Consider the following 288,358-nt stretch of genomic DNA (forward strand, 5'->3'; position numbering starts at 1 on the left):
TTACTTCACATCAGACAGAAGCAAGAAGCTAAGAGAGAGCAAAACTGTATTTTAGTCCATTCTGGTTTCAATTCATCGGCCATTATATAAAACCATTATTTAAAACTTTGTAGTGACAATGGTTCTTCAACATAATAAGTATAAGTAGATTGAAAAAAAAAATGAAGCCAAAACAGAATAAGAGCCTTGAAAGATTCAAAATAGGAAGCGTTAAACTCCATCAGCAAAAAAACAGATTCAAAAAATGTACACACACAGTAAGTGACATGTTGCACTTTATGGACTGTTTTTTTTTTTTTGTTTAGTCCATAAAACTCTTTAATCAGAGTGCACAGTTCTGATGAATGTCTGAAATAACTCATTATATTTTCACAGAGGAAAATACTACAGTATCATTAACATTTACAACTTTGCTCCCTTCGTCCTTAAAAAAACGATAATATGTTTGCCTCTGTATTATGAAGCAATACAACTATTCTTTTAAACACTCCCATCTGAATTAATTATACAATTACACATAACCTGCAGCCTTCATACCATGACTGTCAGTGTTGTTGGTTTTCTATTATTCTCATTAAATTGTTTGACATACAGTAATCTAATTTCTAACAAGAACAGGAATATTGAGTGATGCTGGACTGCCCGACTACATCCGGAGAATTTCTCGCCAAGTTAAAACTGTCTGATTTGAACACAAGCCCCGAGGATTATAGGTTGTTTCGGAATGGCATATATATTGTCGCAAATATGTAGATGTGTTTGTTGGAAAGACTGACTCACCCAAAAAGACGGGAGGAAAAATAAGAGATCTGAATGCCCTTTGGTGGATTTTCTTAGAAGTCAGAGCACTGTATACTGTGGTGTTGTAACATTACAGATTTTTTCTTGAGTATTTTTTGTTCCTTTTCATAAAAACATTTAAATAAAGTCGTGCTTACTTGTTTACTAATAAAACAATTACATTTAATCTGTTACATTTGCCTCAGTAACCTTTTTTTAAAGAAAAGTACTCTGATTAAAAGTTTTGCTGCACCAAACATTTTTACTTTTATTTACATTTATTTTTGAAGTGACACTAATCTTACTTGAGTATGTCTTTCCTCTCTTCCCTCCTCCATTTACTCCACTGAATGAAAAACAAATATATATATATATATATATATATATATATATATATATATATAAAAATCCACCACATGGAAACACAGACCTACACCAATATGTTATGGCTCCAATTGAATGTGTTTAAGTGATGGCTTAAATTCTTTTCATTTCCATTTTCTGCAAAATGTGAGGAAATCCTTAAAATCACCAACATTGGGGCTGTACAATTAAAAAAATATGAAATTGCAGTAAAGCATATGTCTAAAAAGAAAAAAAAAGCGTGAATTGATAACTTTGCATTCCAAAGATGTGAAATTGTCCTCACCAACTATTGTAATTGCTTTTTTACGATAAAATGCCAAAATTACTCAGCATAACAGAACTGTGGGGCTTTCAAATAGTTAAAGCAAGCAATTTTCCACACAATAAACCTGAATCACAGAACCCACAAACTCAAAGGTCCACAATAAGAGTAATCAGACATGCAGCTTTTCCGTTTTTGAGTCTTTCATCTTGTTGACTAATGTGCAGATTACATTGTTGTACCAAACATCTAAGAGCAAAAGAAAAGTTGTGAATAAATAAGAATTTGAAATCTCCTATAAGAAGCAACTATCTGAAGGGGGAAAAAAACAAGCGTATGAATTAAAGAAGGTAGAGAGATATTTGAGGCAGTCTATTTATGACACCTTTGCTCTGTAAAGAGATAAATAGCACCCATTAGCAGTATTGGGAATCCATCTCTTTTTGCTTCCGTAAAAGAAGAAAGTGTTTCATTGATGCAGGATATGGTGAATGATAAACAATACCTATTATCTCAAAAAAGCCAAATCTTTAGTAGACTCTACAACACTCTGCCTGGGAAAACAGATTTCAGCAGTGAGTGAGATCATACTGCTTCCTTCAGCTCTCGACACAATATTTTCACTAAAACCTTAGTAACTACTCATTTCACTTATTAGTTTCAAATCATGGAGGGTACAGCATTTTCATAAAATTAATTCTCGGTATGAAATTTCAATGGCTTTGCAGCTTCTCGTCCCCTGCTAACTCCACATTTTCCGTTTTATTGCATTACAACCTGAGAGAATGCTACATCTACAAACTTATGAACATTTTAAATTTGATACATCTGAAAACATATAAAAATTAGCCAAAGACTTTAATCTTTTTTATTGCAGGTTTGGCACTGCAGCTTGATCTAGGAACACATTTTTGCAACGATGACACATTTATAACAGGTTTGCTGAAGCAGGACGGTTGTTACAGTAAAGGAACAGCCCAGAGATTGAGGGAAAAGCCGTAAGAGGATATTGCCATTCCACATATTGCATCCACCCTACATGAGTCCTCACTCTTTCCTTCTTTCCTGCTGAAAAGGTAAAATGTTTCCCACTGTGATCCTTGCATGACGCTTCATTCTTCAGATCCAGACTTGAAACGCAGCAGGCGATATGTAATCCTACTCAGGCAGACTGTCCTAGAGTAATCCCCTTTTCACTCAGTGTATACAGAAGTCACTTTTGACTGCTGCATAAAAAATTCAAAGTCTCCAAATCTAGCCATCTGTCATCTGCCGCTATGTTTATCTGTCAGATTTCCAGGCGCTTGCTCTGTTTGCCTGTCGATCACAACTTCACACCATATGTGTTCTCAACATTTAGAAATTTCCTGGATAAAATGTCACGACTTGAGAGCAAGGCTAATGAACTGTTGAGCATCTTTGAATTACGTAAGAACATTAAGGTAAGTCCCCTGGAAATGAGATTAGGATTTATGTGCGTGTGTGCGTGTTTGAGCAGCGGCGTGTGCGCACAGGGGTTTTGAACTAGAATGAAAAACTATTTTGCTCACAGAAGGCTACTATGCAGTACCTTCAGGGAATTCTCAGCTTTCTCTTCAAATGCCCTCCTTTTATTTCCTGTCTTTATTTCGGGCTTGCAGAGCTGGAGCCTCACTAAGACACAATGGGTCATTTCAGCCAACCACAATGAGCTAATAAACAATAACAAAACACATTACCAGCATCTTGCATTTTGCCTAACATGTCTTGTGGAAGAATAAAAAGGACACCTAAAGTAAACTCAAAAAGCCTCTATATGCACTGTAGCACAGCAGATAAGGGCAGGATCAACATTTTGGGAATCAAAAATTTAGGATCCCATTTATGGTGATGTAAAATGAGAGGATGACAGATTATAGCATAAATGTGATTTTAAAAAAGCTACTTCTGTATCACAGATATGAACATGATATAACGCAATCCTATTTGTGCTACAAGACCATGGATGGTACAAGGTACAAGATAGCAACAACAGCAATATTCAAGACCCAAGAACAGAGAATCACAACACCTATTCGCCATAACTTTATGACCACTTGGCTAATAGCTCTTTGGCATGGACTCCACTAAAATCCAGAAGGTGTGCGGTGGTTTTTAGCATCAAGTTGTTAGCAACATGTAGGGCTGGACAATATGGCTGAAAATCTTCCCATGATACAAATGTTTCATATTAGTCAATATCCATAATTATTTGTTAGTTTTTTGTTTTAGATATCTGAAATGTGGCCAAACTGGTGGCTTGATATTTTCTGTTTTATCCACAATTTCTTCTCAAGCTGTTGTACTCATCTTGCCCTTTCACTCCGCCATTTTTAAGCAGCTATGAGGCACGGTAGCAAAACCTGAAACTGCTACTGCACACGTCATTCAACAAGGTAACCAACAGCTTGGTTAGCTTGCTGTCGGAGGATTAGTGGCTGAAGACTTTTTCTCTGCCTACAGCCCCCAAAATGTTGTTTGGTTCTGGCTCGAATTCCAGTGAAATTATTGAAAATTTTATCCAACGTATTTTCTATTGATATTGATCAGGTGTTTATCAAACAAAACATATGATTGTTGATTTATTGGATCATGCAATCAGCTGCATTTCCTTTGGCAAAAAGCTTCTCACCAATTGTGACAATAGACCAAACTTGGCAGCACTGTGTCACAGCTAGAATCAAACTGGTGTCATGTATGTTATCTACACTGAATTTGGATTGAATTGACTCTGCAATTCTGTAAATAAACTACGTCTTTTTGTCTTGGAAAAAGCTTTAAGCTGATATTTGTTTTCAGCTGGCGTTACATAAATTAATTGAATTGAAAAAGACTGAATATGTGGAATGTTGCACTTGTGCTCCTCAAACCATTACTGAATCTTTTTTTGATTTGCAGAGAGATGATTATCCTCCTACAAGAGGCTATGGACTTCAGGCTACAATGTTTTCATGGAAATGCTGATAGCCACAATAACATTCAAATGCATAGCGGGACCAAATATTTCCCAGCAAAGCATAACATAAATTATGACACAACTTGTCTTCTTCCTAAAGTATATTTTGGGAACTTCTCACTTGGAGGAGAGGATAGGGCAGGCCTTGATCTTGCTGGAGGTACTTGCATCGTTTCTGGCCTGGGAGCACCTCTGGATCCCTAAGAATGTGCTAAAAGGTGTCTTTAGTGAAAGAGATGTTTGGGTTTTTCATCTGGACTTTTTAATCTCATAAGTGAAAATTGATGTTTGGATGGATGGGTACTGGGAGCCATGTGTTACCTTGAAAAGTGACACTTGATACACCCAGTCATCTATCCAATGTAAAAGAAAACATGATTCATCAGAACAGCTTCACCATCATGGCAGCATGGCCCAGTTGTGATACTAACCTGCCCACTGTTGGCACTTTGGGTGTTTGACAGAGCTTAGCGTGGCCACAGCAGCTTGTCTGTTTTCTTTACAATGCCATACAACCTGCAACGTGCCGTTTTCTGACACCTTACTATGTGACAGTCATTCAGATGTCAGAACCATCAACTTCTACATCAATTTCTACAACAACAGAATCTGTTGGTGTGCATCAAGTGGTCCGGCTTCGGCTCCTCACGTGGAACATGACCCTGTCTCTAGTTCACCGCCGTTCCATCGTTGGACCACTTTTAACCAAACCGATTCCTGCAGAATGAAAACGGCTGAGAAGAGCTTGGAGATTATCTAAGCCAATCGTTTAGCCATCAAAATGTGGCCCTTGTGAAACTCATTTGAACTTTACCCTGCTAATGTTCCTACCTCTAACATGTCAGCTCAGAATAAAAATAATATTAATGTGCTTATAAATCATAATATATCCCACTCCAAAAGAGGTGCTAAGATGAAAAAATAACCATTGGTCTTTATCCCATATGTCAGTGGTCATAGTCATATGCCTAATGGTAAACTGAAAAAAAGAAATCCTTTTCTGCCAATTCAGTATTTTTTAGCAGATTTTTAAAAGACTAAATGACTTTCTAACTAGAGAAAGAAAAACACAAAATGGTATGTATTGTTCTTCCAAGAATAATCATCACTCAATGAATATAAATTAGGGTAGATGAAAACTAATTAATGATCTGGACATTTATCCTGATTGATTGCACCTTCTGCAGCACCTTCTGCACCAACCACAAGCTGACAGAGACTTTTGGTCACGGTGAATGTGTTAAGAGATGGGGAGTGCATACCAAATTCTAGGCTAGATAAAATAACGGCAGGGAGCAACCAATCTCACAGTCTAATGGTTGTGCTTTTTTTTCTTTAGTAGATGCCAAACACCTAGGCACAATCTACCTCTTCAGGTAAATTGCTGCTTGATTAAGAAGACTAATATTGAACCTATTTTCTCTGTCCTGACGTGGAGCAATAGCAGAAACAAGAAGACAGGTCTGAGGTAAAGTTTTACAGCCCGTGTTCATGACTATCGTGATTTTTTTTTATCCTGTATATTAGCCTGCTTTACCCCCAATGCATTTTTTTCTCCTGTCTCACTTTCACCCTAAGAGGCAAGTTGTCAAAGTCGGCTGAAGCCCAGTTTATAAAGAGGCACCTTTATTAGTGAGGAGCCCGTTGGACAGGCGGGAGGAGTGGAGGGGTGGAACCCCAAGAAGCCAGCAGGCAAGCAAAGCTACAAAGTCTGAATACTGACAACAAGATGAGAGAGAGAGAGAGAGAACCAGACTGAAAACAGAGGGAAAAAATAGCACAAAAAGATAAAATGGAAAGACAAAGAAAAAGATAATTATCTCCAATCCACCAAGCATAGAACACAGGTTAAAAGCAGCCTGACAGCAAAGAAGGGGGAGAGGCACCTTCCCTCTCTTTTACGCTCCCCAGCAGTGGCAACAGAGAAAGCTCTTACCGTCTGTTGTAGGTCTGGGATTCCAATGCGGATGACCACAGTGTTGCCTGTTGGCTCCTCCATGGGTGCTCCTGCACTGTTGCTGTGCTCTCCACCGGGACCGAAAGCCGGAACAGCGTGAGGAACGGGGACGCTGCTCTCCTCTTCCCGGGAGCTGCTGCTGTCAGTGCTGGCCCCCTGGCTGCCGTTCGCTGCGTGTGTGTAAGGGTGCGTGTGCGTGCGTGAGTGTGTGTGTGTGCGCTGCTGCTGCTGCTGGTCCTGCCGTGGAGAGCTGGGTGGCTCATGTTTGCCGGCTGCCGGACGCAGAGGCATGCTCCGTGTTGGGGGCTCAGTCTATGTGTCTCTCTCTCTCTCTGTCTCCGCACACACACACACACGCATGCACGCACACTTAACTCACGCGGGCACACGCATACACCAGTGGGTCTTGTTCACACTACACGCACACGCCGTTTGCAGCACGCATCACTCGCCTGGGAAAGAAAAAGAGGGAGGGAGAGAAAGGCTGGTAAGGAGGGAAGCAGAATGGGAATGGGCAAAAGAGGAGGGGGGTAAATGGAGATTACAGAGAGAAAGAGGGCGAAAAAACGCAAAAAATTAGATAAGTACAAAGGAATCCTGACAATACCTTTTGAAATAATACACAATCTAAGACATTTTCTGTAGTAAGATGACAAGTAGCTTATCTGTAAACGTGAGAAACAAACAATAACTCAGATTATTAGCAAGAAAAAAACTAAATGTGTGCTTTCTTCAGAAAATTGAGTTCGAACATGACATGTTTCATTTGTTTCAGCCCTCCTTTGCAAGTGTGCTTAAGTAATGTTGCCGTCACAACACTGCTTTCTGAAAACAAATTCTGCACAAGTTATTGTTGCCCTTACACACAAATGAATACTGTTGCTGTCACATGCTACTGCTGTTGCTGTAGTGGACCAACGCCGTGGTGGTATTAGGGCAGCACAAGTGTGTTTGTGTTGGTGGAGGGAGGTGGGGTGTGTTTGTTCAATCGATGCAGTGCAGGATTTGGCCTTCATGCTTCACATTATCTGTGGGTGGTGTCACTGATCAAAAGCCTCCCAGGAAAAAAAGAAACAGACAAATTGCCATAAATGCAGATAAAATTTCCAAAGGATTTTTTTTTTCTTTCTTTCTTTATTCTAGTGTGTAGCAGGAGGGGTGGCTTTTATTTAGTTTCATCATGCAGACCTTGTCAAGCCATGAAACAATGTTGCAGACAGCAAAAATCTTTTCTGCTAAATAATTATTTTGATTAGTAGGAGACATGTACACAGAATTACTGAACAAGAATCTCTATCTTGGCCAAATTAAAAACTTACCAAAGTGCACCAGCTAACAATTTTGTTTTCACTTGCCATGTTGTACATTTGTAACCTGTCAATACGTGTAACTTTTAACACAGTTAGCTTTCAGAAGACGAGGCGATTAGCCTTACTTAATTTAGAAGAAACTGTCAAACCATAGCAGAGTAACAGATTAAATGAGTAGGATGAAAAGCTTGACAAGTCTGGTCTTTTGAAATCTGACAAAATCTAAGAACACTGAAATGTGCCATGTTACTTCTCTGAAGTAAACTGCTGAGAAACAATAACTCTACTTCAACCTGTCCTCAAAATGTTCTTATCTAGAACTCATGATTAAAGTTGAAGATGGAATACAGAATGACCGATAAATTTACGGCTTTTTTTTCTTTAATTTTACATTTTCTCTTCACAAAAAAACAGAGCAACACCTGCATGACAACATATGAGGCTCCAATCTGTCTATACTGCACAATACCACCACAGGAATGAGACATCATGGTACTTGAGCTCCGCCAAAGTGAAAACCATGGCCTCCAATTTAGTTGTGCAGACGCCAACTCTAGATGTCTCACGCTCAGAAGCAAACATTTCCAGTGATTCTAGGAGATCATGGCTTGAAGACACTTTTAGAACATGATCTACGAAAAGTGAAAGATGAGAACTCAAGGTTTCTAGATCTTCTTCATAATTACCATTGCGGTCCAATTCATTAACAGCAGAAACAGGACAAGGGACTAGAAGCAGACCTACCTGTGTCCAGCACTCACTGAACATAACCTTGACTTTCTGTCAACAATGTAAACATGGCTCTTTTTTTGGACATGCAAGGACTACATAACCAAATAAAGGAGCCAGTGTTTCCAGTGTTTGCAAAATCCTAGAGCAACACCTGTAGGAGAGTCTCAAAATACTTTTGAAACACATTGGAAAATGTGCTCATGCTACAAATTTGTAATTATTTATTAGAGGGCATTGTACTTTTGTGCTTTTGATACAAATATAGATGCAATAAAGATAAAAGTGTGACCTCATATCACTTATTGCAAACAAGTTACAAGTTGACAGTGTTGGAAGTTGCAGTTAAAGTACTACTCAAAAGAGACACTGAAGTCAGAATCACTGTAATCATTTAACTTCCTACAGTCAAAGTTCTCATAGCCACGTTTATATACTAAGTTTCCAAAATGCTTAAACGTGATTGTGAATGAAACACAATCCGTATAAACAGGACTGTGTCGTCAAAGGTAATGTGGCTAGTCTGAAATTTGTATAACTGATGGTGGTGTCTTCCTTTACAAGGAGACAAATACAAAAATCTCCAAAATGACCTCAGCAGACTAAAACAAATGATACTGTAGTCATCAAGTTTTATTTCACTTTAGACTGGCATGCAAGCTGTACATGTTTGTTTCTAAAAGACCCTGAATAAAATCTATTAATAAAGTAAAAGAAGTTAGATTAAATGTCACCGTAAAGACAAAGCCCTAACCAAACAAAAGATGTGGGTATTTGAACATTACCCATAACTCCAAAGCCCAAAACGTAACTACACCAAACCCAGAACCAGAACCAAAAGAAGCAGTTTCATCAATCCTCAGCTGAACCAGCAGAACAAGTTCTGTGGTCAGAACCAGATGGTCCATCCATATTTGCCCCTGATATGGAAGGTATAAATATTAAAACAGGCACAGTCCTACTAATTATGCCAACTGTAAAGCTTCATGATGCCTTCTTAGATTTTCTGTCACTTCATTAAGTAGTATTAGTTCCACATTTAACAAGGAATCTCTGATGTGAAATAATTTTAAATTATTTTTTGTCAATGTACAATACAAAAACAATGTTTCTTACATATGTTTCCTTTCAGGAGCACCACATCTAAAATACTAAAGTTTCAAATCACAACATACACCCGTTTAAAAATTTGGGGTGCATTTAAACCAAGTCTCTTGAGCTTTACAGGCTTGCATGCGAGCCCTCGGTCACTGCTGGACACTTTACAGCATCTACCTAATCCCATTAACTCTAAAGTAAGAGCATGACAGGTACCTGTAATACATAAGAGGATTAGCCTGGTAACTATTTCTATGTGACTTTGACCAGCCACACAAGTTAACATCAAAAAACTCACATTTCACATTTTGAACTCAGAATAATTTCAGGTATATATATATATATATATATATATATATATATATATATATATATATATATATATATATATATATATATATATATATATATATATATATGCGATATAACTATCGCAAAATGCATTTTTTTTTTTTTTTACGTAACTCCCAGGAGAAGCAGTGTCCCAGAAGGGAAACGCTGTCATGTCATAAGGACTATATAATTAACGCTCTTTCCAACAGACAACTGCATTGGGGTGACATGTACAAGTGTGAAATCCTCTTCCTTAATGGCCATGTAAAAACATTCCATCTTTGAAGAGATGCAGTGAGATCCTGCAGAAAATAAATCAAAAAAGCATTCTGGATTCCCCAAGAAGAGACACTGTCTGTCTGATCACATTAATGAAGCGATTTTCCCTCCACTGTCCTGAGAGAAGACAAACCACACTTCTGCAGCTCGCTGCCTCGCAACATGCTGCCTCATGTGTGCCAGTCTGAGCAGACGCTTCCCTAACCGGCACACCGAGAGGGGCCGCTGAAACCGTTTCTTTGCTCATCCGACCAACAACATGTATAAATGTGCTAAGTTAAGTCCTTTTCTCAGCTGCTAATGGTAAAAGTGAAATGCTCTGTCCAAGCTAAAGGTATTGTGCTGTAGTTTACGACATAGCTTTTTCTGTTCATTCTTGGCTTAGCCATAGAAAATTTCCGTTGCTCATAAACAATTGCTGACGTTATTAACGGTACGCAAAAGCACACATAGGACTAAAAGGGATTGCTAAAATAGCACCAAAGGACAAATTTTCTTTACTGATAAAGTTAAGCCACTGACTGTGAGCGATGTCACCAAACCTCAACTTCATTTGCCATTTTGTGAGTCTGTAAATGTTTTAAGCAGCCATATTTGTAGCACATCAACCAATCGGTTAGTCACTGTGGTGAAAATAAATCAGTTGTTCAAAAGGTTACTGTTTTCTAAGTCATCAAATAATGTAATGAAAAATTACTTAAAAGTATTTTAACTGGAAGGTTAAAGTATTTTGTTAAATTCTAAATCATATTTTGGGGACAAGTTTTCTACATTTATTCTCTATATGTGTGCATGGGTTGCTGAACAACAACAGCAGCAATAGTTGAAGCACCTGACTGAAGCACCCACACCTGACTCAGCAGGTTCTCACAGAACAAGAACAAAGACTGAAGAGGATTTTGACGATCATTTCCCGATAATCTTGTGGTAACTTGGTAGTTTTGGTTAAAACTTCTCACTTTGTTAATAATTGTCTCAGCAATTTTTAATAGTTATTCATAGCCAAACCAAACCTATTGCTGCAAAACACTGTCATTTTTTTTTTTTATCTTTGAAGTAAATATATTTCTAAAGGTAGAACTGATAGGAAATTCTCACTAGATGTCGGTAAAAATCTACGCAGAAAAAGAAATGAAACAAACAAGTCATATAATAAAAGAATAAAATTATATGTATCAAATAGAATGACACAAAGAAAAGGGTTAAGAAACAGAAGGGCAAAAGGTAATGGAAAGGTATGATATCAGCGTTTGAAAAAAAAAAAAAAAAGCAGGTCAGGGTCTCATTATCTAGCTGTCACATCAGAAACGGTTCATGATGGACAAACCCAGTGAGCTCTCTGAAGACATTTGCAAACTTATTGATGCAAAACATACTGACTGTTAGAGTGGAATGTGATGGTTCCAGTAAGCAATGGTGGGGTCATAATCTAGAAGTGGAAAGGACATCATTACCATAAGCTGGAAACGACCAGGTGCTCTCTGCAAGACTTCAGACAAAGAAGGAAAAATAATTATCAGAAGGTGTGTTCAAGAGCAAAAGAGCACTCACAGAAAACTATAGAAAGAATTACCAGATTATTTCTTATTAGAGGAAAATCCAGCGCACTCATTTGTCATTGCCTAAATGCACACTTGCCACACAACTCATAGCTGAAGAAAAAGCAGACTGAAGGCTATAAATATCATTGTGCATGACTTTCAGCATATAGCTCTGGCAAATGTAATATAATTGAGGGAAGAATGGATATATAAATGTACCAGTTCATTTTTGATAAAATCTCCGTCTTCTACCCAGACCATTATGACAAAATGAAGGTGAACGTTTCTACAAGGCGATGATCCCAAACAGACACAGACAAAGAAACTCTCAACTGGTTGAAGAGAGAGAAAATAAAGCTGGTTTACCCAATCATCTGACTAGATTCCTGCAGAAAACCTTAGAATACAAATAAAGGGGTGTGAAATAATGAGCCAAAACCTCAGCTGACCAAAGCTAATTCCTCCATACTAGAAGTGTCTTGAAGCTGTCATAACCAACACAGGCATTTTTTTTATTTATTTATTTTTTTAGGTATTTAATGAATTTCAGGTAAGCTCGTTCAGTACCTTTATTCTGTTTCATTCCATTTTATTACTCAAAGCTCAATTTATGGGCATCTGTAGTTTGACTTCTTTGCATGCACCGTGGAAAGTCATCTCATTGGCTGAATCACGGTGTTACAGAGGCTACACCACCTCCTGCTGGAAGATTCTGCAACACATAATGAATGCAGCCAGCAAGACTGGTGCCTCTCTGCTCTCATTATGGGCATTTTCAAAAACCATAGTCAGATACTAAATGCCTCAGATTTCGTGTCAGATTTTATAGTACTTATTATGAGCATACAAACCCACTCTTCATAAAATCCAGAATTCTCAAATTTGACGAGCTTGTAGAATTTAAAATGGCTCAGTTTATGTTCAAAGTATCTAAAAAGTTGTTACCTGAGCACATACAGAGCACGTTTTCTGAAAGAGAAGGGGGGTATAACTTAAGGGGTCACTCAAACTTCAAGATCCGCAATTTTAGAACAACAAGAAAAAGCTTCTGTATTTCAATTAAAGGTGTAAAGTTATGGAACAAGTTACATGAAGATTTAAAACAAAGCAATAGTTTAACACAATTCAAAAGAAAGTACAGAGGTAATTTTCAATAGATACACATATGGGTGACAGAAAGCAATAAGGTGTGTATTGCAGATAACTTGGTGTAAGGGTTTAGAAAGACAAACCAGCATAAAATGGGAAAATGTATAGGTAAATATTAGTAACTGTTACTTCTGACTGCCACTTTGATTTTGATTTTTTTAATGACAGTAGGACTCTAAAGTTTCAAGTGTTTAGGGGTAGGAGTTTATAAGTTCTCACTTCTTCCTACCCCATTTTGAGCATGATATGTTAACTGAAACAAAAAAATCTGTATTTTCTCTTCTTTCTTATGCACTTCTTGTTACTGTGCACTATTTTATTTTTATATTTGTATCATGTTCGAATAAAATTTCATAAGATTTCATAAGAAATTTCATAAGACTTTACTGAAGCCAGTTGATCACCTCGAAACTAGCTGCTGTAAAATCCAGTGATATGTGATGCTCTCAATATCCAGGAAACATTCACACAGAAGCATTCAGTGATCTGGATGTACACAATATGAACCCAGCAGCATCTCTTTCCACTCTGCTCAAAACTGTATTTTGGAGAAATCTTGCAATGATGAAAATGTATATTTCATTATCCAGCTGTGTCTGTATTGTAATTGCAAAGTTGTTAGTGGAAGTAAATTCACCTCTGGCAAGTTTAAATGTTCAACAACATTAGTCAACTTAAGTCTGTTCATGTTGCAAACAGACCTTAGGTCATTTTTCAGTGAGAAATAATGATTTCCCTTGATAGTTGGGGACAGAGATAGTCAGGAATTTCATCCTTCTTGCATCACAGAAGGATAATCTAAGGGCAAGAGCAAAAGAAGAGAAAAAAGTTACGTCTCAATCTATAAAATAATTAAGCGTTTGGGTGATGATATGTGGCAGTTTTATTTGACTTGCTGAAATTTATTCCTTCTTTGTTTTTATAAGCTTCTAACATATTTTTTTTTAGATGTTTTTAATAATAAATGTATAAAACACAGTCATCAACCATAATTATGAAGTAGAAAATCCTTAATTCCACTGATAGTTTATCTATTGTTTCAGAAGTTAAGAGACAAGATAGGTGCAGTTATTTTTAATCAAAGCATGCCTTCCAACAAGCATATTTAGCATGGTTCCAAAATGAAAGAAATGTATGCATATATATATATATATATATATGACTCCTGTTCACTATTGTAATTTAGTTTTTAAAGTCAATTTGTTGGTTGTTTTAGAGAAGAGGGATGAGCTGACTGATGTGAGACTGACCCGCCTCCAGGCTCTGATTGGTTGTTTCTAGTGAGCAGGCAGAGGAGCTCAGTTTCTGTCACGACATGGTGAGAGCTTCAACAAATATGTAAGAAATATATTATCCATAAAAGTTACATACTGCAGCTTTAAAGGCTGTATAACTTGTCATTTTGTAGTAAAAGAGGAATTAGTTTGATAGGAAATAGTAGCTCACTGAGTGGCTAAGATGACTAGAAAAGTGCAATATAAATTTTGTCCATTTGCCAGTCCATTCAGTTTTTGAGCTGCTGCTTGGCTGTAGAGGTGGAGCTGACTAGTAAAGTTGGCTCTTTGGGCTCGGTTAGACCAGGTTTAAAGAGGATGCTGAAATCTTTGTTGTATTTTGAGAATGGCTACTGACTAGAGGTTCTTTAAAACACAATTTGTGATTCATTATGTTTTTACTATATTTGTGAAAATAGAAACACGAGGATTCTTAGCTTTCCCAAATTATGTATTGAAATCTTATCCTATCTCCTTGTTTGCCAAATCAAATATATCATTACATCTATAGAGCTGGGCATGTAACGCTCATGTCACATGTCATGTGTAATTATTAAGCAAATGTTTCCAAAATGGCTTATAAAACAACCTTGCACTCTTTCAACTACTTTCAAAAACAGTTTTACTTTAAATCTGTCAAGTAAGAAGATGCAAGTATAGACCTCATTTAAACATCATCATTTGATCACAAGGGGGAAAAAAATGACAGAGGGCCTAATCACCATCATATTTTCAATAAAATGTGATAAAATCAGTTTCCTGTTTCAGGCTCGTCTCACAACAGCAACTTAAATGCAACTATAGGTCAAAGCTGTACTCCACACTCCCCGTCTTTCTTCTATTTCCTGATAAGATTAAGAGAGTGGACTAAAATTATAAGAAGGCTAGCTCCCAGGCTTTAGCTAACAGCGACTGAATCATCTTTCCTTAGCTCAGATCTCTTTCACCCCAGCCCCCCCACCACCCTCCACCCCGTCTCCTGTGCTCCACTCCAGTGAAAACAAAGTGAATAATTCATGACCTTACAGAGCTGTGTTTTCATGGATCCAGTGAAATGCATGTGTGTCTCTGAAACATCCACCGGGGTTTAAGTCACTGCCATAGAGTCAAACAGGACATTAACAAGCCTCCCCCCCGCCCCCCGAAAATCACTACAAGATATGTTAGTGTTGTCTCCTCACCACTACAGCTGTGTTACTCAAAGAGGAGGGAGACGGGGAGTGGAGAAGACGAAGGTAGGAAGAAGCGTGAAGTTGAACAGGTCAGAGAGAGAATGCAGCTGAAATGGTGAATAAGACCAGAAGAAGAATAGAAAGATATCAGAAATACTGTAAAGGAGGAGGGAGAGGCAGCAAAAAGGTGGGAGAGGGGAAGGAGGAGATTTCATACAGTCTACACCGAAAACCCGGCACAGCTTGTAGCCTGGAGTAAATGTGATAAGTGTTCACAGACCCCATCAGAGTCTGCTTCACGCTCCTCTACACCTGGTAAAGCAAATGTCATGGCCACTCACAAACTGAAGTCACCCAGGGCCAGATTTACTCACACACACACACACGCACACACGCACACACACACACACACACACGCACACCCACACACACACCTACACACACAAACATTTTATCTCTCAGAAACTATTTGTCTTCTTTTTTAATCCACTCTTTCCCACTCTTTTTACCACAGGATCTTACGCTCATGTAAAGTAATTTGACCTCAATTTTTACTGACTGACAAACTTGACGAGCTGAGATGGGCCAGACAGACACAAATCATTATATTTAAGCTTCCTGATATAACCCTCTTCAGCTAAAAACTATACATTTAAAAACTAAACTGCTGAGTTATAACTTTCAATACATAAATGGAATGTAGCTGGAACAACATCAACACTTGTAAATTAATTTGACAAAGAAAGTGAGCCAGAATTGTAGGTTGTAGTTGAAAGTCTGGGTTTATCACTCAAAAATGTATTATTGATTCCAGTCAGAGAGAAAATGTAGGCCAAATTAAGAGATTACTTTAAATCTCCACCTGCCATAGGTATCATTTTGAGGAAAACTACATGAACTAAAGTCAACTCAACCTGCCAGTGCATTTTTTCTCACTCAAACCATGAATCAAGTCAAAATCAAAATACGTTTGTCTTCAGTTCACGTGACAGTGGATTTTGTCAGAACGCTGTAGTAAAAAAATATTTTATCAGAACAAAGTGCCAAACTCATTTCTATCAAAGTCACTGGCAACAAGAATGCAGGCTTGAAGGGCCTTGATTTACTGTCTGTTTTATATTTTCATTTTATTTTTACTGACAACAGAAACTGAAAAATTTGTGAAATAAAAAAAAAATAGATCATGGTAAGACACAGTAGATGTGAGCAAAGAGAATAAAATCTAAAGAGATGTGAAGAGCTGGCAGTTAATTTTATGATAGATTTAAATCATGGTACATTGTGAGCTACAATAATTTGAATTTATTTAACTTTTTTCTGCATAACCTTCAATATGCTTACACATATTTTAACAAAAAGGATGAGGAACTAACCTGAAAAAAATAGGACAAAAATATTAGTTGCAAATTTATCAAAGTTCATAGATATTTTTTATTTCAGACCAGGATGTCATGACCTGATTTTTTTAATTTTTTTTATTTATCAATAAAGCATGCATAGATATAGCGTAGAGAATAGACTTTAAAATACCATTGTTAGTTTATAAATCACTGAATGGCTTAGCACCAAAATACATTAAAGATTTACAGTTGTTGTTGCACCAACCTCCCAGACCTCTCAGGTCTTCTGGTTCTGGTCTGCTCTACATCCTCAGAACCAGAACCAAAAGAGAAGAAGCAGCATTCAGCTTCTATGCACCACAAATGTAGAACAAACTTCCAGAAAACTGCAAAACAGCCAAAACACTGAGTTCCTTTAAATCTATGCTAAAAACCAACATGTTTAGAGTTGCTTTTGAAACATTATAAATGAAACATTACTCAGCTTTCTGATGCCTAACAAAGGCACTTGACAAAATGTAATGCTTCAGTTGTTGACCGGGTGTTCTATGACTTTGTATTTTTGTGTAAAACATTTGAAATGCCTTGCTGTAGATGTGTGCTATACAAATAAACTTGATTGATTGATATGACAGAAAAGATTTGTGTAGATTATGGGTTTCCAGATAAATAAATTTATAGACAACAATTTGGCCTCAAAACCATTATAACTGTAATAATAGTAAGCATGACTGATGCAAAATAAGATAATAATGTACCTTGAACCTCTAAATTGACAAATATATATATATATATATATATATGAGTGAGCTCACACTCATTTTGTTCAAGTCTTTTAAGGGCAGTATTCATCAGACCATCACGATTTACCTTTCAACCAAATAAATTGCCACTATGAATTCTTATTTTTTTCACAGTCAGTGCTTTTCTACTATCGTCCTTCAGCAACGAAATCATCACTAGACACAAGCGCATAATCTTACAGTAGTTTCATACTCATACGCAAATTTAAAGCCAGCTCAAATGGATTAGCAGCTCAATGTAAACAAAGCAGAGCCTGACCACTGCTGTGGCGCCACACGCTGAGGCCTCACAGGGAAAATTAGCCATGCGCTAAAAGCTTTTTGAATCAATATTAATATTCTACAGTAGTTGTAACACGTTCCATAGCCACTCTCTATCCCTTTCACATGAACTGATTCACCAAACTGATGTAGTACTCCTTTTCATTTTGTATGTGTGCACAGAGCTTGTTTTATCTTTTCCAATGAAAGCTGCCAGGCGTCTTTTTGTGATCACAAAAACTGTTTTTATTTTTTATTTTTTTTGTAACTTCTATCACTGACAATGGAAAGTTGGAGATCTACAGTATCCACTAATCTTACCAGGGATTCTGCTGGAGTGACAGTATTTTCTTTGATGCAGCTTCCCTATTAATATTCAACAGGCCTCCCAGGAGGAAATTTCATAAACCCTGGGAGCCAATTAAGACGCGTTTCAAACCGTACAGTGCATTATACCACACACAACAATAGCTTTAAAAGCGCTAACTGTAGATACTGAAGAGGTCAAGGATGTCGCCATGCAAGCTTCCAATTAATGTTATCAAATTGAAGCTACACTGAGGGAACATGATTTGTCCTTTTTAAACACACAATACCCTTAACAGTTTATTGTTATTACCCCCAAAACTTGTCCAAAATCCTGGGTGTTTTATATGGTCAATTCTAGCTAAAGATATTCTGCGCTGTTAAAATGGATTTTTTCTGCTTTTTGTCATATTTAATTGTTTCAGATAATTGCATTTTCATACTACTTAAAAAATGTAAAATATTTTTTTTTTTTCAAATTATGATTTAGTCTATTAAGGAACAAACACCCAACATTAACCTGGCTCTTTGTGGAAAAGTAAAAGCCCCATGTTAAAACAATTACTTTATTCATCCAATTTTTTTGGTTCCATTTCATTAGACATGCCAAGGCCTAATTACTGGCAGACTTTAATAAGCAAGAATAACTTAGACATTATGAAGTAGTCTACAAGATCACATAAAACAACAAAAAAGACATTCATCTAAGGAAATTAAAGAACAAGGCCAATGCGATGCGTCTGTGAGGAAAGGTTTGGCCATTTCTAAGACTTTAGGAATCATTAAACCATAGTAGGAGTAAATATTCACAAACTGAGAAAACATGACACAATGGTCAACCTCCATAGGAATGAAGTGCCAAAATTACTACAAGACAGGATTGACAAAGCATATAAAAAATTATCTATAACAGTGATTCAGTTGAAGTAAGTAACTTTTATTTTATAAAAATGTTTTTTTTTCCACATATTTGTTAAAACTATCACTACTATACTAAGTTAAACTGAAAAACAATTAAGTTCCCTTGCCTTCTATGGTTTGCTTTCATCTACAGAAATACACTGCTCTGCCTGAAACAACCAATCACAGAGCCTAGAGGAGGGTCTTTGCGCTTTCAATCATCCTCGTGGATGCGTTTCTCACACTCTCCCCCTTCTTCTCTGCTGCGCTACAGCTGGCTCTGTTGTGGTGCTTATATATGGCACCACAACCTAAAATCCTCTCAGGGTTACGTCATTCACAGCATCGCGTTACGGACTCGATACATGGGGAGCAACAAAAGATGAAATGTTTCCACGTCTGCGGACAGCAAAGGAACTATAGCTATTCTATTAATATGAATAAAATAGGTAGTGGAATAATTAGCTAATTATTGTTGCACGTGAAAATAATCTTGTCCATTTTTATGCACAACAGCAATATCCAGAGACTGACAGATAAGGCATTTAAATCTGATTAATTAGGACTTTGTAGTGGGTTTAAGGCATTGATAGTTGATATTTCTAACATATCATGAGTCTTTGAAAGCAGACATGTTCAGTGAAGGCAACCCTACCACTTTGGTTACTGGTGTAGATTTTTAATATCCAACACATTTCTCTGTTTAAAGTGGGTAAACTGCAAATGGATTGCACAATAAATATTTGAGCGGCAGCTTAGACTGAATACTCCTTAGAAAACACAAGATGTAGGCACACAGCTGTGATGGCTCTTAATCATGTCTTGCAACAAAGTCGTGCTTTCTGGTGGAAAGCTTATCTGCAGAAATACCAGCATGTCGAAGCACCGCTACATCTTATCGCACAGCTGTGAGGAATAAAAAAAAGAGCCAATCATTTCAAATCCCTCACATCATTCCTTTCCTGTTAGGTGCAAATCAGTGGTGCACACACATCCTGGTTTCTTGGTAGCACTGAGATTCTCACATGAAATATGTACTGCAGAAGGCTAACTCAAAATGTCCAAAGTGGGTGGAGGTGTGAACATGTTTGTGTGCATTTTAGAGCTTAGCTTATTTCTTTTTTGGCAACTACCCAACTTGATTATGATACTTAGAAGAATGTTTGCAAATTGTGGAGTTTTTATTTTTACCCTTACTGAAGCAGCATGTTTGTGACAGACACACTAGTCAAAGGACAGAGTAAACATAACCTCATAGCATCATGGAACCGGCTATAATTCAGTTACAACATTGTATTGTTCTATTATTGCTGAGTTATAACTGTAATTGTATTGCATTATGAGTAAAAGACCAGATCTTATTGTATTCTTTCACACAGCCATACTTTTCAATTGTTGGCATGTGAGGTTTTGTCTGTAGATGATGCATATCACAATTATTTACCACAACAAAGCAACATTTCTGAGAAAAAAAAATATAATTCAGCATCATTTGAGACTGGGTAGCAACTAACCATAAATTGGGTTGCAACTAAGTATAAAATGTTGCAATTTATACAAATCTAAAATGTGTCAAGTTACAAGTTGGCACTGCAAAACTTTTGTCATGTTCAGGTAGTTTATTTTGACCTGCTAGCTAAAGCCATTAAATAGGTCCATATGATAGTGTGGAAGGATATTGTAAAGTTCTTCCTTCTTTGCAGGTATGTAGAGGATTTTCTACACTGAAACCCAAACATGTCTTTTTCTCTGTTACACCGAAGAGTTTTGCAAGTGAACACAATCAGATCATTCAAGCTGCCTCAGATATTTAACATCTAAGTAATTTCAACAACAAATGCAATCCAGAGAAAACTTCATGACAGCCTTTTGCTTCAAACATAATGAGCAATTTATGTTCAAAACTTATGCTATAAAGGCAAGTGCATTGATAGCATTTTGAATTATAAAGAATTCTTAGCACCATTAATATTGTTACCTATTTTCACAAGTTTGATTGTATTGAAATCAATACATACTTTTAATTCTTCTGAGACATCTCACCTTTTCAAAGTATTTATTACTGCTATTTTCATCAAGCACAAAGTCATACTTAGGAGCTGTGTCTCAAACTAAAATATTACCAAAATCCAAATTGGTGTTGCAACTTTTAGAAAGTTTATCTTCTGCCACAGCAGAAGATAAACTCCCCAGTGGAAAATGATAGTTAGTTCAGTGTCGATTGGATGTTCTAATTATTTCGAAGAATAATTCATTATACAGAATCACATCAGCTAGAAAAGAGACCTATGCATAATAACCTAAGAACATCTCCTGTCCTGTCCCAGCCTGTCTTACATTTTCTTTCACAGCAGTGCAGATTTCCTGTAAAAGTTTGTTAAAAACAAAACAAAATCCAGTGGTACTTTCCCTCAAAACACCCACCTAGACATCTTTTTTTTTCTTCGACTTGTGCTCTCCCCACACTCTAATTCGTCTGTTGTCGATGTGTCGTGACTGTCTGCCAAGCGCAGTAATTATAGTAGAGCAGTAGAAGCTCAGCAATAGGGAGAGAAGCAGCATATCAAACATGACTGTTCAGGGCATTGGGTGTTAAATTACCGTTCTCAGAGCTGCTGCATACCAAACATACAGACTAAGACTATTAAATGCCTTTATTTCTCCCAATATGTATTTGGAGCTAATATCATCCAGTCACGGAAGCCTGTATGAGGATTTAAAGCAGGTCTTCCAGTTCAAGTTTATGACCAGGAGATTGCACTGCTTGGTGAGATCATGTCTCAAGATAACAAACTTAAATGCAGGAATTTATTTTAGATCACACTGATGATAGTCAGACAGTAACACTGGTTGGTGCAGAGAGACAACAGGAACTGGCTTTTTAGCCATTATATTTTGGCAATGGCTACTGAACTACCATTTGCTTGGGAGATTTGAGTTTTAGGTCAAGATTGTCATGTTGGTTCCAAGTTTCTTAACCCACATGCGAGAACACAATCAGGAGAGGCACGTAAATGAACAATAATAAGTTTATTGAATCCAGGGGAAAGGGGAATGGGAATGAGTTCTGGAACAGATGACCGGATCGTCTGACTGTCAACGAGAGGCAACAGGTTAGTAAGAGTGGTTGAGAGAGTTTTTCCAGGAGTAATCAGACAAGGTCTTACTTGGAGTGGATGAGTGTGGTTGCTGGCAGAGCGCTGGATAAGAGAGCTTCGTTGGAGGGCGGACAGGTTTGTATATAGCGGAATGAGCGGAGACCGACTAGGTCCAGTTGTAAAGAATCTCCAGATGGGTTCGGGCACGGCCAGGTAAACCTGTGGTGTCATGAAGGGGAGTCCACCGGAGACGGACCGAAGACGGGGGAAGGCAAGCACACAAGGGATGGCGTCCAGCTGGTACAACCAACGGCGTTGTGGGGAGACACACGAGGTAGGAAACTCACGAACAACGGGTGGCTTCAGCTCACTCAGCCGCTGCTTATATACACCCAGACCGCGCCTTCCAAACGAGCTGCAGGTGCGTCTACGGGGTCGACACCGCATCTCTCTTGGGGCTCTGTAACCTGGCGTTATCTGGTGGTTGCCACGGGAAGTAGCAGGTGCTCCAGGAAAATAAACTCAAACCAAAAAACAAAAAGGGAAAAGAAACAAAAAACAAAACAGAAAAAACACAGACCCTGACAAAGATTTGCATGATGGCTCATAAACAATTTAAACAATTCTGATTCTTAGAAAGAAACTGAAATGTAATTTACTTATCTATTTTACTACTACTATTCAATGTGTATGTATTGATAAATTGAAAAGGATTCACATATTTATGTGTGAATAGTTTGTTACAAGACTATTTCATTTGTTTTGTCAAAGCAAAAGTATCTTTTAAATTGCATGCTGGTATAATCTCATCAAACCCTTTGGGATAATAAAGATCTGTAGTGACAATCATATGCACAAACGCGTTGAAGACATTTGCTAATCTTGTAAACATCCTGTCTCTAGTTCAAAACATTTAGAAGTCACCATCTTTTAAATGGCATTTCATGGTTACTATGTGAAGTCCTTTATACCCCCACATATCTGTGGCCTCCTAAAGAGTGACTCCATGAAGATATACACAGCCTTTTAAATTTGTCTGCTCGTTTTTACCTGTAGCCAGATTAACACAACAATGTTTGTAGTTTTATCTTAAAGTCTGCACAACAATTTACACATGCTAAAACAGCACAAAGCAGATTATAATAGAATCCCCTTAAAAAAACAAAATCAAGTGGAAGCAATCGATGTCACAATTGCTTCCACTTAGATGCTTAGATGTCACAAGAAATCAAATTTTCAAATAGAGTTCACCTGCACGTAATTTAATCATAGTACAAATTGAACTGTTTGGTGAAGTCTTAGAGGCCTTGGAGGATTGTTAATGAATATCAGTGAATAAACGTGACAAACACAAAAGAACAAAGATGGTTCAGAGATGGTTAATGGCCTGTACTTGCAGAGCAAATTATTAAGTTCAAGGGATCCAAAGTGCTTTACCCTACAATCAGTCACTCACCCATTCATTCACACTTTTATACGCTGATGGTGGAAAGCTACATTGTAGTTACAGCTGCTGTGGGGCAGACTGACCTAAACCACTGGGCCCTCTGACTACCACCAACATGACGTTTTGGAGAATTTTAGAGCACGGCTATATTATAAAGATTATACTATTGGGGAATTATTCGGGCATAATTCGAGAGCACACATTTTCAGTCTGAAAGCAGGATTTTATACATTTTGTTCTCAAAACTTTTAATACTTGTCCTTACATTTTCAGTTTGAAAGCAGGACTTCATGTCTTTCTTCTTAAAACTTGTAAGGCATGTACTCAAAACACCTGCTCTCTTTCAAATATTCACTGAATATTCTCAAACCTTTCTCCTTGCATTCAAAACTTGTTTCTGCTCGGATCAAATCTCCACTTACAAAACCTCTCTGCTCGCCCTTGAAACGGAGAAGTACCGTCACCTGGCAACCACTCAGGCAATAGAATGCAAGTTTTATAGTTTATCAGCTACTTATTCTAAGTTGCTTTGTGCAAAATATGTTCACCTGATTGTGACAAGTATGCCGATTAAAAGAAACAGAGTAAAATGTAAAGTAGTTTCTTTAACATAGAACTGAAGGCCTGGGGTCTCATCAAACAGTGTTTTCCTGTCCTTATCGATAAGAAAAAAGAAACTAATTCAATGATAAGCACAGATGGGGACAGTAGGTGTTGATACTAAGCTTTTCAGTATAAAAAATAGCCCAATTCACAGTTGGAGCCTCTAGAAAGCGTTGGCTTGTTCTTTAATTTAAAAAAAGACAAGGTAATAATTGGTTACAGCACGAGGTCAATTAGGTTTTTCATTCTGCTTTTTAATTAGAAACATTCCTTTTAATTAATTAAGGAGTTTTCTTTTAGTTGAACAATCACTCCACTAGTACATGATGAAAAAATAGCTGAAATCTCTGATGGGCTCCTCTGCATTTTGTGTTTCAGTTCTTATAGGCAAAGGATGAAAATACTGTTTTTTAAGATAACATTATAGGCCGGTGAGATTTTTTGTCAATGGAAACTTCTAAAGTGTTTAGATCCTAAAGAATTGAAATTGAGATTTTCTACCTTTCAAAGGAAAAAAAAAAAGCTTAGACCACTTGACTTGTCTAGCCAGGATATTTAGCAATCTATTTGAAAAGATACTGAGATAACATTGTTATTTTTGTATACCTTAACAGTCTCTCTAAGCATATCTACAGAAATTCAGAAAATAAACAGAATAGTCAGTGCACTGAATCAAAACCACAGGATGGGTGCACCCACCAGCCACTGTTTGGCACTGGTTGATAATCCCTAAACACTTTGTTGTCAATAAAAAAGTAAAACGAGACCATAAGACCTTCTTCTCCCTTCCTTTGAAGTAAAGCAAATCCATCATGATTTAAAGGTTAAGTAGGGAGAAAGTATAAACCTGTAGGGTAGATAGTCTCCCTGAATCAGAGTGTAACTTATTTTTCTCTACAACACAGTACTTAGGGACTGTGATATATTTAAAGTTTTTTGGCCAAGAGATACAAAGTTGCTATTAACTTCAGGCAGTTAAAGGTATGCTCCTGATCACATTCTTTCATCATAATGTAAGTATAACATTATGATGTTATACTGTTTTTGCAATTCCAGAAATAGCAAAAACTGCAATGAACCAAACACATTTTAATAATAAAACAGACAAAAAAGTTGTATTTTCTGTAATTCTAAGTAGGCTTTTATCATTGTATCCAATTCATAAGAATTACATGTGCATCACAAGATGGAAGGGCTAATTAAATTAGAAAAACAATCTTACATGGCACGCTCTGCTTTTAAAACCTGAATGAACGCTTCTTCTCACTATCTTATGTGATGCCTTCTATAGGCACTAACACTGGAACCAAAGTGATGCGATGAAAATCAAATTAAGACAGTCCTGGGCCTCCCAGGTCTATTACCAGCTTGAGGTCTAAGTAAGAGAAAAGCCAGGATATAGAGGAGCCAACCTCAATGAGGCAGACAGGGAGAGAGAGAGAGAGAGAGAGAGAGAGAGAGAGAGACAGAGAGAGAGAGAGCACTGCTGTGAGAGCAGGTAGATCTGCAATGCTGCCAGAGTGTGCATGTCAAATGCCAGTGCACTCCATAGGAATACAATAACGAGGGCTGCACACAGAGGGAATGCCAAATGAGATATCAAACACAGAGGAGAGCCTAGAAACACAGAACAGAGCCGTTTAATAAGACATGGTTAGAAAGGCTGCCTGCATACACTGTACTTCAACTGCTTCACTGATCTGGAGTATGACACAGAACATAATATCTGGCTAATTCGTTATGTTATGTATGTTTGAAAATCAGGAATGCAGTTGTCACTCTGCAGAGGAGCATTCTCATTCAGAAGCGATATACCACCCTGTTGCTCCACTGAACCTGTTTAAGAAACATCCTCTGATTTTATTTCACTAGTAAATGATATTTATTCATTCGTTTTTATAACATACAGAAACACATAAGGTGCATGTTTTTTGTTAAATTGCTTGCTTTCATGTGATATACTTAATAATAAATTACACACACAGTCATATATTTCAAACATTTAATTCTATCAACAGCTATGGCTATGAGTTAAGTGGGCAACAAAATCATTGGGATGATTGTTAACTTGTCAAGCCCAATCACTGAGACTCTTCACAAGGAGGGTAAGCTGCAAAAACTCATTGCGCAAGTAGCTGGCTTTTCACAGAGGATTGCTGTATCATCACAAATGTGAACAGTTACAGGTACAAGTACAGCCTTGAGAGGTTTATGAAGCAAAGCCAATTCAAAAATTTAGAAGAGACAAATAAGCCATGACTGTGGCTGGAGCCAATGCTTCAAGAGCTGACATCAGGAAGACATTATGACTTGGCACCTGCACACACTATCAAAAAATACTAATATCCAGTTTATAACATATAAGGCAGCATAGAGTAGTTAGAGGAGGCACAGACATTGTTTTTTTTGTACATTGGACTTCTGTCTTTTTAAGAAGACCCTGCTCTTTCCAACACTCCACCTTTGGCAAGCCCAGTCCATTATGACGTTTACAACTGTGAGTTTGTTTCTCCCTTTCACTCGGATTATCTCCAGTAGATTTTTTTTTTTTTTTTTTACCAGGCCAATCAGCTAACAGAAGGTCAATGTGTAAACAATCATGTCGATTTTCTGCGCTGTTTTAGAATTGTAGTCTACCTGTAGTTTTAACAATGGCAGAGGAGGAAGTGAATGAAGCTGTTCGGTTCATGTTGGCCACACTTCAAAATATTGAATTAACATTAAGAGCCACCTCGTTTGTGGAGGTGGTTGTTTACAGTGCAAGCATTTTCTGGTGAGCTTTATAACACTGAACTGGTGCATTACAAGTGTAATGGGCAAATGTTAGCTGTTGGGTGAGATTTAATACTTAAACACAGTCCTGTGTGTATGCATTTCTTTAAAATAGGCAAATGTGTTTAACTTAAAAAAGAAAAAAAAATGGACCACAATGACTTATAGGTTACTTTTCTGTAAATAGATCACTTAGTTTCTTTCATCAAAAATAATATGTTCAAGCTGAGTATGTAAAAAAACCCCCACCTTATTTAATTTTAAAAACAAGCAAGTAATTGTAGTCTATAACTATGAGTACTTTAAACCTCGCAATTTGTATGGTATGGCAAAAAGTTTTGACGCTGCAGGTTAAAACTTAAAGTTTTCTTGGTAACACTTTATTTGAAGGGGGTTGAATAAGACTGTCATGACACTTTCATAAACATGACATAACACCTGTCATGAACATGAATAAGCCTTCATGAATATTTATGACTGTTGTCATAAAGCCTCGTTCGGTAAATTATGACACTTTTAATACAAAGTTGACATTATTCAAAATGTCTTTGTTATGACAACTTGACATTAACCAAGAAATCATTACTGACATAAATTTGTTATAAAAGTATTACTGATTGCACTTTAAAAATTAGGTATCTTTATGTTATTAAAGATAAAGTTTAAACAGTAATGATTTATTGGTTAATGTCAAGTTGTCATAACAAAGACATTTTGGATAATGTCAACTTCGTATTAAAAGTGTCATAATTTACCGAATGACGCTTTATGACAACAGTCATAAATATTCATGAAGGCTTATTCATGTTCATGACAGGTGTTATGTCATGTTTATGAAAGTGTCATGTCAGTCTTATTCAACCCCCTTCAAATAAAATTTTACCGTTTTCTTTAAGTAACAGATGCTCAGAGCATCATTTATTTTTCCATGCTGCTGAAATTTTCAGCATTATTCCCACCATATATAAACTTGATATGTTCAACTACAGCTTGAGTGAGTTACTGTATACCTCCAACATCTGTCAGATGTAAGAATCTTTAGAAAAAGGATGGATGGATGGATGGATGGATGGATGGATGGATGGATGGATGGATGGATGGATGGATGGATGGATGGATGGATGGATGGATGGATGGATGGATGGATGGATGGATGGATGGATGGATGGATGGATGGATGGATGGATGGATGGATGATCCAACTGCTTACTGTGGGTGTTTTATGTGAATGAGAGCTTGTGCTTGTTAGGAGAGCAATGCCTTAGAACAAGAGAACACATGCTGGGCAAAGGATGTATTTTGCATGTTAATTTAATACCAAAGTCAACGAGTCCCAGGTGTCCCATCTCTGAACAAGGTTTCATAACTTTTAAAAGGAACAACAGAAAGAACAAAAAGGACGCCCCAGTAATAAGAGAGCCAACTGGTATTACATATGTGCTTCTATTCTGATAATCACACAAAAATAATTGTCTGTCTAAATGTGACGATTATCCCAAATTTAGAAAGAATTCAGTCCAGTTGAACACTTGAACTGAACTTGTAGCTATTATCTTTAACAACAGCTTCCTGTACAAAACAATGCAGCCTGGTCTGCAGATATAAAAGTAAAGGGCTCTATGATATCCTGTCCACCCAAGCAGAACAATGACTACAGCTGACCTTAACTAAGATGATGTGGGCACAGGGTTATCAGAGGTTCGCAGATGAAGTAGGGCTTTTTCATTATAATTCCTTTTGGGGTTTAAAGGTAGCTAGCAATCAGGTGCACTCAGTGAATATAATGCTGTTTTAGTCCTTCACAGACAGGATTTATGCTACCTCATCAAATAGCATATAAAAGTAGTGTGATTGAAACTAACTGCGTTGAACATTGGCTTAGCATGCCTGCAGTTCACAGCTGAACTGCTGCTCTCGCTGAAGCAGCAACCGGGAGAGGTTGGGTGCTTGAGTGGCTAGCTGCTAACCAGTGAGACATAATGTGGAGACAGATTGATGTGGGAGGGCAACTGGTAGCCCTGGCGCCAGGGTTTCAACAATGGATACGTGATGTGGGTGAACTTGCCCTCTTACACTTAAACACATGCAACCAGACCTGCAAACATTCCTCTGTGCTGCCTTAGCAGGAGAAAAACCAGTGGATACTTTTATAGTTAGCTTGCCACCAATTCTCCTCTTTCTTTCTCTTCAGATCTTTGGTGTGCTTTTGTCTGGCATACAGTAGGAAAATGAAAAATATATTTTAAAACTTCAGGATAGTGACACAGAAAAAGTATTGCAAAGCAGGCTGAAGAAGATGTTTCTTGACAATAGCCTCCCAGTCCTATTCAGAACTGGTGTTCAGAGCGGCGCTCCCATTATGAATTTGGTGGCACCACCCTGAATCAGTGCTTTTCAGATGGAACACAGTTTCCTTCCCTTCAATGGCCATATTAACCTCTGTAGCCTGGAGGTAAAAGTGGCAAGCTTGCAAAGCAGAGAGTACCATCCCAGCTGTCACGTATGGGAGCAACAGCAGATCGTTCTGGGGTGTTTTCCATGCAGGAGAGATTTGTGCACCTCTGGATTCAAACTGTATCACCATTCGGAAAATGATGTTACCAATCATTTATGCTAAATCTAGTTTTAGTACTCGCAATTTGGTCTTTGTGTTAATCATCCTCTCTTTTCACGATGTCAAGCTATTAGAGAAATCAATCACTTTTAACATATTGGTGACTAAAGCATCGCTAGAGATATGATTTATTTTCCTCTATGTAATGTCTTTTGTAAATTATCTTAATGATGTACAGTACTTGTTATTAATGTATACCAACAGCACATATATACCAACAGGGACTTGTGACCAGATATTGATTGGCTGATGCCCTTTCAGTAGAAATGGGCAAGATAAAAACAGCTACAGATCACACAAAAAGGGTGGACAAACGCCATCTAAAGACTGTGTGAATAAGCTCAGACTTTGTTCCACACATTCACTGAGGAGATAGACAAGAACCAATATTTAATGCGGAAAGTTAAAGCAGGAAAGCATGATAAGAAGAATAAATGCATAGCTTGTATATCCGGAAGCTGTATTGTTTGGGTAGCTGGAGGAAGGAAATGAAAAGAATCCAAGAAGAATAAAAAAACACAAGGAAATAAAAAGACAGAACTGATTAAATAAGAGTTATACCCCTTTTAGCGTCGTCAAATTTATGACTGCAGAATCTGACAGAGAGAGGAAAAAATAACAAATGTGTTTCTGGAAAATGTAAAACATGACAGAAGGACTAAATGATGAGAGACCCAAGCAGGGAGAAAAGGGAACATTTTAGTCGGGAAGGATAACAAACCAAATCGCAGAGTTCATCTCCCAGTTTAAAACCAATCCAAACATTTCCAACTGTTAATCTATCATCAAATGTTCTTGCATCCCTGCTGCCAGGCTGGAATGTGAGTAGTCCTGGGAGAATAAACAGCCTGATAGCTGAAAGTCAGATTTAGACAAAGTGCCCACTTTCACAACTGTTCCTGTGGGGGATACTGAGGCCAGTGGTAATCATTAACTGATCTGCTCTGTGGGAATCATGCTGAAGCTGGAAGCAATGTTTTTGTTTTACCTGTGATGTCAATGTATTTGATTTTTCTGTGAAGGTAAGCATATGAAAACACTTTTTTTCACTCTTTTCAGGCTAAATGCAGAATGTAAGAGTTCTGAAAGACAGTTCTGATTGGCATGAACAGCTGGTGGTGTGCATAAATTGGATCATATTCTGTTTCACTGTGTGCGTTTGCCTGTGTATTTGTTGTGAGAGACTTAGATAGTTTGCATGGATGCGAGGCTTCATGTTCATCCATGCAGAATATGGAACCGGTAATCAAACAGGCAATACAACTCACCAACACTGTCACACATTTGAGTGGACTTTAGTCTGCAGCTGCAGCCCCCATCAAGGATTTGGTATGCAAATAAGTGTAGCAGCATCGGAATATGGTTAGATATTAATGAAGGACACCAACTTAGGATGTTGTGGGTTTAGCAAATACCACATAGTTACCCGGCCTGAAGAGACTTTCAATGACTCATATCAGATTCATACTAAAATGAAGTAAATATTAAACTCTGTGATAGTCTTTACTCAAAGTTAATGAATGCAGCTCGACATGTTTATGTTGGGTATATTGTACACCAGTTTGAACAAATGCTTTACGCCAGGTTCCTTTAAGGTGAAATAGCCATGAAATCAGTCAAAACAGACTCAGTCTCCTGCAGGTACAGCCCTAGAATCACCAAAATATGAAGGAAATTGATCTTGCTGACTCGTTAAGTTCAAGTGCCTTAATACGTGTCAAAATGTGTTAGTTATTTTTACATTAATAATATAATTAGCAAATTTAGAAATCCTGAAATCTGCCTCTGATTGGTTGATTGGTGCCTTGTTTTGACTCCTCTAATGTAAAAGTGTCCCGCTGAGCTGAGCTGAGTTTGGATTCAGAGCTTAGAAGACAGATGAATCTTTCAGGTTTGGTTGCATTAAATTAGCATTTTGTTTACACCTTGTCCTACATTATGTTAATCTGTTTTTGTTGTTTCGGTAATGCAAGTGGGTTTTTCCTTTTACAAATTGGACATTTTTTGAGCCTTTCCTTAAATCATTAGTTGTCAAAGCCATGTGAAATATTCTCATGGCAGCCAAATTTAAGGAATAGATTGAATTTTTGATTATGACAACATTGTTTTGTTTTATGTTATGCTCTGCATGCATATTTCTAACCTTTGTATAGTTTGTGCAAATCCAACCCTATTAGAAAAATATGAGGACCAGGAAAATGTCCCCACTTCCCAAAAGAAAGACATCCCTTTGTTGATACAGCATGATTGAGAACACACACATAAAAACATCCTCTAGCTGGTTGTCTCTCTGTAATTAACATTTGCTGATTATCCCTATCTGTATCATCAGAGTTCAATGCTTTCCTACAAGGTAGATCACACCGACAACCATAGGCATGAAGATAATGGAAATGGAGGGTACTCATCATCAGCCATGAAACAAACTGTGATTACAGCCATTATTAGGCATGATGACTCAGAATAATTAATAATTTAACTAATCAAGCAGATCAGTCAAGGGGAATTTTGATTGTTATGAAATATAATTTTTTGTTTCTTCTGCAAGTACCGTCAACTTTTAACTTTGACAAATTTCATGTATCTGTTTTTTTTTTTTTACTTCTGAATTGATTAAAAACAGGGTTTTAATCTACATGTTTTTGTTTCTCCAGCTTAAAAATCTCTTTTTTTTTTTTTTTTACGTACCCACCTCTGAACATAAATATGTGTGTGTGCGTCATGGTCCTTCACTGACAGAAAGCAAGGCAACCAGAGCCAAATGAGATGCTTCCTCATTAGCCTCATTATGCTGAACCCTTGTTTTGTTAACTGACATAAAAACAAACACTTGCTGATGAAAAAGAAGTGCGTAGTAAACTGTTGTCCTTGCTCTCTGTGCTGTGTGGCTGTTTACGTGAGCATGAATTGAATGACGCTTGATCACTCTTACAAAGCATGCCTCAGTTATGTAAGAGTTGTAAGTTCCTTTTTGTATTTTATAACCATAAGAACGAGAAACAGAGATAGATTTTTTTCAATGCTTGCATTTGTAATTACTGCACATTCAGTTGAGAATCATAAAATGATGCCTTCCAAACGATACTTTGCTGAAACATGTCTGGGATGACATGTGTCCAGGGGAGCTAAAGGGGAAATAGAACAATTTTACAGGCAGAAGAAAATAATACAGAAAAAAAAAATAAGATGCATATTTCAAGCACTATCAAAAATATAGTTTACACATTACAGTACATCAAATTGTGTCTCCTTCTTGTTCTATCCCCTCCGGGGACCCATGTTCCGATCTGACTGTAAGAAAGACAAGCGTGTCTGCTGGTAACCATGGAGACCCCATAACATGCAGTAGACAGATTTTTTTCCCCCAGACAATTTCACACAAAAAGTAAAATGATTTTATACATCCGTCTCACAAAAACAGGTGTAATAAGACATTACATACCTGTTATAAGCAGTTATAGAGGTATGGCAGTCAAACTCATAGGAAAATGTCTATGAATAGGCACTATATATTTTGCATGTGTTAAACATTCAACACATACATTCATATTCAATAAATTAAATAGTGTTGAAAAGTTCATTTATTTTAGTAGTTAAATTCACCAAATTAAATTTAGTCCATAATTAATTAACCTGATTAATTAGCCCATAATTAATCTATATAATGACACATTATATAGATTAATCTATATAATGACACATTATAATAACACATTATAGATTAATTACATTGAAGTGAAATTGTATTCAAGAATGTATTCCTATTATAATGATTTTGGGTCTGATTGTTTCTGACCCTTTGCTGTCCCATTAGTTGCCCTCACAAAAACCTCCATACATCTTTACTAGTCTAGTATCCAAACGTATTTCCTACCAGGCTGATCCAGCAGTATGCATAACTGCATATTGTCTCGGTTTCAAGCTAACACGAAACTAAATCAAACCTCTAAGAAAAATCTTCCAGCAATCTCATCAGCAAGACAAACACACAAGGAGGCACAAAGGCCTCACTACGGATGACCTCACTACGACTCCCAGCAGCAGTGTTTGATTTGTCGCGATGGTGACAAATACCCAGTAAAAGAGCCCGGGAAAGAAATTCAATTTCTGTGGAAAATGTTTAATCTCTTTCACACATGGTGCCAAATGGCACTGGGCAGAAAGGCAGACACATACATGCATTCGTACATAGGACTAATGTTCAGAAATTGATGTGAAGACAAATGACAACATCTGCAAGACAACCACAGATCGAACTGGGAATGATTAAACACTCCCAGCTGGGGTTGCCTGGGTAGAAAGGGTAACTTCATGTAACTGGATAAAGAAGATGTGATTGCAGAGAGTGTTGTTACCCCAGCTCAACTTTGAATGACATTTCCTAAGCCTCGCCATAAAATTCAAACAAAGCAACCTCTGAGGTATGTCAGTCAGCACATGGACAAACAGAGACAGACATGCAAACATGGGCACCACACAGAAATACAATAGGAATGTTCATAGGAGAGAATGTTTAAAGAAAACTTTTTATCGGAAATCTTTATACTGCTCAAGCAAAACTAAAATAATTCCCAGGGACAGTAATATCATATGCTAGTCTGGACTACGAGGAGATATTACAGAGCAATCCCTCATCGAGTTATCTGTAGAGTTCTCGGGTGATGCCGTTTGCAGTGTGCTGCATAGAAAGTTGTAATATGCCTCTAAGGAATTAAATGAAATATGAACACAACACAAATAGTAAAAGTAATAAATGACATGCTATCACCATAAGGTGATGTGTTTATTTTCTGACTTTTATCAGTTTTAGGAGCTTTTGTAAAATGCATTTTTATTTCCATATTTGCGTATAATTTCGTATCTTGCAACCACGCAGCAAAATATGTCCGATTCTCCAAGACCAGCACTATTTTCAACTTGCTTTTAAAATGCATAAACAAGTTGACAATACAGCATGTGAAATCCAGTTTTTATTGTTTTATTTTTATTTACAACAGACCGTGGGTAGATGCAAACAGACAGGCGGATACTCGCAGAGGTCAATATACAGAAATCAGAAAAAGTAACTCCTCTAAACGTGATTCGTCTTCATTTCACTACACTACCCACCAGAACTGCATGCAAAGCCATCACCAAGGGATAAACATCATCAACCCTTTCCAAGTATGTAGTTAACTGGTTGTAATCACTACAGAGAAATGCACAACAGGCGTTTACTTTTCTGCTATGATGGTGTAAGTTTGGGGATTTCTCTGCATCTTTTACTTTAGTCGTTTCTCTTTCACTGAAGAGAAACTATGTTTTTAAAAATTTTAAAAGGTGCATTTGGATAATCCTCACCTCATTTGAAAGACAACTTTCCACTTGCTGCTATTAAATGATTAGAAAAAACTTTCAATCTTACAGCGATGTAATGATTGGATTGAGTTTAATGTAAAATTGGATGGATTCAGTTCTCTACAACTTTGGATTTATTGGACCAATTTGTCTTTTAAAGGCCCGTAAGATCTGTTGTAACTTGATGACAAATAAATAAATTGATTTATCTGCACTGAAATGACTGACTTTAAAACCCCTTCCTGAATGAAATACCTTGCTGATGCAGTGAATTTGAGCCAAGTGCATAAACCATAACACATACTGTCAAACCCATAGATATTCATGTAAAAAGATATCTACGCATATCCCTATCCAAATGACACATCATGCAGAGATATTTAAAAGGGCAAACTATTATGGCAGCTTTGCTAATCCTGCCAAGATTCACTTGCATCCCTGGGGAGATGTAAAGCTGTAAACAATCCCAGCAGGTCCTTTTATATTGACTGTTAAACCTCTACACCTGTAAGTATAACTGCTTTTATGGCTGTCAAGTATTCACAGTATGTGGTTTTATGCACAATTTTTCATCCCCTCCGCAGTAATGTAAACACAACTGTGAGTTTATCTGCGCTTTGCCTGATCATTTATTTCCCGTGGTTGTCTGTGGATAAGCTCCTGGCTGAATTTTGTTTCTGGTGAATAAGCTTGTTAAAAGCCAATGGTCCTGACACTTCAGCTCATCAAAGAGTAGCAATTACGTTCCACAATACAATGCCTCTTCTTGTGTACATTGACAAGTAGCTCTGTCTCATATTTTCTCCAGCAAAGATCTTCAGACTTTAGAGATGCACTGATTAGTCTAACGGAGCCCTGATTACCCTGACGAAGCTTAAATAATCAAATGGAGCAGTTGTTAAAAGCTGATTTCCTGTTATCCTTAAGACAATTACTGCAAGAAATTTCCATATATACAGAGGCTGAAAAAACATAACATTTTACAACGGAAGACTAAAAGTGAAGCATCATATCTCAAGGTCTGCCTTCCTCTCTTTCAGAAGGAAGAGATGAGACTAAGAGGAAGACTGCATCTCAGACCTTGCTGCAGCGCTTTTACTAGGTCGCTATGGTAACTTCAGGTTCCTGCCAAAAACACTTCCAGTGCTCTGAACCTGCCATTCCTCCCCTCTCCATTTCCTCTGTTGTCCTGCCCTGTCTGCTACTTTTGCTTTAACCTACTGTTCTTAGTGGGTCACCTGGCTGTCAAAAACTGAGAAAGGCATCATTTATTTACATTAAAATCCTGGTGACATCCAAAGGGGTGAAGCAGTAGTGATTCACTCATGCATACCTTTCTCAGAAAGTAAAATATTTAGCTGCAGCTGAAAACATGTGTTAATTTACATGGTATAAAAACACACAAATATTTTAACCAAATTGTTTCTAGAAAGCCAGCGAAATGAGTGAGAATTTGTTTTGTTTTATTATTTTATTCAAATTCAGAAGTTTCCATCTATCTACTTAGTATAAGTGGATCTAATATCTGGGATAAAATGCCTCGATTGCTCATACTTTAACTTGTAACATGTTAACTTTAACTTGACTTTTGGTTGGTGCCTAAATATTTTTTGCTAAATGTTCTTTCCTCGACAACTTCAAGAAGATTTTTTTTTCCAGCTTGGGACTGGCCTTTGCTTAAAACTTCACTCCATGCTCTGATGTTCCTGATAAATGTCCAGAGAGGAATCAACTGACTTCTATCCCCTTAACCTGAAAAGAACACAATATTTTTGAAACTTTAACAGTACCTTTACATAATTGTCTGAACAGACGAATGTGGCATATAAAGGTGTCTGGAAATCACACCGAAAGATGACCCAGACTTATGGAAGTCCATCATTCCCTTCATGATATTCTTATTCCTTTAGATTGTTCAATTATTAAATATCTGATTTCAACTCTGAATGTTAACATTTTGGTTAGGAAAAACGCTTTATCCTGTTCCTAAATTCCTCACAGAATAAGGATTCTAAAAGGTCATCAATGAAAGAATGCAGCCATCATTTTTTCCTGATTAAATGAATATTATTTTTTAATAATATTCTCAACAACCTATATTGCACATGATCATAAAGACTGTTAGTGGGGAAGCCACAGAGAATCACAGCGTGATCTTTTTTCTTCCATTAGCTCACGCAACCAGAAAATGCACTGGCGATGTGTGTATGTTCTTTCAGGAGTTTAATTACCTGTGTTAATAGACATAATTATGTCAGATGTTTGGGGAGTAGAGCTCCAGTCAAAATGTGATTGTTAAGATGATTCCCCTCACTGGTTTTCCAGGGTGAAAGCTTCTTGAAGGTTTCAGCACCAACAGGGAAATTAAAGTCTCAGTCCAAAAGCCCCAGCCTCCAACCAAGTGACTTCAAAATCATTGTTTGAGGGCAAGGTGCAATTACTTCCTACTACAGCAATAATCAGGTCATTGGAACTACGGGTGGGAAGAATAATTTTTAGAATACGTGGCTGAAACTCTAAAAGCAAAATACTAAAAACTATCAGTAGACAGTTGGAAATGCAATTAAACTTAGTAAATAGAGTTTAAGGTGTTTTTTTTTTTTTTTTTGTACACAATAACCTGCACACAGTTTCGATATGGGAGCATTGAATCCTGACCATGAAATTAAATGGAATATTTTAGTTTCAGGTTTAAAGCAACAGGTTTCTCCATCCTGCTCACAAATACATCAGCAAGTATAATCAGTGTGATACGAGTAGAAAGGTTCTTACAGCAGAAAGTTTAGTGGTCACTCCGCTGTGACCTCAATGTCCATTGCTGTCACTTCGCAACAAATGCTGCCCAGGACATTCAGAGGGCAGAATCATATTAAAAGACACAGGAAGTGCCGACCTACCTACCCACCGAAACTTTTTCAAGGAACATCTGCTCTGGAAGCAAAATGTGCCCTGACGTCAGTAGGAAGACAGACCGGGCAAAAAAACACAAAGTGTCTTATTTATATACACTCACTTTCAACAGATACCATAACTGCAGGTGTTGCATAAACATGTACAAACAGTCTGGCTTGAATCTTGATGTATAACCTTTGGCTCATGGGAAAATATCCTGCTAATGAGGTCCAAAAAAAGACACCTTGGTAACTTCCCGGTTTTCTATTGTGTTCAGCAGAGCAAGTTCTTAAGGATGAGCCCACTCTTCCCTTCCCCCACCTGTCCTTTCTAATGACTTTATTATCTCCACTTCTGTGGCTTACACAGACACAAAGAATCCTTCCAAAGTGTACTGAACTAATCACTCCTGCAATCAGCCTTTCTAGTTTGTCTGTGTTAAGGGAAGAAAAGAGTGATCTAATGCCTCTGAGGGGATTTTCTGGACCTCTGCCTTGCAATAAGGGTGGAGGCTGTGAAATCTCCGTCTACTTGTGTGTGTCTGGTGGCCACTTCTGGCAAAGTCGAGACAGTTAATGAGGACACAACTTAGGCCCAGATTCGATAAAGAGAAATACATCTGAGAGATGGGACAAAGACATTTTAATCAGGATTGTGCAGCTGCATTTGCTTTTGGTGAACACAAACGGATAAAGCTGCAGAACGGCTAATGGACAGTAGACTTCGAGGATTCTTCATGACACAAAACACACATTTGCGGCAAAATTTTTGAAGACGGATTAGAAATATTGCTTAACCAATCCCACAAAATATTCTGATGGCATCGCTCACTGATTTCATGATTAGCTCAGGGGAAACTGTTAATGAGGACAGGGCATTTGTATTAATTAGATATGAATAATAAAAAGCTTAATGGTTCCTTTTTAGTCACCACCACTTTACATTCAAAATAGTCATGCATGAGAATACTAGTGCTTTTAAAACTGAAACTACATCAAGGATTCATTGAAACGTTGAAACTTTGGAGGTGTGCAAATACTGAGAAGAAAGTTTTAGAACACAAAAGAAAGATCAGCAATTGCTGGGGCCATCTCTAGAAATATTTGATTGGTGGTGAACGTTTTACAGATTTCCAGAATTTAGAGAGTTGACAATTTGTGTTCCTTTGTGATATTACTGAGTTAGTTTTACTATTTGGTGTTATTGTGGTCCTGCCTCAAGTAATGGCTGCAATAAAAGTATTGTTTTTGCCTATGGAGAAGCATTTGGGTTGAGTCTCCCACATACTTCGGTGTACTGTGTGTGCTCTGAGAATCGTGGACTCTGTGCACAAATTACTTTTTCTCGCAATCTGAATGGATACTAACAAGCTTGATGAGGCATGTGGGTACCTAGTCCCATTTCTTCTTCACCAGTGCAGCCGCTACACGCCTCATGCGACGCAAAATGGCAGACTGGCTGCCGAACTAAATGCAGACAAGTGCACTTTGAATATGAGTGGACTTCTGCAGATTAAAATAGACCCGAGTAGAAACGTTAAGTGTGTATAAACAAATGCCGTGATCCGAAACTAATTAAAGCAGCCCATTTTAACTGGATGATTATTCAACATCCCGTCAGAAATTACAGTAATTGATACTGTAATGCCTGTAGTGAATTACAGTATCACTATGGTAACAGTGATACAGTAGTATCACTATTGCTACTGTACCACTATGCAGTATTAAAACAGCAAAAATCACAATGTTGTGAATGGTAGAAATGTATTATGATTAAAGTCATTCATCTACAACATAAGAGCAGCAGGAGGAAGATGAATTTCGGTCACAATTTGAGTCACAATTTCACACCTTGTGTTTATATATAAGCCCCCCATCCAAATAACTGGAGGGCAAGAAGAGCAGTAATGAGTGTCTGCTTTCTTTGTGTTTTTGCCCAACAGCTGAGTCGTGATCAGAGTGAGTGTGCTACTGAGGCAAAGAGCAGAGAAAAGGAATTGCACTGACGAGACACATTTTTCAAACTCCACGCGGAGACCAAGACTTCAAAGACAAAACCTCGGAACTCGGCTTCAGCACTGTTAATTAAGGAAGGTCGTTTTACATGAATGAAGTCGAGTAATTCAATTAGAAGGGGACTACTTTCATCAAAATTCCCTCTACCTTTTGTTTCTTTTCCCTCCATTTGTAACAGTTAAGCATTAATAATGTTGATGCAGTGCATGTAACAGCTGTACTGTTTTGAATGTGCCGCTGCTGTTCTCCGTAATTGCCTGCATTGCTTTCATTTGAGCACACGTTTGTGCACAGCTGCTGCAGAGCTGTCTTTCTGTTATTCTGTGCATTTCTGTAGGGAGCTGCTGCTTATTCAATCCATTTAACAGATCTGATGAATGTGTCTGTACTGCAAACTGACTTTCCCATTTCTATGGGTAAAGCCCGAGGAGCAGAAGCTGGGGAATTAAGATAGACCATGTGTAACATCTGTGCTGCATGTAAGATGGAGCCCCTCAATCAAAGTGTGTTCCTTACTTTATATCTGAACCCAGCCACATGGAAGGAGTGAGTCCTTTCAGCATGTAAACAACAGGTTAGAAAAGCTTCGGAGCCCTCCATCAGCACCAGCATAGACTGCAATTTCAGCTCTCACTGATTGCAGAAAGGCCTTTTAATTAAGCTATCCACTATTAACTGCTATAGGTGTACCTACAAGAGTCAAGCAGATGGATAACAAAAAAAATAACCATATAAAAACAACAGGAGTAAAGCAGTTAGAGATTTGTGGGCATACAGTAAAGATTTCCCAAAGCGTCAGTCCTAAAGAACACCGGACCCACAATTCATTAATTAGATAAAGTTCCTCAAACTATTTCATCACCTAAAATCACTTCACAGTAAAATCAAAGAATTAAGCAGCAAAAAAAAAAAAAAAAAAAATGAAACATGAAAACTAATAACAATGTAATGGTGGAAACAAAGTTTTAGTTCAAGCTGAAGGGTTGTCTTGGTGACTGACTGGAAAGATCAATCCTCACACAATGTGCAGTGAGTGGGCGGGACCATCAGCAACTTTTGACCTAATCATCTAAGAGTCAAGGAGCTCAAAGGTACAGCTTGTCCAATTAAAGCCATAAAAGTCAGTACCAGTTCGTTTAAATAAATCATAAATTTACCAGGCTATAACTGGAGAGAGACCTGAATTTGAGTGATGTTAGTGCGTGCTTGCACGACTGAAGAAAATTCAGTCAGTTGCATTTTTGTTTGAAGAGATTTGTTAAAACGGATTAAAGAGATCACAGTAATCAAGGCAAAACTAAATGATGGCATGGAAAATCATCTCCAGTCAGTGGAGGTTTTTGCTTGAGTTGCATAATCTGCAAACCCCTTCTTTTCAAAGGTGGTCCTAATGCCAAATGATAGAATAAGGAAACCCAAATTGCTCTGGAAAATCTTTTCAAAATGGAAAATAATGCACATTTGATCACTAAGCATTTTAGATTTTGAACTGGAGATGATCAAAGGTGGTTCCAATTCCTCTAAAAAAAACCTCTGAAATAGCCCTTTAGTAAAGAGCCAACTTATAAACTATTAATCAGAACTATGGTATACAGTCTTTTTTTGTTTCAGCAAGAATCACCCATTCTTTTCGTCTTCCATTGAAAATGTGATTGAGCCGTCACTGGTAGGACAAATTTGTCAAAAATAAAAGTTCTGAAGCCACGTTAAGGTTGCACCATCCTGGGTCATATCATATGAAAGTCCTCATAATCTGCAGTTCGGCTTCTGACACCAGCAGGTCGTGAATATATATATATTCCTCATAAAGCAGTTCTGAATCATTCAGTATAGCTGGATGTCATCAGCATAAAATGATGACAGACATTATTATAGTAAGTGATAATTCTTCCCAGCTGAAATACAGAAAGTTAAAAAAGAACAGGCAAAGCCTTAAGAAACCCTACAAGACACAGCTGTCATTTCCAAAATGATCTGATCTGACACTAAAATATGTCTCTGAATACTAACAAGAAATAAAAAAAGAGGACCAGCACTTTTGACTGATTCTTTATGACTAGTAATGATAATTCTGTGATCAGCGCTATCAAAGGCAGTTTAGAGGTCCAAAAGAACCAAACGTCTGATTTCTACCATTTCTGCCGCTATAAAAATATTATTGGAATATTGGAAAAATACGAGTTGTAATTTTATTGTTCTCCGACAGGTACATTTTAGATATTGGTCTGAAATGATCTGGAAAAAATTTGGGCCCAAATAAGATTTTCTTTCAGCATCTGGCAGCAGAGTCTGTTTTAAGGGAAATATTAATCAGACCCTTAATGAATATGGAAGTTGGAAGGAAATCCAGAGGGCATGAAATAGGTTTTAATTGACCTATTAGGACACTGACTTCCTGGTCAATAATCTACCTGCAGGCCTTTTAGATGGTAACTTTCCTGCTGACAGCTAGATCATAAAATAGTGTAGGTTTCTCATGTCATGATCTTTCTGTAAATGGCCTTTTTCTTGTTTTATTTCTGTCTGGAAACATCCAACAAAATTAGCTGCACCTCACTAACCTTCTCCGTTTTAGAATGTTGCAGAACAGCGATGGCCAGCTGCAGCACACGGCTTGGTGAAAATGTTGGGTCTCAGTTTCAGTTCGAACGGTTAACCTGGAGAACTCTGTGATGAATGACCAGAGACAGAGAGTTTACTGTAGTGTAAAACTCTGCCGATGTATTCACCAGAACAAACAGCTGACGCATAAAGGTGTAGGAAACACACCCCAGGTGAAAAAGCACCAGCCACGCTTATGTAGTGCCTGTTAAAGCTTATCGAGCTTCAGCCCATTTTGTGCTTCTTACACAGCGTGAAGTTCAAGCCCCTGCATGAAATAAAGTCAAAGCTCTAGCCACACCACCATTAAATTCACATAAGTTACAGAAGTAAAATATGAACAATTGGATCTTTTGCCACAGCAAAATATCCTAAACATTTATAAAAGTCTGTGCTCTTGCTGTGGGCTTCGTGAACTGAAATCCAAAGAAGCGATGACATATGTTCTTTACCATCGATTTGTGGCTGGAAATACATCAGCAATGTTACTTTTTATCTGATTTTAATAAGTCTGTCTTAACACATCTCAGTTTGTTCGGACTTTACATCAAATTAGTTTTGCTCATAAGCGTTAACTGGTCATGAATGAGCTGAAATATTCAAAACCATCAAGCTACTTTTCCGGACAAATCACTAGAGTACCTTGCAAAAGTATTCATACCGCTTAAACTACTTGAAGTTTTGTCTCGTAACCAGCAACTTACCTAACACAACATAACTTTGTGATACACCATCAAAAAATTAGAGCATTTTTGTGAATTCTCATGCCTTCCCCTTGTCTGACTTGACCCATTTTCTGTGTCCCAGCCTCTGCATTTTGCCAAACCTTTGGATAAGTAACCTGATTTCTTCCCCTTTGTGACCCTTGCCCGTCTACCGTACCCTCTGGATGCTGGATTCCTCACTGACAGATTCTCTGAGGTCTGTGTGCAGAACCAAGTCAGCTGCCTAAGGTTCCATTTCCAGGCTACCTATTGTGACGTCGTCGCCTGCTGCTCCTCCGTCTCTCCCTGGAGAGGCAAGAGTAATTCCACAGCATCCAGGCTGAAGAGGAACTGTCTGGAAACAGACGGCCACCTCCTGTTGGATCATGAGAACAGATGAATTCCTGGAGAAGAACTCCACCAGGGTACAATCCCTCATACTAATCCCCCTCTGAAAGGATTCATTTTGAATCCTTTCAGATTTCCTAACTCTTCGGCAGTCACTAACATGTCCTGTTTTTTCTTCTTGCACAGTTTCCGGTGTGTTCCTGCAAAGTTTTCTCTCTAACGCCAGGAAAACATTCTCTGTTTCTGGATGGATTTTCTTGTTTTTTATGTGATTCACTAAAGAATTTTGCCATCCAATTGAACGATATCTTGGAATTTTAAGTTGTTATACAGACAGATTCATTTTTTTCTTATTAAAACCAACAATTAAAAGAATGAATGTGCAGTGTGGTCAGCGCCTGACGCACAAGTGGATATCATGGTTGCACAAAGCAGGCTGTTGCAGTTTGTATTTCACATAGCTCCATAGACAGAGAGATGAAGGGAAGCTGCACCAGATCACAGAAGACGTCTCAGAGCGCTAGACATCAAAAGAGGCTCTTTTACCACAGATGTAAGCTGTGATCTTACAAACTGACCAGCAATTGTGCGTCTTGATTTTCCTTTTGTGCCTCTCTTTTTAATTTACACTAAGCTCTTCTCATTAAAGTTTCTGTAAGTCTTGGATGTTTATTTCCCTGTACAACCTAGCTGTACCAGCGTATAATAATGAAGCCTTAATTCATTTAGCTGAAAGCGTAGCATGTCTACCATGAGAACTGGCTCAACAAAACCAATGTTTAATCATGTAAATCCCTGTGTTGTAGAAGTGTACAAAATCATCGTGAGCGTTATTAACCCTCTTGTCCTATTGATTTATGCGCACAATTATTAGATGGAAGCAGGTCTCTCATCTCCAGGCAGTGGTATTCATCAAACTCATATGTGAAATATTAAACAAACAGCTTGCTCACATTCAATCGCCACTAAAAACGCTATTACGCCATACAAATGTAGGCAATGTCCACACTGACTACACGGGGTTTGAATGAATAGAAGAAAAAAAGGGTACAGAAGGAACAGGAAATGCTCGCAGTATCCAAGAATAAACTGGAACCATGCAAATCTGAGTGCATTTGGGAAATTGCTGCTTTTACAAAGAGGAAATGTCTTGTTTGGAGTTCTGCAGCATTCAGACTTCAATCCCTTTCAGCATCCAGCGAATTAGAGTCAGATTCAGACATTTCAGTAGATTATCAACCTGTTATCCATTTTGCTCCTGCCACTATGATTCAATGGTTCTCTAACCATTGAATCATAGTGAAATACATATGTTTTGCAACAGAATACTGTAGTTTGTATTCCAAATGATCTGTGGTTTCCTTTCTGTTGCAAACAAAATAACAGAAACATATTTTGCATTCTTTTAGCTTGTAAGTTATTCTTCATTTATCTTTACTCTTTACCAGTTTCCCAGCAGCATCCCATTGGGTATTTTCAACTAGATCCCAGTATGTGCTAGAATCCCAACCCATTGTCACATTTTGATACTGCTTCTGGTGCCTTTTATTGCTATTCATAAGTCTTGAATATTTTCACATCTTGTCTCATTACAACCTCACATAAATGTATTTTAGGTCGTTAGTTGCCAAGCAAATACATGTTTTGGACGTGAAAAAGGAAGGAAGCGCGCTTTCTAACACTCTAAATGAGGGCTCTTCAAATTCAGGTCTTGAGGTCTGGCGTCCTGCAACTTTAAGATGTACCCCTGTTGAAACACACCCGAATCAAATGGCTGAATCACTTCCTCAGTTCTCCAGAATCCTGCTAATGGCCTCATTATTTGAGTCAGGTATGTGTTAAAGCAGAGGCAGATCTAAAAGTTACATGACACCAAAAAGCCTGAATTTGAAGACCACTGCACTAAAATATCAGAAGCATCGTGTGGTATTCTCAACCCTTTACTGTGATGCCTCTAAAATAAAAACCTGTGCAAACTCTGTGTAAGATCAAATTCAATGTATTCTATCAAAAGGCTTTAACTATTTGACAGAGAACATTGGGGAACGAACAGCATTTTGAGACCAAGGAAGGAGCACATCAAACAGATGAGGGATAGAGTTTGGAGATGGAAACTGCAGCTTCAGAATACAATATATCACACAGAGAGCATGTCAAGGTACTTTCCAATCTGGTCTTTAAAATGGGAAAGAACTGAGAGATGCGTTTTATAGCCACATAGACTATGGATTATGGTGCTATAAGCAATTTTATTTAAACATATGTTGGTTTAGGTGTACACAGTGGACCACACAGTGTAGCCCCTTAATTTAGTAAAAACTGTCTGAAAACTGATAATTTCTTTGAACTGCTGCTGCTGCGGTTATTAATCTGTTTTTGAATTTAATAAAAGTTCAGAAAGTTCTCAACATTAATTGTACATTCCTTGGCTGTAAGTTTTCTGTTGTGATGTTTTATTTTTATTTAAAATTGTATATACTTATCATTTTTTGTATACTGTTTTCTTTCTTTCCATCAACTCATTCTATGGCGTAATCACTTTTGTGCATCACTTTGGTGCAGTTTTAAAACTGTTTTTAAAAGTGTTACTTAAATAAATAAATTTGACATTGTTTGTTAATATGAACTGAATATTTTGAGTAAGAAATAAGCTTGAGTTATTTTTTGATTATGACAGAACATGTGCTTGTTTCCATTCACAGGTGTTTCAATGCACAGATTTCTTATATTGGGTATAGAGAAAGAACAGTGTACCTCCACCCTTAAATGACTTTTCGGACAAAGAAAATCTCCTCTGTGTCTCTGAATTAGATTGATACTCATTTATACTTCTATGTGCAACTTATACAACCGAAGAAAGTCATACTTAGTTATAAACCCTTTGTGGTGGAGTCCAACCAACTGTTGAAAACAATTCTGTTTCTTAAATTGGAGCTAATGTCTGTCACTAACCCTGATTGCCTTTTGGTTCAGCCACCCAATGAAAATTTGATCATCACTCAAAGTGCTTTGAGACTTTCAGAGCATTTGCATATCTGCCTCTGGTTGTCTTATCAATAATACTTTTCTCTGATAATGGGTAAGATTGATGCAGATAGATGTGAAAGTCTGAATGTTTTTCAGTAAGAAGTGCAACCTTTAAGTCAAGACTGAAACATACCGTGTCTCTGAATAAATTATACCCTCTGCTGCTTCAAAAGAGAATGAAAGCAGAATGTGGGTGAACAAAGTCAAAGTAGTAAAAATTACAACCTTGCCATTGAGCATTTGGGGAGACCTACTGAATGTGCCAGTCAAGGATCCTAAGCGCTAATGTTAGCTTTTATCAGATACAATAGAGTTCATCTGGTTTTTAAAAGCTGATGTTGAAGCTTTCATTTCCTTAGAGTTTGGATAAACAATTGTTTCCTCCTGCATCCATTCACACTAAACTGAGAAACACATCCCTCTCTTTAAACACCTTAGTAAAAATAATGCATGAGCAACCATGGTAACACTTTCTAAAGGACACTATTAAGCCATTGCTCAACCATTTTATCTGCTTGACAAAGATGACCCAGATTTGATAATTTACCTCTGCCACCTTTTATTTCCAAACAGTACTGCTAATGGTTAACCGATGAACACGTTGGCTGAAGACTATCCACTGTGGTTTGCATTATTTTGTTGATGAGCACGCTTAATATTTTAATATTTGTAAAACTGAAGGAAGGGGCACTTCGGTGCTTTGTTCTTGGTAATGTTTCCCCAGATGTGTCCATCTGAGCTGTGGATCTCTGTAGCCTGTTGGGTTGCGGCCCTGAGATTCCAGCCCAGGAAATCGTTGCTGCAAGGCAGCGGTGCCAAGAACTGCATCACCGTTCACCCCGCAGTCCACCAGAAGAAGCTTTGAATATAGATACATTATGAAATTGTGCTTTAAACTTCCTCACAACATTACTGTTTACTTTATTCATGGGTTCACTGGTCTTTTAGATACTGCTTATGCACTAATAATGGTTTAATCAAAAGGCAGGGCAGCTTCCGTGAGGATAGTTGAAATAATGTATTTTTTTTAAGCACCTAAAGTCTGAAGAGTTCATAATTTTCATGACAACCGTTTTGCTGAGAGCCTTTTAAACAAATTACAAATGCAAAGCTTTACTTGTTACTTGTCACTCTGCATGGCAACGCTGTGAGAGGAGTGCTGATTTTTGTGCCTAAACATAAACAAGCTATTTGCCAGACTTGGCTGAATCACTGCCTTCAGGGTGTTCAGACAAAGAATCGAGACTTTGTATTATTCAGATTTAGCTTCAAAATCAGCTTACGTCTATGTTTGGCTGGTAGAACAAAGTAACATTTGTTTTGGAAAAGGTTTTATATGAATGTGTTTTTTAACAAAGGTTTACGAAAACCGTCAAGATCACATATTGTTCAAGGTCCTTGAAAACACCAGAGTAAAATGCAGAGGTCGGTGGCAATCTGACAGTAAAAATGGAAGAGACAGCAGAGCCAGTGGCAAAGTCAACACGGCCACATCAGGAGGCGTGAACCATAAATGGTAAATGGTCTGTACTTTTATAGCACTTTACTAACCCCAAAGCGCTTAATCAGTCATTCATGCACACACTGATGGTGGCAAGCTACTGGATAGTAGCCACAGCTGCCCTAGAGGACACTGACAGCGCCACTGCGACCTCTGACCTCAACCAGCCGGCAAGGCGGGTGAAGTGTCTTGCCAAAGGACTCAGATGGACTGGGGATCGAACCGGCACCGATTGTGGGATGAACTCCTACCACCGACACACCACCGTACCATGTGTAAAGACACAAATAGTGGCTGGAATGTGAACTCCACTCATTAGCTATTCAGTGTTCACATGAAATTGTAAAAATACAATTTCACAAAATATAATAATTCAACTCATTATTTATTTATAATTATGACTTTTGAAGTAAATGTGCCATCATATATTTGCAGTCCTAGAGGTGAGAAAATGCATTATGAAGTAAATATAAACATAATAAGACATCCATTTCTTTAAACTTTGAAAATTTCAGTTGATTTGCTTTCATAAATCATTTAATAATTTAGAAAGTCATTTTAAATCAATCCATGTTGAAACTGGAGAAATATTATATTGTTTGTTGAAATTCAGGAAAAAGCAAATATTTTGAAAAGATTTGTGCTTTATTGTGATAACATTAAAGAGTAAATAAAAATAATTGTAAAACTGAAAGTATGGACAGGACTGTTAGGTTTGCTTTACAAACAATGTTTCCCACTTCTGGTAATGTGGAAGTAGTAAGAAAGTTCAAGAAATAATGGATTTTACCCAAAAGCAGCGAGGTACAGCATAAGATCAAAACGGTATTTAAAAACCAACACGAGTCCAAAACTTACCAAAATACAGAATATTTTGAGAGAGACGAGAGTAATAGGTTTGCTACAAGAAAACAAACAGAGATGGCAAGTAATGAGGGGAACTGGAGGAGTGAAGGACTAACTTTAATTGATGCAGAGGTGATCAATGGCATCAGAACCAGATGATGACTACAATTAACTGAATGCAGTGCAGCTGAAATCAGGAGCTGAGCAGAAATTACTAATAAACAGAAATGAGCACAGTAAGGTCTGAACAAAACAAAAAAGGATCTTACAAATGCTAAGAACGTCATAAAGATGAATCTAGTCACAAAGGACAGAACAAAAATGTAAATAATCTAAAAACTAAAGACTGAAATTTATATGGAAGAAAGACAACCTCCCAGAAACCTTAAAAAAAGATCTAAATAGAAAAGCTAAAGTAACAAAACACAAATACTTATGAACCATGTTCATTCATTTCTTGAATTAAATTATTTTACGTTCTGTTTAAATGACATTACAGCTACTGAGACCTGCAGTATTATAACACACACATCAGGTTTAATCATTACCGGTGACTGACCACTGACCTCAGCCTGAGTGGTTTTATAGTTTTCCACACCAGGCCTGAATGGCATGGAGGAAACAGAAAATTGGCGGCCATGACAGGTGAATCTAACTTTTGGTCTAAAGTGCTCATCTCATCCTAGATGGCAGTTTACAGAAAAACTGTCAGTCAATCTTCATCAGAATGGGGTGAAAAAAGACCAACATTTTTCTGTAAATTTAATACGCAAAGGAAGAGTCCAAGTCAAATTTAGCAAGTTTTTTTTTTTTGTTTTTTTTTTTTTGTCATATTTAAGCCTTTATTGTTAGCCAGGAAAAATTGTTGGACAAAAAGTACAATATTTTTTTTTCTAATTACGGTAGTCCATCTAAACCATCTTCTGGAAATAATGGGGTGTCATTGAATAATATTTCCCATGTCATGATCTTAGCATCATTTTAATGTTTGATCCCTGTTTCAAAAAGAAGAATAAAACTTTGTTAAATGTTACATGGACGTTGTTACATGGATGCCAAAGAAAGCAAACCACATATCAAATAAATCTGCACACGCCTCTAAATGTAGCTTTAGGAGAAAATTTCCTGAAACATTCACTAACTTCAGTCGTTTTTAAATGAGCTGTTGCCATCTGCGTGTCACTGAACGCGCTCAGGAGCCCGGCCATGTTAATTTTCTTAATCATGGCGGATTCTCAGAGGATGAGACTGTAATGTAACCAATTATTCTGCTTCCCACTGCTAATAATGACATATTAGCTTAGTAAAAGAAGGAAGCTATACTTCTTAGTTGGCACTACATAACCTGGTTTCCATGTTCTGCATATCCCCTTTGCCACCTGCGTTTTCTACACCAGTTCTATACTGTTTGTATGAAAATTTAATAAATATGTTTGCTGCCCCTTGTTACTGAGATGTTCACACTTTACTCATTCTTTTTGAAAGTTAATTCATAATACAAAAAAAAAAAATAATATGCACACAAACGTGTGGACTATGCTGAAAAGATGGGCTATCCTATGACACAAGTCATGTCTAGACCATAGTTGGGATTTGTACTGAGTTGGTTGACAGAATTGAAATCTATTTAATTTTGAAGATTTATAAGGTTGATTATTTTTTTCTTTTATCAGTTTGTATGTAGATGCATAAATATAATATGCAGGAAACATGGGCTCAGTAGAACGAGTGCAACATTTGTCTCTGACACTGTTGAGGAAATTTTTCTGTAAGCAGCTGAATAATAACATTACGTCTCTGACTGTGCTGGTACAGAGTCACTCACCTCAGCATGGTGAAGGCTTGGAATGACACCAATTAACAGTAATTTACTTTCTGATTCATTTAGTTAGTGGTTTGACCAATTATTTGATCCTTATTGTAATAACAGTGGATCTGTACAGTGCACTTTTGTCTCATATTTACAACAGCGCATAAATTAATAAGTCTTAGAGCAGGCATGTCTCTAAGCATTGCTAATGCGAATATGAGCTGATTGTTCATGAGGCTATTAGCTTATCATAATAGCCTCATGAACAAGTTTGAAGACAACAGAAAAGACCCAGATAGGATTTGTTGATAGCAAATGTACTGATAAGTTTAAACAAATAGTTTAATATCTCGTCTTGTGTTTAAAGTTTAAAACTGAAGATTCTGATGTTCTATTATTTGCATTTTGACCTGCATATGCTGAGATACTTATAAAACTCCTGCCACCTGCCAACACCAGGTACTGATCAGTGCGGTCAAAACAGAATCAGGAAAGCAAATATTAAAAAAGTCAAATATTTTTCCTGAATATGTACAAAATAGACTCGTGTTCTTCTTAAGATATCACGTCAGCTGTGTTCTTGTGCAATAAAGAAACATAACAAACCTCTCAAATCAGGCTAAATATCACCCAGTTGGTTTGTTGAGTGAATTAACGAGCTGTCTCCAGGCTTGCTAATAACCACAGAGATGGAAAGTCATTATTGTTTTGATTCTTTTTTTCCCCTCCTGTTTCTTTTTTTTTGTTGTTGTTTTGAGGACAACGTCATTAGCATTCCTGTGTTTGACAACGAGTCAAGAGAGCATCTCCCTTCGCTCTGCTGGACTCCTGCATCCTTTATGACTTGTTCCTCCAGGCTCACTGAATTACTGCGTCTTTGGTTGACCTGACTGGCATTCATTCATCTTATCGCCTGGAAAGAGGTTTTTAGCTTTATTTCAGTGGTCGAACACCGACTTCAAAGATGGGCCTTTTATCCAGGAAAGGATGTGGTATTTGGAATGTTTTCACACAGCCGTACAGAAATGCTATTGATTACCCAGGTGATTACACTGCCAGGACCATCAGAACCATTTGGTGAGAACAGAGAGATGATTCAGGGCTAAGTGACTCATTTCCTTGTTTGTCATTGAGTGCAAAATTAAAGACTGACGGATGTTTGGGTTGTGCACGCACAATCAAAACACTATCTCACTTAAAATCTGAACTTAGACTTGAAAAATGACACCTGCACCATTTATGGTTGTTCAAAAATAAAATATAAATGACACATATAAATATGCCTCGGCAAAGTGAAAAACATGAAAAAAAAAAAAAAACATGAAAAATATTTCTGTAAAGAAATAAACAATGATTGTTTCACCTTAAAACAGGAGGCCTAAATCTATTAAACCCTGATTTCGGTGTCTTCTGTCTCACACTGAGGGACGTAATTAGCAGACAAATCAGATCCCACATGTGCAGAGCAGCTGTCAACATGTTCCCAAATGGGAGCAAGAAGAATATTGAAATTACTTATTTCTGTTTATTTTGTAAGTGTTTTCCATATTTCCTGTCTTTATTTACCAGCTGTCTCCTGGTTGTGGCTAGACATTTAGCAGAGTGACACTGATTGTTTCTCAGCTCACCATGGGCATCAAACCAAACATTCGTTCTGTAAAGGTAGAATATTATGCACTATGGCTATGTCTATTCATGTTGCAAATGTTATTTAAACATTTTCAGGTTTGTTTTTTTATTCAGCCTTGTTAACTCCCAATTTGATAAAACACTTTTCCATAATGAGAGAGAGACAGAGATGCAACATGTCCACCCAGAATTCAGCTAAATTAAGTTAAATAACACTTAAGTCATCCAACACTTTTTGTAGCGTGGCCTCTCATCACCGACAATTTTGTAGTTTGCACAAGGTAATGAAAGAAAAAGAATGGCGAACTGGGTCCACATTACTTATGTTGCACAGTTGGGTCAGCTAGAAAAGTGAACTAAAATCAACAGATTTTAAAGGCAAATGACAAAACCTTGCAATAGCAGCCATACCCCTTCAAATATTCTCGGTTTTTTCTTTCCAAGCAGTATTTTTATTAGGATCCACATGATTCCATTTTTAGACCAACTCAATGTAGGGCAACATTATGAAGTGGTGGGTATAGGATAAGTGGTTTTAAATTTTTTTTTACAAAAGAATTAAAGCAGCCCAGATGTCAGTGGTGTATTTGCTCTCCACAGATGTGGCCAAGAGATGGAGCAAACAGACAATCATTTCCTAAAGAAAGTTATAAGAAGTTATTTTTGCTATAAGCCATGTAGGGGGCATATCAAACATAAGGAAAAGGTGTTCTGGGCAGATGAGGCCGTAATCAAACACACCAGTCTATTTGCAAACTGTTAGGGCTGGCTGAAAGTTAACTCAGTACATAACCAATATTGTAATGTCGGGATGCTTTTCTTCAGCAGGCACAAGAAAGTGGGTCAGAGATGTTAGGAAGATGGTTGGAGCTAAACAGTGGACAATCCTGGAAAAAAACTGTTAAACCTGGTTCATAATTTCAATTGAAAATCTGTGATAGGATTTGAGAATTTACAGATACTCATATCTGACTGAGGTTGAGCTGATTTTCTTCTAGATATGCAAAGCTAGCAGACACATAGGCTAAAGATTCACAGCTGTAGTCGCAGTGAAATGTGGGTTCCACAAGTACATGCCACACTTTTCAGATTGTATTTGTTAAATAATAAAATTAAAAAAAATAGAAGGAAATCCTTGTTTCCTCCATTTCATAATTGTGCCTCTATGTTCTCCTGGTGTGTTAGAAAAATCTCATTTACTCAGGTTTGTGTTTCAAATGTGACAAAAAAGTGAAGAAGTTCACAATGCTTGAATACTTTTACAAAGCATTTTACAACAAATCTGTAATGCAGCAGACACTGTCTGTATATTCTTATGTTTTACAAAAGGTTGGCACACTCACCAGTGAAACAGCAAAGGCTGAGCAGTGATCCCCAGAAACCTTTGCAAGGCTTGATTCATTCAGTTTAGAGGGACCGATATTCACTGCTGTCCAATTTAGTGATGAGTAGCGAGAGTCATGATTTTTATGGAGGAGACTCTAATGCAGAAGTCCAGTCTGTGTGAGAGAATAAGTTTGAAGGGAACAACAACAACAAAAAAAGATGATTGGGCTATGCGCATACAATTGTGCATAACCCACACTGTGTAATTAAGTTCAGCAAGTCTCTAGATTAAATCATCCCGGAACCCCACAAATATTATTGACATAAACGGCAATCACCTGATTCAGACGATTGCAGTTCAGCAGTGACAGGGAGAGAGAAAGTACTGTCTTCTCCGTGGAACATTGTAGGCGCATCTGTGGCTCTGTGTCCATGTGGCCGACCTCTGAGCTTAGAGGTAATTGAAACAGATGGGGGAGTTGAGCAGAAACCCTGAGGGCAACAGCAATAAAAGCAGAGAAGCAGTAGATAGCATGTTGAGCCAATAAATTTAAGATCTGTTGACTTTTCACAGTGCAGACAAACAAAAGCTGTGCACCAACTGCTATAACTTAATGTAATGTCTGAAGAGTTAAATATGTTGCAATGTTTCTACTTGTTTTAAAAACACCTGATTCAGATTTTCTAATAAACTACAGATAGAGGAGGTGTTGACGGTTGTGTTTTTCCTGTGTTTTGAAGTTTCAAGCTGCAGCTGAACGCATTATGCACGTGCGAGAAAGACAGCAGCTAAAGATGAAGAATTTAAGACTATGGAAGAAAAAGCAGTGGAAGAGAAATCAGTGAAATCATACTGAGAGATCTTTAATCTTTCATTGTTTCACATCGTTAAAAATGTGTAGGTAGAGTTGATTTCAAAGGAACTCCGATCCTGATCTGATCAGCATTACTATCTGCTGTCTAAAGAAGTTCTGAAACTGAAATAAAATCCTTTCTAACGCAGAGGAAGTTTTTAATACTCTAGAAATCTTTTAATAATTAAGCCTGTGAGAAATACCTTCCACATTCACATAGCTACTGCTATGTCTTCTCTAATCAAACCTGTAGTTGGTTAATGATCAGCAATTCAGGGGAGTTGTAATTTCTTTCAGTACATAAAAACTGAAAATATTTTAATCTAAACCACTAGTATTTGTTTAAAAAGTCTTTGATAAAAGCATTTCTCTTTTAATTCCTCTCTGTGGAGTTGCTGAATGTGATGCTAATGAAATATTTCCACTAAGGATGCTGTTTTTTTTGTTTTTGTTTTTTTCTGTATTTAATGAAAATTATGTAAAATATTATAATATTCAGCACAGGTGGCTGGGTTTAAATGTGTTCGCAGACAAAAATACAGAACTCCTGTCAAAAAATTTAAAGTAAACAGTAAACATGGCCTGCAGAGGAGGATAAACTGCAAGCTGACTGAATTAAAATGCAGGCAATTCCTGCAGTGGCGAGGCAACTTAAATGGTGACTCAAGAGCTTGAAGTACTTTCTTGGTATGCTTTTGTTTGTTGTTCCTTCCTTTCATTCTTGTGGGGCCTTATTTTCTTGTTGCTGCAGATTTTTCATGACCTTTCACATCCCAATTGTTGGTGACATTCAAAAAGTATGAAATAGTCCTTGTGTAGAGGTTTTCTAAAGACTTCATTTGTGAGAACTACTCCTCTCTTAATGTGTACTAAATACTCTAAAAACAGTTATCTGGTTGTCTTTGACATTCTCCCTAGAAAAGCTGATATTATTGTCCACTGAGTTGAAGCGTTTGCTAAAAGCTTTTATGTTTTTGAACTAAAAAAAGCCTTTCAGAGCTGAAGAAGTCTTTTGGATGAGAGGTGTAACATCGTTAAGAAATATGGAAAGGTTGTGACGTTCTGATGAAAGCACTTACGATTGTCCCGTCAAGAATAACTGAGAATCTACACTGATGTACCAACACAGGATGTTCTGTATAATGTGTGTTTCTTATTTAACCCATGTAATCAACAAAGCTCAGTTTAATAGATTTATGTGAAGACATCTCAGAAGAACAGTCTGTTTTACATGTACATGTTTTTTTTTCTAATTTCAAACATAGTAAAATAAACAACATCCATGTTTAAACAATGGCAGTATGTTCATATGTAATTATAATTTATCATATTTCAAGGGGTTTTACAAACTTACTACAAATCTGATTTTGAGGCTTTTTTTCTCATAAGCCCAACAAACTATACTGAAAGTATTAACGTTAAATAATTAAATATAAAAAATATTTTTCTCTGAACACTACACTTACTTTTTATAACTTTTTGGGGGGGATTAGTATTAAATAAAAATGTTGTATCACAGAAGTGAAAAAAAATAACAACCATTTTTCGAATTCCTCAAGTTCTCTCTCCTACCTGTGGAGACGGCTCCGAGCCGCAGGAGAAGGTAACAAAGCCGAGTTCCACCGGCGGCTTCGCTTTATAAATATGCATAAACAAAAAAAAACAAATGGTTCTGTCAAAAATACAACAAAACTAAACAAAAAGCGTCAAACTCCTGCTTCCGTGACGAAAGGTCGAGAAGGTCAGTCAAATCCTGGAAGAAAAGTGGTTTTCCACCAGCTTTCTAGTCAAACGCCTGGGGAAAATTGTAGCTGCTGCTTTCAGACTTGACCCAACTCCTCAGCCTGTTCTTGTGTCTGTGTGTGTGTGTGTGTGTGGGGGTGTGTGTGTGTGCGTGTGTGTGTGTGTGTGTGTGTGTGTGTGTGTGTGTGTGTGTGTTTGCGTGTGCGTGTGTGTTGGGGGGTGTGTGTGTGTGTGTGTAGTAGTTATGTGTGTCGGCCTCTTTTTGTTGCCAATGGTAAAAGGATCCTGGCGTGAAACAATACCTGACCATTCAAAGGGAGATGAACTGACTTAACTGAGTCACGTTGGTCCAAGCCAGAACAGACCAGACAGAGGCAGGGGGAACTGAATGCCTCCTCTGTGAGGGGAAGAAGGAGACCAGCTGTCTGGTCATTAGCTCCCAGTGTGTGTTGGTGTGTGCATGTTTCGTCGTGAGGAAAATTCAGAGGCTTTCCTGTAGGGTCAAATTGGGATGATACAGCTGAGGGGGTCTGATGGAGATGAAAGTTGTAAGAGGAAATGGGGTGGTAGATAGGGTGAATGGATCACTTTTTACCTGAATGTAAACTCTCCCTCTCTGCAGAGGTAATCCACACCTGCATGAATTATTGAGGAATGGTCTGTGTGTGTGCTCGAGAGGATTCTAGACACTGTTTTTTTTTTTGTTTTTTTGTTTTTTAACATTCTGCCTGTCTTCCTTCTCAAAAATCAGTAAGATTCACTTTTTCTGGTTGGCAGTTTCTCAACAAGAAAATTGATCATTTACAGGCGATAATTACTTCCCTGAAGTTATTGCTTTGTTTGGTTCCCACATTTACATATGCTTGCCCGAACGGCCTGTTATTCTTCTCACTGTTCCACCTATGAAGGGCAGCAGCTGTCACTCATGTCAATGAGCTTTCTGGGTATTTAACAGTCAGCGAGTAAATCCACTCCAGCCTCAAATTGATCTCATCTCAAACAGTGCCCAAAAAGACAAAAAGACAATTTACATATTCATAGTGAAGCAGAACAATGCTGACTAAATTTGACAAGGGTGACCTTGAAGGAAAGCTGCAGCTCATTTCAGGTGATCAGTGTCAAGTGGTGTACATGCAAACTGCGCAACATGTCCCGTCGGCCCAGATCAGGCTAAAGGGAAATGTGGTAAAAAACTGCAGACGCCACATGCAGGATTCTTCAACCGTCAAACATTTATACTTTTCTGATTGCTTAATTTTAATTTGGTTAACCAATCATCAACAAGAAGTTTCATCATAAATATTCATATTAAAGGTTTACACATGTACGTGTACACCTGGGTGAAGGTCTTTTCTGTATGTTTTTTTATTTTTTATTTTTACCATTATTTAAAATTAGGTCCTCGTCAACATCTTTAGGCAAACAGGATGTGCAAATGTCATAACTTATACAGGCAGAGAAAATGATTAGAGATTTTTTTCTTTCTCTAAATGATACACAGTTCTCTTATTTTGGAGGTTGCAGGGGGCTATTCGCATGAAATTCCTAAAAATAATAAAAAATAGTCCATAAAGCATGCATAGTTAAGTGGAATGAGATGAGGAATAAATATAAATATTAAAAAAGATGTAAAAAAAAACAAAAAACATATAAAGTAATTTATATTAAAGTACTAAGAAAGTAAGTCTGTGGTCTTTCAGTGGCAGTGACCTTATTCGTATTATCTGACGCTCTGCAGAAATGTTTCACAGGAAGCATCTCATGATGAGTAAAAAGTGAAAATGCCTCCCAAGACTTCTGCAGTGCAGCTGGCATTGATTAGAGATTACACAGTGATGTAAAGCACTGGACCAAACTGGCCTCCATGAATCCTCATCAGCTCACCAGAGTCCACAGCTAAAAGCAAAAAAACATGAGAAATCTGTGCAAAGTTTGCTGCAGAACATCTGGACAAGCCAGAACTACCAATACACAGGCCAGCGAGGATAAAACTGAACTCTTTGGATGTTTTTACTCAAACCAAGTTTGGAAGAGAAGTAGCACTTCAAAAACACCCCACCAGCAGTGAAGTTGGAAGGTGAGAAAGTTATGGCATAGAGCTGTTTTTAGTCATACAGCACTAGCAGACTTCAAGGAAATGAGTGGAGAAATTTAATAGCACGTTCTTAATAAGACCTTGAAGATGAAGTGAGGTTAAATTTTCCATCTAGTTACCTCAAAGGCAGATACAAATAACAAAATGTCTATTGGCATTGCTTCACCAGCTTCTGAATTTCTTTAGATCTTTTACAGTACTCTTCATCTGTGTTTTTCTTTTGACTTTGGACTGCTTTCTGATTCATTTTCAACCCAGTCCTTGAACCTGACCATAACTCCATATGTGGCAGCTGTTTCTTCAAAAAAAAAAAAAAAAAAAAAATCTGGAGTATAAATTTGAAGGATAAAAAAAAAAGAAGCATGAAAAGGTTGAAAAAACCTGAACTCTTGTGTTTAAACAACATGGGGGAAAAAATCAGCGAAGACCTGATGCAAGTACTAACAAGGTTTCAGATAAACCTGCTCAGAGGAATTTACACATACCTTCACAACACTTGAAAATTTTTTCACAATGTGCTCATTTTTCTGCAGTTCAGTCATAAATCAGACCAACATCCTGACTAGTTTGTTAATAAGAAACTTACAGACATATAAAGAAGGAAGAAAAGTAATTGCACAACTGGGTTCAAACTAGGTCAAGAAGTACCTGAGGATTTTTTTTTAAAGGTTTCATAACCAAAGTGACTTCTGTTGAACCAAATGGATGAGCCTAAGGCTGGATCACTAATGGTTCACCGTTTACAGTGGAGTTTCAGCAGCATGGCGGAGTGGGAAAAACCACTGGCTGCCATTTTCAAACATGAGCCGGTCTATCTCTGCAGCTAAAGGAGAATTCAGCAGCATCCAATTAGCCTGCAATCTTTATTCAAGACAATGCTCCATTACAGGCAATTATTCTACTTTTTAACTAGGGGAGAACTTGGCCTCAGAGTTGAGTGAATAATGACTTGGGCTCTTTCTTTGGCTTGCCTAAATTGTGCTGGGCACTTTGTGGGTCTTTCTCAAATGTGAGATTTACAATGGGGAAGGACAATACACCTCTACAGAGAGCGACCACAGCTGCCCAGAGAGTTTCTGGGCAGCTGTGGTCGCTGCGTCAGCAAAAGTTGATCACTAATGACTCAGGAAGCACACAGTCGGTGGATAGCTTTCTGAGTTTTATTGGTCATTTTCTTGAACGAATAAAGTGAGAGATGCTTTTTTATAATTTTGCTATTCCTCAAAATATGCATTCATATTTGTTTGACAAAAAACAACACAGCTTCATTAAAAAAACACTTTTACAGGTTACAGATTTATTCTGTTTTTGCTTTTCTTACAAATATTTCAAAACATCTTAATTTAAGGCAAATACATAATGCAGTCTTCATCATTTGGAAACTTTTTTGTATGCACTCCAGTTATGTTTGTCTGCTTTAAGTGACAAACATAACTGGAAGAAATCTGTAAAGAGGCAAATACTTTTCCACACCACAACATAAACAGGATGCCACAGTTGTGCTATGCAAATTTTTATTTCTAAATAAAGATTGTCTTTGCCAAATATTAAAGTTATAAATTCAATTTTCACAGTAAGACTGAACCACAGGAGTGCAATCACCCTAATAATTAAGCAAGCCCCATGTACATGAGATGTTACATGAGAAAAGCTAAAAAAAAAAAAAATGCATCAGACTCTATCTGAAAATAGGTCATGCTCTTTCTAATCTACACCATTTTAATACTTCTATCCAAGTTTTCACTGGTATAGAAAAAACAGAGTTTTCAGTGTTTTAATTGCTGCTGCGTCTGCTTGGCTTTTTTGAAAAGTGTCAGATAAGTGCAAAAAATATATTTCATTTATTCATTTATGTATTTCTGCTGTCCGTTTCACCGTTCGGTTTTGAAAATTGCACGGCAAGTCCAAATCGAAGACATTTATGTTCACAGGAATTATCTTAGAGCAGTTGGAGCAGCTGAGTCAATTCACAAAATGTGAAATGGACAACACTTTAAAGATCTATGAGACAAATGAAAAGCAGTTCCAGCACTGAAAGATGGACAGTGTGTGGAAAGAAAAGGAATAGGTTTTATCGAGCGTGACACAGAGAAATGGGATCTGGGTTTGTGGGCACTGGAGTGGTAATTGATTCAAGAGGCAAGATTTGCTTGGAGGCCGACCCCGGGAACGCCGTCGTATCAGAACAGATATGCAGCATGATAGCCTAAATACCCATTTAACAAAGAGAGAGATTAGGCTCTGTAAGGACTCCTCAAAGCGATGTATCTAATGGATTGGCATGCAAACTTTGTTTCAAGACTGTAATTAGAAACTTTATACCGGCTTATGTTCATATCATCTCCTTTTACTGAGTGATTTTTATGTGATTAAATCTAAACAGCGCTGCAGTTGGATATAAAGTGGAAAATTATGTTTTTCTCCACGAGCGAAGTCAGAGAAGACACTCTATGCAGTAAGAATATTCAAAAGCAACAAATTAAAGCACTGTATAGAACCAAGGCAGCATGCAAAATCGTATATAAAGGTATGTTGAGAGAAAATTTTCATTAATATTCTATTATCTGTAAAGTCCGATTAGCATCGTTTTTATTTGAACTCACCTGATTGTTGAAGATTTCTAAACATTAACAGAGGCTGCTTTAGAAAGGGTGCAAGGACGAGGACGCTGTCAAATTAACACAAACAACATAGTTTTGCAGCTTTTTTAGCTGAAACTATGCAAATTGCTTTAAAATGTGATTAGAGGAACATTATTTTCATTTGAATGTCTCATAAATCATCATGCATTATGTGTTAGTATGATGTTTGAACGCTGCACAACTGAATTGATAAAAAAAATACTGTCTCTGTTTGCATCTACTAAACTACTACTACTTAAACTAAAGCACCACAAACCATCAAAAGAACAATCATAGCATGATGTATTCTTATAACAGCACTGGAGAAGTATAATTCATTTGACATAATTCATTAAAAGCTGCAGCTTTGTCTCAATATGTTTAGACCTTAAAATTTGTTCTTTTTCTTTTCATAACTGTTTATTCTCTATTTGACTTCATCCCAGTTTTTTTTTCAATTTCTTCAACTGTAGTACTTCAATTTGCTCAGTTTTGCTTCTCATATGGAAACGCAACAATACTATTGTTATGCATCACTGCATTGCTCCTCACATTATTAAGCACACAGTTGAAAAAAATGATACTACAAAATGTTCTTATTAAAAATAGCAATTGGCAACACTTGAACTACTCAACAAATAACAAATTAAACATATCTCGGTAACACTTTATTTGAAGGGGGTTGAATAAGACTGCCATGACACTTTCATAAACATGACATAACACCTGTCATGAACATGAATAAGCCTTCATGAATATTTATGACTGTTGTCATAAAGCGTCATTCGGTAAATAATGACACTTTTAATACAAAGTTGACAGTATTCAAAATGTCTTTGTTATGACAACTTGACATTAACCAAGAAATCATTACTGTTTAAACTTTACCTTTAATAACATAAAGTTATCTAATTTTTAAAGTGCAATCAGTAATACTTTTATAACAAATTTATGTCAGTAATGATTTCTTGGTTAATGTCAAGTTGTCATAACAAAGACATTTTGAATAATGTCAGCTTTGTATTAAAAGTGTCATAATTTACCGAATGACACTTTATGACAACAGTCATAAATATTCATGAAGGCTTATTCATGCTCATGACAGGTGTTTATGACAGTGTCATGTCAGTCTTATTCAACCCCCTTCAAATAAAGTGTTACCCATATCTCTCTGCAGGCTACATACCTTAAATACGTAACGACTTATTGCATAAAGACTCTTGGCTTTTTATTAACATATTATCTGGTCCTAACTTTATCAGATCCCCCTCGTACTCAGAATGAGCTGCAGAGGAAGTTACATCTCCTGACAGTCGATCTAGATAAACCCTCAATCATGAAGTCAGCTCAGGCTTTTAGCTTTAACACTGTAGCAGGAAAGTCATTAGGAGGGATCTACCCCAGGACTGAAACCTTGGAAAGGCTTGACTGATTTCTTTACAACTTCTGCAGAAGACGCTTTACTGTTTACGCCTGTTAAAATTCAGTTTGTTGTTGCGTGATGAATAATTTGTGTTGCGATGTGTTGCACACATTTCCACATCCCTTTAATGTTTCGTACTGTAAAATCTTTTTTTTGTCATTTTGAGTAAAAGACTGAAACAAAGTAGTGCATAAAAGACTAAGATTATACTGAATTTCCTTAGTCACTACTTTGTGGAAGTAACCTTTATGCAGTAGAACCACCTTTGAATGCAATGACAGCTGCAAGACTTTTGTGACTTAACTCTACCAGATGAGCAGAAACTGTCACCTAATTATTTTTTTTTTAAATGTTTTAATCTCAGTCACATTGTACATTAACACTTGTGACAGATTCTCAGTTAAAGTCTGGACTTTGGATGAGCCATTGAATATCACTATACTTTGATCTAAACCATTTCCTCTCAGTTCTGGCTGTAATGATAAGAGGTTGTGATGGAACCTGTTTATGTTTTTTTTGTTTTTTTGTTGTTTTTTTCCCCCCAGGAACGTTCTCTATTTATTTCCATTAACCTTCATCAGCTCTTTCCAACTTCCCTGTTCTTGCTCAAGAAAAACATCTCCCTAGCATGATGCTGCCACCACAATCTTTCATTGAGTAGATGATGAGTTAATTTCCCCCACATTTATATTATTTTGCAGACCAAAAATGTTTATTTGCCTCTCCTCCGACCAGAGGGAATAGAAGATGTGCCACACTTTTAAGATTCCATTTTGTAAGGATATGGTAAACATTCAAAAGTATGTTTCACTTTGCATTTATGAAGTCCAAACCTTTACTTTAAGGTTTGCAGTTTTCCTGCGACAAAGTGTAGAAGAATTAAGCGGAAACATTTGTGAGGCCCAGGATAACGCTAAGGCCACATATGTGCAGAGAAAGAGAAGGCAACAAAGAGGAAGGCAAAACATGTTCAAAGTCTCATGAAGGTCGGAGAGCTGAGTATGAAAATTTAGGATCAGAAAATGATGACATTTCAAAATCGGAGTCACAAAATGCTGAAATTTCTCATTTGCTTTGAACAGCAGCCTTTGCATAAAAAAACTGTCTTGGCAGATTATAATGAATTCAGACAGTGCTGTTTACAGACAAAGCAGAATATTTTTATCCCTGAGGACAAACTCAACCCGTCTCAAGGTTAGTTAAAGAATGCACAAAGGGATCAAGATAAAAACTTCACATTTTATCACAAATCAGGCATTTGTGTAACATTAACAATAGCCTTTTGTTAAGCCTATAGCATAATCTATTTCATATCTCCGGTGTAGAAGAAGCTTCAAATTGGGCAAATGTTATCTTGCTTGGAAAAGCCAGTTAATCTCCAGTCATCTCTGTATCTATCTGAAGTCCCTCTTTTGCCATAACAAGAGCAGAGGTGATGTAAGAGTCAGTTTGAGATGGAATAAATCACTTGAAGAAGCAGCTTTGCACTGTTGTGACAGGCGACAGCCGGAGGCTAGTTGAAGGACGGCAATGGGCATGAAGGTGATCCAGCTGCCTCTCTTTATAACATTTCCTTGCCATTGTAGAGAAAAAGGTTACAAAGTTAGGTTTATGATTACTACAGAGAGAGAAGAGGGAGTTTATACAAAAACTGACATACATGCACACATGCTCCCACATTGACTGCCAGTTCTGATTGGCCAGATCGATATTTGACCACAAGAGTTATTATTTGACCACTCTTTCCATTAGAAATGGCCATTCTCAGTACATTTGTTTTATTTACTGGCATGGATATTGGTTTAAAATACAGTCCAAAAAAACCATTCACTGTTGCTGAGGTTTGGGCCTTTCCAAAACTTTGTGTTAGTGCCCAAAATGAGATGCAAATATTTTTCATGTTTTCTTTTCCGGTGTCGCCAGATACATGGTCAGCATAGTGGATTGCTGCAAAGTTAACAACTTGATCCACTGTTACCGCATAATCATTTAGGAGGAGGGATTGCTGCAAAGTGTGTCACATGAGGCTGGGTTTCCTTAGTTTAAAAATAAAAAAACTGTTTACCTCTTGGCAATATGTATAGTTTAAAATCTAGGGTTGAAATGGAACGTTGAATCTTTTTGCATGGCTGGAATTAATTAACTATTTATTCTGGATCTGTTTATTTTGTAAACTACTGTCAAACATTTGTTGTGGATCAGAGCCATATAAATAAACTGAACTGAATTGAATTGAATTGAATTGAATTGAATTGAATTCAAAGACTCACATCGACATCTCCAAACATAGTTAATGCCACAAAATAGTTCCCACCATAAACATTTTTACAGACGGCGTTTGGTTTATCTATGTGAGCTAATGCATTTTTTTTTTATCATTTCCATTTTAAAGCAGATTTTTCCTTTTTGCTCCACACTCTCTCATGATGATGTGAAAAATACCTAAGTGTGGTTAGATACCTTTCTGCAAGCTGCACCTGAACCGTTTGAGTTTTGTTGCCAGCAAAATGCTTCCGGCGTTCTTCTGGGTGGATACTTTACCTCATCATTCAACTAGTTTTCTGACACACATCTGGCTTTTAAATCGAATCTTTCAATTTTCAAAAAGGCTGAAGTCGGGGTTTTGGGAAGAATATTCTAGAAATTCAATGTCAACATACACTATTGATTTTTAAAAAATACTGATATGTGGTTGGGATCATTGTCTTGAAGAAAAAAGTATTCCTTTTAGTCATCTGACCAAACTCCTAGCATTGGAATAATGGAAAAGTTAGAATGTAGATAATGTAACCAAATAAAAAAACATATAATGATATACAAACTGCTGGAATACCAGTGTCTCTCACCAACTATGAGTTGTGTGTTTATAATTGACCGTGTGAGATTTGCAAAATCCCTACAATAAATTCAAATTTGTGCAACTAATTCCATTTCTTTTCTAATCAATTCAAATAGGTTTTATGATTATTCAGTCCTTTACCGTCATATCTTCACTGCATTTGGTTCAGTAAGAGTGTTGCCGTGTGAGCTGCAAACGTTGACAAAAGTGCATACTGCCCCAGCAGGTTCTCAAACATTTATGAGTTCTTCAGCTCATGTTGCTCCATGGAGGCCTGTCAGATTTCATTGCATAATTCGGTGCTCTGATCGAGCTTCTATTGTGCCAACATACCTCTATTTGCCAGGATGTTTTCTATTGCAGCTCCATCTGCTCAGGAACTGGAATAACAATGACTGAGAGTGTACCGGTGTTCTGATTATCTGTGCTACCTAGTCAGATTTTTCTACCGTAGCACGGATAGATAGCTATGTACGGAAGAGGATTAGGGCCCCTGACAAAAAAGAATTCTGACTTTAATATCAGAATTCTGACTTTAATATCAGAATTCTGACTTTTTTCCCAGAATTCTGACTTCTTTTTTTTTCAGTGGCCCTAATCCTCTTCTGTAGCTATGTCTATCTGTTGGCGCTAGTGCACAGGTAGAATGTATTAATAAGAAACCTGCTGAGTAAGCAGCATGTGACGTAGCATCGACGTGTGCATGTGCATTACCACAAGGTAGGATGGATTAATGGGTAGGACGGATTAATGGGTAGCACAGAAAGTTACAACACCGGCTGGTCCCTATTTAAGCAGCAGATTGTAAGAAAAATCTCATGTTGCATTAAATGTAATGAGGGATTAAAGCTGCATTCAGTTTGACGATTGTCTTATTATGTGGTGATAATGTGCGTAATAACTGTAATTTATTATAATGAGACATGATTTGTTTGGTAATACTAAATTAAAAACCCACAAATATACAGCTATTTTCGTACGAGTTGCTTGTATTCATCACTATCACAGAGGCTACTTTAAAGCTGTATGCTTAAATACATTCACACGAGGGCACAATAATAGAAGTTATGCTCATTTATATCTTTGTATGTCTGGATCTGAGATAATTTAGCACAAGAAAAAGCTAATTTACTAACTGCAGCGCTGCAATTAAACAGATTCTACAGATATCAGTTGCCTAGCAAAAGCCTATTTTCTGTTGAGTAAATCTAATAGTATTGTCAGGAAGGAGAGATTTACAAGACAATGTCTGCTGAGCTGGAGCAATTATTTAAATATATTATTTTTCCTCTTGGAGAGTCTGTCAGGATCCGTACATTAAAGTAGTCAAGAGGAACTGTGATCTAATGGCGCCCACTTGTGTTAAACAGGCCCACCTGCACCATGTCATGTTGTCTTCCACTGACACGTCTGCACGGCACTTCACAGTTTAGCTCACAGGTTCACACAGTCGACACCTTGTCAAATGACAAAGAAAGACAGAGAAATAAAGAGAAAATAACTGAGAACTGGTTTTCGCACCGACTTGCTGTTGCTTCTTCACTCCTTCGTCTTCCAGATAATTCCTTTGTGCATCTATTGTGAAAATAAATTTGCAGTAAGCTGTGAACACATCATAGGCAGAAACAAAAGGGGGAAGGAGAGAAGAGGTGGGGACTGAGACTTCCTGCAGGTTTCTGTTTTTTTATCGTCTGTTTAGACTTTGTTTTCTATATCAGCTCTGCAGTTTCTATTTGCACCTACATCTCCATCTGCCTGAATACAGTAGCTATGTTCATGTAAATCATTAATGTATGTGTGCGTAAAGGAAACAATCGAACTTCTATAAAAAAAAAAACCTCAAATTACAGTGCATTTATTGTAGACACAAACAATTATTACATTTATTACTATTACTCAAAATGATTTACAGCGAATGAAACCTTTCCCAGAAAATTTGAATGTTACATAAGAGCAATGAATTATACATTTTAAATGTTGGCCTAGTCAAAAGTATCTCCGTCCATGTACTGTGCTGTATATACATACAGCATACGATACTTGGCTGGTTCTCATTTTGCAGTAGTTATGGCATCAATGCTGCATGAAATTGAGGCAATCAGCCTGTGGCTTTGCTGAGGGGTAAGTAAGCCTCGTTTGATTTTGCTCATCTGCATTGTTGGCTGGCGTTTAATTAATCTTCCTCATAAGCACAGTGAAACTACAGTAATTAAAGGAGGTGCTGGGTACTGAACTACCTCATTGGCTACCCTCGGTATGTGAGGACACAGGGCTGAGTCTCTGACAGGATGGTCAGCAGCCCCGCAGGGAACCGTGCTGTCATCTTCACTGCAGGGTTTTCCGTCAACTCCACACACTGCCACCTGGAAAAGTTCTCTGATGGCTCTAGCTGGCCTCATCACAGGTGAGGACGACTCACAGTACAGACTTCGTGGGCTGGTGCCATCGGAACCAAAACCCGATCATCACTGCTAAAACCAAGGAGCTGGTGTAAACTTCTGCAGGTGCAGACTCACCTCACTGGCATCGGTGAACATCCAAGGAGTGAACTTTAAGATAGTTTAAGTAGTGTTCACCTGGACAATCAACTGGACTGGACTCACACTTGACAACTCTGTGAAGGGAGGGTCAGACTGTACCAGCTGAGAAGGCTGCGGTCTTTTGGAGTGCAAGGTTAGGGTACTAACCCACAGACATTATTTGACTCTATGGTGACATCAGTAATCTTCTATGGTTTTGTCTGTTGGAGCAGAAACGTATCTGCAGCTGAGATTAAATGGTTAGATAAGTTCATCAGGAAGGACAGCTCTGTGCTAAGACTCTCCCTCGACCCAGTGCAGGTGGTGGGAGACAGAAGGACTCTGGCTATAAAATCACATCACTGATGGACAGATTCTCCCACCCGACACATGAAGCTGTTGCTCAGCTGGAGAGCTCCCTCAGTGACAGATTGCTTCATCCGAAATGCACAAAGGAGCGTTATCAGAGATCCTTCCACTCAGCAGCTGTCAGACCTGATAACCATCACTGCTCCCAACAAACTCAATAAGGGTTCACACATATTCTAGCATCTGTACAGCTTTACTCATTCTGAGTAATATTCTCCTATCAGCATATCTCTGCTGTTGCACAGTTTTTATTGTCACTTACTATAAATTGTCTGTTTAATGCTTAAATACACATGCCTGTTGTACATTTGTAAATTAACCTACTCAAATTCATATTCCTTTGGACTAGGGCACATTATTTTTATTTTATTTTTACCTACACAATATTTATGTTGAAATTTTGCCCTTACTGTACAGTATTTTTCTTCTTCATTCTGTTTTTTTATTTATTGCTTTAATCTACCTGCTTTGATTGCCTTTTATTTTGCTGCTGTTGCACAGAAATTTCCCCATTCTGGAACAATAAAGGATATTTCTATTCTGCTCTATTGGTTCCCCAAGTCATTATCAACTGTGAAGACCTTCTCTCTGAATCTCAAGCAAATTAAATTCTGTTGTTCTCCACTCTTCTGTCAGACTCTGGGATTTAGATTTCAAACTCCAATGCAAATCTGAAAAATGCATAAAACATAATTGTACATACTTGCTACAAAAACGTCCTGTGGAAACATCCATATACAGCGAGCGTAACTAGTGTTGGGTCACAGAAACACACAGATTTACACCCACCTGCACTCAGACACAAGGTTGAGAGGCCTTTCACAGCTTTCGCTGCTTCACACTCACTTTCATTTACTATTCATGAAAAGGTCAGAGCAGTCATCCCCCTACCGAAAAACACTAAAAACACGTCCAGGGGGCTGCATGAGCTTTTGTTTATGCCCAGTGGCTCTCCTTATTCTTCTTCATGAAATGTTTACACCTCCAATGAAAAACAACCTCGCAGGTAATTCATGGATTCAAAACCTTAACAGTAATTATCCATCTTACGCTCCTATTTATGGCAGCCACTATGTTTTCTAGAAAAGGCTAATGGAGTAATTATTGACTCATCATCCAGGTGGTCTTACTGAGTATGAAATCTTTAATAGTTGTCCTTGCTTTAAATAAGACATCTGTTCAGAAATACGGGAGCCTCCTCTGCAACGCTCCACAGTCACACCATCCCCTGCAGAGATGTTTCTATACGAGTCTGTCTTTGAGAAGATTAGAAGAGCGGAGCTCCAACTGTGAAATAGTTCTTCAAAAGTTCCCAGACACTGTGATGTTTCTGCATGGCCCCGGCTAATTCCTTTTCAACCTCCCTGCGTGCACAATGTACATAACCGCAGATGTTTAGTGGTAGCCTAACAGATCACAACATACACAGTGCTGGAGAAACACAAAGATGCGCGCATCAAATTTATGCTGATAAAATCCTCTTTTTGAAACAACAAAGCATTTTACTTGAAAGAGAATAGCAGAAAATAAATGCGATGTTAGCGTTACGCCCATTCTGTCGTTTTAGATACTTTATTTCTCTACACTCCTGTTCCTCTCTCCCACCTTCCACAACTTCCACACACACAAATTCACAAATGCACAGCGGCTGCTAAATCTAGGTCATCACTGTGGAGAGATGTGAAAGTGAATGATAAATCAAAAGCATCAATTTCCCCGAGGCTAGATTGTGGCAGTGGACAGCATGTAAGCCAAATGAAAGGTAGATGAAGGCACACAGAGTTGTATATGTATGACTTTAGAAGACATTGCAATGGTACACATTAATTCCTAAAGTTATTTTAAAACCAGAGCCACAGCTGCTGGTCACCTAACTCAACCTACAGCCAACATTAAAATGTCAACATCAATTGTTTGTTATGATTTGCTTTCCCCAATAAATAAGACATTTTAAAATTTCATAACAGAGTGATCAGGCAGGGAAACCCCACAAAGCCTGTATTTGAGAATAATAAGTGCAGGATCAAATTAAATCATATCTCTCTTTTGCTCTCGCATTATGCCACCCTGTGCAAATGCAGGGGTGTACCCTTTTCAGTCTTCACCATCTCATCTCCTCACTGATGTTTGCTCCTGAAAATACACAAAGTAAACAGGCCCTGTATTCTTTTAACGTTCCAAAATCATCTGTGACGTCCAATTCTGCACATGCCGATGAATTCTGCACTACACTGTCAATGGTCTATTTTTCTTGTGTTTGAGGAATAGGCCACATGTCGGCCTGAATCAGTGGAAAACTGTGGACTAAAGCATCACCAACAGGCTTAACTTCATTCAAGAGGAAAGCAAAATATTAGATGACATGGGTGAACAGAAGAGTTCATTCTAGGCAGATCGTGGAAAATTTGGATACAGAAGAAACCTGGAGTTTATGATGATGTGCTCATTACAGAAAGTTGAATTATTATTATCCATCCATTGTCTGTACCCATTTATTCTTGCAGGTCTGCAGAGGGGCTGGTGCCTATCTTTACTGAACATTGGGCAGGAGGCAGGGAACACCCCTGGACTGGTCTGCAGTCCATATTGCAGGACATCACATAGACATGCAGGACAAACAACCATACACACACACACACACACACACACACACACACACACACACACACACACACACACACACACACACACACACACACACACACACACACACACACACACACATTCATACAATTTAGAGAGACATATTTGCCTCACAGTCCCCAGACTCAGGACAATAGAGGCAATATTGCTACCAAATGTGCCACTGTGCACCCCCATACATTATTACATTATTACACACCCTGCATAATAATGTATATTATTACAATGGAGGTATACGACGGTATGTAAATATCATTCAAATTTATTATTATTAACTATATTGTAAAGCAAACAATATGACATGGCAAAACCTTCTACACTTAACTTTAACAACAGATAAACATCGCAAAGATTCTGGACTGTTCTAGAATAAGAAACCCAGCTGTCAAAAGCATGGTTGGTATGCATGGATAAAATCAACATGCTTTGCAGACAGGACCAGAAAAAAACTAATCCATCTACTTTGTCCAGTTCAGTTGTGCGGAAAATAAAAACTACATTTCCCATCAACCTATGACGTCACGCGCTCAAAACTACAGTGACCAACCATGTGACCTGTTTTTGCGTATTCATTTAATCGGGATATTCTGCTTCAGAGAAAGAAAAATAAATACGAGTCTCTATAAAGCTTGGTATTTTTTCAGTTAAGTATATTTTAAATCCTTCCGTTACTATTGGACAGGGATTTTTAACATTGATTTATAATCTAAACGCCAAGTCTCTATTTTGACGTTCTTCGTAAGCGAAACATTTGGAAATCCAATTTAATGATTTTTAGTGCAGCATGAGTAAGCTTAGTTAAGTACAGACGGAAATATCTAGTAATTAAACGTAAAGACATTTGTAATGTTAGTTAATCTCGGTGTCTATAATTTACCATAGAACAATTTAAATCATTTTACATGATTTAAAATTTTCTCGGCTTTTTCCGAGGGACCACAAACGCCGCACTGATTTTGTTTCGGAAGTCACTTCCTTTTCTTTACAGAGTTAGAGGTCGGGTCATAATGGCTTACCTGCTCTTCACCTGCCTTGTTCTCTATGTTTTGTCCATTTGCTCTGCTTCACCGCCGAATTTCGTGCTTTTCTTCGCAGATGATCTGGGATTCGGGGACTTGGGCTGTTATGGACACCCGAGTTCACTGACTCCTAACCTGGACCGCCTGGCAGCAGAAGGACTTCGATTTACAGATTTTTACTGCACCAGTCCGGTCTGCAGCCCCTCTAGGTACCCCACCGCCTTATGACAAGGTGGTCAACAAGCAATTTATTGTACTAATTTGATAATATAACAAGTGTTTGGGATACCAATTCTGTCCCGTTCTGCAGCTTTAATTTCCCTGCATTATTAAAAGATGTCCTATTGGATTGCATTAACTAACTACCTCAATTGCATTGCTTGCTTCTCAGAGCATCGTTGCTGACAGGTCGCTACCAGACCCGCTCAGGCATCTTTCCAGGTGTATTTTACCCAGGCTCCATTGGGGGTCTCCCACTGAATGAGACCACCATTGCAGAGGTGTTGAAACCTTTGGGTTATGCCACAGCTGCTGTGGGGAAGTGGCACTTAGGCTATGGAGCCAATGGAACATTTCTTCCAACCCAACAGGGGTTTGACCAGTACTTGGGAATCCCATACTCTCACGACCAGGTTAGAGTTTCAAAACCTAAAAAAAAAAATTACATTTGAAATGATCTATATCTAAATCTGCTTTTCTGCTTTTCTCTCAGGGGCCGTGCCAGAACTTGACCTGTTTCCCTCCAGATGTAAAGTGCTTTGGACTTTGTGATGTTGGAGTAGTAACCGTCCCTTTGGTCCATAATGATAAGATCAAGCAGCAACCAGTCAACTTCCTTGATCTGGAAAAGTCATACAGCGACTTTGCAACCAATTTTATAATCACATCTGTCAAGAAAAATCAGCCTTTCTTTCTCTACTACCCATCACATGTAAGTAATAAAACAATGTGAGATTTGACAATAATTTTTTTCTAGTACACTTTAGTTATGTTGCAGACAGTGAAAGGGTAATTAATAATATAACTGTCACTGAATCACTAAATAACTTCAGTGACTCAAGCCAAGAAGTTTATTTTGTATGATTCTAGATTTATTATGCGTCTGTTACAAATCAAACGTGTACTTTTTACAAGAAACTCATTGGTTTTTCTGTCATTTGCCTAGTTTTTATGTTGCCTCCATAAAGCTCTTAATAACATCAAAACACAACTTTTTCTTTTTTATATATATTTTTATGCAGGCTTAGCTTCTTGAGTTTTTCCTCTTCAGGTGTTTTTTTTTTCTGTTTTGAGAGTTTGCTCAGACTAAAGATAGTATTATTCGCTCACATTTAACTGCAAGAGTGTTTTACAATTCCAGCAGGACCAAATGTATTTTAAAATCTGTAGTTTTTTCTATACACGTAGTATTTCGTATTTTTTAGCTATATTTGGATTATATTTTCCATCATGCTTTTTTTTTTCAGCACACTCACTACCCTCAGTATGCTGGTACCAGAGCAGCAGGTCACTCTCTGAGAGGTCCATTTGGTGACGCCCTCTTTGAGTTTGACAGCACAATAGGAAACCTAATAGCGACGCTGGAACAGATGGGCGTGATCAACAACACACTTGTGTTCTTCACTGCTGACAATGGGTTGGTCGGTTGTTGTGGTAAAGAAATGAAAAAGAGTAGAGATGTTAAAGACATGCACCTTTTTTGCTGATATTTTACAGTAATACAGAAGTACCTGTCCTTTTTCTCTTACTGTGTTTAAAAAATGCAACCCACTGTTGTAGTAAGTCCTGAAAAATGTGACAAGGGCTCGCCTTTCATTTTTGTCGTCGTTTTGAGCGTTAATGTTCATCTCTCACTTGAAAATGGTTTAGGAATAATATAACTCTCATGTACTGCTAAGGCAGATCCGTCAGGGAGGTAGAGTGATACATTAGATGGCTTTTGCTCTGTTCTGAGAATGAGAATCGACTGATGAACTTAGCCACATAAAATAACTTGAACAAATGATTAAAAACATGTTCTTTTAGCATAGCTGAAAAAAAAAAACATTTCAGGAAGTTTTGTGCTATGAACTGACAGACACTTTTTATAGAGCAAGAAGGAGAAGTGAGACCCTCAAAACATGTGATTTCTAATGTTACAGCATCACTTGCACATTACAGAAGCAGTGATTACAAACAGAGATCTGTTCTCCTGTGATGTAACCCTGTCTACCCACATCATTTTTGAAGAGACTGAAAACTTGTAAACAATCTCAGCAATGTTTGATATAATTAGAGTATTATTTCTCTCTGCGTGTGTGTGTGTGTGTGTGTGTGCGTGTGTGTGTGTGTGTGTGTGTGTGTGTGTGTGTGTGTGCGTGTGCGTGTGTGTGTGTGTGTGTGTGTAGGCCTGAACTGATGCGTATGTCGCGTGGTGGAAACTCAGGCCCACTGAGATGTGGCAAAGGTACAACATATGATGGAGGCATGAGGGAGCCAGCCATTGCATTCTGGCCAGGGGTCATCAGACCAGGTAAGGACAAACTACCTCTTCTCACCTCTGATGTTTTTCTGGTTTTAGTCACACATCATAAATTACCTTAATGACTATATTTATGAGCACAGTGCTCATAAATATAGTCATTATATTTTTTGCCAGGAGGCTTAGTAACGTGGCTTTATGGCCCTTTGACGTCACCCCCTTCACTCGTGTCTTTGTTTTGCCCATTGTTTTCTCTGAATGTTGCCATTTGCCCTAATGTGTCCTTTCCTCTTGTTTGTTTTTTGTTTTAGGTGGAGTACTCTCTATTTAACCCAGAAAATGATTATTTTAGTTTATTAGTAATATCGGAAATTGTGGAGTACGCACTGGAACAGTCACTGCTTAGTTTATATTACTTTTAACCCAGAAAAGGATTTAGAACAAACTTAGAATTGTGGAGTACTCACTTTAACCCAGAAAAGGAGTTAGATCAGTCACTCTTTAGCTTATTTTATCAGAAACTGTAGAGTACTCACTATTTAGAAATGAAATTAGATACTTAGCAACCCTGAACAGGAGCACTTAGTTTACATACTTTAGAACAACATTAGATTATTTTTCTCTCCTTTTTTTCTTTCCTTTGGTTTGTTATTTTGTTTGTGTTTCCTGTTAACTCATGTAAAGCACTTTGAATTGCCTTGTTGCTGAAAATCTGCTATATAAATAAAATTACCTCACCTTACCTTACTGCTAGGGTTAACTTTGTTTTTATCTTCTTAGTCATCTCCTGTCAGTATGAAAGCATTTATTGTAATGAGCCTGCAGTCACAGCGGCTCTGTTTCTGGACTGTTTCTGTTAAGGGGTGACCCATGAGATGGCCAGCACTCTGGATATCCTCCCAACCATTGCGAGTCTGGCTGGAGCCAAGCTTCCCCCGGTGATACTGGATGGGTTTGATATGACAGATCTCCTCTTTCACAAAGGAAAGGTGACAGCTGTGTCCTCTTGTGTTCTTTAATTAAAGAGCGATTTTTTTAAACCAGGCTGACTTAAGCATAATATGTGTCTTTGATCTCATTCTCTGTTTTGCAGAGTAAAAGGGAGGCAATGATGTTCTACCCCATAGATCCTAATGAAAAATACGGCCTGTTTGCTGTAAGATTGGGAAAGTACAAGGCCCACTTTTACACCAGAGGTAGAACCCAAAGCACACAGAGTATACTGAGTGTAAAGCAATTTTTTGTGTGAAATATGAATGGTTTCATCAGTCTGTTTAAATAATGACTTTTAGTCATCGATTGTTAATGTATCCCACAACTTTATTCAAAAAAGGTTTAAAAAAAGGGACCGTCAATGTGCGTGAATTATTTACTATTCGTACTAGACAGAAATCTAAATAAATTACACCAAAATCCTGGACACAGTTAAAATGTAAAAACCTTCAGAATTGTACAGCTCATTGATTTGCACGGTTTATATCTGTAAGTGTTTGGTTGTATTCTGCTGTGAGTTAACAAATGGAAAAGCTTCATCTTTTCTCATACCATCTTATCATATTTAGAAACATGTCCAGTTGATGTGCACAATCTTTTATTTTAATGAGCTTTACTGAAGGGGGATGTTGAGAATGTTGCTATAGACGTCAAAAGCTATAGAAATGAAGAATAAAGCAGGGATGTCAAAACATGTCCAAATCATTCTAAGGTCCATCTGTGATCCTCAAAAAGGTTCTTTCCTGCTAGCAGTATTTGCAGAAAGATGTTAATTGGGATAATATTTTGACAAATAAAAATGTTCTTAAAATGGTAAATATTATTTATAGCACAAAGTAGTTGTCTGTTCTTAAACATATGAAGTAGGTATTTTCAATACAATAGCATTTTTTTAAGAAAGAAAAACCCAAGAGTTATGCAGTTAATCTGAAACTTGCTGATTTCTTTTACTGTTTTTCCCCATTAGGCGCCACCCACAGTGCTACCACCCCCGACCAGGATTGTTCCGATTTTGCGGTCCTCAAGGTCCATAATCCACCTCTCATTTTTGACCTGGAGGCCGACCCCTCAGAGCACTACCCTCTTCCTCTGGACAAGAGACCCGACATCCAAGCCGTGCTGGTGCAGATAAAGAAAGTCAAGGCGCAGTTTGAGGCGACCATGATCTTTGGAGAAAGCCAGATATCAAAGGGAGAGAACCCGGATCTTGAGCCCTGCTGCAGTCCTGGGTGTAGTCCCAAGCCCACCTGCTGCCACTGCTGATTGGTGGCTTTGGGGGTGTTTGTGAAGACGAGGTGGGAGGAGACATATTTCACTGAATTGATCCTAAAATCTAAAGATCAGAGGACATTAAGGTCATGTGGGGTTTTGCACTAATCATACTACAATATTTTCCTCAATGAGGAAATTTTCTTCTGATTAACATTGATGTCTTTTGGTACTGTATGTTTCCCAACTTGAATACAAATGTTTGAATATTTGTACAAAAATGTTCACCTTAACATTCCTACAAAATAAAATGTATGTGAAGCTCAATAAAGACGACAAAAAAGTTTCAGACATCAAGCATATATTTTATTCATAAGACCAAACCCATGACAAGGCAGAGTGAATTTTTTTTGTTGTTGTTTTGCAATTTTTCTTAAGTTTTCCTTGAATTTTTAAAGATACAAGATAGGTTATGTTGGCTTTTTCCACATACTGTTTTTGCTCTAGGTATACAGTGCTGAATCTCGTTGAAGTAATAAAGTCAAAAGTTTGGTTTAACTGTATTTCTCAGTGGCTATATGGGACTAGACCATCCTCAAAGGCTGCTTTAGTGGAGCTGCTTTGAAGAGAACGGGGTTTTTAACTCGGCTGGAACAAGATAGAAAACGTAGTCGGAAGCGAGTAGATACATAGATCAGAGATGGATCACGCTGTTTTTGCTCAGAGGCGATGACCACAACGGGCAAGACGCGATACGATAGTTTTCCAGTGGCATCTGAGTGGGTTTAACTCCACTGTTAACGTGGTGCGGAGGGTCGCTCTCGCACTCTGGTGGCCCCACAGCTCACAGATGTGCCCTAAGTGTGCTGCCGAAGCCTGTCTGTGTAGAAACTATGGAGCCAGCAGGAAAGTTCCACCTGAGTGGCGAAACGTAACACATTCAAATTAAATTATTGCAGATCACGTAGATTTAAGTCTTTTCTTTGTTTTTAGGGATTTTTGTCTGGTTGTGATCTTTTTTTTTTTTTTTTAATAATGAATTTTTTAAATCATTTTACATACTCATTTTGTCAACATACTCAACATAAAGGACACAGTACTTAGATTTTCTATTGTATATACATGACCTAACTGACAGCGATATATATGTAGATAAAACCCTCACCCCTGCCATGTCGACATATACCACTGAAATCCTTCAGGTCGGGAGTGTGTTCTTTATCATGACTGAACGTAGCAGAGAAAGACGCGAAATATCTGGCTAAGGTAACAAGAGCAATGTTTGCCGCTGGAAGCCTGAGTTTCAAATAACAGATGACTGCGGTGCCCGTTTCGTTTTTAGGTGTACCTCCGTCTTCTCCTATCTAAAAATATATGTTTCCGCAGTGTCAACACCGGCGGAGATTATTGAGTGCATTGTTTCATCTTTAACAAGCCTAGAAGCATTAAATAAATGCGGGGAACCGGTGACTATTTTGTAGTTTACACGACTATAAAAACTCTCTTTAAAGCTCTAAGAAAAGGTTAGATTTCACTGATACCTGGACCAAGCAATAGCAGTTTACTGTGTCACTGACATGCAGCCACTGTTCGAACTAGTCTCTTTCCGAAATTTCAAAATAAAACAAAATGTTGGCTAACACATCACCCAAAACCACGATAATTCAGTCAAAACATTGAGAATATGGCTTGTCGGGGTCGGAGGGGGCGTCCAGCTATCTTTGACCTGAAAATCACATACACTCCAGCAAAGCAGATTTTGCAGGTTCAATTGTGAGATTTTGTTTGTCTGGCTCAAATATGCCACAATCTAATTAATAAATATTTTATTTGATAAATATTTAAAATATGATCTTATATGTTTTTTTATAAATGCATTAATTAAATCAATAAATGTGTAATATATTAATGTGTCAATAATATATTAATACCCAAATCTAAATTGAAACCATTAATAAAAAGTAATTTGTTTTGTGCCAAAATAAATATTTATTTTATATTTCCAGTGCTACAGTTCAAGTTGAAAAAAAAAATAAGAATAATACTGAAAGCAAGAATAATAATAAAAGGCTGCACAGTGACACACATAGCAGCACTGCTGCCTTGCCGCAAGAAGGTCCTGGGTTCGAATCCCGGGGTCTTTCTGCTTGGAGTTTGCATGTTTTACCTCTGCATGCAGACTCTCTGCATTGTCCTGCCCCACTGACCGCTGGAGATAGGCACCAGGACCCCTCACAGCCCCACTAAAGATAAGCATGTTAGATAGTGTATGGATAGACAATAATAACAGTATTATAAAAAGATTATCAATGATAAATAGATTTATAAAAACAAATCATGTTATTACTCTGGATAGTCTGTAATGTCTAAATGATTAACAACAACAACGGTCATCTTGCCTGTAGCAGTGTTTGTTCCTGTCCTTCGATGGGTTAGACAGGAAGATAAAAATAAATTCAAGGGGTCCTGAAAAACAGAGCTACAAAGCTAAATGAAACAGACTCTAAGATAATTACATATCCTTTTAACATATAATAAAAGCAAACTTCTAAGTTTGAATTTGTTAAAACACTGAACATAATACAAGATATATTTGTTAATTAATCTAATGCATTTATTTTTCTTTGAATTATTACGTGTATAAATATCTACAAAACAATGTATTTATTAATTGAATTGTGGCACTTTTGGGCTTCGGTAAATTTGCCATGAAAGCTACTTGTGGTAAAAAGTCAACAAGCAAGACAACTGTCAGGTCAGGACAGGAGGGAAAATCAATGCTGTTATGTGATTCAGACAGTTACTGGATCTAATCCAATGTGAATAAAATATCTGCAGAGCTAATGGCATTAAAAGTTAGTTCCAAGTCAACTTTTCCAAGCTTATTCCACTTTTACATCTGGTGTTTTCCCGTCAGAGCAAGCCATTGTTTCATTACTTTTTTTTTTTTACCCACATCAAAATCTATAGCAAAATCAGTCCCGTCTGTGTTCCCAATCAGATTCAATGAGGCAATGTATGTCTGTCTACTTTCTATACACGTATTTACAACACACACTTTATCTTGTACGAGACGCAGGGAGTAGGTTGAATAAAAGAGCCGCTAACTTTCTCTAATCGACTCCAACATTTTCTTCAGTACAAAGCAAGTTAGCTGTTTAAACCAAAACCAAAAAAAAAAAAAAAAAAAGATATTTACAAACCTTTTGATTCTACACCATTCCCTTACGATTGTTGAGCTGCTTATCATTCACTTGGATATGTGTATTTGTTGGTGTCAGTGTGCAGCAACCCTACCAGCCATGCATTGAGAAGTGATACAGCCGTAGTAGGTATAATGTAAGTTCAAATCAATAACTTTTTTTAAATAAACAGGTGCTCAGCTTTTTAGTTTTATATCATAGAAAAAAAAACGGTAAAAGAAACAGGCAATCAGGGAAATCAACGGGAAAAGGGATGAATGAAATCAGTCTAATAAATAGCTTACTGTAGAAACGATGATCCCAGTTTGAGAAGGATGCAGGAAAATATTTTACAGTGATCCTGGAGGAACGTAAATAAAAGTAAAGAAAGACTGACAGTGTCCTCTGGTGGAAAACTTAACCAATGTACACAAGCTGTAGAGGAAAGGGGTCGTGATGTGAGCTCCGTCTACTCCAGGTAGATGTCTTCGGTAGGGCAGGCGTACTCCAGGTGTTCTTGGTAGTACTCTTGGAAGGCTCGACTGCAGAAAAAAGAGAAAAAAAAAAACAGACATGGGGACTGGTGTTACATTTTAAAATTCGCTTTAGCATCTTGATGTTTTAGAATGAATGCCCAGGTACCATAGCACAAAAAATATAAATGTGAAAAAAAAAAAAAACACTGGTCATGCTTAGGCTCAGGTCTTGTTATTGTGTCTACAGAAGGCAGCATGAGAAGCCGATAGGTAAAACTGAGCCTCGCTGTCGGAACTTAATATTTTCGCAGACAGCGACGTATCTGCGTCTTTAAATACTCAGACATACAGTGGCTGAATGAGATGTGAGAAATGCTGCAATCTTTTAAGTTGTCACCTCCTGCCCACTTAAAACTAGGGTGGGACAAAAATTGATCGCTTCTGACTTTTAATGTTTGATTCCAAAGTGCTTCACACTACAGTCTTTTAGCATGCAACTAAAAGATCTAAAAAACAACAACAACAAAAAAACACAACATATTCTGATACGGAGAAATTCAAGAACAGATGGTCAAAAGTAATTGTTGCAAATATTACATGGGCGTTATTGCTTTGATAGATATTTCCCCCTCTTTTGATAAAAAAAAAATCCTTTTGTGTCTTTTCAGGTCGTTTTATTAGATATTAAAATTAGTTTGCTGATCTGAAAGATTTAACTGTGAAAAAAAAAGCAGTACGAGAACACGCTACCAATCTTTTTGTTTTTTTCATTTTTACAGTACTGTATTTTCTACATCTATTATCAAAGAGGAGGTAGTTTACTTATGCTAGTACCTTACGACATAGAACAAGTAAAATGGACAAATATTAGAACTTACACTTAGATCTCATTCACTGATTCTTCACAGTTTTCCAGGAACAATAAAACTACTTTTTACTGGTTGGTTGGAACCAGCTCGGATGTTTGTTTGAAACATAGGAACTGTTTTAACCCTTACTTAAGAGCATTGTTTTAGCATAGGTAAATAAAATGCAGTCTTGGTCATTTATATTACCGAGATAAACTGATAAATTTTAAACCAAGATAAAGTGATAAATTGGGCCCTTTTCCTTGTTCGTTGAAATGAGACTTAACAGACACAAAAACAATTTCACTATTTCTCGATCATTGTTGGATTGCATTAATCAACATTTTAATAATACAGACGCACCCGACACACTCAGCCACAGGCCGCATGGATTCCTGGGATACAAACACATGGCAAGCAAATCTGTTCAGCATTGGATGCTTGGTGATGAAGCCAAAGTAGCTGCAGAGAGATGAGAGCAACATGATGCAATCAGTCAGGTGTTAGTGTGCAGTAAAAACAAGAGGGCGGAGGGCGGGAGGCCTTGCTTACCAGTTGTTCCTCGGATGACATCCACAGAAAGAGATGTTCTTCATCTGGAAGAAGTGACTACATCTGTCGTACTGGGGGTGAGAAGAGAAAGATGGACAGAATTTAGAACAAGATTATAGATTAATGAGGGAAGTAAAATTATTCTGCACAAGATGGATGTTCTGTCTCATGTATTTATTCATCCGTACCTCATCAAGGGTGTCATATTCGTCGTCCAAACTCATGATTAGTTTAACTCCTTGCAAGCTGATCTCCAGCTCGCAGAGAGAAGGAGGTCGCACATGTACCGTCCGTTTTCTCGACATCGCAATCTACATGACAAAAAGCGTGTTCATGAGGCTATTGATAGTTTTTCAGGGTGGTGTTTGGTAAGTATGTAGTGTCGGTCAGAAGTTTGCATAAGCTTGTGATCTACAGAGTGAACTTTGCATTAATTGTGGCTATTATTGATGACCTATATTATTTTTTGCTTTTATTTTGTTCCTCAAGGTGGAATGATTGTACAACTTCAATAAAATTTAAAATCAAGATATGTGCACACACATTTGAATTTAATGCAAATTTTACTCAATTCACATAGGTTCAAACTTATCAACACAGGCTCAACTAAACATATACATCTTCACTGATATTTAGTATATTATTCCTTCTCAAGTTGCAAAGAAACCACATACTTTTTGTAGCTATCAACTCCTTATAGCAGAATTGGTTGAGCTCATTTAAATTGGTCGATTTCCTGGCATGAACTGAGCTTTTAAGCATGGTCCATAATTTGAGGTCATCACATTGGGGAGGACATCCAGGAAGCCTTTAAAAATAGCAATAATGTCTTTGGGATTGTTGGCTTGTTGTTCTGGGCCCCATCTGTATTGAAGTTTTTCAAAGATGAGAATGCCATGCCAAATGAAAGCATGGTTGTAGTAGAAGTACTTGTTCCTAACTACAAAAATGTATGGTGTCTCTCTTGACTTAAGATCATTTATCCAAACACAGGTGGAAGCACAGTTATGTTTGCGAATGTGTTTGTATCACTGATTCAGAATGGATTAGAGAAAATCCACCATAAACTGAAACTTGCTTTACAAATACCAGTTCTTAACATATATTGAAAATAATCTGGAAAGAGAACACTGATTCCTGATTTCCTAACAATCAGGAAAATTTCATTTGCTCAGTGGAAACATCTTGTATCACTTTTTTTTTTTTTTGCTTGTTTATTGTTACTGTGGATGTTTGTTTTCTGTTTTCAGCAAAATATGTAGTCAAAGTTAATTTGACATCCATGTTCATAACCAGGGTGTTTATGTGTGTCAGTAAGGAATGTATGTATGCTTTAATATTTTTCATTTTTCTTACCTTTTGCATTGCAGCACAGAGAATGCCATTGCCTTGGTGGTAAGGAACCTCAACAGAACCCAAAAACTGAACATTGAACGTCTCAATCCACCCTGGATTCCTTTTCAGGCCTATGGAGGGCAAAACAAATGTGTTACGCTTTTGTAATCCTTAGTTCAGTGAAATGTTAAAAAGTACTGCAGATGCATGTCATCACTCACTCAGCAACTCTTTGGACTGGCCTATGACCTCATGGGCATAGAAGGCAGGAAAGATCCCTTTTTCTCCTGTCCGCATGTTGTAGCCTCTGTACCAATAGTCATCTTCTTCTTCCTCCACATATAAAGGATCGTCCACATCCAGCTCCAGTTCATCCTCATGTCTAGGAATGAACCTGTACAAGGCACAGACAAAACAATGATATTGTTGTAAAATGCTGCGTTTGCTTCTATAAGGTCTTCCATTGTGGACAGAGGAATGGAGAAAGAACACCTCTCTTGCACAGTGAAGGCCGTTTTGGGCTTTCCTCGTCATTTTGTTTAGTTTGGAGATGCGTGGCAGCTGATCTCATTGTTGTCAGCCACCTAACACCACCCAGTTCTACAAGTAACCATTACATTTTCTCTTCTCCTAAGTGTTGATGATTGCCTCAGAACACAGTCAACCACATTATTCACATTTAATTTCTCTGTACAAGAGTTTTCCAACTTAATGCTCTGGGTTTATACATTTACGAATCATGTGGCAATGTTTTGGATAGTTTATACTTTCTTTATTCACTTGTTATCTGTTTGCAGGAACTCTAAAAGTTCACCTGTACACTGCTCTGTGTGTCTGGTCCCGCTCCTCTCCGTTGATGGTACATGAGAAAAGTCCAAAGGATTCTGTGCCTGCATGGAAGACAGAAAAATTATAAATGACTCATTTTGATATAATCAGGAAAGCGTTATTTCATTTGCTCAGTGCAAACATCTTGTTTCACTTTTTTATTGTTGCTGTGAATTCCTTTGCTGTGGATGTCTGTTTTCTGTTTTCAGCAAAATATGTAGCTGGGAAGTGTTAATGCAGGAAAGTCAGAAAACATAATAAATGCTGTTGAGGAAATACTCCCCCCCCCTTTTTACGTTTAGTACTAAGGAGGTACCTTCACAGTAGGATAGGGTACCTACTGTGAAGGCAGCAATATGTTAAACTTTTAACGCAAAATATTCATAAAAGGGGTAGTTGATTCAGATCTACAGAATTTCCTTATGCCTACTGTGTTTAAAAAGAGCTAAAATGTTTGCCTTTTGAAAAAAAAGTAATAAAAGCTAGTTTAGAAGCTATTAATTTTTTTTTTTTTTGCACCGCTTACTTGAGGAGCGGGAGGTGCTGTTGACGAACACATTTAGGAACTTCTTGGAAAATGGCAGATCGGCCTCTGGAGAGGAGTCCTCCGAAGAGCTCAAAAGTTCTGGCCTGATCCCTTCATTGTCGTGCCTGTAGCCGACCTTGCCAGTCTCCAATGGCTCTTCATCACATAAGGTAGACAGCTCACTGTCATCACTCAAAACTGAGGTGCATCTAAAAGAACAAAACAGCAAGAAATAAAGGTTGATCACAGATAAAATTGAAGGTCACTTTGTACTCTATTTTCTCATTTTTCAAACAATGTTAGGCCTACCGCCGAAGGCTAACTAGTTCCAGCGTTGTATTCTCATCCACCACAAGTGTGTACTTCATGGAGTCATAAGCCAGTCCATCATCTTCATTCGATTGCCTGAGAATCAGGTCTTTCTCACACAGTGGGAGGTCATGGTCAGGTAACGGATGATTGTGCACACTGGAATCAATCGGTGGTGAGCTGTCGAGTTCTAAATCACTACCACCATACGATTGATTCCTCATGCTACCCATGAAAGAATAAGAGTCACCATCGTCCTCCTCTTCATCATTGTCAGTAGAGTAGGTAAGACTAAAGCAGCGATTGGTCTGAGCGGTCGGTATGTCGAGCGTCAGACTGTTTTTGACCTCTGTGATTCGCTCAAGAGATGCAGATGAACGACTTGTTGGCCTGGGTTCAGTTTCCCGCCCCTCGTCCTTGTCACTTATCACACTCTCGCTGAGGCTGGGCGAGTCTAAATCCCTTCTGCCTTCCATCATTAAGTCGTTATTAGGTTCTTCGTCCTCTGGTCTCCCGGCATTCTTTGATAGCTTCTCTGTGGAGTTCTTGTCACAGTCTATATTGGCATACAAGGTGGTTTCCTCCTCTAGATTTGCACAGCGCTCTAAAATCAGTGGGCTTATAGTATCAGCAGTAGGGTTGCTCATATAGAGATGAGAACTTGCTCCTGGCTCCAACATCTCTTTTCTGTAGCCTTTGCCTTCTTTTTCCCTTTCCTGTGACCTTTCTATTTCTGCTTTCTTATCCTGGGTCTCATCATTGAAATCATCTCCATCTCCAATATCGGAAGATGGGGAGATGGTATCAGACACAGATGCCTTCCTCCTAAAGCACTCTTCAGGGCAACTAATTGGATATGAGCCCTCGGAAATCATCCTATTCACTAAGTTACTAAGAAGCCATGGGGAGTCTGAATTCTCACTTAGGTCATCTTCACTCTCTGATTCGGACTCCCCCTCACTTGTTTCATCATACTCATCTGCACATGGCATTAGTCTGGGCCCCACTGGCAGGTAGAAGGAGCGTTTGAAACTCTCCAGGCCATGGTCTGGTTCTATCTCGAGCACCATTGGTCTGGACAGACGATCGTCGCAGCACTGGGCTGGAGGCAGCGTCTCATCTGGATCGGCATGGTGCTCACAAGCCAGCTCATCATCCACACTCTGCATCCCCATCAGAGCCTGACCATCATCATAGGACTCAGGAGGTAAGATGGGTGAACCAACAAGTGAGGGTGTGGCGATAGTAGGTGAGGGATTAGGGGAAGGAGAAGGTAGAAGAGAGTCTTCTTTGATTGGATCACGCTGGCCCAAAAGCAGAGATGTTTTGAGGCCAACAATTCCACTGTCCTGTTCTAACTCGGTATCTGGGTCTAGTTCCTGGTCGGATGTTGGTGAGCTGGCCTCCTCAATTGAGTTGGTAAGGTGAGACGAACGTCCACTGCTGCTCTCATCACTTGTCAAGTCCAACTCTGTTTCTGAAATAGAGGAGATCATGTTGGAAACCACAGGACCCCCACAAGTAAATGCTGCTTCCAGTTCCCCTTCAACGTCAGAATCAGAACCTGGAGAGCTAAGGTCCTTGTCCTGGTCTGAAGTCACATAACCCTGCTGGTTCATGTCTGCTATCCCTGGGTCTGAGGATGGGGAGGTTGAATCATTAGCCGCTGGCTCCACAGCAGAAACTGTTTGAGTATCTGAATGGATGGACTGGTCTGGAGCTTCTGAGCGCCTTGACGAGTGATAGCTGGAGAAAGGCGCGGGCTCAGACGGCTCAATCGAAGGGAATTCAACATAAGACGATTGATTCTCCTTGCAGACCATGTCATAGGCCTCCTTGCAAATGAACTCCACTTCAAAGTCCTTCTCCAGCTCTTCATCAGACAAGGGTGTATCAGCGCCCTCATTTCCTCCCATGGGAGCCGTGGATGATAAACAATGACTGGTGCCATCTGGGTCAGGATCGTTTTCTGGTTCCATACCAGACTCGCTGGTGATTGTATAAGTGTCTGTGGCACGCCGGTTTGAGTGTTTATGGTTATGGTCACTGTTGAGGTCATGGTCCACCTCTGTGTCTGAACACTGGGAGTGCTCGTCTACAGAGGGTACTCTGGCTGTCTGGATTGTTGGGTCTGCCTTTGGGTCAGTAAACTCTGAAGGACATGGGTTGGACCTGTGCTGACCAAATGATCCTGTAAAGATAATAGTGTTGCAGAAAGAAAACATGGTAAACACAAAAAACACAGCACTTGCAACTTTAATGAAGTTGATGATGATGAAACGGAGATAAAAGGGAGACAATCTAAGGAGCTGAGATAGAGAAATGTAAACATGCTTGAGAAAAATAAAGGCTAATCTCTGATTTAAACTGATCAATATTCATTAAAAACAAAATATAAGCAAATGCCTATATAAAAAAAAAAGCTAAATGATTTTTCAAGTTGTACGTTAAATCAAATCCACAACACAGCACTACATCACACCGATGTAAATGGGGATGAAATTCAAGCTTGATGGGCTGGCCTTCGTGTTACCATATTCTGGCCTTTCCCGTCTGTTGCCCTCCATGTCGCAGAGGAGGGGCCTATGAGGAGACTGGGGGTTCCCGCCCTCCCCTGCTTGTTTTGGTGGAGTACCTTTGCTCTGCAACCCTGGAGCCTGGGAAAGTGGAGAGGCTCTGCACTGGCCTGTCACATGGCTACCATCCTCCAAGCATGAGTGGGTTGGAGACAGACGACCTGAAAGTAGGAAAGGTCCTACTTTTGTCAGTTCAAAGCTAACTGAACTTCAGTGAAGAGTTGGAAGTATTTATTTTTCATATTCACTATGTTTTGCTTTGTACAATAAAATAATTTCCATCAAGTGCTTTACAGATAATGTGATGAGCTCACCTTGTGAAGTTGGATTGCGTAAAGAGTCTTGCCAACTTCCTTTCTTTGGGGACAGACTGCTGTTGTTGTTCAACGAATCCTAGTGAACGAGATCCAGTATTATAAAAGATTGTATGTGGCTAATAGAAAGAGCTTACTTGAGGTTGGTGCGTTCTGGTTGATTAAATCCTGAATCTGCATACCTGCGACACAGCGGTGGTAAGATTCAACGTGGTGGGTCTGCTCTTCAGAGTGCCCAAGGTAGGGGAGGGAGGAGGAGATGCAGAGGGAGACGGGGGTGCATCAGGGTCAACTTCTTCCTCTTCATCCTCTTCATCCTCTTCATCCTCGTCTTCATCATCAATCATCTCAAACTCTTGGAAGTCATCCTGGAAGGAGCAGACTGGGTGGTGCATGTCACTCTTCTCCAGGATGAGGGAATCCTAAAAGAGAGAGAGAGAGAGTTAGTTATTGTGATATAATAATATATATCAGTGATTGTTGAACAGCAAACCACAGTGTTACTCCTGGATCTTGAATTGTCAGTTGGATAATGCCACTTTCTTAAAAATTGTCACCACAACCCTATCTCCCACTCCAAATGTATTATTACAGTCTTCCATGTGACACTGAAGAGGAGTGTCAACTATGACAGCCCCACATTGTCCAGAGCCTTCAGAATTTCAGGCCAAATCTCATCCACATCTGGCACCCTGTCACTGAGGAGCTTTTAAACTTCCTCAGAGACTTCTGCCACAGTAGTGGAATCTCATTCTCCCGAGTCTTTAGGAGGACATGGTGGCTGATCGGATTGAGAAGATCCTCAAAGTGCTTGTTTAGCTGCTGACATTGTCCTCAGTCCAGAGTCACAGTTTCCACTCCAAAGCCTACGTAGCTCGTGATCGTTTCCATTCTCTTTCTCTCACTCACTGAAAGGTCAAAAATAATACAAATGAAAGTCTCTCTTGGTAGCCTTTTTGAATTTCTCCCATTCTCAAATGTTTGCTTTTGCAACCACAGAAGCTGATTCAGGAGTCCCCAAAGACGACCAAGACCTGAAGTCCTCCATTTGTAACGGAAATCCTGGACGTGGTACATTTGGATCCCATTTCCCCAATCTCCCTCGGGACATAAAATAAATTCTCCCAGAGAAGTGAATTGAAGATCACTCAGAGAGGCTCCTTGGCCATATGTTCCTAGTTCACCCCCCTCATTTGTGTTTACCAGATCTGCCCAGTAGCCTATCACCAGACAGTGATCAGTTGATAGCTCTGCCCCTCCAGATGTAACACAGCACGTCTGATGATATGATTACAAAACTGATCATCGACCTTTGGTCCAAAGTGGGCTGGTACCAAGTACACTTATAAACAACCAAGTGCTTGAAGATGGTGTTTGTTATTGCTATTCCGTGCCTCACACAAAAGTCCAATAACAAAGCAGCAACTGAGTTCAGATCAGCAAGGCCACTCTCCCCGATCAAGCTCTGCAGGTAACATCATCATCACCCACATCGACATGAAGCCCCCCACTGAATCCCCAGATGGCACTCCTTCCAGGACACCATCCAGAGACTCCAAGAAGGCCAGATGATTTGAAATGCAGTTCAGTACCTAAGCAGGAAGAACAGTCAGAACCTTTCTTGGTGAACGGAAAAGAAAAAAATTAAAAATGGACAAATACTGATTTAAAAAAGCAGATAAAAATTCAGAAAATTATTTTAAAGTATAAAAAGTTATCCTTTACAATACATTTAATGTCTGTTGGGTTCAAACCTACTAGCTCTGTTACAGATACTGCAGTATTTTCTCTTTTGATGGCACTTTAAAACAATCATGTAGACAGACGCATGTTAGTTTAGCAGGTCATACAATGTGGGAAAGCTCAAAGCGTATAAATACTTATGCAAAATTTAGTATTATTCTTTATAATAAGAGATGGGCAAACATTGAAATGGAGCTCATGTTCAACTGTTTTTCACGTTCATGAGTATTGCTTTTGCCTTTCTCAGCATCAGCTTCATGACAAAGATGATAAGGCTTTGCAGACGGTAGGGTAATAGAGCTCACTAGCAAGTTTGAGGTCAACAAAATAAAATTAGATCAAACACGTCTGTATCGGATTTCATTGGTTTACCGGAAAGCACAACACTAAATGGTTGAGGTTCAATAAACCACACCTCCTCTGTTGGTTTCAGATGTGCACAGCAGCTGAAAACATTTGCTTATGCTATACTACACATACAAAAAAATGCATGTGTAGGGAATAGGGGCTCGTGTGTTCCTTCGCACAAGCCCCTATTCCCTACTTTGAATTTAACAATGCCTGGACTGATTTGTCCGTTTCATCCCGTTAACAAGCGCAGCAGTTTCTGTGCCTCTAAGTGCCGTCTGTTTAATGGACGAACCAAAGATCACCCTCTCACCCACACCCACCACACAATTCTGCTGATGCCTGATGCATCCACTTTATGCTACAGAATCTGAAATCAACACTCAGCCTGCTGCATAGGGACTACACATGAATATGCAAACTTGTATCTCTTTAACATATCTCTTGTTGAGGATTTAGTTGTTAACATACAGTGGAATGTTTGGGGAAAAAAAGATATTGTTTTCCCCGGAGGAGGATGGCTCTGAGGCAAATATCTGCAGTCACTATGTAAAAAAGCCAAGGCTCCTTTTTTTCCACACAATATTTGAGCATATGTGGCATATAACAATATGGCAGTGTAAAAACCTTAAAGATCCATATCTAGGTTGTGAAAACGCTTCAACTGCCGGGGGACAACACTCTGCAGCATCACAACACATCCTCTAGCAAGGCCACCTGACAGACAGGCAGGCGGGATTAAAAAAAATAAAACAAAACTATAAATAAGAAGTGTGTGTTGGCAAAAATCAATCCCTGCAGTCTCCAGTTCCCAAGGACAACCCACCCAGCCCAGTAGCATGCATCCTGTCGACTAGTAGACAATGCTGCACTTCTGCATACGAGCCACTGGGAATATACTTACTGACTCAGATAGAAAATGTATTCAGTTTATTAATCAGCAGGCTTACATTTTACTGTACTAGGACACTATTTAACCTAAGCCAATTATATGAGTTCCCAGTTGACATCCTGCTGATATCCTTCATATAAACATTTCAGCAACTTTACAGGAGCAAGGAGAGCTGTAACTGTAGCAAATATACTTAAAAGCAGAGAAGCTTTGCGATCTCTAATTAGTAGACCGCAGGCCAGATGACCATGGCTGATTCCGAATCAAATGACTCTGCTGCAGCTGAATATCAGAGGAACAGTATGATGGCTTCCCTAATGGAAAAAAAAAATAAATAAAAATCCTTTTACCAGTGCAGAAAACAGACCCTTTGGGTCAAATTATAGCATCATGTATCCTACTGAGCAGAAGAACCGACAGCGAAAAGGGTTAGAGAGCCTGAAGATGAGAACTTGAAGCAAATAACATAACACTTGTTGGGTGAAACCAGAGACAAAGAACAATTTTAAAATGAACCGATAAAATCAAAGCACCTTGGCGGTAGGAGAGACTTAATAGCTTAAGTTTTAAAAAAATATATATATATTGAGAAAGATTGTTGCAGACAGGAAAAGATAATTATTATTTTTTTATTATTATTATGATATGGGGTTAGTTTATTTTTTTGCAAAGTGTTTAATTTATATTTGATGCTGGAAACCATTTAAAATGCCTTGTGTGGAGGCCAAGTTAATGTGGAAAATATCCAGTTACTGTTGGGACTTATTTGTTTAATTAGAAATTTAACGGGTGCATTTGTGGAATTTTTAGGTGGAATTATTATATTCCATGTGACTAATTTCATAATGTTTTATTGTAAATAAGTGTTAATAGAAGTATGTTTTATAGCTTAATAGGCCACGTGGCAACTTTATGCAAATGAGGTGGGCCGTGTGAAAAAGAAGGAGATAGCAGATACAACGGAAGGCGCTGCAAAAAGGAGCCACACGGTTTTTCAGCCGTGGGTTGTTTGTGGAGGTTAGCGAAGAACCAATTGCTCTTGTAAAAGAATTACTCAAAAACTGTGGAATAAATTTTTGTTTTATATCTTTACATCGGAGCGCTGCAGAAGATTTTATTTTTTTCCTCTTCCTCTTCAAACACACGAGTAAATCAACAAACAACCTTGTGGCAACACACCTTGGAAATATATTCAGACTCACTGAACTTTTGAAATGTTTTCATGTTAATACTAGTAGCTTCAATGTATTTTCAGAAAGACATAGCATACAAAATATTACACCAAACTGAAGAGGAAATAGAGGAAAGAAGAAAATTATACATGAGATTAATTTTATATTTGAATAGAAATGTGACAATATGGCAGGTAGGCATGTGTTACAACTATTCAAACCATTTCATACTGAGTCTGAAGTAATGTCTTCCATGATTGGCTCTACCTGTCTTCCAATCAGCAACAGGTTCTCTGCATCCCCACAACTTGATGCTGCCATTACCAAGTTTTACGTGGGCATGGTGTGTTCAGGGGTAAAATGTATTGCAATGTAAGACTTTTGCCCTACATAACATTCACCACATAGGGCAAAATGACAAACCTTTTTCTCATCTGATCAGAGCATCTTTTGCAACGTGCTCGCTGTGCTCCCTTCAGCACACACAGAGTGTTTTCATTCAACAATGGCTTTCTTCAGGCTGCTTTACTATACAGGTCTAATTTGTCACAGTCACCTCCTGGTGGCCACGAGAACAGATTGAAAAGTGCTCTCTGAGATGTCCAAAGCTCGGTATGCTGTTTTCTAACTCAACTTTAAACTTTTTATAATGGTGTTTTATATTTACTTATATTCCCCTAACAAATATTTCAGGCCTTCAAAGAACAACTATCTTGATCCTGAGAATAAATCACATGCAGTTGGACTTAATTAGTTCACTTCTGAGGTCTATTGGTTGCATTATATTTTATTTAAATGAGAAAGATAAAAAAAAAATCTGCATGTCCCACATTTTAGATTTTTAATTCTAACAAACATTATGTAATTTCCTACCACGACAAAGTTAAATTCTTTCTGTTGGTCCATCGTAGAAAATCTCAAAAAATGCATTGATGTTTGTGGTTGTAACATGACAAAATGTAAGAAAAATAAAAAAAAGCTAGAGGAGTACCCGCACTACTGAAAGGGACTATATATATTCAGATTTTTAGCGTTCTTAGTCTTGAAATTACTTGAATCTTACTTACCGAATACACAATGGGGCAGAATTATGTGATGCCAATCTTCCCCAGATATATTTTATGTCACAGGATGGGGTTAAGAGTGAAGTGCTATATCTTTCTCCCACAATTTTTAAACATATTAAGTTACCCAGAAATTCTAAATTAACTGCAGGAGGCTGGAAGAAAAAAAAAAAAATCACCATAACTTGCGGTAGCTCTAAATTTGAATCTGTTGAATTGCTGCAACTGTAAATGTCAGCATTTCAAATTAAGAGTTGCAGCGCAGCTAGGAACACACACACCACTGTTCTGTCACATGCTAAATTATGCATACGCTTCTACAGTTCAGTCTGAGCTCTGGAGGGATGGAGGTGGCTATTTGAGAGGCCACAAGGCATGGAGCAGCAGGGGTTGTGTGGTTGTGAGCATGTGTGCACGTGAGACGTTGTGAAAAGATTAAAAAGCATGAAAGAGAAAGAGGAAACTCTGCTGCTGTGGTGGTCTCTCTGTTTGACATGGTGAAACACTGCCCACAGGGATGAAAGGTTGAGGAAAACATACAGTCAAAGTTACACTTTAGAGAATTTAGTAAAGGGCACCCTGGATCAAAAACTTAACAATAAAGTTAGAATTCCATTAAAACAGATAGCACTGAGTGCTTTCAGCCAAATACAACAGAAAAAAAAAAAACACTTCCTGTTTTGATCACATGTACATATTCGTGTGCCTCTGTCATAACAGCAATCTTCTGAGTTATACAGATTAAGACCTGAACCCCACAACTAATTAGGATTAATCAAAACTCTGGATTGGGGCGCAAAGATAATCTCACTATTTAGCTTGGCCGCTCTTCCACAACATCAAAGGCATGAAGCCCAGTGTGATCAAATCATACTGACAAGAAACCCACAAGCCTCTGTCTTCCACAGTAGAGTGATGATCAGTGGGGATAAAATGCTGCTGCTGCTGCTGCTGCTGCTGCTGGGGATGATGAGCTGACAAACTGTCATGCACCTTACTGATGCAAGCAAAATCAAATAGCATGTGAAGCACCCTGTCCATGTAATTCCTAGTCTCGGCTTTCTCTTCTTGTTATTTGGACGTACACACGCGCATATGAACGCTCAGAGGGCATCTGAGTGTGTGTCCTATTCTTCCCATGTCAGCAAGAATCCCTCCTCTCGGCAATGATGTAACCTAACAAGGACCGACGCTGTGTCTGAACTACGCTTTCATGTCTGTGAAGTGAGCAGTCAAGCTGTCTGATGATGCGGACAGGAGTTTAAATCCATGCGGAGAACGTCGATGGGGGAGCGGACCACGTATGACGTCTCGAGATGAAAGTTTTTTTCTTAAATAATCTTTCCTCCTGTAGAGGGCTTCTACACAGCTCGGTTTTAAGTGAGCTTTCCAAATGTGTTTTGTTACAGGATTAACGGGAAGGAAGCAAAATATCTGCTGCAACGCTTTGGCAGGAGCTTAAGCCTCAGACTCAATCCCTGAGCTGTATCCTCCATTCCCAGTCAAGAAAAAGAGGAATAGGGGGAGAAAGAAGAAGAATGTAAGCTTTAAAGGAAAAGGAGTGAAGAAAAAAGGTGGTGGCAGGGATGGAGCAGGGAGTGTAAGCTCTGTCTCTAGGCAACGCTTCTGTGCGGGGAGGAAGGAAAACACACTTGGGAGGGAGGGAAAGAAGGAGGTTGTCTCTGCATAGCAGCAAACTGCACTGGGTCACCCAGCCTCTGCTGCAGCCGTGGCTCAACGCCACCAGTATAAAACATTAACATCCTACAGGATGGACAGACAAAAGCAAACAGAACAGTTGAAACCAGATGACTTCATTACTTATGAGAAATATGATCGGACTTGAAGGAAGATACAGATCATGACGCAATCATTAATTCAAGGTTCATTGCATGGTTCTTTATGTACCGACAGTCGAGGATGGAGATTCGTTTAGACGTGGATTTGGTGGGTGACAAAATTTCCTTTAATTAGGTCAAGAATGAGGTACAAAGTGGTCAAACACCTCAGCCAAAGAAGATAGCTACAGAAACTTTAATCAAAGCTATTTAACTTTTGTTGCTTAAGTTAGTTTTCATAACATTTTAATTTAACCCTTTCATGCATGAATTGTGATCCTTTGTGTCAGGATTTTTTTCAAGTTTTTTTTTCTTAATGCATAAAAAAAAGGTAGGAATTATTAATTATTATTATTATTATTATTATTATTATTATTTTAGGTGATCAGTTGTAATTTTCTCCTAATACAAAGTTGTTATTTAAAAGTATTCTTCTTTAGGGGTTTTCTGATGTCACAATAGTTTGTTTACCTGTAAGAGTCGTCTACAGTAGAAGGAGGGAGCGGGTCGGTTGGCATCCTTTTTCGTCTGTTGGCCATATTGGATTTAACAAAAATAATTTCTTGCACTTGCAGCTGATGGCCAGTAGTTGATGGTGTATTTTATGATGCATTAGTGTCTACTTCTGTGGTCTGTGTGCATTTATAACATAAAAATCCACAAGAAGCAAAAGAAAATGGCTTTTAGACAGCTGTCCACTGTAGTGACCACTATGCATGAAAGGGTTAAATTCTGTATAATTGACCAAATTTCAAGTTAGTGGACTAAAAGTCACAAATGCTTTCTTTCCTATTTGCAATTGTTGTGCAACCAATACCAGGTAGCGTAGCTAGCCTACGTTATAGGTAATCATTTTAAATTTCAGTGATATTGACAGTTTCCTTTAGCATCAGTTTGGTTTCTTTTTGTGTGCCTACTTAAATTTGGCTTCTCTTACCATATTTGTGTAGACAATTTTCAGTAAAACTGGCTTTTTATGCAAGTCTGCTATAAAATAAATTTTTGAGTAATAATTGTTGCCAACTACATTCTGCATTCTGGTAACACGGAACAATTCCTAAGATAAAAAAAAAGTTCCTGATTGTCCACAGCTTGTTCAAAACTCTAAAACAAGACCTTGAACTTGGGGGAAAAAAACCAAAAAAACAGTATACTTCAAAACTGTTTTAATGTAATCTTGTTATTTGCCAGTCATTCTCTGAAGTCAGCTCCTGGTTTTATTATTTGGACATTGAATGGTTGATTTTCTTTTAATACTACTAAGATGCTGAATTATTCTGTAGTTAGTAACTGTTAAGCATTGCAAATTAAAGAGCAGTCAAAACTCTACTGGAAGTTGCAGACCTACAAATTATTGAGTTTTTTTTCATCTACAGAATAAGATTTCGCTAATAGTTGCAAAAAGTCTTGTATTCAATATTTAGGAGGTCTTCATTGACTGCTTTCAACAAAATTTTAAAACAACACACTTGGATCTTATTGAGCTACTAAAATTAATCCACCTTGATGTCAAGTGCAAGGAGAGAAGAAGCTGGGGGTCCCTGCTTGGCTCTGGGCTGTGGAAAAAGGCCAGATCGTCAGCTGAAAAAGGGGACGACGTTTAGATAAGAGGGAGACAATGGACTAAGTTTGCTACTTTGTTTCAAAACCACAGATCTGAAACCCAAACTATCTACTACATAATTATTAATTTATGCTTATAGATGTCCTTTTTTATTATTTATAGTTTTAATAAATACTTAATTATGTGTGTTATTTCCCCTAAGATGAAACAATACCAACCCATTAACAAGGTTCGCCTTTTCCCCATTAAACCTGAGCTCAGCTTCAGAGAGTTCCATTTACTTTAATTTACACATTAATAATTAAATCATGCGGGAAAAATAGCAGAACGCATGGCTTTAATTTTAGTTTATAGACAGCTTATACCTGTACCCATAAGATTTGGGGGGGAAAATCAGTTAACGTAAATACAAGCATTAGCAGACACGTAAGTCAGGATGAAAGCTGCGTTCACCTCAATGTCGCCAAAATCAATTTTTTCTCCGACTTCTTGGTGTAGTGGGTAAACTACAAGAAGTCTTTCCTTGAATTAAAATGAAATAAAGTGAATTTTGGGAGTCAAAGCAGTAACTTACCACATTTTATTTAGAGATTGCATTGTTAAACAATGTTCTTCAATCCCTTAGCGCTGCGTGTCCCGAGGCCAAAACATCGTCAGTGACCCCTCACACCCCCACCATGGACTGTTCTCCCTGCTGCCCTCTGGAAAGAGGTTCCGCAGCATCCGGTGCAGGTCCACCATCAGACTGCTGAACTCTTAACCGCACTGCACTTAAAATCTGGTCTCCACTTTATACCTTGCACATGTACAAAACTAAATAACTTCTATTTTTACTGTCATTCCTGCACTTTATTTTTTATATTTATATTCATATTTTATACTGTATTTTATTTTATTCTGGAGTAACCTCATAACATTGAAAGCTCAAAACACTGTCCTGAGCTGTATGCAACGAAATTTTGTTCTGTATACACCTTGTGCATGCAAAATGATAATAAAGTCAGTCTAAGTCTAAGTCTAAGTTATAGCCACTTCAGCAACAGTTTATCTTTTTTTTTTTTTTTTTTACTAATGGATAGTTTGCCAATTATCTTTCTAATGTAACAGAGTAATTATAGTTTTATTTAAGATTTGTGAGTCACTGCTCTTGTTCTTGGAGTCAAAAACTTACTCATGTAGAAGTGTATTTTTTTTTTTTTTTTTGCTTTGATGAAGGCCAAATATAAATACACATGAAACATGTAAGAGAGACATTCCACAAAACGTGTAAAATGTTAGCAACTAGAAAACCATAGAACAGAGTATCACCTTTTCATAAGGATCAGAGTCATAGTTGAGTCCAATCCCACAGTCGTCTGTGATTTCTGAGAGATCTTCATCATCAAACTCCTCTAGGCTGATGTCATGGGATGGCCTAGAAACACACAGGGGGAGACAATATTTAAGAAACGTTTGTGAAAAATGCTTCTGATTACAGCTAAATGGTTCTTTCTTTTAAGAAGAGCGTTCTGTTTGATTTGTGCCCTCCACACTCAAACCATGTCTCACACCATTGAGATAAAAAATAAATAAATAAATAAAAACTCCTGGCCAAGACAGGCAGCAGCACACAGAGTTTGTAACAGAGTACTATGCTGCATATTTATCGGGTAAGAAATTGCTAGAAGTTCCATGTTAAAGTTTGTAAACTTTCTTTTATAGCACCATCGCTCCACAGCAGGAGAGTGACTACATCCCTTTAATGAGCCAAAGGAAGTTTGGTTGTGTAGGCTTTATTTCATCTATGCTTCATTACGTCCAGCAGCCTCCCCAAGTCTGCAGCAGCTGCCTTGCAATGAATTGAAGGAAATGCTGCAATGCAGCTTTTCTGCAAAGCAGAGGATTCTTTACATATTACCTATAGGTGCAAGATTAGATCTCCCTGTCAGATTGGTTTCCATGTCCGCACGGCGTAACAGTGCTCAAAGAGGAAATGAAGGTACACCGATTCATGTGAAGGTGAAACATTAAATTGAAAAAGCAGGGGGAAAAATAAAGATATTGATGGCAATCTATATTTTTCCATTTCAATTTATGTTGCTCAGGATCAATTAGGGAGACAGTCCAGGCTATGCTGCAGTTAACACAACATGCACTCGCTGAGGAAACCAGAAGAGAGAACTGGGTGATGAGGTCACTGAATTACATCTCATGGATCAAAAGGAACAAAATTGCTAAAAGAGAAAAAAAAAATCAAAGTGCCTCCCCTTCTGGTGGAAATGGGCATAGATCAGATAACAGGTCTTTAAAGATGTTGAAAAGATACTGTTTCAAAGCCATATTAGTTTGTCATCAGAACTTTTGCTCCTAAAAGTCATTTGAATAAAAAAGTGCAGGAGTGTCGAGAGTTTTCTCCCACCTGTAGCTGCACAGTGTTGGTCAGCTTATTAAAGGAGGCTGCTGAGCTTTTATCTCTATCATAGTCTCTGTCAGAGAGAGTAAAATGCTCTGGAAAAAGGAAATAATTGCTTTTTTCATTTAAATCAAATTTTAAGAACTTTTAACACCTTACATCAAACTTACATTTGCTATGCTTTTTTTTTTTTTTTGTATTTGTTTACATTCAGTGCTGGCCGGTGGATGATGCACCAGTCAATCACCTACTGATCAAAATCTTATCATGATCTGCTGTGACCAGTAATTGTCGGGTCAAATGCAGAAAAAATCTGATTTTTTTTTCCAGTTTATTACCTGGAAGAATAAACTGTTGAATTAAGTGTTTGTGACGTTTTCCATTTCACAAACACATTAAAAACGTCATGTCTTTCATGCACTTGGGATATGGGGCAAGTCAAAATACACTCCCTGTCACGAAATCTACGGGACATTTTTTATTTAAAGAAGTACAGATGAATTAATTACATTTATTTGTTTAATAAAAACAGATTGTTCTGTATATGCTAGAGTCCTCGCAGACATCATTTGAATCCACAACTAAATAAGATACACGAAGACATGAAGAGTACACAAATGTGCAGCGAAACACTCGATCAGCAGAGTTCTATAGAGAGCAGGCGGAGATGCATCTTCCCACAGCACATCTCCTTGACGCAAAGTTCAGAAAAAATCAGCATATAGGTGAATTTTGCACAAATATTTTGGAGTTACATTCGACAGAAAATTCTGCGAATGGGCGGAGCCAACTGTAGTCAGATTCTTATCTGAGGATTACAAACACAATCAAATTCAGTCAATCTTTTAATAGCAATTTGAGTCGTCTACCGAAGTTGTAATTAAAGCAGGCGCAAAATGTGGTGGAGCAAATCTTCAAACTGACTGTGGTTCATTAGTGTGGCAAGCAATGCAGAAAAGTTGTCAAAACGCATTAATTGCTTTCACTATATTTCATGAAAGAAAGGTGCTGCTAAACACCCTGCAGGAAAGGTGTGTTCATACATGCAGGTGTACGTGTGGAAGGGTATATTATAATGAATAAGCACTAGCAGATATTCCTATGACTCATTAAGCTCTGAAATCAGAAGCTTTGAATTAAAGGAAGAGGTGCAGAGAAGAAACGATTAAGGCAAAAACTGTCCCTTCCAGAGACACATACTGTTTTTGAAAACCATAGTCATCTTTCAGATTCATAGACAGAATCATAAACCAAGCAACCTTTTAACATCGACAACTGTTTCTCATATCTTTTCTCTCTTACGCTCTCTCTCTTTTCCAGTCTTCTCTAACTTCTACCTCCTCCTTGTTTACAGGCACCATTTTGTTTTCCGTTTGTATTGTCACAGCAAAGTGTGGCCCCATTTTCCTTATATGGCAAAATCTTAGAAATCTGTGTCAGTAAATTTTGCAGACACAGAGCAATAACCAGACCAAAAGTTTTCCCTAAAATTCTCTCCAAAGAGATGTGGGGACTAGAGTATTTATCAGGAATGATGCAGTTCTAGTGCAGTGTTGACATTAGAGCAGCAGTAAGTTTTAATTTCAATTACTTAATTAATTGTCTTTTTCTGCTTTTAAATTGAAGCAAAAAATCTCCATCTGGCTGAAATAAGTCAGGCTACATTAAAACAACAGTTTAGAAGCAGCTTTGATTCACTGTCACTATTTACATTTTCATTATCTGCATCATTTTCAACTACATTATATAATGTTCAGATCCTCACAGGTTCCTTGTTATAAAATATTGATGCATTTATCATTTACTTACAAATTCATGAAAACATTTTTTAAGACAATGCATCTACACTGATTTGAGAGTGCAAAAAAAATTCACTAAACCATTTAGGGCTCACAGCATTTAGGCTCAGATGTATAATCTTCAGCCATGAAAAGTGATATTTAACAGCTGCAGTTGATGTATTGATGGCTCAGCGGGACAATCAGTTTGACTCGCTTGATAGGGCACCTAAACATATTTATGTTTTTCCCTTTTCTTCTTGTCAGTTAACCCATCACAGCAAAGTGCTACGGTGGCCTGGATGTCTCAGAGTGGAGTTATACAGTAACCTCTTCAAGTGCTGACACCCCTCTGGACGATGTGCACAAAAGGCTTAGAATAAATAGCCTTAGGGGAGAGTAGTCAACCCCAACATGCTCCTCTTTGCTGACGGTCTCTAACCAGGCACTTAGGTTATTATTTGACATCCACTGCCTTCCTCCTCACTGAGTGGTGGCAAAATAAACCACATTTAAACTTGTGTGACATAGCTCCATTTGCTGTGGAAATTTTTTGTGAGTAGACCTTTAATTTGTATCCATTTCCCACCTTCATAAAGACCGGAGAGACATGAATTGCACAATGTTTTGAAGAGCAGCTGGATAAATTGTATTTTTGCCACCTTGTATTTATAATCCAGGGAAAACAATCAAGTAAAAATCACATATTATTTTAGACGAATTTTAAGAGTTTCAAATAATTGGTACACCGGTGATTTTGCATTAAAAAAAATTGTAAAAGCTATCAAGATAAAAGGTTGTGAAGGTTTCTAACTTGCTATTGCAATAATATAGGAATTTATTTAAAAACGACTGCAAAACCTAACTGCTTCTAATATTTGTAAGAACAAAGATATACAAGATATGTGTCAAGATAGCATAAACTCAAATTCCAAATCAGCTGCATGGTGTTTTAACAAGCCTGTTCAGTAATGTGTATCATGTTTTAATATTTCAATATCTTGCCAAAGAAAAGGACAAATTTCATTAGAAATATATTTTTTTAGTTTTTTTGTTTGTTTATTTGATTAATCTAATACTTCCTGGAAGGAAAGAGGAGCTTCCCAACATTAAGTCAGAGTATTACAAAAAAAAAAATTAAAAAAAAATTAAAAATTGGAAGCTCTCAGAAAAAAAAGCCCATCAACCAGTAAGTTTCTCAGTGCAGTTCTGGAAGCATTAGAAGAGCGATCAATAATGGCTAATGCTAGCTGCAGCAAGCATCAGTCTTATAATCCTCACTCTTCACACTTATAATTTCGACACCCTTTGTCTCTGTAAAGAATTAGAATGAATAACAACCAATAAAACATCACGTACAGTATAGATGAATGACAAAAATATATTAAGAATAGCAACATATCTGATAACAGTATCAAAGTAAAAACACACAGAGACTACAGTCTTTGTTTTAATTAAGCTTCCCTTCAACCACAAGACAGTCTTTGCTATGACATCATCTTTAAAGGCCACAGATATTCGATGTGGTTACCTCTGAATCATTAATAAGATCATTTTTTCTGACTATTAAGTGACTGTTTCTGGTAAGGACACGCGTGCGCGTGCACACACATACACACACACATCATTGTTGAATGAGTCATAGCTTCACCCTGATAAAGAGCTCTCAGTTGTCTGTGTTTGAGCCGAATGTGAATATCACAACATGTTGAGCTAAAGGTGGCGAAGATGATGATGATGATGCACACAGGATACAGATGATACCATGTGGATTGATCTGGATTTGGATTAATGGAATCATGAAATGTGATGTAAACGCTGCAGTTACTAGGGATCCACTCAGCGTCGTCATCCACAAGTAAAGTAAATCATGGACAAATTAACGGTCCTTATTGAACTGTTCTTTGACAGGGGGAAATAACGAAGAGACAAGGAGAGAAATGGGAAACACAAAAACACTTAAAATGGGATGCAGAGACAGTGGAGGGTTGGCAGGGATGGAGCGCATTAGGCTAAAATGAATCTGTATTTGAGTTAAGCTTCTTACTCCATAGTAACCATACCCACCAGTACTCCCAACCCCCCTCTCAGCTTCTGCCAGCTGCCTTCAAAGAGTTGGAAAGCAAAAGTAGAGCATCAGTTAATAAACATGAGGTTCACACTGAACGGGGTTGGAGTAAAAGAAATCAGGACGCAGTTTGTGGAAATACTACACATTTCCCAGTATTGTTCCACCAGACTCAGAACAAGCTGTGAGTTTGAAGTTTACTGGATAACTGATATTTAAGAATAATGTAGAGTTTACTGAATATACTGCAGAATTAAAATGACTCGAAATTATGACTCAGATTTAAAAAAAAAAAAAAAAACAACTGTGACATTTTGATGGCTACTGGAGTCATGCAGCGGCATTTCCTTGCAGTAGCCTACTATAAAAACAATGACAGAAAAATATTCACAAAACATCCCAAATGTGAAATGTGAATTGCAGTTTTTCTCCTTTCAAAACTGTAAAAGTAGTAAATGGAGGACAGGGGAAATGAGCAGCACCATCTAACACAGTCCTTAAGGCTGTTTTTGAACCTCACTCAATCGGATCTGATTGAAATGTACAATTGGCCACCTAAATTAACGTCTAATAAAAACAAGGATAACTAGTTACCTTCTCAACGCTGCTTCAACTAATCTACCCAAACCAGCAACACACATTTTTTCCCATGATAATGCATAGAACTGGCCCCTAGGACTGGTGTCACGATAAGGCCTTTATTAAAGCACAGCAGGGGACATTTTAAAACAAACAATAAAAGCAATTTCCTTTACAAACATTTAAAAATAAAGAATTACCACAACCGAGAGCAATACAAACTCATTTTTTTTACTGTGAGCTGAAAGTATACATTTTCTCATCAGCACAAGGTGGGGTCTCCTTTTTACACATAATTGCAAAAACAAACAAACAAACAAACAAAAAACCTTGATAAATGACCTGAACTCATCTATTAAGGTTTAAACTTCCAGCACAAAGAGGTTTCCCTCAGTGCAGAAGGAATTACCGTTTGTTATAAATTTCTGCGGCTCAGAAAATTGATGGCCCCTTTAAAGGATTATGTTGCCGACTGGGAACAGAGTCAGGGTTATGTAAGGCAGATTACCACACCACCAACACCTCTGATGAAAACAGGAAAACAAACGCTAAAATAAAATTTGACAGATTGGGAATCCGATCGGCTGAATAAATACATATGAAAAGTCCTGGGCCAGTTTGAGATTTTCGTGAAATTGTGACCTTGGGCTCAGATAAAACGGTTTCATTTTTCTTATTTTGATTTTGCTACATAGACTTGCCAATTGCAGTTTTACAACAGCACTGCCTTGGACTGACGGGTGACAGCTGGGCTGCACATTATTAGAAAACAATCTAATGACAATGTCCTTGCTAAATATTGCAATGACTGTCACTCATTCAGCTGTGATAAATTCCTAGTTTCCTCGTGTTTCCTTTTCTCTTTGTGAGCTTCAGGAAGTTGAGCGCTATCATCTGGGTCATGTGTGAGCGACTGCAGAGGTAACACACAATTCATCCTCCAGGAGTATATCTTATTGGCATGCAAAATGTATATTTGTGACATTTGAAATCTGTATATCCATGTCAAAAAGTCATATGCGATATTAATATAGTATATGCACTGATATATTTGCAAGGTCGTGCAAATAAAGGTGCCAGTTTAGTTACCACTCCAAGACTGTGCGTTTTTCACAACATGGCATATATCCAAATAGTTAAACTTGTCTTTGTTGTAAGCAAATATAACAACTTTCTTTCAGCCAGCTGACAAGCAGTGCAAGGCAAAAGGTAGTGGAAGGGGATTGGTAGGCAGCGAGAAAAAACCTCTCTCTGGCATCTCAGCAAAAGCACTTTAAACCTTAGAAATAATAAGGCTTAAGGTGCCTTTAAACCTTAATGAAGGTATCGTGTAGCAGTTTTGATTTTGTAACTTTTTAAAATCTTGGCATATGTTACTCTGAGAATTAAATGAGAAAACCTTTACATGTATCTGGATTCTGTCACATGCAGAACGCACAGGTCCAAAGTATACAAGAACTTTTTGATACTTTAGCTATGTGATACACTTCTTGCTCTGGCTTCCTGCCAAAGCTGCAAATCTAAAATATTGATCCCAACAATTTGATTTGAACTTTAAGGTCAGTGAAAAAAAATCAGTCACATTGATTTTACATGATCCATCTTTGAGACTGAGCTAATCCCACATGAGTACATGACCTGGATTGAAAACCCAGCAGGAATGACTGGCTAATGTGATTGTTTCTGTAGACCCATGGGCCATATGGGAGCAGGGATGGTCGATGAGATCCTGAGGCAGTTTATGTATCAGTGACTCTCCTATCCTGACAAATATGTACAATCATACTCTTTCCCCTAATTTACTATTATGTGCAGCCATTTCTGCAATGGAGTCTCTGCAACCCATATTGCAGCATATGAACAGTGGAAATTTTCTAAATTAGAGATATGGCACACCACCCAGGGTGCCATCCTATCAGTTGGCAGCACAAGAACTCATTCTTGTCTCAATGATTAAGCCATCCAAGTCTTAAGTACACACCTCCAGTGCAATGAAGCTGAGATATATCACTGGAGACTAATGAATCAGTCAAAATTTCTTATTTAGATCTATATTTAAGGGTTTTTAAAAGGAATTATGGACTATCTTTTATTGTTTCTAATCCAAAGAAATCATGACCTGGATTGTTCTACATGGATTTCAGATTTATTAAAGTGTACATTTTGCGATTCATAAAACAAAATGTTTACTCCACACTGTTTCACATAAATATGGATAAACCTTAACTTCAAATGCATTCTTATGGTTAAATTTTCAAAATTTTGAAAAGATCTACACTTGATTAGCCTGGTAGAAAAAAAAAAAAAAAAAAAAAAACAGCCCCCTGTTCCACGCTGTTTCCTTCGTACAGAGGCTCTGGGATCTCGGCTATTAAGAAACTATTTTTCTTGGAGGTGTGGAAGTTTTAAATGTTACCCAATCGCTAACGTTTGTCCGTGACGTTTGTAATGCGGCAACTCGATGCTATGGAGCTGACTGGAAATTGCCTGCGCTGTAAACAACCATCCTCTACTGCGAAGAGAGAAGTGCCAGTCCAAACGAGGCGGCTGTTAATGTTTAATCAATATTTGGAAGCGTGGCCAAAACGGACTGAATGGCTACGTTCACTTCCTCCACTGCTGTTGCTAAAACAGACTACAATTCTAAAACAGCGCAGAAAATTAACGTGATCATTCACAACTTCTCCTGTTCGCTGATTGCCCTGGAAGAAATTCTACCGTGGGAATCCAAGTAAATAGGAGAAAGTCCAGACTGTCTGTGAAGCAAGATTTTGATCAAGTGGAATTGCACAGGAAGGCAGTAGCTAAGCTAACACTTGATCTATCAAAATAATTTGCATTGTTACACAAATTTCACGAGATGTTCAAGCTTTTGCTAGCACTCAAATAAGTCCTGTAAACATTTGAATGTATTGTGAAGTTAAAAGGTTGACTTCAATAGAATAAATAATTTCACATAGATATAAGAAACTCTTAGTTTAAATAAGTTGAGGGTCTTTTGAGGTCAAAAGTTTTAAAATTGGATTAGGTTATTTTGAAGTAATGTGAAAAGGTATTATGTGACAGTGTGGATCAGCCAGCTTGCCACAATTCATTCTGACACCAGCAGCAGAAGATGGAGAAGGTGAAGAAAGTTTTCACTTTCTGAAACACTGTTTTAATTTGTAACTAAAATCAGTCCTAAGATGTTTAAGGTGAAAAAGTAGACCTCAAAGCTTCATCTGTGCAGTGATTCAAGACGGACCTTACTTTGACATGTACTCTGGCCTTTTCAGAGCAGTGCAGCTTCCAGGCCCACCACCTATTATTTTGTCATTTACATAGTAAAAGCAACATTTTAATATGTGTTCTGACGCAATGAGTTTCCATATTGTTTTTAAGTATAAAGAGAAAAGAAAACAAATTGGATTTTACAGTATAGTTGCGTTTGTAGGTCTGTGTTTGTTTATTTTGTATGTATTATGGCCATTATGAACTTATCAGATCAAGACAGCCTTAGAAATGAGACTATGTAAACTAGTTAAAGCCCAACTAAAATGTACTGCTCAGAAATTTGTTTTGGTTGTGTTTGTGTGTGGGGGGGGGGAGGGGGAGGAGAAAGAAAATCTGATATGGATATGGATATGGACAACATAAGGACGACCTCACCCATGCTCAACAACATGGACAGCATAGGTCTGTGTCTTTTCAACATAAACAAAACGCTTTAGTTGTTTCACTGAAACTGCTGCAAGTTACAGATCTCATCCTATTCCCTGTCGTGCTGAGGCAAGATCAAATAAAACCTTGTAGATTTGTTGCAGGATGCATTTAAAACAGCATCATCATCAGAGTGACTTCCGTAAATCATTGTTCAGCATCATGCCCTTGCTGGGGTTGGACTCAACAGGGCGTGGGCCTCACACAGAGGATGCGCAAACGGGTGGCTGTCGCGACAGTTTAGAATCTAACATTTGCAATAGGTTTTGTTCTGTGCTTTGTTTTACACTTTAGGTTTGACAATAAAACGTGCCGTAAATATTAGAAAGTATACATGAAGTCATTCAGTGCTGCTAGGGAAGCAGCATCAGGGGGCTGAAACACTAGCAGGCCTATACACAGCAGGTTATTCCAAATATCTATAACCAATCCAGAAATGCGTGTTTTCCTACAGTCATTTGCATAAAAGTGGCATTCTTGTACACTGTCTTGTGTTTCGTTATTTTATCCCCCCTCCTTTTATCACCCTGTCACATCATCACTCTACTGTCACTCCCGGTGAAAGATCTTACCTGCAGCCAGGCGGAGAGAGGGAATGGAAAGTGGAAAGAGAAAACATCTCAGCCCTGTCCGCCATCTTCTACTACAAATGACTCAGAGAGACTGCAGAAAATCACGGAGCGCAGCGGCAGTCCATGAACAATCACGGTGCAGAGGAGGGACGCAGAAAACCTGGACGACGGGGTCTTTCTCCGCGGCCCCGCAAATGCCCGCCTGGCCGCAAGCCTTCACAATCAGACAAGCCTGCTCAGCACCATCAAATCTGCAGTGAAGCATCCACGCACAATTGGGACCAGAGGGGAGCCAAAAACAAAAAAACAAAAAGTGGGTCCTGAGAGGCAGCGTGCAACGCCGCGGATTTTCCCGTGTTTCCCTGAAATGTCCACGGGAGGCATGAAGCGCGCAGCTGGTTTGACCGCAGTCCTCGATTTGCTCGCCAAATGTCTGCTGCCGCGATGCTGCCTGTGACACCCAGCAGCAGCAAGAGGGGCAGCAGTGCGGAGACAGGCGGAGGGAGGGGGGGGGGAGGAAGGAGGAGGAGGTGCGGACGAGCAGAGACGATATAACGTCAGTGTCGCTGCTGCGTGAGCAGGCTGTCCCAGAAGGAGGGTAGGCTTTGAGGCCAAACTGTGCTACAGAAAACAATCTAAGATGAGATTATTATTTTTTTCTTCTTCTTCTTTAACATGACAAACGTTTAAAGTGACATTTCCTGATTTAAAAAAAAAGAGACGATTAGGTCTGGAGACGGTGGTGTTAAGCACAACAGATTATTTTTTTTGAGTACTCAAGACAGCATCGTTCACATGCTGTTAATGCCGACCACGAGCATAATATGGTAGCACACTGCAAAGACTAAATACCGCATCTTGCAATGGTATAACAACCCTCCAACTTTTCCATAGTTTGACTCTCAGGATATTTTAGGTGCCAGAAAAAGACAAATGGTGCATAAGTTTTATTAATTTATTTTACAAGGTATGAAAAGTGGTGTGAATTAGTAGCCTTTACTGTGATACCTTTGAGTAGACCTCAGGACAATACATTGTGTTCCTACAATATTACTAATTTATAAAATTCTGGAGATTGTGTTTAGCAAAGCAGTTGTAAAGAGATAGAACAACCTATTGTACTTTTTATAAAGGAAATAAAAATGTTAGTTTTCAAAATACGAACCAGAATAAGGTACTAAAGCATTTAGCTTTTTGAGATAAATCAAGATAAATAAGCTGCAAATGAATTATTTATTAACTTATTAATAAGTGATAATAAAATTTTTTTTTATCAATAAATGTATTTATTAATAATTTAATAAATTAATTGAATTAATTCAATTAATGTATTGACTGAATAAGCCTTTTTGGTTGCTTGCTGTTCATTGCAAGTGGTGCTGAACCTCACAATGCACATTTTCTGCCACACGAGGTCAGTAAATACCTATTCACCCATTCATTGTGCTTGCGAGTGTCATTCAGCAGAGAGAACCTAAAACTCAAAATTGAAATAAAAAATAAAACACACATGGACCCAATTGGACTCAATGGCATTACATAGAAGTTAACTTAAATTACGTATTTTTTTTAGTAAGTTGTTGAAATTTTAGGTTGATTTAAGAGACTGATGTTGTTACACGTTCAAGAACAGCTGTCATAGACAGATATGAACCAATGATACTGTTTATTTTGGTGTTCACAGCTACAGAGGCAAATCATGCGACACTTCTGCTTGTCAGAGTTTCTTCTCCATGATGGGGATGGGACCCAGAGTGACATTGCCTTCCCATTCCAAAACTGAACGAAAAAAAAAAATCCATTAGGTATGCAGAAATCATGGTTGATCTGTTAATGTAATGTCTGTTTAGACAAGATCATGTCATTCAGAAAAAGTGTTCTAAAGCACATACGTTCAGGTTGGGTCACATCACGAGCTTTCCTTGAAAATGGGAGATTATAAGGGACTTGAGGAGTTTGTTGTCCTCCTCCACCATCACTGGTAATGACGAGGGGGTTACCGAATGTAACTCCTGGAGCGGTATACGATATCACATCACCAGACTCACAAGAAGCACAAGCTGGATCAACTCCACTAGCCTCTCTCCATCTGGGGACAGAAATGTCAGCGACTGCAGATGAGTGGAAAGAGTAATTGACTTGCAATTGAAAAGTTGAAGGTTTGATTCCAGCTTCTTCCTCTGATGTGCCTCTGGGGAAGGCACTTAACACTAAGATGCCGAATGTGCTTGTGAATGAATGTGTGAGCATTGGTGAGTGCAAATGAGCAAATTTACTCTAGTGCAAAGTGGTAAGAGTGGTCAAAAGGAATAGAAAAACACTATATTACTATATTTAGTCCATTTAAGTGTGCAAGCATACTCACCCGCCAATGTAGGAACAAGCTCTGTGTTGGCCGTCTATGGGATGGGCAGTAGTTGTTGCCTTCAAGTGGCAGGTAATGTAGATCTGTTAAAGCAAAGGAGGACCAGGGTTCATAATATATGGTACAATATAAAAATATATAATTTGTCTTGGTCTGAGTGATGCATACCAATCCACTATCGGGATTCTGGAACCTGAAGGCCTCCAACTGGAACTGAAGTTTATTCTCTTCAGTGCGAGCCATGAACCTTGAGTCACAGACTGTGATCCTGGCATCAATCAAACACCTGCACTCATGCAAAATAAAGCAAATGAAATGTAGCAAATTTGTTTTCTGTGTTACATTTACCTTTACTGCTCTTGTGAACAAGTTCTCATAACTGTAAGTAATACTTTACCCAAAGTTATCAAGGAAAGCATAATAGGGGCTGGAAGTTGCATCAGGTGAGAGGGTAGCCACGCATCTGTCCACGTAAACACGCAGGGGTACATGGAAGTACTGCTTGACGGTGACCTCTATACGGATCAGGTCTCCAAGGAAATACTGGTAGCTTGGCCTTTCGTTAAGCCAGTCATCTGTGCAAAGATTAGCAATGATAGTTTTTTTTTTTTTTTTAAATCAACTGAAATAGATTTGTTCTCGGATATCACAGATTTATCAGAACACAATCTGTGATCAACTTAAATGCATTTGAAGTCATGCAGTGTAGCCTAGCAACAACTTAGTAGACATTTGGCAGCAGAAACCAGCCAAATCGATGTGCATTTGTTCTGCAGATGGCATTTATGGAAACTAGTGGCTAACAGTTCAATTTTTAAGGAAGGGATGGTTCTTCTTTTAGATGCTGTGACCTCACATCAACAAGTGCTACAATTTCTCCAATTTTATACATACAATTATCTTTGTATTTGGCTTTGTAATTTGCACAGCTAAAATAGTTGTTAATTTTTGTCAAGCTCACCAGTCATAAGTTTCATAGTGAAATACAGGAACTCCTCAGCCATCTTAACTGCAGAGAAAGGGACCCACACGGGTTCAAGAGGAAGACTGCTCACATTGTGCTTTCTGAAGGGGAAAATAATTTAATTAAAATGTAGAATTCAACTATTATTCTCAGACCAATGTGCCCTTTGCATCAAAAATTATAATGGGGATTAAGCCTTTAGTAAGTTCTGAGTTTTCTTTAGAGGTTGTATGTTACATCTAGAGTCACCAAACTCTTTGACTTTGCTCTACTCACCTTGGGTAGTGACATTCCACAATCACAGGAGTTTGGGTGGTTCTTACAATTGGAGTAATACCCAAATTTGAAGGGCTATAGTTGAGAAAGTAGGTGTAGACCAGGGCATCATCTGTCATCTAGAAAAGACATACATTTAAACAATTAGCGATCAAACATAATCATATCTTACAAAATTCTAATAAACATCTATGTTAGTTTTTGTTTTGTTTTTTTCCCAGAAAAAAAATCTGTTTCTTACAGTTAGCTGGCTTCCACATTTATGCAGTTCGACTTCATAAATCAGCACTTGAGCGACAGGGTCTTCTCCAGTATGTGGACAGTTACCCAAGACGAGGTCGCTTGGATTGATGGGCTGTCCGATGCCAAACAGGTCCATCTTGGCCTCCACGTGAGCTACGGCTTCTCTGCAGTCAACAGCAACGGTTGCAGCAGGAACCGTTGCTGGATATCTCAGCTCAAACTGCACATTTGGCTTGGGGTCAGGCTGGGGATCATCAGGGTATTTCCAGGTGAGCTCTTTCTCAAATGTCTGCAAATGCTGGTGGGATTGCTGAAGTGGTTGTTTGGGAGGTGATGGTATACCAGGTGTTGCATCACAGAAGCTGCCAAAAGAGACCAGCACCACAACGCAAATGGCAATTAATTTCACGATCATGGCTTCACAACAAGTAATCTGAGGAGCTCACCAGATGCTTTAGAGAATGTGGAATTGTGCACCTGCTTTTATAATAGAGCGAGTCTGTTTACTTGTATTACAATCCCGCCTCCTAGCCTGCCCCATCACATGTACCTGCCTCTTCTTAGCTACAGAGATGGATCTTGACCACTTAAATTATGCCGGCTCTAACTCAAAAATTACGACAGCCCCTGAAACTGACAGTAGATTAGGCAATAAAATAAATACACTGAGCACAAGTTCATTATTATTTTTATGAAGCACATTGTCTTGGGTTAAACAACACATAAAAACACTGGCAAACTGAAATTAAAAACAGGTCAGAAAAAGTCAGAGTGACCCAGCGTTAGGTATTCCTGCCCAGAGCAAACAGATCAAAGTGCATTGCCAAGTCAAATTTTGTTAAAGGGAATCAATAACCCCCAAATCATGATCAGTGTGAAAGAGTGTCGCTTCCACCTGCCAAGTACAGGAGCTATCGTAAGGCTTTGGTTTCGTAAAAAAAAAAAAAATGACTGAGAAAACAAAACTGGCATTAGGGAAATAGTAGAGAAAATAACAAGAGCTGACATTTTTCTTTACCTATGTATTGTGATATTTATTGTTCTGTGTCTTTATTATTAAAATAATAATTAAGAACAATAAAAACAAGTAAGGCCAGTTACAAATAATCGATTTTAGGAACAAACTAATTCATCATATTACCAACTATTGTAACACAACAGTATGTGTCTTTCTCTCTCTCACACACACGCGCGCACACACCTACACACACACACACACAGACACTCCTATCTATCTGTCTGCCTGCCTGTCTGTGTCTCTGGAAAAAATTAAAGAGACCACTTAAAATGATAAATTCTCTGATTTTACTTTTTATAGGTATATGTTTGAATAAAATTAACATTGTTTTTTTTTTGTTTGTTTGTTTTTTGTATTCTATGAAGTACTGACAACATGCCAAAATGGGGTTCAGTGCAGTGGTCTCTTAATAAATAAAAAAAAAAAAAAAAATATATATATATATATATATATATATATATATATATATATATATATATATATATATATATATATATATATGAGAAGAAAGAGAGAGAGAATGTGTTAACTTAGGTTCAGGAACAGGGCCACGCCCCAAACCACACCTCTAATTTCCCAAGTAGCTTATTTGCCTATTTGTACCCTGCTCGCCTATTCATCTGTCTGTTTCGTTTCATTAACGTTACGTTCGTCACTTCAGACTCGTAAAAAATTGGTTCATCAAGAATCTACTCACCATGGAAGATGCCCTAATACTTCAGCTCAACCCCCTCCGACTCGGACGACTTCTTCAACTCTCCATTTGCTGCAAAAACCTCCTCTTCTGACGTTTCGAGGCAAGCGTCGAGCTCCAAAGGCTTGCGCTCCGTGATCTTCGATCCTCAAAGCCAGTTTCACTCTTCATCTCCAGCAGTTCTTCGTCCGACCAAGGTTCATCCCTCTCCTTCAATACCATCTCAACCCCGCGGTCGCGGACTGCGTCGTGGTGGTATTCGTCAAACTCGTTCTCCCGGACCTCAATGCCATTCCCGATCCTCTCAGCCTCAGAACGTAAACCCGTCTATATCTCAGCGGTCCTCTCAAGACCTCTCAACATAACTTCAGCTTCGTTCAACACGCCAACTTCTGAAATCCTGGACTGTCGCTCGCCTCCAACGCTCCTTGACTTTCCTTTCAACAAACAAACAATAAATTAAGACTTTTCCAATTGCTTACATCCTCAGGTCCTCAACAAACAGCATCACCGTCATCCGAACACCCCGGGCTTCCAGCTTTTTTTTCCTCAGCGTCTACTTCCTCTCGTCACTTCCGGTGACGGCAGCGAAACCTCCTCGACAACCGACAGCTCCCTCTCGTGGGAGCCAGGTCGTATTACCACCATTGGCTGCACCCTCTTTAGTAGATCTTTATCAGCTCCTATCTACCGCTATTTCATCTCTGTCCTCGCAGACTTCTCAAATTCCCCATGTTCATACATCCCTCCACCCCTCTTTTCTTCACGGTTCTCTCGTCCTCGATCGTTCCTGCAAGATGGAAATGCGTCTCTGGCATTATTTTTCTTTGATCTTGGAAAGGCATTTTTTTTCTTTTACGACTTTCTCACTCACCCCGACGACATTCAACTTTACACAGATGCAGCTCCTTCTATTGGTTTCGGTTCTCGCTCCCCAGAAATCATGCAATTCATGCGCAGACTTGCCATAATTTCCACAGCCACTTGTATTATTTGCACATCACTCTGAGTCCATTGCAATGAAGCTGATTTACTGCTGTCTTTTGGCCGTTACCATCCATGGGTACCTTGCTGCAGCTCAGGGGAAACCTGAGAACTTTCCTCTGAAGCCACAGCCCAGACCTCAGCAGCCTCAGCAACCCCAGCAGTCTCAGAGGCCTCCGGTACCTCAGGTTTCAAAGAACGCATGTGCTATTATGACAATCTGTTAAGTGCTTTTCTCTTTCTTTCAAACTAAATGTTGAAAAGATACTCTGTTGTGACAAATTCAAACTATTTTATTTATTTATTTTGCAGTGACTCTTTAGTGCACCAAGGATGGTCAATTCATCATAGTTGTGGCTAGAGATGCCACTCTACCCAACATTGACTTGGAGTCGTTCAGTTTCTTTGGAGGTGGTCCAAATTGTGCTCCTGTTGGTACAACCTCAGCTTTGGCCGTTTACCAATTCCCAGTGACTGCCTTTGGCACTGTCATGACGGCAATTTTTGGAGCTCATGCCGCTCTTCAATGTGCAATATGTGCATGTCAGAGTGTGCAAGTGTTTTTCATGTAAAGCATCTTTAAGGGTCCTGAAAAGCCCTATATTGTCTGATGTCATTTCATGTTTTTTTATCTTGCCATTTTGCTGCAGGATGAACGGGGTGTTATAGTCTGAGAATGGAATGTCCTCTTCATATGAAGTTACTGTTGGACCTTATGGCGCTATTACCAGGGACAGTCAATACAAGTATGACATTTAATATATTTTTATTTAAATGATAAGCCAAATCTTGGACCAAAAGCCAACCACATGTTGGCAAAAATTCAAGAATTTGGTAATTGCAAAATCCACTATTTGAAAATAACTGGCTTACCTTCACAAATGAAAATTTTCATTCAGCTTACACATTGAATTTTATTTTTTTCTTTCTAGGCTGTTTGTCCAGTGCAGATACATTGGCACTTCTGTTGAAGCTTTGGTCATTGAGGTTGGACCTGAACCTCTGCGAGTGGAGATCAGGATTGGAAATGGAGTATGTGCTAGCAAAGGTTGTTTGGAAGGCTAGTGGAAGGAACATGCTTTGCAAACTGGCTTATTTATAGCTATGACTGCCTTGGGTGTCAGTCAATTCGGCTATGTTTGTGCTGGTTTGTGCAGCAAATTTTTTTGTTTGTGCTGCTTTGGCTTTGAAGATATTAATAAAAGTGTAAAGGTCAGCCAGACTTTTACAAAATCAAACAAAATTGGTGTCAAACGTTTGTGCAGCAAAATTTCTTGTTTGTACCAGTATCAAATCAGCACAAACGTAGCTCAGTTGATTGACACCCATTTTGTCTGATTTGAAGAAGGTGGGGGGGCTGGTTGACCTTTGATGACCTCTAGAAACATTTCTTTATATCTTTAAAATGATAGCGGCACAAACTAAAATTTTTGCTGCACAAACGTAGCACAAACATTTGACACCAATTTTGTCTGATTTGAAGAAGGTGGGGGAGGAGGGCAACTTCACTCAGGTCCCTATGTCTATGTCTAACTAATAAAGACAAGTTCTTGTTTAACCTACAACAATGACATAGCTATTTGAGATATTTTTTTTTTTTTTTTTTTTTTTTTGGAGTTGGTGAATGTAGGAGTGGGTGAATGTAAGAAAGCCTCTTTAAAAAAAAAAAAAAGACATGCCATTGCGTACACAATCATTGTGCTTGCTTACCTGGTTAAACTGCGGTTTTTTATTTTTTTTCTTCATCAGTCAGTGCAGATAAAAACAAGTGCCTTCCATTGTCACTTCTAACGCTTGCAATGGGATTTGATAAAACATTTTATCTATTCTAGTTCTGCCTTTGTCTAACACTACATACTGCCTGTTTTCTCTTCGTAAAAAATGACAAGAAGGTTTGAGTTTCTTCCATCTCGGCCCGCCTTCCTCGTTGGATGTCAGCATAGTTCCAGCTTCACGCAGCCAATGTTTTTTACGTACTGCGTGAAGCACTGGCGGTACATATTGAGTCTGTATTTACGGATCAAGCCATTATTATTTGAACACATTGGGCAGGAGAGGGACCTCTGGCCCAATTTTCTCAGGGTACCGAAGAGCTGCTTGTCTCTTTTCGAGTGTCGGAAAGGACTACACTGCCCAAAAAGCCTTCAGGAAGCGAGAGACCTAACGTTTCTAGTGACGTATACATTACGTATTATCCCACTAACCAATGAGAACAATTCCAAGATTCTCCTTGAAGTGTGATTGGATGTTGATTACTAAGCTTCGGTTATAGACATTGCTGTTTGCTGCGCTTGCAAGGGTAATAAAAAGTAATTTGAATACATCATATTTAAAGCCGCCCAGCGCGTTTCATGCGGTTCAGGACATCCAGCTATGCTTGGCTCTTTCGGTTGAGCAGCTTTGTTGGTGAAAAGTGTGTGTCAGCGAGCCCATTGCGCTGCCTCATCAGACCGACATTTTACGGCGGTGTTCATTTACTCCTCACCCGGAAACCCACGATGCAGTCTGGTCGAAATGCGACCCATAGTAACTCCGGCGCGAATGATTTGGACAGAGCTGAGAAAACGGGACCAGGGCTCCGCAGCAGCAACATTTCCAGCCACACCCTTTCCCCGGAAAGCGTCTGCCCTTCGGGAGAGAGGATGCGAGTGGTGGCCTCGCTTTTGGCCAGTGAGAGACACCTGAGGACCCCGAGTCCTCAGGTAGATGACGACTCAGAAGCTGAGTCTTTTCGGGATGGGAGAAGCGAAGAGGTCGACCGAGATACAAAAAGCAGAGCGTTTTTGTGGTGCAGGGACTTTTTGTCTGGATCATGGAAAACTGTTCAAGAAGCGGATTTTCAAATTAGTATTGTCAGGTAATTATTGACAGTTATCTGTAAAAGGTGGGATAAATTAGTAGAAACATTTTTGTAATGTTTGCTAAAATGAAGGGAACACAATATTCCTAACTTCTTTTGTATTTTTGTTTTATAATTTGATTTCTTTCCACTTCCAATGTTGTACCAATCAGCAGTGTCATCGTGTTGCAATGGCTCTTTGAACTTTTAGTAAAAAGGGACATTGGAGACAGCGGGTTTGGTTTCTACCCTTTGGAATAACAAGTACCACCAAGTGTTTGGGATAACTTGGTGATGTTCTCTTTGTATCGCTGTGAATAACTTTTGGATAACTCTTCTTTGCCAAATTGTTTTAATTCAGCCACATCACAGGGTTTTTGAGTACGAGCATCCTGTTTATGGACTTTGACTATCCCACCAGCCATCCCTTACTGCTTTGAGCCAACATCATGGGCGGTTTTACAAAGGCCATTACAGGGGCCAGTGTCCCTGTTCTGTTAACATGAATGCACAATGAGCATACATGATACAGGATTGGATCTAACCTTACCAGAAGGCAGTGCTGCACCCTGCAGTAGTGTGTGCTGCCCTGCGGATACAGTTTAAATTGTCTCTTTGATGTTATGGGTAATTACGGTGCAGTCCATTCCATAGCTGAGCAAGGCAGAAACACAAACAGTGTAGCTTGGAGCTAGCGCTGTGTCATTTGTGAATCAGCCATAGGGAACATGCTGCTGAGAGGAGCTGCACAGTGTGTGCCAGCTAACTGGACAGAGCCAACAATGTAGACAATGTTAGCAAATTTATGACTAGTTAATCCATGCTAACTTGCCATGATAGCTAATCAGCTTGTTAAAGTATCATTAGTATTCTAGTTAACAAGAATACTAATGTTACCTAGGTTACATCCCCTGCTGGTTAGTTAATCCTAGGAATAAACTCGATCCTCTCTCATTTCTGTACAGAAGTTGTGCTCGCTATTGTTTCCACAAATTTAAAAGAAATCTTTATTGCCACAGTAGAGAGAGAAAGGTCAGGGAGGAGACAGACCAGAGGCCTGCAGCAGGGACAGTGATGCAGGGTCTTCCTTTCAGGTAAGAGAGATTAGTGATGGGTCATGCTCAAAAGCATCCAAAAGAACTGGCTTTCTGAAAAGAGCCAGACTTTCCATCACTAAGAGAGAATATAACTTGCTGGGGAAAAGATATCAGTTGCAGGGAGAAATCATGCATCAGGACAGGGTTTTATAGAAACTCCAAAATATGTTAGCATGTAACTATCCCCGGCTCCAGAGGAGTTTAGCTTCTTTTTTTTTTCTTTCTTCTTTTTCTTTCTCCTTGTTGCATTTCCACAGCATGCTCCGCCCGGGGGAGAAAATCATATTCAGCATATCAGGAAGTGTTTTTTTGTCAGGCAAACTTTTGACAATCTTTATGAACATTCTGTGCAGTAAATTATGTAACCTCTAATATAAAAATTGTCTTTGTTTTCTTAGTGGTGGACTGAGTAATCTACTGTACCTATGTTGCTTGCCTGACCATGTCCCATGTTTGGGGGAAGAACCCCGGCAGGTGCTGCTGAGAGTCTACGGTGCCATCTTGCAGGTTGGTAGACTTAGTAGAGGTCATCAAGAATCTGTGTTTGGCCATGAGACGGCCTCACTGCTAATATTTGTTAATGCTCTAGTTCTTGCTTTGTAAGAATAAAATAAACATATCCTAATCGATTTTTTTTTTTTCCCCACTCAGGGTGTGGATTCTCTGGTACTGGAAAGTGTGATGTTTGCTATTTTGGCAGAGCGAACTTTGGGGCCAAAGCTTTATGGTATCTTTCCAGAAGGACGTTTGGAGCAGTACTTACCGGTGCGCAACATTTTTAGTCCAAATGCTCTTTCTGATACTCCGGACAATATCTCTTTGATTGTTAGTTATTTTCTGAGTCTCTCTGTCTTTTCCTAGAACACCCGCATGCTCACAGAACAGCTCTCAGACCCGGTCATTTCATCTGAGATCGCCACCAAACTGGCACGCTTTCATGGCATGGTAATGCCCTTTAACAAAGAGCCCAAGTGGCTGTTCGGGACCATTGACAAGTAAGAACAAGACAGAGTCCTACTTTTCTTTCTGGACAGTTAATGTTTTTATTTACATGTATTTGTTGTCCTCTCTGCTGTTTTTAAAGATACATGGATGAAGTGATGAAGATTAATTTTGTGCGTGAAACACATGTGAAAAAGTACAATAAACTGATGCAGTTTGATCTGCCTGCTGAGCTAAAGAGTCTCCGGTGAGTCTGGCCATATGGTATTAACTTAAAGTTTTAGCAAAATATTTTGCGGCATATACTTTAAAGACAATATAGATCCTTATAAAACTCATTAAATCATTTTTACTAAAGAAAAGTGTCCCAGCGCACAGACTGACACACATGTAATACTCTTTAAGTAAAGCTTACCCTTTATCAAGTAGGCTACATCACTAGTTATGGTACGCAACACAGCTAAACAGAACAAAATAATTGCTTCTTATCCTATTTTCAAACAAATGTGGCATCGACTTGCACTCAAAAGCAGGGAAAAAAGTTCCAATTGCAAAAGTAATTAATTTCAGTTAAGATTATTTACATAGCACCTATTCACAGTACATAATCTCTTGGCACTTTACAGAAATGTCCTTTTAGAAACGTAATTTCAGTCCATTCCAATCTTAAGAGACATTCCAGATCATCCTAGTTATCAAGCCATTAAGTTCATTATTCATATTGGGTGAAGTTTTCTATCAAAGGAAATCCAGATTGTATCGTTCCACTTTTCCTTTTCTTTTCCACTTGGTGTGACATAACGATACAGTATCATCCATCCCTACATTTCAGTTGGGATGCAGACTATAAATGTGTGTATGTTTATACATTTGGTTCTTATTAATTCATTCATATTTGTATTGGAGAGTTAGGGGTACAGTGACTTGTGTCTCCTTCACAATTCCTCACATGTGTCAGTAATGATAGTAGTGAAAGATTGATATGTTCACTTCCCTCTCACCGCCTGTGTGTGGACGCATCAGTAGCTTGAGCTTGTTTAAGATGAATGAGGCACAGCAAGACATTTACTGCACAGAGATGAAAGATTTGATAGTTTAACGTTACTTCATTATTAGAAATAGAAGTTACCTTTATTATCTCCCAATGGGGAAATTCAGGTGTTGCAGTAGCAAAGTGACAGACCAGCTGAAGCAAGCAGATTCACACCAGGATGGAAATATAAAAACAGAAAGTAAGACAAAAAAAAAATGTATGTAAAAAAAATTATATTCAGATTGAAAGAAATGTTGTGGAGTAGGATAATTTATTTGTGTATGAGAAACGGCAGCAAACTATTTACAAGAAAGTGAAAAAGCTGCAAGTGACAGCAGAGATGTACATACTAGGCTTGCTGGATATAAAGCAACAGCTGGTGGGAGGAAGGCTCTACACTAACACTTCTTTGTGCGGAAAACACAAGTCTAAATGTTCTTTGTTCTCAGACCAGTTAACGACCTTTGAACCTCTATTTCCACGACTTCACTTCTGATTCCTCCTCATAGTTCGAAAGTCCGAACCAGAGCAGGAACAGGCCACTGTTTATCTGTTTTGTGTTGTTGTGAAAACAGATGTTATCTTGTAGATATCTCTGCGTCTTCCTTTGAAGCAGGATTAGTACGAGATTTATTGTAACCCATTTAAATCTGCTCTGTCAGCTGTTCTTATCTCATCTCAGATGGATTAATTTCATAAGTCTTTTGACACTTGCACAGAAGACTTTAGGGGATGTTTTGTTTTTCCTGTAGCTTTTCTTTGTGTTGTTTATAGTATTTTAGTGTTTGCTTTTATTTTTCAAGTCAATTCTGTGAATTATGCAATGTTAAGGAAAAGTACATCAGACTGTATAACGTGTTAAAGAACTGGAGAAAAATACACAAGTAATGCACTCTCCACTTCAAAAGTGTTTTTTTGTTTGTTTTTTTTTTTTTTTTTCTTTTACAGCATCAAAGCATAAATGATATGAGAATGTGAGCCAAAATTGATATCCTATGTTATGGCTGATGCATATACTTACCAATATTTTATATGTATATTTTACTAGAAAACAACCACATTGCTGACTTCACCATCGTTTCTCTGCTTCAGTTAAACGTCCCACAATCCTGAACTGCATCACTGTCACTTGACCAGCCTCTCCTCCTCCCGCTCCAGAGGAGGAGAGGTTATTTCCAGCATTAAGATGGAAATAAATACTGGTTCTTAAAATCGGCGTAATTTTACTTATTGCATCTATACTGACATGTTAAAAAACTGCTAATATTGGGCTGATATCGGCGTTGGTGCCAATTCCTTGTTGATAACATTTTCTTTGTGTCCATTTTCTAAATATTTGAGTTTAATTTTGTGGCAATATCTGCATATGCAACACTGATGCATTTACTGTGCTCTTTTCCTGTTTATTGTCTTTTCCGGTTCTCTGGCTGTTTCATTAACAGTTCTTTGCTGGCAGCGACTCCATCACCAGTGGTGTTTTGTCATAATGATGTCCAAGAAGGTAAAAATGCAACTATTTTGTCTGTGGAAGTTTCCCATACATTAATGTTTTTTTCTCCAGCCACACTTTCAACCCTGATAGCAATATTAATATTAAACCTGATGTCAGCTGAAGCAGAAAGTGTTTCCTTGAACTGTGTATCATGATTGTTTGACTCTTGCAGGAAACATCCTTATCCTGGACGACAGGGACCACACATCGACAGAAAAACTGATGCTGATTGACTTTGAATATAGCAGTTACAATTACAGGTAAAATGAGCACTTCAGTTATAAATTCATTGGAAACACAAGACTTGGGTTGAGTAAGCTCTAAAGAAGCCCTTTTGTTCAGAAATGTCTAATTTGGACTCGCATGTAACAATGCTAACGCGAAAATTTTTCATGTTTTGAAGGGGTTTTGACTTTGGGAACCATTTCTGCGAGTGGACGTATGATTACACGTGGAATGAGTGGCCGTTTTACAAAGTCACACCTGAGAACTATCCGACCAGAGAGCAGCAGGTCAGTCAAAGTCATGGCAATGAGGAAGACTGTTCATCTTAACCATGTAAATTAGAGATGATGTCTGGTGACGTTCTATATACTAATGACTGTAAAACACAGTTTAACTGAGTGGTGGGTGATATTGCAACAAAAAAACTCAATATATTATTCACTTCGATAACAAAATCACAGACAATGTTACAAATTTTCTGTTTTCTTTTTTTTTTTCTCTAAATTTTTAAATGGATATGGCCAATTAATTGTGTAACTTGATTTAATTTCTCTTTTGAACTATTAAATTTTCCTTTGGGATCAATAAAGTATTTTTGTAATTGAATTTGAGCTTCAAAACGTTTTTTTTTATTTTTTATTTATTTTTTTTTTTCTAAGTCTTCAGCAACAATTTGACTCTTAAGCAAATTAACTTTTTTTAAATCATTGATCACTGCAATGGGTAATTTTAAACTCGGAGGATATGCAACACTTTACACATTTAAATTCACCCCCAGCAGATGCTGTGCTTGTTGTAGAGTGACATCTAGTGGTAAAAACGTGGTAATTGAATAGAGATCATGAGAGATTCAAATAAATGAAGCGTTTCAGTAAAATTCAGTCAGTGTGCCAACTATAAATTATTTCTTGTAGATTTTTTTTAACATGCAAAACCAAAACTTTCTTTTTACTATCGTTTCAGCTTCACTTCATCAGAAGTTATTTGGCTGAGCAAAGTCGACACACTAAGAGTGACCTGGATCAGACACAAATTGAAGAGGATATGATAATTGAAGCAAACAGGTGACACTTTTAGAAATGCTTCACTGCAGCGAGGATATTCTTTTATTCAAGTGTCTGAAGAATCTGCACACTGCTAAACCTGTGTTGTCTTTATAATTTACTGTAGATATGCATTAGCATCGCATTTCCTCTGGGGACTGTGGTCCATCATTCAGGCCAAGTTATCCAAGATTGAGTTTGGCTATATGGTAAGGCTTTGTTTTGGTTTTTCAGCACATGAACTTAATTTGTTTTAGCTATCTTTTTAAACAATTGTTTCAGTTTTTAACTTTTTGTTTTAGAAATATTTGAGCAATCAAGAATCTAATTGCAAATTAATTTTATTGAAAGAAAAGTTTGGTCGTTAATTTAAATGAAACCTATGTGATTCTTGATTATTCAAATATTTTAAATAATATAGTTGTATGCAGCATTTACTGGTTAAGTGTAGTAATTTGCTTAAATCCCTACCAGTAGATGCTATTCATATTGTAGCCACAGTGTGCATAATTGCACATTATGCATACCTTATTTAACTTCATGTTTTTAATTTTTGTAAATATTTCAGAATGATTAGGATCCGTACTTTGAAACTGCAAGTGCAGGACAAGAAACGGTGAAGAAATATTTAGGCTTTTTCATTGAGAATTTTTGTTGTTGTTTTCTAATCCACATTTTCATTAGTTTTTGTCTGTAAATGCAGCTTATTTCCTTGAAAATCCACAGTAAGACTGTTGACACAACTTTAATTGAAAAGATCAATCGCATAAATCATATGAAAATTGTTATATGAATCAATTACATTCTTTTATTGAAGATACTTGAAGTATTTATATAAAGCTGATGCCACCTGTACTCAAAAGAATATTCTTATTTTTGAGATTATAAATTATTTTCCTTTCATTTGACATGTCTTTATCATTTGAATTAAAGTCCTTACAGAAAGATATAAAAAGGGCTAGTGTTTTCCTTCTCCATTATCATCAAAAATTCAACATTTTCCATTGCATGTGGTTACTTTTATGAAGTTCAAGTGAGACATTTAAATTTTGTTGTCTTATACATTTTAATAACGGTTTTGCCAATGTCTTTTTTTTTTTTTTTTTTTTTTTTTTTTTTGCAGGATTATGCTCAGAGCCGTTTTGATGCCTACTTCAAGCAGAAAAAGCTCTTCTCCTAAATTCCTCCATCTGAAAATCAGAATGTACTGTCTTTTTCCGTGTTTACCACCTCTCCAGCTCTGCTAATGGCTATGCAAAGATTTTTTTTTTTTATACTATCTTTAATTTGTCTGATTATAATTTGTGAGTGTAAAAACAAGAATGTAAAAAGATGTTTTGAGAAAATGCACACATTCAATTTGTTTAACACTTTTATATGAAGAGTTATGAGTTGATAACCACTCAGTATATTTTTGGCTATTATACTCTTAAGTTAACCAGTTCTGGACCACTTTGTGACATCCATGCATGTTTAATCTTTTGTCTTGCCAGAGAATTATTGTCTTCACGTTGGACTGTAAATTTCATCATTTTAGTAAATGAGTCCAAACTACAAAGCTTTTTTGGAATAGAACGCTTGTTTGTAACCCATTAATGTTGTTGTTTTTTTGTTTCTTTTTATTTATTCTACTTCAGTTGTTTTGATGTTCTCTCCACATTAGGATGTATATACTCCTAATGGTGAATGTGATTAATTCCATCCCTTTGTATCAAAACTGATTTCCTTGAGACTTACATGCTCCATGTTATCTTTTTTGAAAAAAAAAAAAAAAAAATTCTCCAGATATTCTTCAGTACTGTATAAAATTTAAATCATACTCGTATTAAACACTGTATCACAGTAGTCATTGATACTGTTCATGTAACCATGGAAGTAATCGTACGGTTTATGTTGTTAATTTATTTTATTTTTTACTTTTACTCGGTTGTTTTGGGGATATTTTTTTTTTTAATTTATTTATTTATTTTTTTTTTGCCCCAACATTTTTTTCCAGTTACTAACTGATTGCTTCTGCTTCACCTGTTTAACCTTTCTGTCTGCTCATGTACAATATTCATGCTCATTATTGCGTTCATGACTGTAATGATTAGTTAATTGTACAACAAGCACTGAAATGTAAGGTTGTGTGTTATTTGATTTCAAAAGATGGTTTTTACCTTGTCTAGAGACTTTGTTTATATTGTCTCTACAAATATGTTATTTATTTAAATGCTTGATGTAATTTTTGTAAAAAAGGGTCTCAATTTTTAATCAAAAACCTTTTTTCTGTTACATCATTCTATGACTACTTGCATATGTTTGGATGTTTCTTTTTTTTTTTTTTTTCCCCACAAACAAGACAAATCCTAAACTTATTAAACTTGTCCTCGGAGTCCAAATGGCTGCTTGTCTATGAGTTTTGTTTCTTAATCACCATGATGGAATCTTCCTTTAAATTGCAAAGTACAGATCAAGTTTTCCAAATTAGAATATCATTTATTTTAATAATTTGATTAAATTGAAAGTAGTATATAGTTTCATTATAGAGTGGAATATTTGTTTGCTCCTGTTGCTAATGTAAATTCAGGCTCTTAGAAAGTTTTAATACATAAACAAGAATTTTTTTTCTTTATGCATAAATGTGGTCCTGGTGGAAAAATATGTTAATCTATTTTACAGTATGCACACTCAATACTTTGTCATGACTTTTTGCATGATCAACTGGCACAGAGATGATTAATCTATTGCCGTAGTGAGATGTTAAGAAAGCTCTGGTGGCTTTAATTTTTAATATAAATATAAAGTGCTGGAATGTTTATCAGCGCCTATACAGGTTTTACTCTTTAAATGAATTTGTGAAATTTCTAATTTCTTGAAATGCACCTGTATTTTGAGACCCTAGTGAAGACATGAGGGCAGTCTGGGTCCCTGACACTTGCTCCGCCTACGAGATCTAAGAATAGACCCGCCAACATGGACCGCTCTGCTCAAAGATCGAGAGACTCCCTGGTAACATTTTGATCCAGTAAAGAATGAAAAGATTTGCTCCAGAGGATTTTTTTTGTATCTGTGTTTATTCTGTTTGTGTATATGCTCTTGAATACTTTAATGACTTTGGTGTTGTCTTTTGGAGAAATCAAGCTGACGACCACCATGCATCGAGTTTTCCCCTCCCATTGGACTGTGGTTTTCTTGGACGTGCTAAACTGAGTTAATGATTCTGGATGCTTGAATTATTTATTTTAAGCTGCATTTGATCACTGAATCAATTTCCCAAACTTTAGATGAATGGAACACTCTCAGTATGATTAATGCAATCGGAAAGTGTTTCATAATGCTCGTCGAATGCTTGATCTTGTGGTTGAAACAAGGAATTAAAAGGCTGTTGGGTGCTAATTTAGTCGTAAACAACTGGATAGCATCCACCCAAATCCCTCCTAGAAGATTATATCAAGCAGACTCAGAGTGGGAAACCAATGAGGCCCTCCGCACATATCCCCTAGGAGACAGAAATGGAGCCAAGGTTACGATCCAAACGAGCACACATGCCTTTCATGTGAGTACATATAAGTTTATAAGTTTCCAAACTAGTTAATACAAATCCAGCTTAATCATTAATTTCACAAAGGTGGACCTCCGAAAGCTTTCAGAGTGCAGCGAGTACTTCAGAGCTTTGTCCCAGTCCAGCATGAGAGAAACCTCAGAGAGCCACATTCATCTGGATCACGTGTCCTCCTCCATTTTCCACAATCTCCTTGAGTTCTGCTTCAATCATGATTTTAATGTTCCCCAAGAAGAACTGGGGGTACACATCCAGGTATCCAGTCAAACATGAAGCCTTCTTGGTCAATATTAGGTTGTGTAAGGCTAAATCCAGTCACTGTCTCGTCTTTTCTGCTCCTCAGGTGGGCAGCTATCTTCTGGCTGAAGCCTTCGTCTCGAGGTGCCTGTTAGCCCTGGAACATGAACTCAGTCCATCTAACTGGTTATCATACTTGAGTCTTGCTCAGGAGATTTGCTGTCTAGAGCTGAAAAACACGGTGTTCGTTTATTTGAGCCGGAACCTTCTGGAGCTGCAACACGTGATCAGGTGTGTGAAGTTACAATCCGCTGGTTTACTAAAACCTCTGAAATAACTGAGACAGAGTCATATGTCAGGTATCTGCGCCATGAGGAGAGGGAGGAAGTCATCAACCTGAGAGCAAAAGGAGAACTGTGCCTGTGCAGCCTCAGGAAAGAAAACCTGACTTCCTGGAACGACCCGGAGACAGAACGTGCCCGGAACATTTTCACCATGAAATTTTCAGAGGACAGTGAGGGCTGGCACTCAGTCACAGAGCTTCCCTTCAGGGCCGATAAGTGGTGTTTTACCGTAGTAGTGCTGTACAACTACTTGTATGTCATAGGAGGCTACAGGCAGCGCAGGAAGAGAGGCTGGGAGTTCACTATGACTTCCTTTAGGTATAATCCCTTTAACAATTCGTGGGTGGCTACATCACCTCTGATAAAGGTATAAAAGGCCTTGAGCTCAATAATATAACTGGTTATTTTGTCCAAAGTTAATTTTTTTCCCCTTTATTTTTTATAATTAAACCAATTTATCAATGTTTTCTGTTTTACAGCACAGAAGGCACTTCAGTGCAGTGGCCTGTGAAGGCTTTATTTATGCGTTTGGAGGCTGGTATTTGGATTCTCTGGTGTCTCCAGACTCCAGTACAGCTCTGTACACAGCAGTGGAGCGATACGATCCATGGGAGGATGCATGGAGGTTTGGACTCTTATGAAACAGCTACCAGGGATGCGTGGTAGCCCAGACACAAGCTCACTGCCACACATGACGGATAATTTCACAAGATTCGACACAAGAAAGACATTTAGTGTATAGTTTTGAATTTAATGCTGATTTTCTGTCCACACAGGCTGAGTATTATACTGTACATACAGAATCAAATACTGACTAAATGTTTTCAAATTATGTCCATGATTTGTGTGCATAATTTCTGCCTTAGGTTTGTATCCCCATTACCACTCACTGACTTCCAGTTCACCGTGTCGTTATCCCATGACGTCCCCCTCACTGCCAGCCTTGGAGAGTGTATCTATGTGCTGGGGAGCATCCAGAGGACAGGAGAGAAATTATTGCTACAGTACAACACAAAGCAAGGTGCATTAAATAAAAACAAAACTTTTCTACATTATTCTTGTCCTCTTCCAACTCCTCTGTATGTTGTTGTTTGCAAAATGCCATTGTTTATGCCTGGTACACATCCACAGTCCAAAAGAGTCGTCTGACATCTGTACTGCCTCTATCTAGACTCATGGTCTGAACTGCTTCCCACCTTGACAAGAGCTGATGTGGACCTTCCTACTCTGTACTTCCTGGGCGCTGCTGACGAGCTGCTTGTGATTGGTGGGAACAACTCAGGGAATGTGGTGACATCATTCCATGTAAAATCAAAGAGATGGGGGAAGGTAAAGATTCTTATGACTGATCTAATTTCTTGAAAAGAGTCAGCGAAGCGGAGATATGCTTCAATGTGTTATTCTTTCTTCCCTCCAGATCCACAGAACAGAAAGAGTGTCATATGCTGGACAGGGGACACTTGTAGGTGACCAGCTTCTGATGTCCAGTATTGACCACAACGCTGTTGTGAGGCTGGATCTCTCAACCCTAACCTTTAGGAGGCTCCCACCTTTACTTGTCCCCATGCGCTATGAGGCTATCTTTTACCTTTACTTTTAATGTTATAGCTCACTGTTTTACCTAATATATACCTTTGTTTATGGAGGAATGAAAAGGTCATTTTAAATTATTTAAATATTTTATTTTATTTTATTTCAAAATCACCTTGGCACTCAATGGGTGCGTTCACACTGAAGCCTGAAATGACCCAATTCAGATTTTTTGGCAATTCAGATTTTTTTGCAGGGGCCGTTCACACTGCCAGTAAATGCGACCTGTATGCATTCTGCAGTGTAAACGGGCAAACAACCTGAAAGTGTCCCGCATGCGCAGTAGAGGGCGCAATAGCGTCAGCGTTCTCAGTGTTCTGCCAACTGCCATAAAAAGAAGAAGTGCTCAGTGTTTGCGGAAGTAAACATGGAGGCTAACGGTGGAGCTTTGCTTACATATTTGAAGTTGTTGTCCGGCGCCGAGCAGCATATTAACAACTTAATCCTAATATAGTCCGTCATGGTTGTTGTTTTTCTTCCCGCTTGCGTGTATCAGGACGCAGAATAGTGAGATTTGTTGAGAAACAGTGACGTTCAGTTCAGATGAATGTGACCTGGACGTTAGGTCGCATTTGAATCGGATACGTATCGGATATGGGTCACATTCGAAAAAGAATCCGACCTGTGCTGTTCACACTGCCATGAAAAGATCGGATACAGGTCACATTAGTAAAAAAAATTGGAATTGGGTCACTTCAGGGTGCAGTGTGAACGCACCCAATGTTTCTTGGTGATTTTTTAAAAAGGTTTTTGTAGTATTAGTGGCCTTTATTTGCAATTTTTAGGCAGAAAATTATCAGAAAGGAGGGGAGAAATGCAACAAAGGTCCTAGAACTCAAAATCCTGGCCAGCTGTGTTAAGGACTAATATTCTCAGAATATCAGTCTGAGAATATTATCCACCTTGTTCTTATAATGCTGATACCATTATCCCCTTGGTGCTTTCTTATCTCTGTTAAAATATTTAGCTGTTTTCTTTTGGATTTGTTGGGATCTATTCTCTTTTAAGACGTTTCTGATGAAACAGAGATTATCCACACGCTTCAACAGCTCATTGCTTTGGTTGTTGGTGCTTAATCAGTCTACGTCACAGTTAATTTGTTTGAATTTATTTTAAAAAAATAAATACAAATAGTAGCATGCTGGAGCACCCCAATATGCAGCCACTGATACCTGTAGGCTACAACGGTCTAAGAATTATGGCGGTAGGAGAAGAGGGAGTCAAAACCTTTATCACAGTCTGGGAAGGGTTGTTTTTTCACAATGCAGTTTGTCATAATGCTACGGTAATTGTATGCTATTTCTAAAACATCTCTACTCAGTAACATTACATAATGTTGGTGAACTGTTCATTAAAGGCAACTAGTAGCCAACTGCTTGCTTTCTGATATATTAAGATCAAGACATCACAATGTACTGATATATGTTTTTTTGTGTTTCCCAGTGTCTCATGTTTCATATTTGTATTTGGAACGGTAAAATTTATCTGAATCAAGATAGTGGGCTAAAACTAATTTCAAGCATCTTTTTTTTTTCCCATTTAGCAAAGTTGTCCAAGCCCTGTTAAGTATCTTTTAAAACCATGCCTCTGAAATCAGCATAATGTGGTATTACAGCCAATGTGATCTCTAACCACAGTGGCCAAGATTTTATGACGGACCTCCATTATGGGAGACATCAAAATTAAGCGGCGTTATCCAAGCAACCACCTTACTAGAATTCAAATGAAAACGTACAGAAATAAGTAAGAAGTGGGGAAAATCGAAATTGTCCCCCAGAATCCCATCAGAATTGGCTAAAAATCACACTTCATAGTCTCTAGAAGAGATTTCAGAGCTCCTCTGCTAAGTAATACATTTCACTAAGCATGCTCATTCCACTTCATTACGCATAACCTTATTTATAGACATTCTGTTTTGATTTCTTTAAATGGGTTGTTATCACAATTATTGTAAATTTAATGTCGACCAGGCCACATGCAATGTCTGTAATATCCAAATTAACAACTTTGCTGAGTCAAATAATCTTTTATTGGTAAATTAGGTGAAATGTCACAAGGATCACATTCAGTTACATGGCAGGGAGCTCAGAGAACACCAGGTCAGGCGATGTCTATGTTTGGTGTCTGGTTACAAAGAGAGGCATGTTGTGGGTGAGAGAGGACAGGGAGAAACACAGGAAGCAGTGACTATGTTCACTACCTGAGTAAAGCCACGTCAAGGACACAGAACGCACAAGTTTCAGTACAGAAGAAACCCTCTGGCTCTGGGCTGCAGACCAAAGTCACTGATTACCGGCTTTCCTTTCACCTGTGTGTGTGTGTAACCATCTGCCTGGTCTGAGGAAGGTAAAGTACGCTCCTGATCTTTATGATTCTTTTACTCTGACATCTGGGACACAAATTTCAAGTTTTATGAAAATGACAAAGTGCTGACCTGTTTAGCTGTGTTGCTTGTTTTCTAAGTGAAGAATCTATTACAAACTGGTGGAAAATTGAAATGACAAAGTAAAATATGAATATTTTTACAGTTTGTATGAAACTAATGACTTGTGAACTTGCTTCAATGAGATGAACTTAAAATTAGCAGGGAATCTGGACATTTTTACCGTCTCTTGTTGGTTCTACTCTGTGTTTATATTTCCATTCCTATCTGAGTCATTCTGCACATGCTCTGCTGATGTACCACTATATCTGGCCATTGAACTTTGTCCCAGTTGGGGATAGTTTGGTCATGTGACATGGAAAAAGGCATACCAGACCTACCACTAAAACACAATATGCAGGGATGTTGGAAGTCCAAATATTTCTGTTTAAGACTTCTGAGGTACCTGACATTTAGAAGTCGGTAATTTTAACTTTACTATGTATTTATTTATTTTACTAATACAGACATCTGCACCTCACCTCCTCCCACTTTTCAAATTTTGCTTGTTTAAAGGCACGAGTGCCGAGCCAGTTTTTTTTTCCTACTTTTTATTTCCACAAAACAGAACAGTAAAAGAACCATAACTTGTTGCGTAAGTGGAAAATGTGAATTCGAAGAAGCTCAAAAAGGTGGTAAAAAAAATACCCTTAATATTCAACACCCTGCACAATTACTAGCATCACAAGTAATAGGTGGTGCAGTTCAGATACTTTTTACCTTTTACCTAAAAAGTAAAAGGTAAATGTATCCTTTATGTTGAGTTCATGTATTAATCATGGAAAAAAAAAATCCCACCTTAAAATAATAGTATAACAAAATCAGATAGATTAATCACACTTAGTAATGCCAATATCAATTACCGGTACTTTTACATAAGTTAAGCCTTTTTAAAATTTCTTAAACAATTTTTTTTTTTATTTAATCCATGCATCCTTGTTTCCCCTTGATTTATTTATAACATGACAGAGATGCTGTTGAAAATAGGACATGAGAACTTGCCATTTAAGTGAAAAATATATATTTATTTATATACATATAAAGCTAAAGCAACAATTTGAAAGTTTAAAACAACTGGAACTGTGTCCAAGAGGTAAAAAACAAATGTATAAAATTGATACATCCCCACAGCTCACTGTTGAAGAACTGCCGCACAGAATGTCGTCGTTAGCTTGGTCTCCACAACAACCATTTATTTTCAAATTAGTTGAAACAGTTGCTAAAGCGAATGAAAACATTATATAGTGTAACATTTAGAAAGGTAACATGACATTTCAAATCAAATGAGATAAGGTTCTTCATTATTTCTAATGTGGCGCCGATATAACTGTAAAACATTTGCTTGTATTACAATGCTAATGCCATGCTTAAACTATCTATGTTAGTGATCTAGGGAAATGGCTGAGGCCCATCAGGCAGTGGGCTTCGAGTTCACTGTGCACCCGGACGGTGTGGATGTGAAGCTGAGCAAGGAGGTCCTCAAAAACATCTACCTGTCTTCACTCACTGCTTGGAGGAAGAAAGCCATTAAGCTGAAGGTAGAAACACAATTTCAGCACATGTGTCTATGTTTAAAACATTTGCAGTAAGTCAAAAGTGATTGTAATAACTGATTAAGTATCACTAATGGTCATCTTTTTTTTTATTATTGAATGTAGATTAAAATAGAAAACATATTAAATCATTTACATTTTATACAGAATGGAATACTGACTGAAGTTTACCCAGCCAGTCCGTCCAGTTGGTTGATAGTTGTGATTGCCATGATGATGTCCTTGTACACTGGCACAGACCCCCCTCTGGGAATAATAGATACCATCAAGGAAAACCTGCCTTACCAGTCAGTATCATACACTCACTCATAAAATATTTAACTCATTCATTGCTGTTTTGAAAATATTCATTTTGTGTGTGTGTGTGTGTGTGTGTGTGTGTGTGTGTGTGTGTGTGTGTGTGTGTGTGTGTGTGTGTGTGTGTAGCAGATCATTGTGTCAGTTGCTCCAAACTTGTCAGTCTTCACACTTCGCATGCAGCTGCTGCCATACTGACAGGTTTTTGTCTTTTCTGAGCAGACACTGTTTGTCAGCGCAGGCCAGAGCAGTTCTGAGCGCCATCCTGTTTGCCACGGCGTTATGGCTGTTCTTCATCCACGTCATACGGTTCTCTCTAAAGATTCTTCTTTCCTACCACGGATGGATTTTCGAATCCCATGGGAAGATGAGGACATCTACAAAAGTGTGGCTGGTGGGTTTGCTTCAAGTCAAGTCAAGTTTATTTGTACACATCAGCAATAAGGAAGTTGCTTTACCTCATAAAAACACAACAAATACAAAGTCACAGGACACACAGTGAACAATTGAAGCATTGCATCAATAAAAGTCTCTGTTGCTTTTTAGGGGATAGCTCCCCTATAAACCTTTTTTGTTCAGGATTTTTGTTAGTGAATTTCACTTACACAATCTGAGTCTTTCTTTCACTATTTGTGTCACCTTGGCCCTTTCGGGGTAAAATTATAGCTAAGAAACCTGTCAGAGGAGCATAGGAATAAAGTATATGCATCGGATTAATTAGTTTTCATTCATTCATAATTATCATTTACCACCCAGAGACTGGTAAAGATGCTCTCTGGACGAAGGCCCCTGCTCTACAGCTTCCAGGCTGCTTTACCCCGACTCCCCGTCCCTCGAGTGAAAGACACCATTGAGAAGGTTTGTAGAAGAAACACAAGTGGATTACAATTAAAAAAAAAGTCTTTGTCCACCATTACAATGTCCTTTTTTTTTTAACAATCACCTGTTTACCACTCTGGATCTGGAAGTCCCAGAGGACCCTAACCCTGCCGTTTCTCACTGTATGCTTACGAAAATAAATAATCCTGATTTTGCAACATTTGTTAATTGTCCCCTTCAAACCACAAATGCAGATTTTAGACAAAATGTCCCCATGCCCTGTTTGTGTTGCATTAGTTTAAGTAGTGAGAGGTGGAAATCTGCCTTGCCAGTATGGCAGGAGACATACCCTGAAAGTCCCTCCAGGATTTTTGTGTCGTTCCATAAATGCTTCATTGTCGACTTCATTCTGTGCATCTTTCCCCACAGTATCTTGAGTCAGTGCGCCCTCTACTGGACGACAAAAAATACAAACAAATGGAAGTTCTGGCACATAACTTTAAAGAAAACGAGGCATCTCAGCTCCAAAGGTACCTGGTGCTAAAATCCTGGTGGACAACAAATTATGTGAGGGGTCTTCACATATTTTGACATTAAATCCCAAGTTCGCTGAATTTGTTTATGAATATTTTGTATTGATAATGCCCTAACATCTACAGGTAAGTGACTGGTGGGAGGAATACATCTACTTAAGGAGCAGAGGTCCAATAATGGTCAACAGCAACTTTTACATCATGGTAAGATGAAATACAGTTATGTTTACTTGTTTAGAAGGGACAAACGTTTTCAACAAATTGTGGCTTTTACACAAACACGATTAAACATAAGGTTTGAAGTAACAAAGCATCTATTTTGTGAACTGACCTCTGAAGTCTCCAGCTGATGGTTTCATGTTTTTGTTTGAAGGACCTTTTGTATGTGACCCCAACACACCGCCAGGCTGCCCGGGCAGGAAACATAGTTCATGCCATGCTGCAGTACAGGCGCAAGCTGGAGCGGGGTGAACTTGCACCGGTAATCTGCCCGTTTTACAAAAAAAAAGGCCTATTTTTATTTTTTTTTTCAAAACATACAAACCAAAAAAATGTGGAAACACTGCATCTGGAGAATATTCTGCCATTCAACAAACTACAGCCCAGTGAAATATTGTTTTCTTTTGTTCAGCTTTGCTCGGGTTTTTGGCACTTCAATTCCATTTCCTTTCAGCCCATTTTGGCCATAAACATGAAATTCTGTTTAAGTTAATTTGTCTTTTGTTTTTTTGTTTTTTGTTTTTTCCATTTATCTGTTAAGTAACACCTTTATGTTCTTCAAAATCTAACTGGAATTTCTTTGTCACAACTTTTGCTTTTTTCCTTATTCAGAGTTTTACACATAACTGACTGGGAACAGTAATCATCTTTTGCACAATTTTTACACTCCACGTCGATTTAGCTTGAGGTCCACATGAGTACACTTGTCCTATGTTTTCACTTTAGAAATCTAAAAATATACTTTCATTTTCAAATTATACCAAAGAAAAAGTATGCGGCACTAATAAAAAAATCTTGTTTTAAGTGTTTAAATTATACAACAGACCGAACATCGTCCTAGTATGGTTTCTCTATTTTGAACCTTGTGAATTGATGGATGGTGATGACATCCTAGTCCCTTCTCTTCTCAGCTGAGGGCTTTAGGGACCGTTCCAATGTGCTCCACTCAGATGGAGAGAATGTTTAACACCACTCGTATTCCTGGTATTGAAACAGGTAAGAATAATTATGTATGGTTTAAGCACACATGCACTGGTTGAAGTAAATCTTTCCAGCACGCTGCACTTGCTGCACTTTTGGGTCCATGTCTATCAATGTTGTCAACAGACTCAACTCCAACAAGTTCTCTCCTGTTGCCCTCCCCCTATTGTCCTACTGTAGTTGTTCTCTACATTGTTAAGATGAAGACAACATTTGGCCTAAAGCAAATGGCATAAATCAGACGATATGCAAAATAAGATCAAAGGCACATAAAAAGTAAAATTAAAACCTACTCACAGCCAACAGTGTGATAGTTTTAGTCATTTAAAGCTGGCAATGTATTAACTTGCTAATAATGTAAGATTTTATTACTGGCAAATTTTCACACTGCCACTAAGCTACAAATTTCCTCATTAATTTCAGCTTCAAGATGAGTATAATTCAAGTTTAATCCCTTCTTACTCTGTCTGCAGATTTTGTACTGCACCTGACAGACCGAAAGCACCTCGTTGTCTTCCACAGAGGCCGCTACTTCCAAGTGTGGTTGTATACGGGGGGGCGCCACCTCTTACCCAGCGAACTTGAGAACCAGTTTCAACAGATTCTCAATGACACGTCAAAACCGCAGCCAGGAGAACTGAAACTAGCTGCCCTCACTGCAGGAGACAGGCATGCTCAAACACACAGTCTCACAGCACACTAAAACCCTCTCACTTGCTAAAGATACGATACTTACTCTGTCTTACATTGTTTTCCAGAGTGCCATGGGCACGGACTCGGCTTAAATATTTTAGCCAGGGACCGAACAAGGAATCCCTGGATGCCATTGAGTCTGCCTCATTCTTCCTGACACTCGACGAAGAGCCACAGGGTTATGATCCAGAAAATGTTTACTCTCTTGACACTTATGCCAAATCCCTAATGCACGGCAAATGTTACGACAGGTAGGCAGAGAAGATGGGCGGCAGACATAATGTTTTCTGGGGGAAACAAAGAACATTCTTGTCATGTCTTACAGGTGGTTCGACAAGTCTTTCAACTTAATTTCATACCCAAATGGAAAGATGGGAGTAAATATTGAGCACTCTTGGGCTGATGCACCCATTGTTGGACACATGTGGGAGGTATAAACAGTATTTCAGTCTTACAAACAGAAAATGAAAGTTTCTTAGCAATTCCTCAGGTTTTATTTGTGTGTGTTTGTAGTATGTTCTTGCAACAGACTGCTTTCATCTTGGCTACACAGAGGAGGGACATTGTAAAGGGGATGTGAACAGGGGCCTTCCTTCTCCCACTCGACTAAAGTGGGAGATTCCAGAACAGGTACAGTGAACTTCACTAATTAAACGTAGCCGATTATTAATTGCTACTTATTCGCTGTGTTTTCTCCTACGTCAGTGCCAAGATGTCATTCACGCTTCATACTTGTTAGCCAGACACCTAGCTGACGATGTGGACTTCCATGGCCATCTGTTCACTGAGTTTGGCAAAGGCTTGATCAAGAAGTGCAGGACGAGCCCTGATGCCTTCATTCAGCTGGCTCTGCAGCTCGCACAGTTCAGGGTCGGTCAGCCATCAGTCTCTCACATTTTGTTTTTCTTGAACATCGGTTTCATCAAACCACATTCAAATGTATTTTTTTGTTGTTGTTGTTGTTGTTTTGTTTTGTTTTTTTCCCGTAGGATCAAGGTGTGTTCTGTCTGACGTATGAGTCATCAATGACCCGTATGTTCAGAGACGGGCGGACGGAGACGGTGCGCTCCTGCACCTCTGAGGCTGCTGCTTTTGTCCTGGCCATGGAGGATCCGGATGCAACAGTAAGAAAAACAAACACACAAACCATTTAAATCCGTGTTAATAAACTGTAGCATGCTAAAACACTGCATTTGTTTCTGTTACTCTATTCTTATCATCCTGCACGTTTGAATTTGTCTAAAATGTTACTCATCTAGGATATTGATGCAACAGTAGGGTTAGACCTAGAGGCAATGTGAATAAACGTTGATGCCATGTCAGAGGGTTAAACTAACACTTGTACCTTTATGACTTTATTGTATGATAAAGTCATAAGGACATCCAGTTCTTGATGTTCACTATGTTTTTTGTGTACATGTCAGAATAAGCCAAAATGATGAAGTAATTTCCTGATTACCTGCTAATGTCTGCTAATGTCTGTGAGCAGAATGCCCAGAGACTTGCGCTGTTCCGGAAAGCAGCAGACAAGCATCAGAACATGTATCGTCTGGCCATGACCGGTTCCGGTATCGATCGGCATCTCTTCTGCCTTTACATAGTATCTAAATACCTCGGTGTTGAATCACCATTTCTCACGAAGGTTAGTGATACAGTCAAATCGCTTTCACTTTGTTGGATACTTCAAACAGGACTTATCAGGTCTCCTTTCCATCCCAAAACCTTCAGGTGCTTTCCGAGCCGTGGAAGCTGTCCACCAGCCAAACTCCTCAGCAGCAGATTAATTTAATTGATATCAACAAGTTTCCAAAATACGTGGGTGCAGGAGGCGGATTTGGACCTGTGAGTGTTTTCGGTCAAAATCTTATAGTTAAAACAGTTTAGCATCTTATCTAACTGTGTCTCTTTTGCACTCTCAGGTGGCGGATGATGGGTATGGTGTTTCTTATATCATTGTTGGGGAAAATCTCATTACATTCCACATCTCCAGCAAATTCTCCAGGCATAACACAGTAAGTACTCGATGTTTTCCATCCACCTGTAGAGTCCTCGTCGTGCTTCTCCACATCTAATAGTCTTTTCTCTCTGTTTTAAAACTGCAGGACTCCACTCGGTTTGCTCGGCACATTCGGAAAGCCATGATTGACATCCAGACTCTTTTCAAGCAAGAAAAAGACAAGAGCGCGGTAGAGAATGGAAAGGGTGTGCATTTGGAAAATAATAAAAAGAACATGTAGGACTCTGTGGGGAGAAGTTTTGTTGGTGTGCTGAAAGAATTGCACTTTTATATATGCTTTTCTGGTGAGCCACATCACAGGAGATGGGCATTCCACTCTAAGAGAATGGTTATCACTCCTCTAATTTATTTCTGTTTTACATGCTGGAGTTGCTCTAATTTAATGATGGGATTTTTATGGCATCTTCTTGTTTCCTTGTCAGTGTATTCTGACCATAAATCTAGTCCAATGTGATGTAAAAAAAAAAAAAAAAGAATAAAAACAAAGACACATGAGTGTTTGTTGGGCATTATTGGTTGTTATTATATTAAATAGTTTGTTTGTTTTTTCTGGCTAAACCTGCAGTTAGTAAAATACTGAGAAATTACACTTTTTTTTTGAGAATTTGCTATTAATATAAACAAGACTGTTGTTCGATAAAGAAAGTGTTCAGTATGTATCTGTCTTTGTAGGTTAATTTTAGGAACCACGGAAAATTAACTTAGATTTAAACATAAAAAAATAAGGAATAAGTTGTTTTATTTTTGCCTGCTGTATTCTGTGTTTGAACAACACGCTTTAAACAAATTCTGACATCCCATTTTCACATCAAGTAAGAACAATTTGTGAACACTCAAGTTTGAGGAAAATCAAACTGGATTTGATTGAAGATAATCTATAGGCAAGAAAATATAAAACAATCATGGAATATCTTTGGTTTTCTATAACCACTGACATTGTATAAGACACTGAGCTAACCTAAAAAAATACAATATTCATTATCAATCAGGCTTGCAAAAGGAGCCTCAACCAAGTGTTGAGTGCAAATGCTTCAGCCTTTCTACTTTTCAGTTTGCATACATTTCTCTATCAAAAAGGACATTTATTGGTCACATTTAATCACATTTTTAAATTACAGAATTTTGGTTTTCATTGGCTACACGTCAGAATCATCAAAATTAACAGGAATAAATGCCTGAGTTACACCAGCCTGTGTAATGAATCTATAGGTATTTAAGTTTTTGAAATACATCAACTTTTTAGTAATATTCTAAGTTATTGAGATGCACATTTACCTGCATGTTAAGGTAATAAGTTTTTTAAAAATCAAAAGTTCACTTATCCCAGTTAGTGTCATTAATAATTTGGGGTAAGACCAAACAAACTGTGATGGTATGTGGTGTCCTATTGAAAATATTTTTATGCATTTATCTGTGTTTGTTTTTACTGTCTGGAAAGCAAAGCCCTTTACGGACAACAAAGTTGATCTAAGCTAATTAAATTAAAAGTGATGCAATACCAATTTTTTCCCTGTCTCTTCCCCACTGACAGTCATAATTTACCCCTTTAAAAACAGCAAATCCTACTTTTTTTCTTTTTTTTTTTTACCTGAAATTTAAAAAACACAGAAGAGCAACGTTTTATAAAACATTTATTGTAAGGGGTGGGGTAGAGATTACATCTTGTTTCTAACATTTTTCGATGTCATCCAGATTATTTTTCATCTATAGAAGAAAGAAAAACTTCAACCGGCGGGAGGCTTCATTGATTTTATCACATCACCTGGCGTCGTCAACGTACCATGCAGACGCCAAAAATAAACCGTTCGAGTTCATGAGGTGGATGACCCAACACACTCAGTTTTTTGGGAGATATTTTCTTTAAGTTTACAATGGAAAACTACATCATATTCCTGTAATTATGATGCTACATTTGGAATGAAGAATTTCTTCTTAACGTCTTACAAAAATAATCTTTAACATATGAAGAAAGCACAACGGTGCAGCTAAAACTAAAACAGATTGATTTGTTTCAATCGCATGGGTGCAGCTCCCAAGTAGCAGAAATCAACCATCTTCTATTTGAGTATTTATTAGCATATGTGGGGACGATACAAAAGTAATAAAGAAAAAAAAAAGTCATTCTGACCAGGTTGTGTGTTTTGAGGCATCAGGAAGATCAATGAACTAAAACTAGGCCTTTAAACTGTACAAAGCGAAACAAAAACAAAAACACCAAAACGCAGTGTGCTTGTTTGATGAGAGCAGCTTTAAGAGACAAAAAGAGGAAACGGACTCCAGACTTTCAAAGATTCAAAATGAATCAACAGATTATTGTCTTCATTACCACTCTCCCGTCAGAAGCTGCCAGCCAATCAAGCACGTTAAACAATACAGCCAAACAGAGCAAAGGGATTATGAGTATGTCCTAGTTCTTGCCAATTTCTTTTCAAGGGGAAGCTGCAGCTTGAGTCCACTGGGTGGCGCCATACCCTTGAGAGGCCTCTGTGTGGGGCTGTTTCCACGTTGATGCACGCCAACCCAGTCTTTGTTGTGTGTTTTTATTTTACTATCTTGTGTAAATTTGTCAACACTCTACGATGGTTTTGTAGTTTATATGTCTAAAAAAACTCTCAACAGAGGTTTCGGGGGTTCAGGTCGATGAGGCAACAAGTCGAGGATTAAGAGGTCGCGCCGGGTGTTGGGTTGACATTCTGCGTGGCTGCTTGCGGTGCCACCTCGATGATTCGTGGCTTGTCGATGATGCGGGCGGTGCGGTTTCCTTTCTCTACGATCCCGATGATCCAGGCTTGGTGGCCCTCTCCGTATTTTGGAGATTTGATCTCGGCGCAGAAGCGGGCCGCCTGCTCCCGGGGCAAACAGATGAGCAGGCCTCCTTCGAATGGGAAGAACAAGGAATCGGTCAGTTTGTTTTTTTGTGCACATCTCTCAGAGTACAAGTCTGAGAGATGTACTCTGTTGTTTGCAACATATTCTGGCAAACACTTATCATAGGAAAAGTGTTAAAAAAAACAGAGCAAAACAAAAGAAATCTAGTGATGTGTATCCCAACACCATTATAACGTTAGGTTATAATGAGAGCAAAGAGAAGGCTGCAGAAAGTAGCACATCAGCATCTACTGAAGTTTTTAAAACATGGCCAGCTATAGCAAATGCAGTAAATGCAAAATCAGACTTAAACAACTCCATCAGACACGGTTCATTTTACTGTCATCGTGTATATTAAGATTTTTAAAACTTCTAAAGAGGAGCAATATAAACTTAAAAAAAACTGTAATATGAAGTGCTTTAGTGACGTCACATTGTTTTCATGTTCTGTGGAGCATAAATTAAAACAGAGCTGCCCCTCCCACACCTGTTGCTATGCACAGGTGGCCAGCAGGCTGGAAGATGACAGATACAATTTGCCTTTCTTACAACAGACAAATTTGGCTGTTTAAATTTCAGGAATTTAAAGTTTTAACACTTTAGAAAACGGTATACAATGAAGTTTGAACACTCAAGCTTTTTCCCCATTTGTGCTTTTCATTTTTTTAAATACCACATTCATTTGTAAACAGAAACCTGACGATGCCAACAAGTTAAAAGCGATTTCCTCAAAATATTGTGTGTTGATGAAGGCCTGTCTGATTTGCTTATGGATACACAAATAAAACAGTTTTTATTATCCTAGTTTCTTAAGAGTGCAGCGAGATTATTTCATCATGTCTGTTTACTATAGACTCCATCCTGTTTGATCAAAACTCAGGACTTTCTTACCAAAACTTTGCTTACTCCATCCAACTCCACATAAACACACATTATTGGCAGGATCTTATAGAGCTATGGTTGTTGATGTCAGAACCACATCAACACAGACCTGATGTTTCAGGGCAGGTGCCGTGCATGAGTCCAAACATGTTCCCGCAGGCTTTGGACACGGCGGCCATCTTGGCGAGCACTGGGAGGTTGTGGATGACGAAGGACACCTCGCTCCGCTGCTGCCGTGCCAGCGTCTGAGCGTGGCCGAGGATGCCGAACCCTGTGATGTCGGTGGCTGCGTGTGCGTTGAAGGTGTGCATGAGGCCAGCAGCTACGAAGGAGGACAGAGAGGAAGTTCAGATGAACAATCATTTGTCCCTTTTACCCTGAATCTGCTCGGCTTCATCCTCGCTCTGCTCCACACCGAACCTGCTGTGTTTCCATCGAAAAGCTGACAGCTGAAGGTCTGCAGTGCGCCACTCTACAGGTGGATGTTAATTGCAGTGTGCCGCCAGTGTGTAATTCAGAAACTTAAAATGCAAAATTATACTTTAATTTTACCTGCTCCTTCCATTGTGGTTCTAAATATCATTACAGTCGCTCCAGAGTTTTATTAACCTTTCCTTGCGCTACCTCAATAAAAACCTTCACATTTTTCCCTCTCCCCTTGGCCAATCAGTGAGCAGCAATCTGCTCACACAACATTTCAAATGCATCATGCGTGAATGATGGGTGTACCTGTACGGTTGAGCCGGGCCATGTTCAGCATAGCTTCGTGGTAGGCCAACTCTACGTCTTCCTGGGTTACCACCAGCTTGATTTTGTTCCACTTCTCAGGCTAAATGTTGAAGAAAGCAAATAGGAAAGGTTTGTCATGAAATAGCAGAAGGAATCCCAAGACAAAAAAAAAAAAAAAAAAAAATCAGGAAGACTTACAATGTCTAGCCACTGGTGCACTGCGACAGCCACTTGAGTCCCTAATGGTTTGGTCAACACCAACACGTCCCCAGGCACTGCGTTATCAGGCCTTGAAAGACATCAGACATTGTCATGGCATTTTTTTCTTCTAACAGAGACTGAAAAGTCAGAGGGAGTGTATATGTAACAGGAAGTTATTCCTACATGATGAACTCATTGGGCTGACACACTGTCGTAGCGACTCCTCCCATTACCACCCAGGGGTTGACCACCGTTTGTCCCCCTGTGACAGACGTGCCGGCCTCCTCTGAAGCGTCCTTGAATCCCTGGATGATCAGTGGCATGACTTTGTCTCTTTCCTGCAAACACACACACATATGAGCAAGTGTAAAAGAAACGCATGAAGAATGGATGCCCCTAGTTATCCCCCTAAAAGAATCAGAGTGATAGCACTGAAATTGTATGCTATGCGATCTTTTGCAACTTCCCTGACTCCTGGAGTCAGGATATTATTAATTTTTTATGTCTGATGTAAAAAAAAAAAAAAAAAGAAAAAAGAAAGAAAAAAAAGCAAGTGTTACCACCATCACATAGCTAGAACTTCTCAGAAGAACAAACCGCTTGAACCGATTTACAAAAACAACTAATTGTTATTTTTTGTTTGTTTCTTGATTAGCTACACTGTCTCACCAAATGAAAAAAAAAAACTTCTCACTTTTTCTGACATCTTGTTGCTGACTCCCAGAAGCATCAACATGTTGTCACACTCTGTCACTCCCATGGCGTACAGGTCACTTAGAACATTGGCACAAGCAATTCTTCCCTACAAAGCAGAAACAAATTAACCACAGAAGCTGTTTGTGCGGCACGGAGACAGAAGTGCACAAACGGATTCACACCTTTTTTGTTTTGTTTATATTTTGTCATGTTTCACATTCACAAATTGTTCATGCCATACGTTGTTCATATCACAATTCATAAATAAAAAAGCTCGATGTGAAATTGTGGCAGATATTTCTTCATCAATAATCAGAACAGATTTATGCGTGGGCGAACCAATACGACCTTAAGACAATAGAATAGGGGAGAAAGTCTGGAAACAGGAATATTTTTAAGTGTAGATAGAAACCCAGCATTAACAACTGCAGAGCAAAGAGAAACTCAAGTAAAAAGGAGAACCGTTACCATCATGTAGGGGTCGTCAACGATAGGATAGATGTAATCTGTTGTCTGAACAAGAGAAAGTCCACCATGTCTGAGAGGGATCACACATGTGTCCATGCCTATTCCTTTAAAACAAACAGAAATCTTAGCAAAGAGTAAAAGTGCAAATAGTCTTCAACAATGACATGTAATTGCAAAATAAAACCTACTTTTCTCAGCAGTACAAGCACATTCATTTCACTTATAAAATGAGGTGTAATGCAGTCAGTTTAGCTTTAAATAAAGGTCAGCACTCTCAGCTGATTGAGCATTTTTGTAGAATAAAAGTTGCACAAAGAACAAGCTGAAGCTATCAGTGCAACTGTAGGAGTGTCGAACATGAGCGCAAGTTAATAACTTAGGTCAGACACATGACAAGGCCTCAGTTTGAACACTCATTCATTCAAGCTGGCAAGACTTTAGCATGTCTGCTACCACGGCAGTAAAATAAGGTAATTATTACCTAATCGAGGCATAACTGCCCCCAAGAACTGTTCATCTTCTTGATAGTGGTTCTCCTGTAAGGCCTCGAGCAACTTCTGTAAAACCTCTTGAGGGACCTAAGATCAGTGGAAAAAAACAGCGACATTTTTTATTTTTTTCAGATACCTTTAGTAAACATTTTCAGTCAGAAAAAACATCAGATTTTGATTTGGACAGCCAACCTTGCAGCCTGTCCCCTTCAGCTCAGCGAAGCGTGTGAGCCTGAAGTTCTTGTCCAGCTCATAGCTTTCGGGGTTAAAAGACTCCCTCACAGACATTTCTGATGGAGCTCCGGATCCTCACCACTGAAAAACAGACCGAGAAAAAGAAGGAATGATGTAAAACACCTAAGAAAAACTAGAAGGGAATCAAAGAGGCTGCATTACAAAAGAGACTTATTTTGCACATGTTAGAAATAACACAAGGTTGATCAAAAAAGCAAATTAATCCTAGACCTTTACATACACTCACCGGCCACTTTATTAGGTACACATGTGGAATTGCTCGCTAACATACAAGAATAGGTCAGCAACATACCAGCAACTCAACACATTAGGCTTCTGAATGTAATGTGGAGTTATTCCTTTTTTTGGGGCATCAGAAAAAGGAAAAAGGGGATCAGACTGGTTTGAGACAGTAGAAAGGGAACAGTAGATCAAACAATAACTCATTGCAACCAAGGCACGCAGAATATTACCTTCAAACGCATAACGTGTCAAACCTTGAAGAAGACCAAGCCAGATGTCACCCATGTCAGCTGAGAACAGGAAACTGAGGCGTAAAGGGGCCCCATAGAAACCTTCCTCAGTATTATTGCTCACCATGTCTATCCATTTATGATCCCAGTGTGTCCAACTAATAAAATTACATCTATGTCATAATGTCAAAAAAACTCAAATCATTTCAAACTGGCTTCTTGGAACATGGTAGGAACTTCACTGTACTCCAGTACTTTGTACAATAGATTATCACTGACAGTGTCGGAATGAGAGATTTACATCATGGATATGCAACCACCTGATATGCAACTTATTTGATGCTACCAAATAAGTTGGTAGCATCAATAAGTTGGTAGACCCAAAATCTCTTGAGAAATATTTGACAACTTTTTGAATCTATGCAATAACAAGTTGAGGCAGTTCTGAATGCAAAAGGAGCCCAACCACATACTAGCAAAATGTACCTGATAAAGTGGCCATTTGACTTTTCTAACTGTCTTTAAAATAACACAATTAAAAAATATATAAGCTTACCATCTCTAATGGTCACATTCTTCAAAATGAAATATTAAAACTGCAATTGACCAAGACAAAAACATACTGTATGTCCAGATTGAGAGAGCATGTTTCACTGTGATTTATATACTTTTGTACGAGTTAAGGAATTTTCCAGATATATGTCCAATACATACTGAAAATAATAATAAACCACTAAGTGAATAACTCAGAACAGCACTCATATGTGTCACAAAGGTCAAATTTGTGTCAATTTACATAAACAACAACAAAGGAATGTTATCTTCTCACCTCAGGATTCATGTGGTTTCCACTACCTGCTCTCCATTCCCCTGCTCTAATTTAACGTTGAGAGGTTTTTATTCCAATACATTAACCTGCATTTTTTACCTGTTTTGTCAGATGGAGTCAATCTATAAAAACTTTTTAATTTCAAAATTGTTAAGCAAGTATCAAAGCCAAACATCACCACATCAATGAGAACTGAATATTTAGTTCGTATCCTATCAAAAGAACTAAAAGCAATAAACGTGTATATACCGTGATTATAACAGTGCCATCTAGCATATTCGCAGTTTATTGTGCAAATTGGAGTTGCTGAAAGGAACCACAATGCATAAAATGATTCCATTTTCATTCAACCCCCGAGGAACTGGCTGACAATATCAGTAATGTCCGGTGTAAAACGTCTGGTTACTGTAATGTAAGACACACGACAGCCTATTTATGAAATCAGACTTTAAGACAAATCAATCTGCAGAGACAACTAACTCCACTCCCAACGTTTGTTTAGCTGAAAATGCAGCTTAGATTTTCTGCTAGCTGTGGCTAGCCGATCCTTGCATGCGGCAATGAGCTGAGGCTGCTATCTGCAACAAAGAGCCCCTGGAGACCCGATATGCTAGCCGTACTGCCACTGAGCGCAAACATTGTGCACGTTTCTATTTAACCCTGGTTTACAGTGTAGAACCATAGCCCCGGCTGCTTGCACTTGCAAGTTAAAAAGTTGCGGCAGGGCGCCTAACAAAAATGTCGGCGGCGGAAAAAATTAACCCTTTCCTCTCCCTCGCCATGCGATGTGTGCAACATCAGAGTTAGTATTAGCACTAAATCGCTAAACGTGCTGCTAATGCAAACACCGTAATGAGACTGTACAATACAGGTGTACAGAATGAGCCTATGAGCAAGTTTAGGAGCTAAACTGGATTAGATTCTTACAACATTTCCCCTTTAATTGGTCTGAGCAGTTTATCCTTACCAGCTTCGGGTTAGCGGTGGATCCTGACACAAGAGCGGGGACTGCAACAGAACGCACCAGGGCTACATTTAGGCGACCTCTTAGAAAGCCTGACTAGAAATCATAAATTATTGTCTTTTAACTATTGTACAGATGACAAAATAATCATTTTTATTTAAAAGTAAATGCAAAGTAAACACGATTATTTATAAGCAATTTGTGCTGGTGCTATTATGTAAAAACATGCGCCTAATTTAACGTGGAAACTAACCAGATAACAAAGGGTCCTCTGTTTGCACGGTGGCTTCTTCAACATCCCCTTTAATGATTCCAAAAGTCTGCCAACAAAATTGTTACAATGGAGTGTACCTTTAATTTGTGTTTTCCCTCCTTTTGCATCCAACAAAACATTTTCTTATAAACGTCAAATTAAATAACAAAAGAAAGGTTGATAGACAAAAATGTCATACTTTTTTTGAATATATGAAGAATAGGTTTGATTAAATTTTAATAAACGGTGTATTAATAACCATGACATTTCAACACACTTCAATATATTTATGTGGATTTTATTAAAAATAACAATAACAAGTAATGCATACCTGTCAAAATTAGGAAAATGTATAAAGTTTTCAGGTTATTTTGCAAAAGAAAATCTGAAAAGTATTTATTGGGGCATGCCATTAGCAATGCATAAGGAGAGCAGTGACTGACCTGCGAAGCAGGTCAGTCACTGCCTCCATGCATTGCATGGCAGGCACCTATTGTTCTACACCCAATAGAACGCCTGGATATTATTATTATCAGTGAGAATGCATCCAATGCATTCTCACTACTAGTGTTTCTGTTTCCCTTTATTATTATCAGTGAGAATGCATCCAATGCATTCTCACTACTAGTGTTTCTGTTTCCCTTTATTATTATTATTATTATTATTATTATTATTATATAATGTTCCGTACGTTTTTTGTCGTTTAACTATTTCTACTATCTTTCACTAATTCTACTAATTCATATATCAAAACGTTCAGCTCCTTCAGGAGAATCTTGCTTTATCTTTTGGTAAACTTCACTATTGCACTTTTTGAAATAATTGCCCTTTTGTGCAAATTTATTGCCCCATTCATTCCTATGGTGGAATTCACTAACTGACATCAGTTGCTAGAGTGTACACTCTAGTAACTGACGTTTTTGAACTTTTTCTGCTTTTTGACAAACAAATTGATGCTGTTCTTACATATTTCACTGTAGAGAAATAATTTATGCATTAAAATGTAGCTACGTGTGTCTACTTTATGGAATTATTACTATTATTGCTACAGGTCTTACTGTTTTCTGTCAAATTTCTCTAGAGTACAACCATGTCACACTTTCTCCTATTCTTTCAATGTATTTTTCTCTTGTGCTCTGTTTTTATATGTTTCAGTGCATTCTGCTTGTCTACTTATATGTATGCTTTCAACTTCCACTGGTTTTTAATATCTTTTAGCTTTTCAACTTTTCTGTATGCCTTCAACTTCCACTGGTTTTTAATATCTTTTAACTATTCATCTTTTGTGTATGCCTTCAACTTCCACTGGTTTTTAATATCTTTTAGCTATTCAACTTCTGTGAATGCCTTCAACTTCCTCTGGTTTTTACTATCTTTTAACTATTCAACTTTTGTGTATGCCTTCAACTTCCACTGGTTTTTAATTTCTTTTAGCTTTTCAACTTTTCTGTAAGCCTTCAACTTCCACTGGTTTTTAATATCTATTAGCTATTCAACTTTTCTGTAAGCCTTCAACTTCCACTGGTTTTTAATATCTATTAGCTATTCAACTTTTGTGTATGCTTTCAACTTCCACTGGTTTTTACTATCTTTTAGCTATTCAACTTTTGTGTAAGCCTTCAACTTCCACTGGTTTTTAATATCTATTAGCTATTCAACTTTTGTGTATGCTTTCAACTTCCACTGGTTTTTACTATCTTTTAGCTATTCAACTTTTCTGTAAGCCTTCAACTTCCACTGGTTTTTAATATCTATTAGCTATTCAACTTTTCTGTAAGCCTTCAACTTCCACTGGTTTTTAATATCTATTAGCTATTCAACTTTTGTGTATGCTTTCAACTTCCACTGGTTTTTACTATCTTTTAGCTTTTCAACTTTTCTGTAAGCCTTCAACTTCCACTGGTTTTTAATTTCTTTTAGCTTTTCAACTTTTCTGTATGCCTTCAACTTCCACTGGTTTTTACTATCTTTTAACTATTCAACTTCTGTGTATGCCTTCAACTTCCTCTGGTTTTTACTATCTTTTAGCTTTTCAACTTTTGTGTATGCTTTCAACTTCCACTGGTTTTTACTATCTTTTAACTATTCAACTTTTGTGTATGCCTTCAACTTCCACTGGTTTTTAATTTCTTTTAGCTATTCAACTTCTGTGTATGCCTTCAACTTCCACTGGGTTTTTCTATCTTTTAACTATTCAACTTTTGTGTATGCTTTCAAATTCCACTGGTTTTTACTATCTTTAAACTATTCAACTTTTGTGTATGCCTTCAACTTCCACTGGTTTTTAATTTTTTTAGCTTTTCAACTTTTGTGTATGCCTTCAACTTCCACTGGTTTTTACTATCTTTTAACTATTCAACTTCTGTGTATGCCTTCAACTTCCTCTGGTTTTTACTATCTTTTAGCTTTTCAACTTTTGTGTATGCTTTCAACTTCCACTGGTTTTTACTATCTTTTAACTATTCAACTTTTGTGTATGCCTTCAACTTCCACTGGTTTTTAATTTCTTTTAGCTTTTCAACTTTTCTGTATGCCTTCAACTTCCACTGGTTTTTAATATTTTTTTGCCTTTAAACTTTTCTGTATGCCTTCAACTTCCACTGGTTTTCCACTGGTTGCATTTCTGCTGCAGTCATTCTGCAAATATGCATTCTCACGGCTGTTTCGCTAGGAACAGCTATTTTTCTAGTCAGTGAGAATGCATCCAATGCATTCTCACTACTAGTGTTTCTGTTTCCCTTTATTATTATTATTATTATTATTATTATTATATAATGTTCCGTACGTTTTTTGTCGTTTAACTATTTCTACTATCTTTCACTAATTCTACTAATTCATATATCAAAACGTTCAGCTCCTTCAGGAGAATCTTGCTTTATCTTTTGGTAAACTTCACTATTGCACTTTTTGAAATAATTGCCCTTTTGTGCAAATTTATTGCCCCATTCATTCCTATGCTGGAATTCACTAACCGACGTCAGTTGCTAGAGTGTACACTCTACTAACTGCCGTTTTTGAACTTTTTTCTGCTTTTTGACAAACAAAATGATGCTGTTCATACATATTTCACTGTAGAGAAATAATTTATGCATTAAAATGTAGCTACGTGTGTCTACTTTATGGAATTATTACTATTATTGCTATAGGTCTTACTGTTTTCTGTCAAACTCTTCTGGAGTACAACCATGTCACACTTTCTCCTATTCTTTCAATGTATTTTTGTCTTGTGCTCTGTTTTAATCTGTTTCTATGCATTCTACAAGTCTACTTTTCTGTTTTGCCTTCTGGTTCTACTGGTTTCTACTGCCTTCCACTGGTTTTACTACCTTTCACCTTTTCAAGATGAAGATGCCTTCATCTTCCACTGTTTTTATCTCTTTCTACGCATTCTGCAAGTCTGCTTTTCTGTCTTGCCTTCTGGTTCTACTGGTTTTTACTATCTTCTAATTTCTTCTGCAATTTTTATTCAATTTTAGCAATTAATATATGAAAATGTTCTGCTTCTTCTGATCCTTTTTGCTTTTGGTTTTGCTGTTTTACTAATTCAAATATTTCTGGTTTTTTTGCTTCCCTTAATGTAAGCTTATTGCTGTTTCACTGTTAAACTGTTTCAACTATTTATGGTTTTGCACTAATTTCCTCTTGTGCTAATTATGATATTTTTACGCTGTTTCACTTTTTGACTTTTCAAATAATTCATGTTGCACAAAAACTTCTGCTTCTTCAGCTGAAATCTGCAAAACCTTTACTAAGTTTCACTCCTTCAAATATTTCTGGATCTGTACTAATTTGATAGATAGATAGATAGATAGATAGATAGATAGATAGATAGATAGATAGATAGATAGATAGATAGATAGATAGATAGATAGATAGATAGATAGATAGATAGATAAATAGATAGATAGATAGATTGATTAGTGACTTGCAGTGAGGTTCATACCTGGTGAGGCACCGACTTAATTATAATCGGATTTACAAATCTAGACCCCCTGCATGTTATTGTTTACATAAGGAAATTTCTCGCATGCTACAATGCTGGAGGGCAAAAAGGCTATTCCTTTACATGCCATTCATGATTCCGTGATCTCAATCAAACTTAGACATGTAGATATTATTCATTTCGTGCTGTGCTTAAAAGCAAAGGGAGAAACCGTTAAAGTGCAACTCAAAACCACGTCTTTCTCGCTCTCTGTATCAGCACAACTACTGTGTGGCTAGCTCGCTGGACGGCTCGCTGTTACCATCTCTTACTCTGCACTTGTGGAGTCACAATGTCTGGGTTCATGAGCGCCCCCAGCGATGAGGCATGAGAACTGCCTGCCTCACCTCTAATCTGTATGGCGTTTGCCGTCTCAAATAATATGCAATTTATGATCGCTCCTCAGCACACGAAACATGTTGACACACACAGTTGGTGAAAATAAAAACACAGTACATTAAATACATAAGCTAAATTTTGGAAAATAAGTTCATACATGTTTTTAACCATTTTATTGGCGACGTACAGACAGGAGGAGCTGCTCTCATAGAATGGCAACCGGTGCTCTTAGCGAGAGGTTGCGCCATCACAGGTGAGGCTCAGCTCGGTGCTGCCTCACCGGCTTCGCTTCCAAGCATTTTAATGGGAAAATTCAGCGATTTTGAAGAAAAAACATGATCATATTTTAGTCAAATGATAAATAGGGACTTTATAGGACAAACCACAGGGTGAAAAAATCTTTATAAATGATGTTATTGTTATATATTATTTTTCCATGATGACAGGTGTGGCTCTGGCTCTCCTGCCTCATCTGACAGCACATCTCTGATTTTATATCTATCTATCTATCTATCTATCTATCTATCTATCTATCTATCTATCTATCTATCTATCTATCTATCTATCTATCTATCTATCTATATATATATATATATATATATATATATACAGACCATAATTTAGCTAACTATGGTCTTTTTTATGCTCTGTTTCACTTTTTGACTTTTTCAAATAATTCAGGTTGCACACAAACTTCTGCGTCTTCAGCTGAATTCTGCAACACCTTTGCTAAGTTCCACTACTGGGCAAAGGATTTTTACAATATATGACTGTAGCTTTCTTATGCTTTTTTCCAACTTCCTACTCTTTGTTCTCAAGTTTCTTATATTTTTGCATCAATCATTCTGCAAATATGCTTCTTTGGCACTTTATGTTAAGTTTCACTCCGTCAAATATTTCTGGTTGTGTACCAATTTCTGCTTCAGCTAATTTCTGCTGTTTGCTATGTTTCACTGTTCATCTGTTTCAACTATTTGTGGTTTTGTTCTGATTTCTGCTTCAGCTAATTTCTGCTCTTTGCTACGTATCACTGTTCAACTCTTTCAATTTCTTCTGCTTTTCCCTACTTCTTACGCTTTTCTCAACTTTTTCTTGCATTTCTGCTGCAGTCATTCTGCAAATATGCATTCTCACGGCTGTTTCGCTAGGAACAGCTATTTTTCTAGTTATTATTATTATTATATAATGTTCCGTACGTTTTTTGTCGTTTAACTATTTCTACTATCTTTCACTAATTCTACTAATTCATATATCAAAACGTTCAGCTCCTTCAGGAGAATCTTGCTTTATCTTTTGGTAAACTTCACTATTGCACTTTTTGAAATAATTGCCCTTTTGTGCAAATTTATTGCCCCATTCATTCCTATGGTGGAATTCACTAACTGACATCAGTTGCTAGAGTGTACACTCTGGTAACTGACGTTTTTGAACTTTTTCTGCTTTTTGACAAACAAATTGATGCTGTTCTTACATATTTCACTGTAGGGAAATAATTTATGCATTAAAATGTAGCTACGTGTGTCTACTTTATGGAATTATTACTATTATTGCTATAGGTCTTACTGTTTTCTGTCAAACTCTTCTGGAGTACAACCATGACACACTTTCTCCTATTCTTTCAATGTATTTTTGTCTTGTGCTCTGTTTTAAGCTGTTTCTATGCCTTCTACAAGTCTAATTTTCTGTTTTGCTTTCTGGTTCTACTGGTTTCTACTGCCTTCAACTGGTTTTACTACCTTTCACCTTTTCAACTTTTCTCTATGTCTTCAACTTCCACTTTTTTTTATCTCTTTCTACGCAGTCTGCAAGTCTGCTTTTCTGTTTTGCCTTCTGGTTCTACTGGTTTTTAATATCTTCTAAGGTCTTCTGCAATTTTTAATCAATTTTAGCAATTAATATATGAAAATGTTCTGCTTCTTATCCTTTTTGCTTTTGGTTTTGCTGTGTTTTACTCCTTCAAATATCTATGCTATCTATCTAGCATAGATACATAGATCTATCTATCTATCTATTTAGCATAGATAGATCTATCTATATAGATAGATAGATCTATCTATTTAGCATAGATAGATCTATCTATCTAGATAGATAGATAGATAGATAGATAGATAGATAGATAGATAGATAGATAGATAGATAGATAGATTAGTGACTTGCGGTGAGGTTCATACCTGGTGAGGCACCGACTTAATTATAATCGGATTTACAAATCTAGACCCCCGGCATGTTATTGTTTACATAAGGAAATTTCTCGCATGCTACAATGCTGGAGGGCAAAAAGGCTATTCCTTTACATGCCATTCATGATTCCGTGATCTCAATCAAACTTAGACATGTAGATATTATTAATTTCGTGCTGTGCTTAAAAGCAAAGGGAGAAACCGTTAAAGTGCAACTCAAAACCACGTCTTTCTCGCTCTCTGTATCAGCACAACTACTGTGTGGCTAGCTCGCTGGACGGCTCGCTGTTACCATCTCTTACTCTGCACTTGTGGAGTCACAATGTCTGGGTTCATGAGCGCCCCCAGCGATGAGGCATGAGAACTGCCTGCCTCACCTCTAATCTGTATGGCGTTTGCCGTCTCAAATAATATGCCATTTATGATCGCTCCTCAGCACACGAAACATGTTGACACACACAGTTGGTGAAAATAAAAACACAGTACATTAAATACATAAGCTAAATCATGGAAAATAAGTTCATACATGTTTTTAACCATTTTATTGGCGACGTACAGACAGGAGGAGCATGCTCTCATAGAATGGCAACCGGTGCTCTTAGCGAGAGGTTGCGCAATCACAGGTGAGGCTCAGCTCGGTGCTGCCTCACCGGCTTCGCTTCCAAGCATTTTAATGGGAAAATTCAGGGATTTTGAAGAAAAAACATCATCATATTTTAGTCAAATGATAAATAGGGACTTTATAGGACAAACCACAGGGTGAAAAAATCTTTATAAATGATTTTATTGTTATATATTATTTTTCCATGATGACAGGTGTGGCTCTGGCTCTCCTGCCTCATCTGACAGCACATCACTGATTTTATATCTATCTATCTATCTATCTATCTATCTATCTATCTATCTATCTATCTATCTATCTATCTATCTATCTATATATATATAGATATATAGATAGATAGATCTATATATCTATAGATATATAGATCTATATATCTATATATAGATATATAGATCTATATATATCTATATATAGATATATATATCTATATACGGAAAATGTTCCGTACGTTTTTTGTCGTTTAACTATTTCTACTATCTTTCACTAATTCTACTAATTCATATATCAAAACGTTCAGCTCCTTCAGGAGAATCTTGCTTTATCTTTTGGTAAACTTCACTATTGCACTTTTTGAAATAATTGCCCTTTTGTGCAAATTTATTGCCCCATTCATTCCTATGGTGGAATTCACTAACTGACATCAGTTGCTAGAGTGTACACTCTGGTAACTGACGTTTTTGAACTTTTTCTGCTTTTTGACAAACAAATTGATGCTGTTCTTACATATTTCACTGTAGGGAAATAATTTATGCATTAAAATGTAGCTACGTGTGTCTACTTTATGGAATTATTACTATTATTGCTATAGGTCTTACTGTTTTCTGTCAAACTCTTCTGGAGTACAACCATGACACACTTTCTCCTATTCTTTCAATGTATTTTTGTCTTGTGCTCTGTTTTAAGCTGTTTCTATGCCTTCTACAAGTCTAATTTTCTGTTTTGCTTTCTGGTTCTACTGGTTTCTACTGCCTTCAACTGGTTTTACTACCTTTCACCTTTTCAACTTTTCTCTATGTCTTCAACTTCCACTTTTTTTTATCTCTTTCTACGCAGTCTGCAAGTCTGCTTTTCTGTTTTGCCTTCTGGTTCTACTGGTTTTTAATATCTTCTAAGGTCTTCTGCAATTTTTAATCAATTTTAGCAATTAATATATGAAAATGTTCTGCTTCTTATCCTTTTTGCTTTTGGTTTTGCTGTGTTTTACTCCTTCAAATATCTATGCTATCTATCTAGCATAGATACATAGATCTATCTATCTATCTATTTAGCATAGATAGATCTATCTATATAGATAGATAGATCTATCTATTTAGCATAGATAGATCTATCTATCTAGATAGATAGATAGATAGATAGATAGATAGATAGATAGATAGATAGATAGATAGATAGATAGATAGATTAGTGACTTGCGGTGAGGTTCATACCTGGTGAGGCACCGACTTAATTATAATCGGATTTACAAATCTAGACCCCCGGCATGTTATTGTTTACATAAGGAAATTTCTCGCATGCTACAATGCTGGAGGGCAAAAAGGCTATTCCTTTACATGCCATTCATGATTCCGTGATCTCAATCAAACTTAGACATGTAGATATTATTAATTTCGTGCTGTGCTTAAAAGCAAAGGGAGAAACCGTTAAAGTGCAACTCAAAACCACGTCTTTCTCGCTCTCTGTATCAGCACAACTACTGTGTGGCTAGCTCGCTGGACGGCTCGCTGTTACCATCTCTTACTCTGCACTTGTGGAGTCACAATGTCTGGGTTCATGAGCGCCCCCAGCGATGAGGCATGAGAACTGCCTGCCTCACCTCTAATCTGTATGGCGTTTGCCGTCTCAAATAATATGCCATTTATGATCGCTCCTCAGCACACGAAACATGTTGACACACACAGTTGGTGAAAATAAAAACACAGTACATTAAATACATAAGCTAAATCATGGAAAATAAGTTCATACATGTTTTTAACCATTTTATTGGCGACGTACAGACAGGAGGAGCATGCTCTCATAGAATGGCAACCGGTGCTCTTAGCGAGAGGTTGCGCAATCACAGGTGAGGCTCAGCTCGGTGCTGCCTCACCGGCTTCGCTTCCAAGCATTTTAATGGGAAAATTCAGGGATTTTGAAGAAAAAACATCATCATATTTTAGTCAAATGATAAATAGGGACTTTATAGGACAAACCACAGGGTGAAAAAATCTTTATAAATGATTTTATTGTTATATATTATTTTTCCATGATGACAGGTGTGGCTCTGGCTCTCCTGCCTCATCTGACAGCACATCACTGATTTTATATCTATCTATCTATCTATCTATCTATCTATCTATCTATCTATCTATCTATCTATCTATCTATCTATCTATCTATCTATCTATCTATCTATCTATCTATCTATCTATCTATCTATCTATCTATCTATCTATCTATCTATCTATCTATCTATCTATCTATCTATCTATCTATCTATCTATATATATATACAGACCATAATTTAGCTAACTATGGTCTTTTTTATGCTCTGTTTCACTTTTTGACTTTTTCAAATAATTCAGGTTGTACACAAACGTCTGCGTCTTCAGCTGAATTCTGCAACACCTTTGCTAAGTTCCACTACTGGGCAAAGGATTTTTACAATATATGACTGTAGCTTTCTTATGCTTTTTTCCAACTTCCTACTCTTTGTTCTCAAGTTTCTTATATTTTTGCATAAATCATTCTGCAAATATGCTTCTTTGGCCCTTTATGTTAAGTTTCACTCCATCAAATATTTCTGGTTGTGTACTAATTTCTGCTTCAGCTAATTTCTGCTGTTTGCTATGTTTTACTGTTCATCTGTTTCAACTATTTGTGGTTTTGTTCTGATTTCTGCTTCAGCTAATTTCTGCTCTTTGCTACGTATCACTGTTCAACTATTTCAATTTCTTCTGCTTTTCCCTACTTCTTGCGCTTTTCTCAACTTTTTCTTGCATTTCTGCTGCAGTCATTCTGCAAATATGCATTCTCACGGCTGTTTCGCTAGGAACAGCTATTTTTCTAGTTATAACAACTTCTTCCATTACCGTTAATGCGGCTCGTACCGCTGCGTGCCCACCCACAAAAGTGGTATCAAAACGTGTGTCTCGATCCCGGCATTGGAGCTATTACTTTTATTGGGGATCGGAGTTACGACGGCGACGTAAAAAGCGAAAAACGAGCGAAATTTCCAACTGCCGAAACCTTAGAGTGTAACTGAAACCAACTGCCGCTTTTTAGAGTGAGAAAAAGAGTGGAATTTTGACCCCAAAATAATTTTGAAATTGCTCTCATGGGTGCAAAAATTGCTCTATTGGTATGAAAGTCGGTCATGACATTGATACGAATGCCTGCTCTGGTAAAATGTTTTCAAAATTTCCCTAGGGCTTACGGTTTTCTGTCCAGGTGCTTCAGAGCAAAGTTTTGGGACAGGATAACTGACGTTCCTCCCCAGTGTTTTACATACATTTCTGAAAAATCTCTGAGCTCAGCGCACACCATTTTTCTCTCATCACTGCAATTACTGTGATTGAGCTACAGATATGAATCGCGGTAATAGATGAGATGAGAAATAGCCCTCTCATATGCTTCAAACGGTTTTTAGATCGGACTTACGGAACCCGAACGGGAAGCAGTCGTTCGGACTGCTTTTTCCATTAAAACTGACTGGGTGTCTCATAAAGATAGATAAGTCTGACACACACAGGGCACTTTCATCACTATAGCAACAGAATGCAGAGATAGGGAGAACTGCTGGGGTTTGGACTACAAAGACTCTGTAGTTCTAAATATGGCGGAACACTTTAATACTGAGGGCAGAGCAGGTCAGAACTACAACATGGCGGAACACTCAATTATTACAGAGGAGGGCTGAGCTGGCAGTTAGAACTACTTCCTGTTTTGGGCATTATACAGGTGGATTAACCAAACCACTGTTACACATTGGATTAGTGTGGTTATGAAAATTAAGTTTACTGAAAGTTTCAAAATAAAACTCTGAAAATTGCACTGACAAAAGTGCATCGCCGTAGGCGATGCAAAAATGAAAATCTTTTTTTTATGTTTTTTTTCTCAGGATAGTGAACTGCCTTGCGCAGCAAGGCAGTTCATTAACATTAGCATTTCATGGTTGTCTCAAAGATTGAAATCCTTCCCCAGCTTTCTGTCTCACACACACAGCAGTTGGCTGAGGGCCAATCGCTATAGCAACAGAATCCAGAGGAAGGCAAATCTGCTGGTTTGGACTACAAACCAGCAGCCATAACTGCCATAACTGTAGTTCTATCTATGGCCAAGACTCAGTTAAAACAGAGGCCTGACCAGCATGTCAGAACTACAACATGGCGGAACACTCAATTATTACAGAGGAGGAGTTGGCTGGTATTATAAACAACTTGTGCTTTGAGCATTATATAACTGATTTAACCTGATCACTATTACACATGAAATTAGTGTGGCAATTTCAAATGAAGCTTATTGAAAATTTTCAAAATAAAAGCCTTGACAATTTTTACATCATGTAATTGCTCTTTTTACATACATTTCTGCAAAAAGTTCTGAGCTCAGCGCACACCATTTTTCTCTCATCACTGCAATTACTGTGAATGAGCTACAGATATGAATCGCGGTACTAAATGAGACGACAAATAGCCCGCTCATACGCTTCAAACGGTTTTCGAATACGTATCACGGTTCCCGAATGGAAAGGAGTTGTTCGGACAGCTTTTTGGAGTGAAACTGGCTGGCTCAAACACATAGAATTGTTTCTCCCCCTGTCTGGAGAAACACAGGGGGAGGCTTGATCACTATAGCAACAGAACACAGACAAAAGCCAAACTGCTCCTTAGGACTACAAAAACACCATCTTTGTAGTTCTAAACACGATGGAACACTTTACTACAGAGGCCTGAGCAGAAGGTCGGAAGGTCAACATGGTGGAACCCTCAATCATTACAAAGGAGGGCTGAGCTGGCAGTTAAGAAGTACATAATGGTGGAACTCTGACTTATTACAGAAAGAAGGTGAGCAGAATGTTATAACTACAGACAGGGCAGAATGTTCTGGGCATTATATATGAACTGGTTTAACCCAACCACTGTTAGACATGGGATTAGTGTGGCCATTTAAAATGAAGCTTACTGAAAATTTCCAAATAAAAGCCTGAATATTCCTCTCAGGCCTTTATTATGTTTTTCTCTCAGGTTAGTGCAGAGAGAACTACAGATTTAAATCGTGGTTCCATCGGAGACAAGAAATTGCCCTCTTATATGCTTCAAAAAGTTTTCGGATTGCTCTTATGGATGCTGAACAGTAAGCCGCTTTGATCAGAAAAACTAACTGCTTCAAAGAGTTGCTGCACTCCTCTCATGCTAGTGCAACGCCGTAGGCGTTGCAATAATATTAAGCTTTTTTCGCATTTTTTTTCCTCAGGATAGTGAACTGCCTTGCGCAGCAAGGCAGTTCATTAACATTAGCACAAGATTGTGCACAACATTAGCACAAACTTTAGCATTTTACTGCCCCCACTAGTGCACTGCCTTGCGCAGCAAGGCAGTGCACATCCTAACATCCTACATGAATATTAGTCTTCACGCTAATATTAGCATTTTGGCTTATGCATTAATTTCAACATACTGAATGGTACAAGTACAGTTTAGTCAACATGTTTCTGACTCACCACAGGTTATTGACTACATTGAAGCTTTCTTTAGCATTAATGCTAATTTTTTGCATCAGAACGCTTGATTAAAAACCGACGGGCACACTTTGGCATGCCCCTTAAAATTTCTGCGGAATTTTCTAGTATTATTATTATTATTATTATTATTATTATTATTATTATTATTATTACTTCACGCTTCCATAAAGACCTGATTTTCCCTGTTTACCGGTAATAATAGCTCAGTCAGTCAACAGACCTCTGCTGCTCCTTCTGACTTAACACTGGCCTCTCAGTTTCTTTGCCACCCTGTCAGAACGACCATAAATACATGTTTTAAGGAGGGAGCAGTTGTGGCTACATGTTGTTCTTTTCTGTGGGTGAGATGTGAGATTTATGAATGACTGTCTTTCTAACCTGCAGTAGAAGCTATTATAGTCATCAGCCAGACGATAGTTAAAGTGGAGGGAGATTTGTTCCTGTAGGTGGTGATGTGCTGTAAGCCTCTTCCATGGTCCAACACAGCTTCCTCGGATGAAGTAAACCATGAGTTGCTTTATGTGCAAAAATTCTTGGTCTGTACACACATTCTCAGAAAGCCTGACGTATAATATATGATTATTAGTTAGTTGTATGCAGTATTTAAAAATTTCAATCCTCCTGATGGTTCTTCATGGAATTTGGTGGGGTTCACGTCTTAACTGAGGAAATTAAAGTCCTCTTTCCCATGTGCAATTTGAAGCATGCTGATTACCTTAATTAAAGAAAATAAATTAATTTTGGAAAATGTATTTATCGGTGGATACAGTGGTAACCGTCTTATGTAGAGTGAAATCTATTTAAAGGAAAACTACTTATGTTTTGACAATATTGAAAAGATATGCTTTGATAACCATTTGTTAAGGTTTCAGTAACAATAAAAACATAGACGGACCTTAACATCTTTATTCATTTATTCAGATAAAGCCCCATCAGTCTATTTTCAATTCCAAAAATGTACTAAAAATACATCACATTTACATACTATGTTTTCTAAACAAGGTGGATGATGCACTGCACATTACACCCACTGAAGTATTGGTCACTTAAAAGGCACAATTCACAATAGAGAACATCTTAAAAGATTAAGTCTCCGGACAATAAATGTATCATATTTTATACGTACTTTGTATTTTTCAGGTCTTATCCCTTTTAGTACCATCATAAAAGCAGATGAAAGTGTTTTTCATTTTTAACTGCGGTCAGTTTTCTTTACCTCTTCTGTATAATGACTCAGTATCCCAGATCCTGGTGGTTTAAGTCTGTGCCCTGATGTAAACTCCAGCAGGCACATATGTACAGTAAAATGTGTGATTTATTGATAGCAGATAATTATTTTTGAACACTCTGTGACCTTTTGTTGTGCAATTCAAATTGTTGATCACTGATATAAAGGAAAGACGGAGGGTGACAAATGAATAAAGCCAGAGAAATATTAAAGATAAACTGATCTGCTGCCAGGCAATAGTGGCAACTGATGAAATCAGTCTTGTTTAACAATTTCTGCTCATCACTTTCAAACCTGTTAAAAAAGAAACCCTGTAGAGAAAAGACAAAAAAACAAATCAATATGCTTTATAATATTTCTGATAAAGAAATCTGTGTAACCATGAGCAGCAGTTCTGAAACTAGGAAAGCTCTGGGTACAATATAGAGGGAATATTGTGCTTATTGGGAATATAATTAGCTGACATTTTAGAAAGCTGCATGAAAATGTCAAATGTCACAGAAGGAACATAGCAAAGACTTGTAAGTTAACGAAGGAGACCAGGCATAGTAATTTGTGGATGTGTTATGACAGTAAATGAGATCAAGTTAAAGCTGTTGCTTGCTCATAATGTGTCTGAGCAAACAAATTATGTAATTGTAACAACATTTACAGGTACAAAATAGATTAAATCAGTGACATCATCACCTGCAGTAAATGTGTGTGTGAAAGCCAGGCAGTTGCAGGCAGATTCATGTGAGGTTAGTACTTGTAGATGGTTCATTTGAGTTTTCCTCAGCATCTGCAGCATCTGATGAGACAAGAGCAAAAGCGATTATACTTTGCCTTCACTTGAATATTGGGAGTGTGCCATAAATATTTTTCTTGAAGTATTACCAAAATATAATTTCAGTACATAAATATACATTTTTGTGTAGTGAACAGTACAATGAAAAACTATTTCCCAGTTAGTCAGTTCCCAGACTAAATCTGCTCTCTAGCAGATTTAGTCCCATGTGTTTCTTTAATCTTGTACAGAAAATTCTGCTGTACTCCCATGCTACCAGTTCCTTTCAAATTTTTCTCTCTATGTTTCTTCCTCTGCTTTTGTAAGCTTTTGGACCTTTTTTCATTAAACACTCTTATTTGGAAATACTCTGTCTACCAGAAAGAAGAAAATGAGGGCAAATACTTTTTCATGCTAAATCAGTGGCAAGCTAAGTGTGTGCACGAATGGGTGACTGAATGTAACGTAAAACGCTTTAGGGTCCTCAGGATTCGATCAATTACTCTACAGGTACAGGCCATTTACAGTTTATTTGCATTCAGAAAACAAGATTAATGAGAGAGAAAACCTCGTTTCAGTCTTCTTCTGGCAAGTTTGATCTGATCTTGAAGGATCTGTACCCAGTCTCGTGGTCCAGGCAACTTCTCTATTCTGTGTTCAGTGCAGTATTTCTCTGTAAACACTGGACACAAATTACACAAAAATGTAGAAACATATTGTGCTTTTTATAGTAACTCCTTTTGTATGTATTTGTCCTTCACCTTTAATAGCACCCACAATGTTCTGGTCCAAGCCCTTACGGTTGTCGTTGAGCCCTCGCTTCCTTTTACCATTTGGCAGAGAATTAGCCAAAGTAGGATCGTCAAAGAAGGCACACACCTAAAAACACAGTACAACTTAAACGAATATTCAAATTCCAAATCGAATACTTTATCATAGCAGATTTTTTTTTTACATTATTTAGTGGTCAGCATGGCTGTTGATTAATAGTATGTTTTTATGTAAGCCACTGCTACGCACTGTTCTGTGTAAGCTCACAAAAAACAAATCTTTAAACCTAAATGACCAACAGTCAGCTAGAAATGCAGGGTCCTTATGAAATAACTTGCCAGTACTTCTATGATGATTCGCCAGTACAAATATTTCTAACAATTATGCAGTAATAAAATAGTTATTTTTTAAAATTGATTTTATTCCAGGATAAGACTGAAATTGTTAATCTGCTCATTAAATTGGATGTCATGGGTCACTGGCTAAAAATTGTACCGTTACTCTAAACATATTGCTTTTAAAAATACTTTAGCAGTTAAAGTTTCTGCAGAAAAACTCGTTTTGCATTTGACAAACAGCTTTTGTAACCGAAACATTGTTTTTTGCTGAAAAATAAGGCAAGTTATGTTAAGCAAGTTATTTTTTATGATTGAAACACTTAACAAAATATTGTAGTGTGAGGTTGTCATCAGTCATAAAAGGCATGTTACAGTACAAGCCATTTCCTAATATTAAGGTATTACTGTTAATCTTAAAAACTATGGATACATACCAGCTTACGAAACAGCAGGCTGCCAGAGCGTGTATAGTTGACCAAAATGGAGTCTAGCTGGGCCTTTGAGATAAACACATCATAATCCTCCGCAAGGCGAACGTCAGACTGTGACAGAGTCAACAACAAAATATAAACACATTGAATATAGCTATAGCTGAAATATCACGGAAATATCTTAATAACAACATGGGGATAGTATTGCAAAACGTAAGAAATCAACAAGTACCCTCGTGGTGTTCCACAGAAGAAAACATTACAATGAATTTTCTATACCTGTAGCTTATAAACAGCTTTTTTTTTTTTTAAATGAGGCTTTAATGTTAGGCTGCATGAAATAAAGGACAGGAACAAATTTAGAGCAGCAAACTCAGACAATCACCTGTTGCTAAGCGCAAGTATTACCTCTAATGCCTGATGTCCACCGAGTGCATTCAGAAGAGGACCGTGTGTGCCAGAGTCTGCTATCTGATCATTCCTAGATGGTGACTCAGAAACATCACAGGAGATCAGAGATGAGTCGAGTTTCTCACATTCCTTTTTCTTTGCATCTTCCCGGGGTGAAGTTTTCAGAGTCGAACCCCCTGGAGAAAAAAGAGCCGTTCTTCCGGTTCCACAGAGACTCAGTGGAGTCACCTTATAAATAGGTCTTCTCTTCTGAGAGATGCGGCGTGGAGAAGAACTAAGGCTGACGTGAGGCTGGCATGATGATTTAGTGTGTTCCCGCCTTTCAAATGTTCCTAAAAGAAGAAATAGCACGTTATGTTTTCATTGTCTCAGTTTCAGTGATATGCACATGTTCTGCTGACCTTTCTGAGTCTGCATCAGCCTCCTCATTGCACGGAGCTCGTGCAATATCGCCTGCAAGGTTCCTTTACAGTTACACATGCAGCAGGGGATTTCTGGCACAGCAGGACGGAGCTCATCTGTTGGGAAGTCAGGAGTGCTCACATTTGTTATTGTTCACTTACTTTCATGCCTTAACAAAGTATGTTTCTATACATCTGTAACTACAAACATTTAAAAGGGAATAAGTTGCATTTCTACAAGATCTTGAAGTCCCTGTTTCTTTTGCATTGCTTTAAAACCTCTACATGCCTCTTTAACTTTTCTACTTTTGTCACATCACAATCAGAGATTTGGAATTTGAAAATAGTGCATAATTGTGAGGTGAAAGGTAGATAAATAATGTAAACAATAACTTTATTATGGTGTTAGTGCACACCACTTTCTAATGCAGCCCTGGTCAACTGCCCGATACCACCACTTTATGGCTTAATTTGTTTTTTAATAAATTAAACATATGAATAATTTGCACTGTGTTTGTATTCAGATACAGTCTGGTATACAACGTCCTCCAGAAGTCCCCTAAATACTACACAGAGTTAATCTGACTGTAATTTTTGCATTATTGTTATAAAGACTTTATAAAACATGCAGATGCAATTGCAACAATAGCTGGTGCTAGTATAGACTCGGTTTATAAACTTTTATCTATTAAAAAAAAAAAGAAAAGAAAATCCATTAAAAGACTATTGTCTTTCCACGTCACAATTATGAGTTACTTAGTATTATTCTGTCACACAAATACCAATATGATGCATTCAAGTTTGAGGTTTTACTGAGATGATGAATGTAAAAAAGTTAAAGGGGTTTGGATGTTTGTTTTTTTTTTAAAGCATCACATGTTCATTGATTTTTTTTTCTTCCTCTTTAGAAATCGCCTGACTCCAAACCTTTTGTTTCACTGGGTTTTATTAAATCCTTTGTGGTGCTGACAGTCCTGAGTCCCCTGGAGCGGGTACTGTACTGGCTGCAGGCTTGACCATTAGGGAGCGATGTTGATTTGGATGAGGGTGGAGGCTCTGGGTCTCCTGGAGAGCTCCAGCTTTGGTCTTCTGACACAACAGGTAAAACTGGAGGTGAGTGCATGCAGTTCAGTTGGCTTTCCTGGGGCTCTTTTGTTGAGCTGTTCTGCTCGACACCCAAACGCTGATAGCCTCTGCCAGTCTTGTCACCCAGGAGCCTCATCATTCCAGTGATCTGTTTCTTGATTTCCATGCTCCCGTAGCCCATCCAGACTACACAAAGATGACATGAGGGTGAAAATAGTTTGTGGTACCTGCCGCAGCAAGGTTTCACACGGATGTTCAACTTCAAAATTCTATACTGTTCCATAATCTGTTTTGTCCTGTTTGTTTTGAAAAGAAAATGGTTTCTTCGTCGCAAAACATTCTCCAAGTTTGGGTTTAATATTTTCATAAATCATGGAACAACAAAACACTGAGATAAAGGGTAATTAAACTTTTTTTTATTGAGGAAACTCTGATTGTCATATACTTAATACAGATCCTTTAAAAATGTTATTTTTGGTCAGTAATACCATACATATTATAATAAGTAAAAATTTTAGTTCTTTGCTTGGCATTTTTACTAAAATATAACTTTTGGTCCAATTTAACTCAGTTAAAGGATTTAGAGGCTAATGTACCAATCAGGATTTTTCTGATGAATGCCAATTTCTGGTTTTCCCTGATGTATTTAGTTATTAAAACGCAGCCTTTAATAACTTTAATAATAATAGAAAAAAAACAACAAAAACGAGTAAGTTAAAAACTGACCTGAACACAGGCTGATTGCAAGCTAATAAAAGCAGCAAAATTGTGCAGTGATGCAAGACAACTGCATATTGCCATTTTCTTTATATTTTCCACTCTCCCTTTTTATTTTTTCATACTTAAATGATGCAATCACATTTCATACTTTTTAGGTTTTCCAAGTACCACACAATCTAAAAACATCTTTGAAATGATCCGAACCTTGAGGCGCGGCAGCATCCCTACTCTCACCATTGGCATCTCTGCAGCTGGAATGTATCCCATATGAAGAGCCGAAATCTAGATATGACAGAAAAGAGTGTCGGTAAAAAAAAAAAAAAAAAAAAAAAAAACGTAGGGAAACATGTGACTGTAGCTTAATTGAGTCAACGAAGCTTTGCAGATTGATGGAGTGTGAGGAGCAGAACACTCCCTCCTCCCATCCCATGCAGGAACCACCACCTGTGGGTAGCATAAAGTCGTTCTCCATCGAGGTGTTCTGGAACTTCCATCCTCAGCCAAAAAAAGTGAGCAGTTTCGGCTGTAGTTATCAGAATACTAATGCGCAACAGATGATTACATATTTCTTGCTCCGTCTATGTAATTACTGATAATTTATTTAAACGAAGACAAATGTCATATTTCCCCCACACACACACACAACACCACCACCCATTTTTTTTTTTTTTCATTATTTATTTTTGCTTCTGCTCTAATGGTTACATCTTCACGGTCAGATGTGTGCAAAAATCGATCGACAGATCTGCTGCAATGTCGTGGCCGTCGCTTTTGTCTGCGGATGGTCTGTGCTTGGCACCCGGCGCCAGACAAACAGCCAGACACACGGCACAGGAGCGCGTCTCGCAGCCTACCTTCATCCGTGACCAGTTTGAAGCTTTGCGACTTTCTTCTCCTCTTCCTTTCCCCAAACTCCATCTTCAAGAGAATAATTTAGAAAGTCGAACAATGGGAAAATCTCTCACTACAACGCCAAATCAGTGCCTCCAGCCTATAGGACGCACTCAGCGCAAAAAAAAAAAAAAATCACTGTCCGTCTGCTTTATTAATCAATTATTTTCCTCCTCAGGCTGCGCTGTGGATATTGACATCGGATGATTCTCGCCGTTTTGGACTTAAATTTATCCCGAAAACGCTGTTGTTGAACGTGATCTCCTTTCCCAGCATGACGCTGCTCTTTCCCTTTCGCCATGTAAATACATTAATGACTTTAATATTAAAAATTCGTCGCATATCCCTTTGCGCCACCTGATGGTATGTTTCATTTAGAAGGTCGAGTGACACATTTCCCTGTGTGCAGAGTGCAGACTGGGATTTAAACTAAAAGAAAGCTCTCACAAATAGATAAATAAATAAATAAATAAATAAATAAATACTATTATGCTTTAACAAATTTGTTCTTGCTTTTACTGTAACATGTTTAAAGTCTGTGTAAATAATTCTTCTTCACAGTGCCTTAATAGTACTCTTTTCACAATTTGTCAAACTACAACCTAAAACTTTAATTTAATTTATTATTTTTTTAAATATAACATACCATTCCGCAAGTCTTTTAGGAAAAGTCTCTACAGATCTTTAGAAAATAACTCAACCAGCTAGATTGGATAAATGGAATCTGGGAACAAATGACATTTTGGTTTAAATAATTCAGTATTCAGAATTTAGGAGTAAGGTATAGAGGTTCAGTTATTGTGAATTCCTGCATAAATTGGAATTAAAGGAAATTACTTAGCCAATTGCAAACAACGATGCAACAGTTAGACGTTAAATGAAGCAACCTTGAAGTTAAAATAATAGTTAAGTTATATGTTAAGAAAACGTGTCTAGATCCTGAAGATGATCAGTTTTAATATTTTTATAGTACTGAACTGAAGGTGAGGCAGTTTAGGAAAAGTCATAGAATCAAGAAGAACATGAGACCATATCTAGAATGAGTTCTTTATTATGATAGAAAATAGTTTCATCAATACTCCACTTCGGAAGGTGGCGGTAATGCACCTAAAAGCTGCTTGCCAACCGCTGTGAAACAGGAAGAAGAAGAAGAGGAAGAAGACGAAGAATAACATCAAAAAATAAGCTCTCCGTAAAAGCGAAATGGATATACTAAAAGCCGAAATAGCTAGAAAGAGGAAACTTCTGGAGGAAAAACAACTTGTTGATGTGAGTATTAGGAGATATTAGTATTTTCTAAGTTTAGTTTAATATTAGCCTAGCTTCTGTTAGCTAACGCTAATTAAGCTAGCTTCTTTCTAGAAAGATCGGTTTTTTATGTCAGATCTATCAATACCCATGTAAGATAGGTTTCTTACATGTTTTTTTAAACATTCAAACGCTATACGCTTTAACATAAACCTGTTTCTGAGTATTCACTTATATCAAAATATGATTAGCATTGTTTTGTGACTGTAAAATAGTTTTATCAAAACCACATACGATGTTACGACGTTAGCTTAGGCTTTATTTGTATCATAATTATCAATATTCGCTACTCTGCTGCAATTGCAAATAATATTTATGATTGTATGTAAATAAATACAATCATGGGTGTTTTTGAAAGATCTATAGTTGGATCTTTCTAATTGCATGCTACGAATGTAAATAAAAAGATGAGTTGAGTTGTATTGACTCTGTCGGGTTACCCTGTGATGAATGTTTTCATTTTCACCTGTATGGTTAGTCCTCTAAGTAATAACTAATGATCTTTTTCCAGGAATCCAAAAAATGCTTTAAAAGGGGTGATCTCGTACGGAAGGAAAAAGAGGAGTACTTTAAGAGATGCGGATACAAGGTAAACATTTTAGCATATTTTTTGATGGTGTTCACTCTCACACACTGACACATCTGAGTAATTTTATCAATTTTGTCTCGAGCATTGCTGTAAACCTCTACATTACTTACTTAGTGTAAATGTTTACACTTGTAAACAGTGCTGCTATCTCATCAGGTCCCTCTTGAAAAAGCGACTGTAGCTCTCAATGAGTTTTTTATTTTTATTTGGTTAAATAAAGGTTATTATTATTATTACAACATTCTCTAGAAAACAAACTAAGGCCACAAACTTCTGTTGAGGTCTGCATTAGTGTTGTGTTCACTGTGTTGTTTTTCTGCAACCTACCTCTGCTGCCTGCACCTGTAGGTTCAGACAGAGACTCCTAAGAGCCAGGTATGGGATTGCTCAGTGAAAGTAGCAAACGGGATGCATGATGAAAGGATAAAAACACTGTGTCCCAAAAGTTTCCTCTTCCTTGGCATCTTCTCCGGTTACTGAGACTTAAAAGAAACTGTAAATTAGTAATTGTTTTCTGGATGTTTTAATTCAAGACATTCAGTTTTTGTCTAAAATTGTTAAAGTTCCAAAGCTATTTGTTAGAAAGAAAGTAGATAAAGGAAGGAAGAAAAGAAGCTTAGATGGGACACAGCCTGACTTTGTATTTTACTATGGAATATTGGTTTAAAACAAACAGTTATCTGGTCAAGCTTTGCTTTTTATTATGCAAATTACTTAATAAAAGATGGAATTTTAGACCAACTACAAGTGGCCTAAAGCATTGTCATTTTTTCAATCCCTTTAAAATTGTTTTCCCAGAATTTAAAACACAAAACTCATTGTTTTCTTGATGTAACAATAAATTACGTTTAGTTTGTATTTTTTTGGGAAACGTCTTGTTACCATTTTATAGTTGGTCTTTTAGACTGTGCACCTGAAACCACAATCTGAAAGGCTGCAATGCATGTGTGCATTAATGCATGATTTGATATCTTCTTTGAGTTTTCATTTTCCCACTTTACACTAAATTTGCTTCAGTTTCAATTTGGCTTTTGAGTGTGCAAACAATGTTTAACTCTGTCATAGTGAAAGTATCTAATTTAAATATTTGATAAACAATCCATTGAAAATGTTTTCATATCCCCTGAGGTTTTTCACATCATATAATCCACAAATTTCAATGTGTTTTTCTTTGATTTTATGTGAAACACCAATAAAATGTAGAGCAAACGGAAAGGAAAATGAACTAAAGTTTCAGAAATGCTCATAAATAAAAATCTGAAAAGTTTACCATGCATTTGTTTTCTATGAACATTAATATTTTGCCAGTTTCCACAAACTATTAGTTGGATGTATATCTGTACCTGGACTGCTCCGTTCTGATGCGTTCATATCTTTTGATACAAGTCATTCCACAAGCTTTATGTTTAGGTTCCTTGTCCTGGAGGTCAAATTTCCTCCATAGTCTTAAATCTTTTGTGTTTTTTTTTTTTTTTTTCTGTTCTGCTCCTTCTATCCACCAACTCTGACCAGCTTGCTAGTGGAAGAAGAATATTTCCAAAGCATCACGCTGCCTCCATCATGTTTCCCCATGGTGTTCTGTCACATAAAATATCATTAAAATACATTGAAGTTTGCAAATGTAATGTGACCGATGTGAAAACCCCAAGGGCACCTCTGCGATGTGCTCTGTTGAACTGTTGTGACTGTGTGAGGTTAATATGCTGAAATGAATCTGAATTAATCTAGGACATAGTCTTCATTTGAGCTGACATAAAAATAACACTTTTTGCACATATTTTTCAATCAGATTTATTTAATTATTTATTTATTTTTGCATTTGTTGCAAGAGAACAATCGTTCCCTATGATGAATTTATCAGTGTTACCCACCGTGATTCAGTAATCAACACACGTCTGTTCATCCATCCTGTCCTGAAGCTCGATAAAGCAGAAGAAAACGAGCCGTCCACTTCAACTAATCCAGTGCTGGAGCTTGAGTTGACAGAGGAGAAGCTGCCAATGACTCTGTCCCGACAGGAGGTCAGTCAGTCAGTCAGAGTACAGCATCATTTCCTGCCTTTCAGTACTCTTCTCTCAATTTTGTCCATTGCTCTATTTGTGCAGGTAATTCGACGACTTCGAGAGCGAGGGGAACCAATCCGATTGTTTGGAGAATCTGATTATGACGCCTTTCAGAGACTCCGGAAAATTGAGATCTTAACCCCAGAAGTAAACAAGGTAAAATATTTAGGGACCGGGAGCAGCACCACTATTGTTCTAAAGCTCTAGAAAGCTCCGAAATAACCCCACTCTGTGCTGAGTATTGCATTTACTTTAGATTTGGTCACCACTCTGATGTGTTTTTGTGTTGTTTGTTTTTTCCACCATGTCCAGGGTTTGAGGAATGACCTGAAAGCTGCCATGGACAAGATCGACCAGCAGTACCTGAATGAGATTGTTGGAGGAACAGAGTCAGGGGAGCCAGACACGCAGCACGACCTGAAAGTTCATGAAGAAAACACCACCATAGAAGAGCTTGAGGTATAATACTTATGAAAGTGTAGGAGGAGTTAAATAGTTCCAGTGACTGTCTGTCATTCAGATTACATTTTATGAGCTTATGTTTTTCTTTTTTATGAATGAATTACTATGCAATGTTGCTTTGCTAACCAGAATTAAAATATCTCTGTCATATTATTCAAATTCAATCATAGGCTCTTGGGAAAACCTTGGGCACGGGGGATGACAGTGGAGATCAGGATGTCATTGCCAAATTTTTAAAGGTAAGGCAAAAAAAAGACTCCCATTTTTGTCTAGAGGGAGCTGTTGGATAATATTTCCACAGTTTGATTCACTGCTACTTAAATCTTCTTAATCCACCTCCGTAATACATATTCAAATGGAATTCAGTTATCAATTCATCTTAATGGTAAGGCTCAGCTGCAAGACATGTTGTAAAGCTCACCTAATCCCCGTCTAAGATCTCTGCTATAGTCCTGGTTCTGTAAAAAGGGGCAAGACTAATTTGCATGAAATTAACACTCTTAATTATTAGACCGCATTTTTCTTTTAAATAGAAAAGTTATCAAACAGTTTACACATAAGGCAATACATCTTTCTGTGCTCATTTATATAAAAGTGAAGAACTATTATCTTCTAAATTTTCCAGTTTGAGTCTGTCAACTAAACCTGTTTTATTTAGCTTTGCTTGGAGTTATATAATGCCACGATTTTATTTAGAAGTTTGTCTTATTCACTCGGTACCACTGTATGAAACTGCATTTGTTTTCCGTAGTCATGCAAGAAATCTTATTTAAATTGTTTGTAACTTAAGCGGTCGTTTTACGTTAGCTGTGTTATGTGTTATGCCACATTACCAAGAATATAACCTTTTTACTGCTTATGTAGTTTTAAAACTTACCTGCTGCTACTGTCTTGATGAGAACTTGTATAGATGTGATAGTCCTTTTTGGTTTAGAGTTGTTTTCAAACAGATTGCGCTTGGTGTTGCAGTTTCTTCTCGGTGTTTGGGCCAAAGATCTGAACAGCCGAGAGGACCACGTGAAGCGCAGCGTTCAGGGAAAGGTAGCCAGTGCAACACATTCACAGACTGAGTCTTACCTCGAGCCCCTCTTCAAGAAGCTCAGGAAGAAGGTACTGCTTTTTAAAATAAAATATTAAAATCAGACTTATACCAGCTTATATGACAGGTGGAATCATTTTTCCGTCTTTATTTTCTTCTGTTTATTTCAGAATTTGCCTTCTGACATCAAAGAGTCGATCACAGACATCATTAAGTTCATGTTGGAGAGGGAATATGTTCAGGTAAGTTAGTAGTTCATATTTATTTTGACTACTGTATATGCATGACTGCATGTTTTAACAACCGATTTCCATTGCAGGCTAATGATGCATACCTACAGATGGCTATTGGTAATGCTCCCTGGCCTATTGGTGTGACCATGGTGGGTATCCATGCCCGTACTGGACGAGAAAAGATCTTCTCGAAACATGTGGCCCATGTTCTTAATGATGAAACACAGAGAAAATATATTCAGGTGAGTAAAGTAATTCCCAAAATGAAGGTATATGTCAAAAAATAAAAAGGAGTAAGAAAAAAATGCACTCTGAGAATTTTGTTATATACCTTAAGATAACCTGTCTTAGTAATCACAGCTTCAAGACACTTATATGAGGTTTGTCAGTACTATATGCTTGTAAGACTGCATGTATCATGATGTTCCCACCTTCAGTTTTTGCATGGAGTTCTCAGAAACAACCGAGCATGGTGTATGCAATTACATCCAAGAAGTTTATCTTTGGCTTTATCTGACCTGTCGGTGTTCTCGTATTATTTCACTGGCTTTTCAAAATCAACTACAGCTACAGTTTAAGCAATGTACATTTGGACCATGTTCTTTTTTTTCTTTGCAGTAAGTGTCCATGGAGACCGTTGTTTTCTGATTGGATTATTTTATTGATTTCATGGGAAAAAATGCCCCTGCTATTCCTACGTCTTTCTAAAGCTCTCTGTGGGTGCTGTAGGCTCTTGAACAACTCTTTTGATTAGACTTTTGACAGAAATCTTATATAAGGCACCTGGTTGTGATTGATTTATGGTGAAATTATTTTTTTTTCCACCTTTTTATTTTATGGCTACAAAAGCTATCTGGAACATTTAGCATCATGAATTTCTTGTGAACTTCTCATTGCGTCTGCCAATCATATTACTCTGTACAATACCCTGGTAATGAGACTTTTTTTAATTGGCGCCTTGGCTTTCATTGGTTTTTTGCAGATACCGCTCCATGTGTTTGATACTTGTTCTGTGTCATTCCAGTTTTTCACACAGAACTTGACCTTTGAATGAATGAGCTTGTGTTACATACATAAAGTATTAACTTAAGAGGACATATTGCTTCTTGACAATTGATATTATTTTCCTATCTTATTGGATATTTCATAAACAGAAAGCACCAGACGTCAACCATAAACCAGCTCTTTTTATCGGACATGAAGTCATTCCTCATTTTAAAGCATTTTAAAGAAGTCGGTCAACTCCACTCCACCACTTTTCCTACCCATGTTGCTGAGTTCTCAACACTTCATGTGTGTTGTTTCTGCATGAGGGAGCATAAAGTAAAGAACAGAGATCTCAGACCAGCACAGAACAAACTGATTACTTTACAGACTGTTCTAGTCTCGGGTACATACATGAACACTACTCCAAGTTCACCCTGAGGTCTGACTGGCTGTAAGTCAGAGAGATTATGAAACACTCAACATTTTAGACCATTAAAACTCTTCAAGGGCATCGGGCCTCAGTTAACATGCTAAACATTAATAATAATATTTGTGGAGAGAAACAAGGTGATTTTCATAAGACAAGGTGACTTAAAGCACTACTGGATCAACAGTTTTCTCGCAGCATCTGTATTTTGGTTTAATGTTTTTTTGTTAAATAAGTCTATAATTATTCAGTTCTGAATATGAATTAAAAGCTATTTTTAGTAGAAATGTCCTACAGTGATTGATTCTGAGTAAACCTCAACTCACAAGACCTGTTGTCTACTGGTTTAAACATGTATAACCTATTTATGTAAACAGAAATTGGAAAATTGTATTGCTTTGCTAATTTGTTATAGAAATTTAGATTTTCCACTGAATGACACTAAAAATGGACATAAAATTCTTCAGCTTTGATTGCATGTGATTACCTGGAGAATCATTAAAATACTGAATGCTATGAGCCAAATGATCAGTAAATCATTTCAAAACAGAGAGGAAAACATTTAAATCTACCCTACAAATTGTGGTGCATGAAAACATGGGCAACTATAGTAAAATGTGAGTTTATAGTTGCATATGGCTGTTTCAGGTGACGGGTTGTTTATCTCCTTAAGTTAGCTTTATGTTGGAACAGCATGTTGTAACTCCTGTTAAGACACTATATCTGTCGCTGATATTTTTGTGCACAAATCACGGCATTCAGTTTGTTTCTTTTAGTGCAGTACTAAAAGAACTGCACTAAATGTCAGTTTTAAAATAACTCTGATGTTTATCACAGCCTAAAAAATGTCTTGTTTGGGACATGGTTGTTGAAATTCAATAACAGATGACAATCTGCTGTTATCAGTAAACAAAAATACTTGAATCATTTTGACTTCCTGGTTTCTCGGTACTCAAATGTATCATGAGTCTAAGCTGAATTTAAGTCTGGATAAAAATAAATACCTTTGATGATAATTCTGAGCTTCAGAAGATAATTGTTTGGAGCAAGGATTCAGTACCAAAGTGTTACTGATATAAAATAAATCAGGAATGATGATTTAAGCTCAGAAATGATTTATCTGAAATATTTCTTGCTTTATAATAAAATGCAATCAGCTGTTCACTGTCTCTGCATTCCAGGTGAGGGATTGCTCGATGCCTTCAGATGGTTCCCTTAGAAAACTTTTATCATATTGGCTTAACAAGCTGAACGTGATAGTATTGCTTTATTTGGATGTAAGAAATTGAGTTTATTCTGTCTACCTTAGTTTGTGTTGTAAAGTGCTTTAGAATTGGTATAAATAAGCTGAATTTAGTTAAAATTGAGTTTTTAACTACTACGTTTTAGTTATTTTTTAGTTTACAGACTAAAAAAATAACTCTTCTTTTAAACATAATAAAGATTATGTATTCTTCATAGCATTGCTTGTTTCTTGTTCTGAAAGATTAACCTTTTCCCAAAAATTTTCTTTTTTTTTTCCAACATCTTTGTGTCTTTCTTACAGGGTCTGAAGAGGCTAATGACTATCTGCCAGAAACACTTCCCAACTGATCCATCAAAGTGTGTGGAGTACAACGCCCTCTAACATGACAATTCACCTGACGTCCGGACAGGAGCCCGTTCATGTTTCCTGTTTGTTTCACACCAGCTCTTTCTTTTTTGCTATGACTGAATAGCAACTGATCAAGAAAATATTTGAGAAACTTTCAGTGTATTTCTTAAGATTGTTAATTTTATTGAAAACACATCAGTTAAAACATGATTTGGAAAAGTAAAGGTCAACAACATAGAGGCAGACTTATGCCAGTTTTAAAATGCACCAAACATAAATAATACATGCTTATTTTGTATACAATTTTTTTTTTTTCCTTTTTACAATGAGAAGATGGTATGCAAATGTTGTGCAGCATATGTTTTCACTTGGACATTTTCATGCTGTACACAAAAAGTAAACTTGTAAAGCTAAATGAAAGTGGTGTAAGTTTTATTACACTTTGAGATAATAAATGAATATTAACGTGATGCTTTCTGTTGGTTTATCTATGTGTACATTTTGAGCAAATACGAAACCCAGTCAGTGTATAACTTCATCTTGTTAAGAGAGAGAACAGCTTTGTTTGTGTTCACTGCAAATATGATTTTTCCTTTTTGAGATATGTTCTGATTTTAAATTGCCAAGATTTTCACTTGTCCTCTGCAGCAGAGCTTCTGAATGGGACTATTTTTAGTCACCAATGTCTGTTTAGTTAATATGAATCGTGTGACTATAGGAACAATAAAAGACTCCCCACAGCAAGCTGCTCCACTACCTGGGAATTCATGAGTGACACTTTAACTAGATGTAAATATAATTAAAGAACACAGTTATTTTTTTCAGTTTTTAGGATGAGGGTGAAAAATTCAATTATGCAAGCAGAAAGTTAATTTTTGCCACGACTGAGTGCTTATAAAAGCCCGTTAGTAGTTCAGACGGTAACGTCAAATGGTGACCTTATTACTCTGCGTAACCATGGCGATGGGATCTGCTTCTTGTGGTGATAGTATGTTCTTGGCTGCCTCAGAACACGTCATTGCAGTTACAGTCCGTCAGCTCTGGACACGTAACCAGAGGCTCATGTGGGCAGGTTGACAGCTGGCATTGCAAATACAAGGAGCTGGTGTTGGATTTTTTTTCTTCTCTCAACTCCTTTCCTCTTGAAGTCAAACTACAGCCGGAACCACATTTCCTTTAGCAGTCACAGCGGATAAGTATTTGGCATAAATAAACTGCCTTATCTGAGGTCGGTGCATTCATCTGTGAAGGATGTTGCCCACCTGGCCTTGACTTGGAGTAAGCTAAATGTTTGGGGGGGTTTTCCTGTTAGTTTTTTTCCCCCTAATCTAATCTGTTGTGTCACTCTTATCCATGTCATAGGCCTTGAAATGTCTAATTGAAAGTGCAGTTCACTGGACGATAAAGCCTCTCTTTGTTGCCTTTCATATCTTGGGAAAGTTGTGCATTGCACACTTTCTTTGTGTAACAAACAGTGGATGTTGCTACTATACAGTATATAATGCCATATAATGTCTTTGTACTCTTCTGACTGATACTTTTGGATAATTAGATGATTAAGAATTAACCAGATTTTCTATATTTGATAGCAGGTATGAGTGTTAAACCTGAATTGAAAGATGTTTCAACAAAATATTTGTTTATGGAGTGCACCTTTATGCATCTAGGTAATGGAAGCTTTTAAGTTTCACTCTTTTACGTCAAGAAAAAACAGACGTTCAAACTGCAATTATGACACTTAAAAGCCTCTATAGAAGCACAGTGGGGGATTTATAGCAGTGTAATAGCAATAAAAATGGGTACACATCATTTTTAAACGTGTGCTTTTGTGTATCATCAAAACTCAGCTCACAGTTTCACCTTTCTGTCTTTATATCCTCCATCCATCCATCTTCTTTACACCCTTGTCCCTTAGTGGGGTTGGGAGGGTTGCTGGTGCCTATCTCCAGCTAACGTTACAGGCAAGAGGCAGGGTCACCCTGGACAGGTCGCCAGTATGTCGCAGGGCAACAGAGACACACAACCATGCACACACACACTTAGAGGAACATTTAGAGAAACCAATTGACCTGACAGTCATGTTTTTGGACTGTGGGAGGAAACCGGAGTACCCAGAGAAAACCCACACATGCACAGGGAGAACATGCAAACTCCATTCAGAAAGACCTGGGCCGGGAATTGAACCCAGAACCTTCTTGCTGCAAGCCAACAGCTCTACCAACTGCGCCACTGTGCATCATCATTTTCTATTAAATCCAATATTGTCACAATATTAAGGCATAAAATAAACCTCTCCAGAACTAATTGGAGGCCTAGACCTGGTCAATTGCCCATGGCCCTCTGGGTGGATGTGAACAAAACGGACAAAGAGGGTTTGTATTCATTATGTTGTGAGAGTTTAGTATTTTTGTGTGTATGTGTGTGTGTGTGCGTGCGTGCGTGCGTGTGTGTGTGTGTGTGTGTGTGTGTGTGTGTGTGTGTGTGTGTGTGTGTGTGTGTGTGTGTGCGTGTGTGTGTCTGATGACCTCGAGTCTGTACCAAACCCTACTGGCATTGAGATGTGGGCAGACTGATCCAATCCCCACTCTGATCTTTTTTTTGTTCAGGCACAGGAAGCTGCATTAGGGATCTTCTTGATGCACTTAAATTCAAATCCTCAGGATTCGTGACACTGTCTCAGTAATTATCATGCAATCACATCTGTTATGACTGGAAATAAGAGATAAACATGCTGATTTAATTGTTTTCTGTAAGTTCATTCAGATGCTTTACAAATGAACCAACCTTTTGATGAGATTGTGTGTTAGGCACTCATGTTCTATTTCAAATTAATAGACATCTTTTTACTTGAATTAAAAACAACAGTTTATATTGGCATGGTGATCATTAGTGGTATTAAATTACCCCTCAACCATGTTTCACATCATGTTTAAGTTCTCTGTTAACATTTTCTGAAAAAGCCTCATTAGTCTGCTTGCTAGCGGTTTTTTTTTTTTTAACTGCTATTAGAGCTTCGCTACTCTTTTCATGTCAAATGACCAGGATAGTTGCCAGGCACCTGAGTGGAGGTGAAAACCAATTACTGGTGAAGGTGTAGTGTGTCACACCAGCATGCCTCCCTTCTTTGTCTATCTCACCCTCGCTTCCTATTTGGATCATTGGCAATGTAAATGGATTTATAAAACAAGCTCTTTCCAGTCAGAAACAAACACACCTGTGTAAACACTCTGACTTGTATTCAGGTTCATAGGCACCTTCGAAATATAAAGTGCATTAACAGAGCTTACAGGTCAAGGAAATAGTTAAAACTCAATGAAAGTCACTAGAGAGAGACCAGATTTTTTGAAATAATAACCATAATTAACATTTTAATGTGTGAATTTGGATAATATTTCTTAATGAGGCCCACACAAGGGTTGTCCACAGAAATACCCAAGCACCAATGTGGATGAAGACGGATATAAAAAGTAAAGCAGATGTATAACTGATGATGCATTTACCGCAGCGTGTCAATATTCTTAACAGCCACACCTCAAGGGGAAAGAAAAATCTCTTCATACAAATTTGGCCTCGTCTTTTGATTAACTATCACCATGGTGACATGTCTTCATTGTTACAGCTTCTTGAAATAAGACGAGGTGAAAGTGACGGTAAATGAAAAGGGAAAACGGTGCTAAGGCTGCAGGCAGCATTAGATGCTGACAATGATTAACAGGGATGGAGTGAAATGGAAATCTATATGACGCAGATGGATCCAGGAGAAATGAAAGGAGGGCGAGACGTTTGTCCAAGCATTCACCACCAAGGATATCAACATACCCCGTTTTTTTTATTCATTCACCAGGAATTTGAGACAAACTCAGTGAGCACTGAAAATTCATAAATACCCAAAAGCTGAAATATGGTTGAGGACGCTTGTGATGTTGCTGCTGTACTAAAGTTACAGTGGATATGAAACGTTTGTACATCACAGTTTGAAAGAATTAGAAATGACAAGTTGACACATCATTTAAAAGCTTGACAAGGGTTACGATGCGTCATGAAAGTATTCACCGCGCTTCACTTTTCCCCCACATTTTCCCATGTTACTGCCTTATTTCAGATTGTATTAAATCAATCTCTTTTCTCAAAATTCTACACACAAAGTGTAAAACAACTAGATGAAAAAAGAAAATCCTTAATATACAAGGCACACGGTGGCCCATCTGGAGTTCATTAGAAACATCATGCTTGGAGGTATACTGGCATCACCATGCCAATATTGTTTCTACAGTGAAGCAAGGTGGTGGAAGCATCATGCTATGGGGGTGTTTTGGAGAAGCTGGAACTGGCAGACTAGTCAGGACAGAAGAAAAGATGAATGCAAAAAGGGTCTCAACTGTGAAGATGTTTTTGGAACAGCCAACATAGAGGTCTGTATTAAAAAAAACCCCTCAAAATCGGATCATTTTGAGAATTTTCACAAGATGTTGCCAAATCAAGACGTCACAGCTACCACAAAGACAAAATGCTGAAATTATATTAAAATGTCATTAGCTTATGGGTATACTGTAAAGCCAGGTTACAGGAACACATGTCTTATTAGACTTACCTCACAGATTAGTATGTGTTTTTGCATAGCTACACATGCAATGTAAAAGGCAGATGAGATTTTGAAGTTATTTAAAATGATCTCACTGTGTAAGACAAACATTTAAGGCATGTGAACTTGTTTTTTTTTTTTTTCTAGATTCACAGTGAGAGCATGTGTCTGAGAAAGAGAGACCGATCTGGGTTCTCTTGTTTTAGTAACAAGTAAATCAATAGTTTCCCACAGAGTAAAGCCAGAGCACACCATTCAGCGTCATGTGCGTGCCCAAGGCACAGTTTAAGCTCTAAAGTCCGGGCACCTTCAGGAAAAAAAAAATATATATATATATATATATTTTTTTTTCCTGCTGACGCTCCCTGGACGCACACCTTAATGCCTGGGAGAGAGAAAGGGAGCCAGGCAGACGGAGGAAGTCATGCTGCACAGCTGAAAGGAGGTCTGTGTTGGAGCCGCGGCCGCTCGGGTTGTGTGTGCACGGATGCAAAGTCATCTCTTCTCTCGGAATGAATGCCTCAATGTGGACGACTGGTTAGACATCTGAAAATACCTGGAGCCCCCTCCCCAGTCAACCCGTTTCTCCCTCCCTGCGATATGAACGGGCTGCAGCCAGAAAACGCTGGAGTTGGTGGAATCGGGGAAACCGCCGAGGAAAAGTACGGAGCTCTCGCCTTCGACACGGCTCTCAGCACTTTGGTGGTAGTGGCCCTGTACGTGGTGGTGAAAGTCAGCCTCGACGGCTTCAGGCAATGGCGTGCGCGGATCTCGGTGCTCGTCGTGGGCTCGGGTCCCGTGGGGCTGACGGCGGCGCTGGTCGCTGTCCGCTCCGGGAAGGTGCTGAAGCTGACCGTGCTGGACGAGAGGTACCGGAGCGCGCTGCTCTGCCGGCCCCAGCAGATCGCCCTGGACCCTCGCAGTGTGAAGTTTCTACTGGGACTCGGAGTGGACTTTGATAACATGGAGGGCTGCTGGCACAATGAGCACTTCTTCACTAGAATAGGCGTCTTTCAGGAGTATCTGCTGAGCATCCTGGAGCAGAAGAAGCAGAAGGTGGAGATCAAAGTGCGGCTGGGAACTAAGGTTGTTTTATTTTTTTATTTTTTTTATTTTTTTTAAATTTATGTAGGCCTATTTATTTTTTAAGTTAGACACAAGCAGACGCAAAAACAATGTGATTTAAGTAAATTAATATTGAGAAAAAATACAAACTGCACTGTAAAACGACTTTGAGTGATTTAAATATTAAACATGAAGTTATAATCTCCATCAAAAAGCCTTTTAGTTTGCTGACGAAACGTTCACTAAAAGTTGCATTATTTAAATATAGTTTGAATTGGTCCAAATTTTAATTAAAGTTTAAGATTCAGAATTATTCTCTTAACCATTGAGATCATGGTTCCAGCAGGGAATGGCAGGGCTGCTACTGGGTGTTTAGGAAATTTAAGTCATAAAACTTGTAGCCAAAAAAAAAAAGGTTTTGTGATAAGCATTAATTTTAATTTGTATCTTTAGCCTGTTTACCAACAAAACAAAATGCTACAGTCAGATTTCCTAGTATAAAGAGTTAATTTCAGTGAAAATGTACAATATATAAGAAACTAATTTGTTTTATCTTTTTAATAATACGGAGACAAATCAGATTAACAATAAAATTAGAATTTAGGTAAATTAATTAACTGCATTTTTATTTGCATTACTGCAAAATTGGTTGGAATTTATCCAATTGTGCCTCAAGCTGTGGAACAAATATAAACAATACACATATATATTGACTAAAATGTAAAGAAAAAAACTTAAACAAATGGTTACATAAGTTTCATTGCCTAAATTCAGTTTGATTCCCATCCTTGTGTTAGCTTATGTTAAAACTCACCAATATAGTCCTCCTGCAAATATACACTAAGTCAATTGTGGTTTATATTTAGTCAGTAACAAAACTTAAGTGATTCTCCCTCCATAAGGGCTCTCAGTGGAAGCAGCGTCCTCAGGCTCTTGATCCAGGCAGAACAAAACTGATATCGACTTAAATCCCTCTACAACTCTGACATGTTTTCTTTCTCCAAAAAACTTCTTTTTAGTTGCTTGCAAGTTGTCGTCGTAAACTTTGCCTTCCTATTGATCAGTTTCTCAAATTCACGCCGAACAAACCAGGCCCTGAGCAAATCTCTTTCTTGCACTCCACCGTAATCCTAAACTGAAAGAATCCACTCAGCTGAAATCGTGTGTTATATAAACTGACCCAAAAACAACCCTTTTCAACATTTAGTAGGTCAATGAAAAGCAAATGACAGAATTAGCTGAAACAAGTCTCCACCCCGACCGACACTTTACGGCATCAAGCAAGTGGATTTTGAATGTAATCCTATTTTGATTCCAAAGGATTTATTTTCCAGCAGAAGATTATTTTCTCGTGCATCCAAATCAAATTGCTTGGTGTGTTCTGGCTGCTGACATTACGGCATTTTTCGGCTCCACTTCAGCTTTCAAAACAGTATAATGATGAAATAACAAGACACTTACAGCTGCGGCTCAGGTAGCCGACTGAGATAAAAACTGCCGGAGAAGCTGTCGTTGCTCAGAGTGAGCAACAATTATTACGAGGGCAGCGACTATTTTTGGCCTGCCTTAAAATAGCCTTCACTTGTTACAATGGTTAAAACAGTATTTAGACCAATACATCTTTTATAAGATGTACAACAACCTTAGAGTATTTTTATTGGGATTTTATGTGATGGACGAGCAAAAAGCAGAGCTTAATTGTGAAGTAGAAGGAAAGGGATTCATGATTTTCACAGTTACTTACAAATGCAAAACAAAAAAAGTGTGGCATTTATTTCTATTCGTCCCTTTTTACTCTAATGCATCTCAAGTTATCTAAATAGTTGCATGTGTGTGATTCGCACAGTAATCTCAGTATAAAGTCCAACGTTCTGTGAAGGTCTTAAATGTTAGAGAAACGGGGAAAAACTGCATAATGAAAACCAAGGAACACAGAGGCTACCATGTTCTAGAACATCATACCACGTTCTGAGCATCTCATAAAGTATAATTAAAACAATAAACGTTTGAAGACGTGGCGCAGCTGGAGCAGCTGTAGGGAAATGCAGGAGGCTGGAAGAATTGACAGGACAGCTATTAGCTCCGCTCTCCATGAAAGTGGGCCTTCATGAAATGGTGGTAAGAACAAACTGACTGTTAAAAACCCAGATGTCTCATTGAAAATTTGTCACAAGTCGTGTAAAACATAGATATGTGGAAAAAAGGAGTCTGGCCAGATGGGACTAAAATAGAAAATAATTTGGTACGTCTAAACCTCTGTGCTTCCTGGAGAACTGTTTCTGCACGCCATTCTGAATACGTCACCCCCTCCATCCTCATGCGATGTATCCCAAAAAATTCTGAAGTTTCTGGTTGCGACCTCACGCGATGTGCAAAAGTCAAAGGAGTACAAATACTTTTTGAAGGCGTTGTACTTGCGTAGTACATTTTGAATCTTCCATCGTACATGTTTCCGGTTACACCTTGTTTTAACTTGACATTTATTATCTGTCTTATTTTGTCGCCCTTTTTAACTTTGAGTTGTGTGCCAAAAAAATAAGCAAAAAAAAAAAAGTGTAATCATGTTGAATCTTAGTTTTCTCTCTGGCTCTGGCCTGTAGATTTTCCTTTTTATTTCAGCGTTTGCTCTCATCCCTTTCTTGTGACTCAGTGACCTTTGGAAGATGGAGGACAAGGTCAGCAGGGCTTTCGGTCACAGCAATCTGCAGCTTCTTTCAGAGCTGCTGCCAACCCGGCCATTTCGTCTTGATTAGACAAGACAGTGGTCTTGATGACAGATACTTTTACCCTCCCAGCCAATGCTTCAAAGGTCTGAGAATATGTTGGGGGCGGGGGTCTTTTAAATTACCTGTTCAATGTGGTCTAAATAGATTAGACATAGATCTCTTTGGATGTAGGCTATTAAAGTCCCTCCACAACCTTTTTTATTCTCTCTCCCAGCCTGGCTGGCTGTCCTCCAACTTGATTTGGCTGCCTCTTTTTCCTCCTTAACACAGGCAAGAAGCTGGTGAGAGGTTGCAAACATTCACCAGAGAAAATGAATAAATCTCTCAGTTCAAAGGGACGTTCTGTTTTTAGGACAAGCTCAACCAATATGGCTCATATAAATAGCTTTCACTGATATATTAAATTAAAATCCACTCGCTTCCTCCTGCAGATGAACAGATAGCACAACAAGCGAAGTCATATCCGTTAGACAAGCTAAGGGGGAGGAAATGTAAACAAAGCACCAGACAGTATAAATATCACCTAGAATGCATAGAAGAGGAAAGTACATTTTCAGTAAGTAAAATATTAATTTATGTGTGTAATTTTAACATGCGATGTTAAAATTAACTATCATTTTTCAATGTGATCAAATTGTTTGTTCCCATAAATAGCATCTTGGAATTAGTAGGTTTTTTTCTATCATCTAATTGGTTTGTGTCTGGAAAAACATTTGCTTTCCTCTTACAATGCTGTGAAAATATTGTTTACAAAATCCTTGTTTTTGCTTCTTTGTTTTTGTTACACTACAATGTTTTATATAAAAACAACAATTCCATTACTACATTAAGATAAACTGAGTGGATGCAAAAGACAATTTATTTAATTGTAATTTAATAAATTTTCTTTACAAAGAGCCCAGTTTGGACTCTTTGTACACCACTGTGGAGAATTTTCAGATACCTTTTCTTCTAGGATTGCTTTGACTCGGCCACGTTGTTCTAGGCCGTTTGCGTTTCGGGTTTCACTTGGGTTTCTATTTTAGTCATTTCTTTGTTGTTACTTTTCAAGAACTTGCTTTATCAACTTATTCTCATCTTCTGCTATTTATGCAGAAGATGTTTTCTGTTTATCTCGCCCGGAACGTTAGCTGGAGATAGGCACCAGCACCCCTCCCGACCCCACTGAGGGACAAGGGTGTTCAGAAAATGGATGGATGGATGGATGTTTTCTGTTTATAGTGGTCTCAGGATTTCCCTTTTGCTTCTGTGCCGCTTGTGTTCATCTCATCTCCCTTTCTCCTCCCCTTCAACCTGCTAGCTGCAGGTGCAACTCATTTCCTGTTTGCCTCACCTGCAGCGAGTGTCATTGTCTACCTCCTGTTCTGTGTATATATTATTTTCTGGTTTCATTGTTCTCTGTAGGTTTGTTTCTTTTATTTCTTTCTGAAATTATGTTTGTTTTACTTCAACTGTTATGTCTTCAAATCTTATCTTATTTTTTCTGATATTAAAATTTGTTTGATATAAGATATGCAAATTTGACCAAAGAAAAAAAGAAAAAAGAAAAAAAGCCAAATCTGAAGAAATCTTTAAGGAGACAGATGCCTTTTACTGGATGTGTGAAAAGTATTCTTCCTTTCTGTGTTTTAGTTTACGGAGGAATACCTGCAGCGGATTTCGCACAACGACTGGCCTCGAGTCATCGTGGTGGCTGATGGATCATGCGGAGACTCCTGCTCCGTTTTAGGAATCAGCTCTGACTACATAGTGGAGTCCTGCCACGCCTACGGAGCTAATGCCACCATAGAAAGATCAGACCAGAGGCAGGTCAGGAGCCACACTCTGGTTTGTGTTTGTCATAGACATCCGTCAGTTTGTCCATCTGCTGATTTCAGCTTCTCCAGTATCAAGTGGCGGACTGAACCTGACCTGTTGTGGAAACAGTGGATCAATGGTGCTAAATAAATTCTGTAGATATGCCAGTGCTTACAAATTGGTTAAATGTTCAAACCCAACAATAGTACGGCATAGGAAACTACGAAAACATAGGGATTATCTTTGAAATAAAAGTAATGAAAAACACGAAGAAAGCAGGAAATTGGCTACCCCTTTCATTTCAATGAGAAAGAAAACTGTATGCGTGCATTTTACCACATGTGCTATGAACCAATAAATATTGTGTTCTTGTTTTTGTCAGTAAGTTTATTTGATAGGGACAGACACACATTGACATAGACAAACTGAATAAAACAGCAGTCCCATGTTTGCATCATGGTGCAATAGCAACAGCTAATTCGCCAGTTTGAACCCTGCTTCAAAGAAGGCAGCTTTATTTGCCTTCCTCGCGTGAATGATCTGACCAAACAATGTAACTGGAAACTGTGGCATGCATCGGCCCTAATCTGAAATACATCTAGAGAATGAGGTTTTAACCCATTTCTTTTTGCAAAACACCTCCAGCTTAGTCACATTAGACTGAAAGCTTCTGTGAACATCAGTTTTGGAATCTTATTGATTTGCAATTGGATTCAGATCCAGATAGGAATCTAATTGAGAAAGCCATTCTAAAGCGGGATCTGAACCAGTAGTTTGCAAACTGTTCTGTCTCATGGGCCAAAAAAATAAAGCACAAAACTAAAATCACAAAAAAGAAAAGCATCCTGTTTGCAAATTCATTTGGGTCAGTTTGGGAAAAATAGAGAAAAACTTTAATCCGTTGCCAGTAATGACAATATTTGGGTGACTTGTTCTTATAAAAAAAATTTAAAAAAATCCACAACCTGAAAAAGCACACACAGGGTCAGTGCGACCACACTGGACCACGCACAAAGTAAAAAAAAGTGGGATCTAAATGATCCCGTCTCTTAAGACCCTGGTGAGTTTTAGATATGAAGCAAGTAATGTGGAAGTATTGTGAAGGTAGAACAACATTTAGGAGTTCAACAAGAGTTTAACCGTCTGAATCATCAGATGACGGATGTCAATGACAGCTAATTGTTCAAATTATATTTTAGTTAATAACAGATCATCCACAGTGACAACAGGAGAGTAGGATTATTTCCATTGAAGGAATAAACAGGTTCAGGTCAAACGCTCCAGGCTAAAATGTGACTAACGCGCAAACACAAGCAAGTGTCTCTTGTTGTTTTGATGTAACCATAACCATTCATATCACGTCCGCCTTGCTGGCTGTGTGGCTGCCTTTTATTGGCCACTGTTCTCTCTGGCTGCTTCCTGTAGTGATTGAATTGTCCTCCCAGGATATGACCTGGTCCTCCTTACTGTCCATTCCCCCATTGCCACCCAGTTCCCACTCCCCTTCCTCTCCATCTCCAGTGCCTGCTCTAAAAGCTGCTTTATGCCTCTCTGCTGTTTTATGTCACTGAAAAGAAAATTGATCAATTTTCTCTTGAGGGAAAATGAGTAGCTACAAGGTTGAGCGGCTGAATAAAAAGTGAGCTATTTTTAATCTTTTCTGAAGTGACAGCAGGCCTGCAGACAGAGGTGATGATTTTCAGATGCGTTTGTCTTGCTGGGACTGCAGTTTATGGGCTTGAATTGATATGAATAAGATGAATTAATTACCTGTTTTACCGCCGGTAGGTCCCCACACCGGAGATACGTGCGCACAGCCTCTATTTTGACCTGTCTGCTTATGGAGTGGAGGCTCTCCGAGAGCACAAAAACCCGACAGCCAAGTCTGGCTTCCACCTGAAGATCTATGGCACCTTCAGAAATCGCTACATGGCCCTCGCCTGTCCCACTTCTGACACCAAAATGGTTCGCTACCTCAGACAGACTGCAAACTCCTCGGTAAGACTTCTGTTTCTGTATGCTGTTGAGGAGACATACGGCTTTTAATATTCATTCTCAGCTTCTTTTTTTTTTTTTTTTTTTTGAGGAAATGTACTTTGATTCACTTGTGTGATTGAGTCTCGGTATTCTGTTTACATGGGTTACTATTATGTGTATTCATCTAGCAAAAAGAGCAGCATATAGTTGAATAAGTAGAGAAGAACCTTCTGAGTTGGTACACCTACATTCCTGTGAGGCTTTTTTGTTTGTTTTGTTTTTTTTTTTAAGCCACTTGATTGTCCAGTCAAGGTCCTTTGATCATGCATAGCCTGCAGCTACGGCACACAGAGCAGTGGTAGTTCACTCAGGTACATAGCAAGACCGACCATGGAGCTCTTGTTGCTATGTGGGTGGCCATTCAAATGCACCGTTACTTGGTAACAGTTGGCTTTGTAAGTATGGGTCGAAGAAGAGCAGAGTTGAACAGAGAAAAAATAGAGAGAAGAGAGACTTGTCATTCGAAACCCACAGATGCTGTGGAGCTGATTCAAAGGCGCAGTCATCAGACGAGTTTATTTTTCCTTAAGTAAAAATGAAGACGGTGAGTAACCGTCAGATCAGCTGCTCACTATAAGCTGAGCGTGGCGTCAACAAGTGTTAGAAGCTATGACACAGCAAAAGGTCTGTCTGGTTGGTGATCTGGAGCAAGAAGAAAACAGCAGACATCTTAGAGAGGAAGTGATTTAACTCCTTCAGCTGAGTAATAGCTGGATGCATGTTTGCCCAAAATACTGAACCTACCATTTAACATTGAAGTAATCAGAGCTTGATAAGAAAATGCCAAAGTATTGGGATATTTGTCTTCCAAAGTTAGTGATGCAACAAGGATATCTCTGATTTTTTTGTCTTCTTTTGTCATTTTAAAGTCTCTCAGTATATATTTAAACCTAAAATGACTACACAAACATTATAAAAATAAATCAATCTTAATACAATAATTTTTTAACTTTTAAGATGCTGTTTTGTGAACATTTTTTAGCAATGCATTTTTTTTTAATTCATTGCTAAATGAATTCAAAATTTAGCAATTTTGACTTTTGGGACTGAACAATATCTTTTTGTATATTGTTAATTCAAATGTTCCCTTTCATTTTTAGTGTGTGTTTTGCAGATTTATTGAAATGTATTAATTGAACATAAGGACAGTGTGCACATTAACGAACAAATTTACAGCATTTATAAATACTTCAGATCGTCTCCTAAGGGTAATTTCAATTGTGCAAATTTAAATTCAAATGTTACATTATTTTTACCCTTTGGGTCAGGAATCACATTTGAAAAGAGTTTTCAGCTCTAAGTAATCCTCAAATATACCAATATAAAAGACGGATTAGTGGTGCTGTGATGAAATTAAGTTTCTACCAAAGGCCCCATACAGCTATTTTTTACATTTTCAAAGAATATGTCTCAACATATTTATTGTTGCCTTCGTTGTGTTGGTCAGATCATGAAGAACATTTTCCACGAATCCTTCAACGCCTACAAGACAGACATTGAACCTCGTCTCAACGACGTGACGCTCCACCACATGCAGTGCAGCCGCCGACTCTTTGAGGTGCAGCTGTCACACAGACGCATCAGCGCCGCCTACATAGAAGGAGAAAACGTTGCCGTCATTGTGGAGGGCGAAGCGGCACGCGTCCTCAACTTCGACACAGGTACGAAGCCGAGATATTAACGTTACGTATTTTTTTTTGCTTCAATTCATCCTCTCTAGACAGGATGTCCTTTTGTATTAATTGCTCTATTATTTTCCATTCACACTTTCATGTCTCTTTGTTTTTACAAAAATATCTATTTATACACAAATTAACTGTAAATAAATAAAACATTTTCCAGATATATTTATCACACGTTTATCGTTTATAGATGCATGTCCGTCTTTAAGATTATGGCTTTTATCTCGTTAATTTAAATGCACCTTTATTTGCCTTTCTACAGGTTTTGTGTTTGAATCGTACCTCCCCATCATTTCTGCTCTTAATAAATAACAAAAGAGAGAAGAAAAGACAAGCTGAATAATAGTCTGAACATATCTGTGACAGAATTAGACAAGAAAGGAAATGAACTGAAACTGAATAAATGATCAATGAAAATTGAAGGCTACATTTTAAAACAAGTGGCATTTTTAAAAATTCAGATATATGGTTTATGTTATGAGTTTTACTTTTTAATTTTTTTTTTTTTTTTTACATTTTGCTTGGCCATGACGGATGGTTTAGTTTTCAGCCCATTACAAATACATTTATTTATGACCACTGGAGATTTGCTCCTCCACATTGTGTAAAGTTTAAGTATTTTACACAATGTGTAAAATTTGGGTTATCTCAACCCAAATATGTGTTGAGATAAATCCGCTGTCTTAACTTCTGCAGTTTATATTTCCAAATCTCTCTGATTCCTCCCGCAGGGTTTGGGGTTAATCTGGGAATGCGAGGCCTCGAGTCAGTGGGGACCTTCATTTATCAGACAGCCACTGCTGTGGACCAGAATGATATTCTAGAGGCGCTGTCAGCTAAGATGCAGCACTCCAAACAGGTGGCAGAGACCTTCAAGCAGACAGGTCTGACTGAGTCAATGTATGAGTGAGGAGGCAGCAGATCCTGCTGTGTACTAAGTGCCACCCAGTGGACAGAAGTGGATCAGAACATGAAGACTAGGCCTGAAGCCTTCGCCGTGTTAATAATTTCATTTCAGACTGAGCTTAAGGAGACTGATCAGACAAATAATTGAGAAAACTGGTAACCTTGTTTCTGATTTACAGGCAACATATGAAGTTTGATGAAATTGGGTCGTATTCAGGAAACCAAGGACAATCATAAAGCTGCAACAAAATATTTTCTGTGGTCTGTATGGAGAAGATGTTGTGCTCTAAAATAGTTGGAATTAACCGAAGCTGCACCATTATGAATTATTTTCCTCTATTTTCCCTCCTTTAATTAGACAATCCATTGACTTGATTTCCGGTTAATTGACAGTTGTGCTCGAGAGCTGCTGGAGAATAACAGACTGTGTTGAAGCATCTTCAGCTCAGAGCGAGAAATGTTGGGGCTATAATTAACAATGATTTAAAAAAAAAAAAAAAACCATATGCTAGATCAGATGATGTAAGGCAGCAGTTGTTCCACTCGGGGTTTTCATTGCCTCCTTTGTATCTGTGTTGTTGGCTGCTGATAAGGTGGCACACTGGTGATAACAATGGTCTTAAGTATTTGAAACGATATCTTTTTTTTTTTCCTTGTACATATTTTATATGGCCATATTGTGATTTTTTTTGTGTGCATATTTTCATCCTGATGATGTGAAATGTCTCAGTGATGATGATGTAGTTGAAGTGCCAATAAAACTGATGATGAACTCATGCAGTGACAGTGGAATAAGTACTGCTTCTATTTATCTTTTTTATCCTAAAATTGGAAATCAGATGGGTCCAGTAGGAAACCGTGCACGTATGGTTATGATGCATGATGTGAAAAAGTGATCCATAATGGATATTCATTCAGATTTTTACCTAAAGATACTTTAGTATACAAGGACAAAACAGATTACAATTTATTGAAAAGCATGGACGTTTGTAGATTAGATATCAAAGTAAAAACAAGAATAACTAAAAAAAAAAAAAAAAACATTTTCAAAACTGTTTCAATTATATATCCATACTCACCATTTTTATGTTTTCTCGAGCTCTCCTTATTTCTTGTTTACTACTTCCTACTTATCTCTCTATGTGTGTGTGAATGTAAAAGTGGCTGAGGTATAAACTGCTTTAAATTGTCAGTTTTACCAGAAAGGTTTGATATAAAATCACTGTGTAAGACCTGTAAATGAAATATTAAAATACAAATGCATGTGTTTTATCTTGCACAATACATCCACGCCTGCCTGTGCTTAAATTAAAAATTAACAGGAAGTTTTTTCTATGTTTATTTTATGAAAGGAAGCAGAAAAAAACAAAAGTGTTAAAAAGCCCTCCTCTTCTAAGTGTAGTCATTTATTCCACTTGCTTCTGTTTTCACAGGAAATTTACAAATGAGCATGAACAAAAATGTTTTTGGTATTTATGAATGTCTATAAGATAGGTTTAAAGGCTTCCAAGGCAGGTTGATTCTTTTAAAATTTAACATGTTAAGATTTAACTCTATATGTTAAGTTGTAATTATTTAACATTACTGTACTTTAATTTATTGAACAAAAAGAGTCTGTTTGTCTTTTCTTGGCAGAAATGTTTACCAGCGCTAAGGAAGAAGGTGATGCAGTTTTGGTTTGTGGGAAAAATGATGACAACATGGTTTAATATCAAAAGGGAATCTTACATTACCAACACACTCATGTCTGTAGGTGATTGCAAAACCACAAACTGGTGGGAAATTGTGATCTAAAAGCATTATTTGATTATTAATGTGATGACAATAATTTTAAATGGAAATTCTTCAAAATTTTGCAAGGTTGTGATCTAGTAACTTAATTTGTTGCTTCAGCATTCAGTCCTGAAACAATTGTTTCTGTTAGCTTCGAAAGCTGGAAAATGTAAGAGACTTAAAGAATGCTATACAATTTTTCGTATTAGAACGTATAAAGATTATACGTTTTAATTTTGTTCAGTCATTGTATCCAGATGTAGTTATATTTTAAAGCCACTCTGTCAACAAACCTGCTGAGATCCATTAAAACTCTGACAATGTGTTTAACCCACAAACCCAACAGACAACTTCAGATCTTCTCGTCAGATCTGTTTCCTCTGACTAATTAAAACCATTCCTCCTCTGGCTTTGCCTACCCAAGGTCAATAGTCTGGACCTCTGAACTTGCCCCCGCTGTATGTGAGGCCCTTCATTAGATTGCACACAATAATGAGAAAATCTTTTATCTTTGCATAATTAAAGCTGGGATGAAAGACAACTCAATCAATGATGTGGAGTGACAAGTTCGTAAATGAATTAGATCTGCCATTGAGGGACTTGGTTCCGATCAATTACAAATGTTAAGCAGGACGTGGAAGTGCAGCAGAAAAAAAATGAGATGCATGTAACTGTTCAAAAATTATAATTCATCACAGATATTTATACGTAGATTTGACTAAAACTTGTTTTCCGTCTTTGACTTGTTAAAAACACACAAAACAAAATGCAGCATGTCTAAAACAATCGCCACGTTTAAGTTAGAAGTTGTGTGGCAAATAGTCTTAATTTAATAGCATCAAATAACCACAGGGGGGCAGTGTTGCCCTTCAAAAATCCTTAAAGTTCACTGAAAGTCTGGGGGGAAAAAAGTGACAAAATGCTAATTCATTTCAAAATGTAATTATTTTTTATCAAAACCTTTTTTTTTCTGATTTCCATTTAGATTTTATGTTGCATAGAGAAGAGCATCCAAACTTTATACTAATATTACAATCACCAGAACAATTACAGTTTTTTCACGAGATGCCATAACATAAGTTTTCATTCATTCTGTGGATTATTCTTGTGTTTCTTGAAGGAAAAAGAAAAAATAAAGAAAGGAGAAAGTTTTCTCTTAGAATGGTGCATCTTCTTTAGAGGCGATGGGGAAGGATGTGAGTACAAGCGAGTATTGATAAGCCTTCAGCTGCTTTCTGACACACCGACAGGAAGTCACTGTCACATTACTCAGATATCGGCATCTTGTCCGATTGCACAGAGAGCTTCTTATGTTTGCTGCCAGCACAAATATATACTAAGTCATGACCATACACACACACACACACACACCCGCACACGCATGCACACGCACACACACAAGGAGAATAGACAGTGCATGCATACAGTGGCACTGAGAAAGAAATGTTAAGCAGCACCTCCATAATTTGTTGAAAAATGCACTCTTCTTACTGAATTACAAATCTTCACTTTACTCTATATTTGTACAGGCTCAGTGTTGTGGGCTGAATCCGCAGCTGGATGTCGACCTGACTAAATCGTCTGCTGAACAATTATCAGTTCTCCTATCAGTTCTGCTCCTATCTGTCCCATCACACTCACAGCCAATTTCCCCAAACTGTCAAAGCTAATAATTGGGCCTCTCTGTCAGGAAGGAAATCAGGCCCGCTGTTTTAACTAAAACACACATCCCTCATCCCACTCCTCCCCCCAAACCCCATTCTTCCGCTTCTTCCCCCCCCCCCCCCACTGCCTTCCCCACTCCTTGCTCTCCTAATACAGTGGGAAATCTGTTCTCCTGATAGAACACAGCAACCTCCTCTTCCACCTTGTCTTCATCCTTTCCTCATCAGTCTGTGTGTTTGTGTGCGCAAGGGGTGTACGCCGTGTGACAGTGGTTGCCTCAGGGCCAGGTTTCTGTTGACAGGGACGAGGATCTCTGATTTGAGGGGAGCCGTCACACCAGCGAGTGCAGCTGCCTCCCCGAGTGACACCTCCCTGTTAGTGGGGGAGATGTGGACACGTGTGTCTGTGTGTGTTTTTGGCAGTGTTGATGGCAGGCTTGAAGGACTGACTGGCTGCCTACAGTGTTCGGGACAAACAGGGGAAAGTTTCCCTGATGAGCTGACAGGCTCTCATGTTGAACACCGAGCTGGCTCTCTGGCTGGATGTTTTTTTTTTTTTTGGGGGGGGGTGGGGGGGAAAGTGCAGAAAAGGTGAAGGCAAGACAGAAGAGGAATGAAAACACGGGCCACGCAGGTCTGGAGGATGGGGAGGACAAAAAAAAAAAAAACATGAAGGAGCAAAATGGCACGCGAGTCCTAATGTGTCTTGCCTGTGTGCTGCATGTCTGCGTGTGGTTTGTGTGTCTCCAGAGTCTGGGCTGTGTAGATCACCATTTCACCTTATCTAATTTCATTAATGTGATCCCCTGTCCATCCGCTGACGGCTTAATAGCCATTATTTGTGGGTCCCTTCAAATAAAGGCCCGGCAGTAAATTGCAGTCTGTGGAAATCGAGATATAAACGCCACCCTGCATTACTGTATAATATCTTTCCCTTTAATTAACTGAAAGCCATGCTGACATTTATTGGATTGCAAGTTACTTGTTAATGGCAATAAATTGCGAAACAAAAAAAAGAATCATTGCTTATTTTACATCAATAATTTGTGGACCTTTTGCTAATGATTATTCATTACTCGCCTATGGGGACTTCTTTGTTTGGTAAGCTAAAGTGAATGAAGAATATAAAGATTTAAGTGGGCAGCGACTGCTTGGTGTTATAGCTTTCGGTAAGGTGTGCTAAAAGGCTTTACTCTGTCGCTTCATGCAGGATTTTGCGCTGAATGTATTTTGATGTGATTCATTGTCCAGAGATAATCACTTGGGTCAAAGGAATGGCAATTACACAGTGATATTCTACATGTTTACATAATTAAAGGTTAGAAATGTAAACATGAATTCAAGGTGATGATGCAAGGCTGAGTATTTTTAGCATTGTTTTTTTTTTATTGGACTTAAGTGATCTTGTTTCCATGCGATGAGTGTTAGTCAAATCCTGTGTCCAGCTCTATGTCAAAAAGTCTTCTCATGTAATTTTGCTCAAAATGCTTTTTCGACTATAATATGTCATTTTTTTAGACCGTAGCTGTGACATGAAAGAAAAGGAAAAAGAAACATTGTTTTAAAAGTGTGGTTTGCATTTGATCTCTGCTTTCTTACGTCAATGTTCGCAAGATCGTCTTCTGCTGCGGTTTAAAACTGAGAGACTTTTGGGGCATGTTTCAGCTTTGAGGCTGACATTTTTTGACAGTTTTCCCTTTGCAAAATGATTCAGGCTCAGTCCGACTAGACGGAACAACAACTTTCAATTCTTGTCACCAGAATATCAGCTGGAGTTAGAAATTGACCAGGAAATTCTCGCATTTCAATATGATTTGATCTCAATCACTTCATTGCGTCTCTGGCTGTGTGTTTAGCTTTTTTTTTTTTTTTCCTGCTGGAACCTCCAGCCCCGTCTTAAGACTTTTCCTTCGGGATTTTCTTGAACTGAGCTCATCTCACCTTTCATATCAGCTCCAATCAGCTTCCCTGTCTCTGCTTAATGGTTGCTGCATCCCCACAGCATGACACTGCCTCTACAAAATGCCACGGTGGGGATGGCGCGTTCCAGGTTTTGTGCAGTGTTGGTTTTCTGCCACACAAAGCAGTTTTCATGTAGGCCAGAAACTGTATTCCTGAAGCAACCAGAGCGGGAGTTTTTATTCAATACTAAATGTTTAAGATCTACAACAAGTTAACATTTTAGGTGTAACATCCCCACATAATACAGCTTAGGTAACACAAATATCTAACTATTTGCAGGATCCATACTGATATGGCAACTTGATAAAATTCTTATCATTTGCAGTGTAAAAGTATCAATTAATCAGTCTTTAGATGATTCATAATGAGAGCAAAAGAAGCTGTTTTACTTGAGATAAAAGCAGGAGAAAGTAAAAAAAACAAACAGCAGCAATAATAATTCCAAAAAGCATAAATTCAAGAGTTCTGGTGTTAAAACTAAGATTGCACCTAAAAACTAAATGAATCTGCATTTAATAATCGGTATAAAAGGACTCATCTCATGGAAATTAAACTGAATAAGGGATGTTTACAAAATGATTCCTGACAAATATTAAAGCAAACGAAAACATAGACTAACATAATTTATTTTCTTCGAAAATCATTTATTAAAACGTGAGGGTTTTTCAAACTGTTTTGAGGACAATTAGTGTGAATCTCACGTCAAATCAAACGTCTATGTTAGATCAGGCAGTCCTTGTCTTTATTGACCCAGGAAGCATCTGTTGAAATATGATTTCTGTCCTTTCCAAATGTTTAAAATGAGTCACCTACTTGATAAAATCTAAATGGTTTTCATTGGCAATTAGACAGCAACAGACATCCTCATGCGGACGTCTTTCTATCCATCATTCTTCAACCACATTGTGATGTTACAATGAGATACGATCTTGTCTTCTCAGCGATATTCAGAGCTATCGGTTATCATTTATCAGGAGTTATCAAATCCAATCAATCCATAAATTACATTTAAAAAATAGTGACAACATAAAAACAAAAACAATTAAATCTGAAAAAAAAACAACAAAAAAAAAACAATAATCATCAGTCTTAGAAAATGTGCATTTTATATGAGTGAAAACTACTTGCTAACGCATCTATAGATTATGGCGAAATAAACATAAACAATGACAGTTTTTTTCTATTTAACTAAATAGAAAAAAATGGCACAATAGGGAAATAAACACATAGTAACTTCCTCAATTTGACAGTTTTTTAAATTATTATTAACACCATAGTTAATACATACAATCTGTTAAATTACATTTAATAGACGATAAGCTTAAACAGAATTAAATCAAATTCTAAAAACACTTTTTGTATTTTCTGGGCTCTGCCAAACAAATACTTTAGTGGGCTGTCGATAAATATTTTGTGAACCATCTGAAAGGCTCCCCCCCCCCAATCCCTCCAGGAGTACCTAACCACATAAAACACAGAGCTGTGGAGATGGAAATGAGACAAAGGGAAACAGAGATGACATCTTGAACTGCAGACATCCTGTCATTTCAGATGCTCGCCGGGTTGCTTTATATGGCAACTGTGAACCGCTGAAGTGCATTTCTCTTCTGACATTCCACAATATGAGAAGAGCCCAGATAATTCCAAAGTCATTCCAAGTTTACCAAAGCAGGTTGTTTCTCCCCAAAAAAGTCACAGTCCATGTTACTCAATGTGATCCCCACTCAGCATTTCAGGGAGTTTTCTGTCAGACTTGCAAAATAAACAGGTCTTTCTAATGCCCTCGTTCTTCCTCCCTCCCCTCATCCTCTCCGTCTCCCGCTCTCCCCGCCTTTACCCCCCTGTCAAAGTTGCTCATTCGCAGGTTGATGGGAGGCATCAGAAGGGATGAGTAAGAAGCATTTGAGACAACTGTGTGAGGGACACGGCTTGATATTGCTGGAGAGCGATGTCTCTCTGAGAGTCTCTCTCTGGTCACACGAGCAACCGGGAGACAACAGATCATGAAGGAGAAAGGATACGCAGAGCAAATACCCAGGGGCAGGACGGCCACGTGGAAGGGTTACCGCGGAGCGAGAGCCCCAGAGGGTCACAGGGGTCACTGGGCCGAGCGTGAGATAGCTCTTCAGCTCGTGTAACATCACGTAAGCTGAGCAATTCCTCCTCCCACCATTCCACTTTTGATTTCCTTTCTCCCGAATCTTTCCCTACATGCGGCCTCTCGTCATCTAGATCGGCGCTGACAGGGCCTAGCTGCGTGCATACGTTCTGACCGACTGCTCTTTTTGACTTTGTGTGTGCAGCTGTGTGTGCATGCTTGGGTGTGTGTGTGTGTGTGTGTGTGCAAAGAGGGGCGAAGGGGGGTGGGGTTGGGGGGGCTGGTTGTGGAGCAAATCCCTTTACTCGACCTCTGAAGGGTCTGATTTTTGTGGCAGGGCTGTCAGATCTCCATTCTCTCCACGCCACATCAACGCCAGCACTAAGTATGTAGCATCGCCTGATGAGAGCTACCAGTCTCGTCTGACAGGTGCCTGCCATGACAGGGAATATGTTCCCCCAAAGAGCAAGCTGGTAGCTGCAGAGTGACGGACGCACACAGTGGAAGATGGTCAGTTCACCACAAGGAATATTTTTTTCTGTAGCATTAACTTCGACGAAGTATTGAGGCTTTTGGTTTTCTCTGAATGATTATCATTTAATACAGTTTCAGCTTAACGTATTTGTACTTTTAGTTTTGACTTAACTTCCAAATTTTGGCTGAAGTCCTGCTTGATTTTTTCTATCAGAAGGACTTCATTTTCTGATTTTTCTTTTTCCAAATTGAAGGTGAAAGTCATGTTTTAGACAAACCACAATTAATAAATAATCAGCGGAACTGCATTTCATGAATTAAAGAAAAATGTTGCTACAGTCAAATTATTTTACAATCAACTTTTAAAGCACAAAAATTCTCACTCATCAAGATTGTGTACCTTCATATTCTGTAAAAAAAAAATCACTTTAAAGGTTGTGATATTTTTATAAAGCTGGAAAGAGTTTCATAAAAATAATCTCTTGTTACGTTTTAACTCTCCTTTAATCCAAAACTAAACAAAATGAAAAGAGCATACTGTCAGAGTTAAAAAAATAGATTATTGAATATTTACAGCTTGAACTGTGAATCAGTCAATTGCAAAAAAAAAAAAAAAGTTATGTTTTTTCTATACTGTTGTCGATGCAGTCTGTGTTGCACACGTAGCGGCTCTGGCAGACATTTGGACTCATCATTTATTCCTTCAGCTATGGGTGCACAGCGTATAAGAAAAATAAAAGATTAAAAGTTTAATTGATTAGTTTAAAAACGGCATTTATCAGTGGAAAGTGGGCTTAATTCAAACCCTGTCAGCTTTCAAGCTGGATCGGCTGCATGTGTCAGGTAGAGCTTTTAAACCAGATTTTTCCTCCGTGGGTCTTTAATTAATCCAGAATTATCCACACTTCCTTGACACAACATTAGTTCAGCCTTCCCCAACACAATGAAATTAAATCTCACCAGCCATCTGGACAGTGCATTTACAAAATGATCTGGGGAAATCAGAGTAGAGCTTGGTGTGTCCAACAAATTGACCTGCATTATCTCCGACCAGAGTGTGACGCTTTGTCCGAACATAATCTCTGCAGAATTAGAAGAGTTTTCAATTAGCAGAGCTAACTGAAACAACCTGGAAACATGTTGTCAGTGCATGAGGGTGAGGTGTGAGTGGTTTTCTGTGTGCAGTGGCTTTTGTGTTTTGTGTTTTTTGCCTCCTCTGCTGTGTGGCTCTGACTCTGACACCCTGTTTTGTCAGCTGTCTGCAAGTAACTCTGCCTTTAATGTCTGTGCAGGTGTTTTGAGCTAACAGATGTGTAACATTTAAGGACAGGAAGTGTATACAAGTTAATGTATAGCAGTAAACAGATGCTCTCTTGAAAGAAAAAGAATAAAAATTACTCATTTTCTTTGGTCACAGCTAAAGAATAAAGTGTGCACTTCCTGAAGGGACGGAGCCCCTGGCCGAGTGCCAGTCGCAAGTCGTCAGTGGTGTGTGAGGTGAGTGCTGTCTGCAGTGGTACTTTGTCATCATGGAGTGTGTACGCTTGTCTGAGTGTGTGTACATTTGTGCATGTGTGAATGAGCGTCTTGGGCTCCGACTTCAGCAGCATCACAGATCCTGCCTAAGCTCAAGTCCCGGGGGCTGTGTCACTGTGTCACTGGACCAGACCCTCTTTGTTTCCTCTTCCAGCAAATACCTATAGCTCCGTGGTCACTTGTTCATAATCAAACCTCGTGGGTCCTTTCCCCAAGCACACATTCAAAGAAGCACACACATACATGGAGAAGTGTCATACTTTGCTTGTACATATGTGTCAGAGACTTTTTGTTTTTTTTTTGTTTTGTTTTTTTAGGTGGAACCTGGCTGGACAACATCACCTGCAGCTGCTGAAGACAAGCAGAAATATTTTGTAATCATTCAAAAAATGATCCATTGTCTACTTTCAGTTGTCACTAATGTCCAACGCACAGTTTATACTTAATAGACAACCTGAAAGGTGAGTGACAGGAGATGTCAGCATCTTGGTTTACAAAATGACTTAAATGCATCCCCCCCCCAACGAGTGCATCACTGTGTCTCTGGGGACAGAGGGAAGCTGGAAGACCTCAAGAAAACTCACACATACATGTGCAGAATATCCGAACTTTGTACAGCAACCCTCCAGAGCCTAGATTTGGTTCTTGTACAGTCACTGCATAATCTTTGTAAATCTCTTCAGACTGGGGTAGTCTGGGGATATTTGTTAATTTAGCTTTTATGCATTTGAGGGGGTTTGTAATCAAAAATACCTTCATAAGTGCATATATGTAGGAATAGTAGAAACCTTTTTTTCTGGACCGATGTTTTAGAACAGCAAAAATGAATTTATGCAAAACTTTTAGGTTTCGCTATTTACATTTTTAAACTATCAATCTCTTTGTCAAGAAATGCAGCAGGACCACTCTACATGTCCTGACCGAAAAACAGGCTCCCATTGAAACCTCTGGTGTATCTCTGACAGGCACGCCGCTGAAAGCTACTCAGTAGTTTTCCCACAAGATATCAATTAAAAATTGAGTGAAACAGGTGCTAAACTTCCCACCTCTCATTAATTATTGGTGCTTAATTTCATAGTCTTGGATGTGGTTGTACCACACCCTCTTTGTTGAAAGCACACACATGCACACCAACAGTTTGAGCCATAAACCCCTTTCTGCCAGCGGCTGATGCATAGCACCCTGTTGACACACAGTAACAGTGATATATACCAGTGGATGAATCTCTAATTAAGCTTTGGCAGGGACTCCACAGTTACTTAGTGCCACACTTCATTATGTGCACACACCCCTGTTCCGAAGCTGGAGACTAGCGTTGATTTAAGGTAACACAGTCAACCGCCTTGCAGCACTGGGATCGTTTGCTTTCTTTAGAAGCTTTTCTATTGTTTGTGGACTTCAGTTTTCAGTAAAAAACAAAAGAGAAGTGTGTGAAGCTTTGGTAAAATAACAACAGGATTTAACCTATATTAATATATAAGCATGTATTTTATCGACATTTTACATTTGAAACCGTCACACAGCAGTGCATGAAGTGAAGGGACATGAAAAATTGCTTTTTTGTGTGTGTGCGTGTGTCATTTTCATTCAGCCCCCTTTACTTTGATAGCTCTGAATAAAATTGAATCCATCATCCGAAAAAGGAGACAGTTTGATTGCACCACAATCTAACCAAGTCACAGCTGTACACACAAACTAACATGCAAAGAGAATATTAATCCGAGAAGCAACTTGGAGTCTCATGATAACAGCAGAGAGCCATAGACCAGATTAGAGAATCCGTCGACATGAGAACTAGTGTTGGTGCGAGCCACAACTCTGCCAATGGCCAAAGTTTTTTTCCAGTTTGCAAGAAACCATAGAGGACCTTTCAAATATGTGGCAGAAGGAGTTCTTCCTTCAGAAGGAGTTCTTCCTTCAGAAGGAGTTCTTCCTCCAAACCAAAATTAAATGTTTTGACACAGTGAGACATGATCTAAACAATGAAACACATCAAAGTTTAGTTGTTTTATAATAGAATGATTCAACTAAAGTTGTGATCTAAATCTGAGAATTTTTTTTTCTTTCCTTTTTTTTTACAATACTTTAAATTTGCCGTTCACAGATGCTGTCGTCCAATCTGTCTGCAAACTATCTGAGATGAAGGATGGACAAAATTATCAGCTGTACAAAGAGTGTAAAGACACGGAGCTCTAACAAGGGCAAAAGACTCAAAAAGCTCCTCAAGGGGTTGGATTCAAATGCAGGTCGCCCATTTCTGATCATTATCAGATATTTTATGTTGGTGTGTCACCAAAAAAAATCACATTGCAGTACATTGCGGTTGTGATTGTAACAAGACCAAATATGTAAGAGTTACGAATAATTTTTGCCACGGCTCTGTAATAAACCGATGTGAAACAGTAAGTCATTTGTAATGTTTTTTTGTTTTTTTTTGTGATGTTCAATAAGACAGAGGCAGCAAAAAAGTGCAGACCAGGCAGACTGTCGCATTTTAGGCTTCCTCTGGAAGGAAAACCTCACCGTCCAATTTGCAGCAACTGAGAAAAGGTCTAACTGTCTAAATGAATACACACAGAGCAGCATTATAAAACAGCTTCTGCTCTTGGGTGCCTCAGCCAATCAGCGAGCTGTGTTACATCCGACCGCTACATGCGCTATGACAAGGAGAGGTCAAGAGTCCTGACCTCTGATGATGGCTAAGGTGACAGATGTCATGTCAGGTTTGTAATGGCTTTGTTTTAATGACGAAGTGAATCACTGCTTGTACACACCCGGCGTCAGCGGCGAGCACGCGCCGGATCGCTGTCACTCAGTTTTCAATTCTCTCTGACGCAATGTACTGTAACAACTTCTGATCTGCCTGTCACTCAACATAACAATGTCCCGACGCTCTGCCTGAGATCTAATTGCACAAAGACATCCTGCGACTTTCCGCAATTTAGATAGTAAAATCACATCTGGTGTGCGGAACCACTGCACATTGTAGCCATTTACAAAACATTAAAAAGGTGTATTTTAATACCACTGATCCGTTGTTGTTTATTGTTTTCCGCAGAGTGCAACTTTTCCGTGATCGTCTGTGTCAAAGTTTTTGCAACCTTCAGCATCCGACAAAGCTGTGTTATTTGTACCAATGTGAATGTCCATGCTACTTTTCTTAATTCTCTCTCTCTCTCTGTCTCTCTTTTTCTCTTTTGCTTCAGGCCCTTTTCTTCCCCAACCATTATCTGTTTTTACATCATTGTTAGACCGGAGCAGAGGCCTACATGAGTCTACAACACATGAAAAAAAATGAAACAAGTAGTACAAATGAATCACAGGAGGTGTAAAATTCTTTAAGAAGTGTTAAATGCTGAGTTGTGTTAAATTACAACCAAAGAAAGAGACTCTCCACAGAATTAGTGCTTAATTAGGTCTTAATTAGCATAATTATGCATGCTAACAGAGTCTCGACAGAATAGCAGTTGTCAGGAGGCTTGAACCATCTGTAACAGCTGAGAATTAATACATCATCTTTTATATCCAGCAACACTTTACCTCTTCTATCTCAAAGTGCTTTTCATTAATCAATTTTCCTTTTATTGGACAGGAAATTTGGCGTTTTTCATTATGTGCCATTATACCACTCCCCCTCCTGCGATAACAGTTCTAATTAGGCCTCAAGTGTATCCTTAAACACAAATATTCGACGAGAAAGACACATAGAGGGATTCACAATAAACACACATGCCCGATGGCCACAACTGTCAGCAGTTTATGTCGATCGCACTTAACATGGGTAACTTGGACAGTTTGTGTTGCAGGTAGACGAGGCAAAGGCATGAAAAGGGGTGGGGAGGACTGGCAATGAGAGGAGATGAGACGGATGGGGAGCTGAGAGAAAGAGAAGGTGGTTGGAAATCAATGAGAAGTCTTGAACTTCGGAGACCCTTTTCATGTTTGGTAATCAGCTAAGAGTATCTGTATAACCTCTCGGAGCCAAAGAGGGAAAAGGACAGAGGAGAGACACACCAGGCTGAATAAGGGTACCGGTGTGGTTCAGACAGAGTTATGATAACAATTTTAGAGTTTACCAAGTGTTGTTTAAAGCTCACTCTCATGAACTTAATTTGTACAAGTTATTTCCCTTGTGCAGTCTGTAATAATAGCCTTTTATGCATTATCTACTATTACATTAAACATGCATGGTAAAGTTCAGAATGTTTTCATTTATTCGTTTTTCAATTTTTGTGAAGTAGTTTGGACCAGTTGTACTGTTACAAGTTGGGGATAGACTCATTGAGCTTTAACAGTGAGATATTGCAATCTTCTCAATTAAAATGACAAAGCAATCACATTTAGATGAACAAAGGACATTTTTTGAGTGGCCATTACAACTGGGTTCAGTATGCAGTGGTGAGATTTGGTACTCCATTTTAAAGAGGCCCATGAAAACAACCTGGACCGCACCGAACCTGGACCCCCTTTAGTTGTGGCACGGCAGTTTTCATTTCTTTTTTTTTCCCAAGTTGCATGGCTAAGCTACCAGTGCTTCTCCTCGTCATGCTGCCACTACGATCACGAACCATCACCATCTTATCATGGAGGTTTTATGTATGTGCAATGATTAGAGAACTCTCATGTAAGTAAAATCAGCATCTCAGTAAAATGACTTTTTTTTTTCTTACAGTCTCTGGGAATCTCCAGTCAAATATCACTAAGCTGTATTTGCCAGTTGAAATATGATGATATTTACTTTTTATTTACTTCAAAGTATTTGTTAAAAAAATTACACTTGATGTTTAATCCTTATTTTGGAATTAACTTTCAAGAGATTGCTTTAATCATCGTAAACAGAATTGTACCTCCGAACCTTGTTTTACATTTGAAGTGCTGTCTTCTTTGTTAACATTCAAATTGGCTAACAAGTAATTCTGATGTCTTTTCTTGTTGTATTTCCACCTCTACCCTCTCTCTGTCCCAGAAATCAATGTCTTGATGGATAACAAGCATGGCACATCTCACCTTCCTCTTTAGGGAAGGGTGACAGAATCACTCCCAGTGCTGCCATTTCCATCTACCAGCCTTACAACACACATTGACACACACCAAGGTGTGGTCAGTGCACATACACAGCGTAGCTCCAATCTATAAGAGCCCTGAGCCTTAGGCGACCTTGAGACACTCCCCTCTTTCTAGCCTTGCCGAAAGCCAAGGCGGGAGCCTGTCCTCCTGCCTCTGTAAGGGTCGAGCACGTTTTTTTTTTCTTAAAAGAGTATCCAAGGCAACTCCCCCTAAACTCACTGACATAAAACCCGTCTCGGTGATGTACATGCTAATTCCCCTCACATGGTATTGTGGGAGTCAAATACTTGAACAAGGTCTATTCCACTCAAACTCTCCTCTCTCCCACCTTCCTCCTTCCTCTCCCAGGCCCACAGGGACATTAGCATTATCGATGAGCTCACCCCGTCACCTCAGACACAAGCTCTTAAAAGAGAATAATTTCATGCAAATGAGATATTGATGAGCTAATGATTAATTGGCTGCCAGACTGCGTTAATATGCAATAGCTGTCGTGTAATATGCATTTCTAATGACTCTGTCTCAGTGTGTTCAAACAAATGGGCGACTTTGATCATTGGGGTACTCAGAGGCTTTCCTGCATGTTAGCTCGGGGATAAAGCTTTGCCTCAGGGGTTTGTGCAAGTTATCATGGGAATGTAACCACAGAGAAAGAGGAAGTTTCTCTCCTAATGTGTGTGAGCTTATTTTAAACTTTGAAACAGGCTTTGGCAGAAATGTTTTGCTCCTGAAGATGTTTGACATAAGATGCTTCAATGCAGCTCTTAAACATCTATTAGTACGGCTATCCAAAAAATGGCATCGCGTATATTTCATCACAAAGCCTTCAGAGATAGTTCAAAATTGACCGTTCACTGTTCTCCAGAGGAGCTACATTTAAAATGGATCTTCTGAAATAATGAGTTTGAGGAAGCTTATCGTAAAACAGGGAATGAGATATCAGTTTGAACTGCATGGTGCAGCTGCAAGTAAGTGAATTTATTTTATATATGGCACCATTTAAGATAAAAATTACAAGGTCCTGCACAGTAAAATAACCCTAAGATAACATACATCCGACTGAACTAAAATCAAATGTTAGAAAAAAACCTTCCTCTTTTTGTGTTGTTGCTTAGCCAAGACCAAATTGAAAACAGATAAAATGGGATAAGTGACAATGCTAGTGAATGGCAGTCCATACAGATGGCTCTTCAGCTGCCAAAGTTTAGAGGCTACAACTGCAAAAGCACTTGAGTATCTTGTCAAAAAGTGCTAAGTTGTATTTATAACAAGTTGAGAGTGAACAATACTTTACTGAGGCAGATAAAAACAATCTATACGAGAGGACATAAATCTGTTTTGGATATGGTAGCTATCAGTTTGCCAGTATTCCTTGATGATGTGTAAAAAACAAACAAACCCATATTTCCAGGAATCTCGGAAATGGAGGTATCTGGTGCATAAAAAAACAACCAGGAGTTATTTTGCAATTCAGAAAATTCTTCAGTTTTGAAACCTTGTAAAGACACTGAGATTTAAAAGCAGTAAAGTACTGAATGCCATCAGCATAGCAGTGCTGTAAAGTTACATGTCTTGTCTTTGAGAGTGTCTCAAAAATATTTTGCATCTCAACTCCAGTCCTATGAACTCAAAACTTCCACTGGTCTCCGAACAACTTGGCTACAAGTGCCCTGTGGAGGAGATTGCACTTCTCGCAGGTTGTGAGCCGTATTCAGCCGTGCAAGCCTCAATAATAAACCTCTATAATCCCAAAAAGAAGTTCAAAAATAGTCACAATTTTTGACTATTTTTGTCAAAAAAATAGTCAAAAATTTTTGACTATTTTCGAGACTCTGCAGGGAGAATTTACAATAAGACTGATTTTTAATGGCATGGTGCCAGGTTGGAATAGTATGACTAAAACCCTACTTATGAAAAAAATGTGCTAACATTATTAACTAAACCTCGCCTGCATCTCTTCATCAAACCCTGGGAATCCACTGAAATGCAGGAAGTTTTCTGTTTCCTTGGTGCATAAATTTAATCCATTTAAACTGGATCCACATTTTGACAAATAATTCAAATGATAAAACAGACGTGAAAGAAACAAACAAAAGAAAACCTTAGTGATGTTCTGCCTGATCAAGGTCAGACTTGTGGTAATGGACTTTATTTCTCCATTTCTCTTGCAGGTTCCAAGTTTAGAAAATGTGAAACTTTTACTGAATTTGTAAGTTTACTGCATGTTGGAATTGGAGATTTTTTAACTTTGCCATAACAAGTGACATGATGGTTGCTGAGCAAAATTATGCCAGGTCAATTTAGGGTATGTTCCATTCTGTGTGTATGTGTGTGCAAGCCTGCATGTGTGTGTGTGTATGTGTGTGTGTGTAAGGAGCAATGAGTAGGTCTAATCAGACTGACTGCAGTTGTGCTTGGGGGCATGGATCTATCCAATTGCCATTCAGCGTCTCCACCTGTCTGTCCTTCTGTTTGTCGGGGGCAAGTGCAGAAATGGTGTGCAGGCAAGTCTCCAGCAGCATTTACAGCCAGCCTTCGAGATTTGGTAATGTGGTTGATATTGGGCCTGCAGACAGCCGGGTGGCGATACAGAAAAGAGCAGGCAATGTAGCACTCAGACCTGTGGCCTGACCTGTCAACAGAGTTTGTCCTGCTGACACCTGCAAGTGTGTGTGCGTGTGTGTGTGTGTGTCCAGAGTGGCACTTGATGGCTGCCAGTCACATAACTAATCTCCCATCACCAGGGTGGCAAGGGAGTATTCTGTTCCCTGGCCTGTGCTTATTTAATCATAAATTGTCCAATGATGCTACCTACATCGTTATCTGTAAACAACCCAGAATTTTAAGTCGTTTGTGTGTATGTGAGAGTGTTTGTAACAGCCAAGGACATGCTGTAATAATGGTGTTAGGTTGAGATCATCATGCTCAAACTTAGAGTCCTAACCTGCTGATATATATTAGAAGAAAATTGTGACCTTATCCAAAAACACTTAGACTCAAAAAAGAAGGTTATTCCGTATATCAGCAGGCATGCCTTCATAAGAAGTGCACACTTTTGGAGAATGTGCGAAAAGATGTCTGAGTTTTATTTGCGTGAGTAACTTATGGTTTATCCACATTTTTTGCTCAGTGTATCACTATGAGCCACAGAAAATGGCTTTAAGATGGTCCTTCCTGTCTAAATGGTTTGTTTTTGTCATTTTTAAAAAATAATGTTAGATCTCTATGAAAGCCCATTTCCGCTATGAAAGAAAAAAATAAAAGACCAGCAGGAAGTCATAATTATGACTTTCAAAGACATAGTTATGACTTTGAAAGTCGAAATTATGACTTTGAAAGTCAAAATAACAGATAAATATCTGTTATTTTAACATAACAGATATGTTAAAATAACATATCTGTTATTTTAACAGATATGTGTTAAAATAAAGATCATAATTATCTAAGAAATCTTCTTTCCTTGTATTTTTTCATCAATTACTACATTTTCCACATAATTTTACCCTCTGACCTAATGTCTGAGGCATTTTCTTGTCTTTCTATTTACAAACAATTTGTGATTGCATTGATGTAGTAATTTATTAATACACACCTGAATTTCTCTGTGCTGGTCAGATCTGACCTAAGCTCCACATGTTAGCATTCAAACATATGTAAATTAAGGTCATTGATCAGGGTGTGAGGCCAGTTTTAAGGGTGGGTGATGCTGATCAGTGAGGAAGGGACGGTGTGACCTGTCCTCTTCTAACTCAATACAGTGTCACGTCACAGCACAACTCAATCACTTACAAACCTGAGTGAACCAGGTAATAATGTCACTTCCTGTTTTACCAAACGGCATCACAGCTTCATTGTGACCTTTACAAACCTGTAACATAATTGTGCTGGATATGTTCTCAAGGTATTGGCTAATGCTTGATCTGGTTACAACAGTAAATTGCAAATGTCATAAGTAATTTTACATAACATACATAATTTACTGATTATAGAACTATGGTCTGGATTTCAATTAGAAGAGAATGAAAAAAAGCAGCTTTATTGACAAAACTAAATTTTATGTCAGTGAGGGATTATTGGGGTTCTACTTTAGAGGACTGTGGAGGTTTGCTCATAGCTGTCAACATGGAAACAGTTTTCTAAATGATGTCATTTGTTTGTTGTGGCTATCAAAAGGAGCGATGTGGCTACGAAGCAGAAGTAGAAGGAAAATGATCAGCGACTGCAGGGCTGTAAATAATAATGGTTCAAAGGGTTGGATGATGAATGATGACGCTGGAGTAAAATCAAAGTGTTGAGCGTGAAGTAAATTTATTAACACGATCCTCAAATATACCACAATTTAACAGGAAAATCTCATCATTTCTTCTGGTCGCCTGCTGTTCCATATTTAAAAATGGTCCAATCAAATCATAGGAAGGATTTATTTCTTCTAATTCTTAGATTGAATGAGCTATTAATCAGACAAAATCTTGATATTTTGAATTTTGTAATTCTTAAGCACTCTAAATTTCACTCTTATAATCTAAACTATATGTTTCTTGAATTGGCTCTACTGAAACTATGAATCTGAATAAACAAGTAATAATTTGGATTTAGTTGGATCTGTTTTCAGTAAAGAATGCTGAGAATACTTCTGTCATTTAAACTACACAGCCCAGTCGAGCAAATGTGACTTAATCATAATCAACATTGCAATTGTGCTATTGCTCAACCTTTTTACACTTACTTTAAGTTCACACAGCATGTAGGCTTTATCTTCAGAAATTTCACTTTTTCAGATTTCACTGCTAGATTTAGGTTTTTAAAGAAAAAGCATCAATAGAAAAAAAATATCTGAGATTAAGAAAACAATTTACTAGATATTTTTGCTATTTCATACTGTATGTCTGCTGGTATACTGTACAATGTACTCACACATATACATCCTTACCTAATGTTATCAAGATTAACGACCAAGGCCACAAATCTAGGTCTGAAACCAGAGGTTTCTGGTGAGACGTAAACTCTCTCAGGACTTTGTAGTCTTACAATACCCATACACACATTATGCAAAGAGTGTCAAAATTCATTGCGGATGAGGTTTCTGTGAATATATGCGCATCTGTGTGTGCACATGTGAAGCTATACCATCTGCAATAATGAGAGCTGACAGGTCCCACACCCCTCAGTGCTGTGTGTGTCTATGGGCTCTTTCAGAGTGACAGTGTAGATTAGGGGTGTAATCCTTGTAGAGCTACAGGGGAATCTATCAGTACCCAAGGCTCCAGACACACACACTCAAACGTGACTCGTGACAGTGGAAATTAATTGAAATGTTAATGCAGATGAGAGTTCAGTTCTTAATTGCTTGCTGCTGGATTGGGACAGGATCCTTTGTGAAGAGATACATCAGCATTTGAAGCGATCTTGGTTGTAAAGAGATCCCAGGCATGCTGCGGAAGGTTATCGATGATTGCTGATTATCTCAGTGCTCAAACCGGGACTGGAACCCTTCTGTTTTTGTCATCAGGTAATGTTAGCATACTTAAGAGTGCAACAATTAGTTAACAATATGTACTCAAAGAAAGTTTGCTGTATTTGTCTTTTTTTGCCCTAAAATGAAACATCTGAGGTGGCAGAAAAAAAATAAGAGCAGTGTTTCAGTTTTCCCGGATGTGTCGAGGAAAAACACTTAAAGGGAGGCTTTGATCTTAGTTTTAATTAGCTCCTATTCCCCTCTAGTATTCCTCTTTTCTGTATTTGCAAGAAAGAATATGAACAATGCTAACAACGACACGGCTTCTGCCTATATCAGCATTTTACTTAACTTTCCCTCTTAACTTGTTTTTTTTTCCTCTTTACTTCTGAAAGTGTGCCCTCTTTCCCGCAAAGTGCCACACAGTATAAAAGCAGCAACAAGAGGCTGAAGGAGTGATTTGCTCTGTTTTTAAATTCAATTCCTCTCCGTTCTCCATTACATTTTCTCTTTACGCCTTTAATATGTACCAGACATACGAAGCGCATGATAAATTCATCATGTGGATGCCACTGAATCAATATTAATTTTAGGCCTTTCATGATGGCAAATCAATGAAAGCATCACTAAGAGGCTCCTTTGCATGTTGAGCACCTTGTCTCTGCGAGTGAATGGAGATGTGATGAGAGGTGAGAGAGCATCCATGGTGGTGCCAGCAGGGAGGCCCAAACTCACTCATTATCTCCCCTCAATTAGACCTTCTCGCTTCGCCACCCTGGGCCCACACACACAGTGTGTTGGTGTGTGTGTGAGTGCGTGTGTGTGTGTATGTCTGCGTGTGTGTGCATTCTCCCCGCTGAGTTCATCATACAAACATCTCGGGAGTGTTTCCTCAGAAAATCTCTCTCACTGATCACTTTGACATAATTGGACAGCCAGTCTCTTTTATATTAAATGTGATGCACAAACAGTAATAGAAAGCTTTAAGGGTTTTTTTTTTTTATTGGTATATAAAAAGCAGACAGAGGTAAAGTCTGAACGAAGTGGATTCATAGCAAGAAATCCCGTTAGCAGTTTTTTATGTAACCGTAAAAGAATATGTATCCCTTTACTCAAAGAGCTGCACAGTGGAACAATTGTAAGTCTTGCACAACAAGGGTATTATATTCAATTCATTCATTTTTATTCTGAGTGGAGTTTGTATGTTCTTCCTGTAGACAGGTTTAATGTGACATAAATGTGCAAAAAAAAAGGAAATAAAAGGAAAAAAGCTTTGTCAACTGTACCCTCATGAACTGTTCTCTGTAGTTTTTATCTAAACTTCATTTGATCATCTGCCATTCAAAATCTGAAGTACTGAAAGTGCTCTGCATCCCCAGATGTGCCACAAATCTGGAGCAAACTTCCAGAAAACTGACAAACAGCTGAAACACTGAGTTTCTTTAAACTAAGACTAAAAACCCACCTGCCTAGAATTACCAATGAACTATAATAAATATCAAGATATTTGATGTGTACTGATGATTTTGATGATGGTACTCAGCAACATGTGAGGTTTCTCAATTGGTCACTATACGTTGTTTTTGTGACATTTGATTTTGTGTTTTTATAAATTAAAGCACTTGTGAATGTGTTATGCAAATAAACTTGGTTCACCGATTGACCAAGCAAACAGGAAAACTACAATTACACTATGAACTGATCGGTCCCAAAATTTATTGTTCTACATTTGTTGCATTGGTCTAATTTGGATTCTTTAAAACACAACTGTGTTATGAATTGCATACATAATTTAGGTGTAAATGTGAGTGCATAAACATTAGTTTGGGTTTTCCAAGGTGGAGAGAAATTGAGCTTTAAAATGGCTTCAGTTTGTGTTTTAATTCTTGTTTGGGTCTGAGGAACCTCCTTTTCAAACATCCAGTGATTCAAAGTGTCTTAAATGGAACCTTTGAGAGGAAAACAAATCCCAAAAACGTAATTTTTCTGCTCATCAATCATTGCTCCACAAAATGAAGTTACAGATATCAATTGATTAAATGTTCTAGTGTTTAGGTATTTACAATCAAGGCACGCTATAAATGAACACCACAATGGAGGATATGTGACAGAAGCTGAAAATACTAAAATTATCTCTATGGATAATTTATGCAGTACTTTATTATCTAATTGTCCAATTTATGGCCGCATCTACATCTCTCATAGCATATATTTGGTAATTTTTTTGTCCTTTACCCTGCAGCAGTGCCTCAAACTGGCAGACTACCATTTTACTGCAGCCAACTCCCCTTAATAAAGCTTGTGTATGTTCCAATCATAGCTGCAGATCTAATTAAAGACTTACATTAATTTTAATCTAAATCATTCGCAGTTGTCATGAGTTTCATCAAATCTAAATGTAAAGCATTCTGTGATAATTAGAAAAGCTTAAACATTTTTGGGAACTATGCTGGCCATGCATGTGTGATGTAGCGCTGCAATGTGCCTCGGCAGTCTTGTGGATCAGTAGTTTGGCTGAGAGTCTGTCGCACAGCAGAGTTTCTCCAGTCCAACAGTTGAATGGCTTGTGTTTCTATGTGTAAATCTTCTGCCTCTCTTACCATCAAAACCATCGCTTTAATAGATGGCAAGTCACCCTTTTCACCAAGTGACATGGCACAGACATGTATGGTGCTAAGTACTCATACCTCTAGATCTTTTTCGTGTTTTCAGATTAAAGACTTCAATGGGATATTGGTATAAATTTAAATCTTTAATTGTGGGCACGTCTGCATAGGATGCTTTTTGTCTATTCTTGCTGTAAAGTCTTGTCACAGATTCAGGTCTGGATCTGATACATCTTCACATATTACAGTTTGATTTAAACCTCTCGTTGCAGCTTTGACTGTATGTTTAGCATTATGCAGAGTTAGTTTTTAATCCCACACAAATTTTGTATGTAACCAACTCGTGTAACTTACGAATAGATAAGTTCAGAAACTTAGATTTCAATGTTGAAGTTAGAGTTAGTCTATCTTTCTAAGTTCAAAAGGAGGATAATAAGCACAACAACCATATTATCAAGAATGAACAGATTATTTAATACAACTTAAATCAGAATGTTACTGTACAGTTTCTTTTCCCTTTTTGTGTTCCAACATAAAGTGTCCACCTTTTTTATATCAGGCAGTATATTTCCTTATAGTTCAAATTCCTTATAGTTCAGTTCGTCCTTTAGAAGTTTTGTTTCTCTTTAGTTCAGTAATTTAAGTCAGTCAGTCAAGTCTTTGTTAAATGGCCATGTGTTTCTTTGGATCCAAAATCTTATCTTATCCAGTGCAAAGTAGGCAGCTGATCCAGCGGTCCCAGGTCTTGAGTTGAAACCTGGAGCTCATCAATCCGATCCAGGCCTGCGATGCTGTGCAGCTGGACGGTCTTCAAAGTTGAATGGGGTTCAAATAAAAAAAAAAAACCAACCTGCACATATATAGAACTTAACTATTGAGTTTCAAAAGTATGCAGGAAGTAATAAATTCCATTTATCACAAAAATAATATTCAACTAATGGCAAGCTTGCAAAACAAACGTATCACACTGTATCCAACCTCTTAGTTTATACATAACAAAAATAATGCAATACAGTGAAAATCATCATCTTAATCTCACACGTTTCTCCGATTGGTTTTATTTACGGTTCTCTGTTCTTCCTTGTCGGAATATATGAGCAGTAATGCTTGTGACGCCAGTTAGCATTAGCTTAATTTCGGTTGCAAAAACACGTTACAACACTCACCAGAGAAATCACAGTAAAAGTGTGTTTTACTGCCAGGGTATCAGGTCACGGATCTTCTTTTCTCTTGACCGTTACCGAAGTTAATCAAGAATTTATCTTATAGCATGCAGTAATTCACACCACGTGCTACAACCAGCTACGGTTTTCTTCTTCTTCTAACAATTTTCTGCTGTCTAAACCAGAGTGTAACTCACAAGCCACCTGCTGGCGGTTTCTGGTATGACAAGAAAACTCAAAATGAAAATATAAACTGAATTGCTGGGAACATTAAATAACAAAACAAAATCCTACAGAAATAAAATACTACTAACAGTATCACACATATACATGTGGGTTACATGTACATTTGGTCTCAGCTGCTTGCTGTGTCCCCTACAATTTTTGTTGCAAACTGCAGCGTTCCCATGAACCTTTGGTTGCTTTTCTTACTAGCGCTCCTTTCAGCTGCAGGTAGACACCCATGTCTATGAGTTTGTGCTGTACCTATTCATTTCCACAGGGTGGACTCACCAGTGCTCAATGAGATGTTCGAAGTTTGGGCCAATGTTTTATAACCTGTTCTCCCTTTAGCTTCTCCATAACTTCCTCCTTGGTGTGTCTAATGACCTCATTGGTCTTTGGGATGATACAGAACAGCTGCATTTTTACTGAAGCTGAATTACTCTCTGCGTGACTCTATTTATGCCAAATAGACTTCGACTAAAAGCAAGTGTCTGCACTGGATTTTACTTGGAGGTATCAGAGTAAAAGGGGAGGTATAGATGGTCGCAACACTTTCCTGAATTGTATTTGTAAAAAAAAATAAATAAAAACCATCATTTTTCTTTCACTTCCTAGTTATGTGACACTTTGCGTTTGTTTATAGAATTAAATCCTGTAAACTACATTACAGCTTGAGGTTGTCAATTAGTGAAGTGCCAAAATGTTCAAGAGGTGTGACAACTTTTGCAAGGCGCTGTACTCACCAAAAGAGACCGATGGAAATGCTCACTAATTATGGTGGAAATATTGAGGAGACTGAGTCGGTCATTAATGAACTAGCACAAGGTCTGGATTCGTGTAGCCAAACAAATATGAAGTAAAAAAAAAAAAAATAGTCAGAAAACTAAAATCAACTTGTTGTGAATATAAGTCGGACAAAAAGAGTGAAAAGGAGCCAGAAAAGTTTTGTCTCCGCATTAGTCCAGTTCCCGGTCCCTCGGTGCGACTCAGCACCCCCCAGAGGGTCTGTTGTTTAGGGTTGCACAGCCACCCAGGCCTTGATGAATTTCTCCCCCGTCAACAAATTAAGAGCTGCTATTGTTGCAGTGACAACAAGGCATCTCGGTCGCCATGGGGAGCGCCATGAAGACCAGTGACAGAACTCCTGAATCCTCCTAATCATCCCCAGCTGTCAGGAAGCACCTGGCCTGACACCTCTGCTTAAAACCTGTCTCCCAGGCATAAGATAATTACAAGTGCCAGCAGAGGAAGAGAGAGAAGGCAGGAAGAGGGAGAGCTGGTGGAGTGGAGGGATAGAGAGAATTCTTTCTTATAAGTGGCTGTGTGAGGAATGGAGTGCTGGAGCTTTTCCAGACAAGTTGCCATTGAAGTAGAGGAAGTGTTCAAAGGCAAGAGTGGAGTTGAGAGTGGGGAGGTGTCTGGGGTGTCTCCCCTCTTTGCTACAGAGAAGGCTTGGGAGGGGGTCCCTAGATAGCGCTGTGGGGGACAGGTGAGGGACGGAACTGTCAGTATGCCCACACTGGAAGACATTTTAGAAGAGAGGGACTTTTTTTTTTTTTTTGACTGGCCAAGTACAAATACTCCACGGATTGGTGAAGGGGAGGTGGAGGCAGTTTGTGGAAAAGTTACACTAAACTTATGCAGACTCGGTTCTGATGTGCAATACACAGAGTTGCTGGTGTAAATAGAGTAATGTCTTGGAAAAAAAAAAAAAATTCAACAGATTCTCCAAAAAACAAACAAATAAAAAACAACCCCACAGCGCTGACATCCAAAACTGACTCCCTGTTTCTGTTGCACAGCGCTCGTGTCACACCGGCCCCTCACCAGAAACGGGTTGATTGGTAAGTGAGGAAATACTTGTTAAATCAAAAACACCAGGCTGCTGAGGAAGAGCAGACCCTCGCATTTTACCCAAGCTTGCACACACGCAGAAACACGCACACACACGCACACACACGATTGCATTTCATTACAACCTCTCATTTCTCTAGCAGCAGGGCCTTCCTTCAGAATGGCACTCCTGTCATCGCAGCCACGGGGGGCTAAATTATTCAAATACTCTAATTCTCCTCTTCTTCCTCCCACCCACCCTTTATCTTTCCAGCACTCTGCCACTTATAATTTGTCTTTTCATTGTTGCCAATTTAGAGGCAATCCCTCCCATTAATGATGCCAACTGTTCTAAACGGCGCTGGAGCTGAGCTGAACAGAGGAGGAGGAGGGAGATGTCAACGAGACGGAAGCTGCACGCAAGCGGCGAGGACAATGCTCGGGATTTTACAGGCTGCTGTTCAGATATAAATGGATGATATACCGACTTCCACCCGTCGCTCGCTCTCGCCCTCCCACACGCTCTGATTCTTAAAGCAGGTTTTGTTTTATTAACTCTTCTAAATGTACATATGTGGCTTTATTTGCCTGTCACACGCGAGCATATTTGGGAGATTATGAAATACGTCTACATCTGGTTGTCGTGCAGACTGCGCTCAGATACATAAAAGTCATGACTTTATTTTATTTTATTTTATTTTTTTTTTACAAAGAATCAATTAGATCATATACTTTTATGGTGGCGCCTTTTCCATTGGCAAGTCATCTGAAAGCTGCTTGCTTCTTTGTATTGACTGAATGAAAAGTAAATAAAACAGCCTGCATCAGGAGGAACATTGATGATGCAGCAAAATGGCACTTAAGAATATTATTATTGTTCTTTTATGTCTTCTCCAGAGAGCAGCTACACCTGCAAAAATATACAGGAAATCACATTCAACGCATGAATATTGGAGATTGAGAAATAAGTAATACTTTCACATCAACCGATGAACAGCACAAATAAGATTAAAGTTTCATCTTTGAGAAATAAACGTACCTGAATCTGAAGCGGAATGTGTATTTATAATAATAATACTAAAAAATATGGTTCTCATACACCCACCATAAAAAATACAAGATGCCCTCAGATTTAAACTTAAATTAAAGAGTCTTGTAGCTCATCCAACAAGTTAAATTTGTTTCCACTTTTTTAACTCTCACCTGTTAAAAATAAATAATAAAAAAAAAAATCATAAATAAAAAAAAAAATATTTGCCATTTGACACGTGTTGGACCAAAGTGTAAATAAAGTTCCAGCATTAAAGGATTGAATAGTCAGTGTGTTACAACCTTTTATTAGTTTATTTAATTGAACAAGTCCAGTTTCAGACGGCTCTCAGATCTTCATCGTCTCCACAGCCTGCTGCTGCCAGCACAATGGATTAAACTTAAACCACTGAAGCTCCTATGAAGAAAATGATTTTCTTCCAGAGTAGGCGCATCAAACTCCTTTTCATTCCAGGCCATGTTAAAATCATGAAAGTCCTCAAAGGGCTGGTTGTGCCAGAATGTATTTATAAACCCCTCTAACAAATTGCTCATTGATACTCGTTGGCATTGGACGAGTTCTTTCGAAAATTAAACAATATTGAACATCTGTTCACAAGATGTAACTGGGCATTAAGCCGACAAAAACTCCTTTGATCTGAATGATAAAAGAATATTTAAGCATGCACCCGTTTTTCGTGGCCCTCTAATGTCTGGAGGGACACTACGGCTTTATTCGTCCCCTGGACTTGGCCTTGAGTGTGACATGCACTCTGCATGGTGACTGGACTCAGATTTAAGAGAGATGAGTCTGAACTCATTGTCCTAAAGGAGTTCAGGGTCGAGCCGCTGCTGAGGTTGTCTTGGTTTCTGATCTAAATGCCTACCAGGCACCTCTCTTTGTTTTTTTTGGGTATGTCTCAAACCATGGATAAAACCTCCAAACCATTATGACCTAATCTCAGAGTCCAGTTTGAGACGTAAAGTGTGTTGTGTATTAAACTGAAATCGTCCCTAAGGCATGATGCTGCTACCACGTGACAAACACAAACTACATAAACTGAAAGAAGTGGGGTTTTTTTTGTTTGTTTGTTTGTTTGTTTTTTAGATGACCACATCTCTTCAAGAAAAGAAAAAAAACTCATGAATGAGACACGTAAAAAACACATTGGGGAATACTAGACAGGCCGAAGGGGAGGGAAGAGAGCTGCAGAATAAATATTGATTGGTATAAGAAAGAAGGGTGAGAGACTGTGGGTAAGCTGTGTGATGGAACTGTGCTGCTATCTTAAATGAGGAATCCCATATGAAGGTCTGGATTAACCAAATTTAATCCCTCATCAAACAGACAATAACAGTGCACCCTAATCCCCTCCCCCAGTTCTCAGATTAGCAGCGCTCCTACTCTGCTCCCATCTTGGCAGCGCATTGGGCCCGGTGCTGGCTGGCCCATTGAGCTCTCCTCCAGAATGACCTCTGGATGAGGAAGAGGCACACAAACAGCAAGTCTGGCTCTAATGGAGACCATTCTGAACAGGTTTCTGCAGAAAAACAGCAGTAACAAACCAGTAGTTAATCCTTACTAATTTGGAAGTAAGGATTTTATGTAAAATTTAAGAAATGTAAGAGGCAAAATATTTATAAAGAAAATACAGCGTGAATAAAAACATTTTTAAAAATAGCTGGAATTTCAGGTAAGAAAAGAAAAAGAAAAGCTTTTAGAAAAACATTCCAGTCAAGTAACTTTTGAGGACCTTGATTGTACCACAAAACCTGCAATTAGAAGTTGAGATAGGCGTTGTAATTACCTTTCAGAGCGAGAACCCTGGAGTAAACAAATATGTTCATCAAGCAAATACAGGATTACTGCGTATGAGCTCACTTTACTCCATAACACATCCGATTCAGCTGGGGAATGCAAAGCACAACACGAGGCAAGAGGCAGAGTGAGACGGAGGGAAACTGAAAATAAGAGGCGCGTCGGAACAGAAACTGCTGACGCGCAGACTTCTCCGCCTGCTGGATAAGTTGTTTCTTCAGATAAAACATAAATAGGCAAAAGCTCATTTGGAATATGCATGTTTAGGTGAGACATATTTATTTTTGTTTAAATTTATTTCTAGTTTGGATTTTCTAAAGTGTTATCTGAGATCAGTTTTATTCCTGAAGTTGATTGAGACACATTTAAGAGTTTCACATTCAAGAATCGGGCTTATGTGTTTATATAACAGTCCGACACGCCGCAATAACACGTAACTGAAATAAAGCTGTTGTTAACTTTAGTTTTGCTGATGAAGTCCAGTTAAAAAAAAAAAAAAAAGATAAAAAGTTCTAACAAACAGCTGAATTTTTGATTTAAACATCCTTTGACCACTGCAACTTGGTGCAAATGCTGAGTTTAAGCTTCTCTCTTAATTAAGGTAATTATGATTGAAGTATGGCCTGTTTTAGTGTAGCCTTGAGGCAAACAGGCCTGCATTTTTTGCAGCGCTTGCCCGATAGTTGAGTTGGTGGAGGTAAAAAAAACAACCTGGAATGCTGCAGGCACACAGAGACAGGTCCTGTGATGTCTGCTGACCTGCGTGTTCAGGTAAAGATGCACAGAGACGATCAGACGGATGTCTTGACAAAGACAGAAAGTCTGTGCTGGTTGAAGATAGGGCATGGCAGAATGCTTAAAAGCTCATTTAGAGGCCAGGGAACAAGACTGTTATGCACAAACACAAATTAATTGAGGAGAAAGGTCTGTTGTGAACTTAAAATGAAAGGAATTGGAGTTGATTTTCCTGGAAATATCGTGTGTGTTTTTTTGGTTTTATTTTTGCAAGTTAACAACCTGTTTTCTTGTTTTGCTGTGACATCCACCAAGATAGAGCTTATCAGAATGTTAAAGGGATGTAACATGTTAGTTCTTCTTTTCTTCCTACACTAGATGCAAAACACACACCATTGCTGCAGATATGAAAGACAACCTGCAAAAGAAATTAGTCATATTGAGTTAATTCCCTAAATTTGTATTCCCTTATTCTGAATTTGTCATTACATAAAACTGTGGCCCTATCCTCAAAAATTATATTTTACATCGAAAGATATTTTAGATGTGTATTGTGCTAGCCCATGAAAGCTTATGTTTACAAATTATAATAAGTGACTTGGTCCTGCAGTTGATTCTTATCTCTCAACTTAAAGTTAAAAACACCATTCTGCACATTGTGAAGCTTTTACCTAAATGTCTGAGCCTGTTCAATATCAACCTTTAAAAGAAATCAAACAGGAACTTGTTACCCTTGATTATTTGGTGTCTAACTTAAAACGGAACATTCCTCGTAGTGTGAGTAGTGCTTGCATCAGAAGGAGATGCAGATTTTTGTTTTTTGTGTTCATGTCAGTGTGTGTGCGTGTGCGTGTGTGTGTGGGGGGGTGTGTGTGTGTGTGTGTGTGTGTGTCCGTGCGTTTTTTTGTATTGGATACATTGTAAGGAGTGTTGATTTGAGTTTAGGTTAGGAGTAGGGTTAGACATCTACTAGTAGTAGTCAGGTTTAGAGCAAAGGTCAAGTGTAGGGAAAATGTCTGGGTCAGGCAAAAATGCAGTTACTAAAATGAATGAAAGTCAACACAAATTCCTCAGTTTGCATGAAAGTACAAGGATGCGTGTGTGTGTGTGTGTGTGTACGTGTGTGCGGGTGTGTGTATGTGTGTGTGTGGTTAACCAGGCGGAAAAATGTTGTACAGCTGCCAAGAACTGTAAAGTAGCCCCTTCTGATATCAGTTATTAATATTTAACTGTCCACTATTAAAGTTTAAGGTGGCTGTGAGTGAGCTGGGGGAAGAAGAGGTTACTGACCGCACAACACCATAAACACTTCCACTGAAGTGTGTGACAGCGTTACAGCGTGAGACCACTGTGTATAGATGTAAAGTGTGTGATCTGCAGATCGTGGCTGTATTTTTGCATGAACTTGACAGACTAACATTAAACCACAACATACAAGAGATAGTATTATCTTTGGGGAACAACTTCAATACTACATCCGTTTTGTTTTTATTATTTTTTATGTAAATACAGTTTGGACAACCAGTTTCCTTTGGCTCTATTTCTTGGCCTGTGATTGCCACATTTACTGCTGTCGTGAAGAGAAAATAACTCAAGTAATTTTCTTTGTCATAAAACTTCCATGCATGTTTTTATGTGTAAACTTAGAGTGGATGTAATCAATAAAATCAAATATGATTTACTGTGATTTATATCCATTGTACTTTTATGAATGCATGCAAGATGAAAATGAAACACGTTTCCTCACATATGTTGTACTCAGCAAAACAGCTTCCAGAACTGCTGGTCTTCATGTGTTTGGAACTTTTTGTACGGATGTTTAGTAGCTAAAGTGTTAGCTTAGACTTTTACTAATTTCTTTGTGTGTGTGTGCTTCCTTTCAGAAGAGCCTGCAACATGACCTCCTGCTGAGATTTTAGGGTAAATGAGTCAAACCAAGGTGAACACAGGAGGAAATGCAATGTGAAATCCAGCGCTGTTCCTGCTCTCTCATGAAGAGGTGCTAAAAAAGAATAGGCTGGTTGGCTAAAAGTGAGCATGAAAAATACCCCACCTCCACGTTGACCCACATCATCCATTATGTGGGGTGATTATGAGAATAGAACAGCCTTATGGGTAGCCTCAGTTCCAGGAAACAATAGCTCACTGTCAGGATGTGTTTTAACTGTAGGATGGTCGGCTTTATTATGGTTTGATCACTGAAGCCTCACTTTATGTCTCGGTAGCCATCTTTAGTCCGGATGCAAGACCAGCCAATGACCTGCGTGAGTTTATATTTGAGTAAAGGAAGCAACAGCTGTGCACTGTATGGCAGTTTTCAGAGGGGTCGCCACAATAAAAACATTATAGCTCAGAAGGTTTCTAATAGATGTGGCCTTCACGCGATTCCCGTTTATTTCTCCACCATAAAAAAAGATATTGAAAATAAGGTGTATATTTTTTCTATTCTCTATGTCACAGGTTTTTTTTTGATACATTATTCATTCATGCAAATAACAGTGGTCTTCTTTAGGAAATAACAGAGGAATCTAAATCTTTCTAAATGACTCTTTATAATCAAATTTTCATGAATGCAAATGCAGGCAAGGTTTCAGCGTAATTCTGCGCAGGAATTAAACTGAGTTGGTCGGGCTTATCTTAATAGCTGATCTCAGCTCTGTGGAGCCGGCATTAAGTCTGCAGGTCGAAGCAAAGCGAGCAACGCAATCACAGCTTTGCCTCCTCTAGCGTAGCTTACTCCGGCGGCCGGACCAGAATTAACACGTGCGTGGGCACGCACACGCAAACACAGACACAAACCCCCCACACCAAATGCCTCAGTGGATTCCAATATGATGTTTCTGCTTTGATATCACCAATATAATTATAGCAGGTTTATTATTAAGGGAGATAATGTCTGAAAAAATTAAATGTTTTCAATCTACAACTATAAAATATTGCATGTTAAAATCATTATTATTTTTTATTTAAAAGGAAAACTTTGTAATTGTGCTTTCAATTTTATTTAGAATTGTATCGTTTTTTTAGTAATTTGTACATTATTGACATCTTTATAGATATAATACAAGTTAAAGCTGTTTATTCCATCAGACAATTATATAATGATAATATCTTAAAGCATACACAAAGTACTTTCTTGTCAACTTGACGTTTTGGTTAAAGTAAGTTGCAGGAACTTTATGTACTTCTAGATAGTACTCCTGAGTACTACTAGAATACTATGATATGATGTTACATTACAGCTCCAGTCTGCATACTGCATGCACACAAGAATTTTAAAATGTACTCACATGACTCCACTGCCTTGAGCTGTCCGGTAAAACCAGTAATATGATTATTCAGATTCTGTCACAACACAAATCTGTGCACTTCGCTTGACCACTTCAGTAAAAATACTCTGATTCATCATACAGTTTCTGAATGCATGAATTGTCACGTCAGTCTAAGTTCTACCTTTACAGACGTCCTGCCTTTACAGACACAGTACCTTACTTCATTTCATCTTAATTCTTAACTTCTAATCTTCTGTTTTCTGAACTCAAGTAGTTCCTTTTAAAGAACCGTGATTTGAAGAAATGCAGATTTATAGCTGCTTGGACCAGAAAAGGGAATCAAAGTGTTATGGACATTTGATTAAACCATCATGCACTGAACAATCTCCTGTCTCAACGTTTCTGCTCACCTCACTTTGTTGACAGCCACTGAGTGAGAAAGACTCATGTGAGATTCCAAAGACGTCAACACACTGATTCAGTACTGATGCTGTCACAATTGTACAAAGACTGGGGATTGAAAATCTGACTAAAGATTCTCATTGGTGCTTCTCTTGTGTTTTGTGTTTAGCTTCCAGTGCTGAAGAGGAAGCAGTGGTCCCTTCGCTCTATTCTAGCACAAAGTGACTCAAAGTAACTGCCAGTGATAACTAGTAATTACATCCATTTAAAATGTGCATTATTTTACCCCTGCATTGAATAAACTAGTGAGGCAGAAAATTGTCCAGTTTTATCCTCTCCTTTATAAACACTCTTTTTTTTTTTTTTCTTAAGACTGCGCTTATTTTTGACAGGTTTCATCCTTGAGTGAGGCTAAACATTCTTGAGGAGTTTTCACGTTAATTGTTATGGTGACAGATGGACAGACGAAGTCAAGCAGACGGAGGGACGGACGCACATTCGGTCACAGTAAAACACACCGGGCCAAATTAATCTCTCCAGTTCGCCACAGTGGTTCTTACACCAAGTCACTGAACTTTGACAGAGGATTCATCTATTGAACCCCAAGACGTTCGACTAAAAATATTATTTTCACCATTTCACAAAGAGAACATGATTTCCTGGGTGGAAATATATTTGAATGAGCTTGTGCTGTCTATTCACTGACAGAAGTTTCTCTTAATACCAGTCTGGCTCTGTCCATATATGTGTGGACTTATTGTATGGATGTGGCACAAAGAGTGATAGGAGTCTTTAGAAAAGAGCGAAGCTCTCCACAGATTAGGCTGCATTAGCATTTAAGGTACTGTCATAAATTCCTCCCAAAGTGGAGGGGAAAGGCAGGACAAATGAAGTAGGATTAATAGAGGCCCGAGTCTGACCGATAGTGGGGATTGGGAGACTGGGTCACCTTGGGATGGGGGGGGTGGAAGGGGCAGAGTGGTAGATGTGCAATGGAAAAACTGGCAGAAGTGAAGGTAAGATGGACTTTGACTTACAAGGAAGACATTTGAAATGTTCTGTACAACGGAGTGTTGATAAAAGAAGAATAAGCACGAAAGATAAAAGGTAAAAGACGAATATGTGACCTTAAAGTCTGCAGGGACATGGACACAGTTGGTTAGGTCTCTAACCTTCACTGCCGCTGACCTCCAGGCTGGTAATGAGGAGAAAGTCAGGAGACAGATAGCTAACTGTGCACCGGGGGTTTGGGGGGGGGGGATGTTGGGGTTATCCAGTTTAAAAGTACAAATGATGATGACTTTATTGTTTAACCTGATACACACACAACTCTTTTTTCTCAACTTGAAAGGAATGTCATTTTTGGTCAATTTTCGAATATGTTGTATTTTGTTTATTACAGTAAAAAAATAATGTGACACTTCACAGCTAAAATAAATTATTGCAATGGGAATCTAATTGTGTTTTAAGTGTGCTGATAAACTGATCTCCAAAATATATGAAGACATTAAAAAAAAGTCTAATTTACGGTACAATACTGGCAGCTGTGGTTGCCAGACTTTTACCATACTTATACCGTAAAATTCTGGTAAAATACATATTTATCTGGTAAAATACACCAAGTCACTGATTTTGTACTGATCCTGTCACAGTTGCACAAACATTTTCTCTTGGAGATGCTTTATTGTGGTTTTTGAGCTGGAACCAGCATCGGTAAGGACCTTAACTTGGGTCAAGGATCTCCTTTTGTCTTCTGACATTTTGTGGAACCCTCCAGGTATGCACAGGTAAAATTTGTGGTGTTTACAACTTGAGCTCCTTGTCCAAAAACCCTCAGAATTAAAACAAAAAACTATCGATCCTCAGACACTCACAACCAGAAAGCCTTTTAGTTTTGCCATCATGGGATCATGAGAAAGAGAGTAAATATCTGACAGAAAATTATATAAAAACTAAATTTGTGTGTGGATTTAAACATTTTAAAGCTATAACTTTAAACTTTAGATAAACTGATAAACATTGTGTTTAAGTTTAAATGAGTTTTTCAATAGAATGCCTGATCTATTTTTGTCTCCTGTATCTTCTTTCTACAACCTGCTTATTTACAACTTTTTCTTTGCTCTGGAGATTTAATTCAGGAATATGTCTAAACTGATGTGTGTGTGTGGTTTTTTTTTTAAACAGGCCCTTACCAAACAGCAAAACGATTGTATTTCAGTTAGTAAGGTTACTTTAAAGCATGAGTAGTCAGAACTGGAATCGAACTTGGCTCCTCATCACTGTGTGCCGTGCCAACTGCCAGCCCGTCTGACCTCCAAAGTGCCAGAAACACGCAGCGTATGACGGCGTGTTTCTGGAAGTCTGCACAGAGTTGTTGGTCTGTTCAGTCCTGTTAGTGTGTGTCTGAATAACACAAAGATGTTCATTTGCATTCCTTCATTCAACTCTGAAATTATTTTTAACTATTCTGTTTTACCCTCTGGCGACTGGGGGTCAATTTTTGATAACTTTTTTTCACCACGTTAGGTCTCCCACTTTACGAAGTGGACTTTTTTTCCCCTCAACTCTTGTACTGGGTCTAACAGCAAACTTACATTGTGAGAATATTTAATCATAAATTGGGAGATTTCTTTAAGAATAAGCTTTTACTTAAACTTTCCTTCTGTTTTAACTTCTAGAGGAAGCTCAACCACACACCTGTGTAGCATTAGTCAGGGCAACACAGGATTAAACTCAATTTAAGTTGTCTCAATAGCTTTTTTGTGCTGTGACTGAAACAACAATGAGACCAGATGCTGAATCACTGACTTGTACTGTGACAAACTTCTCCCCCTGAGCTAATCTGCTGTTTGAGTTGACTTTCAACGAGCCAAGGAGGTGAGGGCGAGTGTCTGCCTTTATGCAGCTTAACTTCCAACCCTTACAGTAGCAGAGACAAGGTGACTTACAGGTAATCTATAAGAATAAGGAGCCAGGCAGGCGCCCTGTGCTTTTATTAGATCTCCAATACTTCCCAGCCCAAGTCCCAGCCTTGGCCTCAGATTGGCACTTGCTGGCTCCACCTAGAGGAAGGACCAAGTCACAAATTACTCCAGACAGTTGCTATGACATCCGCCTGAAAACCATCTTTTTCTTTAACAGGGCACATGTCAACTTCTCCTCACATTCGCCTGAGGAGGAAGTACGAATGCAAGAGAGGCTGAGAATGAGTGGAGGGGTCTATCTGTCAGAGCTTAAGGAGTTTTCTAACAGTACATTGACCTTGAGTGCTTGCCATTGATTTCCAGTAACGCCTCCCAAACAGCGCTGCGAACCCTGCCGAGCACCGCAGGACCCTGATTGGGAACAGATTTCCCAAATTCCGATAGCGTGCCACCTGCCCAGGATGATGGATAGTCCTCCTGTATCCCATCAATCCTCACCTGCTGCCGAGGAGGTGACACCTGGGCCAGATTTATCATCATATACGACACAATGGTAAGCAGCCAATCAGAAACGGGTATACTAAACTGAAGCCCCTCCTTCCTGGAGAGCTCCATTATGTTTGGAAACAGATTTATTCCTGTGGAGTGACAAGAGGAGGAGAGATGTGTAGGGAAAGGAAGAAGAGAGAAGGGAAGGACACATGAATCTCTAAGATAAATAGAGGGTATGGTGAATGATGCTATAAGAGGTATCACAGTAATAAATACTATATATTGCACATCCATAAAGTTTGTGGAACCACAAGAGACATGGTCGGAAAATTGAATGAACTACTTTGGTAATATTCAGGCATGATTTACAATCAAATGCTTTTTAGAGGAAAAAAACAAAAACAAAATTCAATTCAAAATTTGTTTAGAGAATTACCTGAACATTCCCTTAAAGAATAACAGATGGGAGCCCTTTTACTCTGCTATGCCTAAATAAAATTCAGTGCAAGAAGTGTCTTTAGAGTTCACCTGAACCGTGGTCATAAAACTGCAGACATCCACAGCCCAGGTGGGAGAAAATGTTGACACGACAACAACCAAGTAATGATTGGCGCTATTACAATATAATCTTCCCTTGTCTCAATGCCAGCTGTTTTTCTGATAGTATTATTGTTACTATGCTGTTATCAGACTCCAATGGTGTTAAGTGACCCAAGTTCACGGATAAATGTATTTTGGCAAAACTTTTATTCTGAAAATTCCTTACACGTAGCAGCATTGGTGTGATTAGGTTCTAAGTACTGTTTTGCATGAAGTGTGACTAAAACAGCTAGCTAAAACCTATGACATCAAACAACAGTGGGAGGGTGTAAACACTAAATCCAGCAGTAGTTGCAATGTCTTTCACGCTTTTTAGTCAATTACTTCGTCAAGGGGCAGATATTATAAATTTGTACTTCTTTCTGTCCCTTTTCATTCATCATTTCTTTCAGCTGTTCATTCACATATGAACTGTTCATATGTGAATGAAATATAATATTTAATTAAATTTAATGAAAATTACTCCCGTTTGGTGTTTTTGTAAACATCAGGTAAAATATAACAGGACTGGGATTGATTGAAAAACAGATATCTGAAGCATTTAGAAACACTTAAAAATACTGTGCTGTTGAGATCGAAATAATAAAAAGAAATTGATATTGGACACATATGAGCAAAAAAAGCAGTCAGAATTGGGCCATCATTGAATGTAGTGTGAAGATAGAAAAAAACTGGTGCAATGTTACAGTACAGTTTTTAAGCTTTATTTGTAAATAAGTGTTAAAAATGATGTGACATTTTCCATCTTCTTCGTCGTTACAAACTGTTTTGTGTTGCTCCAATGCTAATCTTTCAGTGGATTACACTAATGTTTCTGATGTGACTTTAACAAAACGAAGAAAAGTTATTGAAGTATGAGTGATTTGCAAGGACATATTTTAAATTAAATGCTTAAAACCTATTTTGTCAGTATCTCAGTTAGCTCCGTTTTATCTCCTAGATATGATCATGGAAGCAGAAAAGTGATCACAGGACCATGAATGCACTAATCCAATTAATATTCCCCTGTTCCTGCTACTGATTTTATGACTGGTTCAAAAGCTCCTGCTGGTTTCATGACTGTGACAAGCCAAGTGTGAGCAATCCACTGCCTCACTTTGCTTCCTTCTCTCACCAGCATTGGCGACTCTTAAAGAGTCAGGAGCCTCTTGGTGACAAAGGTTTCGACAGACTGAGAGGTCAACAGCCTTTGATCATGCTGAAGACCTTCTCAGAATAAGATCTGACAGATGTGATGATACCGCTCTTCTCCTTACTTCAATTAACCCCCAGTCTCCCGCCCCCACCGAGTCCCCCTCAGTTTTTTTTTCCTTCTTCTGCTCCATAAACCCACTCGTCCTTTTCCATCCTTGCCTCCCTTTTACTTGGCGGAGCTGCTGCTGTTTCTCCAAGGCTCACCAGGCACAGTGCTTTAGCCCTGTGTAATCCTGCCAACCCTATTCCATTAGCCACGCGGACTAAAGAGCTTAACAACGCAGCCCCATCACAGCAGAAGGGAGAGAGGAGGAGGAGAAAAAAAATGTTGCAAATTCCTCAGAATACATGGCTGATCAGCCAGTATTTTCACTTTCTCTCTCCACATGCCTTGCCGTAGTGTTCCCTGCTCTGCTCCATCTCCATCTTGCTAAGGAGCCCAGAATGGATTAGAGATGGCATCAATGGGATGAGACGTATTACCAATCGATTTCGAGAGCGCTGTGCTTTGTTCTTTTTGAGTGGAAAACTTTGGTTCTGGGAGTCGTGTCGATGCCAAATGGGGCTGATTTACAGATGAAGTTGTGTGGAGGAGGAAGTCATTCACTCACTCTCTGTCTGTTTAGCTTTTTTCCTGCCTTATATTATCTAAGACTACTGCTCATGTTTAATCAGTGGAGTCACAAAAAGCTGTTTTGTGGTCTAGCTGTATTGTCTAGGAGAAACATGTTGGATTTAAGGAGCTCTAAAGAAGCTTTGTACTGATCTGGGCAAGAGTGGAGGATAAACAAGCAGATTGGGAGAAGCTTGATCAAAGTAAATGGTGACAGTTCAGACGTGTTTCTTTCTCTGACACCTTGCAAAAACACTAACAGACCGGATATTGTAATAAGGAAGCCAAGAATCAATTATATATTTTACTTCCCTTGACTGCCTTTCAAAAGTTTTTAAACCATTTGAAAAGTTATTTATATTTTCCCAAGTTACAATCGCAAACTTAAACGTTTTATGAGAAAGACCAACTCCAAAGCAGTGTATAATTGTGAAAGGGAAGGAAAACAATACATTCATTAAGTTTGGCTCATTTATACAGCTAAATTCACAACACGTCATCTCGAGGTGCTTTTCAAATGAACACCGAAACCTATTGTCGATTTAATCTAATTCTACACATAGTTTCAAACCACTTACATTTCAGTTCAATCATAAATATTAAAAATGCAGTCAAGTTCAGTTTACCATTTCCCCTTCGATCATGGTCTCCAAAGAGAGAGAGAGAGAAACAGACAGTGAGCAAAGCTCAGCTAAATAAAACACCACTACACTCTGGTGCAACCAACGATCTTTTGAATCCCCTTGATTGGCAAATTGTGCAAGTAAAAATAAAGCTGTTCAGATTTTCATTCCCCCAAACACTTGCATCTCCAGCTGCAGTGGAGTCGGTTCGACAAAACATTGGACTATCTATAATTTTCCTTACCCTTGAGAATAGTACTTTGTGTTAATCTATCACATATGATACCAAAAAAAACAACAACACATTGATGTTTGTGGTTGTAACATAACTTTTTGCCAGACACGTTAAGTTCAGGTTTTTCTCTGGTGACATTAGACCAACTATGTATGTACCAGATTCCCACCAGATTCAAGAATTAGTCATCCGAAGCAGCTTAGACTGGGAGCTGTTTATCATGCACGCAGTATTAATAAAGGAGTGGCATCATCGTAATCAAACTTGACAGGTGCCTTTAGAAAGAGGGACCAGCAAAGACCAGGGCAGGTTGTCAGATAAGGGCAGAGGGTGTGCGGGACAGGGGGCAGAGGGTGCTGCTATATTTCTTCATGAAGACGACAGTGACAGAAGAGCGACAAAACGAATGGCCTGTCAAAAGGAATGAGAACAAATAGTTCTTGTGCTACATGGAAGGAGGACTCTTCAAGCATCAAGACCTGTTTGGAAGCAGAAGCAAGAACTCTACGACCAGCATGATTGGTGGAGAATATGTAATTCATGTGTGATAAACAACGTCCGCATCACTCCCCAGCCATTCCCAACGGTTTTCAAAAAAATCCTGTTAAGAGCTTTAAGTCTCAAGTTCCACAGCAATTTTATATGCAAACAGCTGCCTGAAATACCACTTTTTATCCCGTCTCTAGTCAGCCAGATAAATTATAAATAAATAAGTCCTTGTGTTTTTCACCATTTATTGCATACGCTTCTCTTTGAATACGACAAGAGTCCTCTTTATTTCTGTATTTAGCTGTTTTGTAACGATGCCCCACCCAATTGTTCTTTCCACATTTCCATCCTGTCTGCCTCTCAACTTCTTTTCTGTCTCACTATAGCTGCTGCCACATGTTGAGGAGGGAGTAATCTGAACTATGCATCCCAGGGGCCCATTCTTTTACTTCCTGCTGTTGGAATAAGCGACCTATTGATTAGTTATCAGCTCGTAATTGGGCTGCGATCCCCCTCGCCCTCAGATATCCCCCAGATGTATGACACTCTTGACAGCCTGAGAGGTGGGTGAGGAGGCGGGAGGGTAAGCAGAAGCGAGGAGTCCTTCCTGCCTCCCCGCCTGCCAACACTTTACTCAACAATATGTCTTCTTGACCACATGGACGCCGAGCACCGGCCTCATCTCTCTCCCTGAAAAGAGATCCTCAAATTAATGCGAGAGAGAGATTATTCAGTCTTTTCAAATTACACAGCGAGTGAGAGGTCCAGCAGGATTTCATACTCTGCGTTAGCTTTGAGCACCCGTTGCTTGCCATTTTCTAGTAGGAATAGAGTCTGAAATTGTAATCAGAGTTTTAAAATGAAAATGGTGCGGCTTACTGAGAAAGAAAGTTATAGAAGCTCGGCGAGAGTACACCATTCGCATATGGATAATTGCCTGTGAGGGATTTCAATACAAATTGAGGCTCAGGAAGCGGATAAGCAACAGGAAGGGTGTCTCTGCTCCTGTGTAAGCGTCCAAATCTACTGTGAGTGCGCAAAGAACCGTGACTAACTCTTCCTAAGTCTGTTTGTGCGTTTTTAGGAAAAGCTTAAAGATACTTTTTCATCCAGCGGCTTCTCGCTGTCATAACCTCTTCTCATAAGAGCGACATGTAATTTCAGTTGGAGTATGAAGTATGTAAATTGCTTTCTGAATGCCCTCCCCCCCCCTAGTTTTCCATCACTGTGAAGTGTTAATTGTACCTGTGAGCTCGGCCAGAGAGGAGACGCAGAGCAGGCGAGTCCCACTGGGTTCTTCAGACAGACACAACATGTCAAGCCCTCCGTTTAGCAGCCGGATTAAAGCTTTTTCCAACTTGCCTTCTGCTCCTCGGCTCCTCACAGCTCTCCCTTAAAACCACATCTGATAAGCATCTCATTTCCACACTCAATGTTGCCATAATAAAAAGTCGACCAGTTACACCAGGACTGTTCATCATCCCTCTGTGGTCGAGTAACAATCAGCCTCCTTTCCCGCCGCTCTCCTCCTCTGCTGTCCCCGTTTGAAACGCCGGCGTCCCACGGTGGAAGTGGATTTGTCTCGTGGAATTATTCTAGTGGTGCTTTAAAATATTGTTGTATGACACCGTGGTGTGTTCTTCCTCTGTGATAGAGCACAAAATAACGCAGAGAGATGTGACTTTAGTTCGCCTCCCGCTTACCTGACAAATCATTCTTCAATTTCAGCAGAACAGATGAGGGGATTATAATAGGGAGGGATAAATTAATATTTACATTAATCTGCAGTAATCTTAAATTAAACTGTGCAAACACTTATGCTTTCGTTCTTTTTCTTTCTCTTGACTGAAACTTTCAATTTCTCTGGAGGAATAAAAGCTTCGACTGTTCTCAGAGAGACTTTGGTCGCGTGGACTGCAGTGATTTTGTTATGTAATTTTCATATTTTGTCTGTGAACAGTTTTCCTTACAATTTTAGGAAAGGTCATTTCTATTCACAATTCTATTAAAAACAGATACAATTAAAGTGATAAATAGAATTTCAAGTTTTGATTTTTTTTTTCTAATATCCTATTTGTGAGGATGACAATTATTATTCATTCTAATAAATTGAAAAAGGTTTATAACTTGTACATAGAGTAAAGAAAAAGGAAAATACTGTGTTGTTTAATGTCTGAAAATAAGCCAGTTTTGCCTCTTAATTGTCTATTTTTAGACTTAATGAAAAAAAATTCAATTTATCGGTTCATGTTCTGTATTTTTATTTGTCTTGACTATTCAGGCAAATTATGTAAAATGTAAAAAAGAAAAATGTAAATATATTTTTTTATAAAACCTGCGGTATATAAACAGGTTAAAATAAACAAATAAATAAATAAATGATTTTTTTTTACATCAAAAATCAATAGCAAAGAAATATTTAACTTTCTTCCTTTTTCTACAATCTAGGCCAAAAGTCTGTGCTCTGACCTTTCTGCTATCACTCACTGTGTTAAATAAATCCATTTGTACTTCTAAATTACAATGCCTAATTTGTGTTTATTAACACAACAATAATGTTTTTAGTTTAGCTTTGTTTTGTTTTGACTTATTTATTTCAAACAAGTTTTTACATCAACGATAACAATGTTCACCGTTCAGAGGGTCACTTTGGCTCAAACTTAAGATGATGCCTGCTGTATATTCACAGAGTGCAAGCATGTGTGTCATGGTGAGGAGGAAGAGGAGCAGGAGGAGGAGGAGGCATGGGAGGATAAAGAGGGGAAAGATCCCAAGTACCTCCTTACTGCAAGATGGTGCGGTTGGACTCTGACTAATGGGGAAACCCTTTATGTATATGAGTCACATTAATAACAGCACAGAGTGGACACCATGGACATTAATAACAGTGTTCAGTTGCAGAGAGCACATAGCACACTGCATACACCGACTACATCAATAACAACTCATAACTTCCAACTGCAGCATGAATCATTACGCCACATGGACACAAACACGGTGTTTGTGCATGCTCCTAAAAATAGAAAATGACAGTCATTAGCCAAGAAACGTAAGAACTGCTCATATGTGTCTGTCTGTACACGTTAGATTATCATAAAGCTTTTAGCTCTGGGGAGAAACAAATATCTTATTTTTTTATTGCATTGACAGTGTTGAATTCTTCCACAGGCTCCTCTACATGCTGGGTGATGCACGTTGGGACGGCTAATGAAACCAATAACGTAGCAGTGTGTGTTTAATGAAAGAAAATGGGTTCAGGTATTGAACATTCACACCTAATTTTACTGTATCTGTGTGTTAACACGATTAAATAGACAATTAAGAAGCGTCACATCAGCTGAGATCACAGAACGATTTCATCAACCACTTTTCACACGCGTTTACATTCCCCCATGTTCATTGCAGAATAGAAGAACACTCATAGACAATGGATGAAATGTCCCTCTGCTACAAAAGACTCAGATTGACAATCTGAAAGAAGCTTGTCATTCAGTTCAGTGTTTTTAATATTTTATTTTAAATAATTTTGACTTAAGTGCGGTAACTTGAAACTGTTTTATTCTCAAACAGAACAAAGTCAGAGAAGACTGAACTATGTTGTGTGTAGATGGAGCTGCTGCTCATTCAAGGTGTTTCTGAGTTTACCTTGTGAGTGTTTCTGTGTGATCGCCTACTTCCACTCTTTCAACCACGTTTCTACAAATATTCTTTAAACAAAACCCAGATCTGATCTGTTACCTTTTTCTCTGAGCAGGTGGAAGAAGTGAGGGACTGAAAAACTCTGGCACAGAATATAACGGAAATAGGCCTGTTTAGCCAAAAATAAACAGCACTTTCAAAAGATGTTGAAGTCGTATTGTAACGTCTTCAATTGTTATGTGGTTCTACATTCATTTTACTTTCTGCAATAAAACTCTGACAAATAAAGGTACAGTGCTGTTCTCTGTGCTCCTTTCTTCGTAATAGCTTCTCACGGTTCCTCATTCCATTACCAAAGATACAACAGTTAGTTAAGACCCCACGAAACATTTCATTTTCTCTCTTTCTAATTAAATGTGTCTCAGATGAGCCCACTGAGCCCACTCGTCTGGTTGTTCTCCATTTGGAGTGCCACCGGAGTTTAATATATGGCATTAAACAGGGATTGAGGATGAAAATGAAGCCCACCTCCCATTGGGAATGTAATGGATGATTATGAGGCATAATCTTTGTAATACAGAAATCCTTTAGTTCCTGTCATTTTATTTAAGTTGCTCCCTGTTAAACACGGTCATACTTTTAGCTATTTTTGGCACGCTTTGGATTTTTAATAGTCTGAGTCTAGATTCAAAATGACAAATCTTTCAAACGTGTAAAATAAGCATGCTTTCTTTTACATCACCGATACGTTCCACGGGACACGGTGTTTATGCAACTTTTCACTTACACAAAATGGGATTTTGGTTCAAAACACAACAATTCCCTCCAGCAAACGGACAGAGACGAACAATCTTCTGGTGGAATAAACAAGAGGTCTGTGTGAATGCAAATTCACTGGAACCTCAGGTGCAAACAAAAGGTTAACAAGCTGAAAATACATGTATCGCATGTCACAAGATGCTCATCATAATGATATTCTTTTAATAGATGCAACAATTAGTAAAGTCACTGCACCAGTAAATCAAAAGGACGTTGTAAAGCGCGGGTGATTTGTTTCCAGTGTCCTCCTGGGGTTAAACTGCAAAAGGTCAAAAACCAGCTCATTTCAAACATGCTGTTGCTGGGCTTCAAATATACTCCTAACAGGATGCATGTAATGCAGCAACCCTGGCATTTATAACACAAAAGATAAGAGGATCCATTTAAAGCAGTGTAATCTCCCAGTGGGAAGAATTCTGATGTAAAGAAAGCTTTTGAATTGGCTTTTATCTGTATTAATTTCTTGGAGAAACAGCCTGCGCTTGTGCATCTCTCTATGCCTTTATGTAACTTAAGGTACTTAACTATGCCTCCATAATAACTCCAAATACTCTTAGTTCTCATCTGTGCAAACATTGTTTAAGTGGACCTCCTTCTGCAGCAAGATCATGCTAAGTGCACCCGGGTACACACAAACATATATGCTCAATACAATAAAGACAACAGTAAACTTAAAGGCAGCCTGCCTGCATGAAACTCCAATGGGAGACAGAATGAGCTGTATACAGGACTATTAGGCCATAGTAACGGAGTTGATGCATTGGCTCTATACTCCGCTTGTTAACCCAGGAGACTCCAAGCAGATAAATCCCGGTTTAGGAGATCTGGCAACCTCAGAGCTCACGCAGCAGGTAGCATCCACTGTTGTATGACCTAATACTGTATATATAAACATGCTAATCAGGGCCAGCCCAACTCATAAGTGGGCAAAGCAGCTGCTGTGGCACTGAAACCAACAGGGCTCCCGCAAAAGTAAGAATTCTCTCACAGGTCTGATTCACACATGATGTTGTTTTTTTGTTTTGTTTTGTTTTACCTTTGCTTTGTTTTGTTTTTTGCATGAGAGAGACTTCAGTTGTTTTCAGGGAATACAAAGCTTCTTGATTTTTGAAGTTTTCTGTTTAAATTAATGTTGTCTGGTTGTAAAAAAAAAAAAAAAAAAAACTTTTTTTATTTGCTTGTTTGACAGGGTTGCTATTTCTGAGCTCCACCATTTCTCATTCTATCTTTCTATAATCAACAGAGACAGATGTCAGAACATAGCACCTGTTGTTGGGTGGGATATATTAGGCAGCAAAGTTTTTACACACTAAGTTGATCTGAAGCAGGCAGAATGGGCAGGTGTAAAGATTTAGGCTAGTTTGACAAGAACCAAACTATGATTGCAAGACCAGAGCATCTCAAAAACCACATATCTGGTGACGTGTTCCTAGTCTACAGTGGTCTGCAACTATGTGGCTCCAGAAAGAAGCAGTGGTTAACCATCGACGAGCATCATGGCAGGCCACCAAAACATTTTGATGAACTTTCTAGCTGTAAACGTTGGTAATGTGTATGTTAGATGCATATTGCATAGGATTTGAACATGGATGATATAAAAATAATATTACATGAACCGCCTTGATTAATGGTAGTTAGAAGGTCCCCAAATAAAACTCCTTTTAGGGCCCAATATATCCTTAGGGAGAGTTTTACAATGATGAGGCTCAGTAAAATTTCCTCAGGAATTTGGTCTCCCATAACCTTATTTTACCCAAGACGTTACTTGTTTTAAGTAAAACTAACTGACATCTTCTTCAGGCTCAAAGGCTTGAACTGTAAAAATGAAAAGCAACGGCTTTCAGCAATGAAATTATAACCAAAGACAATGCCATAATAATTACACTTTCGGCTTATCTAAAGTCATACCAAACTTTATAGAAATTTTATAAGACCAAAGTTTACATAAGTATCGTTACAGCAAAGTTATGTCTTTTTACTTGTGTTTGGGGCAGAAGAGACTAAAAATCCAGTCAAAAATACACCCTGGTGTCTCACAAATTTCTGCCAAAACAGCAGAAATAAAGTCACTTCAGGATCATAAGAAGTTTGTATCACTCACAGATTTTGAATAATTAAAACATGCGCAGCATTTCTGAAAGGATAAATAAACTATGCAGAAGCAGAATCAGGTGCTTGCCTCATTTCGTTCGCATTTAAAAGGAGAGTGTTGTGTAAAATCAACTTTTTTGAGCTTTATGTCATGTTGTGGCGTTATCCCCTCCTCACAAACACACCTGGAGTGTTGCCTTGATTCTTTCATAAATGTTTGAGAAATCACTGGCAGCTAGTTTTGGGGTGCCAAAACGCTTCTTCACACAAAGGTACTTCTATGAAGCTCCTCCTTGGAGCTGCAGGGTCCATTGGAGCATCAGTCTCTCAGAGGATGCCTCCCCCACACCTTCTCCACTAAACTCCACCAGACTAGTGGCAGCAGTATTTATCAGACTCCAGCCAGACTCGAGTTGTTAATTTACATGAGGCAGAGCACACCCTGGACAGGTCACCATTCCATCAAGGGGGAACAAAGATACAAACAGGAAAACCAGGGAATATTCTGGTGAAGAATGTCCAGCACTCTCCATCTACAAATCTCTGTCCCATACCTCCAATTTTCTGTAATAGAGTTTCACGACAGTGATCTGGTTTGGCCCTGGTTCCTGCAACTTCAATAGCAGAAGTAAAAGTACACATAGATAGCTAACTTGAAAGTGTCTTGGAGTGGAAATGCATCTTTTCTTCCTCTCTTTTTATTTGCTTGCTGTAAGAGTATTTGCAGAACAAAATGTCAAAACCGTCATAATTTCATAATCAGAAAACACACTGAAGCTACAGTATTCAAAAGTCTCAATTATTCAAGCAAGACAATCGTGAAAATAGATTGCTCTGTTAGTCTTAGATTCACATTCAATTCCTTAAAGTTACTGCCAGTCAGCAACAATGTGCAGCAGCATCAGATGAGACATTATGTCTGGCTAATATTTATTCAAAGGCATCTGAGGGGCTTCTTCTGTTTGTGTGTTTCTAATGAATAAAACACGATGTTTATCCTTCCTGTTTAACATTAAGTCCCCATGAACAGTCACAGGGACCAGGAGAATATTTACTTGTGTTTAGGACACCAGGGAGTTGGATTATCTGCTGGCGGCTTTGTAGTTTTCTGAAGCTTCCCCCTGTGTGACATGATCCAGAGAGAGCACTCTTATTTACTCTCAGGCCCTGTGTGCACAGCCCTGCGTATTGTTTGTTCCTATGTGCCACTACTCCTGAGGAGTATGCTCCAGCAGAGACAGATACAGAAAAGAGACACACTAAGTCTGTGATCATAATGTGGGATTGGGACGATGGAGTCCAGGAGGACAGACGTGAAGATGCTGTCAGAACAGACTGTTCTGTAAGAGAGATGGGTTTTTATATTGACACGGGAGACACGGAGTGTGGAAGTGGGCTTGCGGTACCTCGGAAGGTAAATTATCATTTCCACCGAAAGGTGGCGACATTGGGTTTTCTAATCGCGCAATTGAATCGGAGCAAACCCTCGCCCTGCTGTTTTCCACTCACTTCACATCATTACATCTGTTTCCGTTTATCTTTTTTTTTCTAATTAAATAAACAATGGATCTGCCGTTTGAAGAGACAGATAAGGAAAAACAACCTATTAAAACTTATGATGATATTTTGAATTACACAAAAGTTCAGCTTTAGAGATGGATTGTGATTGACTTACTAATTAACAATTTGGCTATAAAATGAATGAAATACATGTAAAACGGCAACATGCAAACTATGTAAAGTAAATGAGTTAAAGCAGTCTGGCTCCTCAGAGTGCTTTAGTAAAAAAAAAAAAAAAAAAACTTTTATTTCTGATGCATTTTAATTCTGTTAAATATCATTTGTTGCGATATAAAGTACTTTGAGGAGCTAAGATGAATGCATCCCACTTTTTAAAACTTGCATAACAATATTAATAATTGTTCTGATTTTATGTCTGTTTCAGTTCAAAACGACAAAAAAGACGACTGTTACTTTTTTTGAAATCATCCCATTGATAGACTCTGACAGTAAAAAAGAAAAAGAGAAAAAAAACGTAACTTTTTCCTTCTATTATGCTAATTATGTTCATGGACTGGCGTGCTCATTGGCTGGGTCTCAGTCAATTTCATATTTCAGTCCTGACGTCAGGACGCCTATAAAACTAAGCAATGGTTTTTAACTCGTCGGCTGACTGATCTCTTTGAAAGAAAAAAAATCTATCAATCCTAGGGTGGAGTTTTTTTTTTTTTTTTCTTCCTCCCATTCTCTACTAGTCAACTATTTGGCCGGGACACATACGTGAACCTCCTCAAATTGGCGCACTAATCCTAAAAGGAGCCATGAAGTGTTAAACGGTAGAAACAGAGAGAGCGGCGCTCAGACACCCGCACGCTGGGAGAGAGGGAGGAAACAGCGCTGCTCCAATGCGTCTGTGCAACACAGACTGAAGAGAGAGAGAAAAAAAACTTATCGACTCACAAAACCAGAACCTGCGCTGCGCAATTAGTGCGAGAGAACTCACTTTTCCTTCTGTTTTGAAGAAAATAAATAAAGAAATCAAGCTGGCTCAGTGCGTGTCTCAGCAGCCTACTTTGACAGGTGCTCCTCACCCCCTTTGGAGGACTGTCAACAGCAAGAGGATGGCATCAGAGCTGGCAATGAGCAACTCCGACCTGCCCACCAGTCCCCTGGCCATGGAATATGTTAATGACTTCGATCTGATGAAGTTTGAAGTGAAAAAGGAGCCGGTGGAGCCCGATCGCAGCATCAACCAGTGCAGCCGCCTGGTCGCCGGGGGATCCCTATCTTCCACCCCGATGAGCACGCCTTGCAGCTCGGTTCCCCCCTCTCCAAGCTTCTCGGCGCCCAGTCCGGGATCAGGGAGCGAACAGAAGACGCACTTGGAGGATTTCTACTGGATGACCGGGTACCAGCAGCAGCTGAACCCCGAGGCTCTGGGCTTTAGCCCAGAGGACGCCGTAGAGGCGCTGATCAGCAGCAGTCACCAGCTCCAAACCTTCGACGGCTATGCCAGAGGGCAGCAGTTCGGCGGAGCAGCCGGGGCGGGAGGCGCCATGGCCGGGGAGGAGATGGGATCAGCGGCCGCCGTGGTGTCCGCGGTCATCGCCGCTGCCGCGGCCCAGAACGGGGCTCCCCACCACCACCACCATCACCACCACCACCACCACACAGGGGCACACCATCCCTCCTCCGGGTCCCAGTCCGGCGGCGGCGCGGGGGGCAACCACCAGCACCTGCGCCTGGAGGAGCGCTTCTCGGACGAGCAGCTGGTCACCATGTCGGTGCGGGAACTGAACCGGCAGCTCCGGGGGGTCAGCAAGGAAGAGGTGATCCGTCTGAAACAGAAGAGGAGGACACTAAAGAACAGAGGCTATGCGCAGTCCTGTCGGTACAAGCGCGTCCAGCAGCGGCACGTCCTGGAGGGTGAGAAGACGCAGCTCATGCAGCAGGTGGACCACCTCAAGCAGGAGATCTCCCGGCTGGCCAGGGAGAGGGACGCCTACAAGGAGAAATACGAGAAGCTGATCAGCACCGGCTTCAGAGAAAACGGAGGCTCCAGCAGTGACAACAACCCTTCATCTCCGGAGTTTTTCATGTGAGTGTCGGCGCTGAAAAAAAGTTTGTAATACGCGAACTTCACACTGAAACACAAAGAAAACTTTTAGATTGCGCAAAACTAAAAAAAAAAAAAAAAGAAAGAAAAGAAAAGACGGTTGAGTGTGTGGGTTTGATCGAAGCTGTTTGTTAAATCTGCTTTAGTTTAAGGCAAATAAAAAAAATGTTTCTGTCATTTCAACTTCATTTACATGTCAAAGCGAGGATTTTTTATTTGATTTTTATTTAATCATCTTTAAAAGACATCATAAATAAATAGTTCCGACACATTTTCAAGAATTCAAGTCCGCTTCTTAATGTTTCTTTACAGACATTTTGCGCAGAGGAGCTATCTGCCCAGCGCCTCTTTCTGCGCCTCTTCTTTTACCCAAATTTGTTGATTGGGAAAAATAAAAAAAAATAAAAAATTCCCAGGCTCGGTAGCTTCATTTTATGTTTATTTTATATGTATTTGAACATAAATGATCTCATTGTCACGTCATTCATTTGAATTGTATCGTGGAAAATATCCAAACTCTGTCATATCAGAAGTTTGGAGACTGCGGTGAGAAAGTGAAACCATGCATGCTGGTCATGTTCGGATGCTATTTTAAATGCTCTTTTTCAATGTTTTTTTTCCTTTTTGTTTTGTGAACTTGTGTGTATTTGTTGCATTGCTCAGAACCATTACTTAATATTTAAAGTTGTCTGCGGCCAAGACTTTGGCTTCTGTCGGAGCCACATGGGGAATATGACTGTGAAGCAACTTTGTACTCAGTATTGATTTATACGAAAGGCCCAACAGAAAACACAGAGGGTGATCTCACAGAATATCCTTCCATGATTAACAAACAGGCACAAAGGATTAATCAACAGGTGGGACTGATGGTAAAATACTAAATCGGGAAACATAAAAGCCGCTTTAATTAGACAAAAAGAACAGTTCATTTGTTGCAACAAAAATAATTGTGTTTGCCTTTTATTAATCAAAAATACTGAATAATATTCAGAACACTGCGGGTGTTTTTAATTAAGCAAACCGAAATGTTTTAAAGTCAACGTGCAGAATCCATTCATTTATCACCCATCAATAAACCTTCATGAATGGAAAACTAATTAATTCTCTTGATCATCCTTTTTATTTGTTCTGTTCAGTTTTCATGTTATCTGTCTCAGTGTTTTCAAAGGCGCGTCACACACACACGCACACGCATACACACACCGCATTTTTGTTTCAGTTTCTGACTGAAACTGAAACGTAACTAGAGATAAAAAAAAAAGAAATAAAGTTCAGATGTCACTAAGTGGTTAACTCATTTGTTTATACGCATGTAAATTATGATGAAGAACTAACGCAAATGTTAAACGCATGGTGCGTAAAATGACAGCTCCGGGATAAACTCCTGCTTAAGCATCAAGCTGCAGATTATGAAGCCATTTATTTTAATTTACATACATTTTATAATCCAAACAAATTGTTACTAAAAGGCTTTGTTCCAGTGGAGAAATTGATATGTTCTTTTTCCTTTCACAATAAATCAAATGGAAAATAAAATTGACGGCCTATACCTGTTGCTCAAAACCACAAAAGGAAAAATCTCTTAAATAAAAAAAAAATAAGCCGCAAACATAAAATAATAATAAAAAAGAAAAACAATCATTTTGTCCCATGAATGGATAGCCATGCTCCAGGGTTTCAGATGAAGGCAACGTTAATGATTGATTTTAGAGTAAACTTGTACTTTTTCCTGCTCCACTAGTTGAATACAGTTTTTATGGAGTCCCTCTTTTTCAGACTGGCAGCACGCGGAGCTGTTAGTGACGAGAAAGCTTTTCGTGTAGATGAAAGAAAACCTATATTTTGCAAAACCGAATATTAATTTTTTACATTAAAAAAAAAGTAAATCCGAGACGTTGCAAATTAAAACTACGCTAAGTCTTTTTGACAAAGTTATGTGCAATACTTAACATTTCCGACACGCCAGTGCAACTAGTACAATGTAGTAACCACTATGTCAACTCGTCTTCCCAAAACTTTTTTTTTTATGCCATTTTGGCCAGTAGAAACGCTGAATAAAATTAAAAAAAAAAAAAAAAAAGCAGGTGGTCGCAGGGATTAGGATTTTCAGCAGCGGACAGGTTTCTGAATTCAGCTTCATGCAGAGGGTTTCAGTTCTGTTCCACCTTAAAGAGCAGCACTAAGATCAAGGCTGAACGGGCTCTGAACTGTGGTGCTGTGCAAAACCAACCCATTCTGTTTCAAACCGTTGTGGTTATGATAAGCAGTGTGTACAGGAGAGAAACTGTCTTATATCTCCCTGCAGAGCCGATTACCTCAATTATTTAAAAAAAAAAATAATAAAAAAATCACACAAATTTTAGGACAGATTTTTTCAGAACAACTCAACCATAAACTGCAGGCCATCCTGACCATTCCTTGTGTGCTTCACCTCTGCATCACTGCCTCCCATGAAAGCCCAAACTGATGAAGAATCCTCTCCTACCTGCAGGAATATTTGTCTGTGATTTTTTATTTTTTTTTAAAGGGAGTGAGAGACAACAGAAATGCTGGCTGCCATCCTGCTTCCTTTCAAATGATAAACGATCAGAGATGCACACTAGCTGAGAGGAGAGGGCCTTTTAGTGAGCATGTCCACTAATTTATGGCCCCCCTATCTGATTAGGTCAATATAGTGAGCTATTTAATTACATTTGTGTTATAACCCCTGGAACTGCACGGAGACACTGTGAGTCTTTCATGTCACCTTTCCTTCTGAGATGGCGACAGGATCAGTTCAGTTATTCATGAACGTCTAGTTTGAGCTTCTCATGTGGACAACAGGGGATCTGCTGAACGGTGGTTTGCACAGGTGAAGATTTGCTGATCATTGCAAGCTGCTGTGGAAATTCTGTAGGATGTGTTTTTTTTTGTTTTGTTTTTTTATTGTTGCTCACTTTGACCTCTAGTCACACCAAGGGCCAGGAGAGCTCAGTAGCACTGATTTCGCTTCCTGTAGCTGAAAGAGGGCAGGAGGCACAGGAAGCAAACATTTCAGAGCTTCCTCTGCCGCGTCCTCCTTTCGCCGCCTTCTAGTTCACGGAAAAGCATGCACATGCAGAGCACAGACATGGTGCATTATTAATCCCGTCATTATGAACTGTAATTCTATTCTCAGGCTTGGTATATTGACTTCTGCGCTGTGATCATTTGCAGTCTGTCCAATGATTAGGTTATTAAAGATAATGTAGTTGTCTGCTGTCACAATATTGGTCTCTTCTCTTTCAGGTCAACTATGGGAAATCACTTTGAAATTTATCAGTATTGACATTTGAATCATCATCATGTGCTTTGCTTTAATGTCTCAGAATTAGTAAGACAAAGGATGTGGTCGTCTGTCGAGTGTCTGTTTGTGTGCGGGGGCTCAGTAGGCAGCGAGCAAGGTCTTATGTGTGACCTTGTGGTGGAGGGGTGTCCATGTGCTTTAGCTTAAGCGTATTAAATCTGAAGGAACGGGTCAGTTTATCATGACGCCGAGGAATTTTCTCGCTTTATCTTTACCATCTTTGAAGAATGTTCATCTAAACTCAAAAGCAGGTACCTGTTCATTTTTTCCTTTAGCAGAATCAAAATGATCCAACCTGGAAAAAATAAAAAATAATAATAATTGCTTCTCATGGCAAAAGATTCACCACAGATTTAACTCCACGCTCCTGACTTTAAATTTAAAAAGAGTTCACATCAATGTGAAAATACACTTTGCAGCAGTAGGAGTCACAAAGCGATATTTATTGAATTTCTGTTCCCTGATTCCAACCCCCCCCACCCCCCACTCCCAGACAATAACCACCAAACCCAAAGGGTTAAAAACAAATTCGCATTCAAAAGAGGAAACGTTTTCAATCTTTTCCACTCAATCTGCATCTGCATCACTCCACGCGATAAACATTTACATTTAAAGTGATTTAAATCAGCTGCATTCATGTTCCTCTGTGCTCCGTCTATCATCCAGCTCTGTCAGAGGCAGAGCTGCTCCCTCCCCTCGCCCTCTTGTTGTGTCCTGAGTTATGTCATTTATTTGAAACCCCAATAATTTACCTCTTCCCCATCCCATCGCAGCTGTGCATGAGCAAAGAATGCCACGGCTGTAAACACGGCTTTCTTCTTGCCTGTAGATGCCTTGTGTGATATTTGTTTTCCTTGCGAGCGGAAGGCATTGTGAGGGAAATTTAATTGTCTGGGTCTGGATTTGTGGTTCTCTGCAGCCAGATTTGCATTTATGTGTATGCAAGAAGCTGTGATTGGAATGCACAGCTGGAGAGCAAGAGTGATGATTTGGGTAAATAAAATCAGAGTAGCTTAAGTTTCAGAGCACAGAGGCTGTGGAAAGTTCTGGGAGATGCAGACAGCATGGTCGGCATGCTCGAGTTTGTGTCATGCAGGGTGGAGCTGGAGCCGAGCTGGAGCCGAGCCCGACCCTTGCGTATTTTACCTGCATCTCAATGAAGCGAGGGGTGATTTACCCTTCCTCTGCAGGCAGCCTCTCCCTTGGCCAGTCAAACAGACATTGATCTCTTTCTCAGGCAAGGTGACCTGCTGCGTTGTTCAGCCACTTCCAGAGTCTCGCCTCTCTCTTTCATTTGTACCTGGGAAAGGCCTTGACCCCAAACAAGGCTGCCATGTCCAAGCCATCTGCACGTGGGCCTCTGCTATGTGAGCGTGTGGCTGTTTGAGTTAGGAAGAGAGGGCACACAAAGTGGAAATGTGTGCACACGCTTGTATAAAGGCGCCCATATGTAGACATGTAATTCTCAGGCCACTTTATTTGTTAATAGATTAAATTATCTGGGTTTACTTTGCAAACTTTGAACAAAATACAGTTAGTGTTATGGGAGTCAGTCAGGTGGAGGGCCTGGTGAGTTTCTAGCTGATAGTCCTTCCAGGTACTGCAGATCAGAGACTGGGAACTCCTCTGCAGCTCCATGGGTCAGAGTCCATCTGACGGCTGTATGAATCGGATTACAGAGAAATAAATGGTTTTCATTGTTGCTTAAAGATGGATAGAGGGGCGTTAAAAGTTTTCAGCACTTAATTGCTTCAATTCTCAAACCAATTAAAAAAAAAAAAAAAAAAACATTTATCATGAGATTTATGGACTTTTTTTATTGACAATCATCTCTGATGCAGCAAATAAAAAAAACGAAGATTAATAGTAATTATACTATTACTACATCATAATTTGTAAATAATGCACTAAAACTGTGACTGTACCTCATATGGGTTCAAATCTTTCAAATACTGCAACATGTAGTTTGATATGAAGTTTTGAATTTGAAGATGAATTGACTTCATGTTAAATATAAATGTGTGTGAGCGTCCCTGTGTGTTTGAGCGCATCATGTGATTTTTGAAACTGAGGGGGGAGAAGAAGAAACTTAAGACTCTTACTTGCAACAAAGTTGTTCCCAGATTTGCAGGTTTTTGAATACACATTCTTGTTTGTGCGTTTTTCATCACCTAATTAAAAATGGAACCGTTGCCATAAACAAACATATATGTGCACATTTACTTTCAGTTAATATTGTTTTACATGTGCATCCAGCTGTTGTATGAAGACCGAGATCTGTAGGCAGGTTTGTCGGTCCATCATAGGGCAGGTCACCATGCACACACACGCACACACACATACCGAGGAGCATTTGGAAGAACACAGGGAGAACGTGCAAACTCCCTGTAGAAAGGAGGTCAGGCCGAGATTGATGCATCTTGCAACGCAACAATGCTAAACACCGCACCACACTGAGAGGAAATATATGCATTTCCTTATGAAATCTACTTTTGAAATATCCTTAGGAAGTCATTACCTTGCAGCTGTGTGGAACTTTATACCTCTTTGTATCTTCAGCTTAAGTTAATTTGAAAAGAAACAGTTGTTTGGATTTTAAATATATCATTGCTACGACACTAAACTTTCTGCAGTATTTGTTTTGTACATTTTTGAAATTAAGCTTCCCCACATTAATGTTAAATCCGACACTAAAAGCTGAATTTCACTGCTATTGAATTAATGTGTCCTTCCCTCCTTAAGACTAATTCTTATTTTGTTCTTTTTGTAGGACGTCGAGAAAATTCCTCCATCTGTGATAGAGAGCTGTGCTTTCTTGGCCCCACCAGCCTGGAGATTGCGGTAACACATCCCTTTTTTTTTTTTTTTGTATTTTACAAAAAGCGTGTCTTTTGTAGAAAGTATTCTTCCCTATGTGGTATTTTAAACGGGAGAAAATGAAAAACGAAAACACATTTTCAAGAAAATGCTTGGTCTATATAAAGCAAACACTGACAAACAGGATTTGGGTGCATAACACAATTTACTTTATTTCTGTTGTTTTATACTAAGTTTGGATCTAAGCTCCAGCTGCAGTATTATCATTATTTTTAGTTTTAATTAACTTATTCATTTACTAGTATGACATCCAAATTCTCTTTTATTTAAACTTTTCCTATGCAAAGTGTTTCGGGCTCTAACAGTCCCTGAATGACAGAGGCTGACATGCACAGCACTCATGGGATGAGACCAAAACCTTTCCCCTCTCCTCTGACCTCCCATGACTTCCTTCTTCCTCTCTGCTCGCAGTGCGAAGGAGAAAAAGAACAAAAAAGCCCTGGACATTATTTTTATCTGGAGCTGACAAAGAGATGGATGGATGGTGGGACTGATGGAGTGAGAAAGGGAAAGCAAGGACTACTGTTTTTTTTTTTGTTTTTTTTTTTGCCGTCTGACATTTCCAGTAGAAAAACTAAGTAGATGGAAGAGGCCACGCGGCAAAGAGCAGCAGAGAAAGGGAGCAAAGCTGGAAGGAAGTCGGAACAAAGTTAAGGAGCTGAGGGATTGAGAGAAAAGGAAAGGCACCTGGAATCCCACGTCAGAATGAAGGGGTGAGGGATGAATGGCAGGAGGGCTCCTGGCCGAGGATGCAGACAGACAGGCAGGGTAACCAGAGGCAAGCGGTGACCTTCTCTGCTGCTGGAGGATCGAAGGCTTTATTTAAAGGCCTGGTCAATGCTGGGTGCTGCTGAGGTATCAGACTTGCAGTCAGGCGACTCATCACCACTGTAATACAACTCTCTAATGCCAACCCCCTCTCCAACACACACACACACACACACACACACACGCACACGCAGACACAGGACAGGACACTCTCTGGACACCTCAGGTTTTAGCTCATGCATTTAAAAGGCTGGACAGTGGAAAACTACCGCATCAGCATCAGCTAATTTTACTGTGCAGCCGCCAGCATACTCTGCTTTCCTCATGTGTTCTGCTTGCAAAGCATATGCATATTCGTTTTTTTTGTTTGTTTTTTTAACTCCCTCATTTTTTTTATACAGATGAACAGTTGAAAGCGTTGGAAGCGCTGACAGCATGTAGGCAGGTGCTGAAAGAATTGAAAATCAGGCAGAAAACAGGGAAGTAATGCAGGATTCCTGCATCTGTGTGCGCGCGTGTTGGTGTGTGTGTGCGCGCGCGTGTGCGTGTGTGTGTGCGTGTGTGTGTGTGTGTGTGTGTGTGTGTGTGTGTGTGTGTGCGGTATGGTTTCGCGTTCGCTTGTGTGTGCCTGCAGCATTAGGACACCTGCATGCTTCAGCACTTTCTTGCTGTCAGGAGCGCTGAGGTCACAGGGAGGGGAGTGGAGAGGGCACATTAGAAGGAAGCTCCAGAGCCCACGCCCACCCACCCAGCAGGCCTCCTCCTCTCCTTCGGTACCACCCTCCATCCCTATTTTCTTTTCTTTTATCCACCGTCATCTCTCCTCACGCAACTCACCGTCTCCTCACTGTGACAGGGTGAGTCGGCCACTTGGGTGAGGAGGGACGGGGGCGTCGGGGGCGGAGGTGCCTCTGTGGCTGACAGCAGGCAGGTCAGGTTTGTGTAGCAGCAGAGGAAGGACACGTTCCCATGTCATAGTGTGCATCAAGTAAAAGGAAAGAGAATATATTTTTACATGTTATTACCTACATTGTGGATACATCCATTCATCTTCAGAGAGTGTTGTATTCATTTTGGGGCTTTTAATGAAGCATTTGGACTCAACTAACACCATAACATGCAACTCTGATAAAAATGTAGATTCAAAATTACACATAGAAACTCAAATAAATTACCCATATAAACATCTAGTAATCAGTTAAGTATGAGAGAGCCCACTCCAGAGAAACCGCACATTTGTGTAGCCTTTTTTCAAAGTCCTGGCATAATTCTGATTGAATATTTGATCATGTTTCACATCAGAAAGGTCAGCATTCATTTAAACTGATCAGATTCCTACCACTGATTTGGCTTTTCAGCAAAGCCTTTAGTTCAGGACTCGTCCAGAAGTTTCATGTTAGCCCGTTTCATCATTTCCAAAAACAGTTTTAATATATGTTTGAAATCATTTTCCTTTTGGAACAATCAGCTGTGTCCAATTTTCAACCATGCAGTCACTGACTAGAGGTAAAGTAGAGCAATTAGAGGAAGTCATTCTTTGTCACTAGCTGTTTCATTCACTTTTTACAATGCATCAATATAACTTACAGTGAAATAGCCATAATTTTATTATGACTTTGGTGCAACTCCAATATTATTAGTGGCCACAACATTTGGCTGCAACTTACAAAAAATTCTAAAGGCACCTCTGGATGGCTGCATAAGGAGAGGTTTGCACATTCTGCACTGAATTTATACTTAATCATCTAAAACTTGTTATTAAAATCTAAGTTATATGGTTTACCATCATTCTGTCCTAGAGAAACAGCAGCCCAAATAAAGCACAAAACAGGCATGAACTTTAGATATGTATCTCTCTCACTTCCACCTACTTTGCTGTGGATGTAAAACATTTCTTCCATGTACTGTGTAGTAGCCAGAGATCATTGTAAAATTTCAACCTTCTTAGGAAATTTTAAATTAACTACACAAACAGTAATCACGTTTCTGTTAAAGTCAGAGTGCAGTGTTGGAATAAAAGTCTTGCCAGTTTCTGAAGAGGAATCTCGATCAAACCGGCTGATTTTAGGTGGAAAACAACACATATCAAGGTGTTGCTCACACAAACCTCCAACTCTGAACTGTCATTTATGAAACACTGCTGAATCCTTTTGTGTTGTGGATTCAGGAGGGGGGATTTACTCCTTCCACCGAGTGACATACTTCACTTCTCCTTACCAACTGGGTTATATATAACCACCACCACCTCGCATTGGGCGACTCATTACACCGGCATGGTTTTTGGTAGTGACATAGACGCCATCCCTCTATTCGTAAAACCCAGAAGACAAGGAGGACATGAACAGGATGTATGCTCATTATACGAGCTCATCTGGAAAAGAGAGGGAGCAAGCAGAACTGTGTTCTGAAATCCAGAAAACGGGAGGGGAAAAGAGTCCACCTCCCCTCTTGTTAAGTTCCACAAGTTAAACAGTCGTGCTTAGAGTTGGATTGTTTTTAAAAATGTCTACATTTTTCTATTCAGAACTGGTGATACTTGAGCAGAACGCGTCAGCCCGGAGCTAAACCTTTAAACACCAACCCTTCTCTTTTTTGAAATGATGCTAACGACATTTTTTTCCCCCCCTCTCGGTTCTTTCAGCTTGTTAGATCCAAAATGTGTTGTTTTATTCAAAGATAATTAGCTGCAAAGCTCTTCCCATGAAGTGGGAATGCGTACGTGTGTGTGTGGAGTTTGCGTGGGAGCCTCCGAGCTTCTGTTGTCCTCGGGTTGTGACTGAGAGAGGAACTGGAGATGAGCCGGAGGTTAGCGTGGTATTTTGTATTCACCTGAATCACAGCAGCCCAGGGCCTTCCTCATCAGCCTACAGTCTCTTTCTCTTCACACATTCACACAAAAAGCACACGCTTCTTCCTCCCCTCTTCTCCCTCAGCGTCGCCATCGTCTCCTCTGTTCTCCTCCCTGTGGTGGCCGCCCTATTGCAACCTGCTTAGCGTTGCACCCAGTGTCTAATTGAATTCCAACGCTCGGGCGCTAGCTCCTGATGCCACAGAGATGTTAACATGGCATAATACTAACAGTCCTCGGGACGTGTTTCGACACCCTTCTCCTAAAGAGAAAATTAGCGCTAACCTCACAGTGGCAGCGCATGATTTATTCAAAGCTCCAAACTACGTCTTCTGTTTCCCCTAAAGGATCGTCTTTTATAGCCGTCAGCGAATCAGCACTTCTAATACACACATGGAGCACATGTACTCTCACGGTTCAGCCCAAGAGCATCCATTGTCCCTTTTATATAAATGTGTCTGCTGCTCTCTCCGCATCCATATTGCCGGCAACGCCGTCCATCCGCTCTCCCTGACACCCTCACTTTTATTCCTCGGCTCTCAGACACAAGCTCTGGGCTTTAATGGCACATATTTCCTGGGCCAGGCTGAAACAGGATGCGTCTTCTCCTTGTTAGCTTGATAAATAACCGGGCTGCAGAGAAAGTGCTGAATTTTAGCTTTCAGCCTCTATTTTGTGCTGGATGACATTAATTTTAAGTGCTGAGAAGGAGCTAACTAATACAGACAAATAAATAAGAGGGGTGGGGGGGGGCGGGAGTAGGGAAGGTGCAGAGGTGTTGGAGTCATTGCTGCCCCCCAACTACCCCCTCCCCCCCACCCGTTACCTGTTTATGCAGTGGCATTCATAAATGCAATATGCAAACCTGCAAAAATAAAAAGAACTCACAAGTGGTGCAAAACTAAGCGTGCACACTTACTTTCCAAATAGATGTGCTTTAAAGTGCAAAATCCCCTTATCCTATTATAAGTTCAGCTCCCTGCCGCTCAGTCAATCAGAAAAACCGCATGTTTATCTTTCCACTCTGCCCCTCTTATCCTCTCTTTCAGTCCTCCTGAAAGCGTCATTAATGTGGTGGTTGGATCACAGCGTACAACACTCTGGGTAAATTGTATTTATATGAGCATATAGGGGAGACAAAACAGAGATTAGCACTGAGTAGCTCATTAGTTGCAATCTAAATAGTGAGAGCAATACTGGAGGAAATTAATTGCTCTTTCAGAAAAAGTAAAGCTGGAATATTGTTCGCTGCATCACTTCAAATAAGCTTGTTTATAATTAATAATAGTATTTATAGAAATTGTGGCATCCATGTAAATAAATGGCAAAAAAAAAAAAAAGAACACAGCAAAAGGTTTGAGAGCTGCACAATGTGTAAATAAAAGAACAACGACAAAAATACTATGTGAATTTACTCTACCTTGCAAAGGATTCAACCGGCTTGAACTTATTCGCATTTTCTCACATTACAACAAAAATCTTTGGGGAATATTAGGACTTTATGTTAAGGCGAATTAGAGCGTGGTTATGAAGTGGAAGAAAAATGGCACACACTTTTCTCAAAAATCTAAACAAATTTGTCTTGCATTTGTTTAACCACTTCATTTTCACACCCTGAAGTAAAATCCAGTTTATACTTTATTCTCTTTACTATAAACTAAATGCGGGACATGGAAGACATGAAAAACAAGGTGATCTGGTTGGATAAAACCAAAACTGAACTTTTTGATCTACATGCAAAGCCCTAAATACACAGCCAAAGCTACAGTGAGATTGTATAGATGAGGTATATCAAAGCATATTCATGCGTTAGAACGGCCCAGTCAAAGTTCTTACCTAAATACAGCTGTGACATTAGTCACTCCTGCTCTTTCTTCGATCTGAATGAGATGATTTGCAAAGCCAAATGGTGAAAAATGTCAGTATTGGCTAAATATAAACCCACGGCACAATTTTGCTCATTTTATTTGAGAAAAACATTATTTGAAACCACTTTCATCTGCCGAACATGTAAAAAAAGCAGTGTTTGCATTAGAGAGAGCTTTTATCAGCTCCCCTAAATGTTACATGTTTAGGTCCGGTGTTACTTTCGTTTCTCTATAAAGTCTGCATGAGCTGCACACACAAACTGCTGCTTATAATATCACACGATGACACCTCATGCATTATTTTAACAATGTATGGTGCGGTGAGTAAAAAGGTCAGTGGATGGGAACTGGCTTCATGTAACAATAAGATGCATGACCTGAGCACTGCAGACCCTTCAGTCAGCACCTTGCTGCAACAGCACAGTGAGGAAGAAAAATATGCGAGTCGAAGTGTTGGAGTCCACTGTGGGCCGGATGTCTGTGTGTGTTTGACTCGCCATTTGAGTGGGACCGCAGTGAAGCGGCTCACAACAATAGATGTACTCGGTCTATCATTATTGATTGTAGGATGTTTTTTTTTTTCTCTTTTGCCCTTTACCTCATTTTGATAAATATATGTTTTTATTATGATAGCATTCGAAAGCCAGAGCTCAAACTGTGGTTCCTTTTCAAAGTGCTGCTTTTATTAGATCAAATCTATTTTTGTCAGTATCTGAACACGCTGTAGCTCTGCAGATGCCATGCAAGCGTTTGTGTGTTTCTGTTTGCGATGCAGGGTTTAATTTCCAGGCCGTATTTGTCACATGCTGTCAGGTTGTGGTCACATGACCGCATGAACCACTGGCAACAATTAAGGCAGATAAATCACTCATTTACAGGAAGAGAAGGAGGGAGAAAGTGTGTTTGTGTGTTGGGGCGGGGAGAGAGGGATATTAATACTCTGTAACCTTTCAAACACGCTTAAAGCTTTTATCATTTTTTTAAAAAACTAATGCTGAATGTTAGTATATTTGGGCTCGGTGAGGCTCACTGACTCACACTGGGATAGACTAATAAACAGATGGTAGTCGTTTGTGTTTGCTGTGATTTTGACCCGGCTGTTTATTTGCTGTGTGAGGTGTTGGTATGACATCCACGTCTCCAGGCCTGCTCATGGCAAACGCTGCTGCGATGTGGTAGAGAAAGTGATGCAGAGAAAATATGCATTTAACTGTCAGCTTGCCTTTTGTTTCCTGGTGATTGATTTCAAACGCAAACACACGGCACGCTTCCATTCTTCGCTTTTGTGTCCTCAGCTGTCTTCAGCCGGCTTTCCGAGTGTCTGTGAGCGTAAGTGAGGCAGCTGAGATGATGTGGAGTGTCTGAATGGGTGCTTCAGCAGCCCAGGTCGGCGTTCTGCAGAGATTCAGCCTGCCCACTTACTTTAAAAGGGATGTTTAAAGATTCATGACTGAAAAAGAATAAAACACACACGCAGCCTGTTTTTGATGGGCTGGAAGTGGAGAGCAGTGGAGACGGGAGGCTGTGGTTTTTCTCTGAGATCTCATTCATTAAAAGACAGCGGTCACTAACTGGTTCGACGCGTCTTTACACTGAGAGGAGTTGAGTCTGTCAGGTTTTACGCAGCAGGACAGGTTCAGATGGGCAGATGTTGGGGCTATTTTTGTTGGTCGAGGAGCTTTTATTTATTTTTTTTTATTATTTTTAAATGATGTACTTAGTTTACTGTGCAGGAAAACCTCTTAGAGTAACTGCATCGCTGCATCCCACAGAGCCAGGACCTTAAACTGTCTGTTCAGAAAGCTGGTGCATGCGACAATAGCAGCAGTCTGAGAGGGTAAGAAATAATCCTTGTTTATATTAACTTCACTAGAGTACAAAGTCAATACAGTCAGGGCGTGTGTTTGTATTGCAAACTGTCAAGCAAGTGAAAATCTTTCTTTTTTTTTACCATGCAGAGAACAATGTTCTGTGAAAGTCTCTGCATTTTCTCTGATCTTTGTATCTAGCTGGCTTTCTAGCAACAGTCGCAGTCCACTATCTAGTGTTTATTTTTTGGTAAAGATTATTCTGCGAAACTAAACGTTTTTTTTTTGTCATTTATGTCCCGTACTGTGAGGAATGGGATCACAATAAATTAAAGTTGTATTTTCTATAATACTTTCTTGTACAGAAGAATGTCATCATCTTCAAAATATCTACTTTCTCTGTTTTTATAAAAATTGTATGCTACTAGTGATATGATATTTCCTCAGGTTTTTTTTGTTTTGTTTGCTTGTTGTTGTTTTTTCTTTGTTGTTTTATTTTTGCAGTATGGTTCAATGCTGTCAACAAATAAGCAGAGGAAGGGGAGGGCAGTCAGAAAAAAGTGAAGAGTTGTTGACATTTTGTCCAGTATAGAAAGGGAATGGAAGTATGCACTAGCAACAATTTAATTCTGAAATTTCTCCACTCTTTTATTATTGTTCAAATTATTCAATAATTTGAACAGTTTCCAATTGAGTGTAAAGGCAAGAGATTACCAACAATCAGATATTTGCACAAGCAAATAAATGAGTTTACCCCAAATAAGAGGGTTCTTGCACAACACAGATAACCAATAGCCAACATCTCACTGAATAAAAAGCAAAAACGGCCTAAAGGTTTGATCAGACTAAATAATTTCCGCATCACTAATTTAGAGCTACAGTATTTCATCCAACTCTACATCCAAGTGCTGTTGAAAAATCTTAATACAGATTTTAAAAAAAGAAGCAAAATGTAGAGTGCTTGTTCAGACATACATCTCAATAAACACATTTTATTCACAGTTTCAAGAGAGTTGAGATTTGTTTAGGTGCAGCAGCGTTCTGGATGGAACATTTTCTACTGCTTTAACTTAAATGAAATTTGCAGGGGAAATATTATTAGCGTCAGACCGCCTGGGGGGCAGCGTCCAACTGCACATCCAACACATACCACTGCTCCGTTTGACACTGATTCAACTCTGTTTCACTGGAAGCGTCTTTTGGAGGACAATCCCGTTTCTAACATGTGGGAGGTTCCTTAAAAACTACAGAATCCCAAGTAAATGTAGTTTCTGCTGCAGATCAGAAGGTTAGTGTCAGACGATCAATGTGGACGATTGCACTGCAATATTTCTGATTTTATATCTGTTTATTTTTCTTTTTATTCTTACAGCAACTACTCTCTGTTGAATAATTAGATGTTTTTTTTCATGTTCAATTAGGACTGTTTTTGCTCTCATCCTCTCATTCCTCGCAACACTATTTTTTCATCTTCAAAGTGAAAGCTAAAATAGGGTGATCATTGCAATTTAATTACTACAAATCCCTTTGTGAATTTGCTCCTGTGTTTGTTTACATGCATAGATTTGCCAGCTTATGCACTTTTATTTTTGTGCATTCATGTGTGTGTTGGCGCTTTAGTAAATGTCTTTACTTTCTAGCTTCAGCCTGCATGAACGCTCATATTTTTAGTTTGTGTCTGTATGCGTGTGTGTGTGCGCGTGTGTGTGCGTGTGTGTGTGCGTGTGCGTGTGTGTATGGGCATATTTATGTGTAGATGAAGCTGCAGTGGGGTTTATTTAAATAGATAAGATGGTGTTTTATTCCCAATCAGAGGAATCTCCTGTCGCATTTCAGTCTCTTCATAATAACCCCCAGCATTGCTGCACATTCCCCTGACACACACACTCACACACACAAACACTGCAAATTGCAGACACTGCAATTTCTCTCTCTCTCTCAGGGGTAAAAGGCTTTGATAAATGAAAATAAATACTTTTCTTCACATGAGGAACAGGAGAGGGAAGAAGAAAATGGCAGGAGTGACATGAGGTCTCTGGCAGTTTGGTGCTTCGGGAACAAGCAGGAATACGACAAAGAAAATTTCTTAAGAAACAAGTCTGAGTGTTGTGCAATTTAGCCTTAAACCACAGGTAAATCGTCAAATAATTTTAGGAAGCAAAAAGGATAAAAGTGAGGTAAAAGGAAGGAAAGAAATAAAACACCAAACATTGCAAAAGCATTTATCCATGTAGCAAACAAACTTCAGTGAAACATGAAAAAGGCAAATGAAATGTAGTGCGTAATTATGAAGAGGAGGGAGAAGGATGCATGGCTTAGTTACAAATCAAAATCTAAAAAGTGTGGCATGCATTTATATTTAGCCCGCCTTTACTCTGTAAACTTGTTTAAAAATTCAAATTGTTCTCAGAATGCACATTCGTCTTGCCTTCACTGGTACAACGTTGCATCATATTAAAATGTCAAAAGGATGACAGAACTGCAAGCCTAGCAGGACATAGTAATCTACCTAAACAGACAGAGCAGAGAGACAATCCGAGACGCAAAAAAGAGGGCAGTGGCAATATGTTGGAGCGGCAAAAATCAGTGGTTTAGGTGGGAGAATCTGGTGAAAGGACAAGTTTTACTCATACGCATTAAGCAGTCTGGCACTGGTGTTGTTGAAAGATATTTAGTGCCATTTTATGAGCCTACATGATACACAGCAAAGCCAAAGTGAACATGCAAAATCTGATAGGATCACAGCGTAACTCTTTCTTCTTTATGACAAATTGTTGTGGGGTAAAAACTAACCCTGCACGTCCTGAGCACACCATTATAAAGCATGGCGGTGGCCACATCATGCTGTGTTTGCCTGAAACTGCGCTTGGGCTGTTTTGCCAAGAAGAATCCTCCACTTGCATCAAGCTGGTACAGCTCCAATCCAAAAGATTTGCACAATAGCAGGCCACATTTTTTTTTTTCTTTGTGAAATGTTTGAGTATCCTTGTATTTTGTTTGTACTTAGAAACTCCTCGCAGCTGAATAAAACGTGTCAAAGTTCTGCTTGGGACATCAAATACACGTGGAAAAGTTCAAAAGGTGTGAATACTTTTGCAAGGCGCTCGAAGTGATTTAGAGGAAACGGGTTCACCGCCTTCGACTGTCGGTTTCTTTGACTGCAAGGTCACACAGAAGCCTCCCTCCTCTCCTCTCTCCACCTTTGTTTCCCTCTGCTCCTCTAGTCCTCATTTCATTCAGCACTCCCGAACCCCGACAGCTCCATAACTATAACTCTCTCCTCCTCTCTTCTCTTCATCCGCAGCTAAATGACTCTGTCAGAAATAAAGAACACTTATCTTATCTACTGCCTCCACTCTGCTGTCCCTGTCGACGTCACAACAACAAAAAAAAACAACAAAAAAAAACTGATAATTACAGACAAACCCAACAACAATTCACTCTGTTTAATTGATTCCCTCAGAGGGCGAGAGAGCAGCGTTTGGAAAGACAGGAGCTTGACGGTGGACAAGTGTCTGCTCATTTTCCTTTTTTCATACGCCTTCTTCTTCCCCTGCTGTCATGACTCCCTCTTTTCTTCCAACACAGGACTTACTGCGTGTACATGTTTGCCTGTTACCTACGAGCCACTCAGCGGGGTGCCGCATTGTGATGAAAGAAATGAAAGAAGGACGAGGGGGTGGAAAGGAGAGCGTCAGGGATTAAATTATCACACAATAAACAGCTAAACAAACACCCTCTCGGCACATGCTTCAGCAATCTGCTGGGTCTCCCTGACGCTCGCCGAACACAGACTTTGATCAGCATCTATTGTGATGACGTTGCTTTTCCTTTCCCTAAAAGTGCACACCCTCACAGAAGTCGGTCTCCGCCCGCAGCTCAGTTCAGAGGGATCAAAGGTTATGAGTGAACTTCATCGACCGATTTGTCCGTAAATGGAGGTTATGCATATGTTTATTGAACCACGTCCACTTCAGCTAGCCCCACCGTCTGAGTAAGTTAGTTTGATGTCTTCACATTCCACAATATTCTGGATCATCCATTTGCTTGGACGATCCGTCTCGATTCTTGCCGATCAAGAAGCCTGGGCGGAAAGGGAAAAAAAAAAAAATAAAATTAGAGGAGAGGAAAAAGCGCGGGGCTTGTATCTCCGAGCTGATTCCAGGTGTGTGTGTGGGGGTGTGTGTGTGTGTGTGTGTGTGCAAGGATGTGCGACGAGAGACAAAAAGATGAAAAAAGTGATAATTCTCCTGCAACCCCGAGGCCTCTTGCAGCCTCGCAGGCTCCCTATAGGTCTCCAAACACATGCCTTTGCAGAGAGCAGGGGGCTGCTAATTGGCCCTTGTGTTAACAGCAAAAACAAAAGCGATGTGTTGCGTGTGAAGATGTCTTACAGCTGTTCTGAAAGCTCACATGGCTCCCACATAACAGTTTGTTAGTTTGTCGTTCATGCTTTTAAAGGATGTTTGATTTGTAAGCTGTGAAAACATTTACTATCTGGTAGCTCATTGAAGTCACAAATCGCTGAAAGACAATTAAAGCACTCGCGCTAGTTCAAAGCTTCGGCTTTTGAAAAGGCTTGTTTCTCTAATTGTTTCATTATCTCAGAGTCCTTATTAAATGTAATATAATTGTTAATTACCACATGAGGATTTGTCTTGAGTATCAAAACAAATTAATTAAAATGAACACGTTTGAAAACACTGGCAGTGATAACAGCAGGTGCAGTGTGTCCGCGCACGCATGTGCGTTTCTGTGTGTGTGTGTGTGTGTCTGGGTGTGTGTGTGTGTTTCCACATCTTCAGTTTGCCTGCATCTAAGTTTAATTGAGATTCATAGGAGGGATTTAAATAAGATTCAAATGAGATTCATAGCTAAGTGTAACAACACAGGTAATATGCAGATAGATTTAATGATGATTCAGTGTATCTTGCAGTCTAACGAGAGTTTGATTAAACCATTGCACGCCATTGGCTGGAATCATTACAGCAATGGGAGAGAAATGCAGGAAGAGGAAAAGCAGCTGCTTTAAAAGGGATTCAAAGGTAGATGAAATTTAACTTTTCCATTGGATATTTGTCTTGGATGCAATACAGATTCTACAAAAACGAAATGAAAGCGTAATACAGGCTTGGGGATGAAAGAGGCTTGTTTGTCCCTGAAGTTTATGTTGCTTTGAAAATAAACGTTTTATACCCTCATTATACTAGTTCCTATCTGCTTTGTGTCATAGATTTTAGGTTGTTTTAAGAGAAAAATCCACCCAGATATGAGTTTGGAAAAACTCTGAGCTACTTTTTGTGAGATTCTGAAAAAATGGTTTTAACAGAAGTGGTACATGACATACATATATACATGCAGGGTTATGATGTTAGTTATGAACAGTGTGTTACAAAACAAGAATCGTATTTATATGTCTTGTTGCTTATGTCACAAAACCATACTATAATTACAGAGACAGACCCTTTTTCCAGAAGCAGCCTCTAATTATGGAAAAAAAACTAATCAGCAAAATAAAAAAATACTTTGCTGATTATTGCTGATTTGTGTGAGCTCCAGCTAAGTCAGGCTATCACTAATGTTTTGAAAATATCTAAAAATTTGCCACAAAATGAACTGACAAACCATATTTACCACATAGCTGTCTCTGCCACATGAACTTATGTTCAAATATTGCAGTGATTACTCAGTAATAATGTTTTCATATCCTTTGCAACAAAATGTAACGATGATTATACCTAAACTTCAGGAAGCCAAACATTTGCAGCGGATGAAATGACCTTTATATCAGATAATAGTTATTTTTCCAGTTGTGGAGAGCTGCAGACTCTGGATAAAAGTGTTAAACTTTCAGCCCCGGATGACTAGGTGATCTAATAGAAGATAAAGCAAAATCATAAGCAACATACACATTTATTTTTACTTCAAGAAAATGAAAAAGTTTGCACGTATTTAAGTCATTTAAATTTTATGCTGTTTGCATTTGGCTCCCGCGATTGTTCATTTAGGAGACATGTTTTGCTGTTCATCTAATTATTGTAAACTTACAAGTTTAATCTGTGTAACATCCAGCTGTTCAGAACATCTGGAACAACTTAAGTAAGTAAAACACAGCTCTTGTTCTTGCAGTTTTTTTTTCTTCTGGTGCTATACTTAACTGAACAACCCATTGTTTTCTATCTGCTCTCACCTGCCATGCATATGTGTGGACAGATGTGTGCTGCTCTATTCTTTATATTTATCTGCAGGACATTCAACATGATCAAAGTTAAGGGAAAAGATGTGACTAATGATTATAAAAGAATGTGTGTCTGTGCGGCATTGTGTGTGCTAAAGTAAATGTTTTATCTACTCAAGATGTAACTTCTTGGGACTCAATGCATGGTGGAAAACGAACACTGCACATCCACATGAACACAACGTCGTGCTGTGGGCGTAGCTCGTCACGGTTGACGGAGAGAGGAATGGAGATGAGCAGAACAATCCCTGAGGGGAGAAGATGTCTTAGAGGACCTTCTCGCAGAAGTTGAAACGAGATTAAAGCATTTACAAGTTGTAGAACGGCCCAGTCAAAGTCTAGACCTAAATCCAAGTCAGCTGAATTTGTGGCAGTGCTTGAACACTGATATCCACAGGCACTGTCCATCCAATCTGAGTTTGAATTACTTTCTAAACAAAAACAGACGAAAGATTTCAGGGTGGTAAATGTACTAAACTAGCAGAGACGTAACCCGAAACGCCTGAAGCAGCGTTTACCATGTAAGAAGCGCTCCTTCGTGTCAGTCTGCCAGATAAAATCCCTGTAAAATCCTTTAAAGATTGTGGTTGTAGTGTAATGAAATGTGAAAAAGTTTAAGGCGTAGGAACAAAGCACTTAGCAAAGACCCAAGCAATGGAACAAACACTCCGCAGGGCTGCTTGAGGCTGCGCTTCGTACAGCGCAGCTGCAATATTGATAGATGCTGCAGTGGCCGAGTCTACCGTCCCACTTTATTTCAATTAGCTCACAGGAAGCAGGAAATAACCTGCAAATCAATTGTCATTTCTATGAGAGTGAGGTTAGAGGCTGAGATTCACTTTGTCCGACCAATAAAAGATGATGTCGCCATGAAGAAGATTAAAGGGAATTTCCTCTGCACATACTCCCGCACTGTGTTCATTAAACGTCCTGCGAGGCTGTTACATTTCAGTCGGAAATTTGTTTCTTTTGTTCATACGACGCGCGGTGCCTCCCGCGTCATTTAGCAATCGCTTCCGTGCCCAGCTGCAAAAATCCACATTGTATCAGTTCATATTTGAAATCACTGTAAGTGGACTGAGCTCTACTTTTATGAGGGGAGTGCTCACTGAAAAACAGTCGTGTGTGCCATTTATCTGTGAGTCGGATCTGCACCCAAAACAATAAACAAAACAAACAAAAAGAAATTTGAGTCTGCAAAATGCTGCATTTCTCTCTGAGTGGTTGACCTGTGACGAACGCCTTAGAAATGAACACAAGCAACACTGAAGAGGCTTATAGCACAGAGCAGAAAAAGATGGAGGAGGAAGCTGAATTTGCATCTCGATGCATGCTGGAAAGCTTTATGCTGGTGCTGAGAGTGAAGGGGGGTCACAGTTGATCTCAAATGAGCAAAACAACACGGGGGTCACAAGACATGTAACCGTATCAGAGGAGCCATGTGTGCGCTGTACGTTTTAGTATCTCCTGCATGCAACACACGCTAACCTCCAAACACTTGAAGGCACCACAGGGTGATTTGTTTGTGATGTTGGCGCAGCGGACTGAAGCCATGGAGGTAGTAACTGTTTGATGGTAGGCTTTATGGAGACACTATATAACGCCGGTGACAGTTTATTCAGTGTGCGTCAGGAAGACGGGATTTGTGACACTACAATGACTGGGTTACTCCTGCAGATCCGTGCACGGACTGTTCAGAGCTCGGGATGAGAAAATTAGTGAAAGGAAGTCAGGTTGCATGTAAAATGTTTGGTATTCTCATTGAACAAAGCTTCAATTTGAAGTTGATAAAATCATATATGAAGCATCTTTGAAAAATACAACAAACAAACATGTTTTCCTCTTACTTTCTTCCTGCTAGTTATTCCCCAAGCTCCATGATCCGAGTTCTTTCTCAGCTGGACGTTATTAGCCCTCCGATTGGGTATCGAATTAGCCCGCTGATTTGGTATTGAAAGAGTGAAGATTGATGAGAGGATTTGGCTAAGCTTTCTTCCCAAACCTCATTACTCACTTTCAAAGAAGAAAAACACACACACACACACACACACACACACACACACAAAACCGGTGGATGCATGCTCACACTCAAACAATCACATTTCTGTAAAATTCACTTTTCCCTTAAAGGCTTAACAGCGAAACATTGTCCGAGAGCTGCATTTTTTTTTACTTCGGCTTCCCTTTCACATCTGCAGATGACAAACCACAAAAGAAACCACTAAACAGATAAGTGATATATGCATGGACAGGTCCTGCAGAGAGCTGAGACGCTGGAAGACAACCTCTCTCTGCTCTAAAAAGAAAGCCTTGCTGGCCCAGGAGAGTGCTGCGTGAAATTGGAGGCTGCTAAAGAGAGGGATGTTTGAAAGGATTTGAGCTGATTTATGCTGTGTTTTATCCCACAATAAAGATTATGGATGATGATATTGATTTAGCCGGGGCTGTGGCCATGACTGGACTCGGGCTCTCAGGTTGGGAGAAAAGAGAATCTACCTCATTATCATTCTCTGACACAGTGAGGAAGCCTTTCTGTCAGGCAACGTGTGGAGATAAATGTGCATCTCTCGGTGAGTATGCCAGACACTTAGATCATCCTCTGTATTAGCAGCTCCGCTCTTTCCTCTCCTTTAGTGTTTGTGAAAGTGATGAACCCCCATCCTGTCCTCCTCTTTCACAAACCAGAGAGGGGAAGCTGCAGGCGTTCCCAGCAGCACAGCGCGGCACACCGACTGGGAGGGATGAAGTTATTGACTCCGCTTTGATTTAACCTCTCCTGCCTGATGCTCAGAAGCTCACAGACACATGCAGATTGGGGAATTCTCCACCTAACAGCCGTCCTCCGAGAGATGTGCACGTTAAAGGTGCAAATCAGAAAGCATTTGGGCTTCAGATCCGGGATTTAAGCAAAGAACAACAATGTAGAAGTGATGCTTTAGAAGCAAAAGTCTTTAAAGATTCTGCCAGGTGATTTTAGTTCATCATGTTTGCATGCTTATAGCACCCTTCTATATTGTTTCCAATAGTTGTTTAGTACAAATTTGCCACTTTCAGTTTTGCTGACCTACAGATGGACTGTATGCATTTGGGTTGTTTATTTTCAAGATGACGACATTTTTTTCAAGGGAAAAAAAATTCAAGAACTACTAAAAATCAAAAATTGCATTTGGTAGAATGCATTTTATGAATTCTATTAAAAAACAAAAACAAAAAAAAAACTCCAAACCTCAAATTTTTGCAGTCACCTCGGTGCATTTCACACTTTGGAGTGCCATACCCCGGTGCCAGCAGGGCCCCTGTGTACCGACAGCAGGTGGCAGAAGGAGCGTCTTGCCCCAAAGACACGATGCCTGACGCAGACGGAGCGGGGGTTTGAACCGGCAACCCATCGGTTATCTGCATTTTCTTCAAATGCAGATAACCGATGTTGTTAAGCTGCTTTTGCTTCAAATGTATATTTGAGACAATCTGTTACACCAATATTTTATAAAATATTTAGATCTTTGCTTCTGTATCTAGAAGTACAAAGCATGACAAAATACAGAACAACTTTAAGAGTGCAAGACTGGAATAATTACTATACAGAAGATTTGAAATTAAAATAGTAATATCTGCTGAGATGCTCCTATGCTCACATGTTGACTTTTATTGTTGAAGCTGATCTAGTTGATCTTTTTTAAGCTCATCTTCCCTGCTTGCAGCTACAGTAGATTTTTCTTCTGCTTTCAGAACTATAGCATGCTATTCAAATAAACTTTTACTTGATTTGACTTGTGCACACTATAGCAACAGTTCCATCTGCGTGTATTTTATGGTTAAATTAAGCACACCTACAGATCGTTAATACGTCCACAATTTCAGCCCAGTGCAGCCATTATTACGAGTAATATCACTAAATTGTTCTACGCTCATTACTATTAGAGTTGTTGGAACAGGACGAAGGCGGCAAAGTGCACTCCTCTTTAATTAATTACTCTCTTTTGTTTCTGGAGGCAATACACAAACAACCACTCATAGATAATAACGTGCACGCACATTCAAAACTGGGGGAGACTTTGGTTTTCAGAAAGAAAAAAAAAAAGGAGGAAGTGGGAGAGAGGAAGAGGGTAATATCAGCAGGCTATCTATCCTCTCCTCCACTGGTGCATCCCAATCCTCTTTGGAAATAACAAATGCATAAAGGAGCCACAACACAAATATATCTGCCTGGCTCAGATAGATAGTGCAATGCTAGAGTTTAATACCCTTATGTAAACCAGTAACAATCAAGGCCTAACACACACCCCCACATCACCACTAAGGGGACAATAAGGAACATGCTCTATTCTCTCTCCAGATATGAACAGTGAGAAGTGATTGTGTTAGTGTGTGTGTAAGAAGAAGAGATGTGTTATATTTTTTTTTCTTCTCTCCCAGCAAATAGTGAACAATGCTGCAGCCCAGATTGGTTGGCTGGCTGATGCTTCTTGTTTTGGTGGCTCTTTCTGAAGCAGAGAGTGATATAGACCCTGACCTCAGAGACCGCAGCATATCCGATAGTCTATTTCAATCATCCCTTACCATGCACTCTTTTGATATCTCACTTTATCCCTCTGTGCCAATTTGTTTTTATACTTTGCCTCCTCGCTCATCCTCCAGCTGCTCTTCTTTTCTCACTAAAGCTGACAAAGAGAGGAGCGGCGCTGCAACCAAGGAGCCAATTTGTCTTAAAAAATAAAAAAATAAACAAACATTGCCATTGACAAGCAATCTAAATGAAGGAAAACACTCGCCGACTCACTCATTTATCAAATTAATTTGTGCAAAAACAAGCTGCACCCGTGGCAGGCTTGCTCACAAGCAGAGACGGGGGGGTGGGGGGGGACGTTACTGACACATATGATACAGTTCGACTTTGCTGACAATTTCCTGCCGACTAAAACTGATTTTGACCAAAGAGGGGGAGGGGGGGGAATCAACAGGGCTGTCTTTGTAAAGGTGGATCAATATGATTAGTATGCGATGCTTATGCGCGTGCGTGTGTCTGCGTGTGTGTGTGTGTGTGTGTGTGTGTGTGTGTGTGTGTGTAAAGGAGATGGCATAGACAGAGGTTAGAATAGCAAAGGTTAAAATCATACATCAGCCTCCATCTGCATGAGCCTTATAGGGAGAAAAGCACTCTTTATCTCTCTCCACTGGCTTGATCACTTTAATATTTTACACTAGACGACATTTCAGGCTTTCTAAACGGGAAAAAAAAAACAGCACACTTTAAAATTAGGGTCAAAGAAGGGGTAGCCATGAAAAGTTTGAATCTTTAAAATATTGTCTGACAATGCTGAACTCTGGACTCTAAGTGGAAACGGTGTGATCTCATTTTCTAGAAAGCAACGAAGGAGGAGTTAAAGCTCAAGGAAAGGAAGTTTCATCTCGCCTTGTAGTACATTATCATAACCTCACAGAGGCTTTCTAACGTTTGCAGTGTTCCGCAAAGAGAGTCAAAGCTTTTCTGCAGTTTACGTCAAACAGTAACAAGCCGCAGTGTGAGAGTAGCAGCGGTGGTCTCAAAGATGTAAAGAATCTGTCTCCTCTCTGCAAACTCAGCGGGACATGATCAACATCTGCAAACGAAGCATGGAGGGAGTGAAACCGAACGCTGCACAGACACAGGAAGACAGAAAAAGAGTCTGTATCCTATATAGAGCGTGTGCATGTGAGTGTGTGTGTGTGTGTGTGTATTGTCGCTATTAATGTGTATGCTAGCCATACATGATCCTGTGCATGTGAGAAAGCATGACTGCAGGTTCTCCTTGATCTTCAGCCTCAAAGTAATGCTGCACTCCTTTGACCATTTAGGACCCTGCTACTATAGGAAATCATCAAATATTTATACAACATTATAGCCTATAAGTAAAGCAAACATTACAGATGTCCACGGTTTGAGTAAAGGGCTTTTTTCTGCAGCTGTTTCAGATCCTAGCCCCGACTTTCTCGAGCCACTAGAAGGAATTTTTAAACACTCAATCTAATTATTCTTGAGGGTCTTGTGTAAGATCATGCAGACTTAAAGCCCGCAAAAAGATTTTGAAACCAACACTTAGTGCAGCTTTATGATTCTGTGAAATCCGCTGTGAAACCCAGATGGATATTGCAATCTTATCAACCTGATCTATCATAAATAATGTTGGTATCTTTCACTCTTTGCACCATGTTTACAGTGAAAATCAGTAAAAGATACGCTGCAGTAGTCGTGCCTACTGGAAGCACAGCACACCGGTAAAACTGATGATCTTCAAAGTGATGGGGCTTAAATATGATGAAGGAAAAAAGTACTTTATACAAACAAGAAATTGGACCAAAAAGAAAACGTTACAAGCCGAGTCTCCTCAAAACTGTCTTTGAAAGATTAACAGCAGATATGGGATCTTAGTTTACTGAAGATTTTGAAGCCATGAAAGTCTTTCAGAAATAAATGGGTGTTAGAGCATGAAACCTTTTTAATTGATGTTTTTTTTTTATTTATTTATAGGGCTGCTGTTGTTATATACAAAAATACTTAAGAACAAATGACAAACCATTCAAATATTAATGTAATCCTATTCGATTTTAAATTTCTATTAATCTGCTTATTTTTTTACTTCATTTGATTCTTTTTATGAAAACTAATGTCAGCTTGTAAAACATGGAATTATGAAAACACTTAGGGAGAATATCCTTGTTCACCTTTTAAATAACACAAAATGTTTGAGTATCTAAAGTCTAAGACAGAGTGTGTTTTCATTACTGTGTTAAATTTCAGCTGTGCTTTGTTTTTGTTTTTTTTGTTGTTGTTTTGACTGTGGTCTTACTGTAAAAAAAAAAGGAAAAAAATCATGTTGTGCCATTCAGCGGCTATTTTTCCTCTTTCTATGTTTAGAAACATAGAGGAAGAAAAATTGAGAAAGATAAATAAAAAAAATATATAAAATCGACATCTAAGGCGCTGAATAGCTGCTGGTGCTCTAAAGTCTAAAGGCTGTTTTATGGAGCAGAAAAAGCCTGATCTTTGTGTTGTTTTTCCCCTGATTGATCACAGTGGCCCAAAGCTCTTCAGAGCTTTTTGTAGCAGCGTTTACTTGGATGTTGGGAGGGTAAAACCACAGCCTTGGAAATGACACTTCAGAGGCAGAGAGGCCAATACAAACAAACAGAAAGGCAGAGGAAGCCGAAGATAAAACGCGCAGCACAGAGGTGAAGACGTGAGGACAAACTTGTAGAAAGAAAAACCATTGTTTTTTTCTTGCTACATGTCCTTCTGTTTTTTTTTTCCATTGTAAATAAGTCATTTTTCTTTTTTAAAGGAACATCTTTTAAAATCTTTTTTATATATTATTTTATTTGTATAGGTCCTTTCTCTACGCATTTTATTTTGGGTTACATGAAAATCACAGATGTGATTGTAACACACTTCAGTTTTATCATGATTCTAGCTTAAATTTTAAAACCTTTCCTGAATGAATAAATAAATAAATAAATAAATAAATAGGTCACTTTAGGGGCAGATTAACACATCCTTTTCCTCCGGATGACGGATGCTGCACAGTCAGAACAGGTTTCTGAAACCGATGATAAATTCAAGCCACAGCAAACGCTGGTTTGTTTCTTTATGACTAATAGTTAGACATTTACACAACTTTCATCCTCCTCCTCTTGTTTCCAACATCTTTGGTGAAAGTAAAAAACCCTTTAGTGGATGGGACTTTTGTTGCTGTTTGAACAAGGCTCACATTGAAGACAGGTGTTATTTGAACTTCTTTGTATCAAAGGAAGCAGATATTTTAGGTTTGTTTCGTTTTAACTGGAAGTTTCTTTTAAACTGTGGTTAAAAGAAAAAGGGAAACCACATAAATCAATGCATACATAGAGTATATACTCCATAATATTAAACGCACACTGGAACGATTAGAAGCATAATTGGCCACTTTATAAATAATAATAGATAAGAATACGTTTTAACTTTGAGGTTTAATTTACCGCAGTGATTACACCACCGAACATCACGTGAATGTTTTAAAAATGAGGATTCGTCACTGTACGGCAGTAACAAGCTCTCTGTGTTCAGGAGGAAAACATCAGATCATTTCTGATTTCTCTTTCTTAGATGGCATTCCTTTTTTTCCCCCCCCAAACTCTCGCGCGAGGTGTCACATGAACACTTACCCGACACGAGCATGTTTTGCGTGTGCATGTAGGTGGTTGAGAACACGAGGAGAGAAGCCGGCCGGCCGTCAGGCTGTGATTTGCAGTGGACAGGACAGCCCTTGGCTCTGTCTGTCATCGCATGAAGCCCCTGTGTGCAGCACTGTGGACGAAGCTGTTCGGGGCTCGCCCACTGTTGCAGACCTGTCATGCTGACACAGACAGACTGACACACTGTAGCTCTGAGAGGCTGTACCCTTCAATCTTTTTTTCTGTTGTTTCCCCCCCCCCTTTTCACATTGAATGTTTTCGGTTTCTCTCATTCGCCTTCTGATCATCTCTCACCTTCTTTGCTCCATCTCTGAAGTCAGACTGAAAACAGGTTGTGGGCGTCTTGGAGACCCAATAACTTGCTGTTAATTCTTTGTCTGCTTGAAAATTTAGTTCTGTTACAAAAGGCCTTGTGAAACTCCCTTCAACCGTCACAGTCGTTTGTAAATCCTAGCACTTTTCTGTAAGCGCAAAGAAAAAAGCTCACACAAGTATGTCAGCCGTGACTCTCGCAAGTGTCAGCATTAATTGCGTTCGTGCATGCGTTTCCATCGTATCTGCAGGTTTGTGCGACGAGCCGATTGCGTAATCCAGCCAGACCTCAGAACAGTGGATGTCAGATGATAATCTGCTCGTTCTGCAGGTTACACACACTAAACACCAGGAGGCTGTAAAAAGACAACTTCCTCCCGGGTTGTGAGCTTCTTGACATTTTGTACTTCGGTGTCACTGTTGCAAACTCTTCAGTGTGTGTGTGTGTGTGTGTGTGTGTGTGTGTGTGCATGTGTGTGTGTGTGTGTGTGTGTGTGTGTGTGTGGTTTTTTTTAAGCAAGCTGTTCCAAGTTGCATTCTGGCTTTCCTTTTTAAACACTCATTTTTGCTGCTGCTGTCTATCTGTTTGTGGTGTGGAAGAACACACACACACGCACACACACACACACACACACACACACACTCATCCTCTTGTAGCCTGAGGGGTCCAACAGCTTATTATGAGTCCTTAGTGGAAGAGGGAGGAGAGAACAAGAGGATGACTACACTTAAGTGGCAGCAGACAGCAGACAGGGAGAGATTTACTTCTCTTATTCCAGCACACAAAGATTTAGAGGAGCTCAGTATGTGATTAAGAGAAACTCCCTCTATAGTACTGTAATGCTTGAATGTCTGCTGGCAAATGTAATGACGACAACTCTTTGCTCTGTATAGATGCGTGTGTCTGGTGCATGGTTGGCGCACATTCTGCTATCGAACACATTGCAGGGAATCTCCAGCAGTTGCAGTCGTGATTTGATGAATCCCAAATTTGTGTCCAGACCGGAAACACGTCCCCCCCCCCCCCCTCCACCCCCAGCACCCTTCAAGCTTTTCTTGCCATCCTCATTCTGCCAGCGACCATGCTGTGAGTGTGTGCTCATGTCTTCTCATGTGTTTGTGTGTATGTCCATTCCCTCCCTGTCAGGTTTATTTCTGTTATGTTTCTTAATTAGCTAATAAAGGTCATGGCATCCCTCAGTCAGGGGAGGGGGCGGTGCATGCAAATGAGGCAGAAGGTCAGACAGATTAGTGACCACCTCACACCGCCAAAATACAGACGCGACGGAGCGGCCATACAAATACCTGCAGCTGCTGCAACACACACAAACACACACACACGCGGGGAAATTAATCTGAACCAACTGGTTTGTTTCTGGCAGGAAATGAGGCATAAAAGATAATAAAACAATGTAAAAAAAAAAAAAAAAAAAAAAAGTACGTGTAGAACATTATTTACATCCTTCTCAGTAAGTCATTGAAAAATACGTCTTGGGATGAAACCCTTCTCATTTTCGGAGTTGCCTTTTTAGCGATTCCACTTTTAGATGATTCATCTTTGGTGATGAGTTTCATATATATGAGGTTGTAAAATCTTTTCGCCATCAACCTAATCTACACCTTCGCTCTGCAAAACATTAATAATGCTTTCATTCAGAAAAAAAAAAAACATGTTGATAAAATCAAGATTATTTTGAAACTAAATTTTCCATGAGTAAAAATAATTTGGGGGTTTAAAATTATTCACAGCAAAGATTTTTATGTTCATCACATCATGCCAGTTTGAATATCTAAGGATGATGTTTCTGGTTTTGATGAACCATCTCAGGATTATTTTGGGCCCTCTGCATCGTCTCCGTTAGGAATAAACTCTGGTTGAATCGTTGATGTGTGAGAACTGATCAAGTGTTTTTTATCAACTCTTTTCTGACTGTTTCCTTTGCCCTGTCACGTAAAAAAATAAATAAATAAATCAATATATGAACTTGTGCACGCAACAATGGCAGAAGCTCTTGGAAGGGAGACATTTTAGTGCAGGAGACAAGTTGCTGGCTGCTAGAAAACACACCAACCACTTTGATTGTTCAACAGATCCTCACCCACAAAGTAGAAGCAGATAAACATCTACAATGTGCTCAGAAATGATATTTTAACCATGTCAGGATGTGTCTTTTACACTGATTTAGACACGTCTGAGGTCATTAAGTTTATTTATGTTGAACCTTAAGAAGGAGTCAGTGATGTTTGGATGTCGGCCATTTCATCCACCAGTTTTTCTCTTTTTGTACCCAACACCTTGGAAACAAACAAGAGCACTGGACATTGGACGTTTCTTACCAACTACGTGTCAGTCTACACCCACTTTGAGAACATTTTGGACTTGTTTTGAACAAATAATTTAAATGTAGTCAATAATTTATAACATAATGCAAGGGAATGAGATCATGTGACTCCAATATACAACTATGACTGTGTTGATTCCAAGAGTTTTTACAGAACGATGCTACAGAGTCATTTTGCATAGGAATGTCTGCATCTGAGTCAGAGAGCAAAAACTTTATAATCCTGCAAACACGAAAACTGTTCAGAAACGCCCAGAACCATGGTTATGCTTTGGTAATTGCACAGGGGAGTGAAAATAACTTAGTGTGATATTAATCCTGGTTTCTTATTCCCTCAAAGTATTTCACACACCAAAGCTGTTGCTGTAGAGCATAATACCCCAGTTACTGCAAAATAAAACTAGAAAAACTCAAATTCTTTCTGCCGAATGTTTCTTTGAATTAACGACACAGTCTGTGCCCATCTGAGAGCCACTCTGCTCCTGCAACAGATTCGTCCTTTGAGTTTGTCTGTATTCTAAATGCTCCAGTTTCAGTTCAGTTAACAGATTCCAAAAATATTAAAGGTGAACAACCAAATAAAAAATACAACATTTTACAGTAAAAGTAACTTTATTTTTTATTTTTTTGCTATGCTTGTTTATTTCATTCAATTTGTGATTCATGATCGGATCAGTTTTCCTAGATATAAGAACAAGATCTTAGTGTGTTTCTGGTAACTTCATAAAAAGTTTCTTGGGTTGGTTTGACTGTGTGTGAGACACAATTTATGCTTTGACTAAGTGTAACTGGGTATAGCACTAGTTTTTCTTTGTTGCCTTCGTTTGGTATTCTTTCATATAGTTGCTCTATGTTTACTTTATCCTTTCATCCCGACAGAGAAGACATGTGCTTACTGCCGTCACCTGAATGAGTCTTTATCTGGCCCTGATGTGCAGTTGTGCTGTGCTTGTCTACATAACATGTGGTGCATGAATGCTGGTGTAGATAAGATAAAGGGGGAGAGAGGCGGCTCGGATGCACCGGAGCAGACAGAGCCAGCGCCGTTGTGCGGCTGGGGAATCTGTTACTCCTCTTTCGGTCTATCACCTCTCGCAGCAGGACTTGTCTCTGTGTCCTTTCACCCTAAATCACCCGACAGTCTCCATGTGTGAAAGCTCCATCTTTCTCCACTTCTATAACTCATCTTGTCTGTCTCGCTACTCTTCTCTTCAGCATCTCACTCAGTTCGTCTTACCTATAACTCACTGGCTTTCTTCCCATCTCTGAACTGATCTCTCACTTCGCTCCTACGGTGGTTTGCAATTATTCCGTTGTAATGCTCGACTCTACCGCCTCAACAAATATTGTAAGGTATCATTTTTAGTTCATTACCGGGTATTTGACTGAAACTGTGCTTCTCCTTTTTTTTTTTTTAAATCCCACCATTCATTCGTTTCTCTCTTGTGGGAAGTTGTCCTGCGGCTCTGCTTGACTTGAAGCAGGCAGAATGATGGACACGGGGTGAGACCCGGAGCATTACCCTGCCCCGAAAGAGAGGACATACACTGCTGTATAACAACACACTGAATACAAAATGACAAACACAGGAGGGATGATAGACAAAGCCAAAGTCAAGTGGGGAAGGAATCATAAACAAGCATCACTCAAGGGAAGCATCCTCGGTCTTTGAGCTCATTATGTTCATAAGAGAAGATAAACGCAGTTGCCTCTCAGCGTGAGTGGAAACTCTAATAACAGAGATGTGAATAAATGCCAAACTTTCTCACGCACGATGAAAACAGATGTGAGCAGAAACACCTACTATCTGGAGTCGCAGGCTGCTTGGCCTGCAGCTTTAAGATTGCAGCTCAGAGCTCGTCAGACCCCGTCAGCGTAATATCTTCTGCTCAGCAGACCTTCGTGGAAGATGATTTGTTTGGAGCCTTTCCTTCTTCTGCACCTCCTCCTCCTGTCATTCACTCAATACTTATCCAAAATCCAGCTGCTCTTTCCAGAACGCGCTCTTAGCCTGCAGTTAAGAAACAAATCATGCATTTTGCAACACTGCATGAGGAGCATATAAGCACATGTAGAATAAAGAATTCACTGCCTCGGGATTGTGTTTCACAGACGGGGCATCTGGCCTTACTTTTTCTCATTTTGGAGATGTTTTCTAAACTTTACAATCCACCTTTGCTGCCATTATGTTGTGCTCTCCCTTTTAATCTTCAAATTCACCACTTATTTCACCCCTGCTTGAAGTTTTAAACCAGAAGTCAACTCCTCCCTGGAGGCGTCTCTCAGGGTGTCTCAGTTCTTCTATGGCAACGTGTCTTCTGTCTTCTCAACATGCCAGAGGAACACGAGATCTATAGCCACTGTGACAAAAAACGATATCCACTCTATAATCAGCAACATTCTTAGACCATCTGCACATAACATACATTTACAGTACAGACGTTTTCGTATGCTGTCGCATTACAACCTCAAAGTGTATTTTTTATTTTTTTTTGAGGAATTTTATGGGACTGACAGACAAACACAAACTGCACCATAACTTTAAAAAAGAAGGCAAGTAGTACGCATTTTTCAAAAATTTATTTAAAAAAAACCATGTGTAAGATGCGAATATGTTTTTAAAGCAAGACAATGCCTCTTAGCAAACACCCAGAGCTACAGCAGAACTATTTAGTTTAAAGGATAATCATGTGTTTTGTTATGGCCTATTTTAAATCTTAGCTCTAGGTGAAAATGTGCTAAGACTTAAATTGCTACATTTGACATTTTCCATCCTACTTGTTTCGCAAAGAACTTCTGTCTCTAGAAGTGCCAAGATGGTAGAGGCATACTCCAAAATATCTGTACCAATAAATACATCAAAAAGTGATTTTTACAAGGTATTAACCAAAGAGGTCAATACAAATTAATTCCTTACTTTTCACATTGTTTTAAACTTTTGAAGGCCACATATATTGTTCTTCTTCCACTGCACAATTACGCCCCACTTCATGTTGATCTGTCACATTAAAATCCCAACAAAAATAAAGTGAAGTGTGTGCCTATACAACTTGGCTAAACTGGAAGAAGTTCAAGGTGTATAAATGCTTTTGGGAGGCAGTGTGAACAAATTATCTGCATCTGTGGTGAACCACTGCCAGGCATGAGTCACGCTGCAGCTGAACCACAGGCTCAGTTTCAGTTTCATGTAATATCCTGCAGATCAAACAGTGACCACTGTGTTCTCTTTTGTTTTTTGTTCTTTTTTGTTTTCCACGCAGACACAGTAAAGCATAATTAGCCGCTTCACGCTCGGGGCTCCGTTGGCGGCTAATAAATGCTAACAACAAACACCGAGGCCATATGTCATTTGCTGCATTAGCCCGTGTTCGGTTTTGTCAGACGGACTGGTTGTGGGTACATTACATACATTAGCAGTGTTTCCAGTCCCTATCATTCTTCTGATTACAATAAATGCTCCCTCGCATTGTAACAGTGGGCTTTACAATAATGGGCCGTAAATTAATACAGTGCTCAGCAGTAAATGCTATTGTGCTGGTGGTGTTTACAGTGTATATAGCCTGCACATATGAATGAATTGGAGGATAATTACCATTTACAGAGGCGGTCACTCCAAGACAACACACGCTCGGCGTCCGTTTGCTACAAACTGCTGGAAGGAGCAGAGAGGGAGGTTCTGCATCTTGATGGGGGAGATCAGTGTCCCAAAATGTCAGTGTATCAGCAGCGGTGCGCTGAATCTCTTTCCTTTAATCTCACAGAACAGGGGCAGGTGTGAAAATCTTATTAAGGTATAATTCACTGCTCTGGTGGGGTCATTTGGGCTTGCATTATCACTGAGATTATTCCCACACACACGCACGCACACGCGAGAGCCTAAAAACCCCGTGACTGAGCAGCAAGCGAGCACACACGTGTGTTGAGGGGGACGTGCTTCCATATGAAATGTACACGAGGGTGAATCTCAGTGGTGTTAATAGCTTTTTAAATGTCAGGGAAAGTCAGGGAATGATAAAAGAGAGATTTGTTATCCACTGTCCCCGTGATCGCCGTGGAGCACGCCGCCGCTCTCACCTCGCCGAGGAGTGGACCAACTTCCATCCACGCTGATGTCAGCATGATTTATTCACCAATCAGATTAGCTCTGAGGGAGACAATGAGAGAAAGGGAGCGGGGACAGAACGCCAGGCTGTGTTCTGACTTATTGTCATGTTTTTCATTGTCATCCTCACAGAAATCGGGTCAAGCAATTCTTAATATACTGTAGAATATTGTAATACATGTTGGGAAAAACTGCTCCTTGCGTGGCGACTTTCAGCAGCAACGCAGCAGAAATAAAGTCAATATCCTCGTCTTCATAAAATATAGATTCAAGGTTGATATGTCCAAAGTAACTGAGTTTGAAACAATTTTATATTTATTTATCACTGTTTTTTTTTTTCCCAAACATAATTTATTCATGTAAAGCAGTGCAAGTTTGCAAAGATACAGTGAGCTTCAGATTTTCTCTCTTCCCTGAATATTACCCTCACACTACATGGGTACTCACCCAGCACGTTTGTCACAGTTTCTATTGTAAATTTTTGAACAATCGTCTGACTGTAAAAGTGGTCAGGTTCACTCCAGTAGCTGTTTTCTTGCATCCTTCTCCTGCCCTGCCGTGATAGCAGTTTCTCTCGTCTTTCCTAGTCTGAGGAGTTGCAGAGGAAAATGGTCCCCATTTGTCACAATATATTTATTCCCCAGGGAGAAGGAACACATCTCTTACTAATTTAAACTTTCAAGACACACTGATCATTATAAAGTAACGAGATAAATAAATACATACGTGTATATATGTCCGCTTTAGATGCTGTGACTGAAACTGTTTCTTCGTGCTCAAAATCCCTCCAATGTGGCTGAATAAAAAAAAAGATCAGACAGTGATGTGAAATACTGCTATTACTGATATTTGGTAGAAGTTGTAGAAAGTAAGGGTGATGCAAATAGTTCTTAAGAACAAAAATATTTCCCTTTTTCTGCTTGGTTTGGGTCATTATCTTCCCCCTTAATAATGTACCATCATTTAAAAAAAACAAAAAAAAACTTTTGTCTGTATTTAATCACATTATGTCTCTTGCAGTAAGTCACTTGATGATGTGGAGCATTTAAGTATGAGGGAAAAATTCAACATTTAAAAAATCTTTAAGGAGCTCAGTATTTATTCAAAAATTTAAGGAGTTGCAATTTGTCTTAATTCTTCAAGATAAAACTTTTTTTTCCCTTTAAACAACTTTTTTTTTTTTACCTGAAAGTCTTTTCTTTATTGTTGAAATTATTTTGTAACTAACATTCAAAGAAAGTTTAAAATCTGACAAACTTTTTAAATCATTTTAAATAAACCTCAACGTGGAACTGTAACTCTTTCTGCACATCAAGGCCTTAAAAAAGTCTTTTTTTTCCCTCCTATTTATGAGAAACAAATATTTTCCAAAGTTATGTCAGAGGTCATTCGGAGTGATTATGTTAATATCCTGTCTACCGACGAGACATTAAGTACTGAAATTCTTCATGAAGTTTGCAACCTGCAAACATAATCCACAAATGAAATCAAGCAAAAATGACAAAAACCCAAGCGGTTTTTCCTTCTGCTCTGCCAATGACTCACCAGCGTTATGACACAAACAAACCTGTGTAAGCACGGGGAGTTATCGGATGTGAAAGTGGCTCAGTAGCTTTCTGGAATGATTCGATGGATTTAAAGCACCCTGTGGACCATCAGCGTTTCATTTTTCTCAGCGCGCCTCTGTTCTCTGCTGGCACTCCACTCGCTCTGACTCTCACTTTCAAGGAGGCAAATCTTTATAGTTTTCTCCCAGCGTCTCACATCTTCCTTTAAACCCACCCAGTTTGTGCTCTGTGAAAAGTGTGTGTGTGTGTGTGTGTGTGTGTGTGTGTGTGTGTGTGTGTGTGTGTGCGCGTGTGTGTGTGTGTGTGTGTGTGGCTCGTCCAGCACACTGGCCTTGCTCTATCGGAGGGTTGAGTGATGTCACAACAGACTGCATTTTAATAGAGAGGGAAGCAATTAGAGAGGGGACAGGCCGAGAGGTGAAGAGATGGAGGGACTGTCTGGGTGACACACACACGCACTCACACACACACACACACACTCATTACTGGGGACGAGTTAATTAATTGCACAGTGATTCACGGCCCTTGTAATTAATCTCGTAGGTATGCGAGTGTGTTTTTGAGAGGTGACTCTTCTACCCCCATTTATAACGTACACACTGAGGCAATTCACATCAATGTACATTTTTAGTCTTCCAAAGGTGCAAATATATTCCTCCCCAGGCTGCACCACAAGACTGACTACATTATTATCTTAGTTATGATTGTCAGTTTTAATCCACCTTTCTTTCCGAAATATGCTGTTTGTCAGTTTCTTAAAAGAAAAGCTTTTTAAAGTCTATAAGTGTAAAAAAGAAAAAAACAACAAAGCACATATACTGATCAACAATTTTAAAAGCAGAATCTTAGGTATCCCTCTAATAAACTTGTAGAAATAATTGTATTTGTGTTTGCACTACAAAAGTTAAATTTATTAGACTTTAGCTTAAGATTTAATTTTAAATGTCTCACTATTTGCATGTGTTTGTGCATATGTGTACTTAAATAGAACATGAGGTTCTCTCCATCAAATGACTAGGGAATAAATATTAAACAAGTTTATTTAATTAATTTAGTAAATAAAACAAGTTTATTAATTAGCACTAAGATGGCCTTTTAAGTCATGTTTGGGTTTTAAGGAGATAAATGCACTTTCTTACAATTGTAGCTGTATATATTTTTTTTTAAAGAGAGTGATGTTCATGCTTTATGTCAGAGTTTGATCCATTCTGTAGCTTTATTTCAAATGCAGCTACACAGAAACATGTCAGTGTCGCTTGGGGACGAAGCTGTGAAATAAAGAGGTCCCCCTTTAATTATTAACATTTTAAAGAGAGAATTCAATAATTGATTTCGTATCGATTTTACTTTTTTTCTTTTATGCCTAAAATCCTGAGAAATATATAAATATTTTGGCATGACAACTAAAACATTTTTCTTTCTCTAAAGGAGAAACAGAACATAAAGTTTAGTTCAACATTCAATATGATAAATTTGAACCCTGAAGGATTCCGATGCTACAGGGCAAAAGGCTGTTTATTTGCATTTTCTGGAGCCCTCTTCATGCACCGTATGAGGTTTTTCTGTTGTTTTAACCATAGTTGCAGTTTGAAAACGTACCAAAACTGTAAATTTTCTTACTCTTGAATGTAAGAAAATAATTGTTGTGATCCCTGTGAAAGGTGAATCATCCTTACGGCTCTTTTTTTTTGCAATATAGTTATTAATAACAGATTACTTTTTACAAGTACTGTTATTTGAATTTGTTTTCATACACTCTAACACTTACACCACTTTTGTTACTCTTAAGCCACTACTTTAATTTATGATATTTATGATTTTTTTTTTTATTTTTTATTTGATGAAAAGGCTTTCAAATCCAAACAGTAAGAAAATGCTGCCTTAGATCAGTTTACATTGCAGCGGTTGGTTACATCATGTTCCGGCAGAAATGGCTTTTACTCCTCAGAGCACTCTAACCGCATTACTTTTTTATTATTAATTTTAAGAGGGCTATGGGGGCTGGGTATGATTGTCCAGTTAAAAAAAATTATGTGTATTAATCTTGCTCCACTCTACCCATGATCCTTTGCATTTATCAGCTAGAAGAGGGGGAGTGGTGGAGCAATCGCATTTGGAAATTAAACAAATAAAAAAAGAAAAAAGAAAAAAGTTGAAGATGGCTGAGTGAGTGATGAAGCCGGCCGACTGCAAGCAGCATAAATCTCCTCGCCTTTCACCACCCCACCTCTGCCCATGCACACATTTGGAAATTGTTATGATTTTACTGTGTTTGCATATATGAGTGTAATTTATTAGACCCAAACACCATCAGAATTATTTACAAGCAGGTTCTGGTCGGCTGCCAATAAGCCCATTAGGCGCATTGTTGGAGACTGGTTTTATGATAAAATACACAATAGTAATTGTGAATGGAGAGAGGCCAGAGTGTTTCTCAATGAGGTGATTATCTGCGTGCAGGTTATTGTGCTATTTCAGCATGACATGTAAATCTGTATCGCACCATTAATCAGCGTTGTCGGTAAAAAGTGAAGCGTGAAAAATGCCAAAGGATGATGAGAGGAAAAAATCTAATTCTGGAGAGTAAAAAAAAAGAAAAACTTATCTCCAGAAGAGACAGATGCAATGAAACACCAGAACAGTTTCTGTCTGTTTTACCTAAACATTAACATCTTGAAAGAAGGTATTGAAATAACGTCTATCATCTCATTCAAAACAGATGCTGAACTGTAAAATTTACCTGAAATAATGATGAGTTTCATGAAAGCAACCAATCTGACCTCATTAACTCATCAAACAACCAAACATCATGAGTCACAACTGAGCCTTCTCTCTACCCATGGACTCTCTTTAGCCCGTTTCTAATCAATCCTGAGAAGAAGAAAACTGCTTTATCTGCTTTCCAAGAGTTTTAATCAACATTTCTAAAGCTTTCTAAAACTCCTTCACAGTTTTTCTTTGGATATTGCTGCTTTATTAGTCATTGGCATTAACAGCAAATTGTTAAAAAAAATGAGAAAAGTGAACATTTGAGGGACAAAAGTGGAAATGTCAGGCATAAAAATAATCTACAGGTTTTTAAAAAATCCTGCAATAATGTCACCCAGGATCTTAGAGGTGCTTCTCTGTAAGCTTTTCAGATGCCATACTGTCATCTAATAGTACTTTGGGAATCATTTTGTGGGTGATAAAGAAAATAACTGTGTTTTCACAGATTGTATTAAGGAAACTGTAATTAAATTGACATTTTTTTCTTGAAAATCCAAATCTGATTTGTTTTCTGCTACGTCTACACAGCTCTCATTCAGGTTGTCACTTTTCTTCCTAGCTGATTCAAAGTTCAGAGTTAAGTAGTTGTAGCCGAAAACATTAAAAATAACCTGGAACTGGATGGAAAATGAGTATAAAAACCCTGAAGAAAAACTTTGAAACTCTCAGAAATATGCAATGAAAAAGTGGATGAAGACTGGTTTAAAAAGAAAGTCTAAACTCATGAGGTCAAGCTAAATGTTTTCTATACTTGTTGGTCTTATTGTTCCATATTTAAAAATCCCTTCACATCTCATGTCTTGTTTATATGTTTGTGTGCATTGGAATAATCATATATCATGGTAGATACATTAAAATGAATAAATTGCACATTTAAGTGAGATTTGACAACAATTTCACTGAAAGAGTCACAAAAACTCTGATGGAGTTGACAAAAAGCCAAACTACCTCAATTTATAGGATGTTATTCTGAAGGAGGCCATATTGTAGCTCATCAGGTCCATGAAATCTTTACAGTTTACCAAAATTAAGCTTTTATTTCACAAAATTTCATCAAAGTTTTGAAAACTGTCAGTTATGGAGTTGACACATCATGGTTGTGACAAGCAATTTAGGAATAAAAAGAAGAAAAAACTAAAGAATAACTTAAGCTAACCGGAGCTAACTAGCCCTCTTAGCAAAGGAAGAGAAAAGACAACGTCATGGGGTCCTCAGAAGTTCTGGTGCCCCCCAATAATGCCTGATTTTTTTACATTCTTTTCATTTCTGACGGTGTTGACAAAAACTAGGGACAAATTTCAACGGAGTTGGAAAATATCTAAAAAATATTTTTAATTCAATTTATCGATACTTTTATAATTATTTATATGATTACTTATACTTAATTGTCATAATATATAATTTTAGTATTTCTTTAATTGTTTTAAACTATTATAATATATTGAGTTCTGCTCCTGGACAAGGGATTTTACAGGCATCATCCACCGACTACAATGTTTAAAATATAAAAATATTCAGCAAACACAAGAAAAATATACATTGTTGTGGTCACATGACCCAGGTTAGTTTAGTCAGATATTTGAAAAAATATATATATTTTGTGTATATTTTATTCAAATTTGGTGCTTTATCCATAGGACCTGTTTTGTCCCTATTTTCAAGAATCACTGGTAGGTTAAAAATCATTTATTTTTTAACCTTTTTCGTAGTTTTTCTATTAGATATGTAAAGTCTGAGAAAAAGCACACATGGAACCTACATGAACACAGGAAGTGACACAGTAACAGTAACAAAGCTGCAGTTGGAGGCTCAGTGTGTGGTACTGCAGGTTACGGGTCATTTACCAAGGCTCAATAACAACCTTTCGCAGCTCCTGACACACCTGGTCACACAAAATAACACTTACTGTCCTCTGAGAGCGAGCACCGAATCCCTCCTTTTGCCCTACGATGGCTTCAGCAAGAAACTCCGCGTCGCTGCTCTGCTATCTTGCTCATGACAGATGTATTTATGTAATAGTTTTGATAGATATTGATCCGCACCGCGGAGCCAGTTAAGAAACGGAGAAAAATGAGATTTCAAAATCAACATGGCTGCATGGGGAGTTTTGTGAAGATGATGAGTGACAGCAAAAAAAAAATAGCATTGTGAGGCCTAACAGAACGTGAGAGTTGCAGCGATGGGTGAAGTGATTGTACAAAGTTTAGAATCGCACAAAAACACACCCGATTCGAAGCCGTATGTAAGCTGCACCTCTTTGTTCCACTTTTGTATGTGTGTGTTTGGATTGGGATGATCACATGTGTGCGTGTGTGACCTTGGCCTGGCCTGGTGGTAAAGTGTGGCGTCAAGAGAGTCAGTGTGTGAGCAGTCAAGCGTTTCCCCTCAGATTAGCGGGCTTTATTACTACCACCAACCACTGGTCTGACAAATCCTCTTATTTCATTTTACCTTCTTCTACCTCTACCTCTGCCGTGTTCTTTCTTCTTCTTTTATTTTCCCAAAAATCTCCCTTGCCCTCGACTCTCGCGGCTCCCCAGCAACTTTGCATACTTCATTTTGCGCTTATGGTGTAACAGCCCCCGTTTCTATTTGCTTGCACTTTTCTCCCCTCCTCATTGTCTTTTTCATCTGCACAGCTTTGCTGTTACCCACACAGTTCTTTTTTTCCAGTGTTTCTCCACTCAGTCTATTGCTGCACTCCGCCCTCGCTCCCTCCTGCCTCTCTATGGTGTGATGAATCTGTAGACAGGGGCTAATAATTGTACTTCAGCCCAAGTGCTCATTTTTCTTTGTGTTTGAAAGCTGTGACAGGCAGGGGCTCTCTCCCCCCTTCTCCACCTCCCCCAGTCCTTCTCTTCTCCCCTTTCTCTTACCTTTTCTTTCTATCCTCACACAATAGGTGAGTAAAATAACTCAGGGTTTACAAGGTCACGCTGTCTTGTAGTGAGGACGCACTGGGGATTTGGAGCTGGAAGTATTTCCTCAAAGGCACTGTGTTGGGACTTCAATAAAGAAAAAAAACAGAAAGTTATAGATTGCACAAGCAGATCTACAGGGGAAAATAAGTGCATTTGATTGGAAATCAGTGCATGCCAGGAATCTGGATTCAAATGCTCCTTCTAAAGCCACTTATAAATGACCAAATAAGAGACTGAGGCGAGGTGGGGAATAAAAACATCCACTTTACCACACATCACCTTTTGTGATTTCTTGTTTAAGAAGTGAGTGAATGACTAAATTTGTTAGATTTTCAGAATAAAGGAGAAATATTATATATTTAGCATAAATATATGCAGAACAGCCAATTTTTGGTAAATATGCAAAAGAAAAATGTTAAAATAATCTTCTATCATTCCATAATTTCACATTAAGAAATGTGAAAAATCCAACTTTTAATTCCCAGGTGAAATTATATCTAAAACCAAAGTCAAATATGTGAACACTGATGTTTACCAGTGTTCATGTCGTGGGGATTTTGTTTTCTCTGATATCCATTTTCATGTATTTCTTGCTAATAGTTACATTGAGTTCACGTGTGTGTGTGTGTGTGTGTGTGTGTGTGTGTGTGTGTGTGTGTGTGTTTAGCAGAAATCTTTCACTGTCTTTTTAAAAAAAAGAGTCAAAGAAAGGGAGTAAATGATTCTGTGACTAGAAAACCTACATAACAAAAACATGCAACGGTGGTTATGGTGACTCGTCCACTTCTTGTTGCAGGTTTTATACGTTGATAAATAAGATCAACTTTAAGAAATAGAAATATAAAAGGAGCTCCACTTTCACTTATTTTAAAGAGACTGCTGAGGGTAAAAGAAGTGACTGAACTGGTGATTTTCTTAAAAAATAAATGCATATGCCGACGCAGAAGGAACATACTTTAATTAAAAGCTGGACCTTTCAGTGTCAGATTATGTTACAGCAATAAAATTTAATATTTATTTGAATGAATGTTTTTACCAGGGGAGAAAATAAATGGTAAACAAGTAAGCTTTCTGTTTTGTTGCATTTAAATAATCTAAAAAAAATTTAAAAAAAATCTGCAATATAGATAGCTTTTTTTTCAATATTATTAAATTGTGCTAATCAATCCCAAAGTAGTTTCATGGAGATGCTTGAATTACATTACAGTCTTGCGCTCCAAATAAAAAATAAAAAAAACAAACAAACAAAAAAAAAACAATCTGCAAGCAAAGCACATAGTTAGATATTGAAAGAAAACAATATTTCCATTGACTCACATCCAGCGATACTTTATGAAAATTGATCAACAATTTCAATCCTGGAGCCATCTTCAAAAGGACAAGATGAAAAGACAGCAAGGGAGGTGGGCGAGCAGAGAGTAAGACTTTTATTGCCTACCGTAGTAAGATGGTAAAGTTCCTCTTGGCAGATATTTATTGGGTTAGTTGAGTCCAGAGAGAGCTTTAACATTGATTGTGATCATTAAATATATCCGCCTGAAATGGCAACATGGCATTCCTTCAGTCAATGGAGCCAATAGGAGCAGAACAAAGGCATAATCAAATCAATCCTCTCATAATTATTCTCTGAAAGGTGAAATTAATCACAAGAAGAAATAAAAACAATAATGGAAAATGAAATGGTGTGTCGTAAACAATTACTGCCTAAATTGAAATAAACCCAGTGAAGGGGAAAAAAAAAATCAGCTGTAAATCCAGCAAATTAAAATAACATTCCGGAGTATATTGGTTATTTGGTTTACATTGACTTTCGGATATTATACCGTTGAGCAGTCTGTGTTATTACGGGAGAGAGCGATAAAGGGACGGGGGGAAATGAAGAGGGAGAAACTAGGAAACGATGTGGCGTGGAGGCGGGGAGATGGCGAGTTGAGTCCGGGGTCAAAGGATCAAGGTGCGCCTCTCATGAAAGCCATGATTCTCTCTCCTTCCTGCTCGCAGAGAGGAAGTGTAGCTCATCGATTAGCTATCAGATGATTCCGATACGGTCTGATCGATAGGATGAAAGCCAGGCAGGACCCTCCCTGTCCACTCAGGGACCCACCCAGAGATCCGCGGTCGCTGCACTGCAGACCACCGCAGACATCAAGCTGTTTGTTCACCGTCAGAGAATTCTCCTTTTGTCTCCTGTCCAGTTAAAAGCTTCCTGAAATAAATTTCTCATAAATGAGCCAATAAATTATTCAGGCAGTAGTCACACACAGACATGGTAAATAGGAAGCACATGGGCAAATTCTCCATTTGCATTTATGTGACCATAATGTCCCCATAGTAGTGGCAGCATCATGCTGTGGAGAGGCTTTTCTCCAGCAGTTTTAGGGAAAAAAGTCAAAGTTGATTGGCAGACAAAAGGAGGTAAATATCAAACATATCGAATGAGAATAGTTTATAGCAGTTCAAATCAAACCAAACCAAATCAAACCAAAATCAGAGTCCAGACAACTGAGGATCTGCAGAGTTTTTAATTGATGTTCTCAGAATGTTTCCATCCAAAATGGCTGAGCTTCTTCAACCATTTCCAAAAAGTGGACAAAGATTTCAGCCTCCTCATTTCCAAAGGTGGTGCAACCATACCACTAGGCTTGGAGCTGTGATTGCAGCTGAAGGTGGTTCCAGGGTGACTGGATGCAAAGTGACCATGGCATAATTTAGAGATTATCATTTGAAAATTCAGAGAAGTCATGTCTACTGGAAAATATATAAAAACGTTCGAGAAGTAGGAATACTTTTGAAGAGCTGTACTGTCTTTCTGCCATCACTGATTGACTGAGCAATAAAGAATAAGATTAATAACACGTTGTATCAAACAACAGGCAAAGCGTAGGCTCAACAATCTGCAGGGTTAATATAAAACCTTTTATATTTACTTTTAAAAATATTCATACAACGTTAAGAGCCTAATCAGCACCATGGACAGCACTCAAATAAATTTTTTTCTGTACAGTTTAAAACTACAATAGTGTTTAACGGGACTTCATTTAACTAAGTTTCTCCCTGAGCTGTTCTATAAATAAAGCTGTCATTTGGAAAAAAAAAAAGCTTTATTATATATTCTTATTTAATTTTCAGGTGCTAATCCCAGTCGATTCATAAGCAGGAAAGCTCAGTGTGAACGTGTCAGATGCTGCTGGGCTCTGATGTGGGTCCAGTGGTGTGAAAGGACAATGATAAGACACCTGCAGGACACAGCACCACTGCAGGGCGGTCACTATTCCTGGAATATTATTTGCTTCAAGTGTAAAAGTATTTATGTTTTTTTTAAGGATAAAAATACATTTAATCTTTTTATCTAAAAATGACTTAGGTTAATATTATTAATTGTTGCTTTGTTGATCTTTTTACTCACTTATTTCCTTCCAAAGACCTGAGGACAATAGTGCCACTCTACCTTTAATTTACTGTCAGACATTCACTGCAATGTTTTGTATTTCAAATTACAGTGACACAAATATTTCATCCGGGCCAGAATATGAAACAGTGTCACATACTGTAATTTGTTAAACCCAGTTTATGCTTTTTTTAAAAAAAAAAACAAAAAAAAAAACATTTAATAAAAGCAGACACAAACCGACTTACTTGAGAAACAAACTTGAGAAACACACAGTCATGGATAAAACTGTTCTAAAGTAACTAAATGAACTAAATGAAAAAGTGAACAATGTCATATGGGTAAGCTGATGTGCAAATACATTTATTAATTATGGCAAACTATTTGAAATCTGAGGGATTTAAAAGTGAAAAAATGACCAAATCATGTTAACTTCAGGATTAATTGCTCACCGTTCTATTGCTGATTTGAAACTTGGTTTGCTAACAATCACGGTAACAACTAGATGGACTCATCCACATGTATCCCTTTGTTCCTCAATAAATTTGTTGCTTGTCTTTATATTTTGATAGGAAGATAATTATCTAATCACTTGTGATGCAGGTTAGAAATGTAATATAGTTCTTTCAAAATGATTTTCCAGCTTTTAAAGGCCACTGAGAATTTATGTGCGAGGCTGTTTGTATGACTGACTGATCTGTCCTCTGAACACCTGGTGTAAAAGCTTTTGTGTTAACACAGACCTTAAATCTAAAGTTTCACTAATGTGCTTGTTTGCATCCAATGTGTGCTAGAGTGCATAACACTGATGTATTGAGTTATTCCTCACCTTCCTACACAAATATCACCTGCTAACGACCTACAAAATGAATGCACTTTTAGAATTTCGTATAAAAAAAAAAAAAAACACCAAACACATGGATTTGTTGAATGTTTTCCCATGTTTATTTTTTTTTCCCTTTCTTCTTTTAATTTCAGATATTATGACACTGGACTGCTGTTTTATGAACAACCTACGGCACCTGGACTGCCATGAAGCACAATGTCTCAAAAGCGACTCGCCCTCCCAGCGGCTTCAGGACAACCCGACCCAAATGCAGAGGCTCAACACTAAAGCTCACAATTTAAAAACGAAACGACAAACTGAAATCGCAAATTCTCGTACAACAAGCAAGAGGAGACACAGAGAAAACGAAAGACCCCGGTACTTGTAAATAAGACTCTTACATAGTGGTAAAACATCATTCCATAAATCTCCAAAATTGTAATTCAGATTTAGTACGGAAACTCTAGTTTGACCATAGGAAGAAGAAAATTAGGACGCCCTCTACAAATCAGGTGGATGTAAATACTGTACAGACAACAAGTAAGGACGCTGATAAAGATTAAATTATTGCAGAATAATGTAAATAGTCATAAGGAACATACCTCTACCGTGTTTATATATTCGTAAGGGTCCTGCGCTCACTACTTTTTACCTCTCAGTTTAGACTCCAAATCTCGGCAGAAACGTCTGATTACAAAGACATTCAATTGGAAGATGATATTTCTTATATAGCCCCATAGCTGCAATCCGACTCTAACCTTACTCATGAACTTTGTGTGGTCAAAGGGTTACAAGACGACAGCAGGAAAAAACAACAACAAACTATTCTTTCTAAGTTCTCTACTTTCTACTATAAAGTACCAAAAGAAAGTTACACCTGAACTTAAGCTGTAAATGAAACCCCCTCCTTACTGTGTATGTAGCGTGTTTTAGCCCTGTAGTGACGTGACATATCCATGCGGACCTCTGTGGTTTGGCAGTTTTTGTATAGTGCAGTCAGAGTCTTTTATTAAGTTCCCACGCACCCCCCAGTCAACATCAACAGCTTCCTCTTTGACTTCTTCCTCACGGCATCCTGGATCTCAGTCCGCTAAAGGGACTGGATCCCGACCGATCGCTCCGCAACCAGGCGCTCACTCAGCTCCCACAGGCTGGCGGCGCTGCTCAGATCCTGGGCTTGGTTGGACGGCTGGCAGCGGAAGCAGTTGTTGAAGTACATGCCGCCCAACCCCTCCAGCTCCGGGGCCACCGCGCAGTACACCGTGGTGGCAGCACCTTGTTGCTGTGGACGGAAAAAGAAGAAAAGAAAAGAAAAAAAGGACACAATAAGTGGCACTGAGACGACTTAGTTGGGGTTCATCCTGCAGGAGGAGGCAAAACATGGAGAACTCATCTACTCGCACACAGACATTCAGAGGTGTCCTGTCCAGAGAAAAAGGCTGAACGGCAAGCGGCATCCAGGCGTCTTTTATGAGATAAACGCAAACATGCAGGGAGTCCGGGAAGAGGAGACAGCAGGACCGAGTGGCCACAGGAAAAAAAAAAATAAAAAGACTTTCACACACAAGCTGTCTCACCCTTCTCTCAGCCCAATGAGGACTGCCTCGTATAGACATAGCTGTACATATATCCGTGTACATATATTTATTTGTTTATTTACTTCTCTACCTGGCATGTACAGGACTTGTGTGTGGAAACTCCAGATGCACAGACGCAGTGGGAAAGGGTAAAAGCATCTCCAGTCTGGACGGGAATCGCCACTGAAAATGCAGCTTTTATGTAAATAACACAAAAATAGGTTTCAGTGGAAATGAAGATGTATATTTTCACAGTATGTGTACAGCGGTTGAGCCAGGCTTTTAAAGTTAAATATAAGCGTTGGAAATTATGCAAGAATAATTCTGTATCTAAGTTATAAGTCAGTTACTTATAGAAAAAAAAAGAGCTTTTTTTTTTTTTTC

The 288,358-nt window shown here is 38.6% G+C and overlaps 12 protein-coding genes, 2 long non-coding RNA genes and 1 pseudogene across 18 annotated transcripts in view; 8 read left to right on the forward strand and 7 right to left on the reverse strand.

Annotated features, from left to right (window-relative positions):
• Positions 1 to 71,475: 71,475 nt before the first annotated feature.
• arsa (arylsulfatase A) lies at positions 71,476 to 76,545 on the forward strand. Its single transcript, XM_014971183.2, has 8 exons — positions 71,476 to 71,738; positions 71,921 to 72,161; positions 72,242 to 72,460; positions 72,996 to 73,165; positions 73,917 to 74,041; positions 74,852 to 74,979; positions 75,084 to 75,186; positions 75,951 to 76,545. Exons 1-8 carry the CDS (start codon positions 71,518 to 71,520, stop codon positions 76,244 to 76,246), a joined length of 1,503 nt encoding a protein of 500 aa, XP_014826669.2. The 5' UTR covers positions 71,476 to 71,517; the 3' UTR covers positions 76,247 to 76,545.
• mapk8ip2 (mitogen-activated protein kinase 8 interacting protein 2) lies at positions 76,537 to 107,325 on the reverse strand. Of its 2 annotated transcripts, none has more exons than XM_014971173.2 (14): positions 106,848 to 107,325; positions 97,068 to 97,173; positions 87,321 to 87,560; positions 87,139 to 87,217; positions 86,884 to 86,985; positions 84,249 to 86,439; positions 83,940 to 84,148; positions 83,400 to 83,475; positions 82,807 to 82,979; positions 82,607 to 82,716; positions 81,439 to 81,561; positions 81,251 to 81,321; positions 81,062 to 81,160; positions 76,537 to 79,916 (listed from the first exon to the last, which is right to left on the reverse strand). In XM_014971173.2, the coding sequence occupies exons 1-14, from the start codon at positions 106,910 to 106,912 to the stop codon at positions 79,844 to 79,846; spliced, it is 3,717 nt and encodes a 1,238-aa protein (XP_014826659.2). In that variant the 5' UTR covers positions 106,913 to 107,325; the 3' UTR covers positions 76,537 to 79,843. The 2 variants fall into 2 exon arrangements, with proteins under 2 accessions (XP_014826659.2, XP_087862436.1); XM_088006310.1 differs by having other exon boundaries at positions 86,758 to 86,985.
• Positions 107,326 to 108,496: 1,171 nt separating this feature from the next.
• LOC106906067 (zona pellucida sperm-binding protein 3-like) lies at positions 108,497 to 112,946 on the reverse strand. 2 transcript variants are annotated; one of them, XM_088006311.1, is made up of 9 exons: positions 112,411 to 112,946; positions 110,694 to 111,057; positions 110,453 to 110,571; positions 110,174 to 110,277; positions 109,610 to 109,787; positions 109,381 to 109,498; positions 109,213 to 109,295; positions 108,740 to 108,936; positions 108,497 to 108,626 (listed from the first exon to the last, which is right to left on the reverse strand). In XM_088006311.1, the coding sequence occupies exons 2-9, from the start codon at positions 110,829 to 110,831 to the stop codon at positions 108,565 to 108,567; spliced, it is 999 nt and encodes a 332-aa protein (XP_087862437.1). In that variant the 5' UTR covers positions 110,832 to 111,057; positions 112,411 to 112,946; the 3' UTR covers positions 108,497 to 108,564. The 2 variants fall into 2 exon arrangements, with proteins under 2 accessions (XP_087862437.1, XP_014826642.2); XM_014971156.2 differs by lacking the exon at positions 112,411 to 112,946 and having other exon boundaries at positions 110,694 to 111,141.
• A 453-nt stretch (positions 112,947 to 113,399) lies between these two features.
• On the forward strand, positions 113,400 to 114,959 carry LOC106905995 (zona pellucida sperm-binding protein 4-like; annotated as a pseudogene).
• Positions 114,960 to 115,632: 673 nt separating this feature from the next.
• chkb (choline kinase beta) lies at positions 115,633 to 124,443 on the forward strand. The gene is made up of 11 exons (XM_014971144.2): positions 115,633 to 116,248; positions 117,726 to 117,834; positions 117,979 to 118,092; positions 118,189 to 118,322; positions 118,412 to 118,516; positions 120,745 to 120,803; positions 120,967 to 121,054; positions 121,198 to 121,306; positions 121,983 to 122,083; positions 122,190 to 122,271; positions 123,186 to 124,443. The coding sequence occupies exons 1-11, from the start codon at positions 115,743 to 115,745 to the stop codon at positions 123,240 to 123,242; spliced, it is 1,464 nt and encodes a 487-aa protein (XP_014826630.2). The 5' UTR covers positions 115,633 to 115,742; the 3' UTR covers positions 123,243 to 124,443.
• A 103-nt stretch (positions 124,444 to 124,546) lies between these two features.
• On the forward strand, positions 124,547 to 129,149 carry LOC106906048 (kelch repeat and BTB domain-containing protein 2). Its single transcript, XM_014971134.2, has 8 exons — positions 124,547 to 125,600; positions 125,673 to 125,861; positions 125,950 to 126,134; positions 126,203 to 126,554; positions 126,667 to 126,812; positions 127,054 to 127,208; positions 127,359 to 127,516; positions 127,605 to 129,149. The coding sequence occupies exons 1-8, from the start codon at positions 125,349 to 125,351 to the stop codon at positions 127,785 to 127,787; spliced, it is 1,620 nt and encodes a 539-aa protein (XP_014826620.2). The 5' UTR covers positions 124,547 to 125,348; the 3' UTR covers positions 127,788 to 129,149.
• A 332-nt stretch (positions 129,150 to 129,481) lies between these two features.
• Positions 129,482 to 137,806, forward strand: cpt1b (carnitine palmitoyltransferase 1B (muscle)). Its single transcript, XM_014971122.2, has 19 exons — positions 129,482 to 130,123; positions 131,585 to 131,737; positions 131,900 to 132,039; positions 132,272 to 132,443; positions 132,806 to 132,907; positions 133,298 to 133,435; positions 133,528 to 133,605; positions 133,775 to 133,882; positions 134,532 to 134,616; positions 135,075 to 135,270; positions 135,360 to 135,545; positions 135,620 to 135,725; positions 135,808 to 135,924; positions 136,000 to 136,164; positions 136,284 to 136,418; positions 136,784 to 136,936; positions 137,023 to 137,136; positions 137,214 to 137,306; positions 137,397 to 137,806. The coding sequence occupies exons 2-19, from the start codon at positions 131,597 to 131,599 to the stop codon at positions 137,529 to 137,531; spliced, it is 2,364 nt and encodes a 787-aa protein (XP_014826608.2). The 5' UTR covers positions 129,482 to 130,123; positions 131,585 to 131,596; the 3' UTR covers positions 137,532 to 137,806.
• Positions 137,807 to 138,925: 1,119 nt separating this feature from the next.
• On the reverse strand, positions 138,926 to 146,257 carry sephs1 (selenophosphate synthetase 1). 2 transcript variants are annotated; one of them, XM_014971107.2, is made up of 10 exons: positions 146,150 to 146,257; positions 143,839 to 143,961; positions 143,637 to 143,733; positions 143,156 to 143,259; positions 142,686 to 142,793; positions 142,175 to 142,329; positions 141,989 to 142,079; positions 141,791 to 141,890; positions 141,171 to 141,383; positions 138,926 to 140,186 (listed from the first exon to the last, which is right to left on the reverse strand). In XM_014971107.2, exons 2-10 carry the CDS (start codon positions 143,932 to 143,934, stop codon positions 139,972 to 139,974), a joined length of 1,179 nt encoding a protein of 392 aa, XP_014826593.1. In that variant the 5' UTR covers positions 143,935 to 143,961; positions 146,150 to 146,257; the 3' UTR covers positions 138,926 to 139,971. The 2 variants fall into 2 exon arrangements, with proteins under 2 accessions (XP_014826593.1, XP_014826596.1); XM_014971110.2 differs by lacking the exon at positions 146,150 to 146,257 and adding an exon at positions 145,183 to 145,917.
• Positions 146,258 to 161,200: 14,943 nt separating this feature from the next.
• On the reverse strand, positions 161,201 to 166,718 carry bend7 (BEN domain containing 7). Of its 2 annotated transcripts, XM_088006312.1 has the most exons (9): positions 166,248 to 166,718; positions 165,598 to 165,675; positions 164,515 to 164,859; positions 163,588 to 163,704; positions 163,184 to 163,518; positions 162,779 to 162,886; positions 161,997 to 162,114; positions 161,804 to 161,917; positions 161,201 to 161,259 (listed from the first exon to the last, which is right to left on the reverse strand). In XM_088006312.1, exons 1-9 carry the CDS (start codon positions 166,309 to 166,311, stop codon positions 161,201 to 161,203), a joined length of 1,338 nt encoding a protein of 445 aa, XP_087862438.1. In that variant the 5' UTR covers positions 166,312 to 166,718. The 2 variants fall into 2 exon arrangements, with proteins under 2 accessions (XP_087862438.1, XP_087862439.1); XM_088006313.1 differs by lacking the exon at positions 165,598 to 165,675.
• A 678-nt stretch (positions 166,719 to 167,396) lies between these two features.
• Positions 167,397 to 175,730, forward strand: prpf18 (PRP18 pre-mRNA processing factor 18 homolog (yeast)). The gene is made up of 10 exons (XM_014971088.2): positions 167,397 to 167,553; positions 168,104 to 168,181; positions 170,101 to 170,202; positions 170,287 to 170,400; positions 170,557 to 170,703; positions 170,877 to 170,945; positions 171,676 to 171,816; positions 171,916 to 171,987; positions 172,065 to 172,220; positions 174,939 to 175,730. The coding sequence occupies exons 1-10, from the start codon at positions 167,488 to 167,490 to the stop codon at positions 175,017 to 175,019; spliced, it is 1,026 nt and encodes a 341-aa protein (XP_014826574.2). The 5' UTR covers positions 167,397 to 167,487; the 3' UTR covers positions 175,020 to 175,730.
• A 3,576-nt stretch (positions 175,731 to 179,306) lies between these two features.
• On the forward strand, positions 179,307 to 190,576 carry LOC106906004 (uncharacterized). The gene is made up of 5 exons (XM_014971075.2): positions 179,307 to 180,654; positions 184,992 to 185,168; positions 186,945 to 187,154; positions 188,641 to 188,854; positions 189,607 to 190,576. The coding sequence occupies exons 1-5, from the start codon at positions 180,085 to 180,087 to the stop codon at positions 189,783 to 189,785; spliced, it is 1,350 nt and encodes a 449-aa protein (XP_014826561.1). The 5' UTR covers positions 179,307 to 180,084; the 3' UTR covers positions 189,786 to 190,576.
• A 22,290-nt stretch (positions 190,577 to 212,866) lies between these two features.
• On the reverse strand, positions 212,867 to 219,123 carry LOC106932237 (uncharacterized). The gene is made up of 2 exons (XR_001421231.2): positions 218,475 to 219,123; positions 212,867 to 218,207 (listed from the first exon to the last, which is right to left on the reverse strand). It is a non-coding gene; the product is annotated as an uncharacterized LOC106932237 (long non-coding RNA).
• An 18,237-nt stretch (positions 219,124 to 237,360) lies between these two features.
• On the forward strand, positions 237,361 to 242,309 carry mafb (MAF bZIP transcription factor b). The gene has a single exon (XM_088006314.1). It carries the CDS (start codon positions 239,235 to 239,237, stop codon positions 240,213 to 240,215), a length of 981 nt encoding a protein of 326 aa, XP_087862440.1. The 5' UTR covers positions 237,361 to 239,234; the 3' UTR covers positions 240,216 to 242,309.
• A 29,107-nt stretch (positions 242,310 to 271,416) lies between these two features.
• On the reverse strand, positions 271,417 to 274,736 carry LOC148158669 (uncharacterized). Its single transcript, XR_015763145.1, has 3 exons — positions 274,416 to 274,736; positions 272,955 to 273,183; positions 271,417 to 272,834 (listed from the first exon to the last, which is right to left on the reverse strand). It is a non-coding gene; the product is annotated as an uncharacterized LOC148158669 (long non-coding RNA).
• An 11,757-nt stretch (positions 274,737 to 286,493) lies between these two features.
• The window catches only part of wwox (WW domain containing oxidoreductase), a 153,000-nt gene continuing 151,135 nt past the window's right edge, over positions 286,494 to 288,358 (reverse strand). Inside the window, exon 9 of the mRNA XM_015010830.2 lies at positions 286,494 to 287,679. Within this exon, the coding sequence (XP_014866316.2) occupies positions 287,488 to 287,679 (192 nt within the window). The 3' untranslated portion in view covers positions 286,494 to 287,487. The remainder of the gene's footprint in view (positions 287,680 to 288,358) is intronic.

This window comes from Poecilia mexicana, unplaced genomic scaffold (assembly GCF_051168715.1).
Source record: "Poecilia mexicana isolate PSO_F unplaced genomic scaffold, ASM5116871v1 scaffold_6, whole genome shotgun sequence".
Lineage (NCBI taxonomy): Eukaryota > Metazoa > Chordata > Actinopteri > Cyprinodontiformes > Poeciliidae > Poecilia > Poecilia mexicana.

Excerpts from the sequence above, each read along its gene's own strand:
- prpf18 (XM_014971088.2), top strand. The coding sequence starts at position 167,488 with ATGGATATACTAAAAGCCGAAATAGCTAGAAAGAGGAAACTTCTGGAG. Across the intron at positions 168,182-170,100 it reads TTAAGAGATGCGGATACAAG|CTCGATAAAGCAGAAGAAAA; the intron begins GTAAACATTTTA and ends CCTGTCCTGAAG. Across the intron at positions 172,221-174,938 it reads CACAGAGAAAATATATTCAG|GGTCTGAAGAGGCTAATGAC; the intron begins GTGAGTAAAGTA and ends TCTTTCTTACAG.
- bend7 (XM_088006312.1), bottom strand. The coding sequence starts at position 166,311 with ATGGAGTTTGGGGAAAGGAAGAGGAGAAGAAAGTCGCAAAGCTTCAAA. Across the intron at positions 163,705-164,514 it reads AAAACCCAGTGAAACAAAAG|ATGAGCTCCGTCCTGCTGTG; the intron begins GTTTGGAGTCAG and ends ACTTCCCAACAG. Across the intron at positions 161,918-161,996 it reads CATTGTGGGTGCTATTAAAG|TGTTTACAGAGAAATACTGC; the intron begins GTGAAGGACAAA and ends ATTTGTGTCCAG.
- cpt1b (XM_014971122.2), top strand. The coding sequence starts at position 131,597 with ATGGCTGAGGCCCATCAGGCAGTGGGCTTCGAGTTCACTGTGCACCCG. Across the intron at positions 132,040-132,271 it reads AAGGAAAACCTGCCTTACCA|ACACTGTTTGTCAGCGCAGG; the intron begins GTCAGTATCATA and ends TTTTCTGAGCAG. Across the intron at positions 134,617-135,074 it reads TATTCCTGGTATTGAAACAG|ATTTTGTACTGCACCTGACA; the intron begins GTAAGAATAATT and ends CTCTGTCTGCAG.
- LOC106906048 (XM_014971134.2), top strand. The coding sequence starts at position 125,349 with ATGATTAATGCAATCGGAAAGTGTTTCATAATGCTCGTCGAATGCTTG. Across the intron at positions 126,555-126,666 it reads CTACATCACCTCTGATAAAG|CACAGAAGGCACTTCAGTGC; the intron begins GTATAAAAGGCC and ends TCTGTTTTACAG. Across the intron at positions 127,517-127,604 it reads AATCAAAGAGATGGGGGAAG|ATCCACAGAACAGAAAGAGT; the intron begins GTAAAGATTCTT and ends TCTTCCCTCCAG.
- LOC106906004 (XM_014971075.2), top strand. The coding sequence starts at position 180,085 with ATGCCTCAATGTGGACGACTGGTTAGACATCTGAAAATACCTGGAGCC. Across the intron at positions 185,169-186,944 it reads AAAGATCAGACCAGAGGCAG|GTCCCCACACCGGAGATACG; the intron begins GTCAGGAGCCAC and ends TACCGCCGGTAG. Across the intron at positions 188,855-189,606 it reads CGTCCTCAACTTCGACACAG|GGTTTGGGGTTAATCTGGGA; the intron begins GTACGAAGCCGA and ends TTCCTCCCGCAG.
- sephs1 (XM_014971107.2), bottom strand. The coding sequence starts at position 143,934 with ATGTCTGTGAGGGAGTCTTTTAACCCCGAAAGCTATGAGCTGGACAAG. Across the intron at positions 142,794-143,155 it reads TTGACGACCCCTACATGATG|GGAAGAATTGCTTGTGCCAA; the intron begins GTAACGGTTCTC and ends TCTGCTTTGTAG. Across the intron at positions 141,384-141,790 it reads GGCCCGGCTCAACCGTACAG|CTGCTGGCCTCATGCACACC; the intron begins GTACACCCATCA and ends CCTCCTTCGTAG.
- LOC106906067 (XM_014971156.2), bottom strand. The coding sequence starts at position 111,110 with ATGATCGTGAAATTAATTGCCATTTGCGTTGTGGTGCTGGTCTCTTTT. Across the intron at positions 109,788-110,173 it reads CACTATGAAACTTATGACTG|ATGACTGGCTTAACGAAAGG; the intron begins GTGAGCTTGACA and ends ATCTTTGCACAG. Across the intron at positions 108,627-108,739 it reads TGATGTGACCCAACCTGAAC|TTTTGGAATGGGAAGGCAAT; the intron begins GTATGTGCTTTA and ends TTTTTCGTTCAG.
- mafb (XM_088006314.1), top strand. The coding sequence starts at position 239,235 with ATGGCATCAGAGCTGGCAATGAGCAACTCCGACCTGCCCACCAGTCCC.
- mapk8ip2 (XM_088006310.1), bottom strand. The coding sequence starts at position 106,912 with ATGGCGGACAGGGCTGAGATGTTTTCTCTTTCCACTTTCCATTCCCTC. Across the intron at positions 82,717-82,806 it reads CCAGTCCAAAGAGTTGCTGA|GCCTGAAAAGGAATCCAGGG; the intron begins GTGAGTGATGAC and ends TGCCCTCCATAG. Across the intron at positions 81,322-81,438 it reads AATATGACACCCTTGATGAG|TACGACAGATGTAGTCACTT; the intron begins GTACGGATGAAT and ends TCTCACCCCCAG.
- chkb (XM_014971144.2), top strand. The coding sequence starts at position 115,743 with ATGCGGTTCAGGACATCCAGCTATGCTTGGCTCTTTCGGTTGAGCAGC. Across the intron at positions 116,249-117,725 it reads TTTCAAATTAGTATTGTCAG|TGGTGGACTGAGTAATCTAC; the intron begins GTAATTATTGAC and ends TTGTTTTCTTAG. Across the intron at positions 117,835-117,978 it reads TCTACGGTGCCATCTTGCAG|GGTGTGGATTCTCTGGTACT; the intron begins GTTGGTAGACTT and ends TTCCCCACTCAG.
- arsa (XM_014971183.2), top strand. The coding sequence starts at position 71,518 with ATGGCTTACCTGCTCTTCACCTGCCTTGTTCTCTATGTTTTGTCCATT. Across the intron at positions 74,042-74,851 it reads GCCAGGGGTCATCAGACCAG|GGGTGACCCATGAGATGGCC; the intron begins GTAAGGACAAAC and ends GTTTCTGTTAAG. Across the intron at positions 74,980-75,083 it reads TCCTCTTTCACAAAGGAAAG|AGTAAAAGGGAGGCAATGAT; the intron begins GTGACAGCTGTG and ends TCTGTTTTGCAG.